At 36.5% G+C, this 288,358-nt stretch overlaps 1 pseudogene; it reads right to left on the bottom strand.

The window, feature by feature from the left end:
* Positions 1-46,840: 46,840 nt before the first annotated feature.
* LOC129034521 (immunoglobulin-binding protein 1-like) lies at positions 46,841-204,730 on the bottom strand (annotated as a pseudogene).
* Positions 204,731-288,358: the final 83,628 nt, after the last annotated feature.

The following is a 288,358-nucleotide window of genomic DNA, read 5'->3' as shown; positions in this document are numbered from 1 at the left end:
GGTTTAACTGTGCTATTAGATAGTAAAGAAATTCAGTGAGAATTGGCTTTGGAAGAGGATGTTAATACCTGTCATTCTCTTTAGTTGGCAATTGAATCACCACAGCCTCAGATGTATTTGTTTAGGTAACAAGTATTCTCAGTCCCATGCTGTCACCTTGATAAGCATGTAGGTCTTCACATATGGTTGATTTTAAGTGTTATGGAGACTATTTTACAAAAGAAATGATCACTACTTTCTATTTAAATTGGGGTCCGGAAGTCTATATGTAATAGCATACCTGATAATTGGTTCTATTATGAAGCACTGTCAAGGCAGATTTACCGAGTACCAAACAAAATGCTTAACACTCATTTCCCAGCAAAAACTGCAATGTACTGCTTCAGCAGCAAAAAAAAAAAAAAAAAAAAAAATCCCAATTCTAATTGCAAGGAATGAATCCAATTATGCCTTACAGAATCCAGATGCCAAACTGACACTTTAGGGAACTACCTACAAACAATATGGTGCTAATCTACGTTTGGGAAAGGAGATGTGAAGAGGACTTTTTTTTTTTTAAGATGAATCTTGGAGCATAAGTAAAACAGTCTATGTAAATTAACTTAATAAAAATAAAGTGTTTTCTTAACTCGAATAATGCATCCAGCTCCTTTGTTAGTTTTTTTTTTTAATGTTATACATTTGACTCTAGGCATTTTTAAGTCTTTTTAAAAATCAATTACATTTTAACCAATAAAGTTCTAATGATCAGATTTCTACCAGCACCAAAAAAACCTGAAATAGAATTGTACAGATCATTCTTTCTGGGTGGTCTCAGTCAAAAGAACTAAATGCTCTAATCCCTAGTTTCTTCATTAGTAAAATATAGATAATATTTAATCTACCTCATGGGGTCTTTCAAGGCTTGAATGATATTGTTCATGTAACAAGTTTAACAAGATGCCTAGAGCACAGGAAATGTTCAATAAACATTAACTAAGGTCTGATTTTAAATTATCATGTATACTTGCATCCTACCAAATGTACGTATTTTTCAGATCCATCCATGTAACCATTCATTTTTACGGTACTTGCAGCATGCCTCCACTCTTTGGTACTTTGACATAAAGATGAATGAAATACTGACCCCAATTATCCTGGCTATGTTCCATAGAAGCAGAGCCTGAGATGGGAATTTATGAAAGTGATTTGTTAAAGAATGCTTTAAGGAGAAAATGGTATGAGTGTAAGGGCATAAGCCAGGGAAAGGAAAGAACTATGCAACAACAAATTTAGGGAAAATCTAGCTTCCGGCTGACCTCAGTGGGATCTCTGAGGTATGAATTGCAACACTGTCTGCCTTGCCTTGAGGTAAAAATGCTGGGACTTACCCTAAGTGGTTCATGAAAGAGGTATTTAAACACATACACACACACACACACACACACACACACACACACAAGCATAAGCTCTTATCCTTATAAGAATAAGGGATAAGGAAAGGGCTGGTGCGGGGGATGGGATATTGAGTACATCATTCAAAGTAGTAAAAATGTCTCAGGGGAATGAAATGAGGCACCCCCCCACAACATCCACTGTACTGTCCTTAGAATCAGATCAGTAATAGGTGAAACAGGTGACCATACGGGACAGTGGTGTGGAAAACGCCCTAGCAGAGTGCCAGTCCTTCACACTGCTGGCAAGTTTTTCTCCACCAGGTTGTTTTACACCATTGAGCTTTTGCCTCCCAAAAGCCTCACCGCCCACACCCCACCTCCAGCCTGGATAACTAATGCTTTCTTTTTCAAGGCTCAATCTAAGGCATTGTCCTTTGATATTTGGGACACGGGAATTCACAGGAGTTGGCGAGATTGACTGGGCAAGGGAGAATGCAACAAATAGGTGCAGGTGTTCTGGCTTTAAGTCTTCAACCTAGAAGTCGGAGCAACAGAGGAGAAAGAAGCAGCAGTTCAATGGGTGGAGTGTTAGAGAGAATCTAAGCCCTGTTTTAGCCTCCTTCCATATCTGCTAACATCACCTATGTACAAAGCTCTCTCATTTAGCACACTTGACTATAATCACTGGGTTATAGTTTTTGTTTATTTTTCCTCACTAGACTGAATATCCTGTTACAAACAATGTCATCTTATTCATTTTTTGTATGCTTAGCATAATACTTACATATTATAAGTGGTTTAATAAAAATTTGGTAACTGTATGGATCCATGAATGAATGAGTGAACTAACATTCTATATCACTATGCATATATGTAATCTGTAAATGTATAATCCCTCTCAATTGTATGTGAAGAGTAACTATTTATATACCTAGACTGCTATTCACCCTTGGATTTCACCTCGTGATACTCAAATAGGCTCTCAATGTAAAGCAGGTGAATTCAATTCTCTGAAACTTCTCTGGCATCACATCCATAGATCTTTAATGCACCTATTAAAAAGTGGGTTAAAAAGGAAAAAAAAAGGAGAGCTATTTTCACCAGAATTTTCTGAAACACTGAACACAGCAAAGGTGAGTTTAATTATAGAAAAACAGGAAGGAGTACCAGAATAAGCGGGGTTTTCTAGGACGTCATTTGCTAGAAAGAGCCTCTGGCTACACAGTGGGAAAAGAGGACAAACTTGCATGTTTCTATAAAGAATTAGTGCTCTAGATTCCTTTGAAATCTAGATTCCCTTTTCCCATTCTGAAGAGTTTATTTAAAATTTATTTTTGGTAGGCTTGCCACAATAAAAGGAGTTAAGATTTTATTCACAGTTGGAAACTTACTTATACTGTAAGAAATTCCAGTAAGTTTACATATGGACTTTATATTTGTGTAATTTTATGGAAGAGTATAAACTATTTTCATAGCATAGTATGCTAAGACTATACTTCTGCTTAGGCAACTTTTATATGCGGCCTTGTGTAATAGTTATTTTTTTAGAACATTTTATACTTCTCATGAAGGATTCTGACCTATCACAGAACCAAGAACATTCATCAATATACAAGAATCTTTAAAACATGTTTGTTAGGCTGAATTGACAAAGATAGTAATGAAATTGGACAATAATATTATATTAGTCCATTCTCACTCTGCTATGAAGAAATATCTGAGACTCAGTAATTTATAAAGCAAAGAGATTTAATTGACTCACAGTTCCACATGGCTGGGGAGGCCTCGGGAAACTTGCAGTCATGGCGGAAGGCACCTCTTCACAGGGCAGCAGGAGAGAGTATGAGAGTCGAGCAAAAAGGGAAGCCCTTAATAAAACCATCAGATCTCGTGAGAACTCACTCACTATCACAAGAACAGTATGGAGAAAACCTCCCTCATGATTTAATTATCTCCACCTGGTCTGGCCCTTGACATGTGGGCATTATTACAATTGAAGGTGAGATTTGGGTGGGGACACAGAGCCAAACCAAATAAAATATTTTTAGTTATACAAGAGTTTTGAATGAGAATGAAAATGACTTATTTGTGTTTCCTTGGCTTTAACCAAGTGCTGAGTGTACTTCAGGAAATGTCTCTAAAATTGTAAAAAAGAAACTTCAAAAAGTGGCTCAAATGGTTTCTACTTGGCCAAAATTTCTGGGCTTTAGATGATCCAAAACAAAACTTGCATTTTTGGCCATGGATGATTTGACTGAGGATTCATGCCTCAATTGCCTAAGGCAATAGGATGGATTTGGTACTAGAGAAGACATCCACTTCTACCTGGTCTAGTTGAAACTCCATACAACAGAGTTGTATTTGTTCACTCTTGTGAACAAATCAAATCCTCTTTCAAGGCAATATAAATGATCGATGAAAATGGAGATATGTCTCCTTTGGTCCGCCATTATGTGAAATAAAACTCAGTAAACTTATCACTTGTTCAAGGTAGCAAGTATTTGCTCCCTTGTAGCTATCAGACAGCTGCACAAAATCTAAAGAATATATTTTACTGAGGTTTTCTAGTTTTTCCCCATGAGAAGGGATGGTTTGTAACAACATAGTCTTAACACTACCAGCAATAGGCATTCTGTCGTAAGTGTTTGGTTTTTAAGTTAAAAAAAAAAAAAAAAGAAAGTAAAATGATACAGAATTGAAATCCAGCTCTATCATCTGTTAAGTTTGAAGATTTTTGTGGATTTCATAGTAAGTCCTCCAGTTTATTTGTTTAATCAGGATAAAGTTACATTATTTTACATACCATATTTGATTATGTCTTGATTTTTTTATTATAACGTATATTCACATTTTATAGTTATTTACTGTATTCATCTTTTTCTTTATAGACCTTTGAAATTTCATATTTTGTAATTTTTTACTTTTTTGAGACGAGGGTTTGCTATGTTGCCCAAGGCTGATCTCAAATTCCTGGGCTCAACCAATCCTTCTGCCTCAGCCTCTTGAGTAGGTGAGACTACAGGAGTGTACCACCATGCCTGGCTCCATACAAATATTATAGCTGCCAATTTTTTTGAAAGTATTTTTTGCAACTTTACTTGGAATCACTTGAATTTACATATTGATTAAAATAGAGGTGATTTTCTACCTTTACCATATTGAGTCTTCTGATCCATATATTCTCTTCCTCTTTATTTTTAGGTCTTTTATGGTTTTCAACAATTTTTAAATAATTTTGCCATAAAATGTAATTCTTCTCTTAGTCTTGTTCTAGCTACTTTTAAATTTTAGTTGCAAAATTGCAAAAAATACACTAAAATGTGCTCTTAATAACACTTTTCTACACTCGTTTTGCTGTTTTGTGTGAATTTAATAGACTACTAAAAATTGATTTTTCTGTCAGCAATCTTCCAATCTTATTAATTCTAAAACACTTTATTTTTTCTATGTAGATAATAGTCTCTGAAAATTAAGATGAGTTTTATTTTCATTCATTTTTTTTTGTTGTTAAGTTCTGTTGTATTTGCATAACTTCTATTGATACTTTTCTCCAAAAATTCCTGAGTTTTTTACAATTTTGTTGTATTTTTATATGTTTCAGGGTGTTTGTTATCTTTCTTTTTGAATTTATAATTTACTAGATCTACTACGGAAGAACTAAAAGATTCTTTGAAATTTCTTGAGACACCTTTAATACCTAGTACTTGGTCAATTTTAATAAATGTCCCAGTGGACACAAAAAGTATGTTTTCTAAAGATAATGATTCCGCAGTTTTACATGCATTCATTAGATCAGTTAGGACTGATACATTTTCTGGATGATTTTGTTTATTCATATGTATTGATTATATTTACTTTAGCAGCATTTGCTTTCAAATACACACAGGGCTTCTTCCTGTTTGTGTTTGCTGGTGTGTTGCTTTTCCTCTACCCTTTTCATCTTCAGCTCGTCTAATTGGCAAGTCTAATCAACTGACATTTAACATATTTGGTGAAATATTTGATCTAATTTCTATTAACATAGTACTACTTGAAACTAAAGTTTTCTATTTTTTTACATTGATTTGTTTTCCACCATTATTTTCATTATCATGTATCATATTTGTATTCTTCCAGAGGTTGTCTTTAAATTTTAGCCTAGATCACTACATCCGTATTTCTCATGTAAGTCACTACACTTATAATCCTGATAAAAAATACAAAACTCTTAGAAAACCATTTCCCTTTGCATATTTATGTCATTACTTTCTGAGGTTACATCTATTCTTTAAACCTCCAATTCAGATAGTATTATTGCTTTATATTATCAATAATAGATGTAATAAGTTGTTTACTAATTAATTTTTTAAATTAAATTGCTATTCTTTCTTTTGCATTTAATTTTTCTTCTATTTAAAGTAGATTGCTCAAAAGTTGTTCTAGGAAACTTGGCAAAATTTTGCTTGGTGGTTTGTCAGCATATACTTTGAATTCAATATTGTTCTCAAATTATTATTTGACTAAGTATATAATTTTAGATTATTATTTTCTCTCAGTGCTATTAAAATATTCTAATATTTTATGACTTTCATTAATTTTAAATGAAATTAAAATTAGGAGCCAGGCATGGTGACTCATGCCTGTAATCTCAGTGCTTTGGGAAGCCAAGGCTGGAGGATTGCTTGAGTTCAGGGGTGTGAGACCACTCTGATCAACATAGTGAGACTGGGTCTCTAAAATATATATATACATATATATATATATATGTATATGTATGTATATATGTATATATGTATGTGTATATATGTATATATGTATATATGTATATATGCATGTAAATATGTATGTATGTATATATGTATGTATATATATGTGTGTGTGTGTATATATATATATGTATATGTATGTATATATATATACAGGCGTGGCGTGGTGGCTCATGCCTGTAATCCCAGCACTTTGGGAGGCCGAGGGGGGCGGGTCACCTGAGGTCAGGAGTCCAAGACTAGCTTGACCAACATGAGGAAACCCTGTCTCTACTAAAAATACAAAATTAGCTGGGCGTGGTGGTGTATGCCTGTAATCCCAGCTACTCGGGAGGCTGAGGCAGGAGAATTGCTTGAACCCGGAAGGTGGAGGTTACAGTGAGCCGAGATGGCACCATTGCACTCCAGCCTGGGCAACAAGAGCAAAACTCCATCTCAAAATAAAAATTATACATATATACAGATATGTATAATTGATCTATATATAGATATAAAATAAAATTACTTGAAGGATAATATGATTTTTCTCTTTTTCTGCTTTTTTTTTCTTTTCCTGCTTTTAACATCATTTGTTTGCCTTTGTTGTATTCAGTAAACCTGGATGTGAGTAGGTATAAATTTCTTTGTTTCAAATTTTTCCTGCTTTAGATTCTTGTGATTTGGGTATCAAAGGATGCATCAATCCTGTTAACAAATTGTCATAACCTCTTCAGTACTTTTCTTCTTTAATCTTTCTTTTTAAAAGTATAATTAGGAAAATGTTAAACCTTTAGGACTTTTATTCCATTCCCCACATCCTCTAAACTCTCCCATAGTCATTTCTTCAGAATCGTGTCTCTTCACCACTTCTCTCATCTTGTGAGTATAATCCATTGATTAATACAGCCATATGTGTTTTTTAAAATTTTTAAATTACTTTTATTTCTTAACAGATAGAGTTAAATAATACCAAACTGAAGAATTCTAGCAATGCTTTCAAGAGAGTGTGTATGTTTCTTTAAAATTGCTTCAGATTACTTTAGGGTTCTGAGTATGGCCTAGCTTGAAAAAATAAAGTTCTTGTGCACATGAAAGGAATCTATATTCTGTCTGAAATAATGCACAATGCCCATATATGTCACTTTGGGCAATTCATTTTATTGTGTGGTTCACATCTTCAGTGTCTATTATTTTTTCTGTTTGTGGCGTTATTGAGAAATTCATGCTAAAATCTTCAGTTGTATTTCACACTTTTAAGTCCTGCTTTCACTTTATATTTTGAATATTTGTTATTATGTATGTAAAAATTTAGCACTATTATGACTTTCTCTTGTGTTGGCCTATTTATCCTCATGAAATGTCACTCTTTATCTTGTCTTAAAGTAGATCCTTTCTTAATCTAAGGTTCACAGGGTATAATTGTTTAATTCTTTTTAACCTACAATATATCTCTTTCCTTACATTGAAAGTTTCTTGGATATTTAACTTATACTTGTGTGCTTTTATAAAAAAATTATAATGATCATTATCTTCATTGTTAATAGACTATTTTGGAACAGTTTTGGCTTCACAGGAAAGTTGAGGAGATATCATAGAATGATAAACTATGATTAACTGAAATCATTGTTTATTCAATTTTTCTTAGTTTTTATCTAATGTCCTTTTGATGGCTCAGGACTCCATCTAGGATACCTAATTGCACTACATAGCCACGTATCCTTAGGTTCTTCTTGGCTACTGCTTCTGACTTTCTTTGTTTTTGATGACCTTGACCATTTTGGAAGTAGTACATTAGCTTCCTAGCACTGCTGTAACCAAGCACCACAAATGGAATGGCTCAAATAACAGAAATTTATTGTCTTACAATTCTGGAGGCTGGAAGTCTGAAATCAAGGTGCCCACAGGACCAGGGTCCGTCTGAAAGCTGCAGAGGAGGATCCTTCCATGCCTTTTCCTAGCTATTGATGGTGTGCTGCAAATCCCTGGCCCTTCTCAGATTGCAACAGAATAACTCCAGTCCCTGCCTTCATCATCACAGAGTATTCTCCTGTGTGTGCTTGTCTTCACATGGCCACCTGCTTATAAGGATACCAGTCATATTGGATTAGAGGCCCATCCTACTTCAGTATAACTTCAACTTTTTCTCTTTTTCAAACAAGTAGTTATTGACATACAAAAAGCCATACATAATTAACATATACAAGTTCATTAGTTTGGAGCTAAATAGCATCCATGAAACCATCACCACAATCTATGGCATAAACCTGTTTACCACCACCAGAAGTTTTCTCCTATCCTCTTATTTACTATAATTGTTTATCTATGATGTAAACACTTAACGTAATATCTGTCCTCAGAAAAAAATTAAGTATACAATACCATATTATTAACAATAAACACCTGCTGTACAGTAGATATAGGACTTACTTATATAACCAAAACTTTGTACTTTTTAACTAATACTCCTCTTCTTTTTTTCCCCTCTGACCAGCCTCTGCCGTTACCATTCCATTCTCTTCCTCTGTGGGTTTGACTCTTTGAGATTCATCATGGAGGTGGTATCATGTAGCATTTGCCCTTTTGTCTCTTCTTGTTTTCCATCTGTAGACCTTTGGGGAAGTGTTTAGAACTTTTATCTATTTGAAAGTGGGCTGTTTGTTTTCTTATTGTTTAATCTGATGAGTCCTGGTTATATTTCTTGAGATAAGTCCTTTATGAGACAGATATGTGTTTTGCAAATATTTTCTCCAGTCTTTACCTTGTGTTTTCATTTTCTTACCAGTGTCTTTAGTAAAGAAGACTATTTCAATTTTAACTAGGTTCAAAATATCAATTTTTTATTTCACAGCGAGTGCTTTTGGTGTGTATCAAAAACATCACCATCAAACTCAAGGTCACCTACATTTTCTTCTTTGTTATCTCTTTGAAGTCTTAGAGTTTCGCATTTGACATTTAGGTCTATAATTCATTTTGAGTACTTTTTGTGAAAGTTATAACATCTTTGGTTAGATTCATTTCCCTTTGCATGTGGAATTTAGTTGTTCCACTACCATTTTTTTTTCTTTTATACAATTTCGGTATTTGTTTTAGATACAGGTGATACTTAGGGAGGTTTATTAAATGAGCATATTGCATGATGCTAAGGTTTGGTGTAAGGATCTTATCATCCAGCTAGTAAGCATAGTACCCAATAGGTAGTTTTTCAGACCATGTCTCCCTCCCTCTCTCCTTCAAATAGTAGTCCACAATATTTATTTTTCCCATCTTTATGCCCATGAATACCCAATGTTTATCTTCCACTTATAAGTGAAAATATGTGGTATTTGATTTTCTCTACTTGCATTAATTTGCTTAGAATCATGGCTTCCAGCTGCACCCACGCTGCTGAAAAGAACATGATTTCATTTTTTATGGCTACATAGTATTCCACGGTATATATGTACCACACTTTCTTTATCCAATACACCATCGAAGGGTACCTAGGTGGATTCCATGTCTTTATTATTGTGAATAGCATGGTGATGAACATATAAGTGCATGTGTCTGTTGGGTAGAATGATTTATTTTCTTTTGCGCATTTACCCAGTAATAGGATTGCTAGGTTGAAAGGTTGTTCTGTTGTACCTTCTTTGAGAGATCTCCAAACTGCTTTCTGCTGTGGCTGAACTAATTTGCATTCCTGCCAACAATGTGTAAATGGTCCCCTTTCTATACAGCCTCACCAGTATGGGTTATTATTTGACTTTTTAATGACAGCCATCCAACTGGTGTGAGATGGTATCTTATTATGGTTTTGAGTTGCATTTCTCTGATGATTAGTGATGTTGAGCATTTTTCATATGTTTGCTGAACACTTCCATGTCTTTTTAGAAGTGTCTGTTCATGTCCTTTGTCTAGTTTTAGATGAGGTTGTTTTTTGCTTAATTTGTTTAAGTTCCTTATAGGTTCTGGATATTAAACCTTTGTCGGGTGCATGCTTTATGAATATTTTCTACCATCCTGTATGCTGTCTGTTTCCTCCATTGATAGTTTGTTTTGCTGGGAAGAAGCTCTTTGGTTTAATTAGGTCCCATTTGTTTATTTTTCTTTTGTTGCAATTGCTTCTGTGGACTTAGCCAAAAATTATTTGCCTAGGCTGATGTCAATAAGGGTATTTTCTAGGATTTTTATAATTTGGGTCTTGTAAGATGGATTTAAATCTTTAATCCACTTTGAGTTAACTTTTGTATATGGTGAAAGGTAGGGGCCCAGTTTCATTCTTCTCCATATCAATAACCAGTTATCCCAGCACCATTTATTGAATAGGGAGCCGTTTTCCCATTACTTGTTTTTGCCAGCTTTGTGGAAGATAGATGATTGTAGGTATGCAGCTTTATTATCTTGGTTGTTTATTCTGTTCCTTTGGTCTGTGTGTCTGTTTCTGTACCAGTACCATGCTGTTTTGGTTAGGTAGACTTACAATATAGTTTGAAGTAGGGTAGTGTGTTGCCTCTGGCTTTGTTCTTTTTGCTTACCATTGCCTTGGGTATTCAGGCTCTTTTATGGTTCTATGTAAGTTTTACAATAGTTTTTTGTAATTCTGTAAAGAATAACATTGGTAGTTTGCAAGGAATAGCATTGCCTCTGTAAATTGCTTTGGGAAGTATGGCCATTTAAATGATATTGATTCTTCTAATCCATGAGCATTGAATGTTTTTGCATTACTTGTGTTGTCTCTGATTTTGTTCAGCAGTGTTTTGTAGTTATGCTTGTGGAGATTGTTTACCTTCTTGGTTAGCTGTATTCTTAGGTATTTCTAGGGGTTGGAGGAATGCCCCACTTCCATGCTGGTTCACAAATCTGTGTGTTTCACCCTTCTCAGTGCTCTGAGAGTGGAGGCTCCTTCCTTACTCCAGTGCCAGCCACAGCCCTCCACTTGGCATTCTCAAGCTGTTCACTGCAGCCCTGGGGCTCCAGGTCAACCTGTGCCTTGAGGTTGGGCTTCAGCTGCCCTGGGGGATCCAAAGTGCTCCCAGGTCACTGAGAAAATATTCAGGTGGAGCAAAGCATGCAGGCTGGGCAGCAGAGGCTGTGCTGTGCACACATTCCTGCAGGGAGACTAGACAAGGGCCCTGGGAGGGGCTGGCAGGCAAGACTGCCTGCAGAATAGATGCTCCCCAGTCCTGCAGGGAAGCCAGTCCTGCTCTCTGCTAGCCCAGTGGTCAGCTGGAATCAGAGTCTCTCAGAGGGAGATGCAGAGCCCTGGGGAACGGGCACCCATGGCTGTGCTCTGCCCAAGCTACCCCACACACAAAATCTCCTGAGCTCTGTGCCTGCTGAAGCCCTGTCTATGTCTATTGCCTAGGCAGATCCCTCTGCCAGCTCACACATCCATAGAGGGAATGGGGTCTCCTGAAGCTCACATCCCAAAAGTCTCTGGTCAGAGTAGGCTGTCCCTCAGTTCCCTCACTCACCCCTTCCTCAGTGACCATTCAGGGCTGGGAGCTACCCCTAGCAGTTGGATACCTGAAACAGGGTCCCAGCTTCCTCCCTCTTCAGCCTTGGTGTCAGCATCACCTCTCCATCCTTTCTTGGTGTTTTTTCTCTCTGAAGATCTGCCCAAATTATATTGATTTACTTGATAATTTGCTCTTTCAGAGGGAGCAGCACTTCCTGGCTGAGTCTAGTCATCTGTCTTGTCCCTCTCCACCATTTTTTGTAAAGACAATCTTTTCTCCATTAAATTGCCTTTGTTCCTTTTTCAAAGGTCAGTTGACTATATTGGTGTATATCTATTTTTGGACTCTAATCTGTTCCATTGATCTAGGTGTCTATTCTTTTGCCAGTATCATGCTGTCTCAGTTACTGTAGCTTTATACTATGTCTTGAAGTGTGGTAGTGTCATTCTTCTAATTAGGCTCTTCTTCAATATTGTGTTGGCTGTTCTTTAACTTTTCTCTTTCCACATAAACTTTAGAGTCAGTTTGTTGATATCCACAAGTTCACTTGCTTCTATTTTAATTGGGATTGCATTGAATCTACAGATCAATTTGGGAATAATTAATATATTAGGAATATTGAGTCTTCCAATCCATAGATACAAACTATCTATTCATTTATTTAGTTCTTCTTTGATTTATTTCATCAAAGTTTTGTAATATTTTACATAAATATTTTCTATTTTTTAGATTTATGCCTAAACATTTAATTTTTTGTTTATAATATAAATGTTGTTGTATGTTTAAATCCAACTTCCAATTGTTCATTGCTGGAATGTACAAAAGCAATTATCATTTGTACATTGATCTTGCATCCTATTCCTTTGCTACAGTCACTTACTTTTTTCTATTATCTGAATCATCTGTAGTTTGGTCGATATCTTGAAGTAGTTCATGCTCTTTCACCCACAATCATCTTTTTCATCTGGGATAGTGCCCCTAAAGGCCAATCATGGGACTAAATTAATTATGAAAGTCAGTCTGCTCTACTTAGTCCAGTTAAACTTAATTGCATGTTCCCTATATTCCTAATCATTCTCACCTAAGGGACATGTTACTTTCATGTTTTTAAACGGGTTATCTGAGCTTAATTATTTTCACAAATATGACTCTCAGAAAAGATGTTTAGATATTGGAAGATGGAGGAAAATCAGATTTATCCCATTAACTTAAAAGTATGTGTCAAACCTCATAATGATTTTTTTTGGCTACCCATAAATCTTCAGAGATAATGGAAACCATTGTACCAGGAGGAGTGACATATGAGCAAACTGCAGAAATTACTAATCAAAAAAGCAAAATAACATAGAGCTAAATTTTTGTATTAAACTGTAGTAAGCTTTAAAATCAAGTTCTAAATTTAAATTACGATTGTTAAATCAGCACATGAAGACATTTCATGCAAATGCCCTGACATAAATTACAGGCATGAGACAGATTGCATAATTGTCCTATAATATGCAAGCATAAGTAATTCTTGATTTAAAAATAAAGGACAATAGCACTGCTAGAGAACCCAGGACAATGTAATACGTGGAAGCAGGAGAAGGTGTGTGGTTTCATCTGCCTAAAATTACATGGTCAGTAAGTGGCAGAGCCAAATTCGAGATCTTAAAATTATATTCCATGCTCTTTAACTACAGCACTACTTTTTTCTTAGGGAAAAATAATGATTTTGCAACGTAGTTACTCCTGAGTGGATCTATTCTTACTTATAAAATTAACATCAGCATTGTGTCCATCATGAATCTGGAAAACGTCAGAATGACCTCTTATAATCAATTGTGTGCTACCCATAAGAGACCATTCCCAATAGTTGAGTACCTTTATAAATGTCAACGAATGTGGGTTTTATATCACCTATTTAAAAGTAATCTTCCCATGGTGTTAAAATGGCGAGTTCTAGAGTTGGAGGTTGAACTATAATTTTTCAGAATCTTGATCTTTCCTCAAGCACAAAGAAGAAAGATGAAGCTAAGTAGTCAGGCACCAATGCTGGATCGTTCTAACTCTACAAAGGGGGAGAATGTCAAATACTTCCTTCCCTGTCTCCCTTATGCCTAGCCTATGTATTAGAATTGCTGTGTGTAGCGTGCCTCCTCCAGAGCAGGAGAAAGACGCTGAGTCATTCTTCTTCCCAACCTGTGCTGAAGAGAAAGGGAGATGAGGAGAACAACTCAGAACAAACTAAAAGACCCCCCAAAAGTCAGGAGCAAAACTGCATACAGAAACAATTAATTTGAAACAATTAATTTTAAACTCTTTACTTCTTCCTTTGAAACTCTCAGGTCTGGCATCATTTCCCATTTGTGTACCTGAGAATTTTGTCAGAAGCCCTCAGACAGAAATAAAATAAATTTTTATGACTTTGAAGGCCGGGGTTTGTACTGTGGCAAAGAAAACTTGAAGGGGTAGGGAGGAGAAAAAGGTCAACTGTATTCCAATCGGAGAAAAGGTACCCAAAATTGCTTTCATACAAATGTATTTCAGAAGGATGGTAAGCACCTTACCAACAGAGCAAAAATAAATGCAAATAATTTCTTTCAGAAGATGTAGGTATGGGGTGCTGATGTGATGTACTCTATTTGAAGTAATACATCTACAGAAATCTGGAGGACTTCAAAATGTAATGCTATGATTCAGACACTTTTTCCATTACATGAAGTTAGAAATGTGTTTTATCAGTTCCTAAACTGCATTGTGTATACTCTCTATTGATGTGGTACAAGTAGTGGATTCCTCCATTCATTTTACCTCCCAGTTATTGAGGGTTTTTTAATTGAATTTTTAGGCCAAATGTATCTCTAAACCAACTGACCAGGCAAGGTTTTGGGTTGAGATGTTTCCATTTGAAGCAATATTTCTTCTTTTTGATAAATACATTATAATTACCTATCAAAGGAGATAAAGTAGCAAGGTGACTAAAAGCAAAGGCTTTGGAGTCAGATGGCCTGGATTAAAATCCTGTTTTAAGTTTGCCAGCACTTTGGACATGGAAATATTACCTAGTCTTCCTGAGCCTTGGTGACCTTATGTATACAGTGGGGATGATAATTATATCTGGCTTATTGGATTATTGTGAGGATTAACTGTGTTCATTTATGAAATACATCTTTACACGTACAATTGCTCACTGGATACCAGCTGTTTTGTTTTTGTTTTTTGTTTTCATTATGTGCAAAATCATTCTAGGTACAAAATTGAAAGGGTGTTTAAAATAAGAGATCAGGGAGCTCTCACTGCTTTCAAGTCTACTCATGAATAAGACACAGTTCCTCTCTTCAAAGGACAAAAAACACTAGAGAATCAGACAGATAGGCACTCAAATCAAAGCCGTAGAATGGAGTTTTGAGAGATATTAAAGAGAATATGAGTTTGCAAATAAAAAGCACATTCAGAGGGTTATTAGGAAAAGAGAGTGTAGGATTATTCTGAATTATTAAGCTATTTCAATTTTGTATTTGAGTTGTGAAAATGCCAATGAATTAGCTCTTTTGGAAATTGCTGGAAGTACTTTGAGGTTATTAACATCATATAATTGTGTACTTAAAGAGTAATCAGTTTTTCCTGGAGGAATAAAGAAAACCACTGTAGTTGGGTTAAGTGGCTTTTTATTTCTAGTGATATTATGTTCTACACTATGAAGCAATGAAGTTCTGAATAGAAACACATAAAAGAGCAGCCAGTATGGAGTTAGAAAACCTGGGACTTGCCTAGTTCTATTGTCAACTATGTATTTAATTTTTGTATGCCTCAACCCCTCTTCATTTAGGAAACAAGAGACTAATACAAAAGCTTCTGAATATTAAATGAAATAAACCATGAATAAGTTGTTTGCAACATCCAACATATTATATAAGCTAAGTCGTTATCCTCTGTGATTGAAATTTGAAACCCAAAACTATCTGAGATCACCTGAAAATACCACGTTACTTTTCTCTTAGGGTTTCATGCATTACTTATTTTATTCTCATTAAATCTTTGCAAGTCATCAGTATGAGTATTACTGTCTTTATTTTGAAGATGATGAAACTGAGACTCAAAGAATTTAAATGATTTTCCATTAGTACTTGGCCTGAAATAGCAAGAGGCAAAACTAGAAGCAAAGTCTTAAGATACTCTCATTGGTATTTCAGCATATCTTGAAGACTGTCAAAACTAATAAAGAAGCAGTTGATGCAGGACCAGATGCCTGGACTTTGTATCTTGAGATATTGCTTAAGACTTACAGAATGATTGACAAACATTAGGTATACCAAGGATTCTTATGGAGTGATGGTAAATTGTAAGGCACTATAGTCAGCCAGTGAAGCATTGAACTTTCAGACATCTTGTGCCTCTTATTTTACATTCTTTTAAACTTCAGCTCCCATGGTTATTCAGATGCATCAAAGAGTAGTGCTGCTAAGGGTGAGCCTGGTGGTCATATTTCTATAGAGAGATGTAAGTTATATACATAAATTCCAGTTTAGGTTTTCCAGTAGTCAAACTGTGATCTCACCACCAATTGGAATGAGCTATCACAGTGAACTAGGAACTGAAATTTGAATCAGAGACTTGGATTCTAGGCAAACTGTGTCCCTAATGTAATCATCTAAGCATCACTTATGACATAATTGTTATAGAAACAGTTAATGCCCTTTCTATGCCCTTTATAATTCTAAATTCATTTTCTGAATAATAATCTTCAGGTAACATGTAAAATGTCTTTTAACATATGCTATAAAATATACTGTACTATAATAAGCTATGTAATATATGATACACTATATAAACAGAATTTATGTGTTTTTGTTTTTTTCAATTTATATAATTTTACATGAAAGTTTAAACTAGCTGAATCCAAACAATCTTTAACTAATATATGTTAAAATCCTCAATATAATTCAAAACAAAATTCTGGCTAGAGATGTGTTTGGATAATTAGGTGAGATAAAAGGCTACCAGTCTAAACTACTACCATTAAAATTAATAAATTAATTATTAACTGGCTGGAATTATGATAAATATTCGATATCAATTGTTTTTTCTTTACAACTGGAATCAAATGATATTGGAGTTTTAAAGCAGTTTTAAGTACTCAAATAGCTCCACAATGTATGAACAATAATGAGGGGAACTTAATTTACTCTATATCAAACATATTATCAAGCTACATTAATCAAATCAATGTGGAATTTGTTCAAAAATGAGTACCAAAATATTAGCGTATTTAATGTAAGATAAGGTGATTTTTTCAATTTATTAAAAGGAAGGCTAATTATTTTACGATACTTCTGGCAGCCAGTTTATCCATCTGGAAAACAAATGAAAACATTCACCAGCTACCTAACTTTCACCGTATATAATAGATGTATCACAAATGTGTTCAATACTTAAATGTTGACAAAAACACTTAGAAACAAACAAAAAAATACTATGAAACTTAAGGTCAAAGAGAGCTTTTAATCTAAGCTTTAAAATCCTGAGTCTAAAAAAGAAAAGACATAATTTTAAAATATTTTTAAAATACCGTTTATGGCAAATTATTACATTCACCAAATCAAGTAATATAAAATAGATTTAGAATGTAGATTTGCAATTCAGGTAAGACAAAAAGGATGACTATCTATGACACATAAAAAGATTTTAAGAAATTGAGAAAAGATGATGTTAGCCCAATTATCCAATAGTCAAAGAACATGAATAAACAATTCACTGAAGAATAATTCTAGATGGCTAAAAATGTTTTTAAATGCTGAAATTCACAATTTGGAAACACAAATCAGAGTAACGAAGAACTATTACTTTATGCTTATCAGTATAGCTAACAATGAAATGATGTCTATTGCTCCTATGAGTGTGAGTTACTGTCATATACCCCTCTTTCAAATGTGAATTGATAAAGCCTTTTTTGAAAGATGTTTGGCATAATTAAGAATAATGTATTAAGAATAAAGAAATAAAGTTTGTATGTATATTAGAATCATACTTTTATTTAAAAGTAATCCAAAGGGTTTTTCTGGTTTTTTGTTTGTTTGTTTGTTTAGAGATAAGGTCTTGTTTTGTCACCCAGGCTGGAGTGAAGCACCATGATCAGAGCTCACTGTAACCTAGCCACAAGCAATCCCCTCACCTCAGCCTTCCAAAGCACTGGGATTAGAGGCATGAGCCACCGTGCCCAGCCCCAAGATTTCTTATATCTGGGTGAGTGTGTCTATGAAGATTCCACAACATGCTTGCACATGACTATGCTTGTGAAGAAAAATGGTTTTTCAGGTGTTGACCTTGATTCATAGAGAACAAGGCAGCAAATTGGCTACCTTGGTTGAGAGACTGAATAAGCAAATAAGTAAATATATTGAGACTATTGTTAGCCAAAATAAGGGTATTGCTTTGTAGTCCAAATGTGATGAGAATCACTGAAATAGTCTCATGAATAAATGGTATTTCTATGTTGATAGCAAAGCCTTTGCCTACATGTTCATGTCCTCTATCTTGAGTTTTCTCTTCTTGTTCATTTGTTGTTTTTTCAGTCTCACCTTACCTTCTCTCTTCTATTCCTTCTCTTCCTTCAGTCTTTTCCAATATTTTTTTTTTTTTTTTGAGACGGAGTCTCACTGCACCCAGGCTGGAGGGCAGTGGCACAATCTCCGCTCACTGCAAGCTCCACCCCCTGGGTTCACGCCATTCTCCTGCCTCAGCCTCCTGAGTAGCTGGGACTATAGGCGCCCGCCACCACGCCCGGCTAATTTTTTGTATTTTTAGTAGAGACGGGGTTTCGCCGTGTTGGCCAGGATGGTCTTGATCTGACCTCGTGATCTGCCCGCCTCGGACTCCCAGAGTGCTGGGATTACAGGCATGAGCCACCATACCCAGCCCAGTCTTTTCCTATTTTTACAATTTCTCTTCCAGCTCTTCTGTTTCTGCCCTTCTGCCCTTCCTGTTTCCCTTCCTCTTTCCTCTCCTTTTCTTCGTTCTTCTCTTTATCTTTCATACCTTCCTCTCTTCTCTCTTTTTTCCCTTAATTTTTTTCTTCCCTTCCTTCAGTGGCGGGGTCTATGTGTCAAAGACCAAGAAGGCAGAGTGGTGAGGATGGAGAGGGGGGTGCCAGGCAGGATGTGGGAAAGGTCATCTAGAGGAACCAGTGTTCCTGATGGTCAAGGAAGCCGAGCAGTAGGTAACCGGATGGTGAGGAGGCAATAGAGTATCTAGCAACAAAGAAATGGGGCTCTGGGAGGTGAGCAATAGGGATTTGTCAGTGCTCCTGGCCTAAAAGACAGTGTAGGGTGAGTGGAGGGAGAGGTGTCCATGAAGGAGGCATCTGATAGCCTAGGAAGCAGCATGACAGGAGTGGAGAGGCCATGGATGGAAGTGGTTGGCTTGATTGGGAGAGGAGTAACATGAAACAAATAAGTAAAATCATCAAAAAATAAGTTAAAATGTTGACGATAATGTGAACCAGGTTTTCCAACGTTAGAAAAGTGACATACAAGCATGTAAAGCGGTGAAGGCTAGAAAGAAATCTGAGATTTTGGGCTTTGAATTGTAGCTAGCAATATGAGCTCTTATCTTTAATAAGTATGTACACATAAATATAGAAATTTGAATTGTAGGTAGCAATATGAACTCTTATTTTTAATAAGTATGTACATATAAATATAGAAATAGCTTTAGCTCTGTGTGTGATTCTTTTGGTTTAGAAAAACAGGTGAATTTGAGTGGAGAATGGAAGAGAGTCAGTTGGCATTTTTCCAGAATTCTCTCCTTCCTCATAATCATAGACACATGTTCTCTTTGTTTTAGTTGCTGAAATTAAATTCGAGAGGAAGGAAATTAAACTTGAAGCCTTATTTTGTCATTTCCCAGCTAGTACTTGGGTTTATTTGAAGACTTAAATGAGATGAAATATACAACTTAGCTGCTCTTCAGATGAAGTGAAATGAAAACTGTATATGTCACCTGATGTTTTAAAAAAATATCAATATCAACAGTTGGATTTATACAAGCTTGAAGTTACCTGAATTGGAGGCACTAGCACTATTTTGTATTGAGGAAACAGAACTTAGAAAAGAAGTAATTCGATGAAAGTCGCTAATGAGGAACAGAACTCTCTTCCAGAGCCCAAGCTTCCTCATCCTGAATCCAGCAGCAAAATGCCATATTAATTTTATTTTAATCTCAATATTTTCTGAAAACTAAATGCCTTTTTCTGTAGGGTTTGATAATTTTAATATTTAGCATTTAGTTAATTTGACACTTCTATGGCAAGTGTAGGATAGCTCTGATGATTCCTAATTGACGTTAATATGCCCTTGCAAAACTTTATTCTATGGTTTGATATATAATACTTAATACATGATAACAGAGAAAAGTGCTGTCTTCAGTGCAACAGAATGGAAAAGTCCAAACTGGCATTTTGGGATTTTCCCCTTATCATAACAGTACACAGGCAGCACATTCTGACCTATCAAATTTGAGAAGTGTGGGCTATTGAGGTTTTATGAGAAAGTGTGAAATAAATTTCCCATTGAAAACAAGTTGATAAAATGTTGGCAGGTAGAATCTCCGTAGCAAAGAAAGAAAATGTGTTTGAAAATATCCAAGTGAATGGTTATGTTTTAAGTTAACAAGGAGTTGCCAGAAGCCTCCCTTGAAATCAGTAAACTGCTCATCTTGCAGATTGTGTTAGGAATTGGATTTATGGAGCAAAAATGTCCTACATTACAGAATAAGAGCAAAGAGGTGCCAAATTTCTAAATGTCCTATATAATTTTGTTTTGATGTAAACAATAGAGTCTGATATTATAATAAGATCCAATTAATACAATACTGAGAATCACTATGTCAGGCAGGCAGAAGAAAGTAGCATGCACTTTTCACCTTTGACCAGAAGCTCATTATCTTTTTATGTATTTCTTTGCTTTTATCATCACAGCATATGAGGACAACAAAAGGAATACATAAGGTGGTACAACACAGTAAATAAAAGCATGGTGCAAGAGGTTAACAATATGCTATTGTAAAATACTATCACCTTTCACTGATTAGCATATTTTGGAAGGGAAAAATTGCAGTACATAATGGAAGGAAAACTTAGCAAGTGTTTGGAATTAATAGTGACACATACTTGGAGAAATTTCTAACACTTAGAGCAAAAATATGGCTAAATGTTTTAAACTATTATTCTTTTTCTCTCACACAAATATTCAGAAATACACACAGTGCCTGAACAACATAATCATTACACTCTACATATTCAGCTATCATTTCAACTATAATTTTCCATTTTTACATTAATCTATCTGTACATTCATCCACCCATCCATCATCTATCTGCCTATCTATCTATCTATGTATCCAAAGTCTCTCATCTTTTCCCTCTTATCTATTGTGGATGATGGAAATGATTTTGCCCTTCTTTCCATGGTTTATACTTGGCCCTACAGAGTAGAGCACAAAATTCCACTTACACTTCTTGCTGGCCTTCCTACCTGGTGGGAGAAATTGAGGCTTTTATTCATTGGACCTGAAAATGACTAGGCTACATTTTGTTATAGGCTTCTTACCTCCCCTTAAAGGTATCATTCTAGTTCTTCCTTCTTTCTTTCACCTCCTGTCTTCATATTGTAAGCATACCTCAAATCTGTCTTTTGAGAGAAAAGCTAAACACAACTCATTCTCCATCTACTAGATTATCTGCCAGTGACCACATGGAAGAAAATGTTAAATAAGGCAATTAACAAGTGTATAATCCACATAGCTAGACACTTCGTATTTGAAGAAGTCTCTCCTAAACCTTCTGGAAACATTTTCCAAACCAACTTTTACCAAAGCATCTTTTGTACTTGAAGTGGAATGAGAAGGTCAGAGCTGTTAACAGCCCCATCCAGGCCCAACCTCTATTCAATGCAGTATCTAAAAATGTTTGAGGTGATGGATATCCCAATTACCCCAGTTTGATCATTATATGTACAACTATTCTATTTCAATTAATAATAGATTTCTTGAATAAAAGTTAAGATTAAAGTGGGGGAAAATCCTACTTCGTTATAGATTTGTCTGCACATAACTTCCCTTGCTGGGAACATAAGGGAAGAAAGGTAAATGGGAACATTGAAGCACAAACACACCAGATTTCACACACACACACACACACACACACACACAGAGAGAGAGAGAGAGAGAGAGAGAGAGCGAGCCTGATTAAACAGCAGTGTTGTTTACCCTTTGATACTTTGATACTTTACCCTTTGATACTTTATTCTCATTCCTTTGTCATTCTCTTCCCCGATTCCTTCTCTGACCTAACATGTGACTGCCTCTTATTTTTCTGTACATGTCTATGTCTCTCTTTTTCTTTTCTTTTTCTTCCGAAGTGGAAGCTACAAGTATCAGCTATGCTATAGTGGCAGTCTTTCTTCCTTAAAATCTGGGTACAAAAGGTGCTGCTGTTCTGTTCTTGAGGGCTCTACAGAATGAAGTGATGCAGAGAAGTTGCAGTGAGATCAATACTTGTCCATTTGTCAAGCTAGTTTGGGTGTTTACATCATTATTTTTAAGTGATAGATCTAAAATAAAGATATTATTCATGTGCAATGTATTAACATACATATACATGTGCACATATACAGGCTAACACACAAGTACATAACCCTAAAAGGAATAAGTTTATTGGACATTCGCATTCTTTAACAATTTAAAGTAGAACTACCTGCTATAGTAGATAAGGATCAGCCTATTTGCTTAGCCATGGATAAAGGAGTTTTCCAAAGCACTTCAATACAGAGTGCCACGAATTCTGTCTCAAGAAATATTATCATGAGGTTTCCCACCTGCTTTGTAGAAGCCATTTGTCCCTGGAGAATTTTCAGCCTAATTGCAACTGACACATTAATAATGCCATCCAGAGTGTCAAACCTACCACATGAGACTGGAAGAGATAATGTGTGAGAAAACCATACTCCACTAGATAAGGAATCTGAAAAAAAAAAAACTGTTATAATGAATCAAACGGAAACAAGGTTCATAGCAAAATGCTGCATTCATAATTATAATTTTGTTTTCATTTTGAATAACGTATTTTATAAATAAGACTGATGTAATATGTTTAAAAATTTTGTAGTAATCAGTAAATAACAATAAATTGAAATAACAATGTCTATTTTCTAAAATAAATGTTCAATGGAAATGAGGAAAGTCTAGAGATTTTATGAAAAGCAACTTCTGTCTTTTCTGTTCCAGTTCATTCAACAAATAGGTTGAAATGGAAATGACTTGAGAGTCCTGACAACTACAGAGAATTTAAAATACTTATGTTGTGAATATCTTCTTATTATTCATATGTATTACTAGTCTTTGAATGTCCAATAAAAGGTAATATTAATAAGTGCAACTAAAATCATGGTCCCCTTAAATTATTTGTTCTCTATTTGTAACTATACAACAGAGCCATTTAGTACTAATACCTGTATCATCATCACCATGTATAAAAGCTTTCCTCTGTAACAGAGCTTTAGCTGGAAAACTCTTTCAAATTGATCTATTAGGAAGAAAGAGCAGAGAAGACTAGTATGGGCCACTCATCCAACCCTGGTGTCCAACCCTGGTGTCAAAATTCTGAATTTGCATTTAAACAGGTAAACTTCCCCAGTAGAATTTAACACCAAAATACTGTTTAATTATTTTTATATAACAATATTAAATGATTCAAATCAACAGTATAAAATGTTCACAATTTTTTCACATGTTACTCTGTCAGGATATTCATTTATTGTATGTGTGATATGGAAATTACTTCAGAAGGCTGCAAACTTCCAAAGACTTTACAAAGAATGAGGCACATGAAAGAGTAATCTGATTTACTCATCTGACATTTTCTTCATGAACTTAATGCAAAAATCATGCTGGCCATAGAATCGTACAGCCAGAGAATATAAAGTGTTTCTCTTCTACTTCTACTTCGCTTCCTTCTTGGATAAACCACTGAAAACTCATTGAATATCATTTTCACACGTTAGCATAAAAGAAATAAACTCGATTTTTAAAGTACATCACACAGCCATCAAAAGAACATTGTATTAGTCTGTTTTCATGCCGCTGATAAAGACATACCTGAGACTGGACAATTTATAAAAGAAAGAGATTTAACTGACTTACACTTCCACCTGGGTGGTGAAGCCTAACAATCATAGCAAAGGCAAAGAAGAGCAAGTCACATCTTACATGGATCGCAGCAGGCAGAGAGAGAATGATGAAGAAGCAAAAGTGGAAACCCCTTATACAACCATCAGACCTTGTGAGACATATTCACTACCACGAGAATAGTATGTTGGAAAACACCCCCATGATTCAATTTTCTCCCACTAGGTCCCTCCCACAACATGTGGGAATTATGGGAGTAAAATTCAAGATGAGATTTGGGTGGGGACACAGCCAAATCATATCAAACATGTAAAAAAAATAAGATTTTATAATAGATTATTATTAACTTTGGTGGTTTTAAAACACTTAATGAAGGGTAGGCGTGAAGCAGTTTCACTGTGGATTGGTCACCAACTTGTCTACATCTGGTGAGAGAGAACATGCTCAACAAATTACATGACGTGGATTTATTACTTTCAGATAGGCAGCAAAGAACAATAGAAGCCTGGGATTTACTGTGAGCCAGGCCCTGAACACTCAGAAAGCTGCATAGGGTAGATAGTCTTGACTGTGCATAGCCCACATGCACAGCCAATGAGGGACTTCCAAAGGTAGCCCATCTGGGTTGTATACCTCAGGGTCACATGAATCACTGAGCTAAAGCATTGAAGGACACTGTCTACTGGGAGTAGAGAGTTGAGCAGAGCTCTGGCTATTCCAGGCAGCTCTCACACACCCCTAACTGAAAATATTTCATCCACAGCACATTCTACAGTTGTTCTTGAGAACTACAAGCAAGAAAGGGAGAATTGGTTCACTCTAAAGCAGTAGAAACTGAGAAGCCATTTGTCCTGCAGTAGAAACTGAGAAAACAATATAAGTTCACCAGAATTGGTTACATCAACATTAATTCTTCTATAAAAGTCAATATTCTCACCATACATTCACCAGGAAGTCCAGTGCTTCCAGAATATGGCCCTCTAGGCGTTGCTGACAGACAGAAAGCAAAGTATTTCTTGCATTTTCAGGATATGTGGGATCATTACAGGGAAATAATTGACATTCAATATGTTTTACTCAAAACATAGAGCCCTTTTACTAGGAACTAAAATGAGTAAGACTCTAGGTCACATATTTGAGGGTAAGTGGTAGAGATGTTTATATTTCCCTTATGAGAGAGTCAATATTCTCAAAGCCTACAATAACATGTTTTTCTGATGTTACGGAAAAAAAAAACATGAGATTTATTTCTTTATAAATATTTCTACAGAAATATTGAAGCAAAATCTTCAATTCTAGCACTACTGGCGAAGCATCAATCAATGTTTTATGAAAGATCCCTAAAGCCAGGCTCAACATAGTCATTCTTCATCCTTTCTTCAAAATAAACATTTATTGCTGTGTCTATTTTCCAAATATTTATATGGCTTTTGTATTCTCACCAGGACAACAATGGCTGCAAAAGACCATTGATGAGTGTAACATAGATTTACAGGCATATTACAGAGATATTACACGTTCAGTTCCAGCCCACTGCAATAAAGTGAATATTGGAATAAAGTGAGCCACATGAATTTTTTGGTTTCCCAGTGCAAGTAAGAGTTATTTTTACACTATGCTGTAGTGTAAGTATCCATTATGCCTAAAAAATACATACCATAATTAAAAATGCTTTATTGCTAAAAATGCCAATAACCTTCAGCGTGTCATAATCTTTTTGCTGCTAGAGTTCATGCCTCAATGTCGACAGTGCTGACTGATCAGAGTTGCATTTGCTGAAGGTTGGGGCTGCTGATTGATTAGGGTGGCATTTGCTGAAGGTTGGGGCTGCTGACGAATTAAGGTGGTGTTTGCTGAAGGTTGGGGTCAATTTCTTAAAATAAGGCAATGATAAAGTTTCCACATCAATCGACTATTTCTTTCAAGAAAGATTTCTTGGCATCATGTGATGCTATTTGAAAGCCGCTCTACCAGTGGTAGAACTTCTTTCAAATTTGGAGTCCATCCACTCAAAATTTGGTGCTGCTTTATCAACTAAGTTTATGTAATATTCTAAATCTTTTGCTGTCATTTCAACAATATTCATAGCACCTTCACCAAGAATAGATTCCATCTTAAGAAGCCACTTTCCTTGCTCATCCATAAGGAGCAATGCCTCATCCACGAAAGTTTTATCATAAGATTGCAGCATTTCAAACACATTTTCAGGCTCTACTTCTAATTCTAGTTATCTTGCTATTTCCACCAGTATCTGCAGTTGCTACCTCATCTTAAGTCTTAAACATCTCAAAGTCATCCATGAGGGTTGGAATAAACTTACCCTCAAATTCCTTTAATGTAGATATTTTGACTTTATCCCACGAAAGAAATGTTCTTAATGACAACTAGAATGGCAAATCTTTTCCAGAAGATTTTCAACTTACTTTGTCCAGATCTATCAGAGGAATCACTATTTATGGCAGCTATAAATAAAATGTATTTCTTAAATAATAAGACTTAAAAGTCAAAAGTACTTCTTGATTCAGGGACTGCAGAATGGATGTTTTGTTAGTAGTCATGAAACAACATTCATCTCTTTGCCAATCTCCATCAGAGCTCTTAGGTGATCAGGGACATTGTCAATGAGCACTACCACATTGAAAGCAATATTTTTCTCTAAGCAGTTCTCAACAGTGGGCTTAAAATATTCCGTAAACTATGCTGTAAACACATGTGCTGTCATTCAGACTTTGTTATTCCATTTATAGAGCACAGACAGAGTAGATTTAGCATAATTCTTAAGGGCTCTAGGATTTTCAGAATGGTGAATGTATCAGCCTGTTCTCTCACTGCTATAAAGAACTACCTGAGAATGGGTAATTTATACAGAAAAGAAGTATAATTGGCTCATAGTTCTTGAGGCTGTACAGGAAGCATGGCTGGGGAGGCCTCAGGAAACTTACAATCATAAAAGGCAAAGGGGAACAAGAGGAAGAGGATGAAGGGGGAGGTGCCACACACTCTTAAACAGCCAGATCTCCTAAGAACTCTCTTACTAGCCCACGAACAGCAAGGGGGCAGTCAGCCCCCAGGACCTAGTCACCTTCCACCAGACCCCTCCTCTAACATTGGGGATCACAATTCAACATGATATTTGAGTTGGAAAACAAATTCAAACCACATCAGTAAATAAACATTGACTTCAACTTAAAAATCACAAGATGCTTTAGTCTCTAGTGAGAGAGTCGAGCTGTCTTTGAAGCTTTGAAGCCAAGCATTGGCTTTGCCTCCTTAGCTATGAAAGGCCTGGATGGCACTTCTTATAGTAGAAGGCTGTTTTGTCTGCATGGAAATTCTCTTGTTTAGTGGAGCCACCTTCATCAATGATCTTAGCTAGATCTTCTGGATAACCTGATGCAGTTACTAAATCAGTACTTTCTGCTTCACTTTGCACTTTTGTGTTGTGGAGTCTTTCTTTCCTAAAACCTCATGAACCAATCTCTGCTAGCTTCCAACTTTTCTTTTGCAGCTTCCTCAACTCTCTCAGACCTCACAGAATTGAAGGCAGTTAGGGCCTTGCTCTGGGTTAGGCTTTGGCATAAGGGATGTTGAGTCTGGTCTGATCTTCAATTCAGATGACATGAACTTTCTTCATATCAACAACAAAGCTGTTTTGCTTTCTCATCATTTTTGCTTTTATTGGAGTAATACTTTAAATTTCCTTCAAGAACTTTTCCTTTGCAGTCACAACCTGGCTAACTGGCAAAAAAATGCCAAGCTTTTGGCCTATTTTAGGTTTTGACATACCTTCCTCACTAAGCTTAATCATTCCTAGCTTTTGTTTTAAAGTGAGAGGCATGCAACTGTTCTCTCACTTGAACACTTAGGGGCCATTGTAGGGTTGCTCATAGGCCTAATTTAAATATCACAGTGTCTTAGAAAATAGGGAGGCCCAAGGAGAGGGAGAGAGATGGGGAACTGCTGGTCTTTGGAGCAGTCACAAAATACGCAATGTTTACGGATTAAGTTTGCTGTCTTATGTGGGCTTGGTTTGTGTTGGGTCCCAAAACAATCACAATAGCAACATCAAAGATTACTGATCACAGATCATCACACCAGATACAATAATAATGAAAAAGTTTGAAATATTGTGATAATTACCAAAATGTGACACAGAGAAAGAAAGTGAGCACCTACTGTTGATAAAATGACAGTGATAGACTTGCTTCATGCAGGGTTCTCACAAACCTTCTATCTGTAAAAACTGTGTTATCTGTGAAGTGCAGTTAAGCAAAACACAATGAAACAAGGTATGCACATAGAAGATAAACTACCAGGGTAACAAAGACATGGCATGTGAAGGTATTTTAATTTAAAATGGCGTAGGAAGATCTAGGAAAATAAAATGGCATTCCAAACAGCATGTGACAGGAGACTTAAAAGTTTATTAGTTAGGTTTGCTACAGTAATGCAGCATAACAAAATACCACAATGTCTTAGTGGCTTAAAGGAATACTTTTTTTTTTTTTTTTTTTTTTTTTTTGAGACGGAGCCTCACTCTGTCAGCCTGTCGCCCAGGCTGGAATGTTTTTTTTTTTTGAGACGGAGCCTCACTCTGTCAGCCTGTCACCCAGGCTGGAATGCAGTGGCATGATCTCAGCTCACTGCAAGCTCTGCCTCCCAGGTTTATGCCATTCTCCTGCCTCAGCCTCCCGAGTAGCTGGGACTACAGGCACCCGCCACCACGCCAGGCTAATTTTTGTATTTTTAGTAGAGACAGGGTTTCACTGTGTTAGCCAGGATGGTCTTGATCTCCTGACCTTGTGATCTGCCTGCCTCAGCCTCCCAAAGTGCTGGGATTACAGGCGTGAACCACCACGCCTGGCCGGAATACATTTTTTTTAAGCACTCACAAATCTATAAATTTAACTATTGCTCTTCTGAGTGTGGCTGGCCTCAAATGGGCTTTGCTTTGGGTTGCAGATTTAGTTGAGGTCTGCTCAAGTGTTTCTCCATTATGGAACCATTAGGAATTTGGAGTGTGCTTTTTTTTTTATCATGGATGCCAGAAGGACAAGAGGTCAAGTGAAAAACACTCAATTTCTGCTGGAATCAGTGTTGCTAACATACAGTGCCCAAAGCAAATAACTGCCTAAACCCAATATCACTCAGGCAGGAAAACATACTCAACTTACAATAGAAGGAAGTACAATAAAGTCACATGACAAATTCAATAGATGCATTTTTGATAATGATTTGAGGGAGGAGTAGTAAACGATGATTTAGTTTAGATAGTTGTTCACTCCAAATCTCATGTTGAAATGTGATCCCCAGTGTTGGAGGTGGGGCCTGGTAGGAGGTGTTTGGGTCATGGGGGCAGATCCCTCATGAATGGTTTGGTGCCTTCCCTGCAGTAATGAGTTAACATGAAATCTGGATGTTTAAAACAGTCTGGGGCCTCCCCTTTTTCTCTTTTGCTCCTGCTCTTGCCATGTGACACACTGGCTCCCTCATCTCTTCCACCATGACTGAATGTTTTCTGAGGCCTCACCAGAAGCCAAGCAGATGTTGGAGCCATGCTTGTACTTCCTACAGAACCATGAGCCAAATAAATCTCTTTCCTTTATAAATTCCCTGGTCTCAGGTATTCCTTTATAGAAATTCAAAACAGACTAACATAATGATCCATTAAGTATTCCAGTGGAATCTCTAGAGCTAAAAAGTACAGATTTCCTTAGGGGTAAGGAAATCTTCAAAGAGTACCATGACTATGTGGCATTTGTAATAGACCTGATTCATGGCTTTTGTGAAAATTAAATGAGATGGTAATTGATAAATGTAACTTATCCTTTCCTATGTATTCTGAAGATCTTGAAAATATAAATTTATGTAAAATATCAAAAATTATTGAGATTTCTACACTTCTTTAGGTTTCTTGGAGCAAAGCATTGCTTAGAGAGCAAACTCCCTTACTTTAGAGGTAAAGTTGTTCTATTTGCAAACATCTTTCTATTTTCAGGGGCATCTTTTCTGTAAAAGTGAACCCATAATTTCCTTGCTAAATTTGGTGCAACTAGATAGTGGCATGGGACTCCAGATTCACTGTGACTATTCTGTCATTTTTTTAATCACCATACTTTATCCATCATGTGATGCTATTCTGATCATCATAGTTCAACTGAAACCCAGTGTTATGCCAAATACATACACTTTTATAGGAGGCAAGTACGTAAGAATGGGTGATTAGGTAATTATTGCTATCACTCACTGCTAGGCAGATTGAAGACATAGTCACATTTCAGGAAAAACAATTTTTTTAGTAGTCTGTAAAACGGAAGCAAAGGAAATAATTTATTAGCTGATATGGTAGAATAATCTCAAGTATATAACTGAAAGTCAAAAACAATGACTACTACTCATAGTACCTAGGTTAATATTGTTGATATCTATGTAAATACATAAAGAAAAGCATGAAAGGAAGCTATCAAAATATTTTGGGGGATTAACTTAGGGTTGTGAGGTTTTAGGTGACTTTTAAACAATCTTCCATGTATAAATATATTATCCACTTTTTAATGTAATGATCACAACTGTTAAACAATAGATATTTTATTGTTGGCAACACAGTATATTCTTTAGAATGAATTATACATGGGTTCTATACTTACTCTGTGGACATAGCCAATCGTAAAACCTCTCTCAGCCTGTACTACCTGTGTGTGGAATGGATGTACTGGACTACAGAATTGGATCTCATAGGACTGTTATGTGTTTGGGCTAAAGAATGACTTAGCCCAGAATCTGGCATATGATGACTGGCAATTAAAAATGTTCTGCCATCATCATTATCATCATCACCATCATCATCTTAATTAAATGACCAGAATTTAATTCTACCCCTAATGCCAGCATATCTCAGCAAGTGTAGTGTAGCAGAGCAGCCAGGATTTTTTGTTTGAATCTATTCACTTGAAGTTAAGCTTGATTTGGGACCCAGAACAGCAGAGTTATTGCTCTATCATGAACTAGCTTTATGATCCCGGGCATGACATCAATTCTTTAGTTTTCATCTCCATACACATAAAATTTAAGAATTAGAAAATATTAACCCTGAGCAACTATCAATTATGATGTCAATTTAAGTTATTCTATGTGTGTTCTAGACATGATCTATACATCTAGGTCAATATCATTTCTTTTTCACAGGAGCCTTCGGCCTGGTTTTCCTTCTTCCACCTTAGCCCTTCATTAACCTACATTCTGTACAGCAGCACAAATGACAATTTGCAAATAGAAATTTTATCTTGCTTTTCTATGGCTTATACCCATCCATGTAGTTGGAATAAAATCAAATGTCTTATTATGGCCTTCAGTGTTCTATTCAACCTAACCTCAGACTCTCACTGCCATCTTGACTAGAATCATTGCCCCTTGTTTCCATATTCCAATTACAGCAATATTCTCCCACTTACTCAAATAGTCCAGGTTCTTTTCCAACTCAAAGTCTTTGAATAACCAACTTTTTCCAAATAAAAACCTGTTTATCTGACCCATTGTTTGGCCAGCTCTTGTTGACTCCTCAGGTTGCATCTCAAATACTATCTATCTAAGGGGCATTCCCAGCCACCTATTTAAATAACTGGCCTCTGTTGCTACTGGCTGCCCCAATTTGTTTGATTTTTAGCCCCCTGTTAAAGTTCTACATATGCTTGAACTGATTTTTAGCATTTTAAAGTTTCTTAAAATTTATTTTAATTTCTTCTCTTTTAGGCTTTTTAGATTCAAGAACAGAAGATTTGTTTTAATCCAGATATCTCTTTTGTCCCCCAAATCTAGGATGGTGACTGTTGACAAAAGATGTTGAATAAATATTTGTTGTTGGAAGAGTGCAAATAAAAGGATGAATGGATGAATAAAGGGGTTAAAAAGGGAATAATGAAGAATGAGAGCATGCATATGCATACGTTTGCAACCTGTCAATATCCAGCACTATCATTTCACTTGGTTCTGGCAGGCTTTTTCTTGCAACATAAGCAAGAATGTCTAAGCTACAAGTGGACTGGGGGCACGAAGGGAGCTACTAGTGCACTGCATTTTCTAGAGAGTGGATGTCAACAGTATCATAATTGTTTATTACGTAAATGGGAATTTTCCAATAAATACATCATGGAATTAGAAGGGACTTGTGACCCTACCAGTGTTTTGGGTTTATTGAACATATTAAATGATTTCAAAATTTAGGGGCTTGATGTAACACTAAATGTATTTTACCAGCTATTGTCAAATTTCATTTAAAAATACATTTTAGGTCAGAGACTTTATTGTATTCTTTCCTCTTGGGTCAACTAGACACAGAGGTCAGACTTCACATAATTGCAGCTGGCCTTCCCTGACCACCCTGTCGGCCCATTGCTTCCCTCTGTTGTTCACAATTTTACTGGTAGAGTTAAACATTTACCTGTTTCTGTCCATGAGGGACAAGCTCCAAAATATGATTGACCTTATGTGACTTTTGCTCCTGTAGAGAACATTATTTGTGTCTTTCAAACAAATGTCAGATGGCAAGAACCATTGGCTATATTGAGAGTTTGTAATGTCCTATTTTCTAACAATGTCCTCCATGTACCTAGAATAGTGAAATAGGTACTTATTTGTTCCTCTTAAATTTTAATTCAAAGCACTATAACATGTGAGGTCCCTTATATATTGGCAACATGAGTAATGTAAAGTTTAATTGCATAGAAGTCTTAGAAAAAAAACAAGTGTACCTCCAGTCATGGCTCATTTGGCAGTAACAGGAGAATTGTGAAGTTCTGAACTTCTACTGCATGCAAGGTAGTTTGCTCGATTCTTTACCTAGTTTATAACACTAAGTCTTATTAGAATTTAAGTTCCATATGGAAAAGATGCTTTTCTAGGACCCAGTAAGATGTCTGGCACAGTTAATGGGTGTAGGTATGATAATCTCATTTACAGATGGGAAATCTGAGGTTCGCAAGTTTAGTAATGTGCTCAAGGTCAAGATCCTGAAAGGTGTGAAGCTCCACCATGGGTCCAGCTGAATTGAAAACTCAGTCTGTTTTCATTGTGTCACCTAATGACAAGACCTTGGTATTTGAAAATATTGGTAGAATGTGCAGTTAGAAATCACCCCTAACTAGGCATTTAATAGCCAGCAAACCTATCTTAAGTAGCATCATACCTAACAATTTTATGCAACAATATCACAATGCCTTTTTTATATATCTAGAATTATTTTACTAATTAGTTATTAGCCCCTGAGATGTGTCAGACATATGGGTCATTACAAATATAGGGCTAAATAAAACCATGTTCTATTTATTTGGAGTTCCCAACTTTGCTTTGCTAGTTGCCTTTTGTATGTCTAACATGTATATGGAGAATATTCTCATCATAATTAATCCACAAATTTAAATCATTTTCAGTTTTCATTATATGTATAAATAATTTCACTTAAATTTGTATAGTGACAAATTACCCAAAAGGTAAAAATGACTTGTGTAACATGGATCTAGCTGGGATTAAAAGCACTGGCAAAGACAAATATATATGTAATGTTTTTAGGTAAATTGGATTAAGTATACCTAGATGCACTATTAGTCATCACTTTCTCTAAATGCAGGTGAACTCTTTCTTTTGATCAAAATTGATTCACAGTTTTGTATTTAACAAATGACTCAGTAATTAATGCATGGTTTCATTTGCCTTTGGCTGATATATTATAATCATCAAAGCATAAGGGTAATGTGTACTAACTGTATAATTCTCATCATGGATATTATTACTTTTTAAGGATATATTTCATATGTTAACACCTTTCTCTTCTTCTGGCAGATCTACTCTTGAAAATAGAAGCAATTGCTGCCCCCTCATTAATACTGAGTTAGGACACTAGAATATCATGACTTACATTTCATGACAGAAGAAAGAAAAAAAAACCAATTTATTTCAAATTGCAGCAGATGTGATTGCCAAAGATCTTTCTGAGTAACATTTCTAAAATATCTCATCCAAGATCTGGCACATAGTAGATACATGGTCCGTGTGCAACTTCTCACCCTTATCCTACTTCAAAGCAAGCAGGAGTTTTACTTATTTTACACCCCTGTTGCACCACTTACTAACTGTGTGATCTTGGCTAGTTCAGTCAGCCCCCTGAACATATATCTCTCATCTGTTTCTATGGATTACTGTTTGCCTTAGAGATATCAGAGACTTGTTTTAATAATTGAAAGAAATTATACTTAAAAAATTCTTTTTTAAATTCTATCATCTCATATAACTAGATGCTATAATTATGCCTCTAACTCTGGGAAGAATATAGGATGTAATATAAAGATCACAAGTCTAAAGAGGTGCCTTATTAACTGTGAAAACTTCAACCAGCTGTTAAGCTCCTTATCTTAAGTTCCTGTGCTCTGGACACTACCTGCCTCTCTAGCCTTACCCTGTGCCACTCTTTCTACCCTACTTCATCTATTTCACTGAGCCACAGTTACTCTGGTCTTGGTTTAGTTCCTCTAAGACAGTAAGCTATTATCTGCCTCGGGGCCTTTGCATACATTTTTAATTGGCTGGAAGACTGGTTCTCTGCTATTACTATTCTTTGTATATTAGCTTTCATGTCATTTCAACAGAGAGGTATTCACTCACCATTCAATCCAATGTACCTCCCCAGTACTATTTACTCTCTCTACCTTGCTCCAGGGTTTATCATTCCAATGTTTTTAGTTGAGAAATACCTCAATCTTTCAAATAATGGAGAAAAATGTTTGATATAAGCATGATAACAACTGCCTATTTTTAGTGATTATTATATGACTGGCACTAGGAAAAGCTCTTCCAGGTAATATCTTGTCTAACCTTCAAGGCATTCAAAATAAGCAACAATGATTGTCTTCATTTCATAGTTGAACACCTAAGGCTTGGAGGTGATTGGTAACTGCCCAAGAACTTGCAGTTAAAACATGGGAGAGCTGTAAGTCAAACCTAAAGTGTTTCATTCCTGTGGCAAAGATAATTAGTGCTCATGAAACAAACCAGATTTTTCTATATTTCCCAATCTTCTTTAAAATTACAATTGGTCATGAGACTAAGTTCTGGCAAATTAGAATATAAGAGAAAGTGAACATTCTCACTTTCAACCAGGCACATTGATTAAGGACATTGATTAACATGAATAGAGTCACATTGATTAACATTAATAGAGGCGCACTCCCACTGAACTGTGTGGGGTTTTCAGGAGTGAGAAGTAAAATTTGACGTACCAGTCCACTGAGAGCTCAGTGCCTGTCTCTTGTCCACCCTAAGTAGGACAACTACGGAAGTCATGCTTTTAACCACGTAGTCACCACACTAGAAGTAGCTTCTACTGTAGAAACATTTGTTTCTACAGTAACAAATGAATAAGAAATATCATCTTATTTCTGAAGATTTTATTGGAGCTTAGAAAATATTCACTTTTGTGAACAATCAAATTTTGTAAGGGTAAAATGATAAACTTTATTTAACTCCAGATTTTTCAACAGCTCTTAGAAGCCTTATAATCTTGATTCTTTTTCAAAAATATTGAGGGGAAAACATCCGAATTACATCTTAATAACCTAGAAGAATGCAATGAAAGAAAGAAGGCATGTTTACATATTATATGTTTTTCTTCTGCTCTTGCCTTAATCAATGGTAGGCAAGCTTTAGGGGGTCCATATTTTATTTTTATTCTCTGCTTTTTTTCAGCTACCTAAAGAAGGAGGAAGATTCTAGCTCACACATTCGCTATGTTTCACAGGACAGTTTTGTTCCTTAAGACATTAAATCAAATTATTTGATGTCTGGAAGTGTATGTATAGAGAGACAGGAAGATGGGAAATCCAAATTTATGTTTAGGTTTTGGTTATCAGAGAATGAAAATCAGAAGGAGATCTGACTTACTAAAAATTAACTCCGCACTGCATACAAGTATATACTACTTGAAAAAAAATTCTTCAATTCTTGTTGTAGAATGTTGCAGTAAATATCATTTTTCTCATTTTTACCCAAAAGAAAGCCCAGAGTGGTTGACTCACCTTCCAAGGAGAGGAGAGCTAATTAGTGACATAAGTGTGATTCAAGCTCCAGGAAATGAGAAATAATGCTGGAAAATTCTGAAATCTCTGCTGTCCTACAGACAGACTGCCAATCAAGCCATGTACCCATAAAGTAAAACTGGCCGTTCAGAATTTTGTGAGTGCTACACCTCAATAAATGTTCCTTTTGTTTTTCCACCATGAAAAATGTGTGGATTAAATGAGATAACAAACACTGTCTAGTAGACTGTCTTGCTCTTTTAAGATAGCTGATGTTCATCCTTCTTCTCACTCTCTTTTTATTTATTTTTTTAAAAAGAACTGTAATTCTTTTCTATCTTGATTTTCTGGTAACCACAAGCCCAATTTCTTCTCTACTTCAGGTATTTAGGGTTATTCATTCCTTTATACACTGCAGTTAGGATGGAGTCTTTTCCTTCAACTTGTTTCCATCTACATTATTTTATTTTATTTCCACAAACACTTTAGAACTAAAAATTGACTAATTCCATTTTAGAGGGGAGGAGAAAAATCTAAAGAGGTAAAGTGACTTACTATAAGTCATAAAACAAGTGACTAAGCTGGGAATAGAATCTGGATATTAAGATTTCAATTATTTTGAATTCAAATGAGGTAATTGTATTAAGAAGTTTATTTGTACATATCATCCACTGAAAACATACTGAGGTACCTTCTGCACTCAAATACACAAATACACCAGCAGGGTCTTGAAATGTGCTTATGGGATTACCGTTGCTCTTTTGTATCTCATCGTCACCTCAAGACGATGAGAAACTATTGTTTCTGTATCCTGAGATACATGAAACAACTATTGTTTCTGTAGCCTGAGCTCTAGATAGAGCATGCATGGAACAAACCTGAACCCAACTGTTAGCCAGAAGCCAAGCCCTGGTTAAGTGCCCCTATCTTGAAGCAAATTTTCTTCCTGTGCACAGCCAAGAAGCATCTATGAGTAAACAGGAATAGGTGACTGTTGCCTTAAACCACTGTGTTTTTAGTGATTTATAACCCGACATTAGCTGACCTTCGAACACAAACACACACATGCATATGCACACACACACACACACACACACACTCACTCACTCACCAGGACTGTCCTGGCAAGTCTTAACAGTATATAAGCTTTGAATAATCAGGGAGAAAAGCGGCAAGGAATTGCAGCCAGGAATTCCTATTGGGCCAGGAATGCTGGATTCAGGACCTTCAATATGATCTAAAATACAATAGATTTAGGAGACTCTATATCTCAGGATTATTTCAATTTTAAGCTACAAAAAGCCTAAAACAATCTGGTTTAGCAAATAATGGTGCACAAGACATAACAGCTCAGAGGCACTTCTAGTTCCCAAGAGAACTTAATCAATGGCTCAAAGATGCCAATCAAATTCATCTTACAGCTCTGTTTCCTCTGATTACACCTAATCCTCAGATCTAATAATAATCCCTCGGAGTTTTCAAGCTCTTGCTCCTAGAATGCAGCAGTTTTAAGTCTCACAAACTTGAATCACTAATTCCAGCGAAGAAGTGAGACTTATCCCAGCATTTCCAGCAAAATATCAGAGTCAATCTGATTAGATAAACCTGACTCACATGCCCAGGACTCTGTACCTCAAACTGTGGCCAAGGAGGAATATTGCTAACTGAGTCAATTCTGAAGCTAGATCCTGAAGCCTCACATGTAATTAATTGTATTCAAATCACTTGGGCAGAAAACGGGAGGCATCTATTACAATGTACCTATCACTTAAACTCTCCATAATATGAAGAGAAAAATAGTCCATCAAAATTTATGACTGCCTTCTGCCAAGTACGGACTGTAGGAGGAAAAAGGAATTGACTAAGATCACTACTGGTTTGCATGGTGTTGAGCATTTTCTAGTTTGACCAAGATTTACAGCAGTTTGCAAACATTTTTATGTAATTGAAGACCACACGGTAGACTTTTCCAGGAGTCCAGACTGTTGCATTGAACATTCTTCCCATTTGAAAAAATAAAATATCCATGCCACCCCAGAGACTGCCAAGCTAAAGCTGAATTGCTTTCTGGGGTGATTTACACATAGGTAGTAATCAGTCAGCTTAACAGCATGACACAGCTACTCACTGAAGCTGTGCCAAAAGCTGAGTGTGCTCTTTTTGTGGGTGCTGTGGGGGTTACAGAAACACGAAAAGCAAAAATGTTAATGCAAGTGGAGCTTAATACCTAAGTGATGGGTTGATAGGAGCAAACCATCACGGCTCATGTTTACCTATGTAACAAACCTGCACATCCCGCACGTGTATCCCAGAACTTAAAATTAAGTTAAATAAAAAAAAAAAAAAAAACAAGACTGAAGCACGTAAAATAAACTGGCTTGAAAATAATTATTTTTAAAAATAGAAAAACAAGATCAGATTTATTTGTTATAATTCTTTGTTACTTATCAAATACTATACACAGGAAAATTTTTTAAAAACCAATATCAATAATAAATCAATACTTACCGACCCACTATAATGTGCTATGTTCAATACCAAGTGCTCTACATCATGAAATACTCATAAAAATTGTACTTTTTTTTCATTTTCTGCAAGCGACTAGTCAAGCCATATGGCCAGTAAGTGGTAGAACCAAGATTGAACCCCTATTGTCTCGCACCGATCTGAATGTCTCATGAGTTGTTATATCATCAGGGAAACATAGACTATTACCACAGAATAAAGTAGCAAATAAATGTAGAGTGAATTTATTTCCAAAATCTTACAAATGATTTATTTTGATCTGAGTTATGGAAACAGAGATGGATATGGGTTTAGGTGGTGGGGAAAGGGGCTTATATAGACCATTTTAATTACCTGAAAGAGTAATTTCTCCAAATTCCGTAATGTCTTTATTAAAAAATCATTCACTTGGATGTGTGTTTGACACGATGAAGGCTTGTGTATTAGCGCCTGATATTTATTTGTTGAATAAAAGTAATATTCCAAATGGGCTAAATCATTTACTAGAACCCCATTTATTTTACTGTAGTCTACCTGGTGTGGGAAGGAATAGCTAGATTCTTAGAATTGATTTAAAGGAATTCTAAATATTTTTAACTTAAATTTTGATGAGTTTATTAGCTTCTTGAAATAATAAGAAACTAAAAAGTACTTCACAAACTTTTGTTAAACATAGCTATTTTGTTGTTCAAATCCAAAAATTATATACTTATTTACATTTTCTAGTACAAAAAGGATTTTTATTCACTATAGGATTACAATATAAATAATTTTAGTGTGAAAATGTTTTCAAAATAATCATTTTGTATACTTGTACATTTCAACCAGGTAAATTCAATATTGGATTGCAATGTATTTATTTATCTTTCTACTGATCAAAATGTCCAAAATGCATTGACACAACTCTGTGGGAATCTATGAGTATGTATAGTGTTATTGATCATTTTGTCACTAGAGATTTTTGGTTAGTTTGTATTTTATACAATACTGCTTAGCAGTCATATCTCTTGTGTGTTTGCAGCACCCAATTTTACAGTGAAAGTAATTTCTTAATATCTTGCCTCCTCTTCTTTCTCTTACTTCTATGACAATAATTTGTGGTTCTGACTTTTCTCCTGGCTTCAAGTTCAATCATTTTGTTGTTTATAATCCCAGCCCTTCATACATTGCTTCCAGAGGAAGATCTTTGATACCAATGCACGACAGGCTTCTTAAAGTAATTCTGATGGACAGACTTCGTGCTTTCGTTTTCCCCACAAGCCCAGTTCTTGTCTTACCCATGAAATTGCTATGCTATGCATTTGATTAGGCTCGAAGTCTTAATACTCTTTTTCCTGCTGAGAAATGAAGAGGATACAGGTCCCTGGATAAACTTATCTGCTGGGAAGGCAACATAGAAATGTAATCTTCTAACTGGCCTCATATCATTTGGCTGTACTCTGCACAAATGCATCTGAAGACATTTATCTGACTCTAAAGCTGAGATCTTCATGAAAGGAGGTCAGCTCTCCTAGATTCTAATAACTGGGTTTATATCCTCTAACCTAAGGGTGACTTTTGAGTATTAAACCAGACCTGTGGGTTCAAAGAGAAGTGGCCTTAAAATAGTTTAGATTTACTGTGAATGGCGAAAGGTTGAGCAGTACGGAGAGAGAAATGACTAGACAACACTTCCTGCTGTAAAAAAGCCTACCTTGAACTTGCTGATTGAGAAGAAATAATACAGTACTGTGCAAATAAACCATGTTGATGGATGCCTTCTGCTAGAATGGAGCTCACTGTATTTACTCTCTTTCTGTTTGATGGTGGCATCTTAGCACTCGGCATGAACTCTACTACAGCTAACTGTCGAAATAAGTTATTTCTAGTCGATAATGAATGCTTCTCTAACATGTTATTATTGAAAATAACAGGTTCCAAATGTGTGACCGAACGGCATACAATTCATTTTCTTTCTCTGTAAGAATTGCATTTTCTTGTCATTAGAGCTGAACTGTGTGTCGACACTATGCTAAGTTAGAACATCCAGAATCCTGACCAAAGGCAAGAAGTTGTGTTGAAAGATTAGAATAACAAGCGCAATTGAACAGTGGTTGACAATCTGCGAACAGCTTTCAGAGTACTCTCTTTGGAATGTCTCCCCACTTTCTAAAGAATATAACAAATGTATTTTTATTCCCATTTTAGCAAAGAGTGGATTTAGGTATGGGGTATTTAAGAGACTTGCCCAAATCTCAAAACCAGTAATTGAGAGCACTAAGGCTCAAACCCTTAACATCTACTTCCAAATTTAATTTTTCCATCTTCTAAAAGTTTTTTGTTTTTTGCTTTTTTTTTTTCTTAGAGACAGAGTCTCACTCTGTCACCCAGGCTGGAGTGCAGTGGCGCGATCTTGGCTCACTGCAACCTCTGCCTCCTGGGTTCAAGTGATTCTTCCGCCTCAGCCTCCAGAGTAGCTGGGATCACAGGCACGTGCCACCATGCACAGCTACTTTTGTATTTTTTTGTAAAGACAGAGTTTCACCATGTTGGCCAGGCTGGTCTCAAACTGCTGACCTCATGATCTGCCCACCTCAGCCTCCCACAGTGCTGGGATTACAGGCGTGAGCCACAGCGCCCGGCCAAAGTAAAATATTAACATTTAGATATTACTTTTCTACTTTGAACAATAGAAAAAGCAAAGCACAAAGGCCCATGAGGGAATATTAGTAACGAAAAGCAGCACAGGGAATGTTAGCAGCTGTACTTTCGCTGTTGCATTAACTCACACAATAGATACAAAAGTGGCATAGACAGGATTTTAAAAATGTATGGCTTGTTCAAAATCACATTTCACGGCATACATTTAAGAAACCATTTTGAAAATCCTCTTTTTTATGTATTGCTATTTTATCCCTAAATATTATATTAAGTACTTATTAGAACTAAACACATTTAGCAGATTCTCGTAGGTAAACACACAAGATTTATTGTTTTAGAAACACAGATCCGTATAAAGGGGTGTATAATTTGTTTCCTCCTTTCCTTCATTCCTTCTTTCCATTTTCCTTTTTCTTTCTTGCCTTTCACAGTTATTTATTAGGGACCTAATAGTGTTAGGGTCAGTATAATTTGTATCCTTTACTCTTTATCCCTTTTCCAAATGTTCTTGCTGTGATTAGCAATCATGTACTACGAAAGATTTAAAGTCTATTCGTAGTGCTAAGCTAAGCCAATGCTTAATGCTATTATTAGCACTGGTATTAAAATAAATTTAGATTCATTTGTTTTAAATGACTGGTGGATCACTTAACTCAACTGTTAACAAACAGAGTAGAGCTAACGTATAGCTCCTGCAGCTTCTTCCTGCACAATTATCTAAAAGACCTTGATATCAATCTTCTCTATTGTGTTATTTGTCAAACAAAGAGTAGTTAAGGGGTCTGAAAAATTCTAGTGCTCCCTACAAATAGCAAAACAGCTAAAAACTGTCTAAGGCTGCTATTCAGGTTTGGAGCACCTGTGTCCTCTCAAATCACAGAAAGAGTTCACCAAAGGGTAACAAATGATGGCAACGAAGAGTAATGGTGCCAGAAGAAATGGCGCAGAGCTCTGAGAAAAGCTCATTTGGCAGGAAGCTTTGTGTCTGTACCTTGTGCACCCATTACATTAAAGCAATTTTGTCACCCTCTACCTTTCTCTTTCCCCTTTATTAAATATCAAAACAAGGCTAAAATATACCACGTGGAATTTTGTGAGAATCATACTACATTGCATCTAGGACAGCATTGACAGGAGAGGTTCATTAAAAGTACTAACATCACTTTAGGAGGCAGAGGCGGGCAGATCACCTGAGGTCAGGAGTTCGAGACCACCCTGGCCAACGTGGTGAAACCCTATCTCTACCAAAAACACAAAAATTAACCAGGCATGGTGGCTGGTGCCTGTAATCCCAGCTACTCGGGAGGCTGACAGGAGAATCGCTTGAACCCGGAAGGTTGCAGTGAGCTGAGATCGTGCCATTGCACCCCAGCCTGGGCAACAAGAGCAAAACTCTGTATCAGAAAAAATAAAAATAAAAATAAAAATACTAACATCTAGAACCCACCTAATTATTCCTAGCCTGTCAATTTTGAGTGGAGTTCAGGAATTTCTATCTTTAATAAATAAAACAGATGATTCTTATGCATCTGGTTTAAAGGCTGTCTTTAGAAAACCAAAGGTCTAGGTGACCCAACAAATAGCTCCCTGGAAAAGTAGAGACACGCTGCTCCCACGGTTTGGCTTCATTGCCCATAGTAAGAATTCAATACTTTAAGTCTCTGAATTGGTAATTTGCTCAAACTGCTCAAATTGTAAAATATCTGTAAAATCTAGCATGTTTGAAAATTGTAGCATCAACTGCAGTTTCTATATCTTTAACCTTTAAATCATTTTAAGCGTTCACCCTCAAATACCTTCTGATCCAAGCTTCATTAGGATTTTTCTTTTATGCTGTGGCTACTTTGATGAGCTTTATTTCAGCATGCCTGAATTAGTTTCTTAAGAGGTTAAACATAATTGTGAATTGAGAAAATATGATCCAAAGCAGAGACAAAATTATTTTCTTTTCCTTTCAATGTGCAGTAATGTGCTTTCGGCATGCATGAGAGCCTGATGAATAAATTAAAAGGCAATTTCCAAATTGTATATTGATTTTTGTACAATGTAAAAGAGGTGTATGTGTCTGATGGAAACTCTTATAAAGGGGCATAAATCTTAAATTAAAAAGTGAAAAAAATAAAATTTGAAAGCATAGCACCTAGTAGTAAAATATATTAGTGCGCATTTTCTTCTGATACATTAGAACATAAACTGTCCAGTGTTACTAAAGCTGTTTTTTCAATAATAATTAGCAGAGTAAGCACAAAGTCCTTAAAAACTTTAGTCATTTCTCTAGCTTTAGCCTGCCATCCAATCTATGAAATGACTATTCTGAGAGCAGACAATTCATCATATACTATGTTCTATCAAAAACTCATTAGATTGCCATTGATGATGATCCCAAAGTTCATGGCAGGTTTTCTGTTTAGCATCTTGCCTCAAGTGAAGGCACCTATTTATTGGTGAAGTCATACTCACAACCAAAATGTTGCTATGTAAACTAATTAGGGTTCCATATGAAGATAACTTGATTGCCATGGAGTTTCTGCTTAATATAAACAGAGCAAAAGATGTAATTGTTTAGCAATAAGTAAAAGCTACACTGTAAACATAATCATCCACATACTTGGCTTCTGTAAAAACATTAACATTCGATTTTTGAAATTAGAGCTGGCATTTTGTCATTAGGCACCCAAAGAGTACTCTAGCCAGTGGGTGCTTGAATTAGTAGGTTTCTATCCTGATTGGGCAATGCCTTACCCTTCTGGTTCTTTAATGCTTTGAGTGTATCACTCTCATTTGCAGGCATCAGTAGAGGAATGTGATTGTATTTTCTTGCTTTCCCAAACTTGTTGCTTATGATGACATCCAAGGATGAATTTTTTTTTAAACTCATTAAACACACTCTCACTAAGACTAAAAATACTGTTGGACAGTAAAATTCAGGAGTTAATTTTTCAGTAAAAATCATAAGCCTATCTTTTTGCAGGAAAATTAACCATATATAAGAGAAAGAATAGGAAAATAAAGGAGGCTCTCAAAGTGCTGAAGCAGCTGATTGAGTTGCTTAGACAGTGAAGGCCCTTCTAGCCAGATAACTCTTATCATCTGAGTTAACTTTGTTATTACACAGAAGAGGAAACAAGCACAGAGATTACAAGGTATTCAAGAATCTCACAATTAGTTTAATGCAGAATTTGGACTATAGTATAATCTATACAAATAATAAGCACTTCCAAAAATATGTGCGATAGATAGATGGATGATTAAACAAGACCCTTGAGAGAAAGGACCTTTACATGATACAAGCGTTTCTCAAACTTGCTTTCCCTCACTGTGACATACCTCAGAGAGAATATTGACCTGCATGACTTACATTCACTACTTTTCACTACAGAGTGAAGTGAATGTTTGTGGGGACAGATACCGCATTTATCATAACGTGATTGTTATGCATTGCAAGGCTATCTTGCAAGCCTATTATTTATGTAACCCATAAATAACTCAATCATACATGCTAAGATAAGCATCATGTTATAAAAAATTCCTGGGAGCCCAGCTGTAATTCCTCCTCGTTTCTTCCTCAACCTACCATTGTGACTTAACATCATATTTGAAAGCTGTTTAATGCTACCAAAATCATGAACTAGCTGGAAGTTAGGGGTCTCCGGAGTGGGCATTTAGGATATTGAAGTAATACATTATAATTAAAAAGTCTATTGTCTTTGGCTTGCTGATATGATTTTGAAAGCTTAAATCCCCAATCACCTACTTCTGGTGATTTCTATAAGAAATATAGGTCATTCAATAATAAAGAATGTATAAGTCTAGGATATTTTCTTAGTTCTACATTCAGTGAACATGTATTTGTAAATATTATCTTTAGCCATAGCAAAAATTGAGTTATAAATTGAGTAGAGCTATGAATAATACCTTGCTTTATTCTCCAATATTTGTAAACCTGAGATTTGAAATATAAGTTGTAATTAAGATAAAAGCAGAGTAATTTTTAATTTTTGTATTTTGTGGGTACATAGTAGGTATATATATTTATGAGATGCTTTGATACAGGCATGCAATGCATAATAATTATATCATGGTAAATGGAATATCTTTCCCCTCAAGTGTTTATACTTTGTGTTACAAACAATCCAATTATACTCTTATAGTTATTTTAAAACATAAGATTAAATTATTATTTACTATAGTCCTTCTGCTGTCCTAGCAAATATTAGATCTTATTCATTCTTTCTAACTATTTTACTGAACCCATTAACTGTCCCCACTTTCCCCCCCACACTCCACTACCCTTTCCAGCCTCTGATATTCATTCTTCTATCCTCTATATCCATGAGTTTAATTGTTTGATTTTTTAGCTCCCACAAATAAGTTTGAACATGCAAGTTTGTCTTTATGTGCCTGGCTTATTTGACTTAACACAATGACACTCAGTTCCATCCACATTGTCACAAATGACAGGATCTCATTCTTCTTTATGGCTGTTCAGTGCTTCATTGTATATATGTACCACATTTTCTTTATCCATTTATCTATTGATGGACACTTAGATTGCTTCTAAATCGTGGCTATTCTAAATAGTTCTGCAATAAACATAGAAATGCGGATATCTCTAGAGTATTTTGATTTCCCTTCTTTTGGGTACATACCTAGCAGTGGGATTGATGGATCTTATGGAGCTCTATTTTTAGATTTTTGAGGAAGCTCCAAACTGTTCTCTGTAGTGGTTATACTAATTGACATTTTCACCAACAGTGTATGAGGGTTCCCTTTTCCTCATATCAACTCCAACATTTGTTATTATCTGTCTTTTGGATATAAGCCATTTTAACTGGGTGTGATAATATCTCATTGTAGTTTCAATTTGCATTTCTCTCATGATTAATGATATTGAGCACCTTTTCATATACCTGTTTATCATTTGTATGTCTTCTTTTGAGAAATGTCTATTCATAACTTTTGCCTATTTTTTATTGGATTATTCGATTTTTCCTATAAAGTTGTTTGAGCTCCTTATATATTCTGGTTATTAGTCCCTTGTCAGATGGGTAGTTTGTAAATATTTTCTCCCATTCGATGGGTTGTGTCTTCACTTTGTTGATTGTTTTCTTTGCAATGCAGAAGCTTTTTAACTTGATGTGATTCCATTTGTCCGTTTTTGCTTTGGTTGCCTGTGCTTACGGGGTACTATTCAATAAATCTTTGCTCCAGACCAATGTCCTGGAGAATTTTCCCAATGTTTTCTTGTAGTAGTTTCACTCTGAAGTCTTAGATTTAAGTCTTTAATTCATTTTCATTTTATTTTTGTATATGGTGAGACATAGGGGTCTAGTTTCATTCTTCTGCTTATGGATGCACAGTTTTCACAAAACCATTTATTGAAGAAATTGTCTTTTCCTCAATGTGTGTTTTTGGCACCTTTGTTTAAAATGAGTTCACTGTAGGTTTGTGGCTTCTTTTCTGGGTTCTCTATTCTGTTCCATTGGTCTATGTGTCTGTTTTTGTGCCAGTATCATGTTGTTTGGGTTAATATAATTTGAAGTTAGGTAATGTGATTCCTCCAGTTTTATTCTTTGTCTCAGAATAGCTTTGCCTATTCTGAGTGGTTTGTGGTTTCATTTAAATTTTGGGATTTTTTTTCTATTTATGTGAAGAATATCATTTATATTTTGATAAGGATTGCATTGATTCTTCCACTCCATTCACATGGAATATCTTTTCATTTTTTGTGTGTCTTCAATTTCTTTCATGAGTGTTTTATTATTTATTATTATTTTTAAATCACTTGACAATTTATTGAATGCAAAGTAAGATTTGGCATCTTTGACTTCATTGTACACAGCTGAAGCAGGAGCCCAGGGAGGGGAAGACTGCATGGTTTTCCTTGGAGGGGGGAAGTGTGCACCTTGCAGTCCTGTTACATTGTGGGAAGATCAGCCCATTTTCTGTCAGTTGCCATTGCCCCTAGGATGGATGTCTTGCCAGTCATCCCATTCCCAAGCTCTGTAGAGTGTTTGTTTCCTCATCCTCTTCCTTCTTTTCTTCTTGATCTTCCTGTTGCTGAGCTGCTTTTCTGAATTCCTCTGATGTTGCCTTGGCTATTCCCTGATTTGGTAATGCTCCATTCCATATTTCCAATGTTGTTCATGACAGTCACTCACCATCATAGTTGCCAGACTTGGATAACCAGCTTCAAATACTTTGGCTTGGATATGTCCCGGGCGAGAATGAAGGGTATCACTGGAGGCCTCTCCTGGTGAGATGTGTTAGAAGTTGAGGGCTCTCTTGAAGACTCTCTTTCTCTCAGGATCTTGATTTCCTGGTCAATGTTCTCAATCTCTTCTAAGCTGATACCAAACCACCTCTGAAGGTGAAGAAGATAATATTCACGAACACACTCATCATCTGATTGACCACTTTCCACAACAGATTTCAATGCAGACAACCTATGCTCCAACTCCTTCTTCTGTTTGTATCTCTCTATTTTAGCCTGTCTTTGAGATGCCGTAGAAATGAGGCTAGGATAGCAATGGAAGAATTAGCAGTGTGATTTTCAGCTGAGTTGTTCTCAGTTTGGGGCAGCTCAAACTCTGCCACATGATAGTAATGGCACTGAGTTAAGTAGTCTATAAAGCGTTTTGGAGCCTGCTGCAAATGATCTAGACGCTTGCTGAGGTTCACTTGTTTCATGGTGAGGGCACCAACAGGCACTTCAGGTCAGTGGAAGCAATCTCTTACAAATCTTCATTTCGGCTGAAGGAGTCAAGCTGTGATAACATTTTGGCAGCTTTCTCAAGGAGGTCCAGGCCCTTGAACACCTTCTCCTGGACTATCCAGGAACCAGCAGGTTCAGCAGCTACTTCTACTTTGTCCAGAAACTTTGCCAGTTTTGAACAGCTCGGGGAGCTGCGGCAGCAGTAGCTTGTCTTCAGCAGCCGTCTTGGGGAGGGAGCCATGAGTGTTTTATAGTTTTTATTATAGAGATCTTTCACTTCTTTGGTTAAGTTAATTCCTAGGCATTTAATTTTATTTGTGGTTATTGTAAATAAGATTACTTTTTTATTTCTTTTTCAGATTATTCAATGTGGGGATGTAGAAATGCTACTGATTTGTGTGTGTTGATTTTGTATTCTGTAACTTTACTGAATGTGTTAGTTCTAATAGCTTTTCAGTGGAGCCTTCAGTTTTTCCCAAATACAATATCATATCATCTGCAAACAAAGATAACTTGATTTCTCCCTTTCCAGTTTGGATGTCTTTTTATTTATTTCTCTTATCGGATTGCTCTAGCTAGAACTTCCAATAATATGTTTAATACAGTAGTGACAGTTGGCATCCTTGTCGTGTTCCAGATCTTAGAGGAAAGGCTTTCAGTTAGTCTGTTATATATGGTTTTTACTGTGTTGAGGTAGGTTCTTTCTATACCTTGTTTTTCTGAGGGTACTTTTTTTATTATCATGAAGGGATGTTGAATTTTATCAAATGTTTTCTCTGCATCAATAGAAATGATCATTCTATTGATATAATGTATTACATTTATTGATTTGTGTATGTTGAACTGTTCTTGCATCTCAGGGATAAATCCCACTTGGTCATGATGAATGATCTTTTTAATGTACTGTTAAATTCACTCCTCCTCTATTTTTCGGAATAGTTTGAATAGGATTGATATTAGTTCTTCTTGAAATGGTTGGTAGAATTCAGCAATGAAGCCATCAGGTTCCAGGCTTTTCTTTACTGGGAGACTTAATTATGGCTTTAATCTTGTTAGTTGTTATTGGTGTTTTCACGTTCTGGATTTCTTCATGGATCAATCTTGGTAGGTCGTATATAACTAAGAATGTATTCATTTCCTCTAGATTTTCCAGTCTCTCAGCATCCAGCTGCTCATGGGAAAAAGCAGAGTAATTCCTAATCATCATAGCAGCAATATTTTGAAAATAAATGTTTAGAAATGTATTTCTGGAGAAGACAAGAAGATACTTGGAAATACCTTTAAATTAAAAGTTAATAATTGGTTTTCTATATAATTAAATTCACTAAACCTAACTTAAAATGTTTCTATTGGCTCATTGTGCTTTTAAGTTGCCTTAAGTTAACTTTCAAGATTAGTAACTAGTGAATTGTTCTAACACAATTAGCTTCACTTAACTACAATAAAGTTGATATAAAAATGTAAAAAGCCAGGAAAAACAAAGTGATTTCACTAAGGTGCAAATAAAATTGTGTGTAACATGTGTGTGTATGTACGTTTATACATAATTGATATACACATTTTAATACATTCAATTAATACAGAATTCAAAACATATAAAGAGAAAAATACATAAAGTACAAGTCAATGCCCTGTTTTAATCCAATTTCACAGTGAACATTGCTCACTTGTATCTTTTGAGATTCAGGGAAAAGTTTCTCAACATACAGATTTACAGTAGAAATGATTCTGAAAAAATATTAATCCTAAAACAGTAAGTCCACATTGCCAGTCATAAGTTTTTTTTCTTCCACCCAAGATCCATAGTAGAAAAGGAAAACAGGCATAACTCCATTCATACTTTAATTAAGCACTTATCCATTGCTAATTCCCTTAGATTTGAGCCTCAGAAAATCTGGAGGTAGGGCAACATTTGCATAAGTAAGATGATAATATTTGCTACTAAGGTACAATAATATTTCTTGGACTCCTTGAAATCAAGGTCAGTTGTAATTATTGCGCTATTTCTACTATAAGGTTGCGTCTTCACTGACATTAAAGGGCATATGAGTTCCTTACTGTAAGACTGCACAGTGCAAAGATTATGTAAATGAATACAAATCACCATGAAAATCTAGTTTATTCCACTTTTACCACACACCATTTTACAGTTCTAAATATCAATAATCTTCAAAATGTGGGACCCACGGCCTCATTAAGTGTAAGAAACCTTGGCACTCTTATTTTCAGACTCAGAAATCAATGCCGCCCATACTTTTTCATGGTCCCTCTTACATGACTTTCTTCATCTGAATTTACACAGGAGTAAAGGGAGTTTTGCTCAAAACTCAGGCAAAGGAACTGAAAAACTTTCAAAGCAATTCCAGGATTTAACGTGCATTGAGAAAGTGTTTCTCTATAGAGAGAAAAACTAAAAGAACACACCAGAATATGTATGACTGCCACATCCTCCGGTTCTCTCTCACTGCCAAACAGCAGGATACATAGACGGAAATACAGACACTCTGCATAAACATTTTTAAATGCTTGCCAACCAATTTTTGTTTTTATTATACAAAGTTTTGTTTTTATTATACTTTAAGTTCTAGGGTACACGTGCACAACGTGCAGGTTTGTTACATATGTATACATGTGCCATGTTGGTTTGCTGTACCCATTAACTCATCATTTACATTAGGTATTTCTCCTAATGCTATCCCTCCTCCATCCCCTCACACCATGATAGGCCCCAGTGTGTGATGTTCCCTGCCCTGTGTCCAAGTGTTAGCATTGTTCAGTTCCCTCCTATGAGTAAGAATATGCAGTGTTTGGTTTTCTGTCCTTGCGACAGTTTGCTCAGAATGATGGTTTCCAGCTTCATCCATGTCCCTACAAAGGACATGAACTCATCCTTTTTTATGGCTCCATAGTATTCCATGGTGTATATGTGCCACATTTTCTTAATCCAGTCTGTCATTGATGGACATTTGGGTTGGTTCCAAGTCTTTGCTATTGTGAATAGTGCCACAATAAACATACGTGTGCATGTGTCTTTATAGTAGCATGATTTATAATCCTTTGGGTATATTCTAAGTAATGGGATCGCTGGGTCAAATGGTATTTCTAGTTCTAGATCCTTGAGAAATTGCCACACTGTCTTCCACAATAGTTGAACTAGTTTATACTCCCACCAACAGTGTAAAATGTTCCTATTTCTCCACATCCTCTCCAGCACCTGTTGTTTCCTGACTTTTTAATGATCGCCATTCTAACTGGTGTGAGATGGTATCTCATTGTGGTTTTGATTTGCATTTCTCTGATAACCAGTGATGATGAGCATTTTTTCACATGTCTGCTGCTTGCCAGTAAATTTTCAAAATGAAATAAGGCATATCCTAGAAAACTTTTTCAAGTAAATATCTCCTTGGTAGAAGACTTTTTGGTATTTAATACCCAGTGTTCCAGTACGTTTTTTTTTACATCTTACCGAAATGTTATTTAGCAAATATTTATATAAGAACATTCTGTATTTAAATCTGCAAAATGCAATGCAAATATTTATCACAAAATGATTTTGAAAAAAAAAAACCCTTAACTCATTTATTCTTTTGAGAAATGTCTATTCAAATCATTTTCCCATCTTTTGATTGGATTATTAGATTTTTACTATGGAGTTGTTTGAGCTCCTTATATATTCTGGTTATTAATCCTTTGTCAGATGGGTATTGAGCTACCATATGATCCAGCAATCCCACTGCTGGGTATATACCCAAAAGAAAGGAAGTCAGTATATTGAAGAGATATGTGCACTCCTATGTTTGTTGCAGCATTGTTAACAATAGGTAAGATTTGGAAGCAATCTACGTGTCCGTCAATAGACAAATGGATAAAGAAAATGTGGTACACATACACAATCGAGTGCTATTCAGCCATAAAAATGAATGAGATCCAGCCACTTGCAACAGCATGGATGAAACTGGAAAGCTTTATAAGTAAAATAAGCCAGGTACAGAAAAACAAATTGCATGTTGTCACTTATTTGTGGGATCTAAAAGTCAAAACAGTTTAACTCATGGACATAGAGCACAGAAAGATGGCTACCAGAGGCTGGGAAGGACAGTGGGGGGTGGTGAAGAGGTAGGGATAATTAATGGGTACCACAAAATAAAAAGAATGAATAAGACCTACTATCTGATAACACGACAGAGTGACTATAGTCAACAATAACCATACATTGTAAAATAATTTAAAGAGTGTAACTGGATATTTGCAAGTCCATGGATAAATACTTGGGGGAATGGATACCCCATTGTTAACAATGTATTTATTTCACATTTTAATGACTATATTGAAACATATCATGTATCCCATAATTATATATACCTATTATGTACCCTCAAAAGTTAAAAAAGTAAAAAGCACTTCAAATTATATTCTAAACACCATTGTGATACAATTACAACTAGACGTTTTGATAAGATCAGTGAGTGCCAAGGAAAAATAAGTGCCTCTTGTAAATTAGTGAAGCTGAGGCATCATTGTTTCATAATCAGTGGGAACAATTCTCAACCATAGTGGGCTTGTCCTGACTGTATTTCTGCCAGGCCTTTCTTATATAGCCCGTGTTTCTTCCTAGTGTTTTATGGATGCCTAGAAAGTTAACAAAATGCTAAAGGAATCTGTGAAGAAGGAAGCAAAGAGAGTAAAGAGAAAAAAAAGAAAGATTAACAAACCATATTCATTGATAACAGAAATAATTTGTGGATTATTTCTATTATAACCACGATTTACTAAAGTTTTAGTTTATTTAAAAGTAAATTTAAGTAAAATTTAAAACTGTCTCATCACATAGTTCATGCTGTAATGTTATAATGAAAGTATTGCAGATGATCCAATAGATTTTGAAGTTTCTATTTGTGATTGGAGAAAATTGATTTAGAATTTGAATAACGATTACAACTAATTCCCAATTTAAATTTATAATCCACCCTTTAACATTTAGAAACAGTACTAATACTTTATGATAAAACTTCACTCTATGATATACCTACTTATATTTTACTTACTATGCTAGAGATAATTTATGTAACACTTCACACACTATTTTGGTGATAGATCTGCATTATGCCAAGTGAACAATGAAATAAAGGGTTACGTAAGTCAAAATCTCAACTCTCCAGCTGCTCTGTGACTAGCAGTATGGCTAGGCAAGTTGTGCTATTGCTCAGTCTCTTCTTCTGCTAAATTATTGTGATATTAATAGTGCCTACTGCATAGGGTAATTTTGGTTGAAAATGTAGAGTAGTTCATACTATAAAGGTTATACTGCTAAAGGCTTTCCATCCAAGTAAATACTGCTTTTTAACTGTTTTAACCCAATTTTCCTTGTCTATGGAATGCAGTACGTAACATAACCTACCTTACAGAGTTGTGAGGATTAAATATATGCAAAGATGTTGTTTTTAGCTCATAATCTGCATCAGAGTGAATTCTTAATAAATGCGAGCTTTTATTTTTATTATCATTGTGAAAATCCAGTGTGCTAGATTTCTCATTTTCATACAGATTTGAAAGCCATTTCTACAGACATCTGGACTCAGAAATAAGCCATGGATGGCTTTTGCTGTGTGAGGGAACAAACCATCCCCAGGGTCAGATCCTGACACAGGAATGTCATAGGGAATCTTCAGTCAACAGCACACCACCTTAACCCACAAGGACAGGAAAATGTTGCAAAAGATAGATGAGACCACTTAAACAAACAAACAAAACTAAAGTAAAACAAAACTGGTATGTCATCATAATAGTAAACTTTTAAGAACACAGTTATTGTTACTTTTTAGTCTCTCTAGCCTATTCACTGACTAAATGTATTTGCCTGCAAGCACTAGGCTCTGCTCTTGAGAAAATTATATGCCTCTTTTCCCTAAAAAAGCTTATTTTGATGTATTTCCTCAGGCTACATTTTTAAAGAGGGCATCAGAGGCAGCCATTATTTCTGTTCTCGATAAAGAGGCTAATGTGAACTTATTTTTTTTTATCAGTACCCGGTGACAGGCATTTGCTGAGACAAAGTGACAGGTGTAAGCTGACCTCTACAAAATTGTAACCTAGTTTCTGCCCATATAATAACTGTTACAGGCATCAAATAAAAAATGTATTCTACGAAAGCCTAACTTCAGATTATTTCAACTTTAAAAAATATATAGTTTATAATGTATTTAAATTATAAATATTTATCATGACTAATTGTATGCAATACTTAATCTTTAATTTAGAAAGCAGAGCATATTGTTAAAGAGCTATTGTAACAAGTAGTGGATAAGAGAATGAATATATGTGTCCCAACTCTGATCTTGGTTTGTTGTGTGACTTTGAATATAACATGCTTCCTTGTGTTTATGCATTCTACAGATAGCTTCTCTTCTATAAAATTAGATTACCTGGATAGTTGAATAATTAGATCCTTTTTAATTTTGACATTTTGTGATTTGGTGAAGCTGGGCACCAGAGAACAGTTAGCACGATTCCTAGCTGTAATAGGTAAGTGTTAAGGGTATACTACATGCCAAGCACTATACCAAAAACTGGAGATAAAAATATGTGGATTGGGCAGCAGAAAAAGTATACTCTGAGTTCTGTGGGTGTGTGTGCTGTGGAAGATGTACCTAGGCATTCCCTGAGCCGTGCACAAGGTCTTTAGCATTATTGGTTGGAATGGAATTCACACTGTTGATTGAATGAATGAACATTGGAAAATTCCATAAATTGTCAGTTCCAAGAAAAGTAGCTTTAAGAGGAATTATCAGAGGTAAAACAGTACATGGAACAGATCTTTGGACCTGACTTTTCAGGGAAAACACAAAATAAAAAAGCACAAGTTACAACAGCAAAGGTAGCCTTTGAAACAGAGGCTGTTGTCAGGGATGAGAGAGAAGCTCTTATGAGTACATGGCAAAGACTTTCAGTCACATTCCATGCCTTTTAAAGTTCATTGCCATTAACATATGATCCTTAGGTTGTAAAGACGCATGCAATTCTTATTTCTGAGGAAACAAGTTTTAAGTCTCTTGTTAATGTCTCAGTTACTTGATCATCGACATTATGACACTCTTTGACATTAAAGTTGTCACCCTCTGAGTCAGAGCAGGTCAGATTTCCTGTCTATAGTACAGGCCAACACTGTTGCCTGTGCTTTGAGACTACCACAAGATTCATCATGAATGCTGTCAGAAAGGCACACTATGCCCAGGCCCAAAAGCCTTAGGCAATGATTTGTACTTGGTTCAGCAGGCCAGATGCAGTCTGCATGCTTGAGACTCTTCCTAGGGCACAGGAACATTCTAAGAGATTTTTAAATCTTATAGAATTTAGAGCCCAGAGGGTACCGATCGTTATATATTCAATTTCTTTATCAGGAAAATGGAAAGTTGAAGCTAAGAGAGATTTAATATTAACTCAAGAGCACATGGCTAATTATTGGAAGAAGACTTGAGTAAAGACTTAATTCTTGACTTCTCATTTCAAAATTCTTTGCAATATAGCCCCATATTAAAAAGTAAAGTATTTTTGGCCAGGCGTGGTGGCTCACACCTGTAATCTCAGCACTTTGGGAGGCCGAGGCAGGTGGATCGTGAGGTCAGGAGATTGAGACCATCCTGGCTAAAACGGTGAAACCCTACCTCTACTAAAAAAGATACAAAAAATTAGCCAGGCGTGGTGGCGGATGCCTGTAGTCTCAGCTACTAGGGAGGCTGAGGCAGGAGAATGCCCTGAACCCAGGAGATGGAGCTTGCAGTGAGCCGAGATCGCACCACTGCACTCCAACTTGGGTGACAGAGCGAGACTCTGTCTCAAAAAAAAAAGTAAGGTATTTTTTTCTGGAGATGGGTGGAGCATACAAGCATAGTTTAAAACCAAATGATCTACAAAACAGCAAAAGAATCATAAACTCCATTTCACTTCTAACTCTCTTTGGTTTCCAAGTTTCTTGCTAGGACACACAGCAACCAATATAAACTCATTCTTGTTAAAACTAGATTTCAAATACTAAGGAGAATTGTAGAGTGGGCCATGGAACAGTTTTACTTCCTGTAACGTCTGTTGGAGGGTCACATTTATTAGTAAGAGGTATTGAAGGAAACACACTCCAGGTGCATGCTACGGTCATATTTATGGTTATATAGAGGTAATGAGCAAAGTTTGAAGAGCTACAGTCAGGAAACCTGCTTAATGACAGAATCATTGTATTTAAAAGATGTCAGATGTTGACAACAAGCTGAATGATCACGGCCATGACACCTGGAAGATTAGAAGCAAGTCTAAATTTAAAATACTATAAAATAAAGAGAAATAAAGTAAAATACACCTGCTAAAGTAATCTACAAGAAGGGGGAATTGAAATGACTCTTGCCTGCATGTTTAGACTTAATTCTTAGTACTTCATATGTCACATTTCATTCACACTGTGTGGTTTCTCAAAAATTCTCATTCATTTGGTCCTTACAACACATGATTCTCTCTTTTTGTATATTCTTTCCAGCTTTGCAACCTATTCCACCTAACAGCTATTCATGAAGCTCAGATGTTGTCTCCTTTAAGTAGAGTGATTATATTTTATTCAAACAAGGACAACTTGAAGTGAGAAGGATATACTGTTGATAACCACATATTATAAGAGGTATAAATGGTATAACCAGTTCTGTTCTGGGCAACCTAGTGGGTGAGGACATTTTTGTCTAAAGTCTCTCTTAGCACTATAGGTTATAGGTAATAGCTATCTCAATTCTGCTTAAAAAATCATTCTTAACAAATAAAACTTTATAAGTCAACTTAATTTTAAATGTTCATAATGTTATTCTGATCCTAGTCAGATGCATTCAATGTGAGAATTTTTATTATCTTTTTACAAAGCTATAGCTTTGCATTTGAGAGAAAAAAATACCTTACATTTAATTTGATTGTACATTCTTCAAAGCGTAGAAAGTATTAAACAAAGATTATATAAATCCTGTGTATAAGAAAAAACTCATTATCAATAAAAATCACTGAAAACTAAAATGTAAGTCCAAAAAAAAAATCCTTATCTAAATTTTTTCTTCATTGTCAATCCTGAAGGGTAGATGTTTGATCACGATTTAGTCTAAAATTTTCATTAAGCTCTATTAATTGGAAAACAACTCTTTAGTGTCCTTAACTGAAGGGAACTATGCTTGGCAGGTGACATAAAGAAGACTGAACCAGCCGTTTGTGTTCTAGATAGATATGCGTTATGTGTTAGCAAATCAAATTCTTCATGGTATAATAAAGGGTATATCTATTTCCCTTATCTTCCAGCACATCTATTAATCTGTAAATAATCTGCTGTGAATCTCCTGACAATTATGACAAGTGAAATTTCAGTTTTCCCATTGGAGCTGGCATTTTGTTTTGAAAATAGTGACAAGCGAGATGAACCCCGGTACCTCAGATGGAAATGCAGAAATCACCCGTCTTCTGCTTCGCTCACGCTGGGAGCTGTAGACTAGAGCTGTTCCTATTCGACCATCTTGGCTCCATGACAGTGGGCGCAGGACTGTGGGTGCAGCTCACCGTGCGCCAGCCGAAGCAGGGCAAGGCATTGCCTCACTTGGGAAGTGCAAGGGGTCAGGGAGTTCCCTTTCCTAGTCAAAGAAAAGGGTGACAGACGGCACCTGGAAAATCGGGTCACTCCCATCCCAATACTGAGCTTTTCCGACGGGCTTAAAAAACGGCACACCAGGGGATTATATCCTGCACCTGGCTCGGAGGGTCCTACGCCCATGGAGTCTTGCTGATTGCTACCACAGCAGTCTGAGATCAAACTGCAAGGTGGCAGCAAGGCTGGGGGAGGGGCGACTGCCATTGCCCAGGCTCCCTTAGGTAAACAAAGCAGCCAGGAAACTCAAACTGGGTGGAGCCCACCACAGCTCAAGGAGGCCTGCCTGCCTCTGTAGGCTCCACCTCTGGGGGCAGGGCACAGACAAACAAAAAGACAGCAGTAACCTCTGCAGACTTAAATGTCCCCGTCTGGCAGCTTTGAAGAGAGCAGAGGTTCTCCCAGCACGCAGCTGGAGATCTGAGAACAGGCAGACTGCCTCCTCAAGTGGGTCCCTGACCCCTGACCCCTGAGCAGCCTAACTGGGAGGCACCCCCCAGTAGGGGCAGACTGAAACCTCGCACGGCCGGGTACTCCTCTGAGACAAAACTTCCAGAGGAACAATCAGACAGCAGCATTCGCAGTTCACGAAAATCCGCTGTTCTGCAGCCACCACTGCTGGTACCCAGGCAAACCGGGTCTGGAGTGGACCTCTAGCAAACTCCAACAGACCTGCAACTGAGGGTCCCGTCTGTTAGAAAGAAAACTAACAAACAGAAAGGACATCCACACCAAAAACCCATCTATACATCACCATCATCAAAGACCAAAAGTAGATAAAACCACAAAGATGGGGAAAAAACAGAGCAGAAAAACTGGAAACTCTAAAAAGCAGAGTGCCTTTCCTCCTCCAAAGGAACACAGCTCTTCACCAGCAACAGAACAAAGCTGGATGGAGAATGCCTTTGACAAGTTGAGAGAAGAAGTCTTCAGACAATCAAACTACTCCGAGCTACAGGAGGAAATTCAAACCAAAGGCAAAGAAGTTAAAAACTTTGAAAAAAATTTAGACGAATGTATAACTAGAATAACCAATACAGAGAAGTGCTTAAAGGAGCTGATGGAGCTGAAAGCCAAGGCTCAAGAACTACATGAAGAATGCAGAAGCCTCAGGACCCGATGTGATCAACTGGAAGAAAGGGTATCAGTAATGGAAGATGAAATGAATGAAATGAAGCGAGAAGGGAAGTTTAGAGAAAAAAGAATAAAAAGAAACAAACAAAGCATCCAAGAAATATGGGACTATGTGCAAAGACCAAATCTACGTCTGATTGGTGTACCTGAAAGTGACGGGGAGAATGGAAACAAGTTGGAAAACACTCTGCAGGATATTATCCAGGAGAACTTCCCCAATCTAGCAAGGCAGGCCAACATTCAGATTCAGGAAATACAGAGAATGCCACAAAGATACTCCTCGAGAAGAGCAACTCCAAGACACATAATTGTCAGATTCACCAAAGTTGAAATGAAGGAAAAAATGTTAAGGGCAGCCAGAGAGAAAGGTCAGGTTACCATCAAAGGGAAGCCCATCAGACTAACAGCGGATCTCTCGGCAGAAACTCTACAAGCCAGAAGAGAGTGGGGGCCAATATTCAACATTCTTAGAGAAAAGAATTTTCAACCCAGAATTTCATATCCAGCCAAACTAAGCTTCATAAGTGAAGGAGAAATAAAATCCTTTACAGACAAGCAAATGCTGAGAGATTTTGTCACCACCAGGCCTGCCCTAAAAGAGCTCCTGAAGGAAGCGCTAAACATGGAAAGGCACAACCGGTACCAGCCACTGCAAAATCATGCCAAAATGTAAAGACCATCGAGACTAGGAAGAGACTGCATCAACTAACGAGCAAAATAACCAGCTAACGTCATAATGACAGGATCAAATTCACACATAACAATATTAACTTTAAATGTCAATGGACTAAATGCTCCAATTAAAAGACACAGACTGGCAAATTGGATAAAGGGTCAAGACCCATCAGTGTGCTGTATCCAGGAAACCCATCTCACGTGCAGAGACACACATAGGCTCAAAATAAAAGGATGGAGGAAGATCTACCAAGCAAATGGGAAACAAAAAAAGGCAGGGGTTGCATTCCTAGTCTCTGATAAAACAGACTTTAAACCAACAAAGATCAAAAGAGACAAAGAAAGCCATTACGTTATGGTAAAGGGATCAATTCAACAATAAGAGGTAACTATCCTAAATATATATGCACCCAATACAGGAGCACCCAGATTCATAAAGCAAGTCCTGAGTGACCTACAAAGAGACTTAGACTCCCACACAATGATAATGGGAGACTCTAACACCCAACTGTCAACATTAGACAGATCAACGAGACAGAAAGTTAACAAGGATACCCAGGAATTGAACTCAGCTCTGCACCAAGTGGACTTAATAGACATCTACAGATCTCTCCACCCCAAATCAACAGAATATACATTTTTTTCAGCACCACACCACACCTATTCCAAAACTGACCACATAGTTGGAAGTAAAGCTCTCCTCAGCAAATGTAAAAGAACAGAAATTATAACAAACTGTCTCTCAGACCACAGTTCAATCAAACTAGAACTCAGGATTAAGAAACTGACTCAAAACCGCTCAACTACGTGGAAACTGAATAACCTGCTCCTGAATGACTACTGGGTATATAACGAAATGAAGGCAGAAATAAAGATGTTCTTTGAAACCAATGAGAACAAAGATACAACATACCAGAATCTCTGGGACACATTCAAAGCAGTGTGTAGAGGGAAATTTATAGCACAAAATGCCCACAAGAGAAAGCAGGAAAGATCCAAAATTGACACCCTAACATCACAATTGAAAGAATTAGAAAAGCAAGAGCAAACACATTCAAAAGCTAGCGGAAGGCAAGAAATAACTAAAATCAGAGCAGAACTGAAGGAAATAGAGACACAAAAAACCCTTCAAAAAATTAACGAATCCAGGAGCTGGTTTTTTGAAAGGATCAACAAAATTGATAGACCGCTAGCAAGACTAATAAAGAAGAAAAGAGAGAAGAATCAAATAGATGCAATAAAAAATGATAAAGAGGATATCACCACTGATCCCACAGAAATACAAACTACCATCAGAGAATACTACAAACACCGCTACGCAAATAAACTAGAAAATCTAGAAGAAATGGATAAATTCCTGAACACATACACTCTCCCAAGACTAAACTAGGAAGAAGTTGACTCTCTGAATAGACCAATAACAGGCTCTGAAATTGTGGCAATAATCAATAGCTTACCAACCAAAAAGAGTCCAGGACCAGATGGATTCACAGCTGAATTCTACCAGAGGTAAAAGGAGGAACTGGCACCATTCCTTCTGAAACTATTCCTATCAATAGAAAAAGAGGGAATCCTCCCTAACTCATTTTATGAGGCCAGCATCATCCTGATACCAAAGCCAGGCAGAGACACAACAAAAAAAGAGAATTTTAGACCAATATCCTTGATGAACTTTGATGCAAAAATCCTCAATAAAACACTGGCAAACCAAATCCAGCAGCACATCAAAAAGCTTATCCACCATGATCAAGTGGGCTTCATCCCTGGGATGCAAGACTGGTTTAATATACGCAAATCAATAAATGTAATCCAGCATATAAACAGAACCAAAGACAAAAACCACATGATTATCTTAATAGATGCAGAAAAGGCCTTTGACAAAATTCAACAGCCCTTCATGCTAAATACTCTCAATAAATTAGGTATTGATGGGACGTATCTCAAAATAATAAGAGCTATCTATGACAAACCCACAGCCAATATCATAGTGAATGGGCAAAAACTGGAAGCATTCCCTTTGAGAACTGGCACAAGACAGGGATGCCCTCTCTCACCACTCCTATTCAACATACTGTTGGAAGTTCTGGCCAGAGCAATTAGGCAGGAGAAGCAAATAAAGGGTATTCAGTTAGGAAAACAGGAAGTCAAATTGTCCCTGTTTGCAGATGACATGATTGTTTATCTAGAAAACCGCATTGTCTCAGCACAAAATCTCCTTAAGCTGATAAGCAACTTCAGCAAAGTCTCAGGATACAAAATCAATGTACAAAAATCACAAGCAATCTTATACACCAATAACAGACAAACAGAGAGCCAAATCATGAGTGAACTCCCATTCACAATTGCTTCAAAGAGAATAAAATACCTAGGAATCCAACTTACAAGGGATGTGAAGGACCTCTTCAAGGAGAACTACAAACCACTGTTCAATGAAATAAAAGGATATAAACAAATGGAAGAACATTCCATGCTCATGGGTAGGAAGAATCAATATCATGAAAATGGCCATGCTGCCCAAGGTAATTTATAGATTCAATGCCATCCCCATCAAGCTACCAATGACTTTCTTCACAGAATTGGAAAAAACTACTTTAAAGTTCATATGGAACCAAAAAAGAGCCCGCATCGCCAAGTCAATCCTAAGCCAAAAGAACAAAGCTGGAGGCATCACGCTACCTGACTTCAAACTATACTTCAAGGCCACAGTAACCAAAACAGCATGGTACTGGTACCAAAACAGAGATACAGATCAATGGAACAGAACAGAGCCCTCAGAAATAACGCTGCATATCTACAACTATCTGATCTTAGACAAACCTCAGAAAAACAAGCAATGGGGAAAAGATTCCCTATTTAATAAATGGTGCTGGGAAAACTTGCTAGCCATATGTAGAAAGCTGAAACTGGATCCCTTCCTTACACCTTATACTAAAATTAATTCAAGATGGATTAAAGACTTAAATGATAGACCTAAAACCATAAAATCCCTAGAAGAAAACCTAGGCATTACCATTCAGGACATAGGCATGGGCAAGGACTTCATGTCTAAAACACCAAAAGCAATGGCAACAAAAGCCAAAATTGACAAATGGGATCTAATTAAACTCAAGAGCTTCTGCACAGCAAAAGAAACTACCATCAGAGTGAACAGGCAACCTACAAAATGGGAGAACATTTTCGCAACCTATTCATCTGACAAAGGGCTAATATCCAGAATCTACAATGAACTCCAACAAATTTACAAGAAAAAAACAAACAACCCCATCAAAAAGTGGGCGAAGGACATGAACAGACACTTCTCAAAAGAAGACATTTATGCAGCCAAAAAACACATGAAAAAATGCTCACCATCACTGGCCATCACAGAAATGCAAATCAAAACCACAATGAGATACCATCTCACACCAGTTAGAATGGCAATCATTAAAAAGTCAGGAAACAACAGATGCTGGAGACGATGTGGAGAAATAGGAACACTTTGACACTGTTGGTGGGACTCTAAACTAGTTCAACTCTTGTGGAAGTCAGTGTGGCGATTCCTCAGGGATCTAGAACTAGAAATACCATTTGACCCAGCCATCCCATTACTGGGTATATACCCAAAGAACTATAAATCATGCTGCTATAAAGACACATGCACACGTATGTTTATTGCGGCACTATTCACAATAGCAAAGACTTGGAACCAACCCAAATGTCCAACAATGATAGACTGGATTAAGAAAATATGGCACGTATACACCATGGAATACTATGCAGCCATAAAAAAGGATGAGTTCATGTCCTTTGTAGGGACTTGGATGAAATTGGAAATCATCATTCTCAGTAAACTATCGCAAGAACAAAAAACCAAACACCACATGTTCTCACTCATAGGTGGGAATTGAACAATGAGAACACATGGACACAGGAAGGGGAACATCACACTCTGGGGACTGTTGTGGGGTGGGGGAAGGGGGGAGGGATAGCTTTAGGAGATATACCTAATGCTAAATGACGAGTTAATGGGTGCAGCACACCAGCATGGCACATGTATACATATGTAACTAACCTGCACATTGTGCACATGTACCCTAGAACTTAAAGTATAATAATAATAAAATAAAAAAAAGAAAATAGTGACAAGCAACATATGATTGTTAGAGGAAATAAAAGGAAAATATTTCTATTCTATCCATGGGCAAATATATATAGATTTATACAATAAAATTTACTACATAGTATAATTTTTAAAACTATCTGATTTTGTAGGACAAGACATCTGCTCTTTTCAATCAATGAATCCTTTTAACTGTTGGAGCTGATTGAATTCCACTGTGCTGATTGAAAAGCAGATTTTTTATATTATGGGTAGTTATTCTACATTAAATCACCACAATCACCTGCAATAATAACAACAATCCAAATATGAAAAGAATTTTAGCCATCATTTGTTGAATGCTTACTATGAGCTACATTTATTCTTATTAAAAAATTCCTAAAGCATAGTAGTGTAGTCCTAATTTTTCAGATGAAGAGATTAAGGTATAGAGTGATTAAATAATATTTCCAAGGTTTCACATAGCTTGTAAGTAAATAAATACAAATATAATAAATAGTAATAAAAAATGGCTAGAATAATACAACAATAGAAATATTGGCTGTAATTTGTGTAATCTTTCCCTTGAGCTAGCTATCACTTATCTATACTTACAAAGAACCCTTTGGGGTAAATTGCACAGTTGCAATTATCCAGATGAAAAACTGAGAGATAGAGAGAGTGAATAACTAACACGCTAGTAAGTGTATAATAATAAAAACAACAATCATGACAATTACAAAAAGCTTGAACAATTAATAAGTCCTTCTTAGCTCTATAGGTAGACTCTATTCTAAATGCTTTTCAAAAATTTAGTTGAAGGTGCTGTATTTACTCACTCCTTTTTTTTCTCTCCTTGACAGCCACGCACTGTAGCTGCTTCTAGTAGGTCATCTCGGCCTCCTCGCTAATCAACCTAAATGCTCATCAATGACAGACTGGATAAAGAAAATTGGTGCATATACACCATGGAATACTATGCAGCCATGAAAAATAACAAGATCATGTCCTTTGCCGGGACATAGGTAGAGCCATTGCCTTTATCCTTAGCAAACTAACTCGGGAATAGAAAACTAAAAACCGCGTGTTCTTACTTACCAGTGGGAGCTAAATGATGAGAACACATGGACACATGGAGGGGAACAATTGCACACTGGGGCCTCCCAGAGGGTGGAGGGTAGGTCAAGGAAGAGGATAAGGAAAAATAACTCATGGATATGGTAACAACACACACTGGGGTCTTCCAGAGAGTAGAGAGTGGGAGGAGGGAGAGGATCAGGAAAAATAACTAATGGGTACTAAGCTTAATACCTGGGTGATGAAATAATCTGTACAACAACCCCCCTGACACACATTTACCTATCTAACAAACCTGAACATCCTGCAAATGTACCCCTGAATTTAAAATAAAAATTTTAAAAAAATTTAGTCATTATTCATTAGAATAATCCCAAGGTATTATTATTTCTCTTAAAATGATAAAAAATTGAAGCACAGACTGGCATGGCTAAATGAAAGGTTCATGATGTCAATTATTATACTAGAAGACCTCAATCTTAAGAGGATAATATGTGATTCAAAAGATAAAATAATAATAGTAAAAATCTCAGGTTTTCAGGTAAGTCCACAGATTTTATTTTAAGCATTAAAATAGTATATCTGCCCCAATTATACAAAACCTTGGCGAGCTAATTGGCTAGTTTCACCATGGAAGGGTTTTTGGTTCTTCATATTGAGCGTCTATTTAAAGATTGTTAACATGGAAAAGCAATCATGCACCTAGAGACTTTTTTCATGGAGTCTATTCACAAGCATGCCAATTCATCAAAACTCCTCATCATCCCAAAAGAAAAGCCCAGATTTAAATTTATCTATTTGACAACTGATGTATACGGTCCTTAGTACATCAACAAAGTTATTTACACCAAACTGAATTGGGAGATCTTCATTCCCATGAATTTATTTCCTAAAGATCATAATATATGTAAAACCTGCAAGCTTGACCTTTTAATGTATCTATATATTATCCTTAATGGATTTCCTGTTAAAACAGTCTGAATGCACATATGGCTCCTTTTGACCACTAAACCATCCCAGGGGAGGACTTCAGCAAGAAAAGAGGGAGAGAATGTGTATGTGTGTGTGTGAAAGAGAAAGAAAAAAAGAAAGCGAGAGAAAGGAGAGAATCCTCAAAAAAAAATCTCTATGGAGAAGGTAATACTTACTATTACTTAGTGAATTAAAAATTCAAACAATTTATGAAATAAAAGAAATAATTTATTTTTATCCTTCCTCTTCTTAACAGGATACCCATAATGTTAATCAGATTCCTCAATTATTCAGAATACTATTGTACATTATCAAAATGTCCTTAAGTATATGCATATCTTTTGTATATGCACCATCTATTGATTCCACAAATGTTTATTAAGTATCCAATGGGTGACAGATATTTCTAGATATAATCAAGAATATCCCCTAACTACCTTCAAGTTGTTTTAGTTTTGTAGAATATGCAAAAACAACTAATGATAACATGATAAAGAACATTAGGACAAAATGAAAAGAGATCAGCTGGTAGAAAGAGGTGAATCAGGCAAGAGTTCATGTATGGATTTTAATTGCTTTATTATTTCCCTTCCAGACTACAAACCTATTGAGAGCAAATTTCATGATAGAATTGTGATTTTGTCCTTCAACAGGTCCCCACGCAAAGTTTTCCTCATAGTAAACACTCTGCATATCTGCTAAATACTACATAAACTAGAAAGTAACTATGATTTGCATTCAACTATGGCAGCTTCACTAGAAACACGACCTTCCAAAAGAAATTGTATATTCTTTTTTTTTTTTTTTTTTTTTTTTCACTTACTACGTTTTATTGCCTCACAAAAGTCATCATTTTTTATAAAAATACAGCTTCATATAAAGGCCACAGTCATTTAAAGAATAATTTACCAATAACTTGCAGAAAAGAAGATTTTAAAAAATTTATGGCAATAATATTTCATTAGTTATAGCGATGCCATCATTTTAAGGTACAGGAAACCTTGTTCGTTCTGGCTCAAGTCTGTTTCCATCAGTGAGAAATGACTGACTAGCTCAGCCTCAAGACCAGCTGCATGTTGAATTAAGGAACCCTTTCAATTATTACTGTTATGCATATTCCTAACACAGCTTATTAACTGCATATTTCTAGGTTTGATGTCTATATTTAGTACTGAAATCTCCCTTATTAAATATTACCTTTAGTAAAGTAAATTAACATTTCACTAAGCAATAGTTGTTAGAATTGTTCCAGTCCATTTTCCTCAATTATTTATAAAGTGAATTTTTATTTTTTTATTTTTTTTTTTTTCTTTTTTTCTTTTTTTCTTCTTTTATTATTATTTATTATTATTAAACTTAAGGTTTTATGGTACATGTGCGCAATGTGCAGGTAAGTTACATATGTATACATGTGCCATGCTGGTGCGCTGCACCCACTAACTCGTCATCTAGCATTAGGTATATCTCCCAGTGCTATCCCTCCCCCCTCCCCCCACCCCACAACAGTCCCCAGAGTGTGATGTTCCCCTTCCTGTGTCCATGTGTTCTCATTGTTCAATTCCCACCTATGAGTGAGAATATGCGGTGTTTGGTTTTTTGTTCTTGCGATAGTTTACTGAGAATGATGATTTCCAATTTCATCCATGTCCCTACAAAGGACGTGAACTCATCATTTTTTATGGCTGCATAGTATTCCATGGTGTATATGTGCCACATTTTCTTAATCCAGTCTATCATTGTTGGACATTTGGGTTGGTTCCAAGTCTTTGCTATTGTGAATAATGCCGCAATAAACATACGTGTGCCTGTGTCTTTATAGCAGCATGATTTATAGTCCTTTGGGTATATACCCAGTAATGGGATGGCTGGGTCGAATGGAATTTCTAGTTCTAGATCCCTGAGGAATCGCCACACTGACTTCCACAAGGGTTGAATTAGTTTACAGTCCCACCAACAGTGTAAAAGTGTTCCTATTTCTCCACATCCTCTCCAGCACCTGTTGTTTCCTGACTTTTTAATGATTGCCATTCTAACTGGTGTGAGATGGTATCTCATTGTGGTTTTGATTTGCATTTCTCTGATGGCCAGTGATGGTGAGCATTTTTTCATGTGTTTTTTGGCTGCATAAATGTCTTCTTTTGAGAAGTGTCTGTTCATGTCCTTCGCCCACTTTTTGATGGGGTTGTTTGTTTTTTTCTTGTAAATTTGTTGGAGTTCATTGTAGATTCTGGATATTAGCCCTTTGTCAGATGAGTAGGTTGCGAAAATGTTCTCCCATTTTGTAGGTTGCCTGTTCACTCTGATGGTAGTTTCTTTTGCTGTGCAGAAGCTCTTGAGTTTAATTAGATCCCATTTGTCAATTTTGGCTTTTGTTGCCATTGCTTTTGGTGTTTTAGACATGAAGTCCTTGCCCATGCCTATGTCCTGAATGGTAATGCCTAGGTTTTCTTCTAGGGTTTTTATGGTTTTAGGTCTAACATTTAAGTCTTTAATCCATCTTGAATTGATTTTTGTATAAGGTGTAAGGAAGGGATCCAGTTTCAGCTTTCTACATATGGCTAGCCAGTTTTCCCAGCACCATTTATTAAATAGGGAATCCTTTCCCCATTTCTTGTTTTTGTCAGGTTTGTCAAAGATCAAATACTTGTAGATATGTGGCATTATTTCTGACGGCTCTGTTCTGTTCCATTGATGTATATCTCTGTTTTGGTACCAGTACCATGCTGTTTTGGTTACTGTAGCCTTGTAGTATAGTTTGAAGTCAGGTAGCGTGATGCCTCCAGCTTTGTTCTTTTGGCTTAGGATTGACTTGGTGATGCGGGCTCTTTTTTGGTTCCATATGAACTTTAAAGTAGTTTTTTCCAATTCTGTGAAGAAAGTCATTGGTAGCTTGATGGGGATGGCATTGAATCTGTAAATTACCTTGGGAAGGATGGCCATTTTCATGATATTGATTCTTCCTACCCATGAGCATGGAATGTTCTTCCATTTGTTTGTATCTTCTTTTATTTCCTTGAGCAGTGGTTTGTAGTTCTCCTTGAAGAGGTCTTTCACATCCCTTGTAAGTTGGATTCCTAGGTATTTTATTCTCTTTGAAGCAATTGTGAATGGGAGTTCACTGATGATTTGGCTCTCTGTTTGTCTGTTATTGGTGTATAAGAATGCTTGTGATTTTTGCACATTGATTTTGTATCCTGAGACTTTGCTGAAGTTGCTTATCAGCTTAAGGAGATTTTGGGCTGAGACAATGGGGTTTTCTAGATATACTATCATGTCAACTGCAAACAGGGACAATTTGACTTCCTCTTTTCCTAATTGAATACCCTTTATTTCCTTCTCCTGCCTAATTGCCCTGGCCAGAACTTCCAACACTATGTTGAATAGGAGTGGTGAGAGAGGGCATCCCTGTCTTGTGCCAGTTTTCAAAGGGAATGCTTCCAGTTTTTGCCCATTCAGTATGATATTGGCTGTGGGTTTGTCATAAATAGCTCTTATTATTTTGAGATACGTCCCATCAATTCCTAATTTATTGAGAGTTTTTAGCATGAAGGGTTGTTGAATTTTGTCAAAGGCGTTTTCTGCATCTATTGAGATAATCATGTGGTTTTTGTCTTTGGTTCTGTTTATATGCTGGATTACATTTATTGATTTGCGTATATTGAACCAGCCTTGCATCCCAGGGATGAAGCCCACTTGATCATGGTGGATAAGCTTTTTGATGTGCTGCTGGATTCTGTTTGCCAGTATTTTATTGAGGATTTTTGCATCAATGTTCATCAAGGATATTGGTCTAAAATTCTCTTTTTTTGTTGTGTCTCTGCCAGGCTTTGGTATCAGGATGATGCTGGCCTCATAAAATGAGTTAGGGAGGATTCCCTCTTTTTCTATTGATTGGAATAGTTTCAGAAGGAATGGTACCAGCTCCTCCTTGTACCTCTGGTAGAATTCGGCTGTGAAACCATCTGGACCTGGACTTTTTTTGGTTGGTAAGCTATTGATTATTGCCACAATTTCAGCTCCTGTTATTGGTCTATTCAGAGATTCAACTTCTTCCTGGTTTAGTCTTGGGAGGGTGTATGTGTTGAGGAATTTATCCATTTCTTCTAGATTTTCTAGTTTATTTGCATAGAGGTGTTTGTAATATTCTCTGATGGTAGTTTGTATTTCTGTGGGATCGGTGGTGATATCCCCTTTATCATTTTTTATTGCATCTATTTGATTCTTCTCTCTTTTTTTCTTTATTAATCTTGCTAGCGGTCTATCAATTTTGTTGATCCTTTCAAAAAACCAGCTCCTGGATTCATTTATTTTTTGAAGGGTTTTTTGTGTCTCTATTTCCTTCAGTTCTGCTCTGATTTTAGTTATTTCTTCCCTTCTGCTAGCTTTTGAATGTGTTTGCTCTTGCTTTTCTAGTTCTTTTAATTGTGATGTTAGGGTGTCAATTTTGGATCTTTCCTGCTTTCTCTTGTGGGCATTTAGTGCTATAAATTTCCCTCTACACACTGCTTTGAATGCATCCCAGAGATTCTGGTATGTTGTGTCTTGGTTCTCGTTGGTTTCAAAGAACATCTTTATTTCTGCCTTCATTTCGTTATGTACCCAGTAGTCATTCAGGAGCAGGTTGTTCAGTTTCCACGTAGTTGAGCGGTTTTGAGTGAGATTCTTAATCCTGAGTTCTAGCTTGATTGCACTGTGATCTGAGAGACAGTTTGTTACAATTTCTGTTCTTTTACATTTATTGAGGAGAGCTTTACTTCCAAGTATATGGTCAATTTTGGAATAGGTGTGGTGTGGTGCTGAAAAAAATGTATATTCTGTTGATTTGGGGTGGAGAGTTCTGTAGATGTCTATTAGGTCTGCTTGGTGCAGAGCTGAGTTCAATTCCTGGGTATCCTTGTTGACTTTCTGTCTCATTGATCTGTCTAATGTTGATAGTGGGGTGTTAAAGTCTCCCATTATTAATGTGTGGGAGTCTAAGTCTCTTTGTAGGTCACTCAGGACTTGCTTTATGAATCTGGGTGCTCCTGTATTGGGTGCATATATATTTAGGATAGTTAGCTCTTCTTGTTGAATTAATCCCTTTACCATTATGTAATGGTCTTCTTTGTCTCTTTTGATCTTTGTTGGTTGAAAGTCTGTTTTATCAGAAACTAGGATTGCAACCCCTGCCTTTTTTTGTTTTCCATTTGCTTGGTAGATCTTCCTCCATCCTTTTATTTTGAGCCTATGTGTGTCTCTGCACGTGAGATGGGTTTCCTGAATACAGCACACTGATGGGTCTTGAGTCTTTATCCAGTTTGCCAGTCTGTGTCTTTTAATTGGAGCATTTAGTCCATTTACATTTAAAGTTAATATTGTTATGTGTGAATTTGATCCTGTCATTATGATGTTAGCTGGATATTTTGCTCGTTAGTTGATGCAGTCTCTTCCTAGTCTCGATGTTCTTTACATTTCGGTATGATTTTGCAGTGGCTGGTACCGGTTGTGCCTTTCCATGTTTAGCGCTTCCTTCAGGAGCTCTTTTAGGGCAGGCCTGGTGGTGACAAAATCTCTCAGCATTTGCTTGTCTGTAAAGTATTTTAAGAAATTGTATATTCTTCAGAACAGCTCTATATGTGTAAGAAGAAAATTCCTCCATAATTAGAAAAAGTGTTCCCTACTTGCTCTTCAAAAATATGATGACCAAAATTGACATTTTCCTAACCTGTAACTACACATTCTAGACTGAGGAAAGTAAAATAATAGTGTTTGTTATAACCCTTCACACACTATGTGGTTTTTAAAATCGTGTAGAAGACTTACTTTGATTTTTAAAATGAACGAAATAAAAAATAAGTTGAAAAAAATCAGCCAAACTTCCTATGAGGTAGCAAATATCAAATCAAACTGGCAAATATAAAAATGTATTGGCAATTTTAAAATTTGAAAAACATAACCATAAATCACATTTGATTTTTACAAAGAATTGAATTTGATCTTGTCACCATTGTAATAGAGCCTTAGGGTCTTTGAAACTTCACTTTGATAAATTTAATAAAGGGGAAAGGTACATTGAAAAGGCAAAAATATAGCAAAATACACACACAGAGAATGTCTGTCTACATGACTAAAATCATTTTTTAGTGAAATCGTGAAATAATATTTGCAAATATTAAGGTAAGATACAACATGCATCACAGGAAGTGATACAAATCAGCAGTATCATGTGATAAAGAAAGTTATTGAGATACACACACATATAATGGAAAGAGAAAGATGTGTGTGTGTGTGTGTGTCTGTGTGTGTATACATAACTGCAATGGGAGAAGAACTTGTGCTAAGACAGACATGCTATTGTCACTTCCCCTGTGACATCTGCTTTCACATGGAGACACGGTGAATTTCATAAGCTGCCGTTAGGAGACAATATGGTAAGTTTTGAGCTGTTTCACTCTCAATATATGACATATAAATTACAATTAAGATGGGAACAAAAGCATAAAGTGTTTTTCAGTCTTGATGGCTTGCTCAATATCTTAAGAATTATTACCTGTCTTATAATTTATAATATTCCTACCAAAGACTAGAAAAAACCTAATTCCCAATGTCACCAAGAAGAAAGAAAACATTCTTATTTTGTATAGTCACTGTCGATTATATGGGGAGTAGAAGTTGGAAACACAGAACTTCACAGAGCAAGTAAGAAGTCAGGTTGGGTTTGAAGATCTTGATTGTGGGTGAGCACATTTTAATTATTCTTCTCCAAAACATCAGATGTCTTTGTTGCCGGGAGGATATATTTTCATTCATGAAATGAATGTCACTAGCCTAGGTCTGAAAATGTAGTGTGACAAAATCCAATTCTTGCTTTACATAGGTTATTTTGGCATCAGTGATGAGAACTGAACTAGAATAAGGATAAAAATGGCTGACAATAAGTTTCTGCCATCATCCAGGTGACATGATGATGACTGACCAGGTGCCAGTGGTGGAAGTGATGAGGAGCAGTCCAATGTTGGATATCGTCTGAAGGCAGATCGTAGGGAATAAGCCTACTGGGTAATAAATGTGAGAAAACAAAGAAAGAGTCAAGAGGGCTCCCAAATATTGATTGATTTTTGTCTGATCAGGTGGATAAAGGAAATTGCCTTTAATGATCTGGGGTGTGGACATAGTATTGTGAGGTGGGAAGGGTAATGGATTTTTCCATTTTAAATGTGACTTTAAAATATCCTATTTTATATGTAAGTTGGAAATTTAGGGAGAGATATAAGCCAGAGGTTTACACTGGCATGACGAGAAGAAAGCACTAACACTAACATTTGGGTCGAGAGAGGGCCCAGGAGAGGAAACAATACTGGCAAAGCCCATGGCACAGAGAATGTGAGTTAATATCAAATCCATGTCCTTTTATTCTTGGCTTCACATTTCCATGAAATTTCCTGGCTCCTCTTGAAGCTATGTATGACTGAGTTCTCGCTGATGTGCCATTTCTAAGCCTGGGGCAAATACATTTCTTCTGTATGATTCTTCTTGTTCCTTCACCCTCTACCAACTTGATAACAGAAATGCACAGTGACTTTCGAAATCATGTGTTGAAGATGGTTGTGGAAGACATTGCTAGTGCTCCCTATATACAGTTTCTGCTTCTCTATACATGTAGAAAACTGTTTCCAAGAACCCCTTTTCCAGTTGTGGTACAAGTGATACAGGTTACTTCTAGACTGAAGAATTTAATTGCTAGTGGTTCACTTTCCTCTACTTCATTGACCAAAGAGGCTACATGTTTAACCTGTACCTGCAAGATGGTGAAGGTTTCTTCAGATTTGGCCTCATGAAGATAATTTTCCATAGAGTGGGGCTCAGCCTTATGATAGACTTTACATGGAATAGGAATCTTTGCTGTGTAAAATCAAATTTTTGTGGTTGTTACCATGGCATAATCTAACACATTCTGAATAACAGAATAGTGGCACTACAAGCTAGAAGACCTAGTGTGGTGAATTCCAAAAAGAGAGATTCTACTATTACAACAATATATTATTTGGAATTATAAGCTTCCCAATTCTGTGGTTTTCTCTGGAATTATGAATAAATTTAGAAAAATGATTTTTAACCTATATAAATTATGAGAATGAGGAAAATATTTTAATAGAATCTAATTTTGGTTTGGTAACTTAAGTTCAAATTTGGGCAAATAGGCAACACATTAAGCCCTGAATATTTACTAACTATATCTATGTTTTTATCCATAAGAACTATGTTTCTCATAAATTAGAATGAGGATTAAATTGGATGATTCATGTAATGCACTTAGTACCATGCTGGATATGTAGTTAGTTTTCAATTAAGCTAAGTATTATTCTTAGTTTTTAAGTGGTTAAATGTATTTATATTAGGAATAGACTATTTCAGAAATCAGTTACATATAGTTTTTTACTGAATCGTATTTCTAGTACTATTTAGTTTAGTTCCATAAACCAGATTAATAATAAATGGTTAATATAAATTCCAAATTGGTTAGCACTGGTTTAGTAAGAATATTTTACCAACATTAAGGTAAATGGCCTCATCATGAAAATGTGAAGTATATTAGAGTGAAGACTCATAGAATAAAGTAAGAGGTGAGATTTCTTCATGGCTGTTTCCCAGGGCTAATTTATGTAAAATTCTGTTCAGAATCAGAGAACTCTTACAGATGAACTTTTAAGGACATCATTTCCCATTTTATGATTATAGGGGATTGAAGAAATCTTGGACTTAATCTAATCCGTTGAGATTATTCTGAAAAACCCACAGCCCAGAAAGATTAAACAAATTACCCAACATTCCTGAATTTGTAGATGAGAATCTCAAGGTTGGACTGGAATTCAAGTTTTTATTCCATTCTTCCACAATTTCCAATTGTCACACATCTCCTAATTGGCTAGGTAGTAGGTTAAAAAGAAAAGGACATGACTGTGTTTTGCTTTGTTAGAGCCATTTAGTTAAAATATTATGTATTAGACCTTGGGATCCTATTTATTTCTCAAAAGTTAGTATCTACTGCAATGTTTGGAAAATAGTGCAAATTAGCTAAATGTCAAACGAATGGGAAAAGTGGCAGTACTCTTCTACAGGGCAAACATTCTTCAAGCTTCAGTCTTGAGAGGAAACATGTTCATATAGTCTCATGATAACTCACACTTCCATATATAGCTGCTCTATCAAAGTCTAACAAGGGAATACCACATTTATGGATAATAACTGAGTACTGAGTGGTAAATGAGACATGTTTTTAAAACTCCACCTTGAGGCCAGGCACGGTGGCTCACACCTGTAATCCCAGCACTCTGGGAGGCTGAGGTGGGCGGATCATGAGGTCAAGAGATCAAGACCATCCTGGCCAACATGGTGAAACCCCGTCTCTACTAAAAATACAAAAATTAGCCAGACATGGTGGCACATGCCTGTAGTCCCAGCTACTCTAGAGGCTGAAGCAGGAGAATCACTTGAACCCGGGATACGGAGGTAAAGCATTTCAATATTGATACCAATATCTTCCATATTTTGCGTGAGAAAAGTTTTGTCACATGCTCGTCACCCAGTGGCACTTGTAAGAAGGCACGTGAAGTATTTTGTTTCAATGTTGTATAGTTGAAAGGACAACATTCCAAGTTAACAGCTATTCACATAAGTATTTATTTTAGCTTGGAAAAAGGGAGAAATCACTGGTTTAAATAGTTGAAAATTCTACTTACTGCTAAATGCAGGTGCTCAAATGAAGCTATTAGAATTATCTTTTTCTACTTTTCTCCATTGCGCTTTTGTTTGTGATGATTTCATTCTCATGCAGACCCTCCCACAAGGGAGCCAAAAGCTGCTGCCAGCAGCTCTAGATCTACATCCTAACAATTCAGCAACCCCACTAGAAAGTCTCGAGTACCAGAAGGGAGGACAGATTCTAGACAAACCAAATGACACATATCCACTACATCTACTTAGCTACCATGGCAAGATTTAGAGAGTTTCTAGAGTGTTAAATACATTTAGGAAGTGTCATAAGCACCTAAGAACACTTCATTTCTCTCTTTTTCTGGTAGTCATTAAGTGCCCATGGTTGAATAGCTTTTTTTAATTCAAAAAATGATTTTCCTATGTGTTCTAGTTTTCTGGGTACTAAGGATGGAAAAACACAACCACTAATGTGGACAGTGTATTAGGCTTGAAAATACCTGATCACAATGCCATGACATCATTGTTGTAGTGCAGATGCTACAAAGACCAACTGGTGCTTGCGGTATGTGCACATGAGTCTAGGGAGAAAAGGAAGGCTTTTCAGGTTAAGTATCTAGGTATTAATAAAAAAGCATTGTGGCCAGGTGTGGTGATTCATTCCTGTAATCCCAGCACTTGGGGAGGCCAAGGCGGGTGGATCACAAGGTCAGGAATTTGAGAACAGCCTGGCCAATATGGTGAAACCCCGTCTCTACTAAAAATACAAAAATTAGCCAGGCGTGTTGGCGGGCACCTGTAATCCCAGCTACTCGGGAGGCTGAGACAGGAGAATTGCTTGAACCTGGGAGGCGGAGGTTGCAGTGAGCTGAGATCACACCACTGCACTCCAGCCTGCGTGACAGAGTGAGACTCTGTCTCAAAAAAAAAAAAAAAAAAAAGACTTTGTGACAGTATGCTAAATTAAATATACTTTTCCAACAGCTTCCCCCTATAAAAATATTGTATGCTCTAGCAGCCACTTTGAATTCCCACTGCCACCAAGACGTGGTTCTTTCCTTATTTGTGGCAAGTCTGGGATAAGGCAGAAGTAGATTACAATGCTGCCCTAGCAAAATCAAACAGAATGGAATCTTGCTTTATCCCTGCAGAGTTGATGCATCTGTATTTTACAAGGAATGTGGAGTTTGGTGTTTAGATGTATTGAACAGTGAATAATCAGGATTGATAAATCTAAGCTTTCAACAAATCTTCCCTTGTTTTTATTTTGTGTAAAGGGAATAGATCCTGAAAGATTTTATTAAAATCCAATCTAAGTATTTGCTCTAGTCTCTTATTTCCGGGCCATGTCGGTTTTCCTTTCTTGTCGTAGATTGGTGAAGAGCCAAAATAACAAGCCCAGCTTGGTGTATTCGACTCACACGTAGAGTATGACTTTTAACTAGAAATAACAGTGTCTTCTCAGCAATGCTAAAATACTTTATCTATCCTAAGCCATACTTTTTTAACATCATAATATTTTCATTACATCTTACAATTAATGACCTTCCAGTTAGTGACAATATTTTGGGTTTTTTCTCCTTTATAGGTAGAAAAAATGATGGAGAATTTTAAACCAACAATATTAGATTTGGTAAGTTCTAGTATATAGCCCAGGAAGGATGAAAGCTGTACGTGGAGGATCTATTCTGAAGCCAGATTATATGTTTGTATCTAGACTCCAACACTTACTAGTTGGGTGGCCCTGGGTGAGTTACTTACATTCACTATGTCTCATTTTCCTCATCAACAAAATAAGTATAATAAGAGCACTAATTTCAAGGGTTTTATGATATATATATATATGAGTTAGTGCTTACAAAATCCTTTAATTAATGGCTAGCACATAGATAGCATCTTCAGTTGATGTTAGCTATTGTTATACGTCCCATTTGTCATACGTTCAGCAGACACTCAATGCCAAACCCTTAAATATTATTTTCTTTATATTGCTTTCTATTTTCTTTCTATTGCTTTTCCTTCAGTTATAAATGTCACAGAGCTTGTCTCCCCAAGTTCAGAGAGGCAAGACAACTTAGGGTCTGGAATTTGATTTGCAAAAACGTTCTATTGCACTGTCCAATGTGTAGTTGCTATCACACATGGCTATTTACATCCAAATTAATTAAAATTTAAAAATTAAAATTCAATTTCTGTGTCACGTGGGCCGCCTGTCAAGTGTTAACCACACGTAGCTAGTGGCTACCATATGGGACAGCAGAGATAATGTAAGACTTCTCCATTATCACAGAAAATTCCAACAGGTCACTGCTGGTCTATGATCCCTAAGCCAGTTTCCACCATAAGCCTCCTTTTAATGATTCCATTATAAATTTAACAATAATGTGATATATTTACAATTAGGAGATACCAAATCATCTTAGCTTCTATAAACTTCCTATTGTAGGGAGAACTATTATTTTGTGATAATCAATCTTGTCTTTAAATCTAGATACCCATAATGGATATTCATGATAAAACTATTTAGGCTTGGGTATGTCATCTATGACTTCTATATAGAAGAAAAATTATCTAGTCAAGATGAGCTGACATTTATCTTAGTTAAGGAAACCTAGTTAGGATGATTTTTTCTTTATTTTAACAAATGTCTATTGAACTCATTTCAAGACAAAAGCTCTCTACTTAGTTGTAGGTGGGGAAACCAGTGAGAGTATGATACATTTCCTGAACTCAAATGACTTGTTCTATTTGGGTTATAAAAAGAATACAATGAAATACTATGAAAATTAGGATATTATACTTGTAAATGAGATGAAAGAGATGAAAGTTTTGCAGGTTCAAATGAGGAGAACATAACAGAGATTTTCTAACTTGATCTGAAAACTTTCCTAAAGATTGTAGTTATATCTCACTGTCTGTCTCCTTCTGTTCCCATCTCCATTCCTGACCTGCCTTCTAATTTCCAAAATGAATAAAAAGGTCCAGTTACCTGGATCTTCCACACAGGCACAATTGAACAAACCGTAAGGTAGGTTTGGATAGGTCTCAAACAGGATCTCTTTACCAAAGTCTACTTAGCTTTTTTATAATTCACATTACTTTAATTATTTTGTATGGTTTAGAGAACTTAAGCCTGTTTTAGATATGTTCTTTGGAAAAATGCAATAGAGATTGTGTAACAGTAAGTCACATAACATTGTTAGTTACTGAAAAAATGTCAAATTTCAAGAGTAATTGTGATGACAACCATCATGTACACTGCAAAATCTTTTAAACAATTATTCAGTATTCGAGTTTTTCTTAACAAAATAACATTTCCTAAGGTTTTTAATTAAAAAGTCTTAACAGCTTCATTGTCAATAAAACTACCTTTTATAAAACATAATGCAAAGTACAAATCCTACATACTTTCTCACCAAGTGATACACAAACTAATTCAATAAATCACAACTTTTTTCAAAGGATGATTTGAACTGACAGTTGCTTTATTATAAGATTTCTCCTGGTTATTTATCTGACATTGAATAGTAAAGCAAAGCCTAGGAAAGACAATGAATTCAAATAGTTCACCAAACTGTGTTCCTTGAGTGGGTGAGGGAGAATGGGAAGAATCTCTTTTTAGGCTCACATTCCTTTCAATTTAAAAGATAATACATTAGTAAGAAATGTTTTTGTTCAGTCCTTTTCCCATAGAAGAAAGGAATATCCACTTCTCAGAAGAATAGAAACAGGGAAGAAGTACTTTCTAGCACCTTGCTTCACTTCCATGGAAAGACTAAGCTGGAAGACGTGATGGAGTAGTTGTGACTCACCTGGTTCCTTCTTGCACAGTAGTGGTTTATCCTTGACATGCATAGATTTTTCTCCCTCTGCCAGGCTAAAAAGGCCTCTCCCTTTAAGGAAGACCCAGCGATGTCCAACTTTGCCTGAGTCTCAATTCAAGTTTGTGTTTTGTTTGTTTGTTTGTTTCTCAATTTATCCTTGTAAGTCAGGAAGCTGATATTTTGAGTCTCACATGATTGGTTCATAATTTTTTCTCTGAATGATTTCAAACTCAAAGGAAGAAGAGGGGAGTGATTTTATAGTATCACTCAAGACCTAGAATCCTTTGGAATCTATTGAATCTGTACATATATAATCCATTTGGCCAATAATTGAATATTGAAGTTGTTGCAAGAAATGCTGTTTTTAGAAGGTTCATATAATCATTGGGTTCTTCACTTTTGTGGTGTTTTACAAAAATTCAACACTATTGTTAAAAAACCTTAGAAAAATTAATTTTAACAGAGTTTAATTAAGCAAAGAATGATTCACGAATTGGGCAGCCTCCCAAACCCAAGTAGGTGCAGAGGGACTCCAGCTCAGCCATGTGGTAGAAGAACATCTATGGACAGAAAAAGGAAAGTAACTTACAGAAAACGAAAGTGAAGTACAGAAACAGCCAGACTGTTTACAGCTTGATTTGATGTTTGCCTTGTTTGAACACAGTTTGAACTGTTGGCCACCTTTAATTGGCCAAAACTTGGTGATTGGCACAAGAGTATGTTACAGTCTGCTTACACATCCAGTTAGGCTTCAATTTACTAGGTACAGAGAAACCTTTAGGCTAAACTTAAAATATGCAAGAAGGCAGCTCTAGGCAAAACTTACTTTAACACTATGCTATGCACCTTTAACTACATCTTGCTTTTGATGTTCCCATTTAAGTGTAGATGTAAATAACTTTCCCAATTGTGTCTTAAATATCTAATTATCTCTTTTAGTAATGGTTATATAAAATTTTATGCTATGGATATGCCACAATCTTCACAAACCTTCTCTTACTGAGGGAAATTCACTGTTGTTAGTTTTTGCTATTATAAGTAGTGCTGCTATGGATATTCTTGTTTATTTGTCTTTATTTACTGGTACATTTATTTCAAGGAGACAGATTCTCACAGTGGCTTACCATTAAATTCATATACGTCAAGGCTAATTTCTCATAATTCCTATTCCTGTGCTTTGAACTTCTTTGTTTTGAAGTCTCTATTTTAGTTTGCTATAGTTAGTATTCCATCTTTAGTAATGTCTTTGGATTAGATATTTGGGTAACATATTCATTGAACTCTTACAAAGTCATATTTTTTTTCCTTCATGACAAATGAGATAATATGGCTGTCTATAAAATTTAGGATTGTGTTCTTTTTGTATAACTAGTTTTGTAGGTATTGTGTTATTGTTTCACACCTAGTCATATGGCATCTGAGAAGTTGATTCCTTGAGTTTTCCTTTGAAAGTAATATGCTTATTATGTCTGAAAGTATAGAAAAGGTTGATTTTCTTTTGTTTTGTTATTTCAATCCACAAATATAGTAAATTTATTTTTGTCTTCTTCAGAATTTTTGTAAATTTCTATTTTTAATCTTTATTTTTCCCAGCAATGTTTTTATTTTCAGCGATGTTTTTATTAATTATTCAGCAATTTACTTCAACATAATTGATGTTGAATTTTTTCAGGAGTTTATTTGTACATATTTTGTTATATTTATTTATAAATATTTTATAATTGTTGACATTATTTGAAGTGGGATTTTTAAAGTTTTATTTCCTACATGTGTGCTGCTGGCATATAAAAATATCTTGTGATTTAAACTTTTTAATTCTAACAGTCCATTAGTAAACTCATTGTTAGTTTCAATGTAAGCTAATACATCATATGACAATAGGAAGAATTTTTACTTCTTCCTTGAATATTTTTATGAATTTTATTTATTTGTCCTATTGTAGTGTTAAGAATATCCAGTACTATGTTAATTGGAAATGATAATAGCAGGCATCCTTGCTTTGTTTCCAGTCAGGGGAGAAATTTATGTCTTTTAGTATTAAATATAAAGTTTTCTCTAGGTTTTACAAAGATCTTCATCATCTGATTAGTGAGATTTTCTGCTTTCCTGGTTTGCTCAGATTTTTTTAGTCATAATTGATGTTGAATTTTTTCAGGAGTCTTTTCTGCATGTATTAAATATCATAAGCTCTTATATCTTTATGATCATAATATGATAAATCACACTGGCTGATTTTCAACCTGGTATTACTAAGACAATCCCTACTTTAACATGGTGTTTATCCTTTTACATATTGTCAGATTTGGCAATATCTTGTTAAGAGTTTGAATCTACATTCATGAGAGATAATGTTTTACAGTTTCCCAGTTTTATAATTCTTTGTCAAAATTTAGTATTAGGATTATGCTGATCATGTGAAATGACTTGTGCAGAGTTTCTCCTGTTTTGTGTAAAAGTTCGTATTAGTTTAGCATTAATAATTCCTTGCTATTTGAGTAAATACATGAGTAAAAACATCTTGCCTTAGAGTTTTTATTTGTGGAGAGTTGTTTTTATTTATAACAAGCAGATTTTATTTAATAGGTATAGGGCTATTCAATTTTCTATTTCTACTTTTGTCAATTTTGGTAAGTTGTATTTAGCATGAAATTTTGCCACTTTGTCTAAGGTTCATAGTTGATTGTATCAAATTGTGCATAATATTCTCTTTATCCCTTTAATGTTTGTAGAATCTGTAATAATAGCCATTCATGCATGCTTAATATTGATACATTTCTTTTTTATTTTCTTGATTAGTCTTGGGTGAGGTATGGTAATTTGGTTAATATTTACATACAACAAGATTTGGATCTACTTTTTCTAATTTTAAGTTTTTTTTATTCTTTTCATGTATTATTTTAATTATTCTACTTCAGTTTCCTTCCTCGTCTTTTCTAACTTCTAATGGCATAATATTAGGTCAACAATTGTAGAACATTCTTATAAAATAACAAATTTAAAGATATGTTTCCCTTTAAGAACTGCTTTAGCTGCATCCCACAGTTTTGACGTTTCAATTTATCTATCGGCTTCTTTGTTTTGGTTATATTTACAAAAGATGATGGGGGAAAGGATATCTTTAAAAAGGATACCTTTTTAAACTAGCTGTTCCAGGAATTACAATGCAAAAACCTAACTTGTACATGCACAGTTACACTTAATATTATACCACCTCACGTAAAAAATAAAAAGCTTACATTCTCTAATTATGCTATAGTTTTTATATTTCTTGTTTAAACTCTAAAAGACAGTGTTTTTTACTTTAAACAGTCATGCACACTAGAATGAATTAAGAGTAAGATTATCGTTTGTACGTACCCAGGTATTACCATTTCTGTTGCTCTTTATTTTCAAAGATCCAAGTATGCATCTTGTGTCATTTCTCTTCAGCATTTAACATTTCTTGTAGAACAAGTCCATTGGTGACAAATTTTCTTAGTTTTTCCTTATCTAAAAATGTCTTCTTTTTGACTTTCTTTTTTTTATTTTACTTTAAGTTCTGGGATACATGTGCAGAACATGCAGGTTTGTTACGTAGGTATACATGTGCCATGGTGGTTTGCTGCACCTATCAACCCGTCATCTAGGTTTTAAGCCCTGCATGCATTAGGTATTTTTCCTACTTCTCTTTCTCCACTTGCCCCACCCACCCCTGACAGGCCCTGTTGTGTGATGTTCCCCTCCCTGTGTCCATGTGTTCTCACTGTTCGACTCCCACTTATGAGTGAGAACATGAGGTGTTTGGTTTTCTGTTCCTGTGTTAGTTTGCTGAGAATGATGGTTTCCAGCTTCATCCATGTCCCTGCAAAGGACATGAAATCATTCTTTTTTATGGTCGCATATTCCATGGTGTATATGTGCCAGATTTTCCTTAACCAGTCTATCATTGATGGGCATTGATGGGCAACCAATTTTCTTCTATTCTGTAGGTTGCCTGTTCACTCTGATGATAGTTCATTTTGCTGTGCAGAAGCTCTTTAGTTTAATTAGATCACAGTGGTGAATTTTGGCTTTTTTGCCATTGCTTTCGGTGTTTTAGTCATGAAGTCTTTGCCCATGCCTATGTCCTGAATGGTATTGCCTAGGTTTTCTTCTAGGGTTTTTATGGTTTGAGGTTCAACATTTAGGTCTTTAATCCATCTTCAGTTAATTTTTTGTATTACACGCTTATCGTAAGTAGAAAAACTTTAGTTTAAGAAGTAAATTTGGAGCATTCTCTTTTAAGATTTTAAGTTTGTTTCTAAAGGAGATTTTCCTGATGTAAAATTCTGTTTTGCCTTTCCTCAGTTTTAGAAATTAAAGATGTCCCATTCTTTTTGACATCATTTGTTTCTAATGAGGAGTCCATGAATATTCAAAATATTGCTTCCTAGCATGTGATGTGTGATTTTCCCCTAGTGATTTTCAAGAATTTTTCTTATCTTTGATTTTCATCAATATGAGTGTAATATAACTGTGAATGGTTTTCTTTAAATTTTCCTGCATGTGGCTGGGTTTTCTGAATTTGTAAATTTGTATCTTTCACCAAATTTAAGAAGTTTCCAGTCATTTTTTTTACATAATTATTTTGTCTTTATTTTCCTAATCTTCTGGGACTTCAATGTCATGTATCTTAGACTTTTCAATGTTATCAAATAGGTCCCCAAGATTATGTCATTTTTCAAATCATATTTTGGTCTCAAAAACAAGATAATTTCCATTTTGTGTAATTTGGGTTCACTCATTCTTTATTCTGGCATCTCCGTTTGATGCATATTTCCTTTCTTTAAAACTTTATTCAGAGTTATTTTTAAATATCTGATTTTTTCACTAGTGAAAGGAGATTCAGTTCTGCTTTTGTGCGGATTTTGAGTTTACCTTTCAGTGTCGATACCCTGAAGCTCTAAATTCTACCAAATGTCTTGAGAGACTCATTACCTTTAGTCAGTTTCCCTCCCACAGTATATTCAAGAAGCTTTCTTCTTAGCTCTCCAGCCTCACAAAAGCTTCACCAGACCAGAACTCATCAAAGATTTCAAGTATACAGGGCTTCTTAAAGCAAGCCCATACAAATGTAAAAAATGTACTGGTTTTGTTTTCCCCAATAGAGTCCCTCTGCTTTGGCCAAGCTTGAGTCTCAGTTTATATCTAAAACTGTAAAAATAACTTTTATAAGTTAATTGAAATCATGATCCTTACTTTTATTTATTTTTCAGAGACAGGGTCTTGCTCTGCTGCCCAGGCTGGAGTGCAGTGGTGCAATCATGGCTCACTGAAGTTTCAGCCGCCTTAGCTCAAGCAATCCTCTTGTTTCAGCCTTCCTAGCAACTGCGACTACAGGCACACACAGCCACACTCAGCTAATTTTTTCAAAAATTATTTTTTGTAGGGACGGGATCTCCCTATGTTTCCCAGGTTGGTCTCGAATTCCTAGCTTCAAGCAATCCATCCTCCCTTGGCTTCCAAGCATTGGGATTTCAGGCATGAGCAGCCACACCCAGTCTCATGTCCTATTTTTCTCCATTTTTATTTTATTTGAGTATGTGAAACATTAACATAATTCTATTATATCATCATTATTTTTCCCTTGTAATTGTAGAATTTTGAAGCCTCCATGTTGCCACTATCTCTTGCTTGGGTTTAATCTTATCTTTGTCAATAATACAAACCAGCATTTTTTTCCTCTTTCTTTACTGTAGATGCTTTTCTGCTTCATGTATTGGAGGTAAATTGCCTATTACGAAAGAACACCACCCTCTGTCGATATACTGAAGATGTGAAATCCATTATTGAATTATTCTCTCATAGTTTTATTCATGCTTAATGATTTTTAGAATTATGCCAGCAGAGATTCTTTTTCAAAGTTTTATGTTCAAGATAGAAAGATTTCATAGTATGGAAATAAAATGTCATTATTTAAAATTACTAGCTAGCTTGCATGACAGCTACTTGGAGTTAGTCTATAATACATCTTCATGAACTGATTACATATTTTTGAATTTACATTTTTTTCTCAAGGTTGAATATTTTTAAAAAGTTGTAACTACTTATTTTAAATTTATATTGTTTCAAGGTACATTTAAAGAATATCTTAAAAGAGAATGCTCCAAATTCACTTCTTAAACTACAGTTTTTCTGCTTGGTAAGCGCGTTTCATTCTGGTGCATATATAACTGACTTCTCAAAAAAACAAAACAAAACCTTCCTGAAAAGCCCAACGATTTTGCTGAAGTCTTAGTATAGCTCTTATGGATCTTGGTTTTTTATTTACCTAGATTTATTTATAAGATGCTAGAAATGCTACATCAAGCATAAAATTATTATTTGTATCTGTGAAATGCTTATTTATTGAATTTCTAAATAGAAATTCATTTAATAGAAATAAGACACTGAAAATATGCTTGAAATTACTGGTATTATTATTACTTTGCCCTTTCATGTACTTGGACATAAATATGTTTGTGTTGGTATACAGGTGAGCCAATTAATGAAGATTCTACTGTGTCAATTGTACAATATTCAGTGAATGCACTTTGTGTGCTCTCATTCTGCATGCTTTTGTTAATAAATCCATTTTATTACAAAACTAATTGTGTTCCAGGGAAAAAGCTATGTATCACTGATTGTTTCAATTATTCTACATAAATGTTAAATGCCTAATATCTCTTAAATATTTAAGAGACACAAAATAGAACACATTGTAAGTGACTTGTTTTTCAATAGAGAAAATCACGTCTTAAATATGAGATTAGCAGAAGTGATGAAAAGTAAAGAAATACTGAGTTCTATCAATATGACAGATTAAATAACCTGATAATCCCCCTGGTGAAGCATATTAAAATGTACTATAAAATATAACAAATATCTTTTTAAGTGCTAACCAGAAAAAAAAGAAAATTTCTGATGTCAGAAACAAAAAGCAAACTAAACCTGGTTTTGATTTTAGCTGATGGTACAGTTACCCTGCCCTGGTAGAGCAGGAGAAGAGGTATTGGTTTTGTCATCTCAGAGCCAAATTTTCTAAGCTCACATGATAAAATGAGCATTTAGCCTGTATGATACGGGGAGATAGACCAGAACTACATGAAGAAGCTGGCAGGTTTGAAAGGTTGCATCCTTTGTGAAATATTAGAGAAATACAGAAAAAACCCACCCCTGGCACAGGGAGATAATAAATAATTTGGAATAGGGCTTGTGCCATAAAGATTAAGGACAGAGCACGTCTATTTTGATATGATCTCTAAGTGAACAAAAATTGTATTCTGAGTTTATATCTATAGCTATGTATATGTACCCTCATGGATTTGGAGTTTGAATGTACACTATTTGAATGTTTCAGGAATATGAAACAAAATATGTTAATATTACAAACAACTCAAGAAGGGAATAAAATGCATTTGGTGTGTTGGAAGCAATTGTGAAACTACTTTGGACAATCTTGTCCTCAAACCAAGTTGCATACTGTTCCACAGTAAAATTAAAGCAGAAATAAAAATTAAAATAATTTTTAAAAGTCTAAAACATAAAGGTTACTACATACCATGACTGAGATAATAGAATCAACCATAGAAGTATTAGACCCTGTATCATTCAGGGTTCCATAAGAAATCAGGTGGCATACTCAAATTAGGATAATTCAAAGAGAATTATTTAAGAAAAGATAGATGACAAAGTAGTAAACTGTGTGTAGAAGAGATAGTGTAGTAATCTTTTCCATAGCAATGGAGCTGAGTTCTGAAATGATGGATGAGGGAAGATTTTCAGAAACCGAAGTAGAAGGAAGTATTTTCAGCAAACTTTCTGGAGAGGGATAGTCATTTTTTAAAAGGGATACATGTGTCTTTTGGCTGCATAAATGTCTTCTTTTGAGAAGTGTCTGTTCATATCCTTCCCCCACTCTCTGATGGGGTTGTTTGTTTTTTTCTTGTAAATTTGTTGGAGTTCATTGTAGATTCTGGATATTAGCCCTTTGTCAGATGAGTAGGTTGCGAAAATTTTCTCCCATTTTGTAGGTTGCCTGTTCACTCTGATGGTAGTTTCTTTTGCTGTGCAGAAGCTCTTTAGTTTAATTAGATCCCATTTGTCAATTTTGGCTTTCCTTGCCATTGCTATTGGTGTTTTAGACATGAAGTCCTTGCCCATGCCTATGTCCTGAATGGTAACGCCTAGGTTTTCTTCTAGGGATTTTATGGTTTTAGGTCTAACGTTTAAGTCTTTAATCCATCTTGAATTAATTTTTGTACAAGGTGTAAGGAAGGGATCCAGTTTCAGCTTTCTACATATGGCTAGCCAGTTTTCCCAGCACCATTTATTAAATAGGGAATCCTTTCCCCATTGCTTGTTTTTGTCAGGTTTGTCAAAGATCAGATAGTTATAGACATGTGGCGTTATTTCTGAGGGCTCTGTTCTGTTCCATTGATCTATATCTCTGTTTTGGTACCAGTACCATGCTGTTTTGGTTACTGTAGCCTTGTAGTATAGTTTGAAGTCAGGTAGCGTGATGCCTCCAGCTTTGTTCTTTTGGCTTAGGATTGACTTGGAGATGCGGGCTCTTTTTTGGTTCCATACGAACTTTAAAGTAGTTTTTTCCAATTCTGTGAAGAAAGTCATTGGTAGCTTGATGGGGATGGCATTGAATCTATAAATTACCTTGGGCAATATGGCCATTTTCATGATATTGATTCTTCCTACCCATGAGCATGGAATGTTCTTCCATTTGTTTATATCCTCTTTTATTTCCTTGAGCAGTGGTTTGTAGTTCTCCTTGAAGAAGTCCTTCACTTCCCTTGTAAGTTGGATTCCTAGGTATTTTATTTGCTTTGAAGCAATTGTGAATGGGAATTCACTCATGATTTGGCTCTCTGTTTGTCTGTTATTGGTGTATAAGAATGCTTGTGGTTTTTGTACATTGATTTTGTATCCTGAGACTTTGCTGAAGTTGCTTATCAGCTTAAGGAGATTTTGGGCTGAGACAATGCGGTTTTCTAGATATACAATCATGTCGTCTGCAAACAGGGACAATTTGATTTCCTCTTTTCCTAATTGAATACCCTTTATTTCCTTCTCCTGCCTAATTGCCCTGGCCAGAACTTCCAACAGTATGTTGAATAGGGGTGGTGAGAGAGGGCATCCCTGTCTTGTGCCAGTTTTCAAAGGGAATGCTTCCAGTTTTTGCCCATTCAGTATGATATTGGCTTTGGGTTTGTCATAGATAGCTCTTATTATTTTGAGATATGTCCCATCAATACCTAATTTATTGAGAGTTTTTAGCATGAAGCGTTGTTGAATTTTGTCAAAGGCCTCTTCTGCATCTATTGAGATAATCATGTGGTTTTTGTCTTTGGTTCTGTTTATATGCTGGATTACATTTATTGATTTGCGTGTATTGAACGAGCCTTGCATCCCAGGGATGAAGCCCACATGAAAAAATGCTCATCATCACTGGCCATCAGAGAAGTGCAAATCAAAACCACAATGAGATACCATCTCACACCAGTTAGAATGGCAATCATTAAAAAGTCAGGAAACAACAGGTGCTGGAGAGGATGTGGAGAAATAGGAACACTTTGACACTGTTGGTGGGACTGTAAACTAGTTAAACCATTGTGGAAGTCAGTGTGGCAATTCCTCAGGGATCTAGAACTAGAAATACCACTTGACCCAGCCATCCCATTACTGGGTATATACCCAAAGGACTATAAATCATGCTGCTATAAAGACACATGCACACGTATGTTTATTGCGGCACTATTCACAATAGCAAAGACTTGGAACCAACCCAAATGTCCAACAATGATAGACTGGATTAAGAAAATGTGGCATATATACACCATGGAATACTATGCAGCCATAAAAAATGATGAGTTCATGTCCTTTGTAGGGACATGGATGAAATTGGAAATCATCATTCTCAGTAAACTATCGCAAAGACAAAAAACCAAACACCACATGTTCTCACTCATAGATGGGAATTGAACAATGAGAACACATGGACACAGGAAGGGGGACATCACACTCTGGGGACTGTTGTGGGGTGAGGGGAGGGGGGAGGGATAGCATTAGGAGATATACCTAATGCTAAATGGCGAGGTAATGGGTGCAGCACACCAGCATGGCACATGTATACATATGTAACTAACCTGCACATGGTGCACATGTACCCTAAAACTTAGAGTATAATAATAATAAAAAAATAAAATAAAATAAAATAAAAGGGATACAGCAAGTTTAAATCAATTTTTAACATACCAAGCATATACATAAATACCATGACCTCATTCCTCTTTCTCCCTCCCTGTAGTTAGTCAAAACCACTAGTCAGGCCCAATCAGAAACCATAAAAATGAGAAACTTTTTGTGCAATTTATACTGGTCGATCTTCTGAGGTAGAGAGCAGGTGGCCTATAAGGAAAATGGAGGTCAACTTTTTGACCTCCAGAAAATTTGAAAAATAGAATGAACTTCTTTTACAGCCTTAAAAGGAGTATACTGGCCGGGTGCGGTGGATCACTCCTGTAATCCCAGCACTTTGGGAGGCCGACGTGGGCGGATCACAAGGTTAAGAGACCATCCTGGCCAACATGGTGAAACCCCGTCTCTACTAAAAATACAAAAATTAGCTGGGCATGGTGGCGGGCGCCTGTAGTCCCAGCTACTCGGGAGGCTGAGGCAGAAGAATTGCTAGAATTCAGGAAGCAGAGGTTGCAGTGAGCCGAGATCATGCCACTGCACTCCAGCCTGGCGACAGAACGAGACTCCATCTCAAAAAAAAAAAAAAAAAAAAAAAAAAAAAGAAAAGAAAAAGAAATGAAAGACAGAGTATACTTAAAATAATTAAAAGCATACATATATTTTAAAATAATGACAATGAAACTTCAGAAATAAAAACAAATATTCAATGGAATTAAAACCTCAATGAACAGATTGAATTCAAAGTAGGTTAAGGAAAGAGAAAAATTTATAAAACATAATGAGAAGCTGAATAGGTAGTGAATTATCCTGGGTCCCCTAGGAGAAATAACCTGAGCCAAAGCTTACACACTAATGCTTTATTTGGCGATATAATCCCAAGGATCACAAATGAAGAAGAAAAGAGAAACTGAGACAAAGAAGAAAGGGAAATAAATTCAATTCAGTATATCAATAAGGGGCTACATCTTCGAAGAAGCACAACTGAACTCTCAGAAATGTAAGAATATCTGGACAGACAATAAAGAACCTATGTGCTTCAGAGCAGTCTTTTAGGGGAGTGAAAGGAGTTTTTCTGCCTTGCATCAAAGGTGACTCCATGGATCATTAACATTTCCAGCATTTTCACAAATATGGGGAAAACCACACTCCAGACTCCAGGCCCCATGGAGAGGTGCTTCACAGGAGCTCAGGTCTAGAATCAAGTCTAGTTCTGAGGAAATGATGCAAGAAGAGCAACAACCAGGTCTCTGCAATGGTTAAGCTGCCCAGAACCCAGGAGGCAGATGTGTTTCACTAAAGCAAGGGATGCACATATGTTGTGCACAATACAGATGGAGACTAGAAAAGTTAGGAGAATTCCAGAAAGAAAGGATAGAGAAAATGATAAATAGATAATATTCAAAGGGACAAAGACTGACAATTTTTCAGAATTGATGAAAGATATGAATCTCCAGATTTAAAAAGTAAGAATAACCAACAGGACAAATTAAGCAAATCAACCCATAGATATAATTTTTTAAAGCTAGAGGCAAAGAGATTTTCAGAACTATCAGAGAGAAAAAAAGGAGCTATACTGTCAGAAAAACAAACGTTTAAAGCATAGGAAAGACATTCACTAAGAGGATTACTTTAGGAAAATGCTAAAACAAACACAAGAAGGCTGTGAGGTGAGCTGCAAGAATAGTTGGTAGCAAAGAAATTTGTAAACGTGGGGTCTTATAAATCAATTTGATTATATAAAATTATAATAGCAATAATGATTTGAATAATATATAATTAATGGTGATGTGAACTATCAGAAAAAAATACGATGAGAGACATTAGCAGCTAATGAAATATTCTAGTATTTTTGAGAGAAGATATTGTTACTAATTAAATTTATTTTTAAGTCAACTACTTATTTAGAAATGTTAAGACGAGCTCAAGGAAATAGAACACATAGACCAGGCATGGTGGCCTATGCCTGTAATTACAGCACTTTGGGAGGCTGAGGCAGTGGGGTGGAGGGAATCAACTTGAGGCCAGGAGTTCAAGACTAGCCTGGCTAACATGGTGAAACCCCGTCTCTACTTAAAATACAAAAAATGGCTGAGTGTGGTGATGCACATCTGTAATTTCAGCTACTCAGGAAACTGAGGCATGAGAATTGCCTGAGCTTGGGAGACAGAGGTTACAGTGAGCCAAGATTGCACCCTGTACTCCAGCCTGGACAACACAGCAAGATGCTGTCTCAAAAAAAAAAAAAAAAAAAAAAAAAGTGAAAGAAGAAAGAGAGAGAAAAGAAATAGAATGTAAAACTTCCATATCAATAGATAATAAAAATGTAAGAAGATAGAAAGCAAACTTGACAAAATATCTAAAAAGTTCAAGGGACAGCAGAAGGAAAAATATAAAAGCAAAATTATGATATAAAAAAGAAAAAGGATACATTGACAGAAAAAAATCTTACGTAAAGATATTTAGGATAAATGTAAATAGACTAAGTTTTTTGGTAAAAAGATGTGCAAATTATATTTTATGCACTTACACGAGATGTATATAATACCAAAAACTCAAATATACAAAAAAGTTGAAAGTAAAAAGAAAAACATCTGCTTCTCATAATCAAATTCAGGGAAACTATAACTAATATGGCAATAAAAAGAGTCACTAGGCAAATGTATTACTTCTTCCTGGAAACAAATAATTATCGTAATTGGAATAATAGCAAGAATCATAAGGTTAAACACAAGTACAAGTTAAATTTGTACTAATTTAAAAACTTTTTCATATTTCGTAACTTTTATAATAGCATTGCAAATTACTGATCCTTAAAAGAAAAACATAAAACATTCAGTTTATTTTTTTAAAAGTGATACTAGGTATAAAGAGAATAATTACATATTTACGTAAGAAGTGAAATTCAATCAGAAGATATAAAATTCTGAAATTGTGTTTATCTGATCATATAACCTTTAAAATACGTAAAATAAAACCAACTTTAAAAGAATTACAAAGCAACATTAGCTAAGCTATTATAACAGGAGATTTTAACAAATTCCTTTCTAGTTATTTAGAGACTAAGATTTCTAAAAAAGAAATACAGAAAATTAAAGCAATATAAGTGAAAATTGATCTCAGGAATATATCATCTTGATAATGTAGAAAAATAACATTAAATTTTGAGAAAACAGAAAAATTACATTTTGATACAAAATATAAAATATAGTAAGTATATAATAAAGAGGCAGAAGAGAAAAAATTGTTTAAATATAATAAAATAGACAAAACTATCAAGATTTATCAAGAAAATTGTGTGGCTCAAATAAATATTAGAAATATAAAATTATAATAAATTTGAATATGTTAGAAATTTCAAATATATTAGAAATATAATAGAAACAATATAATACCAATAAAATTAAAATTTTAGGTGAAATAGACACATTTATAATAAAATTAAAGTGCAGTCTATGATGCCTACTATTTCTCTTCAAAATTGTGATATTAATACTACTCAAAAGATACTATAAAGTGAACTAAAATTATAAATAATGGGAAGAAAAAGTAATATGTTTATTATTCACAGACAATATTACTTCTTCAAAGGAAAGCAAATCATAGATAAAATATCAATGTATGAAATAATACCAGTTTCTCTAAACAAAAGTAACAAACTTTTGGAAATATTATTTTTTAAAAATTAGTTAAAATATCAACTAAATTTATAAGGAACCAAAAAATAATTATCTCAAAGTGTGAATAACTAAAGGAAGGAAACAAAGCTACTTAAGGAAATTAACTACATTCATAAATAGAAAGATTGTATCTTAAAAATGCAAATTCTTTCTTATTCAATTTTAATTGTATACTTAAGTTTTAAATACATATTGACTTAAAAATAAATTGAATTAGTAAGAACTTTCATTTTTAAGATAGAGAGTCTTTCTCAGTATTCATATATAAGATATAGAATAACAGAATTCATCTTATGTAATGCCAGTACAAACCTTGATAATCTTTTTGTTTGTTTAATACAAAAAGGTGACCACAAAATTCATGTGGAAAACTACAGGCCAAGACTAGCTAAGATAAGAACAAAAGAGTGAGGTTACTCATCCAACTATACAGTGGTATCAATTCAAGAAATGACAAAAAAGAGTCTAGAAACGTAGGCATATATGGAAATGTGATATAGAGATGACATTGAAGATTGATAGGGAAGGTAGTAATAATATAATCAATTGATTAAAATTAATTATGCAATTGATTATTACTCCTGAGTAAACTTCTTATGATATGAAAAATAATATTGGATTCATATTTTACTCCGAATACATATAAATGAAACTAGATTAATAAGGAACATAAAAGTAAAAGCTGAAACTTTAATTCATTTAGAAATAGATATAGAATACAATCACTAAGACCTCATTAGACGTTTAATTCTTAAACAATGTACAAACTTCTGAGCATAAAAGAAAACATGATTCTATTCAGATAAGATTAAGAACTCTTCATGCAAAGACACCATAAAGTAAAAACATTACCCACAACCGGGGAGAAGATATTTATGTCATACATAAAAAAGACTCAGTATCCAGAATACATAAACTATTCCTACACATCTAATAGAAAAAGATAACCAACACAATTCAGGAATGCATGAAAGGCAAGAATTAGGCATTCACAGAAAGAGAAAATAACCCAGGTCCTCTTATACAATTGCTTACTTGATATCTCCATTTGGATGTACAAAACTGAACCTATGTTTCCCACCTGTCCAAGAATCTGCTCCTCTGCCATCTTCTCTTCAGTTACTGGCAATTTCATCTTTCCAGTTGCTCAAATCACGACACTAGGAGTCTTCTTTCACTCTTCTTCAGCGCATTGCACAGTTCATGTAGAAACACATCCCGTACTCTGCACCTTCAAAACGTAGCCAGCATCAGATCGCCACTCACCACTTTCCCTGCTACCACCCTGGGCCAGAAAGTTACCAATATGTCTCATCTATCCACACTGGTCTCCACACCTTCATTCTCATCCCATTAATCTTTTCTCAATATATCATCCAAAAGATCCTATTATCCTTAGCAAACTAACGCAGCAACAGGAAACCAAACATGCATGTTCTTACTCATAAGTGGCAGCTAAATGATGAGAACCCATGAACGCATAGAAAGGAACAACAGACACTGGGGTCTACTTGAGGGTGGAGGGTGAGGGGAGGGAGAGGAGCAGAAAAAATAACTGTTGGGTACTAAGCTTAATACCAGGATGATGAAATAATCTGTACAACAAACTCCCGTGACAGGAATCTACCTGTATAAAAACCTTCACATGTACCCTCGAACCTAAAGTGAAAGTCGAAAACAGAAAAATGTAAATCAGAGAAGATTAGTCTTCTGCTTAAACTTCACAATAGCTTTTTGTCTCTTTCAGAGTAAAAGCAACATTTTTCTTATGATTTCCTTGATCTGGTCTCTCATTACAAATCCCCTCTATTATCCTGCTACTCTCTCCTTCCTACCTACACTCCACTCCAGCCATACCGGTAACTTTGCTTTTTCTAATATACGTCAGATACAGTCCTGAATCCGGACTTGTTCTTCAGCCTGATATACTCAGATAGAGTTATTCATGAAGTATTATCTTCTTATGTGCATTCATGTCTTACCCTAAAAACTACTTGAAATTTGAGCCCCTCCATTTACTAACTTTTCTAATCTTCTTCTTTCCTGCTTTCCTTTTTTGCTTAGCATGTATTGAAGTTTAATGTTTTGTGTTTATTTACCTTGGTTTTTTGTCTTACTGGAATGTAACCTTTAGAAAGATAGGGTTGTTTTCTGATTTGTACATGGCTATGTTCCTCATATCCAGAACAGTGCCTGATCCTAGAAGACAAATTAGAGAAAACTTCTCTTACATCAAAATATAGACACAAATATAGGGAAAATATGAGACAAATATCAAGAAAATAAGATGACCCATTCTAAAATGACAAGATCTGAATAATAGGACTCCTAAACAAGGGAACAAAAAAAAAATGTGAGGAGGGGGAGAAAATTTTAAAATTGACACAAAATATTCCCTTAAATTAAAGGACATGCTTTCCAGATTAAAGCTGCCACTTTTTGTGAAAAATAAGTTTTAAAATTTGTGAACAATCCATATAACCTGGGAATTTAGAATACAGAGATTACAGCAAAAAACTTAAAACCTCCAGAAAGAAAAATAATTTTAAAAACATAAAGCAGGTTACCCTCAAGGCATTAGGAATTGGGTGAAATCAAGTTTCTCAATCGCAACCACTAGAAGCTGGAAGAATGGGTGTATGCCTTCGAAGTTCCAAAATGAATGAGTACCTAGTACTCTGAGTACCCAGATTATATCTGCCAAGTATAGAAGTAGAAAAAAGGATGTTTTTCAGCATCTATGTCATACAAGAAATAGTTAACATAGCAAGCCCGATGTGGTTATTTCCAAGAGGACCTTCTGGAGGCACCGAAGCTTGGGATCTCTCTTAGAAACTTGGCCCATGCAATGTTCTCTGCTTTGTATTGATAAGGTTGTTTTGCGTGACTAGGGCACTAAATTCGGTTATACCTGCCTTCTATGTTGTGCAAATGATGTGATTTATGGTGAACACTTGCTTTCCCTCTGGGAATCTGGAACTTTAGCAGTTCCAGTGGAAAGTGGCTGATTACTCAGGCAAAGAGCACCTACATGTGCAGCCCCCAATAAAAATCCCTGGACTCTGAGGTTTAAGCAGGTTTCCTACAGCAGAAGCACTGGACACACGCTGCTGCATTTCATTGCTGGAGGAAGAAGTGTTCTGTCTCTTCCCCTACCACTGTGTGATGGAGACATTTGTTAGCCAGCTCCTGGACTCCTCCAGTATTTGCCTCACGCCTTTTTTTCCCTTCCTTCAGTGTGTCCTTTTGCTGTAATAAACCATGGCTCTGGGTTTATTCTGTCTATACATTCTTTCTCAGGAATTTCCCAAAAGCTCTTCACACATTTGACAAAGGATAATTAAATATTTTAAATGGAATACAAAATACAATTAACAAAATATCTTTGGGCCTATATATTACATATTCAGGTGAAGTTATGATTAAAAATTAGTCTGGAGGTTTCAGCATCATTGGTTTTGGTCACTAGAAAATAATTTGCTGATTAAAAACATAAAACGGATATTCAAAATAAAATTCTTTGGTTTTCTCTTACACACACTTAGCTCGCATCTACACATATCCACAGCTGTTAATATTACATTCATCCCTCTATGAATCCTCTAGGATTTTATTCTTCCAATTATTTTCATCCTGCCTTTCTCTCTCTACTGATTCTGAACCCTGGTTCCACAACGGGAAATATAACAATGTATTTCATTAGCGTTACCTCCCCGTCAATCTAAATTCAATCACAATCATTCTATACCCAGCCAATTGAACTGGAAGACTAATGAATATTCATGGACTTCATTAAGACGTAAATGAGAAGAGCAGAAGTGGAATCCCAAACAAAGAATGTTGATTTTATTTGCAATGTTTATGCAAGCAGGCATGGTGTTGCATTCTAGGAAAATGACTAGACAGAATGTGCAGAAAGGTTTGATGGGGCATGACTGTGGTTAGGAGTCATGTGAGAAGTATATGAAAGCAGTTCAGGGAGAAGCCTTAAGCAGTGTATCAGCACTGAAGATGCAAAAAGAATAAAGATTTGAGCAATACTAGAAAGAAAGCAATGGCAGTCAGGAATTCTGTCAGGTTTTTGGTTAGTAAAAATATCTTCTTTGTAGGGTAACTATAAAGAATCCCACAAGAAAAGGAAGGAAAGGAAATCCTCTATTTGAAGCATTTTGTATGTCAATAAATATTACTATTAGTACTATTTAATTAGGCATATGCATTGTTTAATAGTATTAATGTACATAAATAATATTAATCCTTGAATTGGAAGGCTTTTCTTACCAATACAGTGCTAAAAATATTGATAAAACTCTATATGAGGCTCTTTTCCTTTTATAATATTTAAATAAAGGACAGTATCCCTTTCAGGTAATAGGTATGATTAGCGAGTGAATGAGCTTGGCATTAGAAACTCATTCAATTTTTTTTCTTATTTAATACAATGCCCCTGGTGCAGAACAAACTTTAGTTGGGGAGCAGAAAAAGGGGTCTCAATCTTTGCTATATTTCTGGCTACCTATTTGATCCGAAGACCTATTTGATCAGAAGAAAATTAACCTACTTAAAAGTTGACTTTTAAACTCTCAAAAGGGAAAAGATATGCCTGCATCCCGGAGTTTTGAAAAGTTAAGTGAGAACAGGGTGAAAATTCCTGGTTAGAAAGAAGTCCTTTTATCACTGCATGAGTTATTTTGCTAACAGAAGATTCTTTGAATAATTTTTTGTTTTCTATCAAATTCTCAAGTATAAAAGTCTATAAAATACACAGGTTTAAAAATATGGCTTAATTATAAAATAATGAGCTAAACTTGACTAGGGTGATGATACTTTTACACATTTTTATTCTCTAGTTATACTTAAAGTGTGCCTCTACAGCCTATGCTTATATTTAACTCCTATAGTAGAAGTAAAAATCATTCCAACTCAGTCGTTTCAGTTGCTTTTAGAAAGGCTTTCTCTTTCTTGAAGTACCAAAACCAAGGCTGCATGCAGAATTCAAGAGCAAAAGGGTGGATTCATTTTATTTTCATTTCATTTTTTTTCTCTCTCTCTAAGGATACTTCTTTTATCCAGATAAAATATTCTGGACCAATAGTGATTAAAAGAATCCTTTTGTGGGTCATATTCACCACTTAGAGGTCTTAATTTCAACTGGTTGTCTGAATTATTTTTAACTAAAATAAAACTTCATGTTTGCCTGCTCTCAAGTTTATCTACCCGGGCTCTCAGCAGTCACACAACCTCTTAAGCAATTGCTGAGGTTTATTCCCATTAGCTTGGCACTTCTCAACCCAGGAAGCCATACTTTCATCTATAAACTTGATCATCTCACTAAGTGGTCCTTTTTCCAGAGCTTTTATATTAAAATATACTTAAATAAGCCCGCAGAGCCCTAGCACCAATCCCTGGAGAATACTACTTTAAATCACTCACAAGTTAGAGAAGGCAACATTTTCCCTTTTTTTTTCATTTTTAAAAGCCAGTAGCAGCTTAATTGACAAATGCTTCTTTTAATTTCATAATAATTGAATTCGTAATATACATTCATATGAACCTCGAAACCATAGCCAAATTTGGGATCTAGCTAAAAACAAAAGAGCAATATTAGATGTCAGATACAAGAGACATATATACAGCATATCTGACCCAAATAACTTCTTGATTTCTAAAATCACAGTAATGATATAAGCTCCCTGATTCTTTTTCTTAATGTATAAAATAAAATGCATGATATCTACTACTATGGTTTGAATATATTCCCTCCAAAATCCAGGTGTTGAAACTTAATGGTCAATGTCATATATATATTTAGAGGTGAGGCCTTTAAGAGGTGATTAGGACATGGGGGCTTCTCACATGTGAATGGGATTGACCCTTATTAAAAAGGCTGGACACGGTGTTGAGATCTGTCACTCTCCTACCTTCTGCCATGTGAGGTCGCAGTGTTCCTCTTCAGAGGAAGCATCAACAAGGTGCCTTCTTGGCAATAGAAACCCTATCCCTCACCAGGCATGGAACCCACTGGTGCCTAATCTTGGACTTCCCAGTGTCCCGAACTATCAGAAATAAAAGTTTGTTCTTTATAAATTACCCAGTTTCAGGTATTTTGTGACAGCAGCACAAATGGACCAAAACAAAAAATTGGCATCAGAGAAGTGAAGTATTGCTGTAACAAATACCTAAAAATTTGGATGCAACGTTGGAACTGGATAACACATAGAGGCTGGAAGAGCCTTGAAGACTAGAAAAAGCCCGTGTTGCCATGAAGGAAGCATTAAGAACAAATCTGGTGAGGGCTCCGAAGACAGGGATAGCTGCATAAGAACCTCGGTCTTCCTAAAAGTTATCCAAAAGGTCCAAGGTGCTGCGTGGCTTCCTTAAGTGCTTATAGCAAAATGAAAGAGCTGAAAAATGTTTAAAGACAAAATTTAAACCTAAAGATTTGGAATTTTCTTAGCCTGGCCATGTAAACAATAAAAAAGCATGTTAAGGAGAGAAAACCAAGGGTGTGGCCAAGTGATGTTTGATAAGGAGATTGGTGGGCAGATCTTTGAGGCTGCCATGCCCATCACAGGCCCAGAGTGCCAGAGCCTTGGGAGAAGAGTGGTTTCGAGACAGAGGTCCAGGGCTCCTGTGGGAGTTCAGAGTTCCCTGTTCATGGCCTCAAGCCTTTGCTTTCCACATTCAGGTGCCACACTTCTTGATGACTTCAGCTATGGCTCAAGAGGACCAAGGTGCAGCTTGGACCGCTTCTCCAGAGGGCATGGTCAACAAGCCTTAACAGCATGCACATGACATTCACTCCGTAGGCACACAGAGTGCCGGGGCTGTGTAGGCATGGCTTCCTCCATGTAGATTTCAAATGATGCCTCAGAGAGCCTTGGGGCCCAGACAGAGAACTGTCATAGTGGTGGGGGGCACCAAAGAGAACTCCCACTAGGGCAATGCTTAATGATTCTGGGGTAAGCACTACCACCAAAATCCCAGACCTGCAGAGCCACCAGCATTGCCGTGCCAGCCAGAAAGAGCCACAGGCACCCAACTCCAGCCTAGGAGAGCTGGAGCATGGAAACTTAACTCCCACCTCAGGGTGTCTGGAATGTGGGATTTGGAATCAAAGATTATTCTAAAACCTCAAGCTTTGATGTTTGTCCTGTTGGGTTTTGGATTTTCTTTAGACCTGTTTTCCCTTTCTTCTTGCCTACTTCTCCCTTTTGGAATGGAATATCTACCCTATCCTTGTTTCATGACTGTTTTTTGGAAGTATTAGGTTGGTGCAAAAGTAATTGTGTTTTGCCATTATGGCAAAAATCGCAATTACTTTTGCACCAACCTAATACTTAACTTCTTTGACTTCAACAGCTCAGCTAGAGAGAAATTGGTCTCAGGATAAAAGGTGCCTTGAGTCTCACCCATAGTGACTTTAAATAAGACTGAATCTTAGAATGTTGAGTTGATACTGGAATGAGTTAAGACTTTGGAGACTATTTGAAATGTATTTTGCATGTGAGAAGAACATAAATTTGCATGGTTCAGGACAGAATGCTATGGTTTAAATGTGTCCCCTCCAAAATTCAGGTGTTCAACTAAATGGCCAATGTAATAACATTAAAAGGTCTGGCTATCAAGAGGTGATTAGACCACAAAGTCTTCCTCATGAATGGCATTAAGGCCCTTAAAATGTGGCTTCACACAGCATTTGGCCCTTGCCCTTCTGCCTTCTGCCATGTGAGGGCATAGTGCTTGTCCTCCAGAGGATGTGGCCCTCAACAGACAACGGAAGAGGCCAGTACTGTAATCTTGGACTTTGGAGCCTCCCAAACTGTATGAAATAAATTTCTGTTCTTTATAAAGTATCCAGTCTCATGTATCATGTTATAACAGGACAAATGGACTAAGACACCTATGACGAGGACAATTGTAAGGATACAAATCTATATGCCTACTGCATGTTGGCTGTCATAACTATGTATTAGATTAATTCATTAAATAATGGCATGCAAATGACATGGACAAAGAACCACCATGCCTGCCTAATACATGAGAAAACAAGCTGCTCTTCTAGCTCATTAATCTATGTAACTACATAGATGGGGTTACTTATGAATATGTTCTTGCAGAAAAGCAAATGGATAGAGAGACAGAGCCTTAGAAAAGAAATACTTGTTAACATTTTTCTTGGCAGAATCTACTGCTGCTAAGGTGCTAACCCAGTGTATTATGAACACTAGTTGAGTGGTTCCAATGTTGATGTTCATTTTGAAATGTTTTTGTTACCATGGAAACAATTTAATCTTTGGAAAAGAAAGGGTTTAATGGTACCCACAAGTGTACTGCAAATTGTAAATGCACATAATGCCTCTAAACGCCTTACATATGTACAAATTCATATGAGGATGCCTTGGAATATTGCATCATAAAAATATATATTTACGTCTATTAAGGTATTAATGAACAATTGAAAACTGCAGAGTTCAAGTCAAATGTCAGTTCCACATTGGAGCCCTCCCCAAGTATCTACAAGGATAGAGAATTAATTCCTGTATTCTTCGTGATACTATAACACATAAGAGAATTATTCAAACACAATATCTGTCTTCTAGTTATTTGGGGTTATGAATTTCAATTTGTGGTCATGATTTTCTGGGTGGGTGAGTGGTTGTATCTGTCTAATTCTGTCTAGATATGTTAATATACATATATTTTTCTTTGCTAATCAATCAATATGTGAATTATTTTAATACTCAAAAGTTGAAACAAACTTGCATTTTCCATTACTGGAATAAAACAGACTTGGTTGTGTTACAATGTTATTTTTATATACAACTGAGGTTTTTTGGCTAATTGCTAATGTCTTGTTAAGGCAATTAGCAAAATTTTGCTAATTTGCTAATTGCTGATAACTTGTTAAGACTTTTTGTGCTTATATTAATAAGGTATATTGGTCAGTAGTTTTTTTTATAGTTTCCTGTTTGGGGTATGTAATTCTGACCTCATATAATAAATTGAAAATATTGTTCTCTTTAATATTTTGGAAAAGTTTACATAAATTTAGTGTTTTTTGTTACTATGGAAGATGTTATTACTTAACTGAGCCCTTTTTTAATATAAACATTTAATACTATAAATGTTCCTCTCAGCACTCTTTTATCTGTACCCCATAAATTTTATATGTTGTGTTTTCATTTTCATTCAATTCAATGTATTGTCTAATAACCCGTGACCTTTCATTTGTCTCTTGTGTTAATAAAAAGCATAATATTTAATTTCTTAATAGTTGAGTTTCCAAATACTTTTTTGATTTGTGGTTTATTATTTTTGTAGTTAGAGAACATACTTTATACAATGTCAATTATTCTACACTTGTGGAAATTTGTTTTATACCCTATAGTCTATACAGAGAATGTTACACGTGCACTTGCAAAGATTGTATTCTGCTTTTTTTGAGTGAAGTGTTCTATGAAATTTCAAATTGTTCAGGTTGGTTGACAGTGCTGTTCAAGCCCTCAATATACTTATTCGTTTTTATGTATTTGTTCTATCGATTATTCAGAAAGGAATATCAAAATAGCTAAATATAATTGTAGATTTATCTAGTATTTTTTCATTTTTGTTTCATGTATTTTGAATCTTTTTTAATTACACACATTTTTAAGATTGTTAGGTCTTTTGTGCAATTGACCACTATATTGTTGTCTAATGTCTCGCTTAATCATTGGTAATACTTCTTGTGATGAATTCTATTTTGACATTCATATTACCGTTGGAACGTTTTAAAATTAGTATTTGTATGAAAACTCTTTTGTCCATTTTTTAACCTTTTAAATCTATTTCTTGATATTTAAAGTAGACTTGCTTTAGATGGTATATAGTTGAGTCTTTCTTTGGATAGGAGTCCTGCCTTTTATTGGGTATTTAGCCTATTTGCATTTAATATAATTTTTTATCTTGTTGGCTCTAAAGCTACCATGTTTTCAGAGTTTTTTTTTAATCTTTAACTGTTGGTTTTGCTTTTTTTCCCTCTCTCTTTCTTCCTGTATTGTTTTTGTATTATTTATGTTACCTTATTTCCGTGATTGGTTTTTTGGTTATACATCTTTTACTACTTTTAGCATTTCCCTTTGGGTCAAATTAAATAGGTTGGTAGGTAGATAGATAGATAGATAGATAGATAGACGGCTAGACCTTAAAATAATATTATAGAACATTGCATACACTATAATAACATTACAGTATTATATTTCCAGCTTCTCTCATTCTGTGTGTTAGTACAATTATGCATTTGACTTTTACATGTACTATCAACATTATACTCATTCGATTTTTTTCTTTACAATCCTTTATGTTTTAAAGTGATTAAAAATTTAAAATCAAATAATTACTTTTATATTTACCTTTATTTGACCATTTTCTGTAATCTTTGTTTCTTTCCATAGCAAGTTTCTATCTGGCATCACTTTTCATCTCTCTGAAAAACTTTCTTTAACATTTCTTTTATACAGGTCCTCTGGCAATAATTTCTCTGAGTATCTTTTTTTTCTGTTTTATTTGACTTAAAAAGAAAAGTTTTTACTTATACTTTATTTCTGAAATATACTTCAATTGAGTATGTTATTTTGGGTTTTGTTTTTGCTTTTGCTTTCAGAACTTTAAACATGTCACTCCCTTGTCTTAAAACTTTCATAGTTTTGAAGTAATTCTTACCTTTATTTTGCTGTAACAATGTTTTTTCTGCCTTTCTTTGAGCATTTATTTATATATTTCATTGTGCAATATGTGCAGTATTTTTTTAGTCCTGCACCCATTTCTCTATTTCTGTAAGTTTTTTGAATTTGTATTTTAATATCTTTTCTTATTTTGAAGATGTCTTGTCCATTTTATATTTAATTTATTATTTCCCCCTCTCTCTCTTTTCTCCTCCTGGGACTTCAGTTAATGTATGTTAGATATTATAATTACACCCAACAGCTCTTACATGCTCCTGTTCTCTTTTTTAACTCTTTCTTTCTTCCTTTTTCCATTTCAGTTTCCAAAATTTCTATTGACATATCCTCAGTTTCACTAAGTCTTTGCTTAGCGGTCTCTATTCTGCTGATAAACCCATGAAAAGAATTATTCATCTGTTATGTCAAACATTTTTATATATAATATTTTCCTTTGTGTTTTTTAATAGTTTCCTTTTCTTTGATGAAACTCGTCATATGTTTATGTGCATTGTCCAACTTTTCCAACCACATGCTTTATCATATTAATCATAACTGCTTTAAAATTTAGCTCCAATAATCCTGATATCTTGGGCATCTCTGAGTTTCTTTCATTAATTGCTTTTTCTTGTGACAATGGGTTGTTTTTATCTTGCACTCTTTGTGCCTCACAATTTTTTATCAAATGTCATATACCACATAACGGAACAGTGAAGACAAGCACATAAGATTATCTTAGGAAATAATCACTCTTCTATCTGGTCATTAATTCAGGGGGTTAAACTAATCTAGTTAAGAGTTGGGCTGGGCTTGAATTTTGTTATTGCTACTATTGCCTTCAGTGTGCGACAGGTCTCAAATTCTTTAGTGGTGGAAAACTGTCACCTGATAGTGAGACTGAGTGCTACTGTACCAGAGGGCTTTATTCACAGTCCCACCTCTCTCTCTCAGTTTTGAGCTATCTCTTCACACCTATACCATGAAGAGTTCTCCCCATGCTCTTTCCCCTTGCCCAGGGTCTCTTGGCAGAGACAGAGGACTCCGTTGTCCTACTGAAAGTTCAATATTAGGCAGAACCTGTGCACCTGGGTCCTAGGTCTCGGGGCAGAGCATTTTCAGTGTCTGGGTTTTTTTTGTTTGTTTTTTGTTTTTTCTCCTCCTGGCAGCCAAACTCTGCCTGCCCATCTGTGGTTGGTCTTTGGTTGCAATTTCCGGCCTCTTCCTCAGCTGCATAGACTTCTACATGGTATCAGTGTAGAAACTGGACAAAGAGAGTTCTCCCCATTCCCTCAGGAATAGAGGTTTTTGGCTTCTACCCTATCCCCAATGGTAATAATTTTTTGTCTCAGAAGTGGGATTTTTATTCCTCCTAGAGAGGCAGATCACCAGAAGCAGATGGACTTTCCTTTTGTTCCTCCCCAAGAAGCAATGGATCTTTGTCCAAGCTGTATGGATTCGAGCATGTGCCACTCCTTCCCGAAAGGCTTACAGGTTTTATTTATATGATAGAAGTGATTGGGAAGTAGGTGGGGCTCTTGGTCTGCTCCTCTCCCACAGACACAATCATTTCTTTCACTTCTGCTTCATGGAGGGCTCTCTCTGCTCTGTCCTCAGTCTTTAATGTGGACTCCCCTTGGAGGTCTCTGGGGAAGAGCTTGAAAGTGATAATGACCTTCTTTTTGGCCATTCCCAACCAATACTAGCCCACACTTTGCCTTTAAGAACTTGTTAACATTTTAGCTCATGTTTTGTTAACCCCTTGTACAGTGGCCATATCCTTCTTCTGTTCCATGCAAAAGCTGAGATCCTTTGTGTCCCCATCTTTCCTTGGAGCCTTTTTTTCGTTCTTTCATTTCCTTACAACTTCACCTCTCTGATGGGCTTTAAAAAGTAGATTTTTGTGTGTGGATTATCCATATTATTCCCATTGCTGTTGTGAGAGCAACAGTTTTGGCAACTTTTTACATTCTAAGCAAAAGTAGAAGTCTCAACAAAACTTTTTTTAAAGTAACTATGTTATTAAAAACAATACTAGAAATTATTAACTCAAACAACTATTGAATGTTTCAAATTAAAAAAATTAATGAGAATGGAAAAAAATAAAATATGATTGTGAAGAAGGGCATCTTAAAAACTCATATTGATATTCCAATTGTCTAGAAAACAGCCATCAGTGAAATAAATAAACCATTAGGCAGCGAGAAGGCGTAAAATATATGGCCTACTAATTTGCTGTTCTTGATAATGAATTGATCTTTAACTCTGACAAAAATTCACAGTACACAGATAAAACACAATAATGTAATTTCTCTCAGCATTCTGAGATGACATATGTATCAAATAATGAAAATAAACTTCCTTCTCCACTTATTACAATATTCACTAAGTCCTAGGGCTTCAGATTTAAAGTTCTTCTTAAAGTATGAGAATAGAGAAGAAAAAAATTTTTGAAATGCCTGAAGCAAAATGAGATGTAGGCTTATTTCTGAGAATGCATAAGTTGCTTCTTACCTACTTTAATTCATGCTGGAAATTGTGTTGTATAAAAAAATTAAATCTTCCTGCTGCATTGCAACAGGGAGACAAAATGAAATCAAGAGATTTATCAATAAATATATAGACTTCTAATTCCAGAATAATCACAGCCCACTTGTGTGTAGAGTGGATATTTCTTATGAGTATTGTATAAATATTTCATGCTGTTGAACAGTTTTACCCAAAAGATTTTAGATTAAGAGGAAATGAGAAAGCACTATGAATCAAATCTCAGAAAAATAGTATTCATTTCAAGCCAAATTCTATGCTATAAATTTTGGAGAAAATTTTTAAATTATATCTGATGGTATTTTTCTGATTTATTGGTTAAATAAAATGCATCTGTGTTCCTAAGTGCAACTTAATTGGCTTTTGTTTTGTATTTATTTTTGTAGATTTTAAAGGAATAATTTTAATCTAGGTTACTTATTTTAGAATCTATGAGTTTGCTATGATTCAATGTTTGTGTCCCTTCCAATATTCAGGTTGAAATTTAATCACCAATGTGATCATATTAAGATATGGCACATTTAGAAGGTGGTTAAATTATGAAGACTCTATCCTTATGAATGAGATCAGCTACCTTACAAGAGGACTGAAGGGAAATAGCCGAGCCCTTTTGTTCTTCTGTCTCTTCCTCCATGCAAGCACACAGTCTTGAAGGCATCCTCTTGGAAGCAGACTGGGACCTCATCAGACACCAAAACTGTCAGAGCCTTGATCTTGGACTCACCAGCTTCCAGGACTAGGAGAAACAAACTTCTTTTCTTAATAAACTATCCAGTCCAAGTTTTTTGTTACAGCAGCATGAAATAGAGTTTAAAATAAGACAGACTCTAACTATGACTTAAGGAGTATAAGACAGAGTCTAACAAATTTTATGCATTAGGACCTCTAGTAGTTAACCATACCATTTTAATACCATTAGTGAGTATCCTTCATCTCCTTGATGTCTTTATTCCCTTCTTTACAAGTTTAATTCCAAGGCCCATCACATTTTGCACTTTGCATACATACCTAATTTTCTTGACTTTTTATTTTATTGGCTTCACAAAATCTGAATTCAGATAAACCAAACTCTAACTTCTAACTTCTCGTCTGTACTAAATCAGCTGAATATCACCACTGAAAAACACAGTTGACTGGTCTCATTTTAAATTTACAACTACAGGTCAAAAGTGGGTCCTCAAAACTGGCAGGCTACGAATTACTGTGTATTAATTTTGTTAATTTTAATTTCTACTCTCTGACTTGATTTTTTAACAATTTTTTTCTTCTCAAGACTCAGCCTCCTCCGCTCCTATTTTAACCTTCCTAGTCTCTAAGAAAAACAGAAGCAATTAGAAGAAAAATATTTAATTTAGCAACAGAAATGGGCCAAACATCTTGGACTTATATTCATCTACTCTGTCTTTTTCTTCTGCTGAAGTGGGCCCAATGACTCTGCTTCTAGCTAAGTCCAACCCCCGCATTGGCACATTGGATCCTCCCCACTTGCCTCAGTGGCAATGCCTCTGCAATTTTCCCGTTCTTCCTACATCATAAATCTGTTCCTATTTTCTGGACTATTTGCATAATCAGAGAAACATGCCGTTGTATCTCCCACATCAAAAATGTGATTAAATTTCTGAATTACCACTTACCCCTGCAACTGCTATTCCATTTTTCTGCTTGCGTTTATAGGAAAACTACTTACTAGATCCAGACTTCAATATCTACCTATCCACTTGACATTTTCCACTGAATATGCTATAGGCATTTATGGGATAGACATGCCTAATAGCAATGACTTAAATTATTGCTATAATTTAAGAGAATGACCCTGTATGGCAGATGCACCGAAGTACGTGTTTGGAGTTCTGAGCTGAGGAATCCGAGAGTGGCCATCCTGGAGATCTATTCCTTATCTATGAGGAACATCTGAGCCCCAAGCTCATCCCATGGAACGTAACAGGGGATCGAGCCCCTTTGTTTTGGGTTATATGAAGGTTGCCAGGTGGAGGTTAGGGAGAGGGTGCTAAGTGAAAATGCCTTGTAAACTGTATGCTTTTTACAAGCAGGAGGTAGTTCCCCTGTCTAGCCTGCAGACACTGGGCTGTGCAGCTCTTCTAACCAGCCCGCTACCACTAGACCATTTTTTTATTTAGTCACCCCTAATAAAACCCCATGTCTCATTTGCTGGCTTTGGATCTCCTCTTCAGCCTCTTGCACCTGGTGCCATCCCTACTGAAGTTAACAGCCATCTAGCATGACAGCATTTCAACCTCAACTTGTCCACTAAACTCTTAATATTTCTTGCTTTACATTATACTAACTTGAACAATCATTTACTAACTGCTTCAGCCAAATAATTAGAATTCATATTTCATCTTTGTCTTTCTTTCATCCTTCATGCCATCTTCACACATCCAGCAGCAAATGCTATTTTCTCTTCCATCAAAATTTGCCCTGACTTTGAATTATTTTCATGACCTCCACTCGTCACATTGTAGACTGAGCTATATGGTACCCTGCCTAAGTCAATTCAATAGCTATCTGACTTGTCTTCCTACTTCCACACATCTCTTATTTATGCAGAAGCCAGAATCATACTTTTAAAATATAAATTAAACAATGTATGTCTATCAACCCCCTCCCATGTATACAAATAATTTTGATGGCTTCCAATTATACTTAGAAGAAAATAAAAAATTTGTACCAAGGTGTAAAAGACCCTCTATGACATTACAATTCTGTTTTTCCTAAATAATTCCCTCTGCCTTATCCATTATAATATTGCTTATTATAATAAGTCTTCTTGCTGTTTTCAAAAACAAGGTTTTTTGCATCCAGATTTAATAGTTGTGTTCTCTTGGTCTTTAACACTTTCATTCCAAGTCATCACATATTTTGATTCTTCATGTTAATTAAGTTTCTCATTAAATAGCACTGCCTGTAAAAAGGTCTTCCCAGATTACTTCATATAAAACAGTGCCCTTTGGTGACTCTCTATCACACCCTTTTTACTTTCTTTTACAGCTCTTCTCACTTTCTGACATGGCATCCACGTTTATTTGTACATTTGTTTGCTGCTATTCCATTACAATGTGTGGCCATAAAGGCAGGTGCTTTCTTGATCTTGTACACCATGATACATCACCACTGCCTAGACTAGTGCCTGGCACATGTTAGGGATTCATAAATATTTGTAGAATAAATGAACTATTGTATCAGATTCCTAGGACTACCATAACAATTACCACAAACTTGTGGCTTAAGACGGTAGACATTTTCCATTTTAGAGATAGGAAAGCAATAATCTGAAATCAAAGCATTGGCAGGGCTGGCTCTTTTGTGAGGGCTAAGAGCAAGACTGTTCTGTGCTTCTCTCCTAGCTTCTAGTGGTTCCCAGTAATCCTGGGTGTTTCTTATCTCGTAGATGTATCTCCCCTATCTCTGCCTCCATCTTCACATGGTGGTCTCCTTGTATGTCTTGACATCATCTATTCTCTGCATGTGTCATTGCATCCAAATTTCTCTCTTCTTATAAGTACACCAGTCATTAGATTAAGACCCACCCTAGTCCAGTATGGCCTCATAATTACATCTGCAAAGGCCCTATTTCCAAATTAAGTCACATTCTGAGGTTCTAAGTGGACATTAATTTGCAGCGAAGGAAGGGGGATATTATTCAACCCACCTATAACTATATGCACATCAAGTCATAAAGATTATAAATGTTCCATTCATATCAAAATAATTCCAGAATATAACTTGAGGGGCATTCATTATTATTACTGAAAATAACAGCAAAGGATTGAAAGACTTGAGGGTGCCTTCAACCCTCATTTCTTCATTCAAATATTTATTCTTTAAATGCGGTATATATACACCATAGAATACTACTCATTCTTAAAGAGGAATAAATGAATGCGTTTTGCAGCAACTTGGGTAGAGCTGGAGGACATTATTCTAAGTGAAGTAATTCAGGAATGGGAAATCAAATACTGTATGTTATCACTCGTAAGTGAGAGCTAAGCTATGGGTATGCAAAGGTATACAGAGTGGTATTATGGACATTGCAGACTCAGAAGGTGAGATGGTGGGAGGGGAATGAGGGACAGAAAATTACATATTGGGTGCAATATACACTAGTAGGGTGATGGACGTGCTAAAATCTCAGACTTCACCACTGTGTCATTCATCCATGTAAACAAAACCACTTATACCCCAAATGCTATCGAAATTTCAAAAAATCATTTTTCAAATGTGTTCTTTTAATTTTTGTATTTTTATTGATATATCATAGTTGTGTACATTTTGGGGGTACATATTATATTTTGATACATGTATACAGTGTGTAGTGGTCAAATCAGGGTAATTGAGATATCCAACACCTCAAACATTCATCTTTTCTTTATTTGGGAGAACATTACAATTCTTGTAGCTATTTTGAAATAGACAATAAATTATTACTGTAATTTTCCTACTCTACTATTGAATATTATTGTGTACTTGTATGTTGTAAGTGCTAAGTAATGTAGACATATTGATGAACAAAACAGAGCTTGGTCTTACTCTCAAGAAGATAGCAATCTATTAAAACAATAGCGTGATTTTTGTTCGTGATATTTACCATCACCTGAAATCTTTAGCTTGTATGAGTCACGGTTCCATTAGTAACTACATGGCACTCCAATGGAGTAATATGAGACAAGTATAATAAAAGAACAATTTTTAATGTTTTAGGAAGACTTTAGAAATGCCATCAAGAAATAACACAGTATCCCCAGGCAGGACAAGCAATAGCAGGTGTCATTTACCATCCTTACCACCTCTGGGGACAAAGAGAAAAGAAAGAGTGAAAGAAAGGACTCTTTTCTAGTATCTCGATATCTAGAAGACAGTTTCACTTTATAACCATAGTTCTATATGTGCATTTTAATAAAGTGCCTGTGTTTATTGTGGACAAAGTACTATCTTTATTTTGCAACACCTAAGCTCTTTAAATGTTTTGAGATGACAGTGTATGATAAAAAGTAGAACTACTGAATTAACCAACTTGAAAACATCTTTTTTGCTATATTTAATAGAAAAGAAGCATCTTGCACATGGAACTGTTAAATCATCTCTGAGCAGTTAAATCAGAACCTGTTTATCATGTTGGCAGCAGATGCAAGTACAAAGGAAGAGGTGTATGCAGAAGTGCTCATGGTCACAGTTTGATTGTAATCACTGGTGAATGTGTGCATTTCTCTTGGCCATACTATGTGAATAGGTTTTAAAATAACTAAATGACAACATAACTTCTTGCTAATATTTTAATCACATACATCTTAGAATCTCTTAGAGCGTTACGCTTATAGTACTGTATTGTTCTGTGTCTCATGTTAAATTAAACATTAAGAATATACAGTATTTTAAATGTATCTCTGACACCATCTATAGCCACAGGTCTGTTGTCATTTTGTTTTTAAAGAAATTTGTGTCCTCAAAAAAGGCTGGAATACCTTTCTTTCCTGATTGTTGTGGTGTGATATATTCTTGGTAATCAAACTACTTGTGGCTTTGGGAATTTGAATTGGCAAAAATCCATGATGTAAATAAAGTCAAAATGTTTTCTCCATTGTGTATATGGACACACACAATGGGATGGCTTGCAAATATAGAGATGCAGCAGAGACTAGAAGGATGCATCAGAATAGAGTGATTGTACTTATGAATGATTGTGTGTTCTTTGTTTCTTATGCTTCCCAGTTTTCCATAACAAGCATGGAAAGGTTGGGAGAAAGGTGTCACTACAAAGAAATCAAGATAAAGAGTACTTAAGACAAATGGGCATGCTCTAGAAGAAATTTAATAGTAAAGACTGCAGGAAAAAGTTGGCAAAAACAAAACTTGATTTTTGGTAAAACATGGTGTCTAACAACATGATAAAATATCAACTATGAGGGATTTGATAGAATAATACAGTATCATTCCAAGTATGTGTGTGTGTGTGCATGTATATAGATACATACATAGAGAGATGGAGATACAAACTGACGTTGTTCATATTCACTTTCCTGCTCCCTACAAAAGTATATTGACTCTCCATTGAAGAATTCACCCCTCTCAATTATCCAGAATGTTGTCTCAGAGGAGTTAATTCCTAGGGGTAGGTCCTGATTGCTTTAGCATACCCCATTCCTCAATTCAAAAGATTTCTTTTATAAATGGTCATTTCACCAGATTATAATCAATGCGATAAGAGGATATTGAGACTTCTGGAGGTAAAAGGAGTCTCTTTGTTGTTGTTGCACTGGTTTTTATTGTTGTTTGGTTGTTTTATGGTGTTACTATAATTAACTGTTTTGCATTTGACTTACACAGGAAAAAATGGAAGCCCAGAAAAAAGAGCATTCAACCTCTAAATATAAAGGTAGGCATACCCTACAAAAAGAAAACTGAAGAGTAGAGATAGAGAAACAGAAACCTGCTCACAATTATTTTACTCTCAAATCAAGCTAAGCACAAAATGTCTGTCTATCTCTTGTTCATTCAGCTAATAAACCAGGCGATTTTCCTTAAATAAATTTGATTTTAGGTTTCTGCTACTTGAAAAGCATGATTTGTAATTTTTTGCTTAACTTAAACTCTAAAAAAATTAAGATATTGATATGTATGTTTATACAAACATATATTTATTTTGGTGATTATTTGATTTTTTCTGAGGCGTGGCTCATTCTATGTAGTGAATGCAATGTAAAACCTGTATGTTTACTTTGGTCCCCTGGGCATACGTATATTTAAGTCCAATTTCTGCAGTTGAATTATTTTACCATAGACTTCAGTAGTGTTTGTTTTAAAGTATAAATACCAGATAATATTATCCTAGAACTGATACAGGTTATATTATATATATTATAAGGAAGTAAAAAATTAAGATATTGATATGTATGTTTATACAAACATATATTTATTTTGGTGATTATTTGATTTTTTCTGAGGCGTGGCTCATTCTGTGTAGTGAATGCAATGTAAAACCTGTATGTTTACTTTGGTCCCCTGGGCATACGTATATTTAAGTCCAATTTCTGCAGTTGAATTATTTTACCATAGACTTCAGTAGTGTTTGTTTTAAAGTATAAATACCAGATAATATTATCCTAGAACTGATACAGGTTATATTATATATATTATAAGGAAGTAAACTTCATCTTTCTTTGCCCAAATAATGATATGATAAAGAATGCATATCAGTCTCTGTGAGGCTTTCAGCACAATCAATGCCTTCAAATTCTTTTTAACTACAGGAAACTTTGAATTTATGAAATATTTATGAGCAGTCACATCATGTCTACAGTGGTTCTCAGCTGTGACTCCAGCATATGGTTTGTAAATTGAAACAGGTGTGAGAGAACAGGTGGTCACAGCTGAGCAAAGGAAGGATTGGAATTTACTGTGGGGAAGCAACAAGATAAAATACCACCATCGGCATTGAAGGCAACTTGCTGACTTGATGGCAGATCCTAAAAGATGCTCATGGGTGCAAATACACTTGACAGTACTTGAGATGGAAGTATTCACCCACTCAAGTCTAGATATGGAAGTTGGAAAGCAGTCAGTATCACTTCCCATGGTCAGCAAATGCAAGTGAATCTTTATACTAAATTTGAGTAGTTTGCAACTCAATTGCATTAAAGGAATAAGTGCATAAACCTTTCCTCCTACTTCTTTTAACAAAAGCTGGTCCAAAGAGGGCCTAGGGCCACTTTCACGTCTGTTATCCACACCATTTCTAAGAATAATTCCATATTCTAAATCCACAAACTCCTGGCATCAGAAAATTATTTCACAACTTTTCTTTTTTGGAAGAGATGGGTATAATGCTTTCCTGTTATTTTGGAAAATGCCTTTAAAATAAGCCTTTCCAAAATGTCATATTGTTTACACAATTCGGGTAATAGAATATATTGTTTATGACTTTTAATCCTCACCCCATTCCCAGTATCTCATTCTACATTCATTCAGAGCTTAATAGCCCATACTAATGGAATGGAACTGTGGTACAGTTAAAGCTAAAAAATGTTTCTAGATGGATTTGGAATGAGCATCTGTATTTAAATTTAAATATGAGCTTTTATCTTTTAGATATTCATAAAGTTTCAAACCAAATATTTTATGGAGTTATATTTTAATAAAACGTCATATAAAAATCTGGGGAGTAACTTGACTTCCTAATTGTCTTGTTCAAATCCATACCCTGGCATACATTCAAGTGAAAATGGACCCCAGTACCTCAAAAAGCAGTACAAAATTTAGGGAAATCGAACTATCCTTCTTCTTCTTCTTCTTTTTTTTTTTTTTTTGAGATGGAGTTTCACGCTTGTCACCCAGGCTGGAAAGCAATGGCGCGATCTTGGCTCATGGAATCCTCCGCCTCCCGGGTTAAGTGATTCTCCTGCCTCAGCCTCCTGAGTAGCTGGGATTACAGGCATGTGCCATCACGCCTGGCTAATTTTGTATTTTTAGTAGAGATGCAGTTTCACCATGTTGGTCAGGCTGGTCTTGAACTCCTGACTTCAAATGATCCACCCCACTCGGCACCCCTAAAGTGCTGAGATCAGAGGCATGAGCCACCATGCCTGGCCAAACTATCCTTCTTTATCTTTCTAAATTTTTTTCCACAATTTATAAACTTGCCTTACAGTGACTGAAAGAGTTAATTTTTTAGAGCTAAAAAAAGAAAGAAAGAAAACAGAAAATAAGGCAGAGTGAAAAGTAACAAGGGACTTTATCATCACATACTTTCTCACTGAATGAAAAGTAGGTGTAGGGGATGTGCAATACCCAGCTCACCTCTCATCCACAAACGTGTGTGCACGTACACACACGTGCACTGTAGGACTAAACATCCTTCTTCCTGGCTGTTAGAAATGTTAATGTCTAACAACTCTCAGGTAATTCCTTTTTCCCAACTATTGCCCTAGGATAAAGACAGCCACCTTGGTAAAGGTAACATTTCTTTCCCAGAAGCATCTCACCTCCAATAAAGAGACAGCTTTGCTGGGCCCTCCCAGCCCCAGAGCTCACCTTGGCTGTGCTAACATCGCCTAAGGTCTCCCTCTACTCATTTCTGCACTCTTCATTTTCTCACAAGTGTTCAACCAATGAGCACTACCAGGTAAATTTCTTGTTCATACATCTCTGTCTCAGATGAAGAAAAGCACAACCTGCAATAGTTGAAGCCAGAGGTGGTCCAAGAAAGCAGACTGGATCACCTGTTGGCTGGCAGAGCACTGATATTTCTTGGCACAAGGTGGTGATGAAATTTGTTGAAACGTTTACTGCAAGGAATTGGTATGCACTGGAAGGGAATGCACTGATAGAAGTAATGTATCAGGCTTTAAAGAAGCACATCAAAATAGTCTTTATAAGACAAATGGACTGGGATCACGATTTTAAGGGAAACAGATGACTTGGAGTGAAAAACTAAGATGATTAATCAACAATTAAATCCTAAGAGGTTCTACTTGGCAGCATATAAAGAAACTCCCATCTTCTGAAGGCTGAAGACAGAAGAATCAGATTTAATTATGAAAGTAACAGAATCTCAAAGAAGGTTAAACTCTTATCACCAGCAGGTTTGCTGTCCCAATAGGGTTTCTATATAAAGTATGAGGAGCTATGCAATTAGGTAATAGTGCATGCTGTGCCTATGAGCAAGATAGATAGGTGGCTCTCAAACTATGAAAACAAAAGAAATTAGGATTGATGATCAGCAATCTAAGAATGGTCACCCCAATAAAAAAAGTTGCAACCCTTTGCCTAGTTTCTAAATTTCAGCCAGTTTTCAAACCCAGAACCCATGTACTGAAGCTGTTGAGTTTTCAGAAGGAAGGACTTTGTGACACCATGACATGTGCATGTGGATGTTATCCCCCGATTCCTTCCTCAAAGGAAGCTACAGTTATTGACTTCAGGAACTATACAGTGGGGAAAGCAGAATGATATTAAAGACAGTCGTACACAAGGTCTACACTGGCATTTATAACTAACAACCCAAAGCCTCATAAGGCTTCTTTGTTAGAGTGAAGGCATTATGAAGGCCAGATAATAAATGGAATCCTGGCCAAATGTGGCTTACGGTGGGTCCATTTCACCTAGTAGCAATTTTCCTAGTTCCCGAACATAAATTTGAATGGATGTACTCACAGTTGATAGATGTCAGGCCCCACATTGCCTCCTTGTTCTGTGGCGTAAGAACCATCATAGTGAGAAAGTCAGCTGGCAGCTTCCAAAAGCACCTTTCCACCAGCCAAAACAGAAACATAAAAAAACAATATCATGTCCTGGAAAGAATGGTAGAGGCTAGGGCTATCGTTGGGGTGGTGATGTTCGTTATATCTCCATTCAGTTCATGTTTCTGACTCATAAAAAAAGCCAGATGGATACTGGAGGATAGCATCCAATATTGCCATCTCCACCATGTAGCAATGTTAATTGTAGCTGTTGTGTGGAATGAGAAATCTGTACTAAAGCGTATTAATACGGCATCAGATATGTGATCTGCAGCCATTGATTGTGAAAATATATACTATTCCATCCTTAGCAAAAATGCAGATCAGGAATAGTACTTGCAAGTGTCCATCTGGAACAGATAACAGTACACCTTTTTGTCACAGGCTTATGATAGTACTACTTACTGCTCTGTCACAAATAGTCCAATGGGAACAGGACTGTGTGGAAGTCCCACAGATAGATGACCTCCCCTTAATGGGACCAGTTGAACAAGAAGTGTCAAAAATGTAGGAAGCCTTAGAAGACAAATACACTTCAGAAGACGGGAACTAATCCTTACAAACATTTAGAAGCTGACTATATCAGGAAGGTTTGGGGCAGGTCTGGAATCCTGGGATGCCATGATAATTTGTCCAATGTAAAAGATAAAGGTTTGCATTTTGTGCTTCCCACCACTAAGAATGAAGCACAAATACCTATTAGGCCTCTTTACGTTTCAGGGGTAGGGTATTCTATCTATGGGAATAACACTATGATTTATATACAAAGTAACTTAAAATGCTTCCAACTTTTAGTAGAACCTAGGGGGAACATGCTCTCAGACTGACGCGCATGAAGCCCTGTCACTTTGGCCATATGACCTAGTAGGGAAGTATTAGAGGTATTTGTGTTGGGAAAAGAGGTTGTGTGGAGTACATGGCAAGCCCTAAAAAAAGAATCACAGCATAGACAAAATTCTGGAGAAGGCCATGCCATCTATAGCAGAGAATTATATACCTCTTAAAAACAGTCCATTGCTCAATCCCCAGCCCTGAAAGTTATGGGGTACTGGACGACAGGAAGCCACTTTACCATGAGGCTAGAATTCCCATAATTTTCCAATCATGATGTGATATATCAGTTAGGGTTTCACCAAAGAAATATAACCAGTCTCTATGAAACATATATACATACATATATTATGTATGTATATAGATGAGAGAGCGACAGGCGAGGCTATCAGGAAGGGCAAGCTAAAAACTCAGGATGGAGCTGAGGCTTTGGTCCACAAATGGAATTTCTTCCTCTTCAGGAGAATCACAATTTTTCTCTTAAAGCCTTGAATTCATTTAATCAAACTGACCCAGATTATCTATAATAATTCCCTTAAAGTGAACTGATTGTAAATCTACATTACATCTACAAAATACTCTGAATGAATAACTAACTAGGGACTATTGCTTAGTCAAGCTGACAAATAAAACTGAACTTCACACCTGGCTTTTTCCAGGCCCACTGTTTCATAAAGTCAGGTGTATCCAGAAGTAATTCATTACAGTATTGAAGTGGCACCTTCAGGATTCCACATGAGCAGGGTAAAAGGGTATTAGCTGGTGGCCAGGACACCCATGTCATCCCTCACTGTTAAACCAGTGACTTGCTTTTAAATGGACTTGGCTGCCTTCCAACCTTTCTCAAGGTGGCCCTAAAAACAGCAGTGAAAGGAAATCACCTCATTGGACAACAATTTGGATGGTTAACCTGGCCATCCTCTTTGTGTGGGAAGAGAAGTGTCCATTGTTTAGAATGTACATAGACTCATGAACATTGGTGAATGGCTTGGTTGAGAGGTAAAGGACTTGGAAAGCATAAGATGGGAGAACAAAGAAGTCTAAAGGTTAAGCATATGGAGAATAGTCATGAGCTGCAAACATCTTTGCAAACTAATGTGATCTTTAAGTTTATAAGGATTGTCATAGGCTAGGTTTAGAGATGGACCTGTTTTTTTTCTTTTTTTTTTTAACCATGACTTGTTTTCTGCTGTTTTGTTGACTATTCTTTCTTCCTTCTCCTCTATTTTTACTGGTTCTTTGTTTCTGTCTTGAAATATATTTATTAATATTAGGCCTACTGGACTGGTTGTTTTTTATTTATTTCCCTCCCTTGTATGTGTGTACACATATTTACTATACACTATATACATACAGGCATATGTGTGTATAATTGGGGACTCTACCTTCTAGTATATTTCTAGAAGAATTTCTAGAATTTGTGAAAACACAAATTTGCCTGGAGTATGAAACACAAATTAATTAATTAATCCTAAAGGTATTTTTAGTATGACTTCCAGTCTAAAATGTGCACACAACACAATAACAAATTCAACCTGCCACCCTGCCATATACAAACAAAATTAAGAATCATGCCTGAGAATTTTTATGGTTTCTCATTCATAGTGAGGAAAGGCCAAAGTCTGACCATTAAGACCTGCTACACTCACATCACATTCTACCCTTCCAGATTTTAACTCAATTTCCCCAATTTATATATTGCACTCTAGCCAAACTGAACTACTTAATTTTCTCTATAGTTACTTGGAATTTTTCCAGCTCCGTGACTGTGCCCATGAGTTTCCTGTACCTTAAAATGTCTTTATTTACGCAGCTATCCAACACTCTTCTGGGAGCAGTCTTTTCCACCTCTGAACTCATACATCAGTTCATCTTAGTGAAAGACATGTTAGGGATATTTATGCATCTTTATCTTTCCCTACTAGACTATCAGCTCTTTGAGTACAGAGACAATGTCTTTTTTTCAGTTTTCAATCTCTAAGACCCCTCTCACATCCAGAACTTAGAAAAAAGTGAAGCATAGAAGCCATCTTCAGTACATTTGTTGAATAATGTTGTCGCACTTTGTACATCCAAATTGTGCTGCAGGGATTAGTAACGTTTTTTGTTTGTTTGTTTGTTTTGTTTGTTTTGAGACAGGGTCTCACTCTGTCACCCAGGCTGGAATGCAGTGGCTTGATCTTGGCTCACTGCAACCTCCGCCTACTGGATTCAATCAATTCTCATGCCTCAGTCTCCCAAGTAGCTGGGATTACAGGTGCATATCACCACACTGGGCTCATTTGTCTGTATTTTTAGTAGAGATGGGGTTTCACCATGTTGGCCAGGCTGGTCTTGAACTCCTGACCTCAAATGATCTGCCCACCTCAGCCTCCCAAAGTGCTGGGATTACAGGTGTGAGCCATCGCCTATTAATGATCAAATTCAATATATATTCCCTGACTTGCTCCGTAAGAAAAAGTTTAATTTTATCCGTAAGAAAATGTTTAATTTTATACAGACAAAGTGAACTGAACTTTTCTCCTCAGCACTGGTAGCTGTGTGATCATCTGACTAAATTCTAGCAAATAAGATATAAATTGCACAATATATCTGGAGATAATGAAAAAGAACATCTCATGCTTTAAAAAAGTCTTTAGAAAAAAATGTGATACTGATTTTTGGAGTTCTATATATTCTGGTGCAAATTATTTGTTAGATATGCCCTGAAAATGTTTGCTCCTAGTGTGTGGTTTGACTTTCTATCAGTCATTGCTTTTAGTGAATGCATGCTCTTAGTTTCAAGTCAAATGTATTCAATTTTTTATTTATACTTGGTACATTTTGTGTTCTGTTTAAAAAACTCACTCAAAGATACGAAGATATTTTCCAATGTTTTATTCTCAAAGCTTTTTGTTAACTTTCGTATTTAGGTCTGTTAGTTTCTGGTTTAGTAATTATTTCTATGTATATGGATATAATAAACCGCTTATTAACATTTTTTAAAGCTTGTTTTCACTACCACTTCTACCAATTTATCCTGGTAGCCCTTCCTAATAAATCACTTTCACATGGATCCTTATCCCAGGACTTACTACTTCAGAAACCAACCTAAGAAAGCCCTTCTTCCTGAACAAGTGTTTTGCTGCATAGAGTTGACAGATTTCTTTTCTTGTCCCTTTGAGGATAGCATAGCATTGCCTCTCTGTTGTAAACGAATGCAATTGTCTTCACCTGCCTGTTTTCAATCTAATAATTGTCTTGATGAGTAGGCTGCATTTTCTTTCTGGCTGCTTTTGAAACATTACCTTTGACTTTGGTGTTTGCAGGAGCACACTGATATTGTCTGGAAATAAATTTATTTTAATCAGTTTTTCTCAGAATTTACTGGGTATTTTTTTGTAATGAAGAATCCCTGTCTTTAATCAACTCTGGAAAATTGTCAACTCTGATTTCTTTAAAGGTTTCCTGAAGTATATTCTGAATACAATATTTCCCTCTGGAACTATTAGAAATACGTTGCATCTTCTAAATTTTTATTCCTTGGACCTCAGTCTTCTTATATTTTCTTTCCTTAATATTTTTCATTTTGTATAATCTACTTCCATTTCACTAATACTCTTCAACATGTCATTTTTTTTTTTTCTTTTCTGAGACGGAGTCTCGCTCTGTCACCCAGGCTGGAGTGCAGTGGTGCGATCTTGGCTCACTGCAAGCTCTGCCTCCAGGGATCACGCCATTCTCCTGCCTCAGCCTTCCGAGTAGCTGGGACTACAGGTGCCTGCCACCACGCCTGGCTAATTTTTTGTATTTTTAGCAGAGACGAAGTTTCACCTTGTTAGCCAGGATGGTCTCGATCTCCTGACCTTGTGATCCACCAACATGTCATTTTTAATTAGGATATTTTTAATTTATAGAAAGTCTATTTCAGTAATTTTCAAATCTGTTTTCCATTCACTGTATTCTCTCTTATGTTAGTGTTTCAATTCCTTTTTTTCATAATTGTGTGCTTGCTTACTTTATATTGTCTTTCTCAATGTATTTCTATTACATTAAGCTCTTAGGCCTGGGAATCCCTTTGGGAATGGCTGACAAGAGAAATTTTACATTTATTTGCTTTTGCTAATCCCTCGGAAGTTTCACATTTTACCTCCTCTGCCTTCTTGACACCCTCCCTCTCTCTCTCAGTCTCTCATTTTTCTCTCCCTCCTTTTGTCTCTTTCTTTCTTCCTCTGCCCCACTCCTTGTTCTAAGAGTTATAAAAACACACGGGCAGTATAAAATCAAACCACAGATCTAAAGGAGGTATAAACTTAGGTTTTCTGAATCTCAAATTAGACTTCTTTTTAGTTGACTAAATGGCAAAGCAGATAAACTACAGATTTCAAAAAAAAAAAAAAAAAACTCTTTGTTGTAACTGTGGTTTTCAATCACTTCCTTGAAGTGGAGGGTGGATTTTTAGTCTACATTTTACTGAAAGTGCAAACACAAAGATTTTGCTTTTATCCCCCTAACTGGTATAAGTCTGTGTCTTAGTTTTCTGTCCCCAAAATCAGCATTAAAACCTGATCCTACTGGTAAAAAAAATACAATTACATCCACATGCACCCATCCTTACCCCAGATGCAGCTATAACCTAAGCTCAAATCCTAATTGCCCTGGTCTTTATTTCTCTCTTGGTTTGAGGCACTTGTAGAGTTTCTTTTCTTTCTTCCTATCTTTCTTTCTTGTCTTTCTTTATTTCCAGCTCAGGTAACATTTAATATACATTTTGTTAAAATTTTTGCAACATTTCTAAGTGCCGGAGGGTTTAATTCTGGAGGGTTGTCAGTTTTTATTATCTATCGTAAACCTGGAACCACAAGTTCTGCAATATTTTCACTTTAAAACTGGAAATCAATGCCATTTTTCTCATCAGTAAGGCCTGTTTCAGAAATATGAGTTTATGCATGTGATGATTCAAATAGGCTTTTCCTAGAACTATGCACTTGTACTGCTTGGGGGCAGAGAGCATTGTTAACTTGACACTCTTGCAGAGCGGTTACATAATTCACCCAAATTAAGCACTAGCTATAGGAAAGACACAGAGCTAGCATTAAGTTCCCTGCCCCTCAACACCAGGCCCTTTGCACACACAACATTATTGTTACTTTTTTTTACAAATATGTGACTTTCTGCTTTCTTTGAAAGTAGAATATATAGCAAAAACAACAGCAACAACAAAATCTATGGTCTTTGAACGTAAAGAGACAAAGTTTTGTTCCCTGGCTTAGACATTTACAGAATCTAGCAATGTAACTGGGCAAACCAAAACACTACCTCATCCATCCTCAGGTTGCTCATTAAAAGTAAACAAGAAATATGAACTTTTTTTATGAACAAAAAATATGAACTTCTCTGTGTTTTTGTGATAAATAGACCTAATGCATGCAAAATATTTTTACAAAATGTTATACACAGAAGATAATAAGTGAGCTATTTTCGATATATTATTATAATCATCTATGTTAGTAGTAAAAGTGGCTTATAGTAGTAAAATTATTTTTTAAAACAATGCTCTCCTAAATATCTTTTTTCTCACCTGATATTGTGCCTATCATAAAATAGCCACATCATTTCACTAGCTACATTGTCAATGCCATGCTCCTATTTGATTTGCCAGTGAGTATCTTTTCTTACCCATTAAAATATAAATAAAATCATCTTTGTACCTACTATGAACCCTGATTTTTAATTTCTAAAGCATTGTGCATTAAAACTTTCTAAATGCTTCATGGTTTTTTGCATTCTGTATCTTATTTTTTAAAGTTACTAAAAATGATCTAATGTAGCCCCGGTTATTTGATTTTCAAAATTCAGTCTAACAAGGCAATTTTCATTTTTGTTAAAAAAAAAAGCTGAAATTTGCCCAACTTCTACCAACACAAGTACTCAAAGCCTGATCTTCTTATAACCCTGCATAGAGTTTAGACACATAACTAGTACTTCACACAGAATACAAAGAGAGGGAGAACCAACACTTGATAAAAAAAAAATTGATTTTCTTTTTCAAACCTCTTTCAATAAAATTCACAACTTGTTTCTCTCTTGTCCTACAATAACACTGTTGGCTTAAAGGCCTTTATGGATTTTTTTTCCATATAACAACAACCACATCTTTCGTGGTCAAAATGCCATTACACCTCATCTTTGAGGATAAACAGTTTCTGCTTTGATTCTGTATCTTTTATCTTGCTTGCCTTTTATCAAACTGCTCTGCCATCGGCCATCCAAGTTACCTGATCTCAATCTTCCCATTCCAGGTCTTACTGATTCTTATTGTGTTTCTGTTTTCATCTCAGAGCACAGCCTATCAGGCAACTCTCCTCAGACCACCTCATACAAACATCCAGTGTTTCTTACTTGAATATTTATAATGCAACTATTTTTCTATTTTAACAATTGACATGGCTTCTATTATTATTTTATATAGATGCAAAATTTAAAATAAAAAATCTTAAGTTTTTGTCTCATCATTTTATAGAGCTTCTCTCCTGCTGCAGAACATGAGTAAATCCAAGAATTAATTAAATAATATGCTATTCATTTACCCATTTCTTTATACAACACAAAACGCTTTCAAGTAGATGAATTTGCTTTATCACAGTTACAATCCTGAGGCACATAGAACAGGTTTTAAAAACTGATTTTTAGTGTCTTTTAAAGATTAAAAAAAAATCGTAACCAGGGGTTTATGCAGCTCACCAAAGCTCTCCCTAATAATAGATGGAATTGACTTTGAAGACCATATTTTCTGACTCTTTACCCTCTGTGCCTCATATTACATTAGTCACTGCATATGCCCATTATAAAGTGAGTGCTTTAAAATTTTGAATATTGAGATAATCAGTACAGATTCTCAATACCCTAAAAGCTGTTCATAATTAGGCTTCAAAAAATGAACTTGGCATGATATAACAGGGAAGAGCAAAGGATTTATAATCAGACAAAGCTAGATTTGGACTCTGACTCTGTTAATTAATCACTTAGTTACCTTCTGTCCTAGATATTTATGCAAGGCTAATAATATCTATGATATGGAAGTTATTGTTAAATTCATACCTATGATATGAATCATATTTATGACATGGAAGGTATTGACTGAATGAAAAATGTAAAAGGTAATTGCATCTGGAAAACAGCAAATAATTAATAAGTGGTACTAGTATTGTACTATATTTTTTCTCAGTCAGACTTTGGAAAATTTTTGAAGCAGGAAGCTGATTTTGAACTCTGAGCTCCAATATCATCCTACCTATACATGTGTCTCTACATCCAACTTGCTATCACTATATTCCAGTCAAAATTTGTTGTTGTTGTTGTTGTTGCTCTTTCGGTCATCTCCATATAAAACATAGACTCTAAGGATTAGAAGGGAATTTTGAAGCATGTTATCCAACACCTCAGTTTCATCATGGAAAACCTGAGTCTCAAAGGGGTTAAATGGCTCAAACAGGGAGAAATAATGATGAGTGTGCACTTTGGATATAGCCTAACCTAGAAGTCAGTGCATTTCATAAGGGGTACAAGGCTTTACAAAGGGAATAAAGCCTACAGTCCATTTCTCTGTGCTGTCTTTTTTGGAAGGGGGAGGAGATGCTGCAATCATATCTCAGGCCATCTCTCATTTCACTGTGTAAAGGCCGTCCCTAGTCTTGTAGAACTCCCCATTTTCATTGCCTGTCTTATGTCACAAATGCTCAAATGAGTCAAGAGCAGAAGAGTGTCTTCAGCAGCAGCCTTTAAGTACAAATCTATTATCTCAGTTCCTTTCTCTGTGTTCTTCCCATTCTTTATCTCACCCTTGTTGTCTCTTTCCTTTCCAGACCCTCATCTTGTCTTATTTTCAACTGTAATTATTCATAACTGGGGTATCCATTTCTGGTCTCTCATATTAAGACTGGATTTCATCCATTGAAACCACTGCCTAAGTCATTAGATTTCAAACTTATTTGACTATGAACTACAGAAAGAAATAAGGTTTACATCAAATGGTAGACACACAAACACACACACATTCATATACACACAAGTAAACAATTAAAACAAGAGTTGCATTAATACATTTACTCATGTCACATGTAACCTGATTCGTGACATTTTCTGTTCTGTTCTATTTCATTTTTTAAGTTGGCTGTCCACTAACTCAATATAGTATCACCCTTGATAAGTTAGAAGGCATAGCTTGAAAAAAATAGTCTAAATGACTTAAGAAAGATGTTCACTTTAATGTAAATTATGTTTATTTCTAGATGAAAACTATTGAATGCTCAACACTTTCTTTTTTGTACATTTCAATATTACCAGAATTTGTAAAATAGGTCATTAGCTTTAGAAATGAATAAAGTTTCAATTAAATCAATCAAAAGAAAAGATTGGAATTTAAAGACCAAAATACAGCATATGTGTTTGGCATTGTTATCCTACTAAGAATCAAATAGAACACTCCTTAAGAAAATATTAACCTATTAGAGATAAAGGAGGAAAAGTGTTAGGATTGGGAAAAAACGTTATTTTCTAATCTCTAGGCCACCTTTCTTTTTTTTTTTTTTTTTTTTTTTTTGAGACAGAGTCTTGCTTTGTTGCCCAGGCTGGAGTGCAGTGGTGTGATCTGGGCTCACTGTAAGCTCCTCCTCCTGGGTTCATGCCATTCTCCTGCCTCAGCCTCCCGAGTAGCTGGGACTACAGGCGCCCACCACCATGCCTGGCTAATTTCTTTTTGTATTTTTAGTAGAGACGGGGTTTCACTGTGTTAGCCAGGATGGTCTCGATCTCCTTACCTCGTTATCCACCCGCCTCGGCCTCCCAAAGTGCTGGGACTACAGGCTTGAGCCACCGCGCCCGGCCAGCCACCTTTCTTTAGTACTGCATTCATGTCTCTCATCCCAGAGTCATGATTTTGGGACAGGTTAGTAGTCAAAACACGTTTCACACCAATTGATAGACAAAAGAGATTAAATGAATATTACATCCAGTATCACAATGACAAAACCAAGGCAATGGAAAAAAAATGTTTAAAATCCTATGTAAATCTCAGTGTAATGTGCTCCTACAACATCTCACCTAGCAGGTCACTATTTCTGGTGAAAGTCACAGCCAAAGTTATACTTTAAGAACTTTCTTTTATTTTCATACACAGGTTCTCTATTTCTCCAACAATGTTATTAAGATCACGAGGAAGCAGATTCCATTTTGCTTTCTTGTTTAACCAGCTTTGTATGCACTCTTGCTAGCTATGTCTATATCTCCAAACCTGTAGAATACATGTGCCAGGCACTTGCCCACAATATGTATAATAGTCACACTATTTCACCCTCTTCAATAAAAATAAGTGGAAGAGTCTGGATTATCCAACGGTTTTTAGTCCAACGAATCCATGCCACTGTGTACACCAAGCTACTAATACAAAGCCACCAGGAAGAATGCAGCTTCTTTCAAATTTTTGAAACTGGGTACAGGAACATTTTTATATTTTTGTAGATTTTTATTTGTACAAACTGGTAGATAGAAAATGATTTTACTCTCATAGAAATGGCTCCCTGGAAGGGAATGCACTACGTAAGTGTCCAGAGATTCTTTTACCAAATCAGTGACAATACCCAGCAACAAGAGGAAAAACAACTAAACAGCACTTTGATAAATGGTTTACTTTTTCCACATCTATCTTTACCAGTCTGCAGCCATTATATGTGCAGAATTACCAATCTGAAGCTATTTTATATTTTTGCCAAAGATAGTACCAAAAAAAAAATGCTACAAAACTCTTCTGAGTAAGCTTTTATTTCAAACTATTTATAGGATTTGATAATGAGAAAAGATATCCTATATATCTGCAAAAGTTGCCCCCTGTTACTCCCAGATAAATATTTGAGAGCTCATGAAAAAGGAAAGATAGATTTAAAAACAAAGATAGCAACAGAATATCCTGTTGGGTGGAAATAGTATTTTCTTCCTGTGTCTTTTAAAGCCACAGTCTCAGAGCCATTTCTATTTTCTGAATGAGACATTGCATTTCACTATTTTATGTTAAAGATGCCCATCACACCAGAATTAATCTTTTTACCAAATTCTGTCTTTGAAAAACTTATTCTCTCAGTTCAGGCTCAATATCTGCATTGATCCATGATGGGAAATATTTTTAAAAACTGAACATAAATTGACATAGAAATATATACTTCTAGTTATTCTATTCAGTCAAACTCTCTGACAGCAATCCAAGTTATTTAAAGAGAATATTATATAACTCTTGAGCGTTTCCTGAATCGTCTCTAGAACATGCATCACCTCCAGGTTATGCACTTCTCAGTTCCTTGAAAATTGTTACAATTTCTTGACCAATGTGAGATTCTACCAAGAAATGTGTTAATAGTGTGAGAATTGCTTCACACCTACTCTCCGTATGCCTACAAGAAATATTTTTAAGCCTACTCACCCCAACAGAACAAATGTTGAAGGGAAAAGTGCTAAACTACCTGCAGAATTGTCTGCTGAGGAACAGCAAAATGAAATAATTTATTCTCCCTTCAAGTCTCTTTCCCAAAATACAACAAAACAAAATCCAGAGTTATGCTACCTAACAAGCAAAATAAGTAAAACCTGAATATAAATTAGTTTTTTTTCCATTTTCTGACTCAAAAATCCTCTGACCCTGAATGGGATGATGTCTAACCCTCTTAGATAGCAATGAATAATTGACTAAATCTTTATTTAAGACTCTGTTTCTAGTTTCTAAACTTATTCTTTAATGGAAGACAAGTAGTATACTGTCCCTCCCTTCATACACAAATACAAAGAGATATTAAAATAATATCTGATGGTTCGGCCCTTGTAATTCCTTTGATTTGGGCAAAGAAATGCCAGTCGCCTGTCCTACCACGTGGGGGTCACAAAAATCCATCCAATTAACACAGTTCTCCCTGTCTTTAAAGCCGCTAAATAATGTATCTAACTGATCTACCAGAAGTTACACATGGTTATTTTTTACTCCTTCTCCAGTTTCCTACTCCCCAGCAGGCGGCCACAAGTCCTCAACTGTAGGGATAATGAGAAAACCCAGAAAGGTCTGCAACACTGCATATTCAGAGATTGGGAAGGTATTTTATACCTCTAATTTTAAAGACAGAACGAGTAAGTCTTTGCTTAAACTGACAAGTCCCACGAGGAAGCATTTTCTCCATCCAAATATGAACACAGTATAGAATAAAATCATTATACTAACATACACATTCAATATTAGTAAAAAATTATAATTTAGATTGATGTAAATTCCATGACATCTTAAACAAGTCATGCCATCACTCATTATGCCCTATTAAATGTTTTATTAGATTGTTAATCATTGTTACAATGAAGGACATCAACACATCACAAATATCAGCTCCAATTCTATCTGCAGGTTACTATGCCAGCCTCATTCCTAACGCTGAAAATGTTTATTTTGAATATCTACAGTTAAACCATTTTCCCTAGAGAAAAGCCTCCAATTCATATTCAGGAAAGCAGAACAAAGCTTATGTTTTAAACTGTACAATCTATGGATATAATGGGGAAAATCAACCAATTAGTATATCTAATATTAAAAAGCATCAAATTAAATTAGTCAAAATAATATGTTTCTCTGTGTGTATGTATATGTGCATATGTGTATAGATAATTCATTTAAAGTATGGGATTAATTTTATTTTAAGATGAAAATTGATACTATTGTTTGAAAGACAGTGTATCTATATAATGCATTATCTTTGCCAAGGCAATTTGGATTTTCACAGCAACTAATATGTATACCGATTTTTCAGATGAAAAAAAACAAAAGGATCCCAGAGAGTTGAAAGAACTTCCTCCAAAAGACAGCTAATTAATTATGGATGATGGGCTAAAGTCTTGCTTCTGTTTTATGTCCCTGTGGCCCAAAAGATTTTCGGGAATTAATCCAAAAGTTAGAGCAGTGTTAGCAAGATGCACAGCACATATATTCATCATCAAAGATGTAAACTCAGAGCTGCAGCCTCTAATGATTTATAAGCACGTGTTTGATAGTCATTGGGATAAATCCGAATCATAACCCAGGGTTTCCTTTACTTTCAGTTATTTTTTAAGACTATTAGAACCCTCATTTAACCTTCAAAGCTTTAGAGACAATTAAGAAAATTAGAAATTATAGATATTCAAGGGCAAAAGAAATACTTTGAAAGAAAATATAGTCTCACATACAATTGTCGTTTCTGGATTAAAGAACAAAGATAATAAGCCTCACCAGGTTCTTTATTGCTTATCCACACCTGAGAAGCTGAAGAATCATCTATCAAGTTAAAATTTGGAAACTATAGAGACAAAAGAACATTTTTATTTGCCCCACAATATCAGAGATAACCAGAAATAAAATTTTCACTTAGTGACCTCAGAATGCAGATACCCAAATTTTCTAATAAATGGCTTTGCCATTGAAACACGAGGGATTTTCCCATAATACTGTCCAAAATCTTATTTTGTCTTCAGACCTCTGTCTCTTTCAATGCTGAACCCTCTCTACAGTCTCCTCCACACTCCCTCCCTACTTACCCCTTGAGTTCCTTCCCCCTCCTGTACACATTTTCTCATTCAGATAGCTACAATACAATTTGATAGCCATTCCACTCCAGCCAAAATCTTTTTTTTTTTTTTTTTGAGATGGAATTTCACTCTTGTTGCCCAGGCCAGAGTGCAATGGCGCCATCTCAGCTCTCCGCAACCTCCGCCTCCTCAGTTCAAGCAATTCTCCCTCCTCAGCCTCCCGAGTAGCTGAGATTACAGGCACCAGCGACCACGCCCGGCTAATTTTGCATTTTTAGTAGAGATGGGGTTTCTCCATGTTGGTCAGGCTAGTCTCAAATTCCTGACCTTGTAATCCGCCCACCTCAGCCTCCCAAATGCTGAGATTACAGGCGTGAGCCACCGCGCCCGGCCCCAACCAAACTCTTTGCCCAGCGTGCTCATGCATCTCTACTTTCGTCATCTTATAGTATAAAATTTTTACTTTTGTACCTACATGAAATGTCCATCTGCTTCTCAAGGTCTCTAAACTCACACCCATTGTAAACACCCACCAAAACACCACCGAGTTCATGCTAGCAACAACACAATAGGCTTTTAATGTAGCATGCACTGACTTAGCTTTGTAGAAGACTACAGGACGAGCAACTTGGCATTTTGTTTCTCTTTGGGAGGCCCAGCAGCTACCCATGTACAATTTCTCACCCCATCACACCTTACTCAACTTACCCACAGAAAGTATATACCTGTCAGGGATGAGATCTGGGTATGTGCAGCTCACTTTGACATAGAGAAGCTACTGCCTTGGTTTCTTACCCATCTGTAATGTTTTTTTCCAGTTACATAGAATTAAGGTGTGTAAGTCAAATTAGGAGAGCTATTTGACTCCTAAGTTGACTTACACACCATAATTCTAGGTCTACACATACAGTCCAATAGGTCCGGTGTTGCACAGTTAATAAGAAAACCCTTAGCTCCTGGAATACATTATTTTTCATCCATCTGAACTCTATCATGTCCATAGAAATGGCACTATGACAGGTAGATCCTAGATCATCTTCCTTGGAAGTCTAGGATTTTTCAGGGCCCAGTGATGATAAACCTTTAGTCATACCAGTAAAAAAATATATATAATAATAATTCTTCTTACATTTTTCATATTGTTCATTTGACAGATAATCACCCACTGATTTCCGTTATTATCATTGTTATTATTATTTCTCACATCATTTGTTTCTTCTGGTTGATTACAGTCATAGAATATTAACAATATTTGAGATTTCTGTTTATTGTCTTATTCTGTTTTCATAATCTTGGAAAGTCTGTCTTGTATTTATCTCTGCATTCTATTGTTGCTGTATAGTTGTAACATTGGGACCCCTGAATGTGAGGCTTGTATTATTTCATTTATCTCCCAGACGTTTTGTGTCCTGTAATTTTGCTCTAACCAGAAAAAAAAATTGTTTTAGAACCACACAATCTCAAATTTGGTTACTTACCTTGCTAACCACCTGCTGCTTGACTATCTACCGCAGTATGAGTAGGTTTTATTTTCTGAGTCATCACTGGCTCTGAAATATTAGAGAATGAACCCATAAGTCTTAATGTAACCAGACCAAAAGAGATGGATGTTTTCTTATAACCATTACACAGGCAAATGACAAACAGAGAGACCAGAATATGTTAAAACCATAAGAAACAAGCTCAGTTTTATGTGCTCAGAAACACATATTTTCTGTCAAAAAGAAGGTCTTGGTGTTTAACTAGGAAAAAAAAATAACTCTTTGAGACCACATCTATCAGATGTATTCCCAGAAATGGAGAAAGCACACATTCTATTTCTTCTGTATTATTATTTAATTCCTTTAACAACACTCTGAGGTGGGAATTTTTATCTTTCTTTCACAGATGAGGAAATGAATAGAGAATTTGATCAGCATTCCTATGATCAAATAGCTATCCCTGACAAAGCACGACTCAACCACAGGCCTCTGACTCTTGAGTCCAGTGCTCTCTTTACTTAGATCTACATAGATGATTACACTGTATAAAATAGAAACACACATAATTCACAGGAAGGAATTTGACCTTAGTTGAAGAAGGTATGACTTAAACTTAAGTGGAAGGAAAGTAGAGAATTCACCTGGTTTTTACTCACGTTCCCATTTCTGAGTTAGAAGAGGATAGTTCAATCAGGAGGTGTACTTGACTCCAGTATAAGAGCTATCCATATGGAACCTTGAATCAAAATAGGACACCAATCGACATCTAGTGAAAAGGATGGGCAAAATCAATACAACCCTAGTGTATTGCTAGCAAATAAACTCTAAATCTATCATCAATAAACTCTCTTGCACAAGCTTGCAATAGTACACTAGAAAGAAGTGTAGCTATAGTAAAACAATTCACTCTGCATAACTTGGGTGAAATGTGGCTCGTTTGAAATGGAGTAGAAGGAACATTATTAGTACCAATTCCAGGTGCAAAGATACTCATTCAAAGACCATTTTTGTACATGTTACACAACAGGCTCTGGCTAAGGAATGAATATAAAGAAATGAGTCAACGTTTCTCATGGATAAGTTTTCACATTCAAGAGAAAACAGTAAGATAGAGAGATACAGGAAACGGCAGAATTTTGCATGAGATACTATGGGTCACAAAAAATATATATTTAATTAGGCCTTGAGAGATAGGGTTGGGGTAAGTCAGCGAAGCTTTAAGGAGATGATGATATTGAAACTGGGTTTTGAAGGATTACCAAGATTTAGTTAGGTGGAGCAGGAATGGAATCTGGTAGTTTGGAAATGGTGAAAGCAAGATGTTTCATATAGAAGAATCACCAAGTAAATAGGCACTGTGAAATGAATAACAAGGCATGGCTCTTTGGGGAATGACTCCAATGGTGAAGACTATGGACTTTTATCTTGTATCCAACGGGTGGCCTTTGAAGTAGGAAGGCAGCATGAATGGATGTGTATCCTGCATAAAAACAAGCAAGTTTGGTCAAAAAGTGACACATTATTCAATTTTTGCTTTATTTTCTCAAGTATTCAGAATATGATCTGAATTTCTTATTTGAGTGGTCTCTCTACCATCACCATTCTCTCCATGTCTTCATCCATTAGAAATGTCCCAAAATGTGTTAAATCTCTATGTGCCTGTCACCATGTAAAGTATCAGAAGTATAGAATATTGGCAACTATTCTCAAGAATCTTGCAGCAGAAATGGGAATAAATGAGTCTACTAATTAAATCAGTATAATAAAGTCCTGGAATTGCCAGGATAGATTATGGACAGGGGCAAGGGGAAGCGAAGGGATGTTCACTTTGCCAGGGTGTTAGGAAAGGCCAAAGAGACGGTAGCACTTGGGGTGAGCCCCATGCTAATATTAAACATTTTAATATTTAACTTTTCTGGAGTACCTATTTTGGTCTAAATACAGATACTTTCAAAAATGCTATACTATTTAAACCTCACTACAAATCTATAAGTATTCAAACCCTCCCTTTAATAGTTCAGAAAGCAAGATTCAGAGAGAAAAACAGAACCTTGGCAAAGGTTACACAGGTATATAGAGACAGAACTGGGTTCTAAATGTTTTATGCCCTTTTTTTTATATACTTTAAGTTTTAGGGTACATGTACACAATGTGCAGGTTAGTTACATATGTATACATGTGCCATGTTGCTGTGCTGCATCCATTAACTCATTATTTGACATTAGGTATATCTCCTAATGCTATCCCTTCCCCCTCCCCCCTCCCCCCACCCCACAACAGGCCCTGGTGTGTGATGTTTCCCTTCCTGTGTCCATGTGTTCTCATTGTTCAATTCCCACCTATGAGTAAGAACATGCAGTGTTTGGTTTTTTTGTCCTTGCAATAGTTTGCTGAGAACAATGGTTTCCAGCTTCATCCATCTCCCTGCAAAGGACATGAACTTATCATTTTTTATGGCTGCATAGTATTCCATGGTGTATATGTGCCACATTTTCTTAAGCCAGTCTAATGCTGTTGGACATTTGGGTTGGTTCCAAGTCTTTGCTATTGTGAATAGTGCCACAATAAACATATGGGTGCATGTGTCTTTATAGCAGCATGATTTATAGTCCTTTGGGTATATACTCAGTAATGGGACTGCTGGGTCAAATGGTATTTCTAGTTCTAGATGCCTGAGGAATCACCACACTGACTTCCACAATGGTTGAACTAGTTTACAGTCCCACCAACAGTGTCAAAGTGTTCCTGTTTCTCCACATCCTCTCCAGCACCTGTTGTTTCCTGACTTTTTAATGAACGCCATTCTAACTGGTGTGAGATGGTATCTCATTGTGGTTTTGATTTGCATTTCTCTGATGGCCAGCGATGATGAGCATTTTTTCATGTGTCTTTTGGTTGCATAAATGTCTTCTTTTCAGAAGTGTCTGTTCATATCCTTTGCCCACTTTTTGATGGGGTTATTTTTTTTTTCTTGTAAATTGATCTGAGTTCATTGTAGATTCTGGATATTAGCCCTTTGTCAGATGAGTAGATTGCAAAAATTTTTTCCCCGTTCTATAGGTTGCCTGTTCACTCTGATGGTAGTTTTTTTTGCTGTGCAGAAGCTCTTTAGTTTAATTAGATCCCATTTGTCAGTTTTGGCTTTGTTGCCATTGCTTTTGGTGTTTTAGACATGAAGTCCTTGCCCATGCCTATGTCTTGAATGGTATTGCCTAGGTTTTCTTCTAGGGTTTTTATGGTTTTAGCTCTAACATTTAAGTCTTTAATCCATCTTGAATTAATTTTAGTATAACGTGTAAGGAAGGCATCCAGTTTCAACTTTCTACATATGGCTAGCCAGTTTTCCCAGCACCATTTATTAAATAGTGAATCCTTTCCCCATTTCTTGTTTTTGTCAGGTTTGTCAAAGATCAGACTGTTGTAGATATGCGGCATTATTTCTGAGGGCTGTGTTCTGTTCCATTGGTCTATATCTCTGTTTTTGTACCAGTACCATGCTGTTTTGGTACCAGTACCATGCTGTTTTGGTTACTGTAGCCTTGTAGTATAGTTTGAAGTCAGGTAGCTTGATGCCTCCAGCTTTGTTCTTTTGGCTTAGTACTGACTTGGCAATGTGGGCTCTTTTTTGGTTCCATATGAACTTTAAAGTAGTTTTTTCCAATTCTGTGAAGAAAGTCATTAGTAGCTTGATGGGGATGGCATTGAATCTATAAATTAACTTGGGCAGTATGGCCATTTTCACAATATTGAAATGTCCTTTTGAAGGAACACTTGATGTTGTTCAAAACTCACGGGGAAGGGGCACCTAAAGTAAGGGCTGTCACGTAGTACCCAGGGCTGTCCTGTATTTTTTGCTTCTTTACCTTGACAGCAGTTTTTCTCTTGTTTCCACTCAAGCCCCAATGGGTCAATGGCCTTCTAACAGACTCGGTGACAGAGTTGCTACCCCCTTCAAGAAAAGGTATGGAACATCACAGCATTTCTTTAACCAAACAGACATCATCTAAATATCCCTTATCCTTATTTTCTTTATGTACACTTTAGGAACATTTTATTTGGTTTTCTTTTATACACTATATGTTTTGGAGAAAAATCTGGGAAGGAAAAGGAATTTTTTTAGGATTAAAAAGCTAATTTTTATCATTAAATTTAAATTGTTCAGACTTGGGATGACCAGTTAGATTGTGACTGAGGGGTTCCTCGGGGTACAGGACTTTCAGTACTAGAATTGGGACAGTACTGGGCAAACCTGGATGAATTGGTCACCCTAGTACTCCTGTATTTATTCCTGCCTTCCTTATGCTTACTACGTTGCAGAAATTCAATGAATTTGGGATGAAGTAATCTTTGTCTTTTTTTAAGTTGTTACTAATAAGCTATTGTATTTTTTACAACAAATGCAGCTCTGTGGACAGAAAAGGGGCTATTAAAGACTGGGACACACAAGCTGCAAAATATGCAAAGCCCATGCAATTCATAAGGCAAAAGTAGCATCAATAGAATTTATGCTTCCAGAAAGCCACTCTCATTCATGTCAAAATACCCAAGAGAGCAAAATAATCATAGCGCAAGGACTCAGCACAATTCCATCTCCTTCTTCTTAAAGTAGGTATCAAGATTTACAATTGTCACAGGTTTACAAGTTTATAATCAAAACTTGAAGTTTCATATGCATAATCAACAGAAGGTCTGAAAAGTTTTAAATAAATAATTTAATAATGGATACATCTCACCCCCTCCATTAGGAACTGAAGGGAGGGAAGATCTTTAATGAAAGTTATTCTGAGAAGCAGGAATCAGAGATACCCACTGAAGAAGATTCAAAGGTTCCAGTTTGTATGAATGACAAACACCAAATTCAAAAAAAAAAGTAAAACACTTTTGTAATGAAGATGTTTCATCTAGAAAGTTTCTGATAGATACAATGAAAACACTACAAGTCTGTGGTTAAAATTTCTTTGTTGATAAAACCACTACAAGTCTGTGGTAAATTTTTATTGTTTATCAGTGCCTTTAAATTTACTGGTTGGTATGAAATATAGTTCTTTCGGAAAACAGCTCTAAGGGATGTATTCTAATCATCCAAATGCATTTGTTTCTTTCTATTGTCAGAGATTGTGCAACTAGCAGTTACAAATAGAAGAAAAATAAATAAAATCAAAGTTCCGCCTCTAAAGGAGCTTGCAGACTATCCAGGACACCAGATAACAAATAGGTACAGTAATATATGAAAAGTGTGAAAATTCAGGTTTGCACTGTAAAGGAAGCAACAAATGCTGTGGGGACATTCAGGGAAGCATCAAAGAAGAGGTGACATTCAGCCTAAACCTAGGAGGATGAACTTTAGCTCTGTGTTAAACACACACACACTAGCAACGCACACACACAAATATATGAAGAGTTTAGTCTCTAAGCTTCTTATATGTATATAAAATCAAGTGATACCAAGTATAGCAACCAATTAGCCTACTGTTTGAAAGAAAGATCTTTTATAAAGATAAGAGTGGAGGCTTCTGGGTGAACATAGAAACCTAACTGTTTGATTCCTTCACTTCTGCTAACAGATCCATGGAGTGAGAACTATCAGTGATCTAGGTGTTGAGAAAAAGAGATCACAAAGAGCTGAAAAGATTAGATGGCCTTCCCTGAGAGACAAGAGAGGTGTCAGCCACACTGATCTTTTAAAATAGATATCAGATCACATCACTTCCTCTTTAAAAATCTTCTAGCTGCTGACTTTTAAAATTACAGTAACTCATTCTTTCTCGTGGCCTTTGAAGAACCCCACAGTCTGAGCCCCGCCTGCTTCTCTGATCTCCTTCCTTACACACTCCTCTCTTTTACCTGGCTACTCCAGCCACAGCACCCTGTCTACTCCTAAGACCCTGCAAGTCTGTTCCATCCTGCATCCTTTGCACTTGCTGTTTGCCTTTCAAGAAAAGCTTTGAGTCTATTTCTCTCATCTGGCTGCTGCCACTTTTGAAGACATGGCCAATGGCACCAGTCTAAAACTGCCTGCAACCCCCTCTCCCAGTCAGTCTCTAATCAATGACTGCTATGGGTTAAACTGTGGTCCTCTAAAGAAGTATGTTGAAATCCTAACCCTGGTTTGTCAGAAGGTGACCTTATTTGGAAACAGTTTACTTGCAGAGGTAATCAAGTGAAAATGAAATCATTAGTGTAAACCCTAATTCAACATGACTTGGGTCCTTACGAAAAGGGAAAATTTGGACACTCACCCAGGGAGGATGCCATGTGAAGATGGAGATAGATATTTGGGGTGATGCTTCTACCAGCCAAAAAAATAACAGAGAAACTCCCAGAAGTTAAAGGACAGGCAAGGAACAGATTATCTCCCTTCACAGCCCTCAGAAGGAACCAACCCAGCTGACACTTTGATCTAGGACTTCTAGCCTCAAGAAAATAAATATATGTTATGTTGAGGGCATAAGTATATGTTCTTTAAGACACTCAATTTGTGGTACTCTGTTATGGCATACCTAGCAAATGGATACAAGTGGCCCAGTTTTTTTTTTATTTTTTATTTTTCGTTTTTTTTTTGAGACGGAGTCTAGCTCTGTCATCTAGGCTAGAGTGGAGTGTAATGGTGCAATCTTGGCTCACTGCAACCTCCACCTCCTGGGTTCAAGTGATTCTCCTTCCTCAGCCTCCCAAGTAGCTGGGCTTATAGGCACCCCCCACCATGCCAGGCTATTTTTGTATTTTTAGTAGAGACAGTGTTTCATCATGTTGGCCAGGCTGGTCTCAAACTCCTGACCTCAGGTGATTCACCTGCCTTGACCTCCCAAAGTGCTGGGATTACAGGTGTGAGCAACCACGCCCAGCCATAGCCCATTTTTTAAATAACATTTACCAATAACTAAAACAATCTTATGTATTTGTTAATTCCTCCACTGGAAGACAAGCTTCAAGAAAGTATTGAGGTTTTCTCTCTTGCTCATAGCTCTACATTAGCACCCAAAAACAGTGACTAGCATACAGTAGCCACTTTATAAATATCTTTGAATCGTTGAGGGAAAGACGGAAAGAGTGAATGAGTATAAAGTGGGGCAGAATTTACACAGAGACACATGCTAGAGACGACAATCTAAGGATGTTTCCTGGGGATAAATAAGCAATATTATCATTCTTATCAATTGTTTTTCAAATTATTGGGATAGTTAGCAGTGATAACATTGAACTGGAATGAAATTATTTGCTATATTTACATTTTTAGTAAAATTTACATTTTACTGATATTTTAGAACAATTTGTGATTTTAGAATTAGAAAGTTTATTATTTCTTTTTGTTTGGGTTTCTGAGTAATGATTGTTTATAAATGTGAATTTGTAGAAACTGTTACTTTTTGTTTCCATTTAGTTCCACTCGGTAGGTGTTCTAGCTCCATTTTCATAAGTGTTCTCCCTGGGTCTCCATTAAAACCTTCCAGAAATGTAACATTCACATGGAACTTGTATTGTTGTACACGTGTGACATTCCACATGGTGTATTTTTTAATTTGATTAATTTGAGAATATAATAAGTAAGCCATCTCTGTCACTGAAAATAATTACATTTTTTGTTCACACTGTATGAAAGCAATATGAGATCTGATGTTATTGTTATATCTTTTCTCACTCACCACAAACATCCAAAATTAGACAGAAGAATTACCATGCCTTACTATTAGTAATACAGAGTCTTAACTAGTTAATCACCACAAATAACCAAAATTAGACAGAAGAATTACCACATCTTACTATTAGAAATACAGAGTCTTAACTAGTTAAGAGAGCTACAATAACACTTCTAAATGGGCAAATAACTTGTTAATTTGTGAAATTACATGAAAATGCTCATTCCAGGTGTTTCATATTACATACTCTATAAAATATATGAAATATAATTTTTCCACCTGAAAATCTGGAAAGATTAGATAGATTTTTGTATTTGCTATATATAATCATAAAATAGTTTAAAGACATAGCAATTTTTTTGTTTTGTTTGTTTGTTTGTTTTGAGACAGAATCTTGCTCTGTTGCCAGGCTGGGGTGCAGTGGCACAATCTTGGCTCACTACAGCCTCCACCTCCCGGGTTCAAGTGATTCTCCTGGCTTAGCCTGCCAAGTAGCTGGGACTACGGGTGTGCACCACCACACCCAGCTAATTTTTGTATTTTTAGTAGAGACGGGGTTTCACCATGTTGGCCAAAATGGTCTCGATCTCTTGACCTTGTGATCCACCTGCCTCAGCCTCCCAAAGTACTGGGATTGCAGGCATGAGCCACTGCCCCTGGCCCAGACATAGCATCTTTAATTAATGTCTACTACATGAAAATAATTTTAACTCATTGAATTAGTTTAAAAGCATCATATTCAATAAAAGTGTTTCAGTGCAATAATGAATTGGAAAGACACCTTAAGATGTGTGCTTTTTGATAGTAATGTTGCTGGACACAATCATATCAACACAGCTATTTTTAGATGTTTATTTATAGTAGTCCCATGTTTAGACCAATGAAAACTAGTTTTTCCATTTGTGAAAGATAGAGAAAATTTTAAAATGCAACATTATTTATCTGTCCCATTCTAATTATGATGATAAAACTTTTCTAAGCCAGATTGAAAAGCTTTTAGTAAGAGAAAAGTGGATCCTTTTTCTTAACTTTGTCATAGTTTAAATGCTGTTTCTTCTCCTACGTGGTTGTTAAAATATCCATGTTTTCTAGTAAGTCAAAACCACAAAGCAAAACTAGAGTGGAATTTCAGTTTCATTACATGTCCCAACCTCATGGATTTCGATAAGCCTTGCTTTTCTCCAAGTTACCTGTTGTAAAGAGAAGACCCAGAGACAAAAGCATGTAACAGGGAAAATTGGTTTACAAAGTTTGTGACACAGATTCAACATTAATATTGCAAAAGTCAGAAACGATGCTTTTGTGAGGAAATCAGACGATGACAGGAACTTTTCTTTTTTCTTTTTTGAGACAGAATTTCGTTCTTTGTTGCCCAGGCTGGAGGATGACAGGAGATTTTCAGTGGCTCAGCTCCTTTGGGGAGAACAAGGCAGGGTGACCCCATTTATTGTTGTGAGTCTGCAGATGGAAGATGGTTTGTTCCTCCTTGCTTAGCTATAATTGAGACTTATGTCCAGTCTCCTACCCTATTGCACATGTAAGTTTGTTAAGTGATATTCCTAATTCAATATTATTATTTGATGTTTTGCTTTATTTGACCACCTGTGAAATTTAATACTTGTTCTTTAACAAAAGATTTGTCAGACTTAAATACACAAGACATGTGGCATGGCCTACTTTGCAACTGATTTATTCAACTATGTCTCAGTGAGAAGGATAGATTATTGTTGAATGTACATAAAGGACAATATAGCCACAAAAAATAAAGATGCTTAATAATGGCAGCTTCCATAATATTTTAAGTATTGTTTTGAGGAGTTTGTCAGATCAATAGATATATAATTTTATTTTCTTTTTCAGAACATTATGTTATGACTCCTTGATGATTTACTAGTTTTCGTTTATATTAAGATATTTTCTAAAATATTTTTCTGAATTCTGAGGGGTTTCATTTTTATTTATACAAGTATAACCTTTAAATTGAGGATTAGTAATTAAAATGGAAGGATTCTTTTTAGACTTTTATTTGAAAATAAGTAGAATTAGAAAATTAATTATAATTAAATCGCTTATTTTTGTCTCAGATAATTAAATTTTGTTTTGCTAATCTGGATTTAAGAAGGCCACTTTCAATAAGCCATCTGTTTATGCACTAAAAGAATCCTGGAATCATGACTCAGTCCTTTGGTGCAGGTACACTTTTATAGTGACACTGTCGGATCCAACTAGAAAACCTGCTTCTATTAATTTATTTCTTAAAGTATCAAAAACCTGAGAGCACCTGGCACTGTCTTTAATGCAGCTTATAGTAGAGAAAAGGAATCAAGAAAATTCCCATGTGAGAAAACTGAATAACTTGTGTTAATTTGTTATAATAACCAACAATCCCAGAACACAAGAGGGTAAATTCCCCTTCTGTAGTAAAAGACAAAATCGTTTCATATGTTGCATGAGTGTCCTAGACCACAGCTGTGAGTAGAGTATTATTTCCTGAAAATAGCACTGCAAAGGCCTCTTCTTCAACTTCAAGAGGTCTAATGCTTGGTAGAGGAGAGAGAGTATGAAATTTGAAATGAGACAAATATGAGTTTGAATCCTGTCTATGGTTATCATCTTTGTATACATTTTAAAAAGTTAATCAATCTAAGCCTATCTTTCCTTTTCATAAAATAGAAGTCATGCTTATTTCACAGTATTATTATAATAATTAAATGAAATATCCTCTAAAGTAATGGGCTTTCTCTTCAGAACCAAATAATGGCTAATGCGTCATAATAAAACAAGATACAGTAGAACTAGAACCACATAAAAGAGTAAAATCTCATATTTAGACATTTAAGGCCTCTTAGCTTCTCAGACAATATTTTTGGATAGAAATATTTAAACAGTTTTCCTTTTGACTCATAATGTATTTGGTTGGCTATTCATCATTATTGATTCAATTTCCATTCCTAAATGTAGTGGTCTAAACAAATATTCAATATGTGAACTTTGGTAAAAACATAAATCATGGATTAAATTCCAAGATGGTGAAGACTATGTGTATTTTACTCACCACAGATCTCTAAAATAGCCCTGTCCGGTGGAATACAATGGGCCATAGGCATTCAAAATCCCATTAGCCACATTAAAAATGTAAAAAGAATCAAGTGAAATTTATTTTGATAATGTGTTTTAATTAATATATCCAAAATATTATCATTTCAACATATAATCAATATTAAGACTTTTATAATGATTCAAGTATTTGTATTTTAATTAATTAAAATTAAATAAAATAAAAAAATCATTTCCTTGGTTGCATCACCATGGTTCAGGTGCTTGTAGTCACATGTAGGCTCCCTTATTGGACAGTGCAGTTCTAGCACCCACCATAGAGCCTGGAACAGAGGAGGCACTCAAGATGAATTGAGTACATTAAAAAATAAATAAATGAAAATAATTATAACAGTCTACATATAATGTCTCTGATCAATGGTCTTCCATAAAAAATTATCACTCTCTTTGCTGTTCAAAAGACTTTCAGATACTTCTTGGAAGTAATCACTAACCAAAAAGGGTCAAAGGAAATTGTCCCATAATTGAGATATATATATATACTTATGTAAATAAAAAGTCATTTGATCTTAAATATGAGGATGTGGCCCTGATAAGCAAAATCATTATATGTAGTAAAAGTAATGTATATATATAAATCATGTTATTCCTTTTACTATATATATATAGAAAAAGTAATATATATATTAGTTCTTTGATATATAGCAACAATAATATATTGTAATATATAACATATAGTAATATATTTTGTATAGTAATATATTATATATAGAGAGTAATTATATAATAGAGCCACATAATTATTTTAACAAATTCATCATCTGAATGAAAAATTAGGTATTTCATCAGAAATGACTCTACAATGGCTTTGGAAATTCTAAGGCATCTATGTCTATCAGATCTTTCTGATATTTTCTGTATTTTTTAGAAGCTCTTTAAGTTTATGTACATTTCTGAGACACAAGTAATCAGTTAGCAGAAAATAGTAGAGAATGGAATGCATTCACTTAAATTTAGTTGAATACCAACATAAAAAAACCTGAAAGGTATTGATATGATAAGTAAACTGATGAATGAAAGAAAGCACACATTCTAAAAGTCTTCACTCTCTAGCCCAGATCTTTGTAATTTAAAGTGGGAAATGGGTCCAGAAACCAATTATACTGTGAGAAAGTGGGCCTTCCAAGTTTATGAAAAAGTTATCTTTTTAACTGTAACGTTTTTATTGTAAAATTAAAACTCTATACCAAAATGCAGTGGAACATACAGGCAAAGTTGCTTTCAAGAGATAGTATGTCCCCTAAATCAACCAGATTCTATTATAATCTGACTGCACACAAATATGAAGGCAGTTGTCAATGAAGATGGCTGCAATCATTGTCGATTGCTAACAAAAGCAGTATCACAGAGGCAAGTTTGAAAGGGCCCATTCTAGTACAAAAAGAGAGAATGAGTTTCTCCTTTTGTGTGACCATGACTGTAAGCAGTTGTGGTCAATTTACCTTGAGCATTCTGGTAATTTTTGCCAGATGCCATTAAAACTTCAATCATTTTGTGTGCTTAATCTTGATTCCATATTCAACAGCAAACTTCTCATTACAACCTGGCTTCCCACGTGGGTCTACTTCTACCTTCAAGAAGAAAATATGTTGAGTAAATAGTTTCACAGGAATCTGGTTTACAGGCTCTTTTGACATTGTGTATTAGTTTTGGAACATGGTTAATGTGAATCTGACCTTTGAGATACATTCACTATTGGTGAATTGACTGTCAAGTTTTCAACACTGCAAGGTGAAGAACCAGACATTGGATGATGAGAAATTCATCATGAGAATCACTACCACCTATGAAGGCTTATAGGGATTTTTTCCCTGCACACAAACTCTCAGTGTTTGTGTGATGACTTGCTAAAGTTATTTACATTTGCAAACACTCTTCAAAGGGACAAAAATAAAAGAACCCAATGGCCTTTTAATACCTTGTTTGTGCAAATAAAGTTATAAAGCTATTTATGACAACTGAACCAATGTTAAAAAAGAAAAGGATTTGTCTGCTCTTGATTGCGTGTTATTGAAATTTTAGGATCAATCATTTTCAATATCCTCAGCATGTTTTACTTTATTCTCACTCACAAATACAAAAACTACTAACTTAGCTTTGCGTTATGAACCTGGAAGTCTAGCTTAAATAAGGAGTCTTCAAAAAGTTCCCAGAAAAATGTATATTGTGACAAAACTAAGCATTGATTTCAGACATTTTTGCACCAAAAAAAAAAAACTTGTACTAACTTGTTATAACACGTCTGAGTAGGATCTAGTTTGAGGTACCAAGAAGGTTAAGACAACAGTTTGAAAGAGCCTCTACTAGAGCAATATGAATTGTGCTAAAATTGAAGTGAGAAGAAACATCAAGTTTATGGTGAAGCTTGGGTGAAAGAATAGTGAAATCACTGATGTTTTACAAAAATTTTAGGGGACAATGCCCCAAAGAAATCAGCAATTTACAAATAAATAACTAATTTTAAGAAGGGACCAGATGTTGAAGATGAAACCTGCAGTGGAAGATCATCCACATCAATTTATGATGAAGTAATTCATCTTGTTTATGCCCTAATTGAAGAGGACTAACAATTAAGAGCTCAAACATGCTTGTAGTCCCAGCTACCCAGGAGGCTGAGGTAGGAGGATTGCTTGAGCCCAGGAGTCTGAGACCATCCTGGACAACATAGAAGACTTCATTTCTTTCTTTCTTTCTTTTTTTTTTTTAATGCTTTTCCAAATTTTCCAATTTTATTTAATAAAATTAGTTTCAAAATAGAAAAAATGCCAGTAGTAGTTTATATACATATTTATATGGATATAATTTCACATATGGAGAAAAATAGCATAGAAATGCAAAAAATGATGACATATTGTTTGAAGTTATAGAATTATGTTTTTTCCTTAAAGGAAAAGTGCTTTTAATTTTAATTTGAATGTCTTTTTTTATAAATGACCCTTATTTTACTCTGTTCCTGTAGCAAATGTCCCCTTTCAAATGTAGTTTATTCTTTATTTTTATTTAGGTTTTTTTTTTTTATTTTACATTAAACTACAGGATACACATGCGGAATGCGCAGTTTTGTTACATAGGCATAGTTGTGCCTTGGTGGATTGCTGCACCTATTGACCCATCATCTAAGTCCCCTCCCCTTGTCCCAACCCCCCAACAGGCCCTGGTGTACGTTGTTCCCCTCCCTGTGTCAATGTGTTCTCTCATTATTCAACTCCCACTTATGAGTGAGAACACACGGTGTTTGGTTTTCTTTTCTTGTGTTAGTTTGCTGAGGATGATGGCTTCCAGCTTCATCCATGTCTCTGCAAAGGACATTATCTCATTCCTTTTTATGGCTGCATAGTATTCCATGGTGTATATGTACCACATTTTCTTTTTTCATTTTTTTTCAGGGGGGACTTAGTTTCACTCTTGTTGCCCAGGCTGGGGTGCAATGGTGCCATCTCAGCTCACTCTGTAGGAGAAGTGATTCTCCTACCTCAGCCTCCCAAGTAGCTGGGATTACAGGCACCCACCACCACACCTGGCTAATTTTGTATTTTTAGTAGAGACGGGGTTTCTCCATGTTGGTCAGACTGGTCTCAAACTCTTGACCTCAGGTGACCTGCCTGCCTTGGCCTCCCAAAGTGCTGGGATTACAGGCGGAAGCCACCACGCCCACCCATGTACCACATTTTCTTTATCCAGTCTATTATTGATGGGCATTTGGGTTGGTTCTATGACTTTGCTATTGTAAATAGTGCTGCAATAAACATACATGTTCATGTCTTTATAGCAGAATGATTTATATTCCTTTGGGTATAACCCAGTAGTGGGATTGCTGGGTCAAATGGTATTTCTGGTTCTAGATATGTGAGGAATCGCCCTACTGTGTTACTGTCTTCCACAATGGTTGAAAAGGCGTTCCTATTTCTCCACAGCCTTGCCATACTGTTTTGGTTACAGTAGCCATGCAGTATAGTTTGAAGTCAGGTGATGTGATGCCTCTAGCTTTGTTCCTTTTACATAAGATTGTCTCAGCTATACAGGGTTTTCTTCGATTCCATGTGAAATTTAAAGTAATTTTTCTAATTCTGTGAAGAATGTCAATGGTAGTTTGATAGGAATAACATTGAATCTATAAATTACTTTAGGCAGTATGGCCATTTTCACAATATTGATTTTTCCTATCATTGAAGATGAAATGTTTTTCCATTTGTTTGTGTCTTCTCTTATTTCCTTGAGCAGTAGTTTGTAGTTCTCCTTGAAGAGGTCCTTCACATCCCTTGTTAGCTGTAGTCCTAGGTATTTTATTCCCTTTGTAGCAATTGCGAATGGGAGTTCATTCATGATTTGGTTCTCTGTTTGTCTATTGTTGATGTAAACAATGCTTGTAATTTTTGCACATTAATTTTGTATCCTGAGACTTTGCTGAAATTGCTTATCAGCTTAAGGCATTTTTGGCCTGAGATGATGGAGTTTTCTAAACATAGAATCATGTAATTTACAAACAGAGACAATTTGACTTCCTGTCTTCCTATTTGAATACACTTTATTTATTTATCTTTCTTGGTTGTCCTGGCCAGAACTTCCAATATGATATTGAATAGGAATGGTGAGAGAAAGCATACTTGTCTTCAAAGGGTTTTCAAAGGGAATGCTTCCAACCTTTGCCCCTTCAATATGATATTGGCTGTGGGTTTGTCGTAATCTGCTCTTATTATTTTGAGATATGTTCCATCAATACCTAGTTTAAGAGTTTTTAACATGAAGGGATGCTTAATTTTATCAAAGGTCTTTTCTGCATTTATTGAGATAATCATGTGGTTCTTGTCATTGGCTCTGTTTATGTAATGGATTATGTTTATTGATTTGTGTATGTTGAACCAGTCTTGCATCCCAGGGATGAAATCAACTTGATCGTGGTGAGTAAGTTTTTGATGTGCTGCTGGATTCACTTTGCCAGTTTTTTATTGAGGATTTTCACATCAATGTTCATCGGGGATATTGGCCTGAAGTTTTCTTTTTTTGTTGTGTCTCTCCCTAGTTTTGGTACGAGGATGATGCCGGCTTCATAAAATAAGTTAGGGAGGAGTCCCTCCTTTTCAATTATTTGGAATAGTTTCAGAAGGAATGGTACCAGCTTCTCTTTGTACCTCTGGTAGAATTTGGCTGTGAATTCATCTGGTCCTGGGCTTTTTTTGATTGGTAGGCTATTAATTACTTCTTGGATTTCAGACCTTGTTATTGGTTTAATCAGAGATTCGACTTCTTCCTGGTTTAGTCTTGGGAGGGTGTATGTGTCCAGAAATTTATCCATTTTTTCTAGATTTTCTAGTTTATTTGCATAGAGGTGTTTATAGTATTCTCTGATGGTAGTTTGTATTTCTGTGGGGTCAGTGGTGATATCCCCTTTATCATGTTTATTGTGTCTCTTTGATTCTTCTCTCTTTTCTTCTTTAGTAGTCTAGCTAGTGGTCTATTTTCTTAATTTTTTCAAAAAGCCAGCTCCTGGATTCATTGATTTTTTTGGAGGGTTTTTCATGTCTCTATCGCCTTCAATCTTGCTCTAATCTTAGTTATTTCTTGTCTTCTGCTAGCTTTTGGACTAGTTTGCTCTGGTTTCTCTAGCTCTTTTGACTGTGATGTTAGGGTGTCAATTTGAGATCTTACAGGCTTTCTGATGTGGGCATTTAGTGCCATAAATTTCCCTCTTAACACTGCTTTAGCTGTGTCCCATAAATTCTGGTATGTTGTGTCTTTGTTCTCATTGGTTTCAAAGAACTTCTTTATTTCTGCCTTAATTTCATTATTTATCCAGGAGTCTTCAGGAGCAGGTTGTTCAATTTCCATGTAATTGTGTGGTTTTGAGCAAGTTTCTTAATCCTGACTTCTAATTTGATTGCACTGTGGTTTGAGAGACTGTTTGTTATGATTTCAGTTATTTTGCATTTGCTGAGGAGTGTTTTACTTCCAATTATGTGGTTGATTTCAGAATAAGTGCCATGTGGCACTGAGAAAAATGTATATTCTGTTGATTTGGTGTGGAGGGTTCTGTAGATGTCTGTTAGGTCCACTTGATCCAGAGCTAAGTTCAAGTCCTGAATACCCTTGCAAATTTTCTGTCTTTTCAGTCTGTATACTATTGACAGTGGGGTGTTAAAGTCTCCCACTGTTATTGTGTGGGCATCTAAGTCTCTTTGTAGGTCTCTAAGAATTTGTTTTATGAATCTGCTTGATCCTGTACTGGGTGCATATATATTTAGAATAGTTAGCTCTTCTTTTGAATTATTCCCTTTACCATTATGTAATGCCCTTCTTTGTCTTTTTTGATCTTTGTGGTTTCAAGTCTGTTTTGTCAGAGACTAGGATTGCAATACCTGCTTTTTTTTTTTTTTGCTTTCCATTTGCTTGGTAATTTTTCCTCCATCCCTTTATTTTGAGCCTATGTTAGTCTTTGCACATAAGATGAGTCTCCTGAATACAGCACACCAATGGGTCTTGACTCTTTATTCAATTTGCCAGTCTGTGTCTTTTATTTGGGGCATTTAGCCCATTTATATTTAAGGTTAGTATTGTTATGTGTGAACTTGATCCTGTCATAATGATGCTATCTAGCTATTTTGCACACTAGTTGATGCAGTGTCTTCATAGTGTCATTAGTCTTTATATTTTGGTGGTTTTTTTTTCAGTGGCTAGTAACGGTTTTTCCTTTCCATATTTAGTGCTTCCTTCAGGAGCTCTTGCAAGGCAGGCCTGGTGGTGATGAAACCCCTTAGCATTTGCTTGTCTGGAAAGGATTTTATTTCTCCTTCACCTATGAAGCTTAATTTGGCTGGATATTAAATTCTGGGTTGAAAATTCTTTTCTTTAAGAATGTTAAATATTGGCCCCCAATCTCTTATGGCTTGTAGGGTTTCTGCTGAGAAGTCCACTGTTAGTCTGATGGGCTTCCCTTTGTAGGTGACCTGGCCTTTCTCTCTGGCTGCCCTTAACATTTTTTTCTTCATTTCAACCTTGGACAATCTGAAGATTATGTGTCTTGGGGTTGATCTTCTCATGGAGTATCTTAGTGGTGTTTTCTGTATTTCCTGAATGTGCATGGTGGCCTGTCTTGCTAGGTTGGCAGTAAGTTCTCCTGGATAATATCCTAAAGTGTGTTTCCCAGTTTGTTTCCATTCCCCCCATCTCCTTCAGGTACTCCAATCAATCATAGATTTGGTATTTTTACATAGTCCCATATTTCTTGGAGGCTTTGTTCATTCCTTTTCATCCTTTTTTTCTCTAATCTTGTCTGCATGCCTTATTTCAGCATGGTAGTCTTCAAACTCTGATATCCTTTCTTCTGAATGGTCAATTCAGCTATTGATACTTGTGTGTGCTTCACAAAGTTGTGCTGTGTTGTTCACCTCCATCAGGTCATTTATATTCCTCTCTAAACTGGTTATTCTAGTTAGCAGCTCCTCTAGGCTCTTATCAACGTTCTTAGCTTTTTTGCATTGGGTTAGAACATGCTCCTTTAGCTTAGCAGAGTTTTTTATTACCCATCATCTGAAGCCTACTTCTGTCAATTTATCCATCTCATCCTCGGTCCACTTCTGTGCCCTTGCTGGAGAGGCATTATAATCATTTGGAGGAGAAGAGGCATTCTGGCCTTTTGGATTTTCAGCAATTTTTTCTTTGATTCTTTCTCATCTTTATGAGTTTGTTTAGTTTCAATCTTTGAGGGTGCTGACCTTTGGATGGGGTTTGTGTAGGGACTTATTTGTTGTTGTTGATGCCTTTGTTGTTGCTTTCCATTTGTTTATTTTCCTTTCAATGATCAGGTCCCTCTTCTGTAGGGCTGCTGCGGTTTGCTGGGGTTCACTTCAGGCCCTGTTCATCTTATTTGCTCCCACACCTGGAGATGTCACTCAAGGAGGATAGAGAACAGCAAATATGGGTGTCTGCTCCTTATTCTGGGATCTCTCAGGATCAATGTGGGTGACTAATGATTTCCCTGATTTGGCTCTTTCTGACTCTTTTTATTTCCCAATCTTAAAAGATATTTAAAAGTCACCTAGTTTTCTTTAGTTAATAATGAAAAAAGATTGTCTTAACATAGTTAAATTCCAAGTAACTCCTTTTTTTTTTTAGGGATGGACTAAATGTCTGATATCATCACTTACTAAAGTGCCTTGATTTTGGTAAAATTTATGTTGAGAAATAAAGTTTATATTTTTACTTTTATGTTTTAATTACATTTTCCACAAGCTTTTTGAAGAACCCTTGTATCTCCCAAGCAGTGTAAAAAAGAAAAAAAATGCCTTTCTACCAAAGAGAACATATGTGCTTGAAAGCTTGTAATCTGATTGACTAAGCATTGTAAGTATCTTCCGGTCATGGACCCCTGGCTATGTAATAGAATGCATCTTCACCCTGAGGATCACCACTGATAAAGGATAAGTATGCAATGCTACATACTCTTTTGAAAATAATGACATTTTCAGCTGAAAGCTGGGTGCATAGGAGTTCACTAATAAAGGAATTCCTCTGAAAGTTAGACTCTAAATAACTACATTTTAGAGTCTTACTTTCTACTTATCCTATAAAGGAGTCACAAAATCTAGCTAGTTTTACACAGAATTGCTGATTTTCAACTTTTCTCTCACTTGGGTAATTCTTGTGACCAAATTTCTCCAGGGTTCGTGTCACTGAGAAAAAAAAATTGTCTAAGTTACTGAGCAAGGAAGGTAATTTCATTCTATTCAGACTTCCTTAAGCCATCGAGTTTTCAATGAAACCATCATTACATGCAATCATCGCATCGGGTTTCTCTTTAATTGGTCAACCGCCTGCAAGTTATTTTGGGCAAGCCAGCAATGCTTAGCTTTCAGAAAACCAATGCAAGTACAGTATGCAATTCAGCAACCAAAGCATTATGGAAATTTAGTATCAAAAGCATATACTTGACATTTAAGTGTCCTGTCAGATTTCAGTTGACATTGTCACTATGGTGGCAATATCAGAAGAAAGACTAAGAATAATATGTTTATGAAATGTCATTTAACTCTGTTTTTTTTTAAATATTCTGTCAGCGTCAAGTTCATGGTACTTTGTTACCAAACTGAAAAATCTTGGTTCTATGAATAATTTTTAAATTGTTAGTTTAGCAGTAATAGTATCAATCTAATTTAGACTGGCCAATGGTCTCCCTTTAAACTCTATTGTCCTTAGCACCTTTCAGTATATCTTGAAGCCTGAAAATGGTCTCCTCATTCAGTTTCATTCTAACAATTACACCCAAGTAGCAATGTGTATTTGCAAAATTGCTTCATAGGAAACCCGGCTGAGAGACTCTTCCATACCTTTGGCTAAAACTGTCAGTCAGTGTAAACTCAAAGCTCTCATATTCAGAAAGACCTCCATGAGCTATTATCAGATCGGCATGAAATTGTGATTATTAATTTTTCACTTATGAAAATTTTCTGATTCTGTAATGGCTTGTAATATGTCAACACAGCTACACTAGCAAAACTGTGGGGATGGAGTGAATAACCAGCAGGCATTTTGCCACATTTGCACACTGCCTTTCAGTTACTCAATCGAGCACTAATCTAGTTGCTGCTGTAAGGGGACCTTTGCAGATGTAACTGAAGTCTCTGTTCAGTTGACTTCTTAAGCTAAGAAGAGCATCCTTGAGGAGCCTGACCTAATCAGGCAAGCATTTTAAAAGGACTGCGTTTTTCCTGGCAAATGAAACTTCAAATAGCAGCTGGGACTATAATTGCTCTCTCTTCTCTGCTTCTTCTTTTCTGAATGCCTGTGGCCAGAAAACAGCTTCAACTCAGCCACATAGGCTCCCTTCTGCCTGTCCTACAAACTTTGATTCCTTGTGATAAAATCTCTATATATTTTCTCCTTCTCCTCCTCCTCTTCTCCTTCTTCCTGCTTTTCTTTCTCTGTCTCCTTCTCTTTCTCAATCTATCAAATGTTCTTCTAGTCCTGCCTCTTTGGTTGAGCTCTAGCTAATACAGAACCCCACACATTAGCTGCTACACTCTAACAGCTATGCTTTTTGTGAAAGCTGTGTGAAAACTGCAAAGTTAAGTAAAAGCTACTGTAATGTATCTGTATTATATTTATGCCCAACAAAATAGCATTCATTGGAAAAATAGTAACATATATTCATTGATTTATTCCACAGAAAAATTGAGTGCCCGCCTAATTCTATTCTTTATGTTGGGGATATAGGAATGATTAGAACAGAAAGTGCTGTTCTCATGGCTTTTTACAATAAGAGTTGAGGAAAGAGACTGACTGTAAAGAAAGAAAATACTGAAGTTACATGGTAATAAGGGCTAGAATGAAACAGATGTTTCTGGGATGATTACATAAGTCTTTGCTTTATAATAATTTATCATATTATACATATATTTTGCCCAGATTCATTGTGCATTATATTTCACAATTTGAAAAGGGATAACAAGTACTAAAGGAGGTTTGGTGGAATAAGGAATGTCAGTGGGTGAGGGTTGGGGAGAATGTTGTTTTATAAAGGCTGATCAGGAAAATTAGTTTGGAGCAGGGAAGGAGACACAACCCTTTGCAGTTCAGGTTTATTGGTTTGGAGTTATTGATATCTAAGAAAGAAAGGAATTCTCTAGCTCTTGTGATAGAGCTCAGGTAAGATGAACAAGATGTATAGGAGTCTCTATTAGTGCGGTTCCTCATAGGGCTTGGTAGTGATTTCAAGCATATTTGATGCTATGATCTTTCATGTTTTTAACCATAACATTTACATTATATATCATAACCTAATACATACATCATTTTTTCATGGGACACTGTACTTTGAAATGTCTTCCTTGAGATTTCCTGATTCCCCTGTTGACTAGGACTGGGTCCCAGCAGTACCATGATCCCCATTGCTCCCCTTTTAGATGTTCTCTGACTCTCTACACCCACATGGGATTGATCATATGCCCCAAATTACTCCAGGACTTATGCCTCTGGGGATGTCCTGGGATGCCATGAGTGGGCCCAGATTCCAAAGACAATTTAACAAGGAGAGCAATCCCTCTGGCCAATGGAGTATTTTGGGAGGGGCGGGGATTGCATGATATCGGTCTTCTAGAATGGTGTTGATAGCCAAATTTGGGTGATTCAAATTGTTTCTATCTGCAAATGTAAACATATATTCACTAGCTTTTAAAAAACAAACATACTATTTATACTTTCTCTAGTTTCCTTTTTTTCATTTAATGATGTATCCTAGAGATTGTGCCAGACCAAAGTGTCAAAGTCTAATGATTTCCATATCAAAGAATAAGTTCTAACCCTTTCCTTTTGCAACTGCATATTTCACTGTGTGGTGATCCAATGATTTTCTTTTAATAAAGATTTAGATCACTTCTAGTCTTTTTGCTAGTAAGATGTCTTAATGTATAACTTTGTGAAGTTATTTAATATTTTTTTGAGTGCATCTTTGAGATAGTTTCCTTGAAGTAGAATTCCTGGGCCAAGGATAAGTAATTTAACCAGATATTCCCAAATTCCTCTCCATAGTTGGTATATCATTTTTTTTCATTCCCACCTTTTTGCTTCCATATAGTCTTGCCAACAGAGTATTTATTAAACTTTTGAATTTTTGACAATCTAATAATTGAGAAATTATGTCTCAATGGAGATTAATTTGCATTTTTCTTTTTATGAATCAGGATGAGTAATTTATGTGTAGCTAAGAGTCATTTGAATTTCTTTTACATGTAAAATCCTTCATTACTTTTTCCTACTTATCCCATTCACTTTGTTGGAGTTTTTCGTTTTCATACTTAGGAATTCTTTATATGTTTGAAATATTAGTTCTTGGCCTATGGTAAGTCACAAATACTATTTTTCCATTTTATGTTATGTCAGTTGACTTTACTCCTGTTCTTTTTCTTAAACCATGAAAAGATGTAGTGGTGTTGTCATTGTTGTTTAAGTAAATGAATTTCTCCTTGTTTTTATTGCTCCAGAATTTGGAAAATAGTTGGGAAGATTTTTCCCAATCCTAAGTTATGAATTGACCAATAATATTTTCTAAAACTTATATGGTTTCATGTTTTTTACATTTATACATTTGATTCATTTGATATTTATTCTAGTGCGCACCATGTGAAGTATAAATCTAGCTTTAATTTTTCAAATGGTAATCCTGTTTTCCCAGCACCATTTACTAAAAAAAAAAAATCTACCTTTCTCTGAATTTGAGATGCTACCTGTATCAAGTACTAATTTTTAAATATACTTGAATGTTTTTCTAAATTCTAATGAATTCCATTGTGCTTTCTGTCTACTCACATCCAAATATAACATTCTTCTACTTATGTAACCTCTGTAAAATATTTGAATATCTGGTAGGGCTAATCCCCCACCTCATTGTCCTACTTTAGACACCACCCTCACCAGCTCCTTCTTTGCATATTTTCCCAAATGGACTTCATAATTAACGTTTATAGCTCAAGAAATAAAACATTCTACTGGTGAGTTTATTAAAATCATGTTCAATTTACCAAAAAAAAAAAGTGTGGGATAATTGACCTCTTTCTGATGCCATCTACTTTTCCAAAAACATGGTGTATCTTTCCATTTGTTTAAACTCTTTTATATTTAACGGGGAAGAAAATGAAACTACTGACCTAAGAAGACTAATTGGGGATCAATTCACAAATTAGTAGTTTTCCCAAGGGCCTAGAAACAAAAGTTCAATTCAGAATAAAATAAAATAATTTTTGCATACACCATCAATACTTCTATTTCAGACACCAGGAATATAACAGTATACACTGATTTTAATAAGAACTATAATACCAAGGCAGAAAGTTTGGAGGAAAGCTGGTTTTAGAAGACTTGTGTCTTAAGAGATCTGAATTCTGGGACAACAGGGATTTCTTTTGTCAGAAAGATACATTGAGCAAAGATAAAATTTTTCCTCTGCATTCCATTAGTAAACACTATTTTCTGGCAAAAAAAAAAAGAATTTAAAATGGCTGCTAATTATAGCATAGTATTTCCCATTGCTTCCCAGAAACACCTGGCAACAAGTATGCTTGGAGAAATGCAAAACAAATTTTTCAGAGAAATGACAATATGTCTTTTTATGTCATATTAAGACATACTAAGACAATACATCTTATTAATCTCAGACACTGAGATTAATAAGACATAGCAAAGCCCTACTAGAAACAAAACAGTGCAGCTAAGTAAAAATAAAAATAATAATAAAATAAAAAAATAAGAAGTAAAAATAAAAGCAGTTTACAGTTTTGTTTTGCTCTTTCATCCTAGTACACTAGTGAAAAATGAGTACTAGTGTAGCACCACGCAGCTTCTTCAGTTGTGCTAAATATCAGCAATTACTACAGCTGCCTCAGTGGTCTAGGCTGGAGGAATTTGGCCTTGATGGAGGCTGTGTAGGTTATTAGGACAAAGGCTTTAGGAATCTTTCTGTTCTTCTCTTTCTTTCAGTGGGAGACTCAGCTGAAGGAGTCTCTTTTGATGTCAGGTCTGACACCACACTCAGGCAACAGCAGCAGCACCAGGAACCAGGTCACAGTTGCTTGGAGCAGCTGTGGAGCTGGGTTTCTTGTCTCAGAGCCTTTTGAAACTACTGTAGCACCTGGGACTTGAGGGGCAGGTTCAGTTTCCAAGACACAATTGAATTGGATGCAGTTTTTTCAATAAGCTGGGGTCTACTGCTCTGAGGCACATCTGAGCAGCTCAGGCCCAGAGGGCTGAGAAGTATCTGTGGTTCTGACTCCAGGGGCAAGACGCAAAACTGGCATGGCTCTGGAAATCAATGGGAGGCAACAGAAGCTTGGGCCCCGGGGAGAAGGACACAGCTGCAAGTTTGGATGTGGAACAAACAAGGTATAGCGGCAGCTGGAGCTTCAAGGAATGATATACCATGCAGCGGTGACTCTGGACAATGGGATGGGAGGGACACAGCAACAACCCAGACTCTTTAAGGCCTGGTGCAGCGGCAGCAAGGAGCCAGGAATGGCAAGATGCCACTGTGCCTTCAGCCCAAGGGGGTGGAGAGCAGTGCAACAATGATGACAGCTCAGATTGCATGGGGCTTGTCTAGTCCAGGTAGGTGGGGCACTGTGCCTATTTGGCCTTTTCCCTGCAGAAATAATTCCCTCCTGGTTTTGAGCTGACTAGGTGGATGGAGTGTTACAGGCAAGGTGTTCCCTTCTCTTCTGTGTGTGACCATCCTTGGTCTCTGTGTTCTACCGGATTTCTACTGCTTCTTTGCTGTTCTCTGGAACTCTATTTTAGTTATTTTGGTCAAAATGTAGTTTCATTTTTATATCTGTAGATTATGAAATGAAAGCCAATATTTTTTTTAATTGATAATTTGTTTCCTCTCCCTCTTTCGTGTTGTTTTGCTAGGTATTTATTAATTTTATTAATTTTTTTCAAAGAATCTTCTCTTAGCCATGTTAATTTTCTCTATTGATCTGTGTATTTTTATATTATAGATTTCTGCTCCTATTTATATTATTTCCTTCCTTCAGCTTACTTTGGGCTTAATTTGCTCTTTTTTTCCTAGTCTATTAAGTTGAACTTAGATTCTTAGTTTTAAATCTATATTATTTTCTAATGGAGAATTTAAGTCTATGTATCCATCTCCATGCCATGCTATAGCCGCAACCCCAAAGTTTTGATATGTTGTGTTCTCATTACTTTCAGTTCCAAATATTTTCTGTTTCTTATCCTGATTTTTCTTTGTTTCACTAGTGTTTATATGTGTGCTGTTAATTTATAAATACTTGGTGATTTTTTAGATATCTCATTGCTATTTATTTCTAATTTATTCCCCTTATTTAACTTAAATCTCACTTAATCTGTAAGATTTAAATATTTTACATTTAATTATACTTAAGACTCACTATAAGAGTAATTTTAAGGCTCAGGGTATACTTGTCTTGGTGAACATCCCATGTACATTTGAAAAATATGTGTTTTATAGTTTTGAGGTATAAGAGTCAAGAAATATCAGTTGGGTAAAGTTGGTTGATATAATTCATATTATCTTCTCTGTTCTTTATTCTACTTTTATATAAATTACTGAGAGAGGTATCTAAGAATATTTGGCAATGATTATGGATTCTCATAGTTCTTTTAGTTCTATCAGTCATTGCTACATGGATTTGAAAGCTCTGTTACTACAGGCACATGCATTTAGGAGTGTTATGTATGGCTGATGAATTGTCACTTGTTTCATTATTGAATATCTTTGTCTCTGGGTAACGTTTCTTGTCTTGAAGTACACTTTGATGTTAAACATTTTTTAGGTTACTGTTTATAGAACATACCCTTTTTGGTAAATGTTTTATACTACTTGTGTCTTTACATATAAAGTACATCTTTCTTAAACACAGAAGAAGTTGCCTTTATATGCAGTCTAAAATTTCCTACGCTTTATTTAGTATTACATTAACATGACTATTGTCAACTAAAGAAAAACATCAAGCTTTTAAAGAATTAAAGTTAATTTTGTTGAGAAGTCTTACTGAAGATTGTAGACTGAGGCCTAGGGCTGGAGAGCAGCCCCTTAGAGAGTTACTCAGACGGCTCTAGTACAGTGCTTTAGCTCACAGTTTATATATGGGTTGTGGAAGTTCAGCATGTGCAAAATCACACCAAACCTTATTGCAATATTGAAGCAGAATCACATCAAGGTTTGTGTGGAAGAGTACATTTTAGGCCGGGCACAGTGGCTCAAGCCTGTAATCCCAGCCATTTGAGAGGCCGAGGTGGGCAGATCACCTGAGGTCAGGAGTTCGAGACCAGCCTAGCCAACATGGTGAAACCCCATCTCTACTAAAAATACAAAAATTAGCTGAGTGCAGTGGCGGACAACTGTAATCCAGTGATTAGGGGGGCTGAGGCAGGAGAATTGCTTGAATTGGCGAGACGGAGGTTGCAGTGAGCCAAGGTCATGCCACTGCACTCCACCCTGGGTGACAGAGTAAGACCCTGTTTCAGAAAAGAAAAAAAAAGAGTACATTCTATTGCAGATTACAGAAACATAATCACTAACCCCATCAGATGTTATTTTATCTGTAGGTAAAGGTAAGGACTAGGGTCATTTAAGAAATACAGTGACTTAGGCAAGAGAGGTGGAGGGTTGTGTGCTCTATCTTGTGTTGTCTTCAAAGCATCCTTCTGAAGTCAGGGGCTTGGTGAAAGTATGCTGGTGAGCAGAAATAAGCAAACATCCATCTTATGTGTTACTTTGTCTCACACTGTCAATACAGTGCATTTAAATACACCATCTAGCTAGTATTTCCCTATTTATTTCATCTATTTTTGTTTCTCTGCTTTTCCTTTCCTACCTTCATTTTAGTATTCTTTTTCAATTTTATTGATTGTTGTTCAGCTATTATTCTTTGTATAATTTTATTGGTTGCTTTTATATTGTAATATACGTTCTTAACTATGACAATCTACTTAATGTACCAGGTCATGAAAAATGTATAAGTGTAAGAATGGTATAATTTTTAACTTCTGCCTCCTTTTGCTATTGTTTATATTGTGCTACATTTTACTGCTGTTCATGCTATAAAGTCCTCACAACCATTTATCTTGTATTAAGCAATTATTTGTCTTTTAAAGAAACTAAGAGAAAAATTATTGTCATTAACTTACACAAATATTGACTATTTATTTATTTCTTTTTATTCTATCATGTTTCCATCTGATTTTTTAGCATAAAAACTTAATTGATGAATTCTTATAACTCAGACTGGCAAAATCTCAGCTTTTGTATATGTAAAAATATGTTTATTTCACTTTCAATTTAGAATATTTTTTCTTTTACCATGTCAAATATGTAATCCCACTGACTTCTGACTTCCACCACTTCTGACGAGATGAAATTTGTAATTCTTGTATTCTTCTTTTTGCAGGAGCTGATAACAAAATATTTTCTTTATCATTGGTTTTTATCAGTTTCACCCTATGTTGGTTTTATTTTTATTTATCCTGTTTAGCCTTCGCTGATTTTTTTGAAACTATAATTTGACAGTTTTTACCAAATTTAGGAAATTTTTGGCCATTTTTAAACATTTTTTTGTCATGCTCCCTTGCTTTCTCTCTCTCTCTCTCCCTCTCTCCCTTTTCTAGGACTCTAATATATGTACGTTACATTGCCTGATATGGTTCCACAGGAAGCTGAGGCTTGGCATACTTTTTAAATATTTCTCCCATTTTTTCCATTTGGATAATTAATATTAACTTCAAGAATGCCAACCCTTTTTCTTGCAGTATTAAATCTGCTATAAAGACCATTCACTATTTTTTAATCTTCAACATTATACTAAAAACCTTCATTTATTTTTTCAAGATTTTATTTCACCACTGAGAATTCATATTTGCTTTTTTATCATGCACATTTTTTCAAGTATTGGAATATATACATGCTATTTTTGTTTTATTATTATATAATCATGAATATATAATATTATAAATTACTATATAATTTTCTGTATTCCAATTGTGTGGATGGATCATATCTTCATATGTGTTTTATCTGTTTCATTATTATATAATCATGAGTATATATTATAAATTATTATATAATTTTCTGTATTCCAATTGTGGTGGTGGATCATATATATTCATGTGTGTTAAAAATCACAGGACTCTAGCCAGATGGGGTAGCTCATCCCTGTAATCCCATATACTTGGGAGGCTGAGGTAGGAAGATCGCTTGAGGCCAGCAGTTTGTGACCAGCATGGGCATTTTATTATATAGAAGACCCCATCTCTAAAAAAACATATTAAAACTTACCTGGGCATGGTGGCACACACTTGTAGTCCTAGCTACTTAGGAGGCTGAGGTGGCAGGATCACTTGAACCCAGGAGTTCAAGGCTGCAGTGAGCTATGATGACACCACTGAACTCCAGCCTAGGTGACAGAGCACTATGTCATCTCTAAAAGAAAAACAAATAAAAAATAAAATCTCCAGCACTTTGGAAGGCCAAGGCAGCCAGATCACCTGAGGTCAGGATTTTGAGACCAGCCTGACCAACATGATGAAACCTCGTCTCTACTAAAAATACAAAAATTAACCAGGTGTGGTGGCGTCTGCCTGTAATCCCAGCTACTCAGGAGACTGAGGCAGGAGAATCGCTTGAACCCAGGAGGGAGATGTTGTAGTTAGCTAAGATTGTGCCACTGTGCTCCAGTCTGGGCAACAAGAGCAAAACTCTATCTCAAAGATAAATAAATAAAAAAAATAAAATCACGGGACTCTATACCAAAAGTCAATTTCTATAATTGTGGTTCTCAGCGAACACCTAAAGTTTTTAGTTATTTCTCCCACTTTTGCTGGGCCAGAATTCTACCTTCTGCTAGCACCGCATGACCTTTGACACTCCCATCCATCTCCCAGTCCCGCAGTAGCATCTCTTCACTGGGCCTCGTATGTTTTGCCCCATGCACATGTAGTCTAGCTGTTAGCCAAGGACTAAGGATCATGTGGGGAACCCCAACTCAGGCTTCTCACATTGCCGTCTTTGCTGCTGCCTCCTCTCTAGAACTATGCCCTGAAAATTCCAGATAATAAAGCATCCCAAACTCAGAATTCTGCTTTCTCGACACAACTATACTCCTGCCTTTTGCTTGAGCTTCTCCATTCTGCACGCACATCCAGACAGCGCACCCAGAACAACCCAGGGATGGAATTCATGTGTTTTTCTTCTTTCCAAGATCACAATCCCATATCTCTGGTTGTTCAATATGTGCGAACAGTTATAATGTCCAGTTTTGTAGTTGTTTAAGATCAGAATGAAGTGTGATACCAGTGACACCATTGAATATGGAAGTCATAAAATAAAATATGTATTTTTGTGCTGTTTCTCATAGTTGGAGAAACTCTAAGAGCTGAGAAATTACAAAAGTATGTGTTAGGTTGGTGCAAAAGCAATTGAGGTTTTTGTCATTAAAAGTAATGAGAGTAAATAACAGAGTCAAGACAATTTTTTGGAAAGCAATTTTATAATTTTTATTAAGAATCTTTACTTTTTTATACCTTTTGACTCAACAGTTTTACTTTTGGGAATTTTTAATGAGCAGAAACAAATTTGCTTAAGGACTGCCATTACAGATATTTATAATGGGTGGGAGGAAATAAAATAACCAAATATCCAATAAATGAGAAATTGTCTAATACATTGTGGTTTGTACATACAGCAAATTATTATACAACCACTAAAAATGCTTTCAAATGACATTGAATAACATGGGAATTGCTCATGATATAATCATAATGAGAAGAAGATTATAATATTAAATGTACACAATATGATTCCACTTTTGTTCATGCATACCCAAATACAAATCAAGATTGAAAGCACCAAAATGCCAGCACTGGCTACATCTTTAATGCAGAATTATCAGTGATTTTTATTTTCTTCTTTATATATGTATATATGCTCTTATATAGTTTCCAAGTTTTCTGCATTGAACACATATTATTGCTATAATTTTTTTAAAGTTTAAGCAAATATATATATGTATATACACACACACATATATATATATTTGTGTGTGTATGTATATATATGGTGGTTTTTTTGTTTTATTTTGTTTGTTTGTTTTTGTAGAGACAGAGTCTTGCTCTGCAGCCCAGGGTGGAGTTCAGTGGCACGATCTCGGCTCACTCGCTGCAACCTCCACCTCCTGGGTTCAAGCAATTCTCCTGCCTCAGCCTCCCAAGTAGCTGGGACTACAGGAGCAAGCCACCATGCCCTGGCTAATTTCTTTTGTATTTTAGTTGAGACGGTGTTTCACCCTGTTGCCCAGGCTGGTTTCAAACTCCGGAGCTCAGGCAATCTGCCCGCCTTGGCCTCCCAAAATGCTAAGATTACAGGTATGAGCCACCGCGCCCGGCCATAAAGTGTTTTTAATTGTGGCAAGAACACTTGACATGAGATGTACCCTCTTAAATTTTGAAGTGTATAATAGAGTATTGTTTACTATAGAAACAAGCTGTACAGAAGTTACCTAGAACTTTTTCATCTTGCATAACTATAACTTTATATCCTTTAAACAGCAACTTCCCATTTTCCTTCTCTGCCAGCCCACAACCATCACCTTTCTACTCTCAGCTTCTAAAAGTCTGACTATTTTAGACATTTCATATAAGTGGAATCATGCAGTATTTGTCCTTCTCTGATTGGCTTATTTACCTTAGCATAATATCCTCAAAGTTCATTCATGTTCTCTCCTATAGCAGGGTTCTCCTTTTTAAGACTGAATAATATTTCACTGTATATATATTCCACATGTTCTTTTTCCATTCATCCATCAATGGACATTTAAGTTGTTTCCAGATTTTGACTGTTGTGAATAATTCTACAACGAATATCAGAGTGTAAGTATCTCTTCAACATTCTGATTTCAATTCCTTTGGATAAATATCCAAAAGTGGGATTGCTAGATTATATGGAAATTATATTTTTAACATTGTTTTCCATAGCAGTTGCCTCCTTTTACATTCCCACCAAGAGTCTACAAGCTAATTTTTCCAAACTTTCATTGGCACTTTTTGTTTTTTGAAAATAGCCATTTTAATAGGTATGAACTAGTATCTCATTGTGGTTTTGACTTGCATCTCCCCAGTGATTAGCAATGTTGAACATCATTTCATATACATGTTGACCATTTATATGTCTCCTTGAAGAGATGTTTAAGTCCTTTTCATACTTAGTTAGAATTTGAAAAATGGTCTAGAGTTTCCAAGTTCATTTCTTTTCTATTATATTACAAATGTCTCTCATAGTCGCTATTTCTACAACATCCTATGAGACAAACTTCTGCACATTTTACACACAGCTACTTACTCATGTTTTCAACATCCTTAATCCCTTCTCTCCTGTAAAGTGTGATAATCATAATATTCTATTACAGAATTATTATTATGGAAAAGTATAACATTATCACCATTACTGTTAGAAAATTCATTTTTACTTTTTGAGTAAAAGTACCATGCCTTTATTTTTAATTCATGTACTGCATCCTATTACAAGAGCCTAGAAAGCTCATAAAAATTCCAGATACCCAAGATAACCATCATATAAACTTATTTTAAAACAAGCAGTCAAATATTAGACTCCCAAAGCATTAAAACACATTCACCTTTTCAGTCATAAATAAATTACATCCTATTAAGTAGTAAATAGAGAGAAAAAAACCCTTTAGATATTAAAAATCAACATAGATCTTTCCTTATATCCTGACTGTGTTAACACTCATTTCATTCCCTCCCCCTCAGCTGTTCTTAGCTATCAGCTTTACTATATTTAAATCCCATGTTGATATCATTTTGAAATTCACTAAGTTTTTAAACATTACTACTTTTTGAATGACTGTGATTTTTTTGGTGTTTCACTGCCGACATTTTCTGCTTAGTTTAAGCCCTTTCCAGTGGGCCAGTACCTTCTGTCCAGAGTAGTGACACATATCAACTATCTAGTTTGTTCCAGTTATATCTCAGCTGTTCCCTATCCACTCTGAAAGAGCAAGTCACATGCATTTTTTAATAGAGGAGAGAAAAGGGGACAGTTAATATCCATTGCATTTCTACTCTATGTCAAGTTCCTAACATGAACTTGTCTTCTGTAAATCCTTGCAATAACAGAATGAAAAAAGTTTATTTCGTTTCTGCTCAAGCTCATACAGCTGGTTAAGTGTTAAAGCTGAGTTATAAATCTAAGTCTAACTAAGTCTAACTCTAAACCCAAAGCCCTTCTTTTTTTTTTTGAGACAGAATCTCGGTCTGTCCCCAGGCTGGAGTGCAGTGGCCCGATCTCAGCTCACTGCAACCTCTGCCTCCCAGGTTCAAGTGATTCTCCTGCCTCAGCCTCCCCAGTAGCTGGGACTACAGGTGCGCGCCACCACACCCAACTAATTTTTGCATTTTTAGTAGAGACGGGGTTTCACCATGTTGGCCAGGGTGGTCTCAATCTCTTGACCTTGTGATCCGCCAGCCTAGGCCTCCCAAAATGCTGAGATTACAGCCATGAGCCACGGCGCTTGGGCCCCCAAAGCTTTTCTTAATAGTGCTTGGGCTGGGCATGGTGGCTCACGCCTGTAATCCTGATGGCTCACGCCTGTAATCCCAGCACTTTGGGAGGCCAAGGGAGGAGGATCACTTGAGGCCAAGAGCTTGAAAGCAACCTGGCCAACGTGGCGAAACCCCGTCTCTACTAAAAATATAAAAAATTAGCCGGGTGCAGTGGCGGGCGCCTGTAGTCCCAGCTACTCCGGAGGCTGAGACAGGAGAACGGTGTGAACCAGGGAGGCGGAGCTTGCAGTGAGACGAGATAGCGCCACTGCACTCCGGCCTGGGTGAAAGAGGGAGACACTGCCTAAAAAAAAAAAAAAAATTAGCCAGGCGTGGTGGTGCATGCCTGTAATCCCAGCTACTTGGAAGGCTGAGGCATGGGAATCTTTTGAACCCGGGAGGTGGAGGTTGCAGTGAGCCAAGATTGCGCCATGGCACTCGAGCCTGGGGGACAGAGAGAGACTGTCTCAAAAAAATAAATAAATAATAAATAATAAATAGTTCTTGGAACCACATTCTACATTAAGTTAAAAAAAAAAACAAAAAAAAAAACAACCCAGTACTACTTACATGTAATTACAAAATTATACCGTTTAGCAGAATAATTATAAATTGCTTCACAGAAAGAACAACAAGCAGTTCTTTCATGCTTTAATTAGAGAAGCATTACATTTATCTTAAAACATTAAAATATGTTCAGTTCGAGGAAAACAAGACATTTCTGGTCAGTTTTTTAATTTTTTTTTTCTTTAAATAGAGTCTCACTTTGTCACCCAGACTGGGGTGTAATGGCTTGATCATAGCTGGCTGTAGCCTCAAATTCCTAGGCTCGAGCACTCTTCCCTAATCTCCCATTTCAGCCTCCTAAGTAGCTGGGACCACAGGCACGCATTACCATGCTTGGCTAATTTTTAAATTTGTTTTTTTAGAAACGAGGGTCTCACTATGTTGCCCAGGCTGTTTTCAAACTCCTGGCTTCAAGCGATCCTCCCCCCTTGGCCTCCCAAAGTGCTGAGATTACAGGGATGAGCCATCACACCTGGGCTAAAAGTTACTTTTTTTAACAGATGTTGTTTACATCCATTAACCTAATTCTATTATATTCTGCATGTTTTCCTGAATATCTTGGAATGATATGCTTCAATACCATTCCAATGCTCAATCTGTTGGTATTTTTAAGAATAAATGGGCCCTTCCAGAGATTCAGCATTTTGCTGTGAGCATGTTATATACAAGGGCACACTGACTATTAAATGGCTCCACATTCTTCCTAAAAAGAAGGGCATCTGAAGGACATTTTCAGCCTCTAATAAAATCATGGAATCAGTAGTTTCTGATTGGAAAGTTTAAGGTCTTTGAATACCAACCCCTTAAAAGCATGTGTCATAAAAAATAAACAGACGCAAAGACACATGGAGAACACAATAAGCAGACTTGGCAGAATTAATCCAGATTTTAAATGAATTTTGGAGAATCAGTAGATGATAAACTATTTTAGTAATGTGTTTTCCTTCGCCACACAGTAGCCTATGCCCACTGGACCTTCCATACATAGCCATGTATAAGGTTTGCTTTTGATTTAAACAGTTAACATTTCTTTGTTTAAACCAATAATGCTATGTGTAGCAAAACACTGTAGAGTAAAATATAAAAGCAATTTTCTCTTTATAAGATATTGATTTTTAAATAACTAATCAAGGTTTGAGGTTACCCTATGGAAGGAAAAAAGACCAACTCAAAACTAGGATTAATAAAGCTGTACACACAATTTCAGTACTCTGAACCTTAGTTTTAAAGTAATTAGTGAAATAACTCAGGCACCAACGCTACAAATGTAGCAGATAACATGACAACAAATACATACTTTTAGTTTTTTAAGTTTTAAAATGAATTTTAAATTTAAATGGAGGTAAAATAATTGTATCCTTGTATTTAGGATTAACTGTAATCAAATGCTTGGTTTGGAGACACTAAACTTTTCCTCAAGGTTACCGTGAGGCTTGAGAGGCTGAGAAGTAACAAGATCAAGTTCATGCAGTTTTAGTGACCTTGCTTATAGCCAATTTAAAGGCTCTGAGAACAAGCGAATTTCTGAATAAAGCTATAGCTCATGTTTTGGTATTTCATTTTAAACTTTAGCCTCAGTAGAAATTGGCATAAAAAGATTTGATTCCTCAAGGAGTCTTTCAGTTATTGAACAACCTGAATGGAGCCTCGGAAGCACAGCTACCTGCAAACATACGGAAAATGGAGAACAAGAAATTAAAGTGAGACTTCAATTATACACAGAGCTCTATGGCGCTAGGGCCAGCATATTATTCCTTGAACATCAGAGCACTTAGCCCATAGGAAAAAAAAAAAAGCCGCAAAAGACACTACAATATTTAGTTCATACAAAACAATATAAAAAACAGTTTGATCCCTAGACTCAGAAAAGGACTGCCTTTATAGATAGCTGATGTATGTTTTTATATGGGCTCTCTCTGATATTTCATGCTCTTTTTACAAAATAGGTTTTGGGAGGAAGGTCTCTTGATATCACATAAGCAATCAGAAAATGGCAAAACAAACTGTGGAAGCCCTTTGATTGCTCAGCAGTGTTTGTGGTTTCATATCATGGGCTTGACTTTGGAAGAACACAGTTCTTAATGTAAGATATCTTTAAGCACAGAAAACTAAATGAAATTATCCCAACGCTTGTTCTCCTCCAAAATATTATTTATATTAGGGTAACAGGTCAATATTTTTTCTAAATGCTTATAAATTTGTCACAGCAGGAAAGAATCATTATTGCAAGTAGCCTTTTTCCAGAGTCTACTCTATGCCAAAGATTTTACATACAAGTTTCAAAGATGCATTGATTCACCAAGTATTTTTTAAGTACCTGTTTTAGTCACTTTTGGCCTCTATAACAAAATACCTTACACTGGCTAGCTTACAAACAACAAAAATTAATTTCTTACAGTTCTGAAGGCTGGGACCTCAGCAATCAAGGCACTGGCAGATTCAGCACCTGATGAGGCCAATTTTGTGGCTCATAGATGGCACCTTCTCCTTGTGTTCTCACATGAGGGAAGGGGCAACACAGCTCTCTGAGGCCACTTTTTAAAAGCACTAAACCCATTCATGAGGCCATTGGAATATAATCATCTAATGCCATCACATTATCATTAGATTCTCAACATACGGATTTTGGGAGGACACAAACATTTAGATCATCACAGTGGCTTACTATGTTATAAACCTTACAACAAATCTTCAATGTACATATTGTTAGTACCATACTTCAAATGTGAACATTATTCTCAGTGAAGTCAAGTAATTCAACAAAATTTATAAATATAACATCATCAGCACAAGTATTCAAATCCAGGATATTTTGTCTTGCTATCTTAAGCAACAGAAGCATAAAGAATCTCCAGTGCTTATGGATGTGACCTATTTGGAATATCATCTTTGGAAGAAATCTTTCATCTTCCCAGGTAGGCTAAGTCTGTGATGATACTATCTTACAACAATACAGAAAAAATTGTAAGAATAAAATAGATTTTGACACAAATTTTTAAGGAGAAACACAAAATGTCAGGTAGAATGGATTATTCTTTATAGTTTATAGAATAACTCAAAGGGTTATAGGAGAGAAAAAATATCTGTAGAAATCTTGTATGTTTCCAATTAATCATCAATAAGAATAATGTAAGAGCATTCTCATTTTTGTCTTTATGACCAGTAAGTTCAATGCTAAAATTTGAAAAGTAAATTGTATATTCCATTCCTGATTTCAGTTATAATACAACAAACTCATCTAAATAATCTAGAAATGATCTTCTTCATCTTAACTTTGCCCATTTTGGGAGAAAGCTCTCATAAAAAGTTTGAATATCTTAAAAAGTTTAAGTTGGTACCCTGCTATAATCACGGTAGAATCAGGGAAAGTCTAAAGTTGTAAGATTAATAAAACAATACAGAGCAAATTTGCAGTGATTAGATTAAGATAATTTATATTTCTATTTGAATGAATAAATTATATGACAGGATATGCTACTTATCTACCATACCAAATATTTCATATCAAATATGTTTTTATAAATAATATTAACATTCAGCTACAAGAGTTCTCCAGAGTACTCTGTTTCATTAATCAATAATGTAAATACCTTAATATTGTATGTTCCAAATTGTATTGATGTACTGCAAGTACATCCATTCTCAGTATCCTGATAACAACCTTAAACTTTTATTCTCTAATTAAACTTTAAAATTCTGAGATTTATTATTGTCAAATTATTTTTTCCAAGTCGAGGTTGCACCTGTGGTCATTTCATGTCAGTCCTAGACAAAGCTAAATGTCATTTCCTACACAATTGTCACCAACTTTAACTTCCCCTTTAGACAGCTCACTTTTAGGTCTTTTTACTAACACAATTTCCATGCAAAGCAGTTTTAGACATAAAAGATAACTTTTGAAAAAAATCTCAATTTCTACACAAGACCTGATTTATGATAGCTGTTTTAATTTTTTTACTACGTAATATTCTATTTTTTAAAAGCTTGTTATAAAACCTCTTCCGTCTTCACAATGTAGCAGCGTACTCTATTTTTACTGATTTAGCACTAATTTTCATCCTCTGGCAACTGCTTTCCCTAGCATAATTTCTTATTGGCTATCAAGCAGGGCTTATCAGTGAATAATCCTGTCAAATTTAGAGTCAGCTATGTGACCAGGGATGCCTGATTATTTCCTGAATCGTGCCTAGTCTCAAGAACCTCAGTGTAGCTTCAGTCTTAGCTTGCTCCTTATTTTCTCTACAAGATGATAGTTTCACATTAGCCAATACCAATCTCCTATTTCTATCACCTATATAATAGTGTCAGTTTAAAAAGAGAAATTTCTTTTCTAAAAAATGATTACATCAAAGCAGATTATCAATAAAGATGAATAACTGCCTTGTAGTCTCTAAAATAATTCTAAAACCTTTTTGTTACCCCAATATATTCTTCAACTACCTTGATACAATTTCTACAGCAAGATAAAAGCATAGTAGCAAAATATTTTGTCTAACCTTGGTTTACAAATGAAGGTGAACTAATTTCTGAAACGATCAGGAGGGATCATATTTGAAATTTCAATGCAATTGTCAGATTGATTAAATATATTTATAAAAAAACATTGTGTAAAAGAAGGACATTTTTATGGAAGTTACTTTTTCACATATGTGAATTTATAAATTTACTTCAAAGTGGTTAAAATTTGTCTTTTTTAAGATAGACGTAGATTTATGTTAAATCTTCCATCTAAAGATGTTATTGGTAATGTTAAAAATAGACATCCGTTAGCAGAGTCAATATAATTCTCTAGATAATATCATTTACAAAGTTTGCATGTCTAATCAATTTCTTGTTAAAGCTGCTGTACTGTTGTGTTAATTGGATTATTGCTCTAATTATATAATTCTCATTTTTTGTTAACACTTATTTATTTTATTATGAACATAACACATACATGTTTTAACAAATTTAGACATTTAAGAAAAATGAGGCCAGGCACGGTGGCTCACGCCTGTGATCCCAGCACTTTGGGAGGCCAAGGCTGGTGGATCACTTGGGGTCAGGAGTTTGAGACCAGCCTAGCCAACATGGTGAAACCCTGTCTCTACTAAAAATTCAAAAATTAGCTGGGCGTGCACCTGTAATCCCAGCTACTCAGGAGGCTGAGGCAGGAGAATCGCTTAAACCTGGGAGGCAGAGGTTGCAGTGAGCTGAGACTGCGCCATTGCACTCCAGCCTGGACGACAGAGTGAGACTCCATCTCGAAAAAATAAAAAAAGAAAAAAGAAAAATGAGTTATCTACATTTACCCCCGAAAATCCAATACCTCACACAGTGCTTGAGAGAAGCAAGAGCCTATGGAGGTGCCTGAATTAGTATCCAATGAGGAAGAACCTTCCCTGAGGGGGCTTTGTGTTAGGAAAGCAGACGGAGGTCCTGGCAGGCAGATGCCCAAGGCAGCTATGCAGAGGCTACCACCTGACTCCTCTTTCCCTGCTGGAAACACAAGGACATTTTTCTCCAATATATGCTATGAGAACCTGATCAAGCTCCTGGGTAAAACTCACAAAAGAGTGAAGGTACCTCTATGACTGAGTTCCTCTAGAGTGTTTAATTCTCAGAATTGTTTTTACTGATACTCTTACAAGTTGTTAATTATAGTTAGGTTTTTGTACCCTGACACTGGTTCCTGTGCAGGTTTCAGTTCATGAGTTTGTTCTTCCAAAAGTTTTGACTCTCTGTATTGCCTATCTGTCTCCTTAATTTGGGGGTAGCAGTTAGCCCTATGACCTCATTTCTCCTCTGGATCAATAAAGGGTGGTTGATTTTTCAGTTTGTTCAGCTTTTTACTTGTTTTTAGGATAAAGTGGTAATTTCAAGCTCCTTACATGTGGAAACAGCCTCATTAGTTTTTTTGTTATTAGTATTCAAATAAGTGTTGGTAAGAAAGAAAATCAACTAGAATATTGATTTATTGCTGGTGAGGTGTCAATTGATAAAATTGCTTTGGAAAAGCATTTGGAATTCTTTACTGAAGTTGACCATATGTTTGTTCTATGAACTGGCAATTAAACTTCCGGGTATACATACTCAGCAGAAATTGTGCATGATGTACACATTTCAACTAAAAACTATTCACAAGAATGTTTGTGACAGCAATATTTATAGCAGTCTCAAACTGGAAAAAATTCAAATGTCCATCACTGTAACTTGAAAATATATTTTGGTGGTATATAAAATGAATAGTGCACAGCAAATAAACAAACAAACTGGTGCCAAATGCTACCATGGTGGGGGAAGGGGGGAGGGATAGCATTAGGAGATATACCTAATGCTAAATGACGAGTTAATGGGTGCAGCACACCAACATGGCACACGTATACATATGTAACAAACCTGCACATTGTGCACATGTATCCTAAAACTTAAAGTATAATAATAATAAAATTTAAAAAATGCATAAACATACTACTGAGTTTAAGAAGCGAGATCCCAAAGCTCACATTGCATGATTCCATTTACATAAAAATCTAAAAGTGAAAAAAAGCTGTTCTATGTTATTAGAACTCAAAATATAGGTTAAACTTTCAGAAGGGGAAGGGGAGTGAGGAATAGTGATTAGGAGGGGCCATAACACAGGCTTTTGGGTGCTGGTAATAGTCTTTTTCTTAGCCAGGGTAGTGGATCTACAAGCAAGTTTCAGTTGGTCTCAGAACCTCAACTGGTATTCATGTCTCCCTTCTGCACTAACCATTCTAAATACGTCTCACCCTCAGCTCTCATCTCTGCAGATCTTGGTGGCTTACAGGTGGTGTGACTCAAGCCTTTATTCCTGAGTAGTGGTAACCACAACCTTCTCAAGCCAAGGTTGCTGTACATGTCCATTTTCAGTTATAATTGGGTGAAGGATTATCAAATAGTACCCAAGTGGATCATCTGATTTCCACAAGTATGCCTCTCTCCCCACTGTGTAAAAAGAGCCATTTTTTTCCCTTACTGATCTGCATAAATTGTCTCTGCCAAGACAATGACTTATCTCCTTGATTGCTGGTTGCTGGAAATGAAGAGTCCAATGTGTGCAGGTGGCAGCTGTAGCTTACATATCAATAAGGCCATTGTTCTTTCACTGAAAAGAGTTCTCTCCTTTCAGGGACCAGAATCTCTAACCCTACAGATTCCAGCACTGCAAGGATAAAAACATAAAATCCTACAAAAGATTCTAGGAAGGAATGATGAATGGGGTCACTCCTGTTTCCACCTCTTAGTTCCTGGCTCATGTGGAAATAGAACAATGTGGAGGTGGTTGAGTCAGTGCCTATACTGTGCTTTGAAGAATGGGACATCATGCTTGAAGAGTACACCCTCTCTGAGCTCATACTTCAGCTGTGCCTTCAGTGGGCCATTCAAATGCTGTATAAAGCTAGATACTTCTGGATGGGTTAGTACATGATAAAATGAGTGAACCCCAAAATTATGGGCCTATTCCTGCTTCTATTTGGCTATGAAATGAGTTATCTGGTCAGTTGCTATGTTGTTGAGAATTCATGCCTATGGATCAGGCATTCTTTAATTATCATAAGAAATCATAAGCCTATGGAAAGTGGTTCAGCAGGCAAGAAAGGAAAAAACCATATCCAGAATAGTTATCTATCTTTGAGGACAAGCCACTGGCCCGTTCAGGACAGAGGGGCTCAATGTAGTCGACTTGCCACCTAGAGAACTACTGATCTGTTTAGGAATAGACTTTATCAGCATTAGTCTCTGTGGCTTTAGGTTGGACATTCAAAGGTAGTATTATCTAGGTCAGCCTTAGTAAGTAATAAACCATAGCACCATTTCTGCAAATGGCCACTCCATTCTTATGACTATTATGCTAGTTCTGGGATGGCTGTTGATTCAGGGTCAAGGTCCACACTTATGTGTTCCATGGCTTTTCTATGATAAGTGCTTTTTTCTAAAGGGAAATTCTATGTGATGCAAAAATCTTCACACTTTGGGCACATTGCCATATGCTCATTCTCATGAATCTACCCAAGACTTCCTTGTCTTTGAATTTTCAAATCTTTTCCTTCCAGGCACCCTGGCATTTGGCTAGATCATTGGACACTGGCCAGAAGTTTGTATATATTCCTACTTCAGAGCACTTTTGCTTTCATAAAACTAGATGACCAGGTGCATTTATTTTATCTTTGCCCATTGAGAAGATTGTTTTCTCTTCACTGGCTCTCAAGGTAATTTGCAAATGTAACTGTAATGCAACTGCTATCCATTTTTGGCCTATACCAATTTACTGGGCTTTAAACCAAGTTTAGACTTTTTCTCTTTAAGCCAAGTCTTACAGAAACTTCCAATGGCTATAGATATGTGCTAGTGGAGGGGCACTGTATAAACTATGGTGAGGGGCATGGCAACTCTGGGGCTTCCAGCTATACGGTTTACTCCTGCCCTCTTGTCCTGCACAGCCTTAATCCTAAAACCACCATTACAATATTATAATGAACTGCTTGCTGGGCATGTCCAGCAAGTTTTATGATTTGGGAAGTTAAAAGCAGCCAGCTCACAAAAGGAAGTTCCAGATGTTTTGTCATTTAGTGCTCCATGGTCAATAATGATACATCAGCAGCTCTTCCTTGATTCCAGATAGCCTAGCCTTCTTCAGAACCCCGTTTGTACTTGCCATCCACTGCATATTACTGATAGCTTCAACAGCCTGCGAACTGCTGGATCATATGGCCCTAGAAGGAAAACCGCTTCTATCATTGCCTATATCTGCTGCAGTTCTTTTCTGCTTCAAGCAACACTCAAATCTGGCAGTCTTCTGTATTCCTTAGTATATGCACCAGAAAGGAAATCCTTAATGTGGCATGAATTGCTCCTAGGACCCAAAGAAAACTACTAGCCATCGTAGTTCCTTTTTGTTTTATGGTATGGGATACAAAATAGCATAATTTTTCTTTTACTTTTGTGGGACTATCTCAACATGTCCCTGATCTATGGGCCCACCTGTATCTTTGTAATTTTATCTTCTGCCTTCTGGGAAGCGTAGGTATTACCCAGGCCATTAGGATATTAGCCCCTCCAGCTTGCCCTGTTCAATCAACATGATTTCACACACGTAATGCATCAATGTGATATTCTGAAAGATGACAGGAAGGCCATGTTCTTTTTAGACTGTGTTGTGACAGTGTGAGATAGTTAACATAATAGTGGTACAAAATGACAGATAAATGTTGGTGTTCTTTTCATACGAATATAAGATGTTTCTGAATCCTTTTGATTAGGATGGAAAAAAATACATTCTCCAAATCAATGGCTTCTTATGAAGCATGTGAAGCTTTAATAATCTTCTCTAATAACAATACTATGTCCAAAATAATAGCTGCAATTGGGACCACTACTTTGTTAAGATGGAATCATTTACAGTCATCCTCAAGGATCCATCTGGTTTCTGCAGGAAACTAAATGTTGAGTTAAATGAAGATATTCTTTAGGAAAAGTTGGTATTAGTCCCATCATTACTGCTGGGATGCAATATTGGCTTTTTCGTTTGCTTTTTGTTTTGCTGTGTGTGTGTGTATGTGTGTGTGTGTGTTGTGTATATTTAATTTGGTTTGGTTTGGTTTTGGTTTTACACTATCTTGGCTGAGGTCAAGGGCATTTTCAGAAACTTCCACTTAGCCTTCCCCAGTATGATAGCTCTTACCCTACAGGCCAAAAACTTACTGTGAGTATCCTTCCAATTGCCAAGTATATCTATCTCAATTCAATTATACTATTGGAGACCTTGCAAAAAACATCTAAGTGGGTCTAGGGACCTAGTGGAATCACAGCAAAATAAATGTTAGTCAGAATTTCATTCATTACCTAGCCCTTACAGGCCCCCACTCTAACAAAGGACCCATGGAGATGTTTTAGGTTTTCAGATTTCAATGTCTGCTCCAATCCTGTGCCTAACAGTCCTCAATATAACTGGATGGTCTTCTTTCACAGTATATACAGTCACCAGAGTAAGTAGCCATAGGTCTCTGTGGAGAAGGTTTGGGGGAATCATAATGGTATACACTTGTTTTTATGTTGCATTCTCTTCACTTATTGGGTCAAGGTCTGAAAATAGATCCAGTCCAGGAGCTAAAGAAGGAATCACGATTTTTTATTACAGCGACTGCTCTCAGCCCCATAATCCTCCATTCTTGCCTTCTTCTGATTGCAGATGGCAGGGAGCACCCTCATGAGCCGCCCATCTATCTTTCCCCTAGGAACATCAGAGTCTATTAGCCATCTCTGAAGGTCATTTCCACCTAGCCACCTCTCCACCTTGCCATCTGGTACGGTAATTGCTGCTCTCCGGCCCCCTGACAGTTAAGCACCATCTCCTGTCTTCTGTTACTTTTGAGGCCTCATCATTCCCATGGACGTTAACAAGCTCATTGCTAAGACTGCCTAATATCCATTCTCCCCTTATTTCAGGAATTATGTCCCCAAATTTTAGCTACAAACATGTCAAGCTATAGACCATATGCCTAGTCTCCCTCACAGGTAGTTAAGGCATTTGTGGCCAATGAAAAATGAACAAAACTACTGTATTATACTTCCAGTTGGTACCGTTAGAGGTCATGCAGTCATAAGCTTGCTTTTTCTCTCTCTACTTCCAGATATTGAGTAGGCCTATCAAACATAATAGCATACCATTTTGAGCACAGGATTGAAGTGATGCTGGAGTGATGAGGCAGAGATAGTTTGGGTTTCTAGAAGACTTCAAGGAATAAACATTTTACCAGTCCTGAATCACCTACCTCTGAACTATCCCATAAGAAAAAAAGAAACTTCTATCTTGTTTAAGCTCTTTATCTGCTGGATATTTTTAGAGGAGTTAAATCTGTATTCTAACTAAGACTCATCTCTGTCACTTCATCATAAATTTATTTTTAACTAGACATAAAATGTGAGGAAGGTAATTATAGGTGCAGAGAAAGCAGAAGTCTGGAATAGTCTGAGGTCCAAGCATCGCACAGTTAGTAGCATCAGACATATGTGCTTCCTCAGTAAATCTCAAAAAGCTATTGTAACAAAATTGATAGCTTAGCACATCCCCAGAGCACACTCTCCCACTCAGAGGACTGGTTTCTCAGTTCCTGAACCTCTTCGCTTCAAATTAAATTTGCCCCTTATTCAGCCTCAAGTATTCACTCTCATGTTACAGCCTAGATGCCACTACCATTAGCGGCTCTACCTTCAAAACCATCACCTCCTATCCAGCTTTCTACCTCTATTAACCTATGTCCAAACATATTTGAACTTCACAGGGACTTCTGGTATTTTGATCCCACCATCTTTTCATGTTCTCTTTCACCTTCTCATGTCTGTACATTGCTCCTTAGATCTAAAAGTGGCTGTTTCTTATAACTCATTCATTCATTGTTACTTTGTGTAAGAAATATTTGTTGAGCAAATCAATATATCAGATATTTCTCTGAGTATTAGGGATAGAGAATTAAACACAATTTTTTAAAAAGATCTGCTTCTATGGGGATTACTTACTTTGAGTAGGCAGAGATATATAAGTGAACAGTAAAAATATATCTTCTACATCTTCATAATATATACATACATATCTTTCTATATTATCTATCATATATGATATATTGATGGTTTTAAATAAGGATGCACCTAATTTCAGCCTCAGCTGTAGCATATGAACCAAATCTGTTAGTCTCAAGCTTTGACCCTTAAAAACTAAGTAACTAACTAGTCCTTTAATATAATTTCTGGTGTCACTGATATTTGCATGGATAATTATTACATAATTACATCATATCACATTTAATATGAATAACAGTGTCCATGAAATTAACAGAAAATTAAATTCTAATTTATTATTAATATCTTAATATTCAATTTCAAACGTAAGTATGCATTCTGTATTTAAGGTGGAATGAAATTCACTTCATGGGTTTGTTGTAATTTTTAGACATTTGCTATATAGCTATGTTTTGGAAAACCTCTCAAACCATGTTGTTCCTCTGCTCTCACACCAACTCAACAATAATCGACACAGAAGAAGATTTCTGTGACCTCAAAATATGTGGGGATTTCTTGCCACCAGCAAGGAAGCAATCAATTCTGCAGCAGACACCAACAGGATGTCCGCCAACTCAATTCTGACACTATCTACCTGGAGATAGCAGCAGATCCCCCAGACTGAGGGCTCAGTCCCCAAGACTGCCCCCAACCCCACACACCAGTCACAAGTCCGGGCCTCCAGTACTTCTGGCCCACCAGCTTCAAGCTGGCGTTTTCACATCTCTCTCTTTGAGTTTGATGAGTTTGCTGGAGTGGTTCACAGAACTTAGGGAAACACATTTGCTGGTTTTAGAGAATATTGCAAAAAACACAGATGAAGAGATGCATAGAGTGAGGTATTCAGGAAGAGGCATGGATCTTCCATGCCTCCGCTGGGCGCACCACCCTCCAGGAACGTCTATGTGCTCAGCTATCCAGAAGCCCTTCAAATCCTGTCCTCTTGGATTTTTATAAAAGCTTCATGATGTCAGCATTTCTTCCCCCAGGGTAGAAGGCAGAACCCGCTCTGGAATGAGAGTCTTATGACCCACAATCAGAAAGGCCAGTGATGGTTAGAGTCCTACTTTGGGGCAAGTGAAAGATGGGCAGAAGAAGGTCAGAAAAGGTCTGTTTCATGAGGCCTGCTCTTGAAGCCCAACACACGAATACACCCAACATTATAACAAAAGACTGTTACAAGGGCTATGGGAGTTATGAATTGCGAACTGTGGACAAAAATCTACACACACACACACACACACACACACACATAAGTTTATAATGTCTGCATTCCTTTAATTGTAAAATACTATTAATGTTAGAATTAAAAGGAATGATGACATCATGAAGCTTTCATAAATATCCAAGAACACAGGGTTTGAAGAGCTGTCAGATAGCTGAACACGTGGAGATCCCTGGATTAAACATATAGCATGACACCACCATCTATCATTGAAATAGAAAATACTGTGATAAGCTAATACAATGTGAAAGCTATTACTTTTATAAACAGAAGCAAATTTTAAGAACATTAATTAAATAAACAGGTAAATATACATGTAGTTATTTATATCCAATTTGAGTCAACAGTATATTAAGTAATAAAAGGAAAAATAGTAATTCTGATATAATAGTATTTTAAAATTAAAATTTAACATTTGAGAATGGTATTTAGCTTTTAATTTTTGAATCTTCTTTTTGCCATAAGTCCTTCTACAATAAGTTATATTTGGATATTCTTCACCATTTGAAAAGAGAAACTAAAATCACAGGATCCATTTGTCAGCTCAAAATCTCATAAGAAGGAGAAACAGAAAAAACACATGCAACAACATAACAAAAACATTAGTCAAACAAGAAAATAAGATGCTACAAAAATGCTTTAGGAAGAATATTCCTTAAAGTTTTGACACTATGGGTGCTAAACACTTAATATCCTTGTTCTAATGATTGGCACAAACTGGCAAATAGTTTTACTACTTGAAAAGGAAAGAATTTGAGAGATTTACAAAAACCTATTAACTTTAGATTCAAAGTTCCTTTTGGAAAAGAAGTTAGGAAAATCATTTTTTCTTTCTTCATTATATATTGCTATACACACAAAAATCTGTGATATTATTAAACGCATTCCTGCAGTCTAGTCAATCAGTTGCTTTGATAAACAGAAACAACAGGTGATTTTTTAAACGTTTGAAAGTATGTGGATTCATGATAAATTCAACAATGCTTTCATTTTTACCAGCTATCTGAGAGATTTCTGAGTTTCGTATAGATAACAACGTGGTCATTTGGATAGAAGAAATATTTACAGAATAGAAAATAACACTGTTCAGTGGAGTGTTCATAAAGTGATTATAGTGCTATATAATACAGATGAACTACTGGCCATTATCAGAAAGACAGGTAACAACTCTCATCATTGTCTTTTAGTCAAAGACAAATGCCTAACATACAATATTTTGTTATTGCCTTGTATAATACGTTCTAACATGATGGAACAGCAGCAATTACATGCTTAAAAACACATTTTAGAGCAAAAGAATGCCTTGTGCTGTACCTTGCATATAATAATACTGAAATGTACTTTGCATACAACAATACTAAAATGTTTGGACTTTTATTTGCAGAGAAAACAGTTTATTTACTGGAAACAAATAAACCTGATAAACCTTGACAGTGTGTATATTTCTTACCTGGTAATTTCTATAGCATTTTATATCAGAGCAGATGTTAAAATTAGTGTCTATGCAATGAAAGCCAAGACACCAATGCAAGTTGAGATATAGTTATCTTTTAGCCATTTTTTGCTTCATTTCCATATTTTCACATCTACATTTTCTGTATTGTATAAACAAAACATTTTGTTCATATCGTGTAAAGCAAAAATATTAGAAATAAAAAATAAGTGGAGCAACAATCTCAAGTTTGCTTCTGAAAATATTCAGTAAGCATCTTCTGTCAAGCAGTATAAAAGATATGACTTATGGGATTATTTCAATAAAACTACCTCATCACCGCTGACAAAATCTTATGTGGGAGATAAAAATGAGATGTCTTTACCTAGCGTTTTACTCACAGTAATAAATAAAAACTTTAAAACCTATTGGGAATATCTTTATCAAAGTACCTTATGTGAGCAGAGCTAGAAAAAAAACTTAGTCTTTGAAAGTAAACATCAATTTAGCATCACAAAGGTACAATATAGTTACTATCTGAACAATCTAGCAGCTGACAATGCTGAGGAGGTATTGATACAGTTCTGTAAGGTCAAGCTTTGCAAAATCGATGGCTATTTTAAATAATACACTTGAAAAATTATTAAAATAAATAATATTTGGATATAATTCAGATTTATTCTTATTAATTATAGGGACACTTGGCTTTGGCCAATTATTGTCTTAAACAACAGACCATTTATTCCAAATGTGAGTTCTGCACATCACACACAAGTTAAATAGAGTAAAACATGTCAAGGAAGGAAGCAAGGCAGTGAGGTGGGTAAGCACAGTGGATGCTATATTAAGTAGGGTGGCCAAGGTAGGCCTCACCAGGGAGCAAGCCATGCAGATATCTAAGGAAAAAGAATTCCACGAAGGAATATCACTGAGGAAAGAAATTCACTGGTATATTCCAGGAACTGTAACCAGGCCATTGTGACTGGAGGAGATTGACCAAAAGGGTAGATTAGTAGGTTATAAGGTCAGAGAGAAAGGAGCCAGAAATATAAGATCTATTGGCCTATTTCTAAAACTTAGCTATTTTTCTGACTGAATGAGGAATCATTGGCATTCTTTGAGCTCAGTGATGATATGAGCTGATCTGTGTTGTTGAAGGACCAATCAACCTTTCAGGTTAGTGTTACAGTGTAGGGTGTAAGGGTAGAAACAAAGAGAACAAATCCAGATAAGAGATGGTGGTGGTCTGGGCCAGGGGTAGCAGTTAAATGAGATGAGACATGGCCTGGTTCTGACACATTCTGAGGGAAGAGGTCACAATATTTGCAAACAAAGAGGATGTGAGGTTCAGGGGCAAGACTGTACTTAAACATGACTGCAAGATTTTATATTATGTGAGAAGAAGGGCAGGGTATGGTGGTTCACAAATGTAATTCCAGCACTTTGGGAGGTCCAGGTGTTTGAGACCAGCCTGGGCAATGTGGCGAGACGCTGTGTCTACAAAAGATAAGAAAAAAAAATTAGCCAGGTGTGGTGGCGTGCTCCTGTGGTCCCAGCTGCTTGGGAATCTGAGGCAGAAAGATTGCTTGCACCCAGAAGGTCGAGGTTACAGTGAGCTCTGTGTTCACATCACTGCACTCCAGCCTGGGGGCATCAGAGTAAGACCCTGTCTCAAAGAAGAAGAGGAGAAGGAGAAGGAGGTGAAGGAGGAGGAGGAGGAGAGGAGGAGGGGAGGAGGTAGTTGTCATTTACTGAGATGAGGGAAAATGTAACAGGAAGACAGGAAGCAAATTTTGGAGGGAAGATACAGACTTTAGTTTAGAACTTTGTAAGTTTGAGATGCATATTAGACATCCAACTGCTAAGTTGAGAATGTGCATATGAAATTTAGAGACTAAGTAGGGATGATAATAGGACTTGGAAGACCCCAGAGTAAGAGTGATATTTCAGGCCTTGAGATGGGAAAAGATCATCAAGGATAGAGGAAGGAATATTCCATTCCCTTTTATCCACTTTCAATTCCTTGTCCCTCTTTTCTTCCCCTTAATAGGAAATCCTGCTCCTGGTTAAATTCAATCATCCTGCCACAAGTCTAAGCCTGTACAGCTGAAGGTAATGAAAGGAAAAGCACATGACTCCTAATCAAGGATCACAAGTAAGGATGTTTTGGACTTGCCTGGAAGTCCTAATACATCCAGCACTCAATTTGATGTTTCCTCCCAAAAAAAGAAGTCTATCCTTGTACTCTCTCCTCTGAGTTCTAACATCCCTTCTCCTGACTCTTAGATATTGGCCTTACATTTTATTTTCCAAAGAAAACAGAAGCACCAGAAAATGCTATTTCGTCATCTCTTCATTAGACCTACTTTCTGTCTCTATTTCTACAATCTGCTCACCCTCCTTTTTCAATAAATGGAATCCCTCAGCTTCCCTCCAAGGTTCATGCTTCCATTCCTACTGTATTGTAACCATCTTCCATCTTAGCAACAGAAACAAATTCTCAGGCTTCAGGCTCTTTGTAACTCCTTTAGAATTATCCTCAATTAATAAGAAAACTCCAAAAATATGTACCTAGACTCACTCTCCAGATTCCTTACCTCCAATTCTCTTTTAATCCACTCCATTCAGGCTTCTATTTCTCACACCTCATCGAACTCACATTTACAACTCCTCTTACCACCGTTTGACTCAGTAAGTCACTACTTTTTTTTTTTTTTTTTTTTTTTTGAGATGGCGTCTTGCTCTATCACCCAGGCTGGAGTGCAGTGGCGTGATCTCTGCTCACTGCAACCTCCACCTCCCGGGTTCAAGCGACTCCCCTGCCTCAGCCTCCTGAGTAGCTAAGACAACAGGCGTGCACCACCACACCCAGCTGATGTTTTTATATTTTTAGTATAGACGGGGCTTCACCATATTGGCAAGGATAGTCTCAATCTCTTGACCTCATGATCCACTCGCCTTGGCCTCCCAAAGTGCTGGGATTACAGGCATGAGCCACTGTGACTGACCACTACTTCTTTTTTATACTCTTCCTTCTCTTGGATCCTGGGATACCCAAAAAACTACCTTTGAAGTCAGACAAATAAGTAAAATACTATGCAATAAGTGCCATACTTTAGATTTGCAGGAATAAGAGATTGCAAATTCCAGAGGGGTACAAGGAGGAGGGATCACAAATGAGTTTTTTCTGGACCTGGAAGAATGAGCATGTTAATATGTTAACATAAATAACACAACATATCTACTCTAGAAACCTTCTGTGTGTATATCTGTATACATGCATATACATACACGTGTGTATACATGCATATACATACACGTGTGTATACATGCATATACATACACGTGTGTATACATGCATATACATACACGTGTGTATACATGCATATACATACACGTGTGTATACATGCATATACATACACGTGTGTATATACGCATATATACGTATATATGTATGTATATACGTGTATATATGTATGTATATATACGTATATATGTATATATACGTATATATGTATGTATATATACGTATATATGTATATATACGTATATATGTATGTATATATACGTATATATGTATGTATATATACGTATATATGTATGTATATATACGTATATATGTATGTATATATACGTATATATGTAGGTATATATACGTATATATGTAGGTATATATACGTATATATGTAGGTATATATACGTGTGTATACGTGTGTATATATACGTGTGTATACGTGTGTATATATACGTGTGTATACGTGTGTATATATACGTGTGTATACGTGTGTATATACACGTGTGTATATACGTGTGTGTATATACGTGTGTGTATATACGTGTGTGTATATATATATACACACAATCAACTATCACGTGACATTAAGTTTATCTGTGGCTAAAACTCCATATTAAAGAAAGAATCGTGTTTTCTATTTCTTTGAAGGCAACAGTGGAAACCCTAGTGATGAACCATAGAATAATTTAATGTGTTTATTTCAGAGGGTAAGTGACATAGATTCTGTATGTGTGTGACATCACAAGTATCAGTTGTTTAACGTAGAAAAAGAAAAACAACCCCAAAACAGAGTAAGCCTGGAATGCAGGCGCAACATCCCATCCGTCTGCCCTACCCCAGACCATAAGGTAGGCAATAAAATATAATCTTTAAAAAGTACGTCAATTTTCATTGGCAAGAAACTTAGAATAAAGAAGTATTATTATCTCAATTTCACAAGAAAACTGAAGATTAAGTAAATTTCCCAAGGTTACATGATTAGTAATTAAAATCTCCTTTCAATATTCCTACAATTTAGTTTCCACTGACCCTTCAGCTGTTCAAAAATCACCAATATTTTAAAATGTCTTTTCATCATTAAAAGCAAAAAGGTAACTTTTTCGGTGTTAAAATTAGAACACTCATCTCAAGATGAATGAGGAAAATAATCTTGTGAGGAATTTTATCCCGAAAGGTAATTTTTAGGCTCAAATAGGCGACAGCTGACTTGTATTAGCAAATTTTAAGGCGCAAAATAATCTTTATTAAAATGCTTGTTTTGGGGAAAAATCTTGTTTCAGAAAACGAAATGGCTAAAATACAAAACTCCTAGAAGCATTAGCTTTACAAACTGAGCAAACAAATAAATGATTTTCATAAATATCAGAACATTAAATGGCTACCCCAGATCCTAATTTTGAATTTGCTATTCTATTCATTTCTTTTGCAAAATTCCCTTTGAAATCATATTAGTATGGAGAGTTGACTATTTTAAGAAATGAAAGCCAAGGCAGCCGTGCGTATATGACATTTATAGATTTGTAATCACCTGAGATCTCTGTGTAAATATTTATGAGGAAAGATTCCCTCCTAGTTTTAAGACAGGCACTTTGTTTGCCAAATCTCAGCTCTGGTCCTAATTCCCATCTTGGGGAAAAAAATCTTTTGGCTCCACCTGAGTTAGGAAGTCTTCTAAATGAGGATATGAATGTTTTTGCATTATCACCCAGTTATCTTTATGAAGGTCTTTCAAGTTCAAATGGACTTTGGCTCTTTCTTTTATTTCAGAGGACAAAACTGCAGTACACAATGGACCTATCCTCACATGATAAAAACATCCAAGGGAAGTTAAGGATTCTTGTCCTCCAGACATGAGGCCCATTCAATATGTAACCTTTCATCAGGAAGATCCATGGAAACAGAAAAGATTTTTAAGTAAATGCGATCAGCCCATTTAAAAAAGGTACACACAAAGGCATGCCAGGTGATCCAGATGTATAAAGAGGATTAAAAACTTCCATTTACAAACCTCCAAATGAAACAAGATAAATGCCTGAGGAAAAGGCTGAGTTTTTCTTTACTCCAGGTAGTTTTACATTTCACTCAAATAATTTGCATTTCCCCAACCCAGTGTGTCAGTTATCTCTTCAAATATTCAAATTTTCCTTCTCCTTAGTACTGATTTATGTATGCCATTCTAAAAGGTTGTAATTACATTTCCTTTTTAAAAACGAGCCTATATGTAACATTTTTTCTCTCAGGTACTTTAGCCCTATATTTTTTAATTCTTCTGTGGAACCGCAGTAAAGGGCCATAACTTCTTTTCCTTTATAGACCTCTACAGTGTTTTACACTGTGAATGAAAAAAAAAATGCTAAAAATGTGGTTAAATACAGAAGTGAAACTATGAAGACACAGAGTATAGGTTTAGTGAATAGCATTTTTGACCATATGCCTGATCCCTGAAACATCCTCAGAAAGGAAGAAGATTCAGGAGATGCAATCAGTTCCATCAGTTACGTAGGTCAAGAATATTACAAACCCAAGCCTGTCTCTCTCTGTCTGCTATCACTACCTTTTTTCCAAGCTTCCCCTCTGTTTGCTCAGATGTCTGCAAATTATCTATGATGGACTGGGTTTTCCAAATATGGCCTCAAGAATATCTCCCAACCCATACGGTCTTCTAAAACTTGCTGTGCACACATCAACAGGGGCAAACTATTCTTCTTGCATTAAATCTAGGTGGTTTTGTGACTTGCCTGTAAGTAATAAAATGCTCTAACTCTGTGAAACTTCCAAAGCTGAATCATACAGTGTGACTTAGCTTCCACCTATTTGCTAAAACACTCACACCATGCCTGGAGCCCAGAGCTATCACGGTAGGGGTCAAACCAGCCTCAGGCAGCCATGCTGCAAGGAAGCTGAACCATATGAAGTGGCCCGCATAGGTTATCTGGCTAGTGGTGCTCATCATCTATTCCTCCCATTCTAGGAACTAGCCATATGGGTAAACAAGCTTTCATGTAATCCCAGCCTCCTGCCGTCAATTCACCCACAGCACCTGCAGCTTTTAAGTCTTGAGGTCTCAGACATCATGGAACAGAAATAAGCTGTCCCTGTTGTACCCTTTCTGTATTCCTGACCAACAGGATCCATGAATATATTAGTGTGGCTATTTTAAGCTTCTGTGCTTGGGGGAAATTGGTTATGCAGCCTCATCATAGCAGTTCCTACTTCTGATCTGGTCTTCCCATGGTTTAGTTCTCACAGTGTTGCCAGTATTCTGTCATCCTTCAGAAATAAAAAGGTAGCCATGCTCTTCCCTGCATGACTCTCCTTTCTCAGCTCTTCATTTCTTGCTACTACAAATTATTTGTCTTCAGCCTCAACAGCACCTTAAACATGCACCAAAAATGCATTAATTCAGCCCTGGTCAATGAACTCTCTCATTGCTCCCAGAGTTCATTCTACATCTTTACCAATAACCTGTAAGTTACTATTCTACTAACTCAGCAAATTTTATTGTCATTTTTCTCATTTGGAAAATAATGATATCCAAGGGAGAATTATTTCAATTATCAACCCCCATCCAAATTTCATTCCACGGACACACATCTTTGGTTTTTCTCTTCTGTCTAAGATCAGTAGTCTTTTTCTTCTGTCCACTGAAGAGTATTCAGTTCTATACTGTTTATCACATTTTCTTCCATCACCTCTGGAAATTTACTCCAATATTTATGTACTCTCTTGCCTAAATCTTTTTAATTCTTATTGGCTCTTGGCCCTCTGGCTGAATCTGTAAGAATATTCACAATTTTTTCCACACTTACAAAAAGTTATCTGCTTTTTTTAAGTCTCTTAAAACTCATCTCCTGTCAATCTCTTGCAGAACTTAGCTACAATACTTTTCCATTCTTGTATGCATTCTTCTTTGTCATGAGATTTTTGACACTTCACCACCGATGGATGAAGTCTCTACCTCTTGAATCTGAATGTCCCTGTAAATTGCTTTGACTAACAGAATATTGCCAACATAGGCAAAAGCCCAACCTAGCTTCCATTTAGAGAGATCCAGTTATTCCAGACATCACGATCACCTTCTCTGAGGTCCTATGCGTAAGAGCAAGGCCAAGTGTACAATGTGGGCCAGAGATAAGTAATCCCAGCTGAGCCCAGATCAAATGGCCAACCAACAGAATTGTGAGCTAAAAAGTGATTGTTGTTTCAAGCCACCAAGTTTGCTGGTGGTTTGTTATGTAGCAAAAATTAACTAATACAGCAATTCATACCTAGAAATGAGATGCCTCCGTAACAAACATCTAATACAGGTGTCGTTGGTTTTGGAACCTGTTTCCAGGGGGAGGCTGGAAAAGCAGAAAGGAAACTATAACAGATACTTGAAAAGTGGTGAGAAAACTGTAACAGGCCACAAAAATTGTGACTTTTCTTGTGAAATAGACAAATGATTGTCAAGCTGTAAACCATACAAATTTGGAAGATAGAATGTGTACCTAATGAAGTTGTAGATTTGGCTAAGGATATTGGCAAGCAGAATGTCGAAATGAACAAAGAAGAAATTGTTCCAGGTCACAAATGGAATTTTGAAAAAAATATAGAATGCCTAGAACTTGCTGGGTTAGAAAATAAAACTGTTTCTTACTTAGTCTTTCAAACCAGTAAACAGTTCTAACAGTAATAAATGGCTTTGTGCTAAAGGTTAAACTGAAGTTGGAGATATAAGGGTCCTTGGGATGTCTGAGTAGAGAGGACTATCTCAACAAAAATTGTGTGGTTTTTAACTGATGATGTGGATTATAATATGATAAACAAGATATGGATGAGCCTGGAGGACATTATGTTAAGTGAAATAAGCCAGCCACAGAAAGATAAATACTGCATATCTTCATGCATATGTGGGAGCTAAAAAAAAAGAGCTCATAGAAATAGAGTAGAAATATGATTATTAAAGGCTGGGAAAGGTATGAGGGGAGGGAAGAATAGGGAGTGGTTGGCTAATGGATAGAAAATTACAGCTAGATAGGAGCAATACATTCTAGTGTTCTATAGTACTGTAGGGTAACTATGGTTAAGAATAATTTATTGTATATTTTAAAAAATTAAAAGACAGGATTTTGAATGTTCGTAACACAAAGAAATGATAATAAATGTTTGAGGTGAGCATGCTAATTACACTGATTTGATCATTATACACTTATAGATATGTCACACTGTAACTCATAATTATTACATCACCTAAAACGAAAATAAAAAGCTTGATGCACAGGAAACCCACAAAGTATTTAAAAGACCTGTAACAATGTAGACTGAAAAAGATTGGGGCTATTAAAGATAAAAGAGGGCCTCTGTGTCCCAATTTCCTTTTTTTAATATTATTTTTATTTTATTTTATTTTTAAGAGACAGCATTTGCTCTGTCTTCCAGGCTGGATTGCAGTGGTGCAATCATAGCTCACTGCATCCTTGAACTCCTGAGTTCAAGTGATCCTCCTGCCTCAGCCTCCCTAGTAGCTGAGATTATTGGCACACCACCAGCCCAGGTATTTTTTTTTTTTATTTTTAATTTTTTGTAGAAACCAGGTCTCAATTTGTTGTACAGGCTCATCTCAAATTCCTGGCTTCAAACTATCCTCATGCCTTGGGCTTCCAACTGTCTATAAAAAATAAGCAAGCAAAAAACTGCTAGGCACACCTTTTCTTATACAAAGGAAAGGACATCTCAGAAGGCATATCCAAGAAATCAAAAGGCAGAGTCAAGAGCCTCTGAGAATAATACATTAGAGGATCCCTCCAAGGGAGCAGAATAGACCTTAATCAAGGAATACCTGGTGCCTCCAGGCCAGAAGAACCTGGTAACTTGTATCCTGCTGGATTCCAGAATTGCTGTGGTCTAGTGACTATTTCCTTTTCTTTTTTTTTTTTTTTTTTTTTTTTTTTTTACGAATAACAGTGATTACTGTAATCATTGTTTCCTTGTATTGTATGCTGAATGTGTGTGAAGCAAATAACTTTTTTTTACTATTTTTCAAAACAGGGTCTCACTCAGTCACCCAGGCTGGAGTGCAGTGGCATGATCACAGCTGACTGCAGTCTTGACCTGCCAGGCTGAAGTGACCCTCCCACCCAGTGCAAATAATTTTTGTTATTATTATTGTTCACAGATCTCACACAAGGAGACACTCTGAAGAGTTTCATTTTCAACCATACCTGATTCAGACCATGCAGTCATAAACTTTGAACTTTGGACTTTATGACAAAAATAGATAAGAATTTTTTTAGTCCTGAGATGAGCATGAGCATATGTGACACGTGAGAGAAGTGTGTGTCTTTCGTGGACACAGAGAACACAGTAGTAAATGACCGTGAATTGCTCTTGCTTTAGCATGCATATTCCTTTGCAATGCAGCTTCTCTCATCCTCCCATCAAGATAGAAGTCTGCCCCTTCACCGCTTGAACATTGGCTGACCGTGTGTCCTGCTTTGACTGCTCGAATATGGCAGAAATGAACAAGTTTTGAGCATAGACCTCAAGAGGCCTGACATGGAACATGCTCCTGCAATGATACCATCATGTGAACAAGCTTGACTCTCTTGAGAATGAGAGATTTTGTATAAAGAGAAGTCCAGCTGCCTAAAATATCTCAGACTTCCTAGCTGATGTCCCAGACATATGAATAAGCCTAGTCAGTACTCCGTGAAGCAGAAAGCAGCCATCCTATCTAAGCCGAGTTCCAAGTGCCAGCCCTCAGAACTGTGAGCAAATTAAAATTGCTGCTTTAAGCCACTAGGTTTAGGGATTCTTTTTACACATCGACAGAAAACTGATACAAAGTCTTTCTTTTTATCTGGTCAGGAAAATTTCTTGAAAGACACCTTATTTTGAATCAATTTCTTCACTTCCCTTTTCTATGTTCTATTTGGAAAATTGTCATTAATTGTATGGTTTTAAAAGCCACAATTAATAATATCGTGATATTAGAAAATACTTATCTCTAGTCACTTCATGTTGAAAAACCTGGTTTTTTTCTACTGTATATTGGAACTAATAATTGTAGTGCCTATTTCATAAGATTTATTTTGAGGATTCAATGCTCTAATGCATAGAGCGTAAACTTTAAGAGATACCAAGTACGTAAGTGCATAAATGCATGAAATATATTGTATATTACTTCTAATCATTATTATCATTATAACTAACTTCATCTTACTATCTTTTGTTTTACTATTACCCATAATCCAACATATTTTAGCTAGTAAAGCAAGTAAATTGAATGCTAGAAATCTCAAGTATTATGATAAAGTGGGAGATAATTTTTGGAAAAGGGGATGTTTAAAATAAGAATCCTGAATTAGGAACTAGATACCCACTGGCCAGTCTACTTGTAGTTATTTCTTCCCTGACTTATATACTGATGAAAAAAAACTATTAATCTTGTCGATCTAGACAGGACTTCAGAGATCTCTAGTCTAAATTTATTTTATAAATAGGTGAACTGATACCCAGAGAGAATATATAATTTATCTGAGAACACACCTTGTAAATTACTATAGTCTTGGCACTGAGACACAAGTGAAACCCCGCTTCTACTAAAAATACAAAAAAAAAAAAAATTAGCCAGGCATGGTGATAGATGCCTGTAGATGGGAGGCTGAGGCAGGAGAATGGCATAAACCTGGGAGGCAGAGCTGACAGTGAGCCAAGATCCCACCACTGCACTCCAGCCTGGGCGACAGAGCAAGACTCCATCAAAAAAAAAAAAAAAAAAGAAAAAGAAAAGAAAGAGACCACTTCCAAAATTAATGACAGGCACCAAACCCCAGATCCAAGAAGCCAAGAGAACACCAAGCAAGGTAAGTACCAAAGCAGAGAAAGAAATCAAAAACAAAACAGAACAAAAAAGCTCGTTTGCACCTATCATTTGAACTACTAAAAAACAAAGACAATATTAAAAACAACCATAGGACGAAGACATATTTCATATAGAAAATCCAAGACAAGATTTATAAAAGAGTTCTTGTCAAAAACCATGTAAGACAGAAAACAATGAAGGGATATCTTTAAAGCGCTGAAAGAAGTAAACTCTCAAGCCATAATTCTGTACTTAGTAAAAATATAAATCAAGATTGTCTCATATAAATGAAATGGAGGAAGCTAATTGCCATGAATCTGCACTACAAGAAATGATAAATAAAGTTCTTTAGGAAGAAATATATGATAGCAGACAAAAAACTGGATCTAAACCAAGAAATAAAGATCATAGGAAATGGAATAGATTAAGTAAAATATATTTTTAATTGAAATTACATTTTTTTAAAAAACTATCTGAAGCAAAAGTAGTAGCAATGTATTGTGTATTTATACCATATAAACATGTAAAACATATAGTGACAATAGCACAAAAATACCAAGGAAAAATGTGGAATATACTATTCTACTGGTTTATAGTACATGTGAGATGTATATTGTTTGAATAAAGACCATTATTTTTGGTGATGTGCACTATAAATCCTAGGGCAACCATTAAAAGAATTAAAGCAATTCAGTGTTTTCTTAATATCCCTTGATTATATTACAATAATAAAACTACTATCTAAATATCTGGAATTTGATGACCAAATGCCAAATTTTTCTCAGATGCTTACTGCCTTTGTGTTTTGCTTATTTTTATAAACCTCTTAGTTGTCTCTTCCTCATATAAAGACTTCCAATTAACATGTATATACCCATACTTAAGTACTTAATTATCTCACAAGGAATTGTCTTGTCTTTATACAGAGACTGTAGTTTTCTTAATGTCAAAAGTTTTTCATTGCTTTTCTAAATCTTAGATCTAACAGAGTTCTCAGCACTTGACATACATTAAGCCAAATATTATTTATAGATGAGAGCCTCAGTGGTAGATGGTGAGATTTCCCTAACTTTCTCTGCTATCTCAGATCTTTGCTATGTCTGGCACTGACCTCTAACTGCCAATATTTGCAACTGGCAGATGCTACCATAATGCTTCATCTTTCATCGGGCTAGTCATGCCAGCAGTAAAGTCAAGCTTTACATCATATTTCTGGCATTAGCTCTATCTTGCTTCTCAACAAAAAAGATTAAGTTTTTGTTAATGCTGTCAGTCATCTTTGCTTCATTTTGAAACCCTGTCAGAAATGGATAAAACAAAGCAGAAAGTCAAAAGTGCTCTTGTGTTATAAGTGAAAAGGTGGTTAGACTGGATGAGCTCCTTATGCTCTTTTAAAATCTAAAATTTAGTGATTTGCTTTTTGCAGGTTTATTAAAAATGGCAACCCATGTCATAGTCTCAAAAAGAAAATACCATGATTGTAACTTAGAAAGCAAGCCCTCAACAAAGCCTACCAGGACATTTCGGGTCCTTATAGCAATGGGGCTTGATTGATGATTAAATTATTATTATTTTTGTTGGGGAAGTCAAACTTACTCCATCCAACAGAGACACATGCCTAGTATTCAGCCTCTGAATCTCATGTAGTATAGCTACAATACCACATGCTACTATACCACAGACAATTTCAGGGTCAAGTTGATTTTTTATTATCTAAGATTGAAGAGGAATGGTGGCAGAAACCAAAAAAGGAAGGCTGAATTTTTTTTAGCCATTGTATGCAGATAGTGGAACAGATAAATACTGATTTATGAGGGACATACAATAAAAACAGAAACTTAGGGGCAATCTTTTCTCCACCCTGGGTGTGACGCCACAGAATGAAAATACGTATTTCCAGAATAGAATAAAGAAGGAAAAACACCATGTTTTTTTTTTTCCCAGAGTAGAAAAACACTATTTTTAAAAAAATTATGTTTATGGGTTAAGCATTTATCAGCTTCAGATACTTTAATTGTGAATACCTTAAAGCCACAGGTTTCTAAATTAATCACATAAAACTAATCTTTAGTAAAATTTAACTTTAGAGAAAGTAAAGCAATTAAAACTTTTAGAATGCACTATGACTTTTTATAAACTAATGTCCCATCCCACTATAAATATTGTAATGTTTGACAGCTTAATGATAATAAAACCAACTTCCCAAACTTTTTTCAATTTTTCTATGTATTTCAAGATAATTCTAATGAGATAAGTGGAAGATACAAAGATCAAATGTCAAAACTGAGAAAAATTATGTTCTATAGTTATGCTATTTATCAGTTCTCTAGCTACTATATTTGTTATTCATTTTTATTATCATTACTACTTTAATGGTGTTTACATACCTATCGTAATAAAAATAAAATCATGTTAATTTTGATTAGCTGAATAAAATACCTGAGATGCTGAAATAGATACATACAGCCAGAGCAAAAATTTCAATTGATTTACTTAGGGATAGCAAATAATAAACTTTTTTTAAAAAAAGAAAAGTAGATTAAAAGCAAATAGACATTTTTGTATACCATAATTTTTTGGCTAGTCACCAACTTTGCCATTGAAAGTAATGGCAAAAACCGCAATTATGTTTGCACCAACCTAACAAATACTTATTAGGATTGGGCAGCAATACAAACTGTCAGGCCTCTGAGCCCAAGCCAAGCCATCACATCCCCTGTGACTTGCACCTATATGCCCAGATGGCCTGAAGTAACTGAAGAATCACAAAAGAAGTGAATATGCCCTGCCCCACCTTAACTGATGACATTCCACCACAAAAGAACTGTAAATGGCCGGTCTTTGCCTTAAGTGATGACATTACCTTGTGAAAGTCCTTTTCGTGGCTCATCCTGGCTCAAAAACACCCCCACTGAGCACCTTGCGACCCCCACTCCTGCCCGCCAGAGGACAAACTCCCTTTGACTGTAATTTTCCTTTACCTACCCAAATCCTATAAAACGGCCCCACCCTTATCTCCCTTCACTGACTCTCTTTTCGGACTCAGCCTGCCTGCACCCAGGTGAAATAAACAGACATGTTGCTCACACAAAGCCTGTTTGGTGGTCTTTTCACACGGACGCGCATGAAATTTGGTGCCGTGACTCGGATCGGGGGACCTCCCTTTGGAGATCGATCCCCCATCCTCCTGCTCTCTGCTCCATGAGAAAGATCCACCTACGACCTCAGGTCCTCAGACCGACCAGCCCAAGAAACATCTCACCATTCAAATCCGGTAAGCGGCCTCTTTTTACTCTCTTCTCCAACCTCCCTCACTATCCCTCAACCTCTTTCTCCTTTCAATCTTGGCACCACACTTCAATCTCTCCCTTCTCTTAATTTCAATTCCTTTCATTTTCTGGTAGAGACAAAGGAGACACGTTTTATCCGTGGACCCAAAACTTTGGCGCCGGTCATGGACTGGGAAGGCAGCCTTCCCTTGGTGTTTAATCATTGCAGGGACACCTCTCTGGTTATTCACCCACATATCAAAGGTGTCAGACCACGCAAGGATGCCTACCTTGGTCGTTCACCCTTAGTGGCAAGTCCCGCTTTTCTGGGGAAGGGGCAAGTACCCCAACCCCTTCTCTCCTTGTCTCTACCCCTTCTCTGCTTTTCTGGGGGAGGGGCAAGTACCCCTCAACCCCTTCTCCTTCACCCTTAGTGGCAAGTCCCACTTTTCTAGGGGGCAAGAACCCCCAATCCGTTATTTCCATGCCCCAATCTCTTAACTCTGCACCCCAATCACTTATTTCTGTGCCCCAACCTCTTATCTCTGCATCCCAATCCCTTATTTCCACACCCCAACCTCTTGTCTCTGTGCCCCAATTCCTTCTGTGCCCCAACCTCTTATCTCTGCACCCCAATCCCTTATTTCTGCACCCCAACCTCTTATCTCTGTACCCCAATCCCTTATTTCCACACCCCGACCTCTTATCTCTGTGCCCCAATCCCTTATTTCCACACCCCAACCTCTTATCTCTGTGCCCCAATCCCTTATTTCTGTGCCCCAACCCCTCTTCCCGCTTTTCTGGAGGGTAAGAACCCCCGAACCCCTTCCCTCTGTGTCTCTATGCTCTCTTTTCTCTAGGTTTGCTTCTTTCACTATGGGCAACCTTCCACCCTCCATTCCTCCTTCTTCTCCTTTAGCCTGTGTTCTCAAGAACTTAAAACCTCTTCAACTCACACCTGACCTAAAACCTAAATGCCTTATTTTCTTCTGCAACACCACTTGGCCCCAATACAAACTTGACAATGGCTCTAAATGGCCAGAAAACGGCACTTTGGATTTCTCCATCCTACAAGACCTAAATAATTTTTGTCGAAAAATGGGCAAATGGTCTGAGGTGCCTTACGTCCAGGCATTTTTCACACTTCTTTCCCTCCCAAGTCTCTGTTCCCAATGCAATTCCTCCCAGATCCTCCTTCTTTCCCTCCCGCCTGTCCCCTCAGTCCCAACCCCAAGCGTCACTGAGTCTTTCTAATCTTTCTTTTCTACAGACCCATCTGACCTCTCCCCTCCTCGCCAGGCCGAGCTAAGTCCCAATTCTTCCCCAGCTTCTGCTCCTCCACCCTGTAGTCCTTTTATCACCTCCCCTCCTTACACCTGGTCCGGCTTACAGCTTCGTTCCGTGACTAGCCCTCCCCCACCTGCCCAGCAATTTACTCTTAAAAAGGTGGCTAGAGATAAAGGCATAGTCAAGGTTAATGCTCCTTTTTCTTTATCCCAAATCAGAAGCGTATAGGTTCTTTTTCATCAAATATAAAAACCCGGCTCAGTTCATGGCTCATTAGGCAGCAACCCTGAGACGCTTTACAGCCCTAGACCCTAAAAGTCAAAAGGCCATCTTATTCTTAATATACATTTTATTACCCAATCTGCTCCCGACATTAAATAAAACTCCAAAAATTGGAATCTGGCTCTCAAACCCCACAACAGGACTTAATTAACCTCACCTTCAAGGTGTATAATAATAAAAAAAAAGTTGCAATTCCTTGCCTCCACTGTGAGACAAACCCCAGCCACATCTCCAGCACACAAGAACTTCCAAATGCCTGAACCGCAGTGGCCAGGCGTTCCTCCAGAACCTCCTCCCCCAGGAGCTTGCTACAAGTGCCAAAAATCTGGCCACCAAGCCAAGGAATGCCCGCAGCCCGGGATTCCTCCTAAGCCGTGTCCCATCTGTGTGGAACCCCACTAGAAATCGAACTGTTCAACTCACCTGGCAGCCACTCCCAGAGCCCCTGGAACTCTGGCCCAAGGCTCTCTGACTGACTCCTTCTTGGCTTAGCAGCTAAAGACTGACGCTGCCTGATTGCCTCGGAAGCCCCTAAACCATCACAGATGCTGAGCTTCCGGTAACTCTCACAGTGGAAGGTAAGCCCGTCCCCTTCTTAATCAATATGGAGGCTACTCACTCTGCATTACCTTCTTTTCAAGGGCCTGTTTCCCTTGCCTCCATAACTGTTGTAGATATTGACGGCCAGGCTTCTAAACCCCTGAAAACTCCCCCACTCTGGTGCCAACTTGGACAACACTCTTATGCACTCTTTTTTACTTATCCCCACCTGCCCAGTTCCCTTATTAGGCTGAGATATTTTAACCAAATTATCTGCTTCCCTGACTATTCCTGGACCACAGCCGCATCTCATTGCCGCCCTTCTCCCCAACCCAAAGCCTCCTTCGCGTCTTCCTCTCGTATCCCCCGACCTTAACCCACAAGTATAGGACATCTCTACTCCTTCCCTGGCAACTGATCACATGCCCATTACCATCCCATTAAAACCTAATCACCCTCACCCCGCTCAACGCCAATATCCCATCCCACAGCACACTTTAAAAGGATTAAAGCCTGTTATCACTCGCCTGCTACAGCATGGGCTTCTAAAACCTATAAACTCTCCTTACCATTCCCCCATTTTACCTGTCCTAAAACCAGACAAGGCTTGCAAGTTAGTTCAGAATCTGCACCTTATCAACCAAATTGTTCTGCCTATCCACCCCGTGGTGCCAAACCCATATACTCTCCTATCCTCAATACCTCCCTCTACTACCCATTATTCTGTTCTGGATCTCAAACATGCTTTCTTTACTATTCCTTTGCACCCTTCATCCCAGCCTCTCTTTAGCTTCACTTAGACTGACCCTGACACCCATTAGGCTCAGCAAATTACCTGGGTTGTACTGCCGCAAGGCTTCACAGACAGCCCCCATTACTTCAGTCAAGCCCAAATTTCATCCTCATCTGTTACCTATCTCGGCATAATTCTCATAAAAACACACGTGCTCTCCCTGCTGATCGTGTCCGATTAATCTCCCAAACCTCAATCCCTTACAAAAGAACAACTCCTTTCCTTCCTAGGCATGGTTAGTGTGGTCAGAATTCTTACACAAGAGCCAGGACCACACCGTGTAGCCTTTCTGTCCAAACAACTTGACCTTACTGTTTTAGCCTAGCCCTCATGTCTGCGTGCAGTGGCTGCCGCTGCTTTAATACTGTTAGAGGCCCTAAAAATCACAAACTATGCTCAACTCACTCTCTACATTTCTCATAACTTCCAAAATCTATTTTCTTCCTCATACCTGACGCATATACTTTCTGCTCCCCGGCTCCTTCAGCTGTACTCACTCTTTGTTAAGTCCCACAATTACCATTGTTCCTGGCCCGGACTTCAATCTGGCCTCCCACATTATTCCTGATACCACACCTGACCCCCATGACCGTATTTCTCTGATCCACCTGATATTCACCCCATTTCCCCATATTTCCTTCTTTCGTCTTCCTCACCTGATCACGCTTGATTTATTGACGGCAGTTCCACCAGGCCTAATCACCACACACCAGCAAAGGCAGGCTATGCTATAGCACAAGCCACTAGCCCACCTCTCAGAACCTCTCATTTCCTTTCCACCGTGGAAATCTATCCTCAAGGAAATAACTTCTCAGTGTTCCATCTGCTATTCTGCTACTCCTCAGGGATTATTCAGGCCCCCTTCCTTCCCTACACATCAAGCTCGAGGATTTGCCCCCACCCAGGACTGGCAAATTAGGTTTACTCAACATGCCCCGAGTCAGGAAACTAAAATACCTCTTAGTCTAAGTAGACACTTTCACTAGATAAGTAGAGGCCTTTCCTACAGGGTCTGAGAAGGCCACCGCAGTCATTTCTTCCCTTCTGTCAGACATAATTCCTCAGTTTAGCTTTCCCACCTCTATACAGTCTGAAAACAGACCAGCCTTTATTAGTCAAATCAGCCAAGCAGTTTTTCAGGCTCTTAGTATTCAGTGAAACCTTTATATCCTTTATGGTCCTACGTCTTCAAGAAAAGTAGAACGGACTAAAGGTCTTTTAAAAACACACCTTGCCAAGCTCAGCCACCAACTTAAAAAGGACTGGACAATACTTTTACCACTTTCCCTTCTCAGAAGTCAGACCTGTCCTCAGAATGCTACAAAGTACTGCCCATTTGAGCTCCTGTATAGACGCTTCTTTTTATTAGGCCCCAGTCTCATTCCAGACACCAGACCAACTTAGACTGTGCCCCAAAAAAACTTGTCATCCCTACTATCTTCTGTCTAGTCATACTCCTATTCACCGTTCTCAACTACTCATACATGCCCTGCTCTTGTTGCCACTGCCGGTTTACACTGTTTCTCCAAGCCATCACAGCTGATATCTCCTCATGCTATCCCCAAACTGCCACTCTTAACTCTTGAAGTAAATAAATAATCTTTGTTGGCAGGACTATGCCGAATCTCCTTAGGCACTCTCTAATCAGATGTGCTGGGTAGTACCAATTCTTAGACCTTTTATACCTGTTTTTCTCCTTCTCTTATTCCATTTAGTTTCTCAATTCATCCAAAACCATATCCAGGCCATCACCAATCGTTCTATACGACAAATGTTTCTTCTAACATCCCCACAATATCACCCCTTACCACAAGACCTCCCTTCAGCTTAATCTCTCCCACTCTAGGTTCCCACGCCGCCCCTAATCCTGCTCGAAGCAGCCCTGAGAAACATCGCCCATTATCTCTCCATACCATCCCCGAAAAATTTTCACCGCCCCAACACTTCAACACTATTTTGTTTTATTTTTCTCGTTAATATATAGAAGGCAGGAATGTCAGGCCTCTGAGCCCAAGCCAAGCCATCACATCCCCTGTGACTTGCACCTATACGCCCAGATGGCCTGAAGTAACTGAAGAATCACAAAAGAAGTGAATATGCCCTGCCCCACCTTAACTGATGACATTCCACCACAAAAGAAGTGTAAATGGCCAGTCTTTGCCTTAAGTGATGACATTACCTTGTGAAAGTCCTTTTCGTGGCTCATCCTGGCTCAAAAACACCCCCACTGAGCACCTTGAGACCCCCACTCCTGCCTGCCAGAGAACAAACCCCCTTTGACTGTAATTTTCCTTTACCTACCCAAATCCTATAAAACGGCCCCACCCTTATCTTCCTTCACTGACTCTCTTTTCGGACTCAGCCCGCTGCACCCAGGTGAAATAAACAGATATGTTGCTCACACAAAGCCTGTTTGGTGGTCTCTTCACACGGATGCGCATGAAACAAACTGATACTGACATAGTCAGGAGGAGGAGGGTCCACTGGAAAGAATAGGAGAGGGCTAATTGGGAGGTTCTGGGAACTGGGTGGAAACATATTCACCAATCTGGACCAGATTTTAGGTGACAGGACTAAATGCAGGAAGTTCTTACTCAAACAATGTTTAAAATACAGTGTCTAAAACATAAGTAGTATCTGAAATATAAGCAATGTCTAAAATATAAATATAGATTCAGGTACAGGAGAAGAAGCAGGACAAGCAATGTGCTTCCACATCACAATAGGCCCTCAAATGTCTCCATATAACGTCTCCCGGCTATTATAACATGTAAGACTTTGGAGTTGAAATCCTTGTCTACATGTGGGCCCTGCCATTTGCCAGATATTTGAGCTTGGGTACATGACTCGACTTTGCTAGGATTTAGTTCTCTCATTTATACTACAGGAATAGTATTTGCCTAATAGAGTTGATTCAATGAAATTGCAAAGATTCAATAAAACAGTATTTTTGTAAGGCTAACACAGAATTATCACCCAATAATATTAGTTGTAATTATATTTATAGGGGTGGAGTGTGTGGTATGGAATGTCATAAACTCAGTTACTGAATCAGTATTGTAAATATATTAAATGTTATATTGAAATATAATGCATGTTTTTATTTGCTCCATGACAGTGTGAAATTTGATATTTCCTTGCTTCTGGTATGGCTGGGGAGTTCCTAGTTGGCCCAGTCCTCATGAAAATGGCAACTCAACCCTGGAAAAATTGTTGTAAAACAGCCAACTAAGGTCTGGAGACTAAAAAGATGCAGCAGATAGTGAAGGAAAATCAACTCCTGGAAGGAGGCAACAGCCCTGAGTGAATTTCCTAATTTATGACTTGTACCTGAGAACAAGCTCTGGTCTCCACGATGTGCAAAGGCTAAAACGCTGGTAGAAAACCCACATTCTTAACTGACTTGAAAAACCAGACAGCAGAGTTGAGGGCAAATGCAACCGGTAGAAAGTGAGAAAGAAAATCCTAGAAAACAGTCGAGAAGCTCGGAACATGTGAACAAATTCTTTTCAGATCTCTGGCTAATTGTGAACCATGCATGCATAGCCTAAATTCCAAGCACTCCAGGTAAAGCCAACAAAACAAACAAACAACAGCAGCAAAATTTAAACTGTTGCCCACCAAAGGGAAGATGGATTTTATACTTGAGTCCAGTCAAGTGCCTGCTAACACAAAGGAACCAAAAAAAAAAAGGTATTAAATAGAATTTAATAGGTAGTAGATTCTATAGATGTTATAGAATAACATCTATAACATCAATATAGAACATATATAGAATCTATAACATTTATATAGAATAATATCTATAACATCATCCACAATGTCCCAGAAATAATCAAAAATTAATTCACATATAAAGAAACAAGAAAATAAGACTCATTTTTAAGGAAAGGAAACAGAACAATAGAGAACAGCCCCATCATGACCCAAAAGTGAAAATTTTAACATAAGCACTTTATAAAAGTGATTATAACTGTGTTCAAGGAAAGGAAATTATTCTTATCGTGAATGAAAAGATTGGAAATGTTAGTAAAGAAATAGAAATCCTAGTAAAATGAAATGGGAATTCTAGGAAGAAAATAACATAATATCTAAAATAAAAAGTGAGAAGAGTGAAAATCACATAATCTTACGCAGCATGTATAGTCACAAGGACAATAATGCTGATAAAAGTATTTATGACAGCTAGTGGAGCATATATCAACAGGGATTCAATTTAATCTAGGAGATCAAGGAAAGCTTCTCCAACAATGAGATATTTAAGCTGAGATCTGAAGAATTAGTAAAATTGACCTAGGAGAAGGAGTAGCAGAAGCAGGGGAGAAAAGGTGATGAATTCTTAGCAATGGGAAAAATGTTTTAGCAGGATCAGAAGAAAAGTGATTTGAATAAACTAAAAAGTAGGGAACATGAAAACATGAGTCATAGAATACTCCAAGATCAAACTATTTAGGGTCATGTAAATCGTGCTAAAGAGTGTTCTGTGCTAGGTAAATGTATTGAGTGATTTTATTCCGAAGAAAAACATAGTTAAACCTACATTTTCAAATGTTTATTTCCTGTGCATCAATTTCTTCATATGCAATGGGAATAATATGGTCACTTATAGCTTTCAAATTCTGTGAGATACAAATTAGGAGTCTTAGTAGATTTGTTCAGCAATCTATACATTCAAGTAATTGTGATTCCAAAGGACCGTTGGCTTCAGTGATAAAATCTATTATCCGAGATGCCAAAAATGCCTAAGAAGCACCGAGTCCTTGTTATTGTAAGTAACTCAGGAATGGAAAACCAAACATCGTATGTTCTCACTGATATGTGAGAGCTAAGCTATGAGGACGCAAAGGCGTAAGAATAATACAATGGACTTTGGGGACTTGTGGGGAAGAGAGGGAGGGGGTCTAGGGATAAAACACTACAAATATGGTGCAGTGTATACTGCTCGGGTGATGAGTGCACGAAAATCTCACAAATCACCACTAAAGAACTTACTCATGTAACCAAATACCACCTGTACCCCAATAACTTATGGAAATTAATTAATTAATTTAAACAAAACTGAGTCTTTCTGGGGAAAAAAATAACTATGAGCTTATCTTCTGCTTCTTTTGGGCAAAAATGACTGATGGCAGAATAGTGAACCTATCTAAAAAATACTTTGTACATTTTATTCTACCCTGTGCTCATATTATAACCTTGCTTATAGAACATAGATATTATTTTTGCCAGAGAATAAGCAAAATAGAATATATATTCTATTTTGAGTAATGAGTCCTTTATACCAGGGAGATTATAAATAAAGATAGTAGTAATAATAATATTAGTAATACTTGAGCACTACGTAGCAGGCACTTTGTGTTTTTTTAATAGACTCATTTTAATTTCACAACAATTGTGTAGGTTTTCCACTATTATTATCATTCCCATTTTAAAGATAGTAAATTCAGGCATAGAAAGTTACTTCCGTTGGCCAAATTCATTCAGGCATTATTAGGTTGAAGCAAGATCTCTACCCCAGCATTCTAATTTTAGAATGCACGCTCTAGTGCATCCAATTACACCGGATAGAGTTATTCATATGCACAGCCCCGTTCAATTTAAGTCAAAGTTCCATTTTGTGGGTGAAGTAGACAGGAGTGCAAAGGTGCCTCTAAAAACAGGGGATCCACCTAGACTTACCTGAATATAAAGAAGCCCCTGTTTTTACCACTTTTGCATCGGTAGTTTATTAAGAAAAAACAGCACATTTTTGGGCTGACTGGTATGTTATGTTCCCAATAATAAGCTGATTTACAAACAATAAAGACAAAGTCTCTCTTCCAAGAAATTCACAGTTTCACCCACTTGAATCATTTTCTTCCTGTCGGGCTGGAAATTCCCATTTCCTCCAGGTGTGGAAGCCATCTTTATCTGCTCAGGCTTTCCTGCAGGTGACAGCGTAGCATTCTAGAAGAAAGGCAGTGGGGAGAAAAAGCAATGCTCATTAAGAGAAAATCAAATTCATATTCCTCACACATATGCCTTCATGTCCACACACTGAGAATTTTTAAAGTTGGAACAAGGATACTTTGCCTGCTTTATTTCTGTTTGCCCTCACACATTTCTGCCTCTCTGAAGAAATCAAAAGCAATGAAAACAGTAAAGATTTGATATGCAGTTGCAGAATTGTCCATTTCCATAACCTGGCAGTCTCCAGTGTTGGGGAAATGCTTCTTCCCCATTTCAAATCATTTCTTCCCTGTTCATTCAAATAATCAACCATTTTTGTAACATCCATGGCATCTCTTTATTCTGTTTCTTTCCCACAGAGAAAAGTAACTTACCTGAGCAGGGATTTTGATGCAAAAACGTGTATTTCAATGAATATAATCTCCAAAAATGCAATAACATTAGACATTAACAATAAAATATTGATAATTAGGAACATCATCTATTTTTAAAAATGTATAGCATGTGTTTTTAAATAAGTTATTAGTTAAGTATTATGATGGGTATTAGAAAATATTTAGAACTGAGTTTAAGTGAAAACATTACATATCAAATTTTATAATGTACAGATAGTAAAATATTGAAACAGAAACGTAATGTTATGTGTATACTTTATGAAAAGTATAACTGAAAATTAATGAGGTTATTGTTCAAATGATACAGTTAGACAAAATAACACAGAAATAAAGTAAAGAATGAATATAATGAAAAGAACACAAATCAGTGAAAAAAAATTCCATAAACAAAATTTATTTGGAACAGTAAAACGTATCTTGTAATATGATTGATCAAGAACAAGAAAACACACTATTCAGACAATAGGTATCATTTTGCAACAGCATAATCACAAAGACGGCAATGTTCCTCATAATAATCTCTATTTTATTCAATTCCACAAAATTCTAATAGAGATTCACCACATTTTAAAAACTCATTCTAAAATTAACGTTGAAACATAAAGTTAAAATTTGACAAGATAGAAGTAAAATAGAAGGACATAAGGAGGAAAAGGAGGAGACAGAGAAAAAAGAAGGAAAAGAGAAAGAAACAATCAAAAAAGCAGATGAAGAGAAAGAAATACTGATAATCTACCAGATATCCAGAATTTCTGTAAAATTATTTTAATCAAAATGTAGTATTAACAGAAGGATGGAATAAACAATCAAGGCTAATATCTGTCCCATGCACACATGGCAACTTGGTTTATGATGGAGGTTACATTACAAATTAGTTGATATACCAAATAAGACAAATATACAAAAATGAATAGTGGCTTCAACAATAGCAGATCCTCAACCTTTTAAAGTTTAAGTGAAGGATGAAGAAAGAATGGGGACAATGAAGTGCATACAGTCTTTATCAAATCTTTCATACACTTCTACTCTTATAGAGGAAAAGAGAAATGGAGCTAGAGATGGCATCAGGTCAAAGGAGAACTATTTTTAAAATGTAAAGGACCACGGGGAATGATGGTATGTTAAGGGAAAGTATCCAATGTAGGAGAAATTGTTGATGCAGGAGACGGAATACTTTGTCAGCAAATTCTTGAGGTGGTAAGAGAAGATGAGATCTAGAGCATTATGAAGCAGCAGCTTTAGGAGTAGGAAAAATATTGTTATGTAAGGGATGGGAAATATATGAGAAGAAATGAAGTTGGTAGTAGAAAGATGAGGGATTCCTGTCTGGTTGCTGACTCTATCCTCACAAGTTGGGTGACCTACCTTAGTCAAATACCTCTGCTTTCTTATCTCTGGGTTCTTCAAATAGAAATGGAAAAAGTATCTATTAACCTCATAGTATTTTGCGACGATCAAAAGAGATGGTGTATATAAGGCACATAGCATACTGCCTGGTGCATAATTAATGCTCAATTAAAAAGACATTCTTATTTGGCAATATATTCTGAGGAAGGCATCACACAAATCCACTAGAACTTGCTGAACACTTTAGCAAGTGGATTAGCTGGCTGTTACTTATAAGTGAAAGGTACAATTTTGACAGAGAAGAAGAGAATTTTTAAAAGTTAGAAAATTATGGATGTCAGAGCCAAAATCTGAGAGAAATTAAAAGTTTGAATTTGGGAATCCCAAGTATTTATGTTTCTGCCTGTACTTTTCCCTCTCTGCACCTCTATTCTTTCATATATGAATTAAGAAAAATGATAATACTATTTCACAGATAGGTTTTGGATTAATGATTAATAATGTAAAACATAGAGAATGACACCTTACACAGCTATTGTTATTATACAATTTTGTATTATATATTTATATAAGTAATATTTCATAATATATTTAAATTATAAAATAAAATATACTTTTATAAAATATATTTATTATAAAACATTAGTTGTATAAATTAGCTACATAGATATTACTATATAAATTTTCTCCAAAAGTGGAGAAGAATTAAGAATTATAATAATGCTTTTCATTTACTTCTCTTTCACCCTTTTGAAACATATTGTGTCTTTGAACCCTCACAATTTAATCCATGAATGAATTAGGATAGTGGTGAAAATTAAGTAACATTCAAATTATATGAAATTGTATCTTTTATGCCACTCAATTTTATGATGGATCAAATCAATTCTATTTTCTTCTTCTTTGTTTAAACCAAGTAGCTCAGTTACATCACCTTGAGCCTTTATTTAGAAAAGAATGGGAAAACAAAGTTCTCACCAACAAAACTTTTTGGCATTCAAATTCTTGGAATTACTACACTGTAGGTCTTTTCATTTTCAGATCCTCTGGCAATAGATGCAGCAGAAGGGCTCTCCAAAACCCTCCATCCCGCTGCTCTTCGAGTTTGATTTGCCATTTCAAAGATTTTAAGAAAGCAAAGGATTCTAGGTTTGATATGTGGTTCAGTTAACAAAACAGCATCTTCTATCTGATACAAAACACAGAGAAATTCTTGGCCCTGGAAGTACTGATTTTCCCATCATTAAAGCATTTAAGCAGCTGCCTCACAGCCACTCCACAAGAACGAGGGAAGCCTCGTGGCCTCCAGCAGGCTGAGCCATTTCTTCTGTGAAATGCTTCCACAGGTTTCTAATTGAGGCTTTCATATTCTTATTTGATGCTGGGTCTCTGTATGTGGATTAATGGTCTAATAATGAGCAAGTAAGTCAAAAGGGACAATCAGGGACTTTTTCTAGACTTTTCAACCTGAATCTGAGAGAGACACTAGAATTTAGAGTTGAAGATTTGGGGCTGTGGAGCCAGGCTCCCCGTGGTTGTATCAGTGCCTCCACTTACGAGTTTGGGGTAACCAGAGAGGTTACTGAACACCTCGGTCTCTTTTTCTTCATTTGTAAAATGAAATAATAAGAAAGCAAGACCTATCTCACAGGGTTGTCATGAGACTTGCATGAGTTACCACATGTAAAAGACGTCCTATAGTTTTTGGCAGAGAGTAAACCCTCAATTAAAATTAGATAGCATTAATATATGATTACTGTCAATCAACTCTCATTGCTCATAGATTTGTAGGAAGTAGATCTGAGTGGTGAAGAAGGGAGGTCCCTGGTCATTTAAGTCTATTTCTTATTCGTGAAACTGGGTGCATTTCTTCCCTTCCAATAAATTCTCCTTTATCTCTGAAAAAAAAAAAAAAAAAGAAAAAAGCAACCTGGATTTCTATCAGTTTTCATAAAACCAAATGATTCGATAATGAACTTTGGATAACATCAGATAGGTAGCAAGTATGGAATTCTACACTTCACTGATTCTGTATGTAATTCAGATTGGCCCATGCAAGATGCCTTCTGGCCTGGCTTTTGCTATTAAATATTGTGCTGCAAGAACTCAATCTCAGTTTATAAAGTAGTACTCAGCTTTGGACATGTAAATTACTATAGCAGAAGAAGAAGACTCAGTCCTCACTTTCCAAATGAAAATAATAATATTATGAAAAAAAGTGTTAATGCATGGCAGAAAGACACAAAGACACATCCCCCTCAAAATAAAAGGCAAAGCGATTATTTTTTCTTTACCCAGAAACGCACATTAAAATCTTTATCTAGAACGGGTGCGGTGGCTCACCCGTATATTCCCAGCACTTTGGGAGGCTGAGGCAGATGGATCACGCGGCCAGGAGATTGAGACCATCCTGGCCAACATGGTGAAACCCCATCTATACTAAAATATGAAAAGTTAGCAGGGTGTGGTGGTGCACACTTGTAGTCCCAGCTACTCGGGAGGCTGAGGCAGGGGAATTGCTTGAACCCGGGAGGCGGAGGTTGCAGTGAGCCAAGATCGTGCCGCTGCACTCCAGCCTGACAGCAGAGTAAGATTCTGGGGAAAAAAAAAAAAAAAAAAAAAAGAAAGAAAGAAAGAAAGAAAGAAAGGAAAGAAAAGAAAGAAAGACGGAAGGAAGGAAGGAAGGAAGGAAGGAAGGAAGGAAGGAAAGAAAGAAAGAAAGAAAGAAAGAAAGAAAGAAAGAAAGAAAGAAAGAAAGAAAGAAAGAAAGAAAGAAAGAAAGAAAAAGAAAGAGAAAGAAAGAAAGAAAGAAAGAAAGAAAGAAAGAAAAGAAAGAAAGAAAAGAAAGAAAGGAAGGAAGGAAGAAAGAAAGAAAGAAGGAAGGAAGGAAGGAAAGAAAGAAAGAAAGAGAAAGAAGAAAGAAAGAATGTAAGATCTTCATCTAGAATCTGTTGTTTCTAAATCTTTAAGTATTATTTTAAATAGTATTAGTCTTTTATTTCATTTTGTTTATTTTTTTTCTTTCTGGAGAATAGTAACAAAAAATTATTTAAAGTCTATAGGAATAGGAAAGCTGGGCTTATTGATCCTGAAGCAGAGTTTAATAAGTGACCTTTAGTTTATCTATCTATAGCTATTGCTATCCATGTATCTATTTGTCTTTATAGAAGGATAGATAGAGAAATCAAGTAGAGTTCCTTGCTCCCAGATTAAATGATTAGGTGTGAATTAAGGTAAATGCCATATAGTGTAGATGGAAATGGAGTAACCTAGAGAATGTTATGGGCTTCCCTTGGAGGAGATAGTTTAGTGTAGGTATAGGACAAACTTGTTGAAGAATCTGAATGCGGATGGAAAGGAAGGAAATAAAATGTACTCATTGAAAACAGACTTACCTCAAGTGTTTGACATCTCAGAATTCTACTGTGTTGGCATCTACGTATAAATACTCATCAGTTAAAAATAAAATATAGACCTTCTCAAATATCCATAAGCCTATAATATGATGAAAATAAGGAAGGTTTGAATATATAAGCAATAAGCACAAATTCTAATTCTACCACAACTATTGTGTGAACTTAGGCAAATATCTTAACATCTGTAAGTTCAGTTTACTCATCTTTATAAGAGAACAATGCCCTTATCATGGTTTAATTATAGTAACTAAGTAAGAAGAAAAATAAAAAATATAAGCCACAAAGTATAAATACAAATAAAAACTACTAGACTGAGTTTCTTACATTTATGGATCCACATTATTTTTTTGTCCCCAATACCTAGCATAATGTTCCCGCTTCCCTATAGGTCAAATCCAAACTTTCAATATTATTTTTTAAAGGTTCATAATGATATAGCCCTTGTTTCTCTCTTTCATTATCCCTTGCCACTTTATGTTGATATTCTCTAGTTGTAAAGATTTTGCCATTGTGAGTTCTTGAATTGCTCTAATATCTCAGGGTTTCTGCATGTGCTCTCATCTGTGTCAGGAACCCTCTCATCTGTTCTTTTCACTATATTCTACTTAACCTTCAGACTCATTCTCTATGCCGTTTCTTTCAGGATCCTTCTATGATATTTCAAAGACAGATTTGATGCCTCTCCTGTATGTTTGTGTGACACCTTGTCTGTACTTGCTAACATAGCACTCAGCAGAGGGTGTTGTAATTACTTATTTCCCATTAATTTACAAACTCTTTGAGAAAGAAGGCTCTGTCTTGTTTACCTTTCCATTCTCAGAGGATAGCAAATAGTCACAAAGCAGGTGCTTAGAATTAATTCTAATATGTTGTAATTTAGAACATCCAAAATGGAAGAATTTCTTATTTTATCTTATGGAGATCAGGTATTATTTAGGAACCAGTTCTTGAAAAGAATAAGTAACTGGAAGATATTTAATCTTCTTAAAAGATTGAATGTGAGGAGAGATGGATATTTTAAAATATGATTTCTTGCCAAATTTATGAAGACATTTGTAATATGATATTAAATTTAAAGTTTCTACTAAAAGGCAAAAATAAAGCACATATCAGATATCTCTGAGAGTGTAAGACAGTTCCTTCTGGATAAATCTTCAAAGCCACTATTTGAGAACTGGTTGCAGTTTTCCTCTTTGATCTCTTTTTTCCCATTTAGGGGATAGAAAAGGCAAAAATGGAATTTGTGGGCAAGATTCCTTTGCAGAGAATGGACTGCTAAGTCTCTTGCTGAGTCTCTCTCTGTCTGACACGCACACACACACACACACACAAACATATGCAAACCTAAAACCAAGGAGGCATGGGAGCTCAACTTCCTTTAGTTTCAACCCCTTAAACCTAAAGCTGAGGGGCTTCAGTAGGACCACACATAGAATTTAATATGTGTAACCTCCAATTCGGAAGGTCTGATTCACGTGTGGGAAATCTAGAAGGCAAGAGAGATGGCTTGGCAGGCTGTTTAGTGAAGAAGTTAGTTGGGATGATAGTCCTGCACTCCCAGAGTTTGTCAAGCCAAACGATGTGTGAGCATTTCCCATGGACCAGATGTGGGCCACGCAGCAAAGAGAGCCAGTGTCCAGACTTGTCTTGTTTTCAAGAGGACTGCGTGAAGGTCAAGAGGACATCAGTAGAGAGAGGTGTGTATGAACAGGACTTCCAAAGGCAGTCAGCATCCAGAGCAAAACACATTGTCCTCACCCAAAGACTCAGGAGGAGGCTCCAAACAACTCACAGCAGTGTTGCTGCTCAATATCTGCCAGGCCCAAAGTGCACAAAACCATTTTATGTGATTACCAAGCCAGCAACAGTATCTGGTAGCTTTGCTCTTCTTGCCCCCAGACTTCAACCCTTGCTTCAGGATGAGATAGGAGAGAAGAAAGAAAAACTAAAAAGCCAACTACTAAATTCTCTTATCCAAAGACAAGTGCTCTGCATATGCCTCAAAAGCCAACATGAACATATTTTATAAAGCAATATTAAGGAAATGGCCTTCCAGAAAGAGCATAGCTGGTTTAAAATATGAGAAAGGGATTTATAGGAAAAATAAAACTCACAAAAATAAAACTAATTTTTTTATTGATTGATTTTTATATTTTTTTTTAGAGTCAGGGTCTCACTATGTTCAGGTTGGAGTGCAGTGGTTATTCACAGTTGTGATTATCACGCACTCTGGCCTCAAACTCCTGGCCTCAAGCAATCTTCCTGCCGCAGCCTGCTTAGTAGCTGGGAGTACATACATGTGCCACCACACCTGGCCTAGAACTAACTTTAAAATGTTTTTAAAACTTTTTTTTGTAATTTAACTGTTTTAAACCAAGTTACAGCCCAAAGACAGTGAGGAAGTCTTCTGTCATGATTTCAGTTTGTATAAATATCTCAGAACATAGATATGGAACACTAAGCTCCATTGCACCTCTGCCGCAATAATCATAAGGGAAATGGTGTGAGCACCATATGGCAATCCTAGATTATCTCCCCATCCCAAAGGGAGTTAGAGAATCTAAATGCTAGTCAGTGGCAACACAATAAAGTATTCAAATTAAATCATTTTTATTTAGCTCATTTATCAGTGAGTTGAATATTATTTCCTTCTTGCAATAGATAATAGGGCAAATAAAAAGCCACCCCCAAAAACCTTTTAAGATATTCTAGATGGAAGACAAATATGAACAAGAGATTGATGATACAGGAAGTGTAGCTCTGGTGAAAGTAGAGGAATAGGAGTTGGTGAAGGAAGCCAGGCACAATGGCTTATGCCTGTAATCCCAGTGACTCAGGAGGCTGAGTCAGGAGGATCACTTGAGGCTGGGAGTTTGAGACAAGCCTGAGCAACAGAGCAAGACCCTGCCTCTTAAAGAAAATGAAAAATAATAATAATAATAAAAAAACTAATTGATGAGGGAAAAATATGGCCAGAGTTGGAGCAAACTAGACTTGCATTATCATGTCATGAAATGTTGCAACTGGAAAGGAACCAATCACTTATTTTACAGATAAAGAAACTGGAGCCCAATACATCAATTTACTCATGATCAAATAGTAGGTGGCAACGCTGGGCCTCAAGTCTAGGTCTTTGGACTGTAAATAGTGAAGCCATCTCTCTGAACTTGCCTCCTAAGCAATCATCAGCATGGTGTGCTTAGAGAACATCAGCATTATTCTTAAAGAAGAATAAACCATGAAGGGAAGGGTCTAAAAGGCCATGGCAGTAGAAAGATCAATACTCATAAATAAATAGAAACAAAATGTTTCCTCTGAGGAGGATCTCATGTCTTGAGGTCTTAAATTTCAGGAGTATGGGTCTAAGGAAAGAAGGAATAAAGGAATATAATCCCTTCACACATGGTTCAAGAAAGCTTTATGAGGGCATGGGGGATTTGAGGCTGAGAGAAAGCCTATTAAAAGCTCTGAGCTACGTTGAAAGAGGAAATACTCTAAATATAAAGAATTACTGTAACTTCTGGGGTGTTTTTCCCTGTATAGAATCTAGGACCTGTGGTTTATTAGCTTGATTTTCATGGTGAGAATGAAAAAGAAATTACTTTTTCTTCTTCTTCGTGAAGTGTTTGCTGTATGAGGAAAGACATCCTAATCCCTTCTTTACTCACTTTGCATGGCTCTCTATTTCTATTCATTTTGCTTCAAGAGATCATTAAGCCCAGCTGTGCTCAGCAGTGATAATGGAAATAGATGGAGAGAGATTTGACGGATATGACAACAGAGCAAGGTTTCACACCCAGGATTTTATGCTGAGGAGTTAGGAGGTAAAAGACCTCCTGACTGAGGCAAGATGATTTCAAGAGGCACTCTCCTCTCTGGGAGGGCTTCGGAGCCAGCCTCATCCTCCCGCCCTGGCTTTGTCTTCCAGAGATTAACACAGGAATTCTCTCTGACAGTGGCGTGTCATTTGTATGACAAGCTGAGCCTGAGGTTTTTAAGAGCCTCTTTCTATATAATCTTTGGAAACACACACACACACACACACATACAATCTGAAAGCTAGGACTGGTCCTGTAGGTTAATACTAAGAAACATTAACTGGGAGAAAAGATTCATTGAACATGGTAGAAAAATGCAAGTGAAATGGCTTGATTGTTTACTGTGGCAGACTTCTGTTGCTTTGCTTAAAGTGGCTGGAATAGCATCGAGAATGAGTTTAAACTACCAAGAAATGCAGGGAGTCACCTATGGAAGCTCAGCCTGATGCAAATTATATCAGCACTTCGCAGGGAGAAAATGGCACTCTTGGATGGAAGAAATTGCAATGGAATCCATAAAATATTCCACTCAACTGAGTGATGTGGAGTTAGCTTCCCAATATCTCAGGCTGCAGGTGAAATGTCACCATTTGAAAGAGATCAAGCAAGAGACAAAAGTCCTGTTTATCATGTGGGTGTTTCTCTGTGAATGTGCATGGAAAAGGAAATACAAATATACCTTACATTTAAGTAGTCAAGAATCATCATTAAATAAACACCTTCCATGTGTCTGTGATTGTCCTAAGTGTCAAATACAAGGTATGAGCAAAGATCTCCAGCTTTTGAGACATGATCAGGACCCAATTTCTGCTAACCCCCAAAGAACGCTAGAAACCCAGTGTAGACTATCATTACTAACTAACCTGGCTTGACTTAACAGGTGAAATCTATTTGCCCTCCTGCTCTTAACCATATTCATACATTACAGACAATAATCTTGAACTTTATTTCAAGGCAGAAAGGACATGAAATCATTTTAGGTGATGCATAATAACAACATAAGCACTGGACTGAGACCTGAGTGGTTTAAGTCCAACTTCTGCCTATAAAATCTTGGGTAAATCAGGGTCTCTTTGGTTGTTTCTAAATGAGAACTTACTGATGATGCTTCTTCTAGCTACTTCGTGGTATTTTTAGGAAGGTTCTGGAAGCAATATGCCAGCTAGATTGCATGGGAGGCTGGGGATCTTGCTAGGGGACTCCAGAAGTGACAGGGCATGTGGTGACAAGGGCCTGGGTCAGGGCCAGAAAATGTGAACAGAACAGAGCATTATAGTCAAATTATCTTTTCAAAATTTTCACTTTGAGCTATGAAACAATTAAAAGATATGGAAAAGAATAATATTGTACTGTCCATTTGATAAGAAAGAAGTTTTTAAGTGTCCTTACTACACTCACCTCACCTCAGCTCACACACATGGTAGCTATCGATGGTAATGTATGTGTTCATTAATTTAATGTGGTAATCATTACACAATGTGTAGGCACATGAAATCATTATGCTGTACACCCTGAATATGTTTCATTTGTATCTGTCAGTTGTACCTCAATAAAGCTAGAAAAAAAAGGAAAATATTTCTAGGGAAGGCACTAAAACAAGGTTAGCAGAAAAAAATAAAAAATAAAAGTATGAAGGAATTAGGGTGAAATGTTAGTTAAAAACTTCAGCAATGAATAATTATTCACTGTATTGTTCACTTTTTTATTTATTATTTATGTATTTATTTATTTATTTATTTTGAGATGGAGTCTTACTCTGTCGCCAGGCTGGAGTGCAGTGGCGATCTCAGCTCACTGCAACCTCCGCCTCTCGGGTTCAAGCAATTCTCCTGCCTCAGCCTCCCGGGTAGCTGGGACTACAGGTGCATGCCACCAAGCCCAGCTAATTTTTGTATTTTTAGTAGCAACAGAGTTTCACCATGTTGGCCAGGATGGTCTTGATCTCCTGACTTTGTACAAATAGTTATGTCTGGCTACCATCAATAAACAAAAAATTATTGTATTTCTTGCCAAGGATATTTGGTACATAAGTAAATATTACATCTGTGTTTTCATGTTATTTTGAATCCTTTACTCTCAAAGATGTCATTTAATTGTGTATTATTGTATATTAAAATAACTGTTCCTGTGAAAAAAGTAAATATAAACAAAACCTGTGTGTCCATCAACAAAAAAATGTTTTAAAATTGTGACACATTTGCTTAAGAACTCATGTAGAAAGGAAGAGAAAGAAGGAAGAAGGAAGATAAGGAGGGAAGGAGAGAGAAAGGAAGGAAAATGGAAAATTTCATATATACAAAAAAATTAACCCTCACTCATTACTCCTCATTTCCACTCCAGACATTACCATTTTCCTCACCTTAATATGTAGTATTTCCTGTATTTTTTTCTAACTTTTACTAACTACATTCTTGGATAAGAGTACCTTCTTATTGGATAAGAATATTGTACTAGTCAGGGTTCTCTAGAGGGACAGGACTAATAGCATAGATGAATATATGAAAGAAAGTTTATTAAGGAGTATTGACTCATATGATCACAAGGTAAAGTCCCACAATAGGCCATCTGCAAGCTGAGGAGCAAGGAAGCCAGTTCAAGTCCCAAAGCCCTAAAAGTAGGGAAGCCGAGAGTGTAGCCTTCAGTCTGTAGCAGAAAGCTCGAGAGCCGCTGGCAAACCACTGGTGTAAGTCCAAGAGTTCGATGCTGAAGAACTTGGAGTCTGATGTTCGAGGGCGGGAAGCATCCAGCATAGGAGAAAGATGAAGGCCAGCCAGGCACAGTGGCTCATGCCTGTAATTCCAGCACTTTGGGAGGTAAAGGTAGGTGGATCACTTGAGGTCAGGAGTTCAAGACCAGCCTGGCCAACATGGTGAAACACCATCTCTATTAAAAATACAAAAAAATTAACCGGGCATTGTGGCATGTGCCTGTAATTCCAGCTACTCAGGAGGCTGAGGCAGGAGAATTGCTTGAACCTGGGAGGCGGAGATTGCAGTGAACCAAGATCATGCCACTGCACTCCAGCCTGGGCAACAGAGCAAGACCCCATCTCAAAAAAATTAAAAAATTTAAAAAAACTTTTAAAAAAAGATGAAGGCCAAAAGACTCAGCCAGTCTAGTCTTTCCACATTCCTCTGCCTGCTTTTATCCTAGCCGCACTGGCCGCTGATTATAAGGTGTCCACCCACATTGAGGGTGGATCTGCCTCTCCCAGTCCACTGACTCAAATGTTAATCTCCTCTGGCAACACCCTCACAGACACACCTAGGAACAATACTTTGCATCCTTCAATCCAATCAAGTTGACACTCAATATAAAGCATCAGAAATACTTCTTATTTTTTAAATTCTACTGAAATGCTGTCATACTCTCCATATCTTTTTGTGGCTTCCTTATTCAGACAATATTATGTTTTTAGATTTTTCATATGTGCATACATGAATGCATCAATGCATGTAAATATCATATTCATTTTAAAATTCTATTTAGTCCTTCATTGTATGAATATAGCATTCCCCTTCTGTGGGACAATTAGGTTGTTTCATACTTTCTCTGTTATCAACAGTACCACGGTAAGAATTCTTCTACATGGAAATCTTAAAAGACAAACCATTCTGTGGGGTGGAAAGTTTATGTAGTATTGCTGGCTAGAAAGGGCATGCCCTTCTTATTGTGCCAACCAACACATCACCAACAATGCATGTGTTTCTTTCCTCCCACGTCTTTGCAAACACTGGCCTTGTAAGATATACTCAAGTTGGCCAATCTGTAACATGATGTCTTATTGTTACTGGAATTTTAATTTCCCTCATTATTAGTGTGATCAAGAATTTCTTTAAGTATAGAGATTTCTGGTTCCTTCCCTGGGAATCAGATGTTTATAATCTTTGTCCATTTATGCATTCGGCTATTTTATTTTTATAGTATATGAGTTCTTGATGTATTTCAGATAGTAATCCTTTGTTGGGTTTTTCAGTTCTCAATTTTTTCATTGATTTACAATTTTATTGCATTGTGGTTAGAGAAAATATTAAATATTAATATTTGATTGACTGGTTCTTTCGCATTTAGTTAGCTCTGTTTTGTGCTCTGTTACATTGTCAATTTTTGCAAAAGTCCCATATGTGCTTGAAAAGAGTGTGTGCTCACTAACATTGAGTGTAATGTTCTATAAATGTTTATCAGAGCAGGCTTTTAATGTGCTATTCAAATCACTTACAGCCTTAATAATTTGACTGCTCAATTTTTATTAAGGGCAGTATTTAAAATTTTGAAGATACACTTGTTAATTAGTCAACTTTTCATTAAAATTCTGTCAATTTTTACTTGACACATGTTGAAGCTATAGTGTTGCCTACTGATAAAGATTTAGGTTGTTATTAAAATTTTTCCATTATAAAGCATGATCTTGTATCTAAATTCTCAAACACACATATATGTATGTCAGTAAGATAAAATCCAGGAAGGAACTAGATCAAAGCATATGCACATTTTTAGTAATCAGAGAGATTTTTACCATGTGATCCCTTCTACAGTTTAAACAGAAGAAACTGATTGGAAAAAAACTGCCTGGTTAGAGCTGAATGTATTTGGAGTACTAATAATGACGATCTTGGAGAATAAGAACTCTAGCCAAACTTGGTGAAATCTTTAAAAAGTTTCACCATCAACTTTTCCAACTCCAACTCTTTCTCTGCACCCTGATAAGGTGACTGCCTTCACTAGAGAATCCTAAAATAGATCCATTTCCATTTTCAGAAAACTTCGATTTTGTTCTAATAGATATTTTTTTTTTTCACTTGATCCTTTGGCATTCATGGGTGTCAGTGTAATATACCTGGATAAAAAGACTAAAAAGTCACATCTGCTGTCTTACAGATCAGAGTGTACTTCTCAAAATGAGAGCATTAGAGATAAATGGCCCCTCTTTTGCCAGTCACTGTGGAAATCACATAACAAAAAAGGATCCCGGAGTCTTTGAAGAATATCCTTGATAAATTTTTGCAAGTTCCAATTTTCATCTTCTTGAGAAATATTACCATGTGTCCTCTGAGTCACCAGTCTAAGTTGCTACCAGTAAGTTCAAGCAACCGTTTTATCTATTTGTGGCCAAAGGTTAAAATGCAGGCATCCAAAATGTGCAAAATGACTGTACTTTTCTTCTGTGGACTTTCGGCTGAATTTTTCTTTTTAAAACAGGATGCAAAGGTGTCTAGAAAATATCATTGGTACATTAGTACATGGTGCTCACCTAGAAGAAAAATGGTGTCTTCTGGGAGAGGTTTCCATGGGCCGAAGAGAAGAAGCAGCAAGTAGACCTACAGGCATTAAAATCCTTTCCCAAGACTTAAAACCCTGTGTCCTTGAGCAATTTATTTAATTGCTCTGTGCTTTAGTTTCCTCACCTATAAAATGGGGATAATAGGCTTCCCTCAAAGGTTAGAGTGTGATATAAAGCACCTTGAAGAGTTCCTGGCTCATGTTATACAAAGGCTCCGCGAGTTTTGTTTTGGTGCTGTCGGTAATGGAGTCTCAACAATAGTGGTGGTGGTAATATATGATTGTGATCTACGGTCTCATTCCACTGGTTAATACTGATACATAACAAATGTACATATTTTCAGGGTACATGTGATATTTTGATACATTCATATAATGCGCAAGGATCAAATCAGATTAGTTGGGATTGTCATCACCTTAGATATTTATCTTTTCTTATGCTAGTAACATTTCCATTATTCTCTTCTAACTACTCTGAAATTTACAGTGGATTACTATTAACTATAACCACACTACTGATCTATCTATTAAACACTAGGTCTTATTTCTTCCATCTAACTGTCTCATTTTACCCATTAATCAATATCTCTTTATTCTGCATCCCTCCCCCAAGCCATTTCCAGGCCTTTAGTAATCACTTTGCTTTCTATCTTCATGAGATTCAGTTTTTTAGCTCCCACTTATAAGTAAGAACATGTGATATTTGTCTTTCTGTGCTTGGCTTATTTCACTTAACACAGTGACCTTCAGTTCTGTCCATGTTGCTACAAAAAATAGAACTTTATTCTTTTTGTGGCAGATAATATCCCAGTGTGCCTACATACCACATTTTCTTATCCATTCATCCATTACTAGGTACCTAGGTTGATTCTGTATTTTGGCTATTATGAATAGTGCTGCAATAAACATAGGACTGCAGATATCTCTTTGATATATTGATTTGCCTTCTTTTGGATAGATACACAGTAGAGGGATTTCTGAATCATATGGTAGTTTTATTTTTAATTTTTTGAGGTACTTTCATACTATTTTTCATAGCGGCTGTACTAGTTTATGTTCCCACCAGCAGCATACAAGGGTTCGCCTTTCTCCATATTCTTGCCAGCATTCATTATTCTCTGTTGTTTTGATAAAAGCCATTTTAACTGGGGTGAGATGATATCTCATTGTGATTTTGATTTGTATTTCTCTGATGATTAGTGATGTTGAGGATATTTTCATATACCTATTGTTTCACAGATGACATGATATTATATTTAGACAAATCTAAAAACTCCAGAAAAAAATTTTAGAACTGATAACTTCAGTAAAGTTTTAGGATACAAAATCAACATACAAAACTCAGTAGCATTTATACATGCCAACAGTGAACAATCAAAAAAAAGAAAGAAGGCAATCCTATTTATAATGGCTACAAAAAATATAAAATACCTAGAATTAATTCAACCAAATAAGTGAGAGATTTATAAAAAAGAGAACTATGAAACACTGATTACAAAAATTGAAGAGGACACACAAAAAATGGAAAGATATTTCCACCTCATAGATTGGAAAAATTAATATTATTAAAATGTCAATACTATTCATTGGTAAGACAGACAGAGAAAGCATTACTGTGCTTTTTCGAAAAAAGTAGGCAGTGAGATCCAGAAACCTTACATAATATATCTAAAGCCTAAAACCACAAACCTACTATTTGGCAGAAGACCTAAAAACTTTAACCCAGATGTGCTAACACCTAAGACAGAACTAAGAAAGAGTTAAACGATACAAAGTTCACTCGATTTGATGGCTCACACTTGATAAGGTTTCTGTCTTACTAGTACAGGTATGATTCTAATGGCAAGAGAAGTGAAAAATTTCTAATGGTTCTTAATGACATAATAAAGAAAAATACACACAAACACATATGTTCACACACAGCCTCAAAGTTCACACTTGTAAAATGAAGATAATACCTTTTCACATGCTTATTGTAAACATCTATGTAAGCACATAGAATACCTTGCACAGGACCTAGCACATAATAGACCACGCGTGGTAGCCATTGGTTTTAATGACAGCATTAGCAGAAGCAGTAGTGGCAGCAGCCACAGGTGCATAGTGATGGAACCCAGAAGTACAGGCATGTAAGTGGGAAGCTATGGAGTGGTTTGCAGCCAAGGGGCAGCAAACTTTGCACCAGCCATGGAGGTGGAGCCACAGTCCAGCAGAGTCCTCACTGGGTGCTCTCTGGAATGCCTCCCAAATTTATTTTCTTCTCTAAATTCTTCTTTGGAAAGCCTGGCTCTAAGCCGTCTGTTTCTTGAGGTCTCCAGGATGCATGACAGTTCTTTTTAACTCCATTTGTATTTCCACAAGAATAATCTGTCTTGTTTATGACCAGGTGTTGGTTAAGCAGAGGTGAACGATAGAGCCACATGGACTTGCTTCCCTCAAGTGGTTTACAATCTAGTCATCTTGAGAGCTGTGGATTCCCTTGTCAACCTGGAACTTCTGTACTCCACTTTGACTCTAGCTAATTTCAACCTACTTTTTAAGAATCATTTTAAGAATAGATTCTTCCACAAAACTTTTCTTGATGTCTTACTCCTTCTCACCTGCTCTAAGTTAGGTGCTATGATGGTTGCTTTTATGTGTCAATCAGACTTGGTTATTGTTCGCAGGTATTTAACCAAACACTGTTCTAGGTGCTGCTGTGAGGAATTTTGTAGGTGGAATTAAGATTCACAACAGACCTTGAGTAAGGAAGATTACTCCAGATATCCTAGGGGGCCTAACTCAATCAGCTGAAAGCTTGAAGAGCAGAGCTGGAGCTTCCCTGATGAAGAATAAATTATATTTGAAGACAGCAGTTCATGCCTAAGAATCCCAGCCAGCCCTTCCTGATAGCCTGTTTTATGGATTTCAGATTTGCCTAGCTAGGCCCCACAATTGCACAAGCCAATTTCTTATAATAAACAAATCAATACATACACACACATACACAGATACATACACACATCAAGGAATCAATGAATACATCAACGAGTGTATCAGTCAATGAATATTCTGCTTCTCTTGTTGAACCCCGACTGATACAGCTGCCTCTAGGTTATTTCTAGCATGGTATTTATTATTCTCTAACTGCAATTTTCTCTGTTATAATTACCCTTTGAACACCTAATAGATAAACTCTCCTTGATAAGAGAATATCTGTTGCATAGAAAACACTCAATATAAGTTTGCCTTATTTAATTAATTACTTGTTACAAGTAGACGTTCTCTAATGATTAAGCCTACAAATATTAGACTCAGGTACCTAATTTGGGTTCTGTCTATCACTAACAGCGGGGCCCTGGGCAATTTTCTTGCTTTTAAGTTTTGGCCTCCCTTTCTGAAAAAAAAAAGAAAAACAGTAATAGTATCTACCACGTAGAATTGTTTTAGGAGATCAGGGAGTAAGTGCATACAAATACCTTAGCATATGAATTAGCACATATTAAGAATGTAATAAATATTTATATTCTTGTTATCATTTGAAATGACTCTGGGTAGCCTTCCCTTGAGAAATATCTAAATAAATATCAAAAAAACAATTAGCCTTCATGCCTTTGCTTATCCTACTGCTGGTATGCATCAGAGAGTAGTAGTTTGGCTGTGGTGCCTGCCAACCTACACCTCTACAATGAACAGCTGATGACTAGCAAGGTTCTCAACCCTCCTCCAGGACTCACACACACATGCATTAGGGAACCCAGTGAAATCTCAACTCAGTAACTTCTACTTTTCATAAAAATGCCAAATCCATACCAGAATATGCAATACTTGCTCACTCAGCTCATCCCTGAGAAAGTCAGGGATGAGAAAATGCCACCACCAAGGGCATCCACATCTGTGTGGCCCTATCCCTTACAATGCATTTTAATATAAATTATCTTCCTTGATCCTTGTGGTAATCCTATAACACGTGTAGGGCATTTTCAGTCTCCCCCTGGGCAGTTGATGAAACAAATTATTTGTATAATGGTATACATCATTTGTGTAAGGGAATTTAGAATCTGCATATCCTGGATGAGAGGCCAGGTCACCCCCAACTTATAGACTTTGTTTGCTGGTGTCTCTTGCTCTTAGGACTCAGGTCTTAAATAAGTTTTATTTATTTATTTACAGAAGTGAAATATTTCCTTTTCTCTTCAAGTCCCAATTCCAACATTGAGTTACACAAGCACCCTTGTACAATTCACTTAACCTTTCTGAGCCTCAATTGCTTTAACCATAAGGTTGTCAATAACGATAGCTCCATCAGAGGAATGTGAAGATTGAAAGTAATAATAAAGGAAGTGACGCATAGAACTCTTCCCAAAACTGTTAGCTACATTCCCTTTCTTTCAAGAGGTACCATTGTATCATGTAAAGAGAATGGAATAATCCAAACGCTTATTCCCCAACCAAGTTCAATAGGCTGATATATAAAGCAAAATAAGACAAACTGGGAATAGAGAAGGATTATGGCAGCCTTCCATATTCATGCTGTAAAATGTCTTGGTCACTGAGCATTTTCCACTTCATCAACATTTTCAATGCTCATTAAGGAAAGCGTAGTACACCTTTAGTTGTTCTTTCATCAACGTTAGCTATCAAAAATAAAAGAAATTTTAAAAATATATCAAAATCAAAATATCAAAAATATAAGAGAGCTTTAAAATAATAGTAAAAATCTTAAAATTCACAAGTGTTATATATTTTCTGTATCTCCTAAATTAGAATCCTTTTTCTCAAAGGACGGATGCTCCGTTATATTATAGAGGCATAAAGACAGGTAAAGTCATATTTAACCCTTTCCTACTTAAAAATGTAACCAACATTTCCAGCACTTTGGGAGGCCGAGACGGGCAGATCACGAGGTCAGGAGATCGAGACCATCCTGGCTAACACGGCGAAACCCCGTCTCTACTAAAAATACAAAAAAAAACTAGCCGGGCGTGGTGGTGGGCGCCTGTAGTTCCAGCTACTCAGGAGGCTGAGGCAGGAGAATGATATGAACCTGGGAGGCGGAGCTTGCAGTGAGCCAAGATCACGCCACTGCACTCCAGCCTGGGCGATAGAGCGAGACTCCGTCTCAAAAAAAAAAAAAGAAATGTAACCAACATTGCCACTTGCTGAATTCACTTCTCCATCTTACATCCAGCCTAAAATCTGAGACTAAATGAGCCAATAAAAAATGATTTAAAATATAGGTTGATGGTATTTATTTCCCAGCACCAATAGCATAGTTTATGTCTTTCAGCTGATGTCACATATCAAAAATTCTGACAATATTCTTAAGGCCCTAAAACATCCTCATGAGATAGAATACTGAGCACTTTTGTTGGTCATTATCTTTGAGACACTTTGATATTGTCCCAATAAGGTATGGTTGACATGCAAAAATCTGTATGTATTTAACATATACAATTTTAGGAGGCTGGAGAGAAGTAAATATCGTGGAATTATCATTACAATCTATATGCCTTAAACCCATCCATCTCCTCCAAAAGTTTCCTCCTGCACTCTCTATGTATTGCCATTGTGTGTACGTGTGTGATAACACTTACAAGCTCTACCTTCCTAGAACATTTTTAAGTGTACGATACAATATTGCTAACTCTAGGCACCATGCTGTATAGTAGGTCACTAGGACTTCTTCATCTTGCATAACTGAAACTTTATATTCTTTGATCCATACCTCCCACCAGCCGCTGGCAACCAACATTCTATTCTCTGCTTCCATACCTTTGATTATTTGAGATTCGTCTTAAAAGAGAGACAACGTTAATTTGTTCTTTTGCATCTGGCTAATTTCACGTAACATAATGATGTCCAGTTCTATCCATGTTACTGCAAATGACAGGATTTCATTATTTTGTTATGGCTGAATAGTATCACATTGTGTGTATATATACTATATTTTCTGTATCTATTCATCTGTTGATGGATATTTAGGTTGATTCAATGTCTTGGCTTTTGAGAATAATTCTACGATGAACATGGCAGTACAGATATCTCTTCGATATTGCCCCATTTTGAAAAGAATAGAGCATGCAAGAGCTCCAGGCAGAGCTTGTTATGTCTCAGCTGCAAAAAGGGAAGTTACCACCTGACATTAAAGCTCTCATCTCTGCTTACTTCTGTGACTACAGGAAGCCCCTATATCCCATCCTTCAGTTCTTTATCATCATCACCCTCATCCGAATTCCAACACTTGGTCTATGCATTCGACTAACTGACCTATTCTCACCCACCTGCCACACCCTTCCACTCTGCCCTCTAAAATGTACAGAGACTTATAAACAAAATTGCTCAAAATCCTAAACTTTTTTGAAGTTTTCATTGATTTTTTTTTTCTACTGGACTGAATATGGGCCATCTGTGAGGCTACCACTTCTCCTGAGCCCTCTAAAGTAAAGGGTGACTGTTTTGCACTCATACCCCTAACACCTGAGGGCTAAGAAAGAGGCAGACTTATCCTTCGCCTCCCTTTCACTTCCAAGCTATTTACTCTCCTTTGCCCACCAAAAAATTTGAATCTTAGATTTTGAAGTTTATGTCATTGTATATAACAAGCACTACCCCCTTCCTTGTTTATGTCATTTTCTAACTTCCCAGGTATTTTTCTTATTTTAAAAAGATATTAAGATGTTCACGGTAGCTGTCTCCACCTTTTACCTGATCACCTTTCTTGATGACCCTTGGGATACACTTGGATACTTCAGCCATGACTTGGATCTCTCTTTTTCTTAACTTTCTCATTAACAATTATATTTTCCTCCAGCCCAGTTCAGCTTCCAGCTAGTATCATGATTATCATTCTCAATATTTGCACCATATCCACAATATCAATTTTAAGCATTCCCTCTGAGATCCATATCTCCTATCATTCTAACTTACTGATTCTAGAAACTCCACTCAAAAAAAAACTTCGTCTTTTCCTGTATTACCCAGTCAATGATTCTAATTTTGGGGTAAGGTACAATTACATACATTACAATGTAAAGATGTTAATCTTTAGTTCAACAAGCTCAGGAAAATGAATATTCTTTTTTTCTATTTGGTCATCACTTTTTCTGGTTTTTAATTAATTTTAATTTAATTTCATTTCTGGTTTTGTTTTCTTATATTAAAGTTCTATGTCATACTCTTGACATGTTGTTGTTTTGTCTTTCATACAGGTTTTTAATCTACCTGGAACTCACTTTTGTTTCTTAGCATAAATCATTAAGGAAAAATAAAAAGTGCTATCAATTACTCCATGGTGCTATCACTGTCCTTTTTTATTATGGTAACATATATGTTATATATATTTCTCAGTTTTAACCATTTTTTAAATGTATAGTTCAATGCCATTAAGTACATTTATATTGTACAACCATCACCACTATCTATCTTCAGAACTTTTTCATCTTCCCAAAATGAAACTCTGTACTCATTAAATAACCCCTCATTTATGGCTCTCTTTGGCCTCTGACGGTCACCATTCTACTTTCTGTATCTATGTCTTTTCTTACTCTTGCTATCCCATGTAAGATAATCATATGATATTTTCTGTCTGGCTTATTTCACTTAGCATAATGTCTTCCAGGTTCATTCTTGTTGCAGAATGTGTCAGAATTTCCTTCCTTTTAAAGGCTGAATAATATTCAGTTGTATGTGTATACCACATGTTTTCCATTCATCTGCTGACGGGCAATTAGGTTGTTTCCACCTTTGGGCTATTGTAATGTTTCTATGAAAATTGGTGTACAAATATACACTGTCTTTAAGTGTTAATATATATATATGCATATATTCTAGATGTTTAATTACATTGCATTGACATTAAAATCAATGCCTTTAACATCATTTTATAATTCTTAAAATAGGCTTTTATATCTAGTAAAGTTCTTTCACCTGCTTGTTTTTCTTCATACTTTAAAAAATTAGGCTTTTAAAATTTATATCTGAATTTTACTATCATATTATAAAGCCTCTCTTGAAAAATATTGGATGCTTTGATAGTCACTGAGATTATATCTATCAATTAATCTTAGAGGAATGGATATATTTAAATTGAGCCCCCAAATCTATGAACATGGTATATCTGTCAGTTTTTTAGTTATTCTATATATCTCTGATAAAGTTCTGTAATGTTCACTGTAGAAGTTTTGCATATTATTCCACTTATTTCTAAGTACTTGATATTGTTGATGCAATTATTAAGAAAATATTTTAAAATTTTTTCTACCTATTAGTTTGCTTTTGTATTGAAATCCAATTGATTTTTGCATATTGTTTTGGTATGTAGCACTACTGCTAAGCTCTACTAGAATAATTTATCCATATATTCTATTGTATTTTCTGTATTAACAATATATCACATGAAAATAATGAGAATTTTGTGTCTTCCTTTTCTATTCTCTTATATTCTGTTTTGTTTTCTTGTCTTACTGGAATGACCCACATCTCTAGGTCCATTTTAAATACTCATTCTCAAAGGGAAAGCTTCTAATATTTTAGAATTATTTATTATGTACATTTTAGGCTTTTTGAATATATCCTTTCTCAGTTTAAGAATTTTCCTTTTTTTGACTAAAACTTTTAAACCTGAATAACTTTAATTTTTTCAATTATGTTTTTTATTTATAGATTAATTTTTTAAATTAAAACAATAATAATTTTTTTAAATGTTAAATTAAACTTGCATTCCTGGGATTAACCTATCTTTGTCATGGTACAGTCATGTTTTTTAACATATTATTGGATTCAATTTGCTAATTTTCTAACCTATCAATTACTGATAGAGATTTGTTAAAATTCATGATGTAAATGTATCTATTACTGTTTTCATTATTTCAATTTCTTTTATGTATTTTGAGACTATTATTAGGCACATAAAAATCTGAAATATCTGCTTGGTGAACTATAATGATTATTATGAAATGACTTCCAGATTTCTATTAATGTACTTTTTCACACATCTGTTTTGTCTGGGGTTAAAATCGCTGTATTAACTTGCTTTTACTTAAACTTTGTATGCTAAATATGTTCCTATTGCTTTACTTTCAACCTTCCTATATCTTTATGTTTAAAAATGTTATTTTATAAATAGTAAATCACTGCATTTTTTTCTGTATTATAATCTTTATCATTTAACCAAAACATTTAGTCTATGTATACTTAACGTAATTTGTGATACATTTGCGTTTAAATCTCAATCTGTGGTACTAACTGCCTTACCTATTCTGCACATCTTTTTCTCTTCTTTCTTCTATTGAATTGATTATATTTAACCAATTTATCTGTTTATAATTGGTAGTCACAGTCTGTTCTGGTTGATTCAGTATTCTTAAAGTTTCAATATACATATTTAGTTTTTAAAGTCTAAATTTAAATGACACCTTTATTTCCAGAAACTAAAGAAATTTAGATCACTTTAATTTTTTTACCTTCCTGTCCATTCATATGCTACTGTTATCATGTGTTCCATTACTCTGTGTTTTGAAAATACCACTGATGATCATTATCATCTTTAGTATTTCATTCATAAGCATGCATTTAGCATTTTTTCATGTATTTACCTTTATCATCTCTTTACTGCTTCTTTAAAATTTGGGTCTTCTACATAAGATCATAATTATTTTCTCTAAAATTCAGCCTTAAAATGTATGTTGGTGTTGTCTGCTGGTCTCAAACACTGCTTAGTTGATGTTACTTGTTCTTGCTGTTTTCTTTGACATGTGTTCATTCACTTATCTGAAAAAGCCTTTATTTTCTTTATAGTTAAATATATAAAGATAACTAACACAGAGATATTCTGAGTCTTGAGTGAGATAACAATTAGAAGCCTTTGCGATGGAAGCCAGATATCTGGAGAGCCACCTAGAAGAATCTAAGAAGCAGTAGAAAGCCACCCTAGCGAGAACTGCTTTTTCCCTGCATGCATGAGTCACCCTGATATTCTCCTGATGTCCGGAGCACATCACTGAGAGGAGTGAAACCTGCTGTGTAGGAGGCTGGGAGAGGCAGTGCTGGGGCATCCGGCTCATTTCCTTCTCCCCTCCCAACCTCCCATCCCTGCTGGGACTCCATTTCCCTTTGACTGGAGTCCAGAACTCTGATGGAGAAGATGGCACCGTGAGTAATTATGTCAAGTGAGGGCCAAAAGGTGAGCTTGGCCACATAAGTTAACACAAATTTCCTGAAAAAAAAAAAAAAAAAAAAGTTGTTAGGTGAAAGAGTTTGGATAATAGGTCCATGGGAAGGAGCAGTCTAAGGGGCGGGGGAAAGGGAGAAAAAAAATGAGGTAAAGAGCAGTAATTACAGATTCCTTCACCTCTGGAAGTACAGGAAAGGACATGCTTCATTCTGCATTTAAAAGATGTGTCTGACTTATGCCAAGATGTGCCCATGGATAGTTGGGAGAACTAAACTAACATAGCTCCTTCTGTCCTGGGAAGACAGATGTTAAACAGCTGATTACACCAAATTGTAAATAGATTACAGATGATTTTTTAAATTACTGATAAACACTTTCAGGTGAGAATTTTTTTTAATATTTAAAATTGATAATAAATGTCTATTTTGAATGAAACATATTTTTACTCATTTAGCAAGTATTAGATTTCAAGAGATATTGTGTTTTAAATTATTATATATGCCTATGCCCACTATATTACCACCACAAATACCAACATTTAGCATACAGAAATGTAAAAGTCAAAGATTCTACCCAAACTATAATGGCATTGGAAGTTTCTTATTAAAATATATCTCTGTTATCAAGAAGTTTTGTTGTCATTCACTGCTTTATGATATTCTATGCTATGAATGTTTGCATTCTCCAAAAATTTCTGTGTTGAAACCTAATTGCCAATGTGATGATATTAGAAGATGGGGCCTCTACGAGGTGATTGGGTCATGAAAATGAAGCCCTCTTGAATGGAATATATGACCTCATAAAACAGACTCCAGACAGCTTCCACTCTGTGAGGACACAGTGAGAAGATGGCCATCTGTGAACCAGGAAGTAACCCTCACCAGACACCAAATCTGCCACTCTTGGACTTTCTAATCTCCAGAAACATGAGAAATATATTTGTTATTTATAAGCTATCCACTGTATGGTATCTGTTATAGCAGCCCAAATGGAACAAGACATAATTAAAAGGACAAAAAATTTAAATTACAAAGACTACCTTTCAGGAAGTACAAATAGGAAGGAAACCGGTTACTGACCTCAACAAAGTGATGCTAGAAATTAACAATAAACCAAAAACCAAACTAATGAAAAGCTTTTTAGCCTGAAAATTTTAAACTAAGTAAACAGAACACCCTCTTAAACAAAATTTTAAAGAGAAATCAAAATTAAAATTGCATACTTTGGGGTTAGTAGCTCTATGTATAGGATATTTTTATGAAAATAATAATAATACACTACTGAAGAACATATTAATGACACTTAAAACAGGGCTCAGAGAAAATGCATTAGTCTTAAACATTTCCTTTCATTAAAATTAATGATTTATTTGTCATCCAATCCCAAAAGTTAAAAAATGAAGAGTATAAAACTGAGTAAATAGGAAAGAAGATTAATAAACATGGAATTAAAGATAGGTTTCTTAGGAAAAATGATAAACTAATCATTAGCAAGGTCCACATTACAAATAATTAAAATAACAAGTCATTTGCTAAGTAACTAAGAAAGAAAAGAAGAAAACCAAATATACAAATAAAAGATAAGGGTGAAAATTAAAATTTTTTAAAATTAAATAAAACATAAAAACACTATTTTCAGAATGTATTTAAATGAATTTGATGCCTTGAGTGAAATGTATAATTTTCCTGAAAAGTGCATCTAATTAAACTTTGTATCAGAAGAGAGAAAAAGTCAAAATGAAACACTCAACATAGAAAAAAAAAAGTTGTCTGAAGGGAGGAGTGAGGAAGGAAGAAAATAAGAACAAAAGAGAGAGAGAAAAAGAAACAGAGAGAGACAGAGAGAGGATATAAGCCTAGACTCTCTCATGTAGGCATTATATAAAACATTTAAAGAACAGGTAATTCCAATTACAAACTTTTCCAAAATATAAAAAATTTAAAAATCCAAATTACTTTTAGCAGGCAAGAATAACATTGATTTTATACTCAAAGACCACACCAAAGGAAAAAAAAAACTATAAAACAATATTATTTATAAGTATCTATGTTAAAATTACCAAACTAAATTTAGCAAACGGTGTCCAGAAACACATAAAAGAGTAAAAATATTCTATATTTTAGGTGTAACTTAGTAATAAGTATGTTTTAACGTTATGAAATCTGTTTAAGCATTTATATTAATAGATCTAAAGGAAAATCCTTTGATCAACTTCACTGAGGTTTGAAAGTAATTAGAAAATTTCAACAAATATTTAAAATTAAAAATTAGAGAAATATCTCACTCAACACTAAAGTAAACACCATGGTTCAGGAGAAAACATTTGGAACTTCCCCACTAAAGTCAAATAAATTCAATATTACTAATTCAATTTAACATTATTCTAGAGAGACCAGCTATAAAATTAAATAAAAGATATAAATTAAATGTTACTTGTGAACAGGAAAATAATAAAATTGATATTATTAGACAATCATATCATTGCACACATAGGAAACACAAGAAAATAAGCTGAAAAACAATTGAGAGCACCAAATATAGAGTTGTTAAAGATAAATGGAACCAAAATGTTAAACATGACAAATATTCAATGTTTAAAAGGTAAATGATAATGACACATAGACATAACTTTCCTTTTACACAAATACAAAGCCCCTGACTATATTCCAGAGTATTCAAGGATCTGAGGGCATAATATGGACTCCCAACTAAATCAACAGCATCAGCAGCTTAACTAAACCCCCCAAAGCATCATCATACATGTTAGAATAATCATTATTGGCCCACTGTGAGATTTCAATGTGCCCAGTTCTAGTTGAGATCAGTTTCAACTAGGAAAGCCTCTACTCAGGCAGATACAGATTATCATTCTGAGATATGATTTTTAAAAAGCACTACTGAGTAAAGCAAGAGCCCTTGATAAGTTTCTTATTTATAACTCTAATGAAAGCTTGGATCTTTATGGAGTCAAGCAACAGCTTTGTAGAATTGTACATCTCAATCCAAAAAGTAAGGGGAACAATGGAGTTTTACTCAATCTTGAGCATAAGCTGGTATTAGAAATAATATCTAAAATATTTGTGAGACACAGAGTTCAGTGTTTACTTGAACCAATGCTGAGAATTCCAGAAACATACACCAGGGTTCATTGGCAGGACTCAGATGTGGCAGGAAATGATTTTTTTTTTTTTTGGTTTGGATGTTGTCTTTTAATACAAAGATTTTTCCAGAACCATCACACTGAAGAGCATCTTTTCAAATTAATATAAATCTACTAGATTAAAAAAATTAGACTTCCATTCCCAGTCACAGGAGATAAACTGATAATGCATTTTCTATCCTTCCACTGTTGTCATCAAACCTAATAAGTACGAGAAAATTTAAAAGAAACATTTTTAGACACGGAAAAACAGGCAACACAGAAATGTGATTTCTTAGACATGGGAAGTGAGTGAGGTAAGCCCTACAATTACGCTGGCTTTCTGCCTGAAGACACTTTCAGTGCTGTAGAATAAGGAGGAACAATCCAAACAGAGCATAGAGACCTCATACAGATGAAGAAACAAGGACAGGCACTTGGACAGATTGAGTTGACTCGATTTGCAGAAGAGTGGCAAAGAGGAGGAAACTATGAAGAGAAAGAGTTCCCAGTAATCTAAAGTATCCATCAAGTCTATTTCTAAATACAAAGCTACACATATATGCGTAAGGAAAGACTAAATGAGGCTGGAAAAAAAAATGACTGAGGTGCTAATAATTAAATGGTTCCCAGGGTTCACAGTGGGCTAGAAAATGTTTACATTCTTTCTAGTAAAAATGGATAGATGTTGTTAGACTCCTGACATATTTAGTAGAGCCTTCAGAATGGTCACACCTTAGATGTAAGGCTAAATTAACCCTAGAATAAAGAGTGTGCTAGATAAAATCCTAATAATTTAAAATAAACTAAAAAAACTCAACCTAACCCACTCACGTGTAACTTAGCTACTTATGGAACAAAATCCAACATTCAGAGACACAAAGACATTAACAAATTGAACACGGTAATATATATATTCTATAAATATTTTACATATTATTTATTTAGTAAAATATCATGATGAAGAGAGATTTATCAAGAATGGAAGATTTATGTATGGGAAGAATGGAAGATTTATGTATGTGGAAACTAATGCAGTTTATCATATTGGCAATAAAGAGAGAAAACAGAATAAATTATTTCAATAGATACAAAATAAGCATTTGATAAAAGTCAATCCAATGTATGATAAACACTCTCAGCATTTTGAGAACAAACAAAAAAAATTAACTAATAAAGAGCATCTATGGAAAAACTACAACTACCATAATTCTCATTAGGGAAATAAACACTTTCCCCAAAAAATAAGAAAAAATGACTAGTATCCTCTTATAACTTCTAGTCAACGTTGTACTGGAGGTCTTAACGCAGTAAGGCAAAAATTTTTAAAAAGCACATAGATGGTAAAGAAAGAAGCGAAACTCTGTTTATTCTCAAATAGAAAGCCCTAAATGGCTCCTAGAACAAGTAAGTAAATTGAACAACGGTTGCAGTTTACAAGGTCAGTGTAAAAAACTTTTATTTCTATATACTAGCAACAAACTACTGAAAAATGAAAATTTAAAGTACCATTTACAATATAATATATACAGAGAGAGAGACAGAGAAAGATAAAATATATATATATGTATTGTAATTTAAAAACAGCATGTAGACATATCATTTTCAAGCTGTGAAATACCAAATCATTTAAAAATTTTTAAATAAGCAAAGGTAATAGAGGTACATCACCTTCAAAGGAGCAAGAATGAGATTGCATTTATCCACTGATGTTACAAAAGCCAGCCAAGAAGTTAATGACATTTTCAAGGTTTTGAAAGAAAAATAGTGTTCATATATGAATCATATATTCTACTAAAATTCTATAGAAATATAGAATTATATATAGAAAATATATTCTATAAAAATACTCATATAGAGAATCATATATTCTATAAAAATATCCATCACAAATTAAGTTCAACTAAAACATTTTCAAATAGCGCCTCAGAGAAGTGCTCACCTACATAACTGAACTAAATGAAATAAAGAATATTTATTCTTTAAATAAGGTGGTTAATCATCGGGAATAAAAAGAGGGTCATCTTCAAAGTGTATGACAGCACTGGGATCCTGGGGGACTTTGAAAGCCCACCAAAAAATTTCTTCGAATTCCCAAATGGTTTCAAGGATGGAATAGGAATGTATTGTTTCACTGCATCTGGAAGAAGAAAAATGGATGGACATCAGCTGTTCTCTGGTGACCACACAGCCTTAACAATTACATCGGCAGTCTCTATAAACAGTTTAATTAATGTAAGACTCATGGTAGATGAGAAAGTTGGGAGCTGCTACGGGAATGCCACAGATGTCACCCTAAATAGGAAGACAATACTGTACCTTATGAGGAAAGGGTTTCGTATGCTTTCTATAACAAATGGGGCTTCTCTGGAACCTGCTATTTACACACACTTTCCTTCAGGTGCTCCTTCTACTCATTCATTTCAAATTTGAAGCCTGGCACATACCTAAGTCCTACAGTCCTAGCTTTGTGCTTGACTACTTGTCTTTACAGACTGGTTATACCAATGGCCTTTGGTGAGAGGATATTAAAGTTAGCAATTGTTGACATTTGTCCTTCCTGTATTGAAAGTGGTCATTTTTAAGTCTCATAATTTGTTATGTTTAATGTATTTTTAAAAAAATTCTTTCACATTGGGATGAAATGCATTAAAGGAATGGAAATTATTCTTCTGCATTAATCTCACTGACAACTATTTATTAGATACTCCCTCTGAGCTGGGAATTATAGGAAAAATAAAATAGGAGAGCAACTTCTTGTATGCTCCTCCTGTTATGGGGTTAAAAGTTATATTCTCTTTAATACTAGAAAATAAGAACCAAGTGAGTGGTGTAGATGAGTGGTTACTAAATGCAGATGATAATCAGAATGATCTGGGTAGTTTAAAATTTCAAAAGCCTGGATCCAATTCTCAAAGATTGCAATCAGTAGGACTGAGCTGAGTCTTAGGCACTGGGGTGTGGACATGCTTTTTTAAATATAATTTTTGAATACATTATTTATACATCAATGTAACAGTTAAAAATTGTAAAAGGGTAATCAGATGAAAATGTTTCTCTGAATAGGAACGCTTCTACACTGTTGGTGGGAGTGTAAATTAGTTCAACCATTGTGGAAGACAGTCTGGCAATTCCTCAAAGATCTAGAACCAGAAATACCATTTCACCCAGCAATCCCATTACTGGGTATATACCCAAAGGATTGTAAATCATTCTACTATAAAGACACATGCACACATATATTTATTGCAGCACTATTTACAATAGCAAAGACTTGGAACCAACCCAAATGTCCATCAATGATAGACTGGACAAAGAAAATGTGGCATGTATACACCATGGAACACTATGCAGTCATTAAAAAGAATGAGTTCATGTCGTTTGCAGGGACATGGACGAAGCTGGAAACCATCATCCTCAGCAAACTAACACAAGAACAGAAAACCAAACACTGCATGTTCTCACTCATAAGTGAGAGTTGAACAATGAGAACACAGGGACACAGGGAGGGGAACATCACACACTGGGGTCTGCAGGGGTGTGAGGGGCAAGGGGAGAGAGAGCATTAGGACTAATACCTAATGCATGCAGGGCTTAAAACCTAGATGACGGGTTGATAGGTGAAGCAAACCACCATGGCACAGGGATACCTATGTAACAAACCTGCACATTCAGCACGTGTATCCCAGAACTTAAAGTAAAATAAAATTAAAATTAAAATTAAAAAAAGTTTCTCTGAGCCTGTTTCTTTGTTTGCCTTGTGAGAGACAAACCACTCTTACAAATTTCTCAGTTCCTCTCTACACACACACACACATCCCTCTTTAAAAAGTTAATATTGCATACACAGTTTTTTTTTTTACCTTGACTCTTCATTTAATAGAACTTGAGATTGTTTTATATCTTCAGGGGAAAAATAAAACATCTGGACAAAATGTGTCAATATTAAGACCATTCCTTTGGCCGGGCACAGTGGCTTACACCTGTAGTCCCAGTACTTTGTGGGGCCGAGGTGCGAGGATCTCTTGAGACCAGGAGTTCAAGACCAGCCCAGGCAAAATAGTGAAATCCCACCTCTACAAAAGTATAAATAAAAAAATAAAAATAAAATTAGCTGTGTGTGGTGGCACACTCCTGTAATCTCAACTCTTCAGGAAGCTGAGGTGGGAGGATCGCTTGAGCCAAGGAAGTTGAAGCTGCAGTGAGTCACAATCATGCCACTGCACTCCAGCCTGGTTGACAGCAAGATCCTATCAAAAAAAAAATTCATTTTACATATGCTGGAATTATTGCCCCTAAATACCATATATACCAAGGTATGTCTGTTTGTAATTTTCACTGTAAACTAGTTATATACGTTTGAAGAGGAGTTTTTAAAAGAACAAAAGTGTCATTACCAAAATGCATATGACCAGTCTGCCATGAACATGACAATGGAAAAAGTACAGAGTGGACCTCTCCTAAAATGTGAAGTTATTTTCTCCACGTTTATTTCTTCTTATAATTTTCATAAAGGCTGTTTTATAATTATTGCTTTCAGCCAAACCAGAGAAGTTACAAAACATGTTTACATCAAAAGAGAAGGAAACATGTAATATTTGAGAAATATAAAATGAGGCATAGCAACATTTAGCCTGAAAAATAGGAAGACCCTGGACTCTCCTATACTAAAGACAGTGGTCAATGAAAACTGAACTTAATACCTTGCTACTTGGTACAGTCTAGTTTTCTTAGTCTGTTAAGTCTTGAAATAAAAGTCCATTATATCTGAGAAGCAAGTAATTATGATATTGATATTACCTTAGACTTTAGGTCCAATGCTTTAAGCCTAGTTAAACTTAACCAAGTAAGTTTGACCATCAGCATCTCAACTGTCAGAAAAGATTGTATAAATATATTTGTTTTCATAAGACAAGCATATATATGTCAAGCAGGATAATTCACTTTTCTGCCACAGATTTAATTTTCTTTTCTATAAATTTGGAAAGATGAAATATATCAGAGGTTAGAAAACTATGGTCCGTGTCCCAAAGCCAGCTAGCCACCTGTATTCATTTGGCAAGTTTACTTAGAACACAGGCACATTCATTTATTTACATATTGTGTATGGCTATTGTGTGCCTCAATGTGAAAGTTGAATAGTGGCCACTAAGACCATATGACCACAAAGCCAGAAGTATTTACAGAAGTTTGGCAACCCCTGAACCAGGTAATAGTTATTAAAGCTTTATATTAGTAGAGCACCTGCTATATCCCATATACAATGCTAACAACTTTATATGATATACTTCATTTATATTTGTAAAAATATATAAAATGGGTACTGAACTTTAGAGTGATTCCTAAACTCATCTTTGGATAGCTGATCCAAACTCAGGTATGATGACTTTAAATTGCACATTCTGAAACATTGAGGCTCCATCTGGGTCTAAAGACTTGATGTCTAATTTATGGAAAGTTTATAGTACATAAGACAAAATACAAAGGACTTAAGAAGCTAGAGCCATGAGTAAAATGCAGATTTGTTCAATAGGTTATTTAAGGACAGATATGATGTCTTTCTTTTTGCTTCCCTAGTAACTATCACAGAACTGTCATATAGTTGTCAACTGCTAAAAATTGTATGAATGCATCAAGTCTGTGGGCTTAAAGGATGTTAATATTGTATGAGATGAGAAAAGACAATGCACAACCATGATAGAAGTCAGATATAGAGTACTCCCATAAACAATATAGGAAAAGTAAAATGTGCTATTCAGGAGGGAGCAATCCAAGTTGAAGTTATTCATAATGCCTTTAAATAAGGACATACATAGGAGTGGATTGAAGCTTAGAGCTTGTTGCAGAAGCTATCTTCCAGAATGCAGCCTGAAATTCCAGTTTATTCTCCAAAGCATATAACAATGTCATAAATCTGGAAAGACCTGGGAGTACAAGTTCCAACTACTATCTAATTTACCTGTATACTTTCTCCAATAGGTAGATCCCCTGGATGGGGGTTTACTTTCTAATTGGATAATATCTTGATTATCTTTATAATATCACCTCATTCAAAACACTTGCTTGAATCATTCCTAATACCCTGTGACAAATCTCTAGGCAATCTCAGGAAGGTGAGTTCCAAATCCTAAACAACAAGGGGATTGAGTGATACTATATGGTTATCAATGTATTAGAGTGAAAGAGCCCCAAAACAACCAACAAAATCCACAAAACCCGGGAATGCTGGGGTTGGTTAAATATTTTCTTTTATGTATTATGTAGGATTGGTGAGTATGAGCAATATCAGCAGACTCTGGGGTAGAGTAACTGTCTCTGACTATCTAGAACCTGGTTCTGCAATGATAAGGGTAGAATATTGCCACCTAGGGTGTAAAAGCCCGATGGAATAGGTGGTTCAGGGTATGAGAACTGGATTTTCTATATACACATGAAAGTTTACTATATTTAAGAATTGGCTAACTCTGGGAGGGGAAGTTTCTCCTCAGTCAGTAAGACCCTGGGTGCCAGAGTTTCAAGAATATAGAAAATTAGAAAATGTAATTAATACATATGTTTCATTGAGTTATAAGTTAAAGTAAAATAAGAGTCTTAAATGTACATTATAATAAATTATTTATATTTGTATGCACCCATTGAATCACCTCCTAGATCAACATTAAAACATTGCCAGTTCTACACACCTATCACTTTGAAACTACTCATGAATGGAAGGTGTATTAGTCTGTTTTCACACTGCTGATAAAGACGTACCCGAGACGGTGCAATTTATGAAAGAAAGAGGTTTATTGGACTTACAGTTCCACATGGCTGGGGAAGCCTCACAATCATGGTGGACGGCGAGGAGGAACAAGTCACGTCTTTCATGGATGGCAGCAGGCCAAGAGAGAGCTTGTGCAGGGGAACTCCTGCACAAGTGATCTCATGAGACTCATTCACTAACATGAGAACAGCACAGAAAAGACCCACGCCCATAATTCAATCACCTCCCACCAGGTTCCACCCATGACACTTGGGAATTGTGGGAGTTACAATTCAAGATGAGATTTGGGTGGGGACACGGCCATATTATATCATTCCACCCCGACACCTCCCAAATCTCATGTCTTCACATTTCAAAACCAATCATGCCTTCCCAACAGTCCCCCAGAGTCTGAAATCATTTCAATATAAACTCAAAAGTACACAGTCCAACATCTCACCTGAGACAAGGCAAGTCCTCTCTGCCTATAAGCCTGTAAAATCAAAAGCAAGTTAGTTACTTCCTAGATACAATGGGGGTACAAGCATTGGGTAAATACAACCCTTCTAAATGGGAGAAATTAGCCAAAATAAAGGGGCTACAAGGCCCCGTGCAAGTCCAAAATCCAGCAAGGCAGTTAAATCTTAAAATTCTAAAATGATCTCCTTTGACTACATGTCTCATATCCAGGTCACACTGATGCAAGAGGTAGGTTCTCATGGTCTTGGATAGCTCTATCTCTGTGGCCTTGCAGGGTACAGCATCCTTCCCAGCTGCTTTCACAGGCTGCTGTTGAGTGTCCATGGCTTTTCCAGGTGTGCTGTGCAAGTTATCCGTAGATCTACCATTCCGGAGTCTGGAGGACAGTGGCCCTTTTATCATAGCTCCACTAGGCAGTGCCCCAGTAGGGGCTCTGTGTGGGGGCTCTGACCCCACATTTCCCTTCTGCACTGCCTTAACAGAGGTTCTCCATGAGAGTCCTGACCCTGCAGCAAACCTTTGCATAGACATACAGGAGTTTCCATACATCCTCTGAAATCTAGGTGGAGGTTTCCAAACCCTAATTTTTTATTTCTGTGCAATGGCAGGCTCAACACCATGTGGAAGCTGTCAAGGCTTGAGGCTTGCACCCTCTGAAGCTTCAGCCTGAGATCTACATTGGCCCCTTTCAGCCATGGCTGAAGTGGCTAGAACACAGGGCACCAAGTGCTTAGGCTGCACACAGCACAGGGACCCTGGGCTCTGCCCACAAAATCACTTTTTCCTCCTGTGATGGGAGGGGCTGCTATGAAGACCTTTGACATGCCCTGGAGACATTTTCCCCATTGTCTTGGGGATTAACATTTGACTCGTCCTCATTACTTATCCAAATGCCTGCAGCTGGCTTGAATTTCTCCTCAGAAAATGAGATTTTCTTTTCTATTGCATTGTCAGGCTGCAAATTTTCCAAACTTCTATGCTGTTTCCTTTTTAAAACTGAATGCCTTTAACAGCACCCAAATCACCTTTTGAATGCTTTGCTGCTTAGAAATTTCTTCTGCTAGGAGAATGTCATGAATCCGGGAGGCGGAGCTTGCAGCCAGCCGAGATTGCGCCACTGCACTCCAGCCTGGGTGACAGAGCAAGACTCCATCTCAAAAAAAAGAAAGAAAGAAAGAAAGAAAGAAATTTCTTCTGCTAGTATCCTAAATCATCTCTCTCAAGTTCAAAGTTCCACAAATCTCTAAAGAAGGGGCAAAATGCCACCAGTCTCTTTGCTAAAACATAATAAAAGTCACCTTTGCTGTAGTTCCCCACAAGTTCCTCATCTTCATCTGAGACCACTTCAGCCTGGACTTTATTGTCCATATCACTATCAGGATTTTGGGCAAATCCATTCAACAAGTCTCTAGGAAGTTTCTAACTTTCCCAGCTTTTCCTATCTTCTTCTGAGCCCTGCAAACTGTTCCAGCCTCTGCCTGTTGCCCAGTTCCAAAGTCGCTTCCACATTTTCAGGTATCTTTTCAGCAGCACCCTACTCTACCAGTACCAATTTACTATATTAGTCCATTTTCATGCTGCTGATAAAGACATACCCAAGACTGGGCAATTTACAAAAGAAAGAGGTTTAATGGACTTACAGTTCCATGTGGCTGGAGAAGCCTCACAATCATGGTGGAAGGCAAGGAGGAGCAAGGCATGTCTTACATGGATGCCAGCAGGCAAAGAGAGAGCTTTTGCAAGGAAACTCTCATTTTTAAAACCACCAGATCTCATAAGACTCATTCACTCTCACAAGAACAGTGCAGGAAAGACCTGCCCCCATAATTCAATCACCTCCCACCAAGTCCCTCCCATGACACTTGGGAATTATGGGAGTTACAATGCAAGATGAGGTTTGGGCGAGGACACAGCCAAACTGTATCAGAAGGCATTTGTCCTCATCTACAACAGTGGCCCTTTAGCCACTCAAAAACTGTCTACCCTTCAATTCTGATCTAGTATCCTCTTTCCAACTCAATCCAGCTCTTTTCCACTCATGGGCCTATGCTTTGACCAAGAGGTTATAGAAGACTCAGGTAGAAGCCACTTACTTTCCTTTATCCAGTCTCCAAAATTTATCTTTATGTCAAATAGCCTACAGGGGACCAAAGGCTAATGATGATTAAGCAGCCTTCCGTCATGGAAGGAAGAACTATGAGAAGGGGCCAGCTGCCTAGTGATGACATTCTGGGATCATCAAAGCCTATTTTCTGGAAGGCAGGATAGGCCATGCTTTTCAATTATGATGCATGTGGTGTGAGGATAGGGGGAAAGCAAACACACAAACAAAAGAATCATAAATAATTTGTCTCAGAAGACAGAACACCAAGTAACAAAGATATACAGATGATTTCCCACATGGTCATAAATTGAAGGAGAATATGGAAACTTCCACTCTTAGTCTCCTGAGGCAGTAAAGGACTTGGCTTTCATAAAATAAAACATAACCAGTTACCATAGATACAGTGAGGTGAAAAATATTTCTCGTATTCAAAAAAGTTCCAGACTAGTTTTAAATCTTAGAATGCACCTGAAACATTCTGGAAATTGTCTTTTTTTCTAATTGAGCATTCCCAAACCCACTTGACAACCCAGTGGCTTTAGTGTCCTTACAACAAAATGACATTCACCATCTTCTGCATTTAATTTTAAGAACTGAGACCACCTGCATCTGCACAGCTTATCAGGATTGAGATCTGGAGCCACTGTGTCAACATGACTTTCCTATTTGTTCCAAAAAATTCTTGGCCAGGAAGATTAAGCTGTAAACCAATAAATAACTTCACTACTGGCTCCAGGAATTTCCTAAAAGCCAATAGATTTGAACAAACAGTTTGCTCATCTGGTAAAGAGCTCTGCTCTAGGAACAATGGGTTGTTCACTTGGTCAAACAGCTAATTTATCAAACTACTGTTTACTAATCCAAAATTCCCTCGAGTGTCATGCCTTGCTGTGTCCATCAAACCAAAAACATTACTTCATGAACTTTACCCAATTCAAGTTAAATGTGTGCATGGAAAGACCTGTCTTAAAGCACTCTGTCCCAGAGCCCAAACTCTAGCAAATTTCTACCCCGACCTCTCCTTTCTGAAACACTGTTAAGACCCTGTCAAGGTGATGTCCTCCTTACTGCAGTAGGTTTAATAAATTTTGCTGTTTGACCGCATGTTCTCACTCATAGGTGGGAACTGAACCATGAGAACACTTGGACACAGGAAGGGGAATGTCACACACCGGGGCCTGTCGTGGGGTGGAGGGAGAGGGGAGGGAAAGCATTAGGAGATATACCTAATGTAAATGATGAGTTAATGGGTGCAGCACACCAACATGGCGCATGTATACATATGTAACGAACCTGCACATTGTGCACATGTACCCTAGAACTTAAAGTATAATAAAAAAATAAATAAAAATAAATTTTGCTGTTTGAATAGCAAGTTATTTTAGCTGTCCTTTGAGGAGTTGATAGTCAATTCTTCCTGTCTATATCAGACTGTGAACTCCAATTTCCTCACTATCCCAATAACTAAATAGATAAATGCCAGTCACCATGGTGAGAATACAGAAGGGCAGGCTACTGAGAAAATGTATAGAAAACTTACTACACCTTTAGGCATTTCAAACTAGCTTGTCCAAAACAAATAAGACCACAGTGTTACCTATAATGAAAAAAAGAGATGTTGTCATATATATGTATAGTCATGAATCATCAAATACCTTTTTGTTTTAATTTTTAAAAAATTTGAAACAAGATCTCACTCTGTTGCCCATACTGGAGCGCAGTGATGCGATCACGGCTCACTGCAGCCTTGAACTCTCAGGCTCAAGTGATCCTCTCACTTCAGCCTCACAAGTAGCTGGAGCTACAGACTACAGGTGTATGCCACTTCACCTGGTTATTTTAATTTTTTTATTTTTGTAAAGACAGGGTCTCACTGTGTTGCCCAGGCTGGGCTCGAACTCCTGGCCTTAAAAGATACTCCTGCCTTGGCCTCTTAAAATGCTGGGATTGCAGGCATGAGCCACCACTTCTGGGCCAAATATCTTTAAAATACTATAGTCGGATTGTCTGAGTCACAGATCAGATTTTTCTAGTAAGAAGTAATAATATCTGAAGAGACAGAGAAAAGAGATATTTCAAGTACAACTTTGTAACACACATTTTGTTGTTCCAAATAGCTCCTCAACCCTCATTCCTATCCCCATCAATTCCTTTCCTTCTTCTCTTGGTAAATGATTTATTTGACCCAAAGGGTCCAATAATGCTGTTTGTGTTATTTTGGAATGTTGACATTCCCTTGCAGGCTCAGTTTTATCAGCCTGAAAATTTTCTTCCTTCCTTCCTTCCCTTCTTCCTTTCTTTGTTTGATTTGCCTCTTCTGTTGCTTGCAATATATAAATAGTTCTAATTATGCTATGTGATTCTATATTATTCTGTGTTAATTATCGCATGGAAATGTCTAAAATACACAGCATTATAAATAGTACATTAAAACTATTTGAAAACGTTTGAAAAATTTTCTCCTCATTTATATTTATGCCACTTGGCCTCACCATCCACTATCACCTACCAGCCTGGTAGTCACATGCTCTGTGTCTTTTTAAGAGTTTTTATTTATTATTGACTGATTAATTACTTATTTATATCTAACCCAAACTATAGAATTAACTATTTTTTAAAATTGTGGTTATCCACAAGAATAACTCATAAAACATCTAAGTGCTACAATTTTTGTTTGCTTGTTGTGTTTTAAAATGTAGTTTTTATTATTATTCAGGTATGGTGAGGCCAAAAGATAATGAGATAATTGCCACTGAAAATACAGTTTCTTACAGTGTCCCATGGGGCAGGGGACATGCTATTGTCACTCAGAGCCACACATGGAAGCACCAGGACTGGTCAAGAGGCAGGATGAGTGAGGGGAAAGCATGGCAGGAGCCCCTGTAGTGGTATCCACAGGAAAGGCAAGGCAGGGCTCAGCAGGCTTAGGATTGGCTAGTTTGAGCGATAACAGAAAACCCCAGGGTATAGTAACTGTCTCTAATTGTCTAATACCTGGCCCTAGAATGATAAGGATAGAATTATATTGCCACCTAGAGTAGAAAAGCCAGATGGAAGAGGTGGTTCAGAGGATGGGAACTGGATTTTTCATTTACATATGAAAGCTTACTATGTTTAAGAATTAGCTAGCTCTGGGAGGAAAAGTCTCTCCCCAGTCAGTGAGGCCTCAGGAGCATCAAGAATACAGAAAATTAGAAAATGTAATTAACCCATAATACATGTGTTTTGTTGAGTTATAAGTTGCATAAAGTAAAATAAAGGATGCTTAAGTGTACAGCATAATATTTATATTTGTATACACCCACGGAATCACCTCCCAGATCAATGTTCAAGCACGGCCATAACTTTAGAAGCTCTCACTGGCTCCTTTTCCAGTTAATACCTGCCCCTCCCAGCAAGGTCAACATTATTGTGACAGATTTGCCTGATCTTAAACTTCATAATGGAATTACACATTATGAATGTACTCATTTCTCTTTGGTGTATATATAGGAATAAAACTGCTAAATCATAGAGTTGGTGAATCTGTAATTTTGGTGGATACTGCTGAACATTTTTCAAAGTAGTTAAAACATTTAACTATCTCACCAACAATGTACAAGAATTTCCATTATTCTACATTCTTGCCAACATTTGTAATTGAGAGTCTTGACTTAACTACGCTGGTAGTGGGGTACTTGTTTCTAATCATGGTTTTAATTTCCATTCCCCTGCTGAGCAATGATGTTGAACACCTTTACATGTGTTTGCTGTAAATACACTCTGTTGCTACATACACCTCCTCAAGACTTTTCCTATTTTAAAATAGAATTCTCTGTATTTTTCTTATGTGATTTGTAGAAATGTTCAAATCTATTCTGGATATGAGACCTCTGTTGGATAAATATTTTGAAAATACTTTCTCCCATACCGTGGTTTGCCTTTTGCCTTTCTTAATGAGGTCTTTTGATAAACAGACCAATCTATCATTTTTTTATTTTATTGTTCATGTTTTGTGAATACTGTTTAGACATTTTCATCAACCTTTCAAACGTTATGAAAATATTCTCCTAAAAGCTTTATTGCTTTACTTTTTAGCTATAGGTCTATATTGCACATTGAATTAATTTTTATGAATGATGTGAGATAAAATTATCTGTATCACCAAAACTTTCTTGATTACGTTTGCCAAGCAGATGAACAGTCCCTTCTTGAACTAATGTATTGAGAGTAAAAAGGTTGTAAACCTCTTGATATCATCATAGCTTAGCTGCAATGATTAGTGGAAGCCAGGTTTTAGAATTTTATAATCATAATTGATATGTGCAATTCAGGACAAACACAACAAATACACTCAAAAAAAATGAAGCCAATGCAATCTTGACTTCTTAGGATTCACATAAGCTGGGACATCTAAACTACAAAGCATAAGCTTTGCTCTTCCTTAAAAGTTATTTTTGGAGTTCCTTAATATAGATGTCTACATCAGTTAAAAGTTTTATTTTATTTTGTTTTACAGTTTTTGATTATAAAATGTTATGCAAACCCCAAAATCGATCAACTTTCCTTGACATAGTCGACAATGATGTATCTCATTCATTTAAGCTATTTAGGCCAAAATAGTCACACAAAGGTTTCCACTAGATGTAACGAGATAAACTTTGGAAAATCTACCTAAATTGCATTTTAGCATTTAAGAAAACTACGAAGGAAAGACTACACTAATGAAAGAAGGGAACGCAAAGCTTTTTTCATTCGAGAACTTATGACTTACCCAGTCACTTGAACTGGAAGGTGATTCCCATGCTAAGTTCTGTCTGAAATCCACAGGTAGATTGTGACTTCTGAATTCTGTGATAAACCAGAATCTGGGGGAGGAGCCAAGATGGCCGAATAGGAACAGCTCCGGTCTACAGCTCCCAGCGCGAGCCACGCAGAAGACGGGTGATTTCTGCATTTCCATCTGAGGTACCGTGTTCATCTCACTAGGGAGTGCCAGACAGTGGGCGCAGGTCAGTGGGTGAGCGCACCGTGCGCCAGCCGAAGCAGGGGCGAGGCATTGCCTCACTCGGGAAGCGCAAGGGGTCAGGGAGTTCCCTTTCCAGGGGTGACAGACGGCACCTGGAAAATCGGGCCACTCCCACCCGAATACTGTGCTTTTCCGACGGGCTTAGGAAACGGTGCCCCAGGAGAGTATAGCCCGCACCTGGCTCAGAGGGTCCTATGCCCACAGAGTCTCGCTGATTGCTAGCACAGCAGTCTGAGATCAATCAGCAAGTCAGCAGCGAGGCTGGGGGAGGGGCGCCCGCCATTGCCCAGGCTCGCTTAGGTAAACAAAGCAGCCTGGAAGCTTGAACTGGGTGGAGCCCACCACAGCTCAAGGAGTCCTGCCTGCCTCTGTAGGCTCCACCTCTGGGGGCAGGGCACAGACAAACAAAAAGACAGCAGTAACCTCTGCAGACTTAAATGTCCCTGTCTGACAGCTGTGAGGAGAGCAGTGGTTCTCCCAGCACGCAGCTGGAGATCTGAGAACGGGCTGACTGCCTCCTCAAGTGGGTCCCTGACCCCTGACCCCCCAGCAGCCTAACTGGGAGGCACCCCCCAGCAGGGGCAGACTGACACCTCACATGGCCGGCCAGGTACTCCAACAGACCTGCAGCTGAGGGTTCTGTCTGTTAGAAGGAAAACTAACAAAAAGGACATCCACACCAAAAACCCATCTGTACATCACCATCATCAAAGACCAAAAGTAGATAAAACCACAAAGATGGGGAAAAAACAGAGCAGAAAAACTGGAAACTCTAAAAAGCAGAGTACCTCTCCTCCTCCAAAGGAACGCAGTTCCTCACCAGCAATGGAACAAAGCTGGGCGGAGAATGACTTTGACGAGCTTAGAGAAGAAGGCTTCAGACGATCAAATTACTCCGAGCTACGGGAGGATATTCAAACCAAAGGCAAAGAAGTTAAAAACTTTGAAAAAAATTTAGAAGAATGTATAACTAGAATAACCAATACAGAGAAGTGCTTAAAGGAGCTGATGGAGCTGAAAACCAAGGCTCGAGAACTACGTGAAGAATGCAGAAGCCTCAGGAGCCGATGCGATCAAATGGAAGAAAGGGTATCAGCCCTGGAAGATGAAATGAATGAAATGAAGCAAGAAGGGAAGTTTAGAGAAAAAAGAATAAAAAGAAATGAGCAAAGCCTCCAAGAAATGTGGGACTATGTGAAAAGACCAAATCTACGTCTGATTGGTGTACCTGAAAGTGATGGGGAGAATGGAACCAAGTTGGAAAACACTCTGCAGGATATTATCCAGGAGAACTCCCCCAATCTAGCAAGGCAGGCCAACATTCAGATTCAGGAAATACAGAGAACGCCACAAAGATACTCCTCGAGAAGAGCAACTCCAAGACACATAATTGTCAGATTCACCAAAGTTGAAATGAAGGAAAAAATGTTAAGGGCAGCCAGAGAGAAAGGACGGGTTACCATCAAAGGGAAGCCCATCAGACTAACAGCGGATCTCTCGGCAGAAACCCTACATGCCAGAAGAGAGTGGGGGCCAATATTCAACATTCTTAAAGAAAAGAATTTTCAACCCAGAATTTCATATCCTGCCAAACTAAGCTTCATAAGTGGAGGAGAAATAAAATCCTTTACAGACAAGCAAATGCTGAGAGATTTTGTCACCACCAGGCCTGCCCTAAAAGAGCTCTTGAAGGAAGCGCTAAACATGGAAAGGCACAACCGGTACCAGCCACTGCAAAATCATACCGAAATGTAAAGACCATTGAGACTGGGAAGAGACTGCATCAACTAACGAGCAAAATATCCAGCTAACATCATAATGACAGGATCAAATTCACACATAACAATATTAACTTTAAATGTAAATGGACTAAATGCTCCAATTAAAAGACACAGACTGGAAAATTGGATAAAGACTCAAGACCCATCAGTGTGCTGTATTCAGGAAACCCATCTCACGTGCAGAGACACACATTGGCTCAAAATAAAAGGATGGAGGAAGATCTACCAAGCAAATGGAAAACAAAAAAAGGCAGGGGTTGCAATCCTAGTCTCTGATAAAACAGACTTTAAACCAACAAAGATCAAAAGAGACAAAGAAGGCCATTACATAATGGTAAAGGGATTAATTCAACAAGAAGAGCTAACTATCCTAAGTATATATGCACCCAATACAGGAGCACCCAGATTCATAAAACAAGTCCTGAGTGACCTACAAAGAGACTTAGACTCCCACACATTAATAATGGGAGACTTTAACACCCCACTGTCAACATTAGACAGATCAACGAGACAGAAAGTCAACAAGGATACCCAGGAATTGAACTCAGCTCTGCATCAAGCGGACCTAATACACATCTACAGAACGCTCCACCCCAAATCAACAGAATATACATTTTTTTCAGCATCACACCACACCTATTCCAAAATTGACCATATACTTGGAAGTAAAGTTCTCCTCAATAAATGTAAAAGAACAGAAATTGTAACAAACTGTCTCTCAGATCACAGTGCAATCAAGCTAGAACTCAGGATTAAGAATCTCACTCAAAACCACTCAACTACGTGGAAACTGAACAACCTGCTCCTGAATGACTACTGGGTACATAACGAAATGAAGGCAGAAATAAAGATGTTCTTTGAAACCAACGAGAACCAAGACACAACATACCAGAATCTCTGGGATGCATTCAAAGCAGTGTGTAGAGGGAAATTTATAGCACTAAATGCCCACAAGAGAAAGCAGGAAAGATCCAAAATTGACACCCTAACATCACAATTAAAAGAACTAGAAAAGCAAGAGCAAACACATTCAAAAGCTAGCAGAAGGCAAGAAATAACTAAAATCAGAGCAGAACTGAAGGAAATAGAGACACAAAAAACCCTTCAAAAAATAAATGAATCCAGGAGCTGGTTTTTTGAAAGGATCAACAAAATTGATAGACCGCTAGCAACATTAATAAAGAAAAAAAGAGAGAAGAATCAAATAGATGCAATAAAAAATGATAAAGGGGATATCACCACCGATCCCACAGAAATACAAACTACCATCAGAGAATATTACAAACACCTCTATGCAAATAAACTAGAAAATCTAGAAGAAATGGATAAATTCCTCAACACATACACCCTCCCAAGACTAAACCAAGAAAAAGTTGAATCTCTGAATAGACCAATAACAGGAGCTGAAATTGTGGCAATAATCAATAGCTTACCAACCAAAAAAAGTCCAGGACCAGATGGGTTCACAGCCGAATTCTACCAGAGGTACAAGGAGGAGCTGGTACCATTCCTTCTGAAACTATTCCAATCAATAGAAAAAGAGGGAATCCTCCCTAACTCATTTTATGAGGCCAGCATCATCCTGATACCAAAGCCTGGCAGAGACACAACAAAAAAAGAGAATTTTAGACCAATATCCTTGATAAACATTGATGCAAAAATCCTCAATAAAATACTGGCAAACAGAATCCAGCAGCACATCAAAAAGCTCATCCACCATGATCAAGTGGGCTTCATCCCTGGGATGCAAGGCTGGTTCAATATACGCAAATCAATAAATGTAATCCAGCATATAAACAGAACCAAAGACAAAAACCACATGATTATCTCAATAGATGCAGAAAAGGCCTTTGACAAAATTCAACAACCCTTCATGCTAAAAACTCTCAAGAAATTAGGTATTGATGGGACGTATCTCAAAATAATAAGAGCTATTTATGACAAACCCACAGCCAATATCATACTGAATGGGCAAAAACTGGAAGCATTCCCTTCGAAAACTGGCACAAGACAGGGATGCCCTCTCTCGCCACTTCTATTCAACATAGTGTTGGAAGTTCTGGCCAGGGCAATTAGGCAGGAGAAGGAAATCAAGGGTATTCAATTAGGAAAAGAGGAAGTCAAATTGTCCCTGTTTGCAGATGACATGATAGTAAATCTAGAAAACCCCATTGTCTCAGCCCAAAATCTCCTTAAGCTGATAAGCAACTTCAGCAAAGTCTCAGGATACAAAATCAATGTGCAAAAATCACAAGCATTCTTATACATCAATAACAGGCAAACAGAGAGCCAAATCATGAGTGAACTCCCATTCACAATTGCTTCAAAGAGAATAAAATACCTAGGAATCCAACTTACAAGGGATGTGAAAGACCTCTTCAAGGAGAACTACAAACCACTGCTCAAGGAAATAAAAGAGGATACAAACAAATGGAAGAACATTCCATGCTCATGGGTAGGAAGAATCAATATCATGAAAATGGCCATCCTTCCCAAGGTAATTTACAGATTCAATGCCATCCCCATCAAGCTACCAATGACTTTCTTCACAGAATTGGAAAAAACTACTTTAAAGTTCATATGGAACCAAAAAAGAGCCCGCATCGCCAAGTCAATCCTAAGCCAAAAGAACAAAGCTGGAGGCATCACGCTACCTGACTTCAAACTATACTACAAGGCTACAGTAACCAAAACAGCATGGTACTGGTACCAAAACAGAGATATAGATCAATGGAACAGAACAGAGCAGTCAGAAATAATGCCACATATCTACAACCATCTAATCTTTGACAAACCTGAGAAAAACAAGAAATGGGGAAAGGATTCCCTATTTAATAAATGGTGCTGGGAAAACTGGCTAGCCATATGTAGAAAGCTGAAACTGGATCCCTTCCTTACACCTTATACAAAAATCAATTCAAGATGGATTAAAGACTTAAATGTTAGACCTAAAACCATAAAAACCCTAGAAGAAAACCTAGGCAATACCATTCAGGACATAGGCATGGGCAAGGACTTCATGTCTAAAACACCAAAAGCAATGGCAACAAAAGCCAAAATTGACAAATGGGATCTAATTAAACTAAAGAGCTTCTGCACAGCAAAGGAAACTACCATTAGGGTGAACAGGCAACCTACAAAATGGGAGAAAATTTTCGCAACCTACTCATCTGACAAAGGGCTAATATCCAGAATCTACAATGAACTCCAACAAATTTACAAGAAAAAAACAAACAACCCCATCAAAAAGTGGGCAAAGGACATGAACAGACACTTCTCAAAAGAAGACATTTATGTAGCCAAAAAACACATGAAAAAATGCTCACCATCACTGGCCATCAGAGAAATGCAAATCAAAACCACAATGAGATACCATCTCACACCAGTTAGAATGGCAATCATTAAAAAGTCAGGAAACAACAGGTGCTGGAGAGGATGTGGAGAAATAGGAACACTTTTACACTGTTGGTGGGACTGTAAACTAGTTCAACCCTTGTGGAAGTCAGTGTGGCGATTCCTCAGGGATCTAGAACTAGAAATTCCATTTGACCCAGCCATCCCATTACTGGGTATATACCCAAAGGACTATAAATCATGCTGCTATAAAGACACATGCACACGTATGTTTATTGCCGCATTATTCACAATAGCAAAGACTTGGAACCAACCCAAATGTCCAACAATGATAGACTGGATTAAGAAAATGTGGCACATATACACCATGGAATACTATGCAGCCATAAAAAATGATGAGTTCATGTCCTTTGTAGGGACATGGATGAAATTGGAAATCATCATTCTCAGTAAACTATCGCAAGAACAAAAAACCAAACACTGCATATTCTCACTCATAGGTGGGAATTGAACAATGAGAACACATGGACACAGGAAGGGGAACATCACACTTCGGGGACTGTTGTGGGTTGGCGGGAGGGGGGAGGGATAGCATTGGGAGATATACCTAATGCTAGATGACGAGTTGGTGGGTGCAGCGCACCAGCATGGCACATGTATACATATGTAGCTTACCTGCACATTGGGCACATGTACCATAAAACCTAAAGTATAATAATAATAATAATAATAATAATAATATTAAAAGAAAAAAAAACCCCCCAAAAAAAAATAAAATAAAAAATAAACCAGAATCTTTGACTAGCACTAAATGTAGTAGGTGAGAAAAATACAACAGCCTCAAAAGAAACTCCACAGTGTAGCTGTTTTCTCATTATCCTTCATTTTTCCATAAATATATATATATAGATTGCTAATTTTTATTCTAGAACTGTAATTTTGAACAGCAAAGTCATGGTCCTAGTTTTCTTGAAGCTTCTGTTGTAATATGGTAAGTAGGTCAAAACATAGACCAGAGGAAAAACAATTGCTAGTTATAATTACGAGAATGAAAGAGAGAAAATGCTGACAGTGAAAATAGAACCCAGGTGGACCTTTAAATGATGGTCAAGGAGAGCTTCAGCATGGAAATATACAGTGTCCAGGGAAAAATTAAGTAGCTCTGAAAAACATCCATGTCATCTCGCATGCAAATTATTCACTGAGAAAGCTAGAGAGCAAATGGATATGAGGAAGGAGTATTGATTAACTTGCTTATTCATCTGACTTTGAAAACGGAGGAGCGAAGAAGAGATACTGACAGATTCCTAAAACACCGTGAGGAAAGGACCAAGGTGACCTCAATCAGTGGTTCTTGGCAGGAGATCCATGAAAGCCAGGATCATCAAGTCCTCTAAGCCCACTTGTGCCTACTAACATTAATGTATCAAATATAATTCATTCCTAGTGGGCAACAGAGTCCCAGCCCATAGCCTGAAAAAAAAATATATCTCAGGATCCAGAAAGATTGGCCTTGTAGACTTTGATCTGGTTGACCTGGAGTCATGGGACATAAAGTATTCCAACTTTATTCTCTCCAGCTGAAGTTTATTCTAACCTTTGCCACTGATGTGGTTTATTATTTTTAATGGTGTTCCATGCAAGAACACAACATATTCCTCAAACAGACAGAGCCTTGGTTTACTCCACAAAATAATTCCTCGTCTTCCAGTGATTCTGAAACATTCTCAGCTAATATAAAAAGCATTTCAATATTTGTCATTCTGCATTGTTATCTAAACAGTTTCTATTTACAGTGTATAGGCATCTTCCTCTGGCACAGAAAACATCACTTTTTTTCTTTCTCTTTTATTAGGTCCAAGGTAGAAGAAGAAACAATTCTAAGAATTTTTTTTTAAATCCCCTTCAGTTCTTTTTCTGTAAATACTTTGAGCTTCTTCTCTCACAATTAAATAGAAAAAAACAGCACAGACATTTTCTCTGAAGGCTCTGGATTCATTTCACCAAGTATACTCTGAACTTGAAAAGTTTCAGAATGTTGACATTTATAAATTAGGATTTCTGGCAACCAGATCTTGTGCCCCTGTAATAAAAACACAACTAAACTTTTATAGAAACTGTTTGGCAAGATGACATCTTGTTGTCCAATATGTAGCTGTAACAGACAGGAAGAACGCTAGATAATTTTTCCTGTTTCCTTCCTCAAAGGCTAAAACTAGAAGAAGCACCATTAGATAGATACTGTTCTTTTAGAAATGATATGCTCATCAAAGACTTGAAATTATTCCTAGAGAATGAAAAACAAGTGTCTCAGAGAATGCAAGAGGAAACACTGTGAAATATGTTTATTAAACTTAAGCCAGAATGTTGAAGTTTCTCCCAGTTGGAGGATGGATGGATGGTTAGAAAGACAGACAGATAAAAAAATAGATGATAGATAGGCAGATCTTTATATCTATAGATATCTATAAATCTCTATATCAATAGATAGATACATAGGTAGAGTTATGGGCATAACTGTGTTCTTCCCCAAAATTCATATATTGAAGTCCTAACCCCTAGTAACACAAATACACAACTGTATTTGGAGATAGGGCCTTTAAAGTGGTAATTGAGGTTAGATGAGGTCATTGAAGTGAACCCCAACCCAATGGCTGGTTTCTTTGTAAGAAGAAAGATTAGAACACAGACTAGCACAGACAAAAAACTATGTAAAGACACGGGAGAAGACAGCTATCTACAAGCAAAGGGAAGAGGCCTCAGAGGAAAACGACCTTGCTGATACTTTGATCTCAGACTTCCAGCCTCCAAAGCTGTGAGAAAATAAATTTCTCTGGTGTAAGCCACCAGTATTTTTCATGGCAGCCCTAGCAAACTTATATGTGTATGTGTTTGTGTGCACTGTATGTGTCCAACACAAATGCAACCTACACAATATCTACAAATACCATCTTTTTTGATGGTGGTGTTAGATGTGCAAAGCTCATGGGAGATGACAATTATGCTGATGACAATCTCTGTTACCTACAGCATACCTGGCTGCTACTATTAAATTCTGAATACATACATTTTTAAATGATCCTTTCATAATGCTTCAGTTACTATTATTTTGCAACAAACTTCTCTCACACTTAATGTCATAAACAACCATTTTGTTTATGAATTCTGCAGGTCAGGAATTCAGATAGGTGCTATGGTTTGAGTATTTCTCTCCTCCAAAACTCATGTTGAAACTTAATCCCCAATATGGTTGTCTTGAGAGGTGGAGCCTTTAATAGGTGTTTGACTCATGCCAGCTCTGCCCTCATGAATGGATTAATCCATTGTTGGATTAATGGGTTATCATGGGAGTGGGACTTGTGGCTTTATAAGAAAAGGAAGAGAGACCTCAGCTACATCCTCAGCCTCCTTGCCATGTGATACCCTGCATCACCTCAAGACTCTACCAGCAAGGAGGCTCTCAACAGAAACACTCCCTTGACCTTAGATTTCCCAGGCTCCATAACTATAAGAAATAATTTCTTTTTCTTTACAAAATACACAGTTCTAACTATTATGTTATAAGCAAAAGAAAACAGATGAAGATAACAGGAAACAACAGCAATGGTTTGTCTCTTCTCCTAGCCTCAGCTAGGATAAATAAAATAGCTAGAGATGACTCCAAGAGGTGGGAACTAGAATAGCTGAGACTGAAAGATCCGCTTCCAAGATGAGTTCACCAAAATATCAGGCATCTCACTAAGGTGGACATGAAGGCTGGTCTTAGCTGTGAATGTTAACAGGTGCTAATACATGCAACCTTTTCATGTGGTATAGACTAATCACAGCATGACACATGGTTTCCACAAGACAGCCACCTAAGAGGGAATGTTCCAAGAGAATCTGACAGAAGCTGCAATGCCCTTTCCTCAGAAGCCACATTAACTCCAAGTTTTAATCAGCACCTGTTGAGGGAAGAGTGTCAAAGAATTTTGTAGCATATTTCAAAATCACATTCTGCCTTCTGCCCGCAAAGTATTAACATTCTTTCCACATGAAAAATACACTCACTCTCCCAATAGTGCTTAAAAGGATCATCCCATTATAGTATCAGTCTCAGACTCAAAGTCAGAATGTTGTCACTCAACCAAGATTTATATAATATTCACCATGCATGATTCCTCTTAATCAGAAAGTTGGTGAACTAAAGAGACCAGCTATCTACCACTGTATTAGTCCATTCACTCACTGCTATAAAGAACTACCTGAGACTGGGTAATTTATAAAGAAAAGAGGTATAATCGGCTCACAGTTCCACAGGCTGTACAGGAAGCATGGCTGGGGAGGCCTCAGGAAACTTAAAATCATGATGGAAGGCAAAGAGGAAGCAGCACGTCTTCACACGTGCCGAGCAGCCCCAGAGGGCTGAGGCAGGGGCTGAGGGGGAGATAGGAGGTGCCACACACTTTGAAACAACCAGATCTCATGAGAACTCTGTCTTGAGACAGTACTAGGGGAATGGTGCTAAACCATTAGAAACCACCCCCATGATCCAATCACCTGCTATCAGGCCCCTCCTCCAATATCAGGATTACAATTTGACATGAGATTTTGGGTGGGGACAGAAAGCCAAACCATATTAACCACCCAACCATCCACTGTACATGGTGGTATGTGCATAGGATAAACATTATAGACATTCTTGGTATAAAAGATTAATGGAAGGCACATAGCTATCCCTGGATCATAATAATTCAAAAATTCAGGAGGTACATATTGCCAGTTTCTAAGTTATATTTCTATCCTAGTTTATGAAAATTGTTCTACACTGATTTTAGCTCCAACCTCTAGACTCTGGATTATTCATTTTAGGCACCCTTCCTTTTCCATAAAAATTATACAATGTTTGCTGAGTGCTTTTTTTAGTCTCCTCCCTGTCTACTGAAATATGGGATCCAAGAGGCTATTGTTTTGTTTTGTCTCTCTCACTATCAGTCCAAGCTGATACTGTTTCTACCTATACAGTCATTGTAAAAACTTTGTCAGTGTCTTCTATTCTTCAACTTATAATTCATTCAATTGCATAGAACTCACACCCTCAAATCTCATTATAAGATATTCTTTACCTGGGGTCTGGTGTGAAACAAAGGCTGCTGTGAAACAATGCCCTTAAGACTCCTGGAAGTCCTACTGTTAAACAGAGAGGGTCTTTGAGGAGTATGCATAAAAATAGCTTTTTGGCTGAGAAGAACCATGAAGCACCATCTTTAAACATTTCTGCAGTCCTAACAAAAGGTTTTATAGTCCCACATTTGACATCTTCTTTATCCTAAGACCATATTTTCCTGGAAGTGTCCTGGGCTCATCTTATCTTTCCTTGGAGAGATAGACGGTGATAAAGAGTTTTACTTTCAAACACAAAGTTTTGAATCTTTTATAGTTCCTCTAAATACTACTTGAAAACTGAATGATTCATTTTTCTTTTTTACCTAATTTCTCTCTATCCTGTCTTATGATATGTAGGTAAAGGAAACCAGCGACCACATTTTTACATTTTTTTCTGGAAATATCTTTAGCCAAAACATCATTTCCTTAAGTATATTTTCTAGTTTTTGAATTTCCACTAATGTCAATATTAAAAATTTTCCACTGCTACATAATGAAGGTCTCCTTCCCTTTGAGTTCCCATAACATTTTGCTCACTCTTTTTTAAGCCCACATCAACAGGGCTCTTGAGGCTTGCCAGATTGCCCACAAATTCCTCAAGACCTTCCAGCTTTCAACCACCACTAGATGTTAAAGTCACATTTTAGGTTTTATTATATGGCACCCCACTTCTGATACCAAATTTTGTTCCACTTGCTATTTTTGCCTTAATGACAATCTCAAAATACAGTGGACTAAAATAACAATGATTTTATTATGCTTACAGATGCTGAGGGTCAATAATTCAGAAAGGGCGGGGTGGGGATGGCTTGCATCTTTTCCAAGGTGTTTGGGGCCTCCGCTGGAAAGATTTGAGCAGCTGGGGATGACTGAAATAGCTGGAAGCTCTAATAACTAGGACTGAAGGACCCCTTTTCCAGGATGACTTATTTACTCACATCTGGCCCCTGGACTGGAATGATTTGAAAGCTTAGATCAGCTCAGATTGCCAACTAGATCACCTAAACACAGCTCTCCCTGTGGCTTTGGCATCTTTTAGTATGGTAGCCAGGATCCAAAAGAGAGCATCCCAACAGAGAAGAGTGTTCCAAAGAAGCTAGGTAGAAGTTTCTTGTCCTTTTATAACCTCACCTCAGAAGTCACATAACATTATTGTCATGATATTTTATTCATTAAGGAATTACCAAGCCCACCCAAATTCGAGAGAACAAAACATATATCACCACTCAATGTAAGAGTGATAAAAAATTGGGGTACCTTGCTTTAAAACTGTCACATGGCTTCTAAAATGTCATGTCATGTAATCTATCTTACTAATATTTGTTTAATTTGATATTTCTGATATGGAGACGCTGTTGATTTTTAAAAATCTTCTCACTTTAGGAGAGTTTGCACAGTGGCTCAGATAACCTGTAATGATCACTACTCAGTTAAACCATAGAACAATGTCTGCTTTGTAGATGAGAAAAATGCAATAAAAAGAAGCACATTGAAGTGGCTTATCAATAGTAGAATTACGAGTGTGATCATGGAAAGCAGAATTCTTAATTGGCCCTCTAAGCCAAAGAAAATCAGTTAGAACTTCAATGAGGCTATGGCCTTGGAGTGGCCTAGGAGTACCACCAGTAGGACGCTGTGTATCTACGATGATTCCAACTTACATCTTATTCTAATTAGTGATTTATTCCCTTGACAATATAACTTCCTGAAACCAAGTATGGCATAAATTAGCTGTTAATGATTTGTGCTTTTCTTCTGTAGTGCCAGTCGTGGTGGGAAGGTAACTTGCAGCCAGCTAATATGCTTCCCAGCCCTCTGGTAGCTAATGGAGTCCTATGACTAATTCTGACCAAAGGAATGTGAATGAAGATGATGGGTGTCACTCCAGGACATGCTGTCAGGATTTTCCTGCATTTCTTCTTGGGCTGTTCAGATTCTCTGGAGCCAAGTGAAGGAAAAGCAATGAAGGGCTCAGTATTTAGTATTCAACGCTCATAAAATCACTTCATTATCTTACTTTGTTTTGGAATTCATAAAATATCTTTATAAAGGACACCATTATAAAAGAGAAAAATGTATCTTCATACATCAAGCTATGAAATAGCTATTCTTTCCCTTCTAATAAGCTACGTCTTAAGTTACACAAAAGATGTTAAAAATAAGTAGAAACTGCTTCACATATGTAAGCTTTTTAGTCACAGCTTATTTACATCGATGCCATAAGAGATACTAAGTAGAAAGCCTGTCATGTGAGAGCCACAGCACAGAGAATTCTAAGCTAACTACCCACCATGACAGATGCCTTTGTATAATCTCCTGGTCTTGACTGGGAGTAAAAACTGTGAATATAATGGGACATTACTACTATGAATGTTACATTATATGGCAAAACAAAGATTATCCTGGGTGGGCCTGACCTAATCAAGCAAGCACTTTAAAAGTACAGATTTTTCCAGCTGGTTGCAGAAGAAGTCAGATATTAAAAGCATGAGAAGAACTAAATGCATCACTGCTGGCTTGAAGATGAAGGGGGCAACATGTGGGCTGCACATAAGTGATACAGCTTAAAGTGATTGCTGTATCACTTTAGCAAGGAAATGGAGACCTGAGTCATCCAGTCACAAAGAACTGGATATTCCCAATAATCTGAATGAACTTGGAAGTAGATTTCTTCCCAGAGACTCTAGATAAGAAATCAGCCTGGCCAAAACCTCAATTCCAGCCATGTGATATCCTGAGCAGAGAATCTAGCCATGCTGGACTCTTGACCTACAGAACACTGAGTTGTAAATGAGTATTATTTTATGCTGCTATATTTCTTGTAATTTGTTACAGAGAGTAGAAAATGAATGGAATAGCGAAGTACAAATTTTGAAGTTTGCACTTCAAAAAAGTTCACCAGTATTCATTCTCAATTTGTTGTTTTCAACACTTATATGAACAGTGGTGTTTACATTTTTTGTATTTCCACAGGTTTTGGGGGAACAGGTGGTGTTTGGTTACACGAGTACTTTCTTTACTGGTGATTTGTGAGATTTTGGTGCACTCATCATCGGAGCAGTATACACTGTATCCAATTTATAGTCTTTTATCCATAACCCCCTCCCATCCTTTCTCCCAGGTCCCCAAAGTCCATTGTATTATTCTTATGCCTTTACATCTTCATAGCTCAGCTCCCACTAATAAGTGAGAACATATGATGTTTGGTTTTCTATTCTTGAGTTACTTCACTTGGAATAATGGTCCCCAGTTCCATCCAGGTTGCTGTGAATGCTATTATTTCACTCCTTGTTGTGGCTGAATAGAATTCCACACACACACACCATCATATATATGTATTATAGATGTAATTGTGGTATATATATGTATTATATGTGTAATATATTGCATATATATGTATTATATATTTAATTGTGGTACATATATATAGTATATACATGTGTATATATACAATTGTGGTATGTATATATGTATATATATGTGTGTGTATATATACAATTATATATGTATATATACACACACATATATATTTGTGTGTGTGTGTATATATATAATTGTGTGTGTATATATATATGCACACATACCACAATTTTTTTGTTCACTCGTTGATCAATGGGCATTTGGGCTAGTTCCATATTTTTGTAATTGCAAATTGTGCTGCTATAAACCTGTGTGTGAAAGTATTTTTTTCATATAATGACTTCTTTTCCTCTGGGTAGATACTCAGTAGTGGGATTGCCGGATCAAATGGCAGTTCTACTTTTTAGTTTTCTAAGGAATCTCCACACTGTTTTCCATAGTGGTTGTACTAGTTTACATTCCCACCAGCTGTGTAAAAGTGTTCCCCTTTCACCACATCCCCGTCAACATTTTTAAAAAAATTTTTTAATACAGCCATTCTTGCAGGAGTAAGGTGGTATCACATTGTGGTTTTGATTTTCATTTCCCTGATCATTAGTGATGTTGAGCATTTTTTCTTATGTTTGTTGGCCATTTGTATATCTTCTCTTGAGAATTGTCTATTCATGTCCTTAGCCCATGTTTTGATGGGATTGTTTGTTTTTTTCTTGCTACTTTACTTGAGTTCTTTGTCAATTCTGAATATTAGTCCTATGTTGGATATAAAGACTGTAAAGATTTTCTCCTACTCTGTGAGTTGTCTGTTAACTCTGCTGATTGTTTCTTTTGCTGTGCAGAAAGTTTTTGGTTCAATTAAGTCCCACCTATTTATCATTTTTGTTGCATTTGCTTTAGGGTTCTTGGTCATGAAGTCTTTGCCTAAGCCAATGTCTGGAAGGGTTTTTCTGATGTTATTTTCTAGATTTTTATGATTTCAGGTCTTAGATTGAAGTCTTTGATCCATCTTGGGTTGATTTTTGTATAAATTGAGAGATGAGGATCCAGCTTCATTCTTCTACCTGTGGCTTGCCAATTATCTCAGCACCATTTGTTGAATAGGGTGTCCTTTCTCCACTTTATGTTTTGTTTGCTTTGTCAAAGATCAGCTGGCTGTAAGTATTTGGCTTTATTTCTGGGTTCTTTATTCTGTTTCATTGTTCTATGTGCCTATTTTTATACCAGTACCATGCTGTTTTGGTGACTATGGCCTTATAGTATAATTTGAAGTCAGGTAATGTGATGCCTCCAGATTGGTTCTTCTTGCTTAGTCTTGCTTTAGCTATGTGGGCTCTTTTTTGGTTCCATATGAATTTTAGGATTGTCTTTTTGGTTCTGTGAAGAATGATGGTGCTATTTTGATGGAAATTGCATTGAATTTGTAGATTGCTTTTGGCTGTATGGTCATTTTTATAATATTGATTCTACCTATCCATGAGCATGGGAAATGTTTCCATTTGTTTTTGTCATCTACGATTTCTTTCAGCAGTGTTTTGTTGCTTTTCTTGTAGAAGTTTTTCACCTCCTTGGTTAGGTATATTTCTAAGTATTTTATTTTTTTCTAGCTATTCTAAGAGGGGTTGAGTTCTTGATTTGATTTCTAGCTATTGTAGAAGGGGTTGAGTTCTTGATTTGATTCTCAGCTTGCTTGCTGTTGGTGTATAGCAGAGCTACTATTTGTGTACATTAATTTTGTATCCTGAAACTTTGCTGAATTCGTTGTCAGTTCTAAGAGGGTTTTTGGAGGTCTCTTTAGGGTTTTCTTTTTTTCTTTTTTTTTTTGATGGAGTCTCACTCTGTTGCCCAGGCTGGAGTGCAATGGCATGATCTCGGCTCACTGTAACCTCTGCCTACCGCATTCAAGCAATTCTCCTGCCTCAGCCTCCCAAGTAGCTGGGATTACAGATGTCCACCACGACACCTGGCTAATTTTTGTGTTTTTAGTAGAGATGGGGTTTCACCATATTGGCCAGGGTGGTCTCGAACTCCTGAGCTCAGGTGATCTGCCTGCCTCAGCCTCCCAAAGTTCTGCGAATATAGGCATGAGCTACTATGCCCAGCCAGGGTTTTCTAAGTATACAATTATATCATCAGCAAACAGTGACAGTTTGACTTCCTCTTTACTGATTCGAATGCCCTTTATTTCTTTCTCTTGTCTGATTGCTCTGGCTAGGATTTCCAGTACTATGTTAAATAGAAGTGGTGAGAGTGGGCATCCTTGTCTTGTTCCAGTTCTCAGAGGAAATGCTTTCTACTTTCCCCTGTTCAGTATTATGCTGGCTGTGGATTTGTCATAGATGGATTTTATTACATTAAGGTATGTTTCTTCTATGCTGATTTTGCTGAGAGTTTTAGTCATAAAGTGATAATGGATTTTGTCAAATGCTTTTTCTGTGTCTATTGAGATGATAATGATAATCATGTGATTTTTGTTATTAATTCTGTTTATGTGGTGTATTCACATTTATTGACTCATGGATGTTAAGCCATCCCTGCATCCCTGGTATGAAACCCACTTGATCACGGTGGGTTGTCTTTTTGATATGCTGTTGGAATTTGTTAGCTGGTATTTTGTTAAGGATTTTTGCATCTATATTCATCAGGGATATTGATCTGTAGTTTTCTTTTTTGTTGTTATGTTCTTTCCCGAATTTTGGTATTAGGGTGATGCTGGCCTCATAAAATGATTTAGGGAGTATTCCTTCTTTCTCTATCTTGTGGAATAGTGTTAATAGGATTAGTACCAATTCTTCTTTGAATGTCTGATAGAATTCAGCTGTGGATCCACCAATATTTTTGTTGGCAATTTTTATTACCATTTCAATCTTGCTGCTTGCATTTCAGACTTCTGCTGAAGTGGTGAAGATCATTTTCCCAGATGCTTGAATTGTGGAAGGGATCTAGGGATATAATTGCTTCCCAAACAGCTATTAACCAAACTACTCCTTTGAGCACCTCCCCCCCTTCCTCCAGGCATTACTTGTTTTTCAGCCTTTGAAACAGTGTATTGTATAAATCAGCTTGTTTCTCAGTATTATTTGCCTCTTAGGGACAGGATTACTTAGGGCTTCCATATTATCTTCCATTCAATCCTCTTCTTCCTGGCTTCCAAAATATTGTTGCTGTTTTATCCTCTCCTATTCTCTTTTTTTTTGTGTTTAATCTACTAACTTAACCCATAAAAATTCTATATTACCTCACATATTTAATAATAGTCTTTATTCTGCAATTAAAATTCTAATATCTGAAGTCCTTGAGTACCTAAATCATCACTTACTTTTCTCTGATAACTCTTCCTTATATTGGATTGATCTTCTAGAGCATGTTTAGTGACCCTTGATTTTAAGCATTTTGCTTGCTCTTAGTCTGAGAGAGTCCTGGGAGCCTAAAAGAAGGAGCAGGGCATCCTCCAGATGGAATTTGCTTTCACTTTTGCCAGTAGCTCAAAGGAACAATTGGACCACTTCATCCACTGTGGAGAAGGTCCCCAGTAATATCACTCTCTCATATGAAAGCCACTATGTAGGTCCCTTCTTCACTGAAGGCTTACCTGTATGAGGAGTAGAATACTATAGAAATAACAGTCTGTGACCCTCAAAACTAGGTCATAAAACATATTGGCCCCTTTTCGATCTCTGACTCTGAGAAAAGCCACTACTATATCTTGAGACCACCCAAGTAGGCTTGTGAAACACCCACTTATGGAAAGGCCCACATGGAAAGGAACTAATTTGCCAGCACCAACTTGCCACCTCTGTGAATGAGCCACTTTGGAAACAGGTCCTCCAGCCTTAGTTACACTTTCAGACGATTCTAGCCTCCAGCCTTCATTTCCCCCTGCTGAGGCCCCAGACATCATGGAGCAGAAGCGAGTCATCCTCTCTGTGCTTTGTTTGAATTTCTGACCTGCAAAAACTGTGAGACAATAAATTATTATTGTTCTTTTAAGCCATTATCTTGTAGCATGACTGTTTTGCAAAAATAGACCATTAATAGACCATAGATCCACAGTAAAAGCTCATGCTCAACTCTAGGGAGCCATGGTTCCCTCCTATCCCTCATCACTGCCTCACCCCTCAGGATCCTGGCCATTGCAGCACTGTTCCTGACGTCTTCCCTCAGGACCATCTTCTCCTCCCAGCTGCCTAAATGCAGGACTGCCAGCTGAGGCCCAGCTCAATTTATTGGAGGAGAGGAGTGAGGAACATTCATAGTAATATTTCTTCCCTTTCATGGAATCAGCAATGCATTGAAAAGTTTGTCCTTTCCGGAATCTGGATGTTCTGTAGTGGGAGGATCTCTCATAACACCAAGTGTTCTGTGGTACCGGAAATATTATTATAACGTATCCCCCCAAAATGTTTATGAGTGATAGTTTTATGCATGTACATATATTAAAAATATTTTGTTTCTACTCCAAGACACCAGGATCCATGCCAAGTATTTTGACTAACCATACAACTTGTATCTTGTTCAATGGCTATTTTTCAAAATATGCTGTAAATATATTTTTTTCTTTTCAGAATAAATTTAGACATATGAATGAATGTGAAAGTATGGACTTTAGTAGTGAATAGAACTGAGTTTGAAATCTATTTTAATCACTTACAAGCTCTGCCTGAGCATGTTACAACACATTTCCCATGTTTATTAATTACTCCATGTATGGAAATAAGTGATAATAATATTGCCTTCCCTATAGTAATTACGTGAAAATTTAATATATGTAAAACTCTAGGCAGAAAGTAAGTGGCTGGAAATAATTATTTTTATTTTTTTAACAAAAAAATGCTTTGAGGTCAAAATTGTTTTGTTTTTCTCCAGACTACATAAAAATAACATCACTACCAAGATCAGTTTAGTCATTCCTTTATCCTTTCATTCCTTTGCTGTAGAGTAAGACAGTGATTAAAGCATGGCTTTGGAATCAGACTAACCATAGATGTTTCCTGGCTCCAATATTTACAGACTGTGTGACAAGTTACGTACTGCCACTGAGTCAGATTCTTTACCCAGGTGTTTTTATGTGCAAGTAAATTAAAACCATCTCCTTAAACAGGACATTGCAATATTTCAACAGTTTGTAGCTTCTATTGACAACTGAGAAAAATACAGTGCTGCTCTTGTTGAAGATAAATAAATGTATTTGTCCTCTAAAGGACCTGCCCTCTAAGAATACCATACTTCAGCATATATAAGGCAAGCTGGCTAATGTGATAGTATTAAAGTGCATGTTGGGAGGGAAAGGACAGTACATTTGGAAACAGAGTAACTAAAAAGCACACTGACTGAGAAGTTAGGAAATCTAAGCTTTTGTCTTGTTTCTGTCACTTACTTAGAGTCTCCATCCTGAGTGAGTCATTTTACTGCTGTAGGCTTCAGTTTCTTCATTTGTAAAATGGGCATCATAATACTGCCACATTTACCCCACCAAAAATTATGAAAATCAAATGAGATAGTGAATGTGAAGATGCCTTTGAAATTATAAAGCATGGTAAAATATAAAGATTTTTTAAAACTATAGTTAATAAATGTTTTATGCTAAGACATGTACATTTTCTTCAGAATGGGGTGTTGTTTTTAGCAAGAGCATTTTCACACTAGAAGGAGGATACTAATTAGCTACCTGTGAAAGTGAAAGGGTGGCCTTTCTATTTTATTATGGATACCCTGCAACTTAAACCTCTGCAGGTGAATTTGTGTTGAATTGTTACCAGCATAGTATTCTCTGATTTTCTGCTTGCTGATTACAGATTGTAGCTAGTCAATTAAGATAAATGTATAACTGTTTCTTGTTCAGAAATATTTTACATTCATTTAAGGCACGGTGTGGCATAATTTTTATTTTTGTGGGTATAGCTATTAAACTTGGATTATTCCTTGGGCAACGTAGAGCACACGATTTTTTCCTTAAATATATAGAAAGAGACATATTAAGCTATAGCAAAATATAATAATATGACCACGTGGCACCATTTTCAAATTCTTATTTTCCATTAATGTGGGACTAAACACAAATTATTTGCTCGTATAAAATTTACTTAATATGTTGTCTTTTTGATAGTACCTCCATAAGCCCTAAATTCTCCAATTTTGGACAAATATTAGTATTCATGAAGATATAGTATAAAAACAAGGAAAGATGTTTTTAGGCCTGGCATGGTGGCTCACAACTGTAATCCCAACACTTTGGGAGGCTGGGGCAGGCAGATCACTTGAGGTCAGGAGTTCGAGACCGGCCTGACCAACATGGTAAAACCCCATCGCTACCAAAAATACAAAAAAATTACCCGGGCCTGGTGGTGGGCACCTGTAGTCCCAGCTACTTCGGAGGCTGAGGCAGGAGAATCGCTTGAACCCGGGAGGCAGAAGTTGCAATGAGCCAAGATTGCACCACTGCACTCGAGCTTGGGTGACAGCATGAGACTCCGTCCCCCACAAAAAAGGATAATATTTTTGATGGACTATTATCTGCCAGACACTGTTGAGTGGTCTACATTTATTAATTCACTGGATCCTCAAAATAAATCTACAAGGCACGTACTATTATTATCCTAATTTTATAGATCAGGAAACAGTTGAGTGTGTATCTGTCAGGGCTCATCATAGGAAACAAAAACTACTCAGTATTTCAAGCAGACATTGTAAATAGCATCTTATTAAATTCCTCGCAGTTTAAAAAAGAAATCATAATGGGCTTTTAAAAAGATGATGGCAATAGTACATATTGAAGCATGTGAAATACATCAAACACAGTGATGCAAAGGATTTTATAGTCTTAAATACTTATAATAGAAATTTTTTAAAGGCTCGAGATTAATGAGCTACATATTCCTAGAAGCTAGGTGGTCCATTCTAAACCAAAAATAAACCCAAATAAAATATACAGAAAATTGGGCATACTGGCTTGTGCCTGTAATCCCAGCATCTGAAGAGGCTAAGACAGGAGAATTACTTGCGACCAGGAGTTCAAGACCAGCCTGGGCAACACAGCAAAAGCCCCCATCTCTAAAACTGAAAATAAAAATAAAAATAAATGTCTTTTAAAAAACAGAAAGAAATAATGAATAAAATAACAGAAATTGGTAATTTTTAAGGATAAAGAAAATGTTGATTTTCAATATTAGTCTTGCATCATCATCTAAAAATACTCTAATTTCTTAAGAAACTATTTCAAAGGCTCTGCAAGTCTGATAAGGAATGCCTTTGACATATGGTCATAACTAAAGGTTTTACATTGTGCAGCCTTTGGAAATGCCGGACTAGACTATAGTCTAAAAGATTCTTATGGATTCTGTCGGAAAATTTATCCCAGAATTCAGAGAGAAAGACTGGCTTGTGGTTTCAACATACAAGAATGAATATATTGGATATTGACAGGTGTGTAGAAGTCAGAGACATAAGAAGCGTGCATGCGTGAGTGAGTTTATGCTTGTGTGTGAGTGTGTGTACATAAATCCATAAAAAGAATTGGAATCAGTTTCTAGCTAATGATTGGAATGGGTAAAAACTGGCATGGGAGCTGATAAAGGAAAATTTTACATTTTCATCTTCTTATATGTGACTTTTCAATGAAAGCGTATTTATATTTCATTGTTAAAGACAATTATACAGAGAAAACAATTTAAAACAAACAAAAAAGTTAATTCATTTAATGAAAATTATAACAAAATGATTTTCAGCTTTATGGAGGCATACAACAAAATAAATCAACCTCCGCTAATCTGTTTGAGACTAGAGGCAATGCTATGAATGAAAGGGGGAATATACACAGATAACTTAAAGCATAAAAAGATGAGAAAATATTATTAACGAATTTATGCCATTCCTAGAAAAAATCTAATTTGCTAAGGAGAAATTGAAATCTTTAATAGTTCTGTAACTACTAATGAAACTCAAGCAGTGGTCAAATAATTTTTCTGAAAACATAACACCATGCCCTGATTTTTTAAAAGGTCAGTTTTTGTTTTTTCCTTTGAGTATATACCCAGTAATGAGATTGCTGGGTCGAATGGTGGTTCTACTTTTAGTTCTTTGAGAAATCTTCAAACTGCTTTCCATGGTGGCTGAACTAATTTACATTCCCACCAGCAGTGCGTAAGCATTCCCTTGGCTCCACAGCCTCACCAGCATCTGCTATCTTTTGACTTCTTTATAATAACCATTCTGGCTAATATAAGGTGGTATCTCGTTGATGTTTCGATTTGAATTAATAATGTTGAGTATTTTTTCATATGTTTGTTGGCTGCTTGTATTTTTTTCTTTTGAGAAATGTTCATGTCCTTTGCCCACTTATAAATGGGAGTTTTTTCATTATTGTTGAATTGTTTAATTTCCTTATAGATTCTGGATATTAGACCTTTGTCAGATGCAAAGTTTATGAATATTTTCTCCCATTCTGTAAGTTGTCTATTTACTCTGTTGATAGTTTCTTTTGCTGTGCAGAAGCTTTTTGGTTTAATTAGGTCCCATTTGTCAATTTTTTTGTTTTTGTGGCAATTGCTTCTGAGGACTTGTAAATTCTTTGCCTGCCAAAAAGACAAAAGCACTTGTATACTCATCACAGCACTATTCACAATAGCGAAGACGGAATCAACCCAGGTGTCCATCAATTGTGGATGGAATAAAGAAAATGTGGTACATATACACCATAGAATACTACACAGGCATGAAAAAGAACAAAATTATGTCCTTTACAGCAATATGAATGTAGCTGGAGGCTATTATTCTAAACACATTAATGCAGAAACAGAAAACCAAATACTACATGTTCTCATTTATAACTGGGAGCTAAACATTGTGTACACATGGACATAAAGAAAATAATGATAGACACTGGGGAATACCGAGAGATGAGGGCAGGCGGGAGAGGGGCAAGGGTTGAAAAACTACTTATTGGGTACTATGCTCACCATCTGGGTGATGGGACCAGTTGTACCCCAAACCTCAGCATTAAGAAATGTGCCCATGTTTCAAATCTGCATATGTACCCCCTGAATCTAAAGTGAACGTTGATTTTTTTTTTAAAGACAAGTTCTACCAAACTTTTAATAAATTTCTGTGCCTATTCTCATAGGCAAGAAAAAGAAAAAAGGAGAATTACTTCTCAGTTCAAACTATGAGCCCAGCATAATGCTGATACAAAAATCAGACAAATAGTTTTAGGTCTACTTCACTTATAAATATAAAAGCAAAATTTCTAAAATATAAAAAAGGAATAAAATTAAATCCAATAGTACATTAAAACCTATATTGTATATTTAATACATTATAATTAAATTGAGTTTATTCCAGGAATATAAGAATAGTTTACATTATAAAATCCATTAATGTAATTTTCCATAATAACAGACTAAAAGAGAAAATTATGTAATCATCTCATTAAATGCAGAAATTTGATAAAATGAAAAATTCATTCATGATAATAAGCTCTAAGTAAGCTAGAAATTAAAAGGAACATCCTTGACCTGATAAAGAGTACCTATAAAAAAATACAGTATTCTAAAGCATTAGCTTTAAAATAAAGAGCAAGACAACGGAGCACACTTATCACAACTTCTAATCAACAGTATTGCTGGAACGATTAAATGAACAAAAGAAGTAGTCGTAAGAATTAGTAAGAATGACATCAAACTATCATTGTTTAGAGATATTATCATTCAGATACACCCCCTGAAAAATGTTCAGAAAAATTATTAGAAATAATGTCAGCACTCAGCGAGATGGATGAATATAAGCTTAACATGCAAAAGTCAAATACATTTCTATTCCCCAGCAGCACAAGACTAAAAAACACGATTAAAGAGATAACTATATAAATGTATCAAATAAATATCAAGTGAACAAGAACAAATCCTAAAAAAGATGCTCAATATCTCTACAGAAAAAATTATAAAACCCTATGAAGAGTTTTTAAAGATGACCCAAATAAAAACAAATATAAACTGTGTTTGTAGACAAGAAGACATAATATTATAAAATGCCAATTCTCCAAAGATTCGTCTATAAAGACAATGAAATTTCAAACAACTGAACAATTTTTTAATGGAACTTTATAAAGGTTGTTCTGATTTGTATGACAAATAAAGGACCAAACATAGACAAGACATTTCTGAAGAAGCACAAAGAGGAAAGATTCTTCCTTTACACATCAGGATTGATCATAAAACTATAGTAATTAAGACATCATACTAGACGAATAGACCATATATGGATGGATTTTTGATATAATGGATATATTGTATAAGATCAGTGAGAAAATCATAGATTGTTCAATAAGTAAAGTGGGATAAAAATGATTATCAATATGAAAAAATAAAAAATAAAATCAGATCCCTACCTCATGCAATTATGCAAAATCTATTCCATGTGAATTAAGGACATAAATAACAGAGGTAAACATTTTACATTCTTAGTAGAAAATACAGTACTATGTTTTAGTCCTTGAGATATGGAAAGATTTTTTATAAAGTTTCCTATAAAAAATTAAAAACTGATAAATGAGCCTACATAAAAATTAATAAATTTTGTTCATCAAAAAATAAAGATAGTGAAAACAGGGGTTACATACTTGCATAATATATTACAACATACAGCAATAAACCAAAGATCAATACCAAGGCCAGGTACAGTGGGTTCACACTTGTAATCCCCGCAGTTTGGGAAGCCAAAGTGGGAAGATCACTTGAGTCCAGGAGTCCAAGACCAGCCAGGGCAACATAGCAAGACACCATCTTTACAAAAAAATAAAAAAATTATCAAGGCATGCTGGCACGCACCTATAGTCCCAGTTACTCGGGAGGCAGAGGTGGGATGATCACTTGAGCCTAGGAAGTTGAGGTTGCAGTGAGCCATGATCACACTACTGCTATCTAGCCCAGGTGACCAAAAAGTCGACATCAAGAAGATACAACACACTATAAATTAATATCAAGATCAAATAAAATTATAGAAAATGGACAAAAGGAATATGGAATCCTTCACAGACTAGGAAACAGTATACAGCCAATAAACATATTAAAGAGCTGTTCATTATATGACATATGAAACTTAAGACCATAATGAGATACCGTTTTATATCACTTCAATTCATTAAATTCAAAATAGCTGAAGATTCCAATTGTCAGAGAGGATCCATAGGAGCTTAACATTTTTCTGATGGTAATATAAATAAGCACAATCTATTTGAAAAAGGGTTTAACTTTATAGTCTAATATTGAATGATTGCATATTTCATGGCTCAGCAATTCAACTCCTATTATATACACAAAAGAATCCAGGAATATGACAGAAGACAAGATTATTCATAGCAGTACTATCCACAATAGCAAAAACCTGGAAACAATACAATTACCCATAGATTGGAGACTGGATAAACAAAATGTGCCATGTTCACATTCACATGATACAATATTACATTGCAGTGAAAATGAATTAACTACATTGTCAAGCAAGAAATAAAATTAATCTTTGTCATGTAATACTAAGTAAAATTCTAAGTCTCCAACTATTATATGGAGCAGTATATTTTAATTTACAAGCTAATAATAATTAAGATAGACATAATTTTTGATACATGATTATAGACGTAATAAAAGGGGAAGCAAAAGAATGAACACAAGCCTTAGAATGAGGGTATTCAGCAGGAGGAGAAGATAAAAGGGGTGAACTACATAGTTGGATGTAGATTATTTTCAAGGTCTTAGCTTGTTTCACATGGCTGGTTCACACATGCTTATTAAATTATTAAAGTTAACTGACTAAAGGTATAAATAAATGTGAGCATGCATTGACCAAAGAAACGACTGCATCAAAAAATAAAGGAAGAAAAGACAGAAATGTGCAGGCATTTGGTCCTAAATTCCCAGTAAAACTCCTCATTCACAATACCCTGTGAACAGCCAGGATGGCAACAGCGGAGCAAATGACAATCACAAATCATTAATCACGATTTAGATCTGCTCAGGAGTGATTTCAATTTCTAGGGAAGTTTTGCCAAAAAGTTCTCTCTTGGTGTGGCAGCCCTTCAGTTGCCAAATCCACTTCAAAGGAGCCCAGTTTATGACAATTTAAATAATTTATACCCAGAAAATAAAGCAAAACATGAAAATGTTAAGATATCTTAAATCATGGTTAAGGTTGCATAAGCATAATAAAATAATTTAAGAAATAATTATCTGACAACATGGGGGTGAATGAAGTTTACCTAATGAATTATGATGCTCAGATCTTTTCTTAGTTGTCTCTCACTGAGCCTCAAGTTTAGAAAGTTAAATACAGGCAAGTTTAAGCTAAGATCTCAGTAAAGGTCTCTTCTTTGGCAAATGGGATGGCTCTTGGATAGAGGTCTGACATTAAACAAAAAGTAAAATTGCATTTTCCAATACTTAATTTCTTTTCTCGCTTAGACAGAGAAAATGTCCTTGTTTATTTTATCAAGTTCATCCGCATCTAAGAACGTGTTAGAAAATGACAACAAAGCTGTCACTGAGGAAATAATCCCAGTCAATTTACTTCAGATGATTAAACCTACTGTGTTATCTTCTCCAAGGGAGTGAAATGGTAACGCAGTGGGAGCCTAAGCAACAGTTTTAGACGGAGGACGATTATTTCAATGGAGAAGTAAACCTGCTTAGAAGGGTCAGCAAGCAATTTGGAGCCTGCCTTTATCACAGTATACTGATGAAAGATAAGTTTGAATGGCCTTTCAAATTAGCAAACAGCACATAACATTTAAGTATGCACCTGGTGGAGAGAGAGAATGTGGTTAGTTCCCTTTCAATGCTGAGACATTTCATCCTGTGCATGGGACACAAATTGTGTGGCTTTAAGCCACACAGTGTGTATGGATAAGAAAAGGAATTTTCCAAATTGCTCTCAGGAAGAAAAAAAGCATCACAGTTTGACATGGAAGCCTGATGCCTACGGCTATAAATTGATGTTATTGACAATGAAGAATTGAGAAGAATAAATAAGATGCTTTAAGCCAAGAGCAGTTATCCAAATGCATTCTTAAGGTGACTGCACTCATTTCCTAGGGTTGCCATAACAAATTGCCAAAAACTGGGTAGCTTGAAACAGCGGACACTGATTCTCTCACAGTTGTGGAGGCCAGAAGTTCAAAATCAAGGAGTCAGAGCAGCTGGTTCCTACCAGAAGCTCTGGGAAAAAATCTGTCCCATGTTTCTCTCCTAGCTTCTGAAGGTTGCTGGCAATGTTTGGCACCCCTTGGCTTGTAGACTCATTACTCTATTTTCTGTTTCCATCTTCACATGGAGTTCTCTCCTGTGTCTCATCATGCAGCATATGTATCTCTCTGTGTCTCTTCTCTTCTTATAAAGACATCAGTCCTATTGGGTCAGGGTCCACCCTGATTGAGTGTGACTTCATTTTAATTACATTTGCAAGGGCCTTGTTTTCCAAGTAAGATCACACTCACTGGTACTGGGGGTTAGGACTTTAACATATCTTTTAGGGGACACAATTCAACACACAAAACTGGTCAGTGGCAGTTTGAGGAGAAAGAAGCATCATTATTGTAAAAAAAAGTAAAATTTCTTCCTTGTCCTTCTACTCTGGGATAGAACCATCGAGATAAATATCTCAGGGATTAAAAAGCCTCCAGCTGAAAAGACCAGTAATAAACTCATTTGCCTACAGGGGCTGAAAAGGAAACATTGGTGAGTGAGATGGACTGCTTAGTGTAAGCTGATCTACTTATTTTCTTCACTTAAAAAAAAACTTATATTGAAATTTTAGTCCCCACTTTAAAAAAATCATTACCCTTTTCATTATGCATCTTTTCCACATAATTTTTATAATTCTCATTAAGTTTTATTTCATCTAGGCATCTTACTTTGAATTTTTGACTAATACACTGTTAAGAATGGAGAAATACTCTTAACTGTACAAAGAAATATGCTTTCTCTCATTTTCCTTAAAACACACACTTAGTCTAACACTTATTTTTCAAATTTTGAGAGAGAGATAAGTAGAGAAACATTTCTCTGATATAAGACAAAAATTGTACAAGCATAATGATATGTAGTGGCTAACATACAACCTCAGTTATGGGGAGACAATGGGGAGGAGTAGACACTGTGGTGCTGTCCAAACAGGGAAGAAGCTACCCAGCCCTAACCTTTTAGTGTTGCTCAGTTCCCGTGTAAGCATGTAGGGAAGTCCTACACGAAGCATGTCCAGGGAAGACAGTTCTGATTTTTCCAGAAAAAACAGAAATCCAGATTTTTATAATAAATATCCATATTTATTTTAATGTTGCTTTATGCAAACCAAGTACAACTCATCTGTAGATTGAATTCAGGTATAGGCAATCTATGAGACCACAGGATAATTATTTTGATGAGCTTTCTCATTAGAAAGACTTACTTCCCTTCTGCTTCTCTCCATCTTAATGGTACTTACTTCTTCTCCCCTTTCCCTTTGTCTTCTCCTGTCCTCTTAGAATTGAAAGCCAAACCCAGGTGATTATCTGAGAAAATGAAATCTTGATTATCATTGCTTAATTGATAAAAGAAAAATAAATCTATGAGTAGGAGAATCTCAAATCTGAAAAATTGCTAGCTCTCAGTTGCTACCTGACAAAATATCTCATCGTGTACAGTTTGATGGTGTTCTCTATCTGCACTCGTGTTTATTGGATGTTATAATTTTCCATCACATTATATACAGTGTACCCATAATTTCTGCTAATATACAGATTTCGGTAGACATGTTATCATTCTTTTTAGCTATCTAGTAAGAAAATCTCTTTCCTTTGTCTTCTGGCATCCCAAATTCAAAAGGTGAAGGAAAGGGATTCTTTTACTGAGAAGGTAAAAGAAGGGCAAATGTGCACCCATAGAATTTGAAAATGCTAAATTCTCATTTTCTCAGTTTCCTTTGAAACCAGGGTATAAGCATGTGCCCTGAGCTTCACCTTCAAATGCAACATTCCAGACTCCTAGAAATACAAAGAAGTAAGGCCTATGCAGAATCCTTTCTGGCGAGGGTGCCAGAAGGAGTGACCATCTTGTAGAGACCCATCTTGCAGAGACAGCTGGGGCAACGATGGTTCTGGCTGTAATGCCTAGTGTGCAACATCTGAGAATTGGCAGTGCCAGCTTGGATGTCTATGCCCGAGAGCAGCACTCAGCAGCAGTGCCCAGCAGGTCTTTTTGTTCCAGGGCATAACTCAACTTGCATTGTGCCTGTCTGTAGATCCTACAAGCTTAATTCTCCACCTGTCCAGAAGATTGTGGGAGCTACTCTGTATATTAGTAAATTATTTTTCTGTTTTTAAACCAGACTTGGTTTCTGTTGCTTGAAACAAAGTTCCCTGATTTATATAAAAATCAAATATGTCAATAGTTACAGTATTTTTCACGTGATGCTCAAGAGTATTTACTACCTCATGAACAAGTATAAGAGCCACTTCTCCAAGAGATGCAAATATAGCACAATGGTTACTATTAATATTATGGACTCTGGTTCAAATCACAGCTCTTCTACTTCCCAGTTATGTGACCTTATGCAAGTGATTTGACTTTAATCTCTCTGTGCCTCAGTTCCCTTGTCTGCAAGAAAGGACAAGAATAACTTGCACCTATCTCATGGGATTATTGTGAGTATTAATTAAGTGTTTGGGACATAATGAGTACTCCAAAAATGTTGCCTGTTGCCATTATTTTTCCTTGGAGCTATATTGGAAGGATAAGACCACACAATTGGACAGGACTTACTTGACATAGCCACTCCATTTGGATGGGTTGTAAACAAATAGATCCAGAAAGGAATTCCAAGAGCCTGTAGCTGGAGCACTTGGGGTCCCAATTTCCTATGAAAACAATTATCTACCACTACCGTTGGATTCCCCCAAAGTTCTAAAACCCAAGAGAGAAATTGCAAGTAAACTCTATCCCTTGAATGCTTCCCTTTGAATCCTGAAAAAAAAAAAATTCCTAGGGAATCTCGCCATTTCCATTTCTACAGTTATTCCTAAGCCTGCATTCCTCACAAGACTCTTGGGATATATCAGTGAATAAAACTGAAAAAGATTCTTTCTCTCATACAGCTAATATGACCAACCAAAATAAATTAAAAATTCATCACAAAATAATTAATAATAAAATATAAACTAATTATATATGGTATGTTGCAATGTAGTGTTCGAGGAAGTCATAGAGCCAGGTAAAGGGAATCTGGGGTGCCCAAGGCAGGAGGTCACAGCAGGTTATGCTAAGTAGGCCTTTTAGAAAGGTGATATTGGAATGGAGTTAAAAAGGAGGTTAGAGGCCGGGCATGGTGGCTCATGCCTGTAATCCCAGTACTTTAGGAGGCCAAGGAGGGTGGATCACAAGGTCAAGAGATCGAGACCATCCTGGCCAACATGGTGAAACCGCATCTCTACTAAAAATACAAAAATTAGCTAGGTGTGATGGTGTGTGTCTGTATTCCCAGCTACTCAGGAGGCTGAGGCAGGAGAATCGCTTGAACCCGGAAAGTGGAAGTTGCAGTGAGCCGAGATCACACCACTGCACTCCAGCCTGGTGACAGAGTGAGACTCTGTCAAAAAAAAAAAAAAAAAAAAAGAGGTTAGAGAGTTAGGGGTGATTATCTGTAGGAAGAGCATTCTGGGCAGAAGGACTAACCATTGCAAAGGGCTTAAAGCAGGTGCATGCCTAGAATTTTGGAAGAACAGCAAGGAGGGTAGCATAGCTGAAGCAGACTGAATAGGGGAAATTCATCAGATGAGATAACAACGATAGCCAGGAGTTATTCTGTGTAGGGCCTCTCTACCTAACTCTCTGGAAAGCTCCATTACCTTGCTAGAACCAGTGTCTTCTGCCTGTGGCTATAATGTTTCATATTATGTCCTGTTGGCCAGATTAGACATTTTCTCATCCTTTGAAATTTGTCCTCCTAATGCCCAGCTGAGACAGTAACTAGCCGTGGCTCCAGGGCATGACCTCTCCTCACTTGCCCAGTTGTTAGCTAGACTGGGCCAGTCCATAGTGTAACACATGAAGAACACTAAAAAAAGAGAGAAATCTCATGTTCAGAAAACTAGAAATCTACATTTTCCAAACATGCATGATTATCAAAATAACTGTGTAAAATGAAGATTCCTAGACTCACCCCAGACCTGCTAAATCAGAATCTCTCAGAGAGAAAACCATATGCCTCTCCTTTTCCTTTTTAAACAAGTTCCTCAAGTTATACTAATGATGAACTAAGTTTAGGAAATACTAATTTGGACCCAAACCCTCATTACAAAAGAGGGAATAAAAAGCCCATAGGAGTTAAGTAATTTCTAAAGCATTTCTCTTCCTCTAATTGAGAAAGAATGTATTCTTATTGCTTTCTTCTTTTGACTTTCCTCATTTCCCTTCCAATATATAGAAGTTACATGTTTTTTATCAATCTCTGAGGGGACTGCTAACACCTCCTAATCATGTCTCCTAGGAGAAGTGATTTTGGGAACCCGAAACAGTCTTGGGAACTGCTCTCTCCTTTCCTCATGAAAAGCTCACCTTGAAAGAGTGGCAGCCGCTCTACTCTAGGAAAATTATTTCTTATTAATTGGGACCATCCAGAGAGGGTTGGAACCATAGAGACTCTCTTTGCCAAGTTTAAGAAAAAAAGGGCGTCCCTTTGTCCTTATTATTTTCAAGATGATACATGTGATCTAATGGCCCCTGCACACCATGAGGCTCTCGTTGACATCAATCGGCATTATGCATGGGAAAGGGCAGCAGGAAAGGGCTCATTATCTTCAGCCCAAGCAGAGAGAAACACAATAATAATCGTTCTCTGCTGTTCTTGAAGCTTTTAACTGGTGTTGGAAACATAAGTAACCTTAGTGCTTTGGGTTACGGTGAGTAACACCTTTTTCAATTGGCAGATAGAATTCAATTCTTTCTCTGCTTGAGAGACCACAGGGATGGGGAAGAGGGGGCCAGTGAATGATAGAAACTATTCTTATCTGTAAGACTAGAATGGCTGAGTTGTCTTAGAGAAGAGCAGTGACTCCCTAGTAATACCTTCCAATACACCCAAACTCTTCAGTAAATGAGGACTTTATGTAGCCGTGAAAGTCAAAAGCACCTATGTCAAAGACAAAGGTTGACCAGAGAAAACGCAGTACTCACTCCAAGAACATTATTAAATCACATCATTTTGTTTATCAAGGGTCTTTTTACTCCTTTTCCTATCAAAGATATGGCTGTAGAATTGACACAGCTTAACATCAAGATCTCATGAATCCACTTAGCTCTCAATTATCTGCTCCAATAAGAGGACCCTGACACAGATCATTTAAATCAGCAGAGAAAGCACACACCTGGAGCAAAGCCTTGGCTTGGCTTCCTTTTGAAAGGCAATATTATCACCACTTTGCGTCTCTCTTTTCCTGTTTCCATTCTGCACCAACAAAAGAAGAAAGTCACTCATTGGGTTTCTTTTGTTGAATTAAAAACTATAGAAGAAAAATGTTATCTTCTTCTAATAATAATGGTTTCCACCTCTTTACCTGTGTCCTCTCTCAAGCTGCCTACTCACAGCTCTTCTCATTTTATTCTGCTCTGCCTCACTTGTTTTCCCAAAGGAAACCTCCTTTTAAAATCACCTGGGAATCATCCTTTCAAAAAGGTCCTTTTTTAATGACATTGTGATGAGAACACTTAACATGAAATCTACCTCTTGACAATTTTTTTTTTTTTTTTTTTGAGACGGAGTCTCACTCTGTCACCCAGGCTGGAGTGCAGTGGCACGATCTCGGCTCACTGCAAGCTCCGCCTCCCGGGTTCACACCATTCTCCTGCCTCAGCCTCCCGAGTAGGTGGGACTACAGGTGCCCGCCACCACACCCGGCTAATTTTACGTTTTTTTTTTTTTTTTTTTTTTGTATTTTTAGTAGAGACAGGGTTTCACCGTGTTAGCCAGGATGGTCTCAATCTCCTGAATTCGTGATTCGCCCACCTTGGCCTCCCAAAGTGCTGGGATTACAGGCGTGAGCCACCACGCCCGGCCGACAAAATTTAAAGTGTGCAATACAGTATCGTTAACTATAGACACCACGTTGTGCAGCAGATCTCTAGAATTTAGACACTGTACATAACTAAAACTATACACCCTTTCAACAGCAACTTCCCATTTCATCCTACCACCAACCCCTGGTAACCACCATTCCACTGTGTTTCCATTAGCTTGACTATTTTAGGTACTTCATAAAAAACGGAATCGTGCAGTGCCTGTTCTTCTGTGACTAGCTTATTTCACTTAATATCCTCCAGGGTCATCCATGTTGTCACATATAGCAGGATTTTCCTCTTTTTTAAGGCTAAGTAATATTTCCACATATGCATATACCACATTTTTGTTATCTATTCATCATGCAATGAACATTTAGATTGTTTCCAGATTTTGGCTGTTGTCAATAACACAGTAGTGAACATAGGTGAGATCTTCATTTCAATTCCTTTGGATAAATACCCAGAAGTGGGATGGCTAGATCATGTAGTAATTCTATTTTTAATTTTTTGAGGAACCTCTATACTGTTATCCATAGCAGCTGTACCTTTTACATTCCTGCCAAGTGTATGAGGGATGCAACTATTCCACATTCTTGCCAATATTTATCTTTTGTGTTTTTTATTTTTATTTTTTGGTTTGTGAAACTAATAGCCATCTTAACAGGTGTGAGGTGGTGTCTCATTGTGGTTTTGATTTATATATCCCTAGTAGTTAGTAGTGTTGAGCATCTTTTATATTTGTATATCTTATTTAAACAAACGTCTATTCAAGCCTTTTACTGATTTTTAACAGAATTGTTTGAGAACTTGAGTTCAGGAGTAGAATTTATTATGGACATGCACAAAACACTGTTCCAGTCACCCAAACATTTGGGTACTCCTTTCAAACCAAACTGGACCAGATCAGGCACTTCATCAAGCAAAACAACAGATGCTGGCGAGGGTGTGAAGAAAATGGTATGATTTTACACTGTTGGTGGGAATGTAAATTAGTTCAACCATTGTGGAAGACTGTGTGGCAATTCCTCAAGGATCTAGAAGTCAAAATACCATCTGACCCAGCAATCCCATTGCTTTCAATTCTGTCTTTCAATTCTAAGCCTTGAATACATACCCAAAGGAATGTAAATCATTCTATTGTAAAGATACACCCATATGTATGTTTATTGAAGCACTACTCACAATAGCAAAGACATGGAATAAACCCAAATGCACATCAATGATACACTGGATAAAGAAAATGTGGTACATATATACCATGGAATACTATGCAGCCATAAAAAGGAATGAGATCATGTCATTTGCAGGGACATGGATGGAGTTGGAAGCCATTACCCTGAGCAAACTAATGCAGGAACAAAAAATAAAACACCACATGTTCTCACTTATAAGTGAGAGCTGAATAATGAGAACACATGGATGCATGGGGGGAAACAACACTCACTGGGGCCTGTCAGGTGGGGCGGGCAGAGGGAGAGCATCAGGAAGAATAGTTAATGCATGCTGGGCTTAATACCTGGGTGGTGAGTTGATCTATCCAGCAAACCACCATGGCATGCATTTACCAATGTAATAATCCTGCACATCCTGCACATGTACCCCAGAACTTAAAATAAATGTTGATGAACAAAAAAAAAAAAGAAAAAGAAAATGGAGAGCACAAAAATCTCAATTTTCCTAAGTAATTCAGTGAGAACAGATCTTCAATTGTGTCTCTCAATTCTAAACTTTGATATCTATTTTGCTCCCTTGCTGCTAGTAAGAAAGCTTGTTTTTTATTTTGTTTTGATTTGTTTTTAGCTTCTGAAATATATTTTGGTCACACCCTTTTCACATTTTGTGAAAGAGGAAGGGAGGTCTTTCTGATCCTTGATGATCTGGGGCTATTTCCAGAAGGCTGATTCACCACCATTCCTGCCAGTCTCTCTGTTGGAAGTCCAAGCCACTCAGCTAACACACCCACTCCATGTGCTCACCCCTGCCGTGAATATGCATTTCCACCCTCCTGATTCAACATTGCACACCTGTGTATGAAGAGGAAGCTGAAAGCAAGTATCTTGCCTTCTCATGCAGGTGGTAAAGTGAGAGAATAAAAGCAAAGAGTGAGTAAGAGTATTCTTTCCTCGCTTCAGGCTGTGCTTCAAACCCATTATTGTGTTCAGACCATCTCTCTTTTTACCAAACCACAATTTGACGGGGCATCAAAAACCATGTAATAAAAATTTTTATTTTACAATTAGTAAAACAGTCTTAAAACAATAGCATGTACCTTTAAAGTCACATCTATAACCAACTGTTCACTGAGGCAGGATTGGAACCCAAGAATTAAACGTTTGCTCTTCCACACCTTTAAAATGTCATCTTTGAGCCTAAATTACATGTATAGAATGCTCTTCTTTTTTTTAACTTAAATATCCTAAATACTAATCCATCTGAGAGTATTCTCCTGCCAGAACTGCTTCTTATTTCACAGTCATGAAACTGATTTGAAGTGTCTCCATGTTCTAAAGAAGGTTGCCCAGATGTCTCTATGACAGTGGGTCTTGCAAAGAGAGAAATGTTCTATGTTCAGGGCCACATTGTTGCATGATGGAAAACCAACCCTTTCCTTGACTCATACTGGCTTCATGGACCCTGATATTACTTGACCCTCAAGTTTTGGCAGCCATGGTTTTTCATGTTTCAAGAATCCAGCTCTCTAAACCCAGCTGACTACATCCTTAGAATAATGACAGTGCAGGAAAGGCATAGTTCCACAATTCCAGCAGCCCCCAACATGTCTTTCCTGCCAGAGAAGTATGCAGAGATTCAATTCTGTAGCCATTTATTGAAATCTTCTATCTTCAAACCTCAGGCATTTGGAAGAAAGTACAGTTCAATGTATTGTCTTACCTATGGTTCATAAAACTGATGACCCAATTTTTATACACACATCAGAAAATTAGTGGATATAAGTGCTTAGTAAACTGTATATTACAAACAAATACTCTTTAATTGATTTTTATAAAAAAATATTTAGCTCCTCAAGGGACAAATTATTTTTATTCATTCACTTATTTATGCATTTATTCAAAAATAAGTATTAAACATCAGATATTTTCCAGGCACTCTCCCAGACAGTGGCAATACAAAAGTGAGTGACTTTGTATCCTTATATTCCATGAGTTTGCACATAAATAGTGAGACAGGGAAAACGAAGTAAGGATAATAGAGTACAAACAATGTTATGGTAGACGTCTTTGTTGAGACTATGAGAGATCGTTGGTATAGAGATGTCAGCAAAAACAAGGGAGAAGTCAGTTCATAGAGCTCTTAATGTGAAAGACACTCATAAAGCAATTGAAGGAGAGACAATGTTCCAGACTGAAGGGAAAATGTAAATCAAGTCACTGAGACATGACAAAACCCAGATCAATAATGTGGGAGAAGGAAGATAGAATAGGCTATAGGAAATAGTGCTGCAATGAACATGGGAGTGCAGATATCTCTTTAACATACTAATTTCATTTCCTTTGGATATACACCCAGTAGTGGGATTGTTGGATCATATGGTAATTCTATTTTTAATTTTTTGAGGAACCTCTATATTGTCCACAGTGGCTATACTAATTTACTTTCCCACCATTTTGTTCTCACATTGCTATAAAGAGCTACTTGAGACTGGGTCATTTATGAAGAAAAGAGGTTCAATTGACTCATAGATCCACAGGCTTAACAGGAAGCATGACTGGGAGGCCTCAGGAAACTTAGAATCATGGTGGAAGGCAAAGGGGAAGCAAGCACAGCTTGTCATGGCAGAGCATGAGAGACAGAGAACAAAGAGGGAAGTGTCACACACTTTTAAACCATCAGATCTCACGAGAACTCACTGACTATCACAATAACAGCAAAGAAGAAATTTGCCCCTATGACCCTATGAACCAATCACCTCCCATCAGGCCTCTTCTCCAATTTGACATGAGATTTGGGTGGGCAGAAACCCATATCCCCCATAAACAGTGTATAAGTGTTCCACTCTCTCCATATTCTTGCCAACATTTGTTATATTTTTTATGTGTCAGAATAAAACTTAAAATAATAAAAAAGAAAGAATAGGGAAAAGACAAATCCGAGCATCTTTAGGCATTGATAAAGATTTTATACTTTATCCTGTGGGCAACAGAAGCCACTGAAAGTTTTCTGGCAGAAGAAGGACTTGATTAGACTCAGAGTGATTTGGGGAGATGTAACAAAGCAAACACATCCAGGTGATGCCTGAAGTTGTTTACTAGAAGCTACAGACTTTGACGTACTCAGTAGACATCTGATATGAAAGCAGGAAGGAGCTATAGACTCCAGAATCTGATAGCAAGTTAGAATTTGGACTCTGTGAAGGGCAGAATAACAGTTCCCCCAAATATTCCTATGCTCTAATTCCCTAAACCTGTAAGTATGTCACTTTCCTGGCAAAAGAAACTTTGAAGATGTGAATAAGGTGATGAAGCTTAAAAAATGAGGAGAGTAAACTGGATTTTCCAGATGGGTCCAATATAATCACATACATTTCCCCAGTTTCCCAGGTATGTACAAATAGAAATGAGATGGAAGAAGAAGGAGACATTTGAATTGTGTGCAAGAGATGTGAGGAAGGGGCCCATGAGCCACAGAATACAGTTGGCCTCGAGAAGCTAGGAGTGGCCTACAGCTTATGCCCAGCTAGGAAGCAAGGATCTCAGTTCTACAATCACAAGGAACTAAATTTTGTCAAAAACCAAGTGTGTACGAAAACAGATCCTCTTCTAGAGCCTTCAGAAAAGAACACAGCCCTGTTCTCACAGTCTGTTGTTCTAGAGAACCATAAAAATGAATTTATGTTGTTTCAGCCACTGTGTTTGTGGTAATTTGTCAACAATAGAAAACTAATACAGATTTGAAGGCAAGAGAGGTGTCTAGGTGGGAAGTGGGAGACAAAAGAAGAAGAATCTTTCAGGGAAATTGAAAAGTATCAAAGAGGTAAAGAAGAATAAGGAGAAGCCATAGGTCCAAGGGAGAAAAAAACTCCAGGAAAGGAATGATCCAAACTGACAACAGCAAAAAGTCAAGTAACACAGGACTGGCAGCTTTGCCAAAGCCGATCTTCAAATCTGCGAGCAGAATCTTTAAAGAATTAAACCAGAAGGTGAAAGCAATACTGGCCTTCAACCCCTGGAGCCTAGGCCCTTTGGACTGGTGTCCTATAAACTTAAGTTCATCATTTACTAGAGATGATTGGACCCTACCTCATTTAAGTCAAGAGAGGAACTGTCTACAGAACAAGTTAACAGCATGTAACATGGTCCCTATCTCACTTCTGATTTAATGATTTCATGTTTTGTGAACTTGTGCCTTAGTAGGGAAAACTTGTTATATTTTAAAGCACACAAAGCACTATTTGCAAGGCTAAAAATGAGTAGTGACTTTCTTTATTTCTTGGGATTTCAACAGCAGCTAATGTGGTTATCAAAGAGCGCAAAACTTCTGGTTGACCACTCCACTTCTCATGAATACATACAAAATTTTGAGTGACTACTTACGTTTTGATTTAAATGTATCTGCTTTAGACCTACTTTCTTCACAAATATACTTGAGGGAACCGGAATATTATATCCCAAGTAATATATCTCAGATATACTTGTGGGAACATGCTTCACAAATATACTTATGGGAACATATCTTATTCATCTTTGTAGTCCCAGCAACTAATCAATGGTGGGAACACAGCATATCAGAAATATTCTTTTCCTTACTATAGTAGTGAATAAGTGAGATTTGTAATACATTGGTGAATTCACCATAATATCCAAAACATAATTTCCTGCATGACTTTCAAAGACTCCCATCACCAGGCATAATATTCATAATATGTAAACTTAATTCTTTCAAAACTTGTAACAGAAAAACCACTTAACATTAGCATAGAGATGATATTCAGAGTACTGCATGCTCCTGCACACCTCACGGAGCTTTGTTCCAGAAAGCAATTGTTCCCAGAAAGTACCTTATCCTGACAAGGCTGGTTTGGCAAACAATTATGATGTATGTCCTTGACTGTATTCAAGTTCATAGAACAGTACATATTTTCTTTTCTGAAATAGCAGAGCATTGTCTTGCCCCAAGCATCCCTGGGAATACTTGTGTGTTATTTGAAAATCATTTTGAGATTCTCTAGGCAGCTTTTTGAAAGATTTCCCCAAGTAGGTCTTTAATTGTTTTCTTTGTCCACATTATTCCAAGCCTGCTTCTTTGTATTAGGCCCCAGCTAAAGTCTCCAGGGCTCCTCCACAACCCACCCTAATGAAGTGCAACGATTTCACCTCCTGGAGTTTCTAGACTGGTAGGGGACTCAGAAACCACTTAATCTGACTCTGTCAGTGAGAAGATGAGAAAACAGAGACTAAGAAAGCAAGGTGAATTGTTCAGGGGGTAAGTCTGGGTAGTGGCAGAGCCAGACTTCAATGCGTAGCTTCTGATTCGGATGTTCTGATTTGAATGTTCCTTCCAAAACTCATGTTGAAGTGTAATTGCCATTGTGATGGTATTAGGAGATGGGATCTTTACGGGGTGATTAAGTCATGACAACTCTGCCCTCATGAATGGATCAATGCCGTTATTACAGGAACGGGCTCCTGATAAAAAGACAAGTTTGGCCCCCATTCCCTCTCTGTCTTGCGCATGCTCACCCTCTCTCATTATGTGATGCCTTCCAGGATGTTATGAAGCAGCAAGAAGACTTTCACAAGATGCAGCCCATAATCTTGGACTTCTCAGCCTCCAGAACCATAAGCCAAATAAATCTATTTTCTTTATATATGACCCAATCTGTGGCACTTTATTACAGAAGCAGCAAACAGATTAATTGAGATTTTTTGGCTCTTGCTCAGAATATAAGGATGAGATTTGTAAATTATGAAATCAGACACAATACCTCTGGGAATCAATTCATGATTTTCTTCAATGGAAGTTGTGACTAAAATAAATTCTAAATTAATTATTTCTATTTTCTCACTTTCTTTCAGCCACACTCAAAACATACTGTCAGATGGTTATCTTATTATTCGTGTATTCATTCATTATTTTATTATTTATTTATTCATCTATTTATTATTTCAAAAAGCATGTGTATAGTATTTTATATTCTCCAAGTGTTTCTAAGCACTAAAACTACAGAGATGAGAATAAAAATGTAAAGAAACTTTTTTTTTGTATGGAGTGGAAGGAGGTCACCAAGAAGTTAAGTTTTATTGCCTTTATGTGTTATGTTTTTAAATAGTGATGTTGACATCTCTTTTCTAGCAAATTTAGAGGCCTGTGTGAATATAAAAGAGGAAGACATTTTAAAATAGGAAAGTTTGAACAGGAATCCTCCTAAATAATCATTTTTATTTCTTCAGCAAATTTATTTCCAAATAGTTTAATTTAATGAATGTCTGGTAAATCTCTTTGTAATAATAAGAATTTCCTTGGACACTGACAAAATTAAGGGTAGGAAATACATTTTTTAGATTGATAAGAAGATGCATTCTCTTATATTAGTATATTTCATGCATGGTGTTTGGTCCCTTGCTTGTAATAGTCAACTGCTAAAATATAAGAAAGAGAGATAAGGCTGGGGAGGGAGGGAGGCAGTGAGAAAAGGGAAGGGGAGGGATAGGGAATGGATGGGAGGGGAGGAAGGAAGAAATAGAAAATAGGTATAATTGTTTCAAGAATTTCTGGCCAGAGATCCAGCTAGATGTCTTTTCCTTTGCCATGCTCCAGTTAATTAATTGGTTCTGTTAAAAATGTAAAACGTGAAAATTTCCTATGGCGTCTATGAAGGTGTACCCCTCAGAGCTCCTTCAGGTGAACCCACTACAAAGGGGCATGGGTAGCTGACAGCCTCCAGCCACCCTAACTGTGGATGTAGGGCAGCATTCACACCTAGACCATGTTCTCCTGGGGGTACTCCCTACCAGTGACTGAGCACAGCAGGGACACTGGAGCTTGACCCTTCCTGCCCAACGTGGGCTCCTCCAATAGGTACTCTCTGCTCTGGGAATTCCCATCAGCCTGACTTGGACTCTCAGAGCAGCAATCTGAGGCTCCTTCTCTTGGACCATCATGCCTCCCTCTCCTTCTCCCTGGAGTCATGTCTGCACCATGGCTGGGAGGCTTCCTCTGCCTCTTCTTGACCGTTCTGCCTCCCTCTCTTTCCCTGGAGTCATCCTTCCACCACGGCTGGGAGGCTTCCTCGGCCTCTTCTTGCTCGCCTCCCCCTCTTTATTCATAACTCCTGGAAACAAACATCAATTAAATAAGCTTCTACACAAAGATAATATTAATAATGATCAATATAATCCTTATTCGTTTTTGAGAACTCTCTTGGTAAGTTCTTTTATTATTTCAAAATTCTGAGCAGAATGAGCTTGCCCATACCCCACTCATCTTAAGAGGCAAAAGAACAGAGAAAAATCATCCACAGCCAAAGTTTGTAGACATGACATAACTGCTTTCCAAGAAAGGAGATGTGTGAGTTATGGACAGCAATTGGATCCAATTACAACTTTTCTTATATCTTGGGGGTCCTGAATGCTGACTTCTTCTGTTTTCTAATAGAAATATTGTAAAAGAGCAAGCATGACTAATGTTTGTAAACAAAGAACAAAAGATTAAAGAAAGGAGCTTTAATAACCTGTTCATTCTTCTCCTTTGTCCCTTGTCATAATTACATAAACCATCTATTGTGATGAAGTGTCCAGGGGCTTGCAGAAAACACTTGTGATGATCTAGGAACTCTGCTATGGACTACATTATTTTCCTCCAAAAAATCATATGTTGAAGCCCTAACTTCTCAAGTGAAAGCACCTTGATCTTGAACTTCCCAAACTCTACAACTATAAGAAATAGATTTCCATTGTTTAAGCCACCCAGTCTATAACATTTTGCTATGGAAGACTGAGCTGACTAATTCAGACACTAAGAAAAGTTGTCAAATCCATCTCTTTCCCAGGGAAGTAAGCATTGTCATAGGGCAGACGGCCAAGTGTCTCCTAATACAGTGATATACAAAGATGTCTTCTGAGAAAAAAAAAATTAATTCTTTGCCTGTGGTTAACTTCTCATAAGACAACTTACTGCTGTTATATATTGGTTGAACTACATAACCCAGAACCATTTTTCTTAGATTAATTCAGAAACACCTACAACTTTTGTCAAAGCCCAAAAGTCTCTCAAAGGAAAAATGTTACCAAAAGGAATTAAGTTTTCACAATCAATGCCAACTTTAGTCCAAGAAAAAGTGAGGGTGGAGGGAGGAACTCACTATGGGCCTCACCACATAAGAGACAAGGGACAGAACCACGTAAGAGACAAGGGGCAGATATACAGATTAAAAGGATACCTTTTCAATGTCACTAATTCCTGTTTCTTTTCTTTCTAATGAAAATATTGGAAAATAATACCAAGGCATTAAAAAATGTTTAGAAGCCCCTTATCCTTCCTGACAGGCATTTTCTCTTATAATCAGTTAAATTAGCAATTTTGTCACTAATAAAGCAAGGTCCCACTTTGTTTTTGGCAGTAAGTTTAATAGGGGTTTCTTAAAAATTAAGATATGGGAAGGGTGAATCATAGTTGCAAAGTAAACTGTTAGAAAGTCATGCAAAATACCCTAATTGAAGACTCACGGTCCTAATCTGCCACATGAACTCAAGTAAGCATGGACACTAAGATTGCTTTTTTTTTTTTTTTTTTTCCAAACTGTGCTCCTCAGAGTCCCCAGGCTTATTGGGGGGACTTTTGGAGGGGAACGGAGACACTACTGGTACCTAATGTTTCGTTTTAGACCCCTTTCTGTTTCTTTGAAATGTTTTAACACCAAATGTGGTAGGTGGTTGATACAGTTTGGTTGTGCCCCCTCTAAAATCTCATCTTGAATTGTAGCTCCCATAATCCCCCACATGTTGTGGGAGGGACTCGGTGGGAGAGAATTGAACCATGGGGGTGGTTTCCCCCACAGTGTTCTTGTGGTAGTGAATAAGTATCACAAGATCTGATGGTTTTGTAAGGAGAAACCCCTTTTGCTTGGTTCTCATTCTCTCTTGCCTGCCACCACGTAAGACATGCCTTTCACCTTCTACCATGATTGTGAGGCCTCCCAGTCACGTGGAACTCTGAGTCCATTAAACCACTTTTTCTTTATAATTTACCCAGTCTTGGGCATGTCTTTATCAGTAGCGTGAAAATGAACTCATACAGCAGTTTAATGTCTTCAAAGATGTCCATGTCCTAATCCCCAGAACCTGTAAATATGTCACCTTACTTGGCAAAAGGGACTTTGCTGATGTAATTAAATAAAGAATTTTGAGAGGTGGGAGTTATCCTGAATAATTTAATCACAAAGATCCTTATAAGGGAGAGAGGGAGGCAGGGAAGTCAGAGTCCATGAAGGAGATGTAATGGCAGAAGCAGAGGTTAGGCTGCTCAAAGGGGCCCTGAGCCAAGGACTACGGGCAGCTTCTAGGAGCTGGAAAGGCAAAGAAACAGACCATCCCTAGAGCTCCCAGAAGGAATGCAGCCCCGGTGACGCCTTGATTTTAGTCCAGTGAAACTCACATCAGACTTCTGATCTCCACAACTGTAAGATAATGAGTAGGTGCTTCTTTAAGTCATGAAGTCTGTGGTAATTTCTTGCAGCAAGCATAAGAAACAAATGCACTAATGAACTAAAACAAGTGTTTTCACAGCTTTTACATCCATAAGCTTTATCTGCAGTGTTTGTCAGGTATCAGTTTGAAGGCTCCACTCTCCAAAAACTCTGATGTTGGTTGTCTGTGGGGAAACATAAGAATCTGCATTTTTAATGAATGTATCTCCCCAACTCCATGATTCTGGTTCCAGTGTTTTACGAACCACACTTTGAGAAACACTGACTGAAACCAGGATCACCATCAACAATCTTATGATAGCCAAGTGCAGTGGCTCACAGCTGTAATCCCAACACTTTGGGAAGCCGAGGCAGGAGGGTCGCTTGAGCCTAGGAGTCCAAGACCAGCCTGGGCAACATAGCACGACTCCTGTCTCTACAAAAATAAAAAATGTTAGCTGGGTGTGGTGACACTTGCCTGTAGTATCAGCTACTTGGGAGGCTGAGGCAGGAGGATGGCTTGGACCTGAGAGTTCAAGGCTGCAGTGAGCCATGATTGCACCACTGCACTCCAGCCTGGGTAACACAGCAAGCCCTTGTCTCAAGAAAAAAGTCTTATGTTCCTAAGTTTCTCTGGCAACAACATCCTCTAACTTGGCAGTGCACTTATGTCTACTAAGCAAAACCACGAGGACTTTCCTTTTGTTCTTTCATCTCTATGACAAATTACCACAAACTTAGTGATTTAAAGCAACACATACATATCTTACAGGAAATCACAATGCTAGTTGGAATGATGTTGCAACAAGTCCCTCTGGAAATTTCAGCTAACATCCCCAAGAAGGATGGATCAGTCACCGAATTTGCATCATGTTACACAGCAAGCTTCCAGTGTATCTTGTAACTCTGTTCATTGTGTCAGTGCATTTCAATGGAAAAGTTAATAGTTGCTTCATCAAAGGAATATTAAATGTAAGGGAATATAAGTCCTGGTCTTTCCACTGGAAGACCTAGATCAAACACTCTTCTCAGTCCCTGCCTGGATGTAATGTTCTGGGCGAGAAGTTTCTCCTCTCTGCACCTGTTTCCCGTACAAACAGGATTTAAGTCAACAGTCCTTTAACGATCCTCTAACTTGGCAGTCCACTAAGTCTACTAAGAAATAAAAAACACTAGGACTTTCCTTTTCTCTTTCATCTCTAATCAATTTTATTTGTTTGCTAAGGACATTTATGATTATTAAGGTATTTCTTTTC

Source organism: Pongo pygmaeus, chromosome 3, assembly GCF_028885625.2.
Source record: "Pongo pygmaeus isolate AG05252 chromosome 3, NHGRI_mPonPyg2-v2.0_pri, whole genome shotgun sequence".
In the NCBI taxonomy this organism is placed as follows: Eukaryota; Metazoa; Chordata; class Mammalia; order Primates; family Hominidae; genus Pongo; species Pongo pygmaeus.
This window is presented reverse-complemented; position numbering and strand designations above follow the sequence as displayed.